At 42.2% G+C, this 288,358-nt stretch overlaps 4 protein-coding genes and 1 long non-coding RNA gene across 5 annotated transcripts; 3 read left to right on the top strand and 2 right to left on the bottom strand.

Annotated features, from left to right (window-relative positions):
* The first annotated feature begins 62,855 nt into the window (after window positions 1–62,855).
* Window positions 62,856–238,228, top strand: ltbp2 (latent transforming growth factor beta binding protein 2). The gene is made up of 36 exons (XM_033027651.1): window positions 62,856–64,502; window positions 92,026–92,096; window positions 97,121–97,400; window positions 122,619–122,812; window positions 138,503–138,673; window positions 143,234–143,425; window positions 146,859–147,121; window positions 152,809–152,911; window positions 159,029–159,103; window positions 163,642–163,764; window positions 164,110–164,274; window positions 166,825–167,019; window positions 171,914–171,933; window positions 172,611–172,659; window positions 174,193–174,291; window positions 180,793–180,918; window positions 181,323–181,448; window positions 183,653–183,781; window positions 186,068–186,187; window positions 187,878–188,000; window positions 189,620–189,745; window positions 189,843–189,968; window positions 190,066–190,191; window positions 199,921–200,049; window positions 206,050–206,172; window positions 207,384–207,518; window positions 207,824–207,949; window positions 210,568–210,711; window positions 215,756–215,974; window positions 217,876–217,962; window positions 218,228–218,356; window positions 219,410–219,550; window positions 224,064–224,234; window positions 228,179–228,586; window positions 231,320–231,469; window positions 233,659–238,228. Exons 1-36 carry the CDS (start codon window positions 63,754–63,756, stop codon window positions 233,817–233,819), a joined length of 5,874 nt encoding a protein of 1,957 aa, XP_032883542.1. The 5' UTR covers window positions 62,856–63,753; the 3' UTR covers window positions 233,820–238,228.
* LOC116977224 lies at window positions 105,727–112,478 on the top strand. Its single transcript, XR_004413147.1, has 3 exons — window positions 105,727–105,762; window positions 107,784–107,787; window positions 112,468–112,478. It is a non-coding gene; the product is annotated as an uncharacterized LOC116977224 (long non-coding RNA).
* Window positions 238,229–244,598: 6,370 nt separating the features above from the next.
* Window positions 244,599–258,275, bottom strand: LOC116977222 (NPC intracellular cholesterol transporter 2-like). The gene is made up of 4 exons (XM_033027650.1): window positions 258,080–258,275; window positions 251,518–251,625; window positions 248,763–248,935; window positions 244,599–245,021 (listed from the first exon to the last, which is right to left on the bottom strand). The coding sequence occupies exons 1-4, from the start codon at window positions 258,162–258,164 to the stop codon at window positions 244,935–244,937; spliced, it is 453 nt and encodes a 150-aa protein (XP_032883541.1). The 5' UTR covers window positions 258,165–258,275; the 3' UTR covers window positions 244,599–244,934.
* Window positions 258,276–262,137: 3,862 nt separating this feature from the next.
* On the bottom strand, window positions 262,138–268,714 carry npc2 (NPC intracellular cholesterol transporter 2). Its single transcript, XM_033027649.1, has 4 exons — window positions 268,511–268,714; window positions 266,299–266,406; window positions 264,954–265,126; window positions 262,138–262,439 (listed from the first exon to the last, which is right to left on the bottom strand). The coding sequence occupies exons 1-4, from the start codon at window positions 268,590–268,592 to the stop codon at window positions 262,353–262,355; spliced, it is 450 nt and encodes a 149-aa protein (XP_032883540.1). The 5' UTR covers window positions 268,593–268,714; the 3' UTR covers window positions 262,138–262,352.
* A 2,840-nt stretch (window positions 268,715–271,554) lies between these two features.
* isca2 (iron-sulfur cluster assembly 2) lies at window positions 271,555–283,415 on the top strand. Its single transcript, XM_033027648.1, has 4 exons — window positions 271,555–271,638; window positions 278,256–278,442; window positions 280,488–280,603; window positions 282,550–283,415. The coding sequence occupies exons 1-4, from the start codon at window positions 271,571–271,573 to the stop codon at window positions 282,722–282,724; spliced, it is 546 nt and encodes a 181-aa protein (XP_032883539.1). The 5' UTR covers window positions 271,555–271,570; the 3' UTR covers window positions 282,725–283,415.
* The last annotated feature ends 4,943 nt before the right edge of the window (window positions 283,416–288,358 follow it).

The raw sequence follows: 288,358 nt of genomic DNA, 5'->3' as shown, positions 1-288,358 counted from the left end.
CCAAGCCACCATTTGCAGTAAGTAGTGCCTTTCAACTTCAAACCAAATCTCCCAAGCCACCACTTGCAGTAAGTAGTGCCTTTCAACTTCATGCCACCATTTGCAGTGCCTTTCAACTTAATGCCAAAGCACCCAAGCCACCATTTGCAGTAAGTAGTGCCTTTCAACTTCAAGCCAATGTACCCACGCCCCCATTTGCAGTAAGTAATGCATTTTAACTTCAAGCTATTGCAACCAAGCCACCATTCGCAGTAATAGTGCCTTTCAACTTCAAGCCAAAGCTCCCAAGCCTCAATTTGCAGTAAGTAGTGCCTTTCAACTTCAAGTCAAAGCTCCCAAGCCACCATTTGCAGTAAGTAGTGCCTTTCAACTTCATGCCACCATTTGCAGTAAGTGGTGTCTTTCAACTTCAAGCCACACCCAAGCCACACCCAAACCATCATTTGCAGGAAGTAGTGCCTTTCAACTTCAAAGCTCCCAAGCCACCATTTGCAGTAAGTAGTGCCTTTCAACTGCAAGCCAAAGCACCCAAGCCACCATTTGCTGTAAGTAGTGCCTTTCAACTTCATGCCACCATTTGCAGTAAGTAGTGCCTTTCAACTTCAAGCCACAATTTGCAGTAAGTCGTGCCTTTCAACTTCAAGCCAATGCACCCACGCCCCCCATTCGCAGTAAGTAGTGCCTTTCAACTTCAAGCCACACCCAAGCCATCATTTGCAGGAAGTAGTGCCTTTCAACTTCAAGTCAAAGCTCCCAAGCCACCATTTGCAGTAAGTAGTGCCTTTCAACTTCAAGCCAAAGCAACCAATCCACCATTTGCAGTAAGTAGTGCCTTTCAACTTCATGCCACCATTTGCAGTAAGTGGTGTCTTTCAACTTCAAGCCACACCCAAGCCACACCCAAGCCACCATTTGCAGTAAGTAGTGCCTTTCAACTTCAAGCCAAAGCAACCAAGCCACCATTTGCAGTTAGAGTGCCTTTCAACTTCGAGCCAAAGCTCCCAAGCCACCATTTGCAGTAAGTAGTGCCTTTCAACTTCAAGCCAAAGCAACCAACCCACCATTTGCAGTAAGTAGTGTCTTTCAACTTCATGCCACCATTTGCAGTAAGTGGTGTATTTCAACTTCAAGCCACACCCAAGCCAAGCCAACCAGGAAGGGGGGAGGGGGGAGGGGGGAGGGGGGGGGGCTTTCTGGAGCGCTAGTATGAACCATTTTAGAACCAATAGACATTTTATTGCAAGCTTTAGAACCAATAGAGACACATTTTGCAAGCTTTAGAACCAATATACATTTTTTGCAAGCTTTAGAACCAATAGACATTATTTTGTAAGCTTTAGAACCAATAGACATTGTTTTGCAAGCTTTAGAAGCAATAGACATTGTTTTGCAAGCTTTAGAATCAATAGAGACACTTTTTTGCAAGCTTTAGAACCAATAGACATTTTTTGCAAGCTTTAGAACCAATAGACATTTTTTTGCAAGCTTTAGAACCAATAGACATTTTTTGCAAGCTTTAGAACCAATAGAGACACTTTTTGCAAGCTTTAGAACCAATAGAGACACTTTTTGCAAGCTTTAGAACCAATAGGCATTTTTTGCAAGCTTTAGAACCAATAGAGACACTTTTTGCAAGCTTTAGAACCAATAGACACATTCTGCAAGCATTTTAGAACCACTAAGGGCACTTACATTTGAGTAGACATGTGTTCAGTGTTATTCACAGCTCAGAGAAACGTGACCCTCTGCCTTCCTCCATCTTGAAGAGACTGTGTGGCACACCACTTCCTGGTTTTATAGTCCCTCCCCCCTGCCGCCAGCGGGGGCAGCAGAGAGAATGGGGAATTTTGTAAAAACATTAATATCTCTGTCATATTTAATCGACGGGAAAAATCCTCGGCACACATGCGGCGGAGGGGGGCTCTGAGCAAGGTGGCAAAAAATGATGGTCGTAGGTGGCAGCGTTCTCTCGGAAATCGCAGCACAGATGGCCAAAACCGGTCAAGAACAGACTTTTAGTAATATAGATCATAAAGACATTTCTCCTCATCTCCTTGAATGGCCAAACACATATCCCAAGACTATGCTACTAGGTTCTTCACTCAAGCACTGAATAGCCTAGCAGGGACAGGGTAATTTGAGTGTTCATATTTGTGGCGGCTCTTCAAAAAAACTATCACATTGCATTGTTCTTCGTCCAAGTCCACACAAAATGTTCCTTTACAATATATATTCCGTTCTCTTGTAGATAGTAATTAGTTATTCACTGCATGTAGTTTTTCATGATGTCATGGTTTCTCTGGCTAATTACCAATATAGCACAAAGGACAATTGCAGAATATGTAAAAAGTTTATAAATTACTTAATACTAATACTGCTTATTAAACACATTTAAAAAAAAAAGAATTTCTAAACTAAACTAAAAATTCATTTGACTGATACCAGGGATAGAAAATTATAGCACAAAAATGGTATGAGATCCATGAACTATTTGTGCTGAAGAAAGCCAAAATATCTCATTAAGCTTTTAATTTTATGTGAAGTTTGATAGAGCAAATAGGGAAAGACTGTACGTTCAGGTTAGTGAACCAGTGACTAGCAGCTATCAATTTTAAATGAATATTTACCAACTGAGATAAGATTCTAGGTTTAATTTATTTATATAGAATGGTTGGAATTTGACATAATTGGCCACAATGAATGATTAGGGCAGAGACATTTAATGGAACAATGTTACATGAAGATTTCTACACAAGCCCATGAGTTAGGCAATGGAACTAATTGCAAATTATATTGGCAGACAGATGGCCTGGGCATGACAGAATCACCAAATGATACAACATTTATACCATCGAGACATATTCTTCTTTGCATTAACCATCTGTGGCTCACTTAAAGGGCTTTCTCACGGTGCGACCTGACGCAAGACTTAACAAGAGTTTAACATCGTGGGAACCTCCTGCGATAACAGTACGGCATTCGTGGACCACCGAGGACCTCCGTGGCGCTAACGGCAGGTAGTCGTGTAACTTTGTAAGGTCGGGAGAAAATTCAAACATTTTTGAATTTCTCCAAGAGTGACTTGAGCACTTTTTGGTGAGCGTTGCAACATTGTATGAACGCAGATGCCAGTGCGATATCCGTGCGATATCCGTAATGATTCTTGCGGGTACCGTGGGAACTCCTGCGAACGGTAAACCCGGAAGCTTGACAGAGGGGACATAAGGTGAGTAAAAAAGGTGGTCTCAATATCGCCAATGGACCATGTGTCCATCGAGGACGTCCCACCTAATTGTCATTGTTTGAGAATCTTTTTCACAGTAAGACTTGCAGAGATGCCTCTCAGAAAAGCGCAAAGAAAGGGGTCAAAGAAAGACAGAACGTTTTTAGCCATGCAGGTAAATGAGGAGGAGACTCAGCAAGAGAGACAGGTGGAGAGGCAAGAGGAGATGCCAGAGATACCACTGCCTGTGGGCTCCTTGGAGCAGGGAGAGGGTGATCAAGGTGGATTTGAGATTGCCTCCCCAGTAGCTGTTGCCTCCCCAATAGCCTCAGCAGACGATAACATAAAGGGAAGATGGCAGAAGGTAAGGCCATATAACTTCAACAGGGAACAAGAGGGGGAACTGGTGGAGTGGTACCAATGCAATGAGATTCTCTATGACAAATCCAGAGAGGATTATAGAAATAGGGAGAGAAAGCGCAACCTGCTGGAGACGAAGGCTGCGGAGTATCCCGGGTGCTCATGTGAGTATCTAAAACAATATATTAGTTTATGTACAGGAGAACAATTTAATGTTATCCATGATTTAAAAACATACAATGTTACAGATGTAAAAGTGCTGTTTTTGCAGTTACCTTTAATGCATACAGTGCGTCAATGAAAATAACAACCAGCCTGTACTCGAACCAACTTTGTATAGGCATGTCTGCAAATGAGCCAATTCTACGAACGGAGGATATTTATATAGTGTGTGAAAAAAAGTGACATCATTTGTGCCATGTGATTAACTACACTACAGTCCACGATGTTCATTCACAATTAACGGGAAAGATCGGGAGACGGACAAGTCACTCGCACAAATGACAGAATTGCCGAGTACCGTGGGAACTCTTTATCTACCCCCCGTTATATCGTGCGGAACTCGTGCTGGACCACGACCACTTCACTCTGGTGACATCTTGCGTCAGGTCGCACCGTGAGAACCGGCCATTACGGAATGAGCTATTTTGGTTTATTCTCTTACCAATGTGTGTATCACTGGCCTTTATTCTCTCTAACTGTCCCCAATTGCAATTAACAATCAACCACAGTGCTGGTCTGGAATCCAAGACAGGCCAGACAGGGCAAGGATGACACATTTCCTTCCTTGAAGGACACAAGTGGACTAAATAGGTTTTATGATTATCATTACTGATATTTAGATTTTATTTTAAATCCCTGATATATTTAATTACTTCAATTTTCAGTGGTCCGGATGGGATTCCAACTAAGAAAACTGGACAAAAGATCTGAACATAGATGAACAATTCTGTAGAAGGGTTTCGGCCCGAAACGTTGCCTATTTCCTTTGCTCCATAGATGCTGCTGCACCTGCTGAGTTTCTCCAGCATTTTTGTGTACCTTCGATTGTCCAGTATCTGCAGTTCCTTCTTAATCAATTCTGTATAATGGGTCCAAAGGGTATTTTATTGTCACGTGTACCAATTAAGGTACAGTGATTCTCGATTTACCATACAGCCATACTAAAAAAAGCAACAAGACACACAACTATATAAAAGTTAAGATAAACATCCACCTCAGCAGATTCCCCACATTCCTCACTGTGATGGAATAGGCAGTGGGCCGAGCATCAAAAATGTGTCTAGAATTTAACTTTCGTGAGCCATGTCTCGGAACTACATGAAAGTTTGCACAGATTTAGATAAAATATAATTGAGAAGGAAGTCATAACTCATCAGTGCCAAAAGTTGCACATTAATTAATTAAACTAATTAGAAAATTAGATTGAAAAAGTAAACGCTATCTAGTGTCCAATGCCCATATTACACCATGGGGAGCCTAATTCCATGCTGCGGTCTATTTAAACCACATATTATTATACTAATATAATAATATAAGACTTGTGAATATGACTGTAATCATATATAATTATGTATAATTATATTATATAAAAATAATACAATTAATATAATTGTGAGACTGCCGCAGAGGTCCGACTCTGAACCAGCCTAATTAATGGGTGAGAGCAGTTCCTCTGGGTTCCTCCGTTTATTGAACCCCACTGACTGCCAGTGTGCAGAGTGGGGGTCACGGCCATAGTGGGACTGGGGCAATGCCAGGCTGGGGGAAGGCTAAGGCATCTTCCACTGAAAGGAAAATGCCTAACCCTAACTCGCCCCCCTTCCAGAGCTGCCCACGGCTGGAGCTAGACCCGGAGCCGCTTTGGGACCGGCTGCGGGCTCCGTACGTGTGGCCCCCCAGCACGTCCACCTCGGCCAGCATGCCCTTCTGGATCATCGTGGTGATGATGGTGGGGAGCAGCACTGCCCTGCACGCTGCCCAGGATGCCTTCAGCACCACCATAGCGCCAGCTCCGCAAGACCACCCGCACGCTCGCTGTAACATCGGCCTACCGACAGCCCGACTGACCACTCGCAGCACCCACCGGCGGCCTGGCCACTCTCACCACCCAACGGCAGACCGGCCCGACCGACCACTCTCACCACCCACCGGCGGCCTGGCCACTCTCACCACCCACCGGCAGACCGGCCCGACCGACCACTCTCACCACCCACAGGCGGCCCGACCCAACTCTCACCACCCACCGGCAGCCCGACCGATCCTCCACAGCGTCCATCGGCCTACCGACAAGCCCGACTGACTGACTGACCGATCGACTGAATAACCGACTGACCGACTGAATACCCGACTACCCCTAACCCTAATCCTAACCCTAGCTCTACATTTGTTATTTATCATTTTTATTTAACAGTTCACATCATAACTTTATAAAGATAAATCAATTGAAAAACAAAATGATCAGCAAGGTTAGCATTACCTTTATTCCTTGGAAAAGTTGTTATTGTTTTGATATAATTAGGAAGGAGGCAGCCATGATCCCAGGGTCGTCGCTGCCTAGCGACCATAAAACAAACGCGGGATTGGTCAATTTGCGTCCGACCTCAATGTCAAACGTGCATTGATTGGACAATTACTACTCGGAAAATTGGAAGTTTTTCTCATATTTTGAAAAAATATGCAGGTTTTGTTCTTGACGAGTTTTAGGTATGATTTATATAATAGTTAATTATACAATATGTTAAAAATTCAGGTAGTTCCGTGATTTGGGTCACGAACTTGAACGAAAAAGCTCCTTGGCCAACAGCCTAGAAGACAATAAAGTCTAATCTTCTTCACTCTTTATTCTCCCATCGATGGTTCCAGTCGAACCATCCGCAGTCGTGGCGATCGAAGCTCACACAGCCGGCGATCGAAGGGGTTACTAGGGGATTTCAGGGATAAAGATGGAACCACATCTGAATAATGGGATCCAGGAATCACTTGTCCTCCCACATTTCCATCCTTTGGGTTCTGTAGAATAAGTACTCGATACACCATTTGAAACATATGGCAAATAAGTGATGCTTAACATCTAGATCCCACGTCCTAAGGGTTCACATTGGGAATGTTTGCCTGCTGCATGAAGCAATGGAACATGTGCTGTTTAATCAGGGAACGATGAAAGAAACACACATTGGCATACAACTGTTGCATGTCATAATTCAATGTTGTTGGACCTAGTTAGCAGCGCCAAGTTAATTTTCAATCAACATCTCCGTCACCCTAGAGACAAACCGGGAGGCATGCATCACATCTCTGGGATGTGGCGGCTTGGAACTTCCTGTTCGGCTCTAAAGACTAATTCACTGGCCCTTTCACGTGGTCCACAGCTTGATGTGTCCTCTGATCTTGAATGCTAGAAGGGGAAACCTTCCAAAGTATCAGTTCTCCCAAGGTTTGGCAGCCAGCACATAATTATCTATGAAAAGAACAAATACATATAATTCTAATCTGCAACTACTTACAATACGTCAAGTACAATTAGCATTACAATGCTTTGGTTTTTTTTTTTTCATTTTGGTTGCTTTGGTACTTTTTCAAAAGCAAAACCTAGGATATGAATTCATACTTTTTATGTGCAATTATAAAATTCAGCAATGACACACAGTGCAGTCAACAACATTTATGCCACTTATGTAGAATGAAAGCAAACACCTTTATTTATTACTTATTAATATATTTCACCAAATTAATAACTTTCACAATTTCACATCCAAAGTGCTTTATTAACCCTACATGTTAATGGCCAATTTGGAAAACAGTTTGGGTGTTCACCAATATTCCCCTCCACAGCATTGAGTATTAACTTCTCAGAAACCACTTGCGTGTACTGCAGACACTGGAAATCTGAAATAAGAAAAGAAAAAGCGGATGAGGCAGCTTCTGTGGGAAGTTGCATCGTCCCTCAACAGATGCTGCCTGATCTCTGAAGTGTTTCCCAGTACTATTTACAATTATATGTACATAAGGGCCAATAATCAGTCATTTTCCCTTTTGAGAGGCAGCATTCCCTAAACTCTGAATATTTAGTTAAGTTGTGGTTTACATAATGGGGGAATTTACTTGCCAGATACAATAGTTCCATTATTTACAAAAAAAATGTTAGAATGGGAGTGAGCAGCTTAAATTAAGCCAAAATGCTGCAAATGAATCCTAAACTCAGGGTTAAAAATTTGCTTTGCTGGAACCTTGTTGATAAATGTTCAGTTTGACCAGTAAATAGGAAGGAAACCCAGTGGCTAGAGAGCTTTGATACCAAGCTGACTGAGTGGCAAGCGATGAGAAAAGCTAAAATTGCTAGAGATGTCACTTTCAGGAAAGAGGAGAGTTGGAGACGGCAGATGCAGGAATCTTGAGCATAAAAGTGCCAGAGGAACTCAGCGGGTCAGGCAGCATCTGAGGGGGGAAATGGAAATTCTCATGTTTCAGGTCTGGAATCTTCTTTAGACCCCATTTAGACATCTTCAGGTAAGAGGTGCCAGATTCTTGAAAAGATGCTCAGAAAGAGAGTTGGGGAAAGGTGAGAGGGAGATTGTATGTTTACAGACATCAGTTGATCCTTAATTGAATGTTTTAAAGATGAAACCTGTCTAAATCAAAGTCTGCACACCTCTGGCAATTAATCATTTCCCCCATTATTAGACGTTAGACAATAGACACCAGGTGCAGGAATAGGCCATTCAGCCCTTCGCGCCAGCACTGCCATTCAATGTGATCATGGCTAATTATCCACAATCAGTACCCCCTTCCTGCCTTCTCCCCATATCCCTTGACTCCGCTATCTTTAAGAGCTCTATCTAACTCTCTTGAAAGCATCCAGAGAATTGGCCTCCACTGCCTTCTGAGGCAGAGACTGCCACAGATTCACACCTCTCTGGGTGAAAAAGTTTTTCTTCATCTCCTTTCTAAATGGCCTACCCCTTATTCTTAAACTGTGGCCCCTGGTTCTGGACTCCCCCAACATCGGAAACATGTTTCCTGCCTCTAGCGTGTCCAATCCCTTAATAATCTTAGATGCTTCAATAAGATACCCTCTCATCCTTCTAAATTCCAGTGTATATAAGCCCAGCCGCTCCATTCTTTCAACATATGACAGTCCCGCCATCCCGGGAATTAACCTGGTGAACCTACGCGGCACTCCCTCAATAGCAAGAATGTCCTTCCTCAAATTTGGAGACCAAACCTGCACACAATACTCCAGGTGTGGTCTCACCAGGCCCCTGTACAACTGGCCTCAAATGTTACTGTTTACAACTACAGCAACAATTTATATTCATGTATCACTTTTATTGTGGTGAAGCACTCCAGGTATTTACAGGACACCTAAAATTTTGAAATTTGCCCTGCATTAAACACACAGAGAGAAGTACTTCTATAATGTAATAAAACATATCCCCAAATCAATTTATTAGCCTCTCTCATACATTTGTATTAAAATCTGCAAGCATTGCAAACTCCCATGCAATACAATTGCTTCTTGTTAGTATTCCTTGGTGCACTGAGCCAGGGGAATATTTACGTTGTAATGAGAGGAAGAGAAAATACAATAAATGCAGCTAGAAATGAGAAAATCCAGGTCAAGTGTCAAGAGTGTTTTTTGTCACATGTACTGAAACGGAGCAATGCATTTCTTACTTGCAGCGGCACAGCAGGTTTCGAAGCACAGTGCCAATGGATAATACAATAAACAAACAAAAAAGAAGTGCAATAAGTAAAACAAAACAATATAGTGCAAAACAAAACAAAGCTCAAATGCTCTAGTGCGACCAAGGCAGTTTGCAGTTCTGTGTTTAGTTGGAGTTCGTAGTGTTCAGTAGCCTGATGGTTGTTGGGAAGAAGCTTTTCCTGAAACTGCACGTCACGGTTTTCAGACTCCTACATGTTTGTTCGGATGGTGTATGCGAACAAGGCATGCTCATTTGATACATTAAAGTCAGGAAAGCTTTAATCTCAATGAGTAATGTGTAAAAAGGATCTGCAGAAGCTGGTTTAAACCGAAGATAGACATAAAAAGCCAGAGTAACTCAGTGGGACAGGCAGCATCTCTGGATAGAAGGAATGGGTCGAGACCCTTCTTCATATGTACTGGGGTGCAGTAAAAAGCTGTGTTTTGCTTGGTATCCAAATAAATACAATCAAGTCAAACTCAAGCAGAGCAGATAGAGCAAAGGCTGCAGAATACAGTACTCAGCATCAGTTCCATGGACAAAATCCAATGTCCACAATGGGGTAGAGGCTAATTGGTCAGTCCCCTAGATTATGGAAGGAGCATTCAGAAGCCTGATAACAGAGGGGAAGAAGCTGTTTCTGAGTCTGGTGGTGCGTGCTTTCAAGCTTCTGTACCTGCTGCTCGATGGGAGCTGAAAGAAGGAATGACCAGGGTGGGTCAAGACTTTGGAAGAGATCCAGGATGAGGTTAGTTTAACTGTGATCTGGTCTTTGGGTGCAGTCAGCCCAAGACCAATGAAATTTGAAGTTAGACCTCATCTGCACGCTGGGTATGACCTTTAACCTCTAGACAGCTCACTCCAAATGGTGAAAACAATCTTGAATTGTCAGGGGAGACCCCATAAAGACTATAAAATGAAGAAAGGTAGAGATAGGATAGTCAAAACATTTTTTTTACCCCATGGTGGAAATGTCAAGGTCTAGAGCAAAGATCTTATAGCGGATCTTTGGCCGGAAGCAAGATGGCGGAAGCAAGATGGCGGAGGCTGGTTGCTGAAATGGGTCCTATAATTACCCATGAATCTGCCCTTGACCGTACTACGTGTTTTGCGTAGGAGTAGGCCATCTTGCTCCGCTATAAGATCTTTGGTCTAGAGGGTATTGCTTTTAGGTGAGAAGGGCAAAGTTCAAAGGGGATATGCAAGTTTTTTTTAACAAAGAGAATGGTGGGTGCCTGGAACACGGTACCAGTGATGGTCGTGGGAACAGGTATGATTGTGGCATTTAAGAGGCTCAAGGATATCCAGAGAAGGGACGGATATGGATCCCAAGCAGGCAGAGGAGATTAATTTAACTTGACATTATGTTCAGCGCAGACATTGTGGTCTGAATGGACAGTTCCTATGCTGTACTATTCTAGGGGTTATAAATCTCAAATCTTCATATATAAAATACCTAATTTCTGATTCAGATGTGTGCTCAGGATGTCTTAACAGGAGATGAAGTAAGCAGCCTATTCCAGGACTGGAGCAGTTGCAATTGTTGAATAGATTTGATTTGGTTCAGTTTATACTTGGGGGGGATTCTGCTGTATATTTTGTTGTTTTACTGTTTCATCAATTCTTTCACTGTCTATTTCTTCTTGATACTCACAGTCTGAGCAGCTGAGTCTGAGTCACAACCTGGGTCTACTCCAAATGTTGACACACGCCATATGTGTGCCTAGCTAGCATTGTATACTTCTGCACAATCAGAAAGGTTTCAATTACCGGGTCAGGTTGATATGGAGCAGAAATAATACTGCTCTGAAATTATGGACCACCACAATAACCACCATAAATTATTTTATTGTGGGAATCTTTGGATCTTACAGTTTTAAACTGGCTAAACTTTACTGCAGAATGCTGAAAAACTGGAAAATGCCAGCTCCCTGAAACATATAAATCCCACCCACCCGATTGCTTCCATTTGACTACAGCTCTGCTGAACACATCGATGGCATTCCTTATATTCTTGACACTACAGGAGGCCATTTGGCCCAATATTTTGTGCGGTACAAAAAAGAACCACGACTCTAATCCCACATTACAGCCCTGGGTTTTGCAGCCTTGCTGTTGCTTGCGTGAAAGGAAAATCCCCTTAATTACTTTATCATCCTTAATTTGTGCCTTTGGACACATCACCTCAGTGAAATACATTATTTGTTAATTCCTATAAAAACCTTATGGCTTGACCAGCTGCAATGTATGCACCAGTCTTCAAATATCACTTTGTACCTACTGACAAAGGCAAACTTATAATTATTCGCCGTATTTTTCACAATAGACAATAGACAATAGACAATAGGTGCAGGAGTAGGCCATTCGGCCCTTCGAGCGAGCACCGCCATTCAATGTGATCATGGCTGATCATCCCCAATCAGTACCCCGTTCCTGCCTTCTCCCCATATCCCCTGACTCAGCTATTTTTAAGAGCCCTATCTAGCTCTCCCTTGAAAGCATCCAGAGAACCCGCCTCCACCGCCCTCTGAGGCAGAGAATTCTACAGACTCACCATTCTCTGTGAGAAAAAGTGTTTCCGTTCTAAATGGCTTATTCTTAAACTGTGGCCCCTGGTTCTGGACTCCCCCAACTTCGGGAACATGTTTCCTGCCTCTAGCGTGTCCAAGCCCTTAACAATCTTATATGTTTCAATGAGATAACCTCTCATCCTTCTAAACTCCATAGTGTCCAAGCCCAGCTGCTCCATTCTCTCAGCATATGTAAACCTTGTAAACCTACGCTGCACTCCCTTAATAGCAAGAATGTCCTTCCTCAAATTAGGGGACCAAAGCTGTACACAATACTCCAGGTGTGGTCTCACTAGGGCTCTGTACAACTGCAGAAGGACCTCTTTGCTCCTATATTCGATTCCTCTTGTTATAAAGGCCAACATGCCATTCACTTTCTTCGCTGTCTGCTATACCTGCATGCTTACTTTCATAGACTGATGTACAAGGACCCCCCAGATCCCGTTGTACTTCCCCTTTTCCCAACTTGACGCCATTTAGATAGTAATCTGCCTTCTTGTTTTTGCTACCAAAGTGGATAACCTCACATTTATCCGCATTAAACTTCATCTGCCATGCATCTGCCCACCTGTCTAAGTCACCCTGCATTCTCATAGCATCCTCCTCACAGTTCACACTGCCAACAAGTTATACAATTGTTCACAGACAGTTGAGACACTACAGTATCACTCATTTGCACACACACAGAGCAATGTCAATCAAGTTCATCCTGCAGGAGGTAGGCACAAAGTGCTGGAGTAACTCAACGGGTCAGGCAGCATATCTGTAGAAAAATGACAGGAAACTGACCATATCAGTTCAATATTAATTTCATAACCTACACAACATTAGGGGCGGCACAGTAGCGCAGCATTAGGGTTGCTGCATTATGGGTGCTGTCTGTACGGAGTTTGTATGTTCACCCCATGACCTGCGAGGATTTACTCTGGGTGCTCCGGTTCCTCACTTCCAACACTCAAAAGACGTACAAGTATATACGTTAATTGGCTTTAGAAAAATTGTAAATTGTCCCTCGTGTGTGTAGCATAATGCAAATGTGTGGGGATCGCTGGCTGGCGCAGACTCGAAAAGGGCCTGTTTCCGTGCTCTAAACTGAACTAAACATCACTTTCCTCTGCAGTCAACGGGTACAAAAATTAAATAGTTTTTATTTTTTTTTTATTTTTTTTAAATTTTTTTAAAATTAGAAATACAGTAAATTACAATAATACACATCAGATATATCTTATTACATTTGTTGTACCACTTCGTTTTTCGAGCTTTAAAAAAGATAGAAATAAAAGAAGTAAGGAAAGTGAGCAAGAATCGTGAAGGTGCAGGAAAGTGTTGGGAAAAGAAAGCCCCTTAGGGAGGAAGTTAGAGAAGGAAGTAAAGAAAGGAAACAAGACCCTAGAAAGAAAAGAAAAAAAAGGAAAAACAATCGCTCTATTGTAACACAAAACTCGCAAAAAAGGATATACCAACCGTTATTTATTTTATACCCCCCGTTACCAGATCCTGGTACCATTTATATTTTAAATTACTATTGTACCTTATGCTTGTAATAGTTCCATAAATGCAGACCACGTCTTTTGGAAGTGGTCTGCTTTGCCTGCTAGGAGGAGTCTCATCTCTTCCAAGTGTAGTGTTTCGAACATGTTTGAAATCCACATTTTTATTGTTGGTATTGGAGCATTTTTCCAAAATTTGAGTATAAGCTTTTTTCCCATTATTAGCCCGTAATTAAGTAAGTTCTTTTGAAACAAGTTTAATTCGGGGTTACCTTCTGATATTCCAAAAATGATCCATTCTGCTTTTGGTACAAGTTTTATTTTAAATGATTTTGTGAAGATTTCAAATATTTCGTTCCAAAATTTTTGGATTTTTATACAAAAAACAAAAGAGTACGCTATGGTAGCTTCTTGTGACTGACATTTATCACAAATGGGTGAGACATTGGGGAAAAGTTTATTTATTTTAGTTTTTGAATAATATAGTCTATGTAATGTTTTATATTGAATTAGAGTATGTCGTACGTTGATCGAGCATTTATGCGCATATAGTAAGTGTTTATCCCAGCTCTCTTTCGAAATTTTTATAGCTAGTTCTTGTTCCCAGTCTCTTCTAATACCATCAGTTATAGGTATATCCTATATTTAAAATAATGTTGTATAAGTATGATATTAGATTTGCTGATTCAGCCTTTGTCTTCATGGCTTCATCCAATAAGTCTGGGGACATGTTATGATAGTCTTTTGTGTATTTTTTCAGATAGTCACGGATTTGAAGATATTTAAAATATTGATTATTTTTCAAATTATATTTCAGTTGTAATTGTTGAAATGATAATAATTTCCTAATTCATACAAGTCTCCGAGCGTTTTGATTCCCATTCTTTCCCATTGTGTAAATGATTTATCTATAATTGAAGGTTTAAACGACGGGTTATTGACTATTGGCATTAAAAGAGATAGATTTCTTAATTTTAGATTCTGTTTTATTTGTTTCCAAGTTCTAATTGTACTATGTATCATTGGATTTTTATTATAATTTTTGTTAATTCAGATTCATTGGTGAGAGGAGAGTCGCTCCTGTATTACACGGAGAGCAGTCCTCTCTCTCCATTACAATCCAGTCCACCTGCTGGGCAGAATTGTCCAGCAGGTGAATCATATTTTTAATATTTACTGCCCAATTATAGTACATAAAATTAGGGAGCGCTAGACCACCCATCTCTTTTGGTTTACTAAGGTGTGCTCTTTGTATTCTGTGGGATTTATAATCCCATATAAAATTTGTAATGTCTGAGTCTAGTTTTTTGAAAAACTTTTTTGGAAGATATATTGGAATTGATTGAAATAAATATAGGATTTGTGGTAAAAAGATCATTTTTATAGCATTTATTCGACCTATTAAAGACATCGGGGGCGTTTTCCAGAATTTGATTAGATTATTTAGTTTCTTAAGGGGCTATAATTGGCGTTAAACATAGCGTGATAGTTTCTAGTGATTTCAATTCCTAAATATTTAAATTTTTCTGTGGCTATTTTAAAGGGGAATTTCAAGAGATGTGTTGAGTCTTTCGGTTTTATCGACATAATTTTACTTTTGTTCCAGTTTATTCTATATCCTGAGAAAGATCCAAAGTCCTCAATTAGATTTAATATGTTTGGTATACTGATTTGGGGTTTTGTGATATGCAGTAATACATCGTCTGCATATAAGGATATTTTGTTATTTGAATATTTTGTATTATAACCGTAAATATCTGAATTTTTTCAGCTAAAGGTTCAATTACCAGAGCGAATAACAGCGGTGATAATGAACATCCTTGTCTATTGCCCCTTGTTAATTGGAATTTCGTAGATAGTATATTATTAGTTAATATTCTAGCCGTGGGTTTGTTATATAATAATTTTATCCATGCATTAAATAGTATATAAATACATAGACAAGCTCTCTAAAGCTGCAATACGGTGGTGGTTAGTAAATCTGTTGCATTGATGGTGGAATAAATGAGCTTGGACACCAGGGTTCATTAACCTTCTCTTGGAAATGTTATCATGGGTTCTTTCCATCCAATTGAGAGGGCAGTTGATGTCAAGATTAGCCAACCCATCTGAATGACAACAGTGCACTCCCTCTGTGTTGCATGAGTTTCGGGTTAGTTTGTGCTCAAGATTTTGGAGTAGGGCTTGAATGTACAATTGCAGCTTTATATAGCGATGTTACAAAACTTACCTTCAGCGGCGCTGCCGTTCTGCCACTGGCCGTGTGTGCAACTTTGGCGCCTTTGAGGGGGGGGTGAGATTAAAATCCATTTTCTACTGCCTGTCGGAGGCGGATTTCCTCGGGCTGCTAGCTGCTGAAGAATGATCGATCGAACTTCCGTTCCCCATTTTTTTTTTTAACCGCGAGACAATTTAATAATCAGATTAAAATAAAAAGCGACTTCTAATGCCCTCAACGCCTACAATGTGACGGATCGCAAGAACGGGACATAACAAATTGTAAGTTGTTTATTTTACATATAAACTTGCTTCTTGGGATGGCTTTAATCTAATTTTACGTTGCGAAAATGTGATTTGGGCCCCATACGAACCGGCAGTGTTTTTCCTGCCGATATGGAGTTCAAATTCACCGCAAATGCAACGTTCCAATCGATCGCGTTCCAGAAACCTCACTCGCAAACTGATTTAAATGCTTTTTTTTTGACAATCATGTCATGAGCAGTTAAATCGTCTATATTTTGTGTTATTGTCTATCCATAGTCAATATTTTTATACTAAATATCAGTTTTAGTCCCATGTATTGTGCAAAAAAATAATAATTTTGATTATATTGAGTGGATGTTTCTAGATTAATTTATGGGAATTAAACATTAAATACCTTCCATCTGGCATTCTTGTGTGAATGGGATTAGTTTGTTATTTGGATACTTAGGCTATTTAAAAAAAAAATCCTTTTCTTAAGAAATGGAATCTACAGGACATTCTTAATGGGAAAGTAGTGGGCAGAAAGGCATGTCATGCGTGGTTTGAAGAGCAAAAACTTGTAGTTTACAATGCCAAAATTGAAAAGTTGAGGAAAAACAAGGTGTACAGAGTTGCTTGTTGGTTACAATCTGAGGAGTATGATGATGCTACTGATTATGATATGCCAATATACCAGCTAGCAACTGATCTTCTCCATAAAGACTTGGTCTATTGCTAGAAATTGTAATTTATTTACCTATCTGTTACGGACTTACAGCATATAATACAATAATATTAAAGTTCTGATCTTGAAAATATCAAATTTTTGAATTTTCAAGGCAGTCAGGGTGTTTATTACTAGTTACGTCACAACGGTCAATTTTGTAATGAACTACAATTAGGTAATTAACTAATTATATGCTTTGATTTCAGGTCATCCAAGTAAGATGTTTTATATTTGTTTCAGAATGCTTCAATCTATAATAACTGAAAATTTCATTCAGTTCTCTTAATTTTTAAGAAGGTTATGGGCTTTTGACTGTCCTCGATCACAGCTTTTGTGTTAAGTCAATGGAAAAGCAATAGGGAACAAGATGCTAATTTCTGAGTATGAAAATGGCCATTACTTTTTTAATACTGAAGATATGAAAGTGAATTAGGTGTCAAATTAATCTTCTTTTTATGCTTTATCTGATGGGATAAATTGCAGACTTGATTTTTTAAATCTCAACATTTTGTAACATTTTGTAACAATTTTGTAACTTTATGCGCTGCATTTGGAATATTCTGGTTGTTTCATTACAGGAATGAGATGGAGAACATCGTGCAGTTCACGGTCTCTCTGGTCAGAGACCGACTTCGGGAACTCCAAGCCACAGGAGCTTCGATCACCCCGATCGCGGGGGCTTCGATCGCCCCGACGCGGGGGCTTCGACCGCCGGCTGCAGGAGCTTCGATCGCCCAGACTGCGGATGGTTCAACTGCCCCGACCACGGGAGAATAAAAGAGGAAGTAGTTTGGAATTTATTGCCTTCCATCGCAGTGAGGAATGTGGGGAATCCGCTGTGGTGGATGTTTATGTTAACGATTATGTAGTTGTGTGTCTTGTTGCTTCTTTGTTTAGTATGGCTGTATGGCAATTCGAATTTCACTGTACCTTAATTGGTACATGTGATAATAAACTGACCTTGAATCCTTGACATTGGAGGTGGTGTAGAAGAGGTTTACCAGAATGCTGCCTGGATTAGAGGGTTTTAATTATAAAGAGATGTTGGACAAACTTGGGTTGTTTTCCCTGGGGAGTCCGACATTGAGGGGAGACCTGAATGAAGTTCATAAAATTATGAGACGCATAGATAGATTAGACAATCATAAGTGAGAGTAGAATTAGGCCATTCGGCCCATCGTCTACACTGCCATTCAATCGTGGCTGATCTAACTCTCCCTCCTAACCCCATTCTCCTGCCTTCTTCCCATAACATCTGACACCTGTACTAATCAAGAATCTATCTATCTCTGCCTTAAATATATCCACTGACTGCCTGCATAGCCTTCAGTGGCAAAGACTTCCACAGGTTCACCACCCTCTGACTAAAGAAATTCCCCCTCATCTCCTTCCTAAAAGAACGTCCTTTAATTCTGAGGCTATGACCTCTGGTCCTAGACTCTCCCATTAGTGGAAACATCCTCTCCACATTCACGCTATCCAAGCCTTTCATTATTCTATCCATTTCAATAAAGTCCCCCCTCATTCTTCTAAACTCCAGCAATATATGCCCAGTGCTCTTCAAACGCTCATCATATATTATAACCTACTAATTCTTGGGATCATTCTTGTAAACCTCCTCTGGACCCTCTCCAGAGCCAGCATATCTTTCCTCAGATATGGTGCCCAAAATTGCTCACAATATTCTACGCCTTTATTCCTACTACCAAAATGCATGACTCCACACTTTGCTACACTATATTCCATCTGCCACTTCTCTGCCCGCTCTCCCAACCTATCCAAGTCCTTCTGCAGAGTCCCTGCTTTCTCTACACTACCTGTCCCTCCACCTAATCAGACAATCAGAACCTTTTACCCCAAAGTAGAAATGTCAAAGACTAGAGGGCATAGCTTTAATGTGAGAGGGACAAAATGTAAAGACGAGTGGCATTTAATGTGTATTTAGATAGGCACAGATATGGATCACGTGCAGGCAAAGGAGAGTTGAGTATAGGAGCAGGGAGGTTCTGCTGCAGTTGTACAGGGTCTTGGTGAGACTACACCTGGAGTATTGCGTACAGTTTTGGTCTCCTAATCTGAGGAAGGACATTCTTGCCATAGAGGGAGTACAGAGAAGGTTCACCAGACTGATTCCTGGGATGTCAGGACTTTCATATGAAGAAAGACTGGATAGACTCGGCTTGTACTCGCTAGAATTTAGAAGATTGAGGGGGGATCTTATAGAAACTTACAAAATTCTTGAGGGGTTGGTCAGGCTAGATGCAGGAAGATTGTTCACGATGTTGGGGAAGTCCAGGACAAGGGGTCACAGTTTAAGGATAAGGGGGAAATCTTTTAGGACCGAGATGAGAAAAGCATTTTTCACACAGAGAGTGGTGAATCTCTGGAATTCTCTGCCACAGAAGGTAGTTGAGGCCAGTTCATTGGCTATATTTAAGAGGGAGTTAGATGTGGCCCTTGTGGCGAAAAGGTATCAGGGGGTATGGAGAGAAGGCAGGTACAGGATACAGAGTTGGATGATCAGCCATGATCATATTGAAGGGCCGAATGGCCTACTCCTGCACCTATTTCCTATGTTTCTATGTTTCTATTAGTTTAACTTGGTATCATATTCGGCAAAGACATTGTGGGCCGAGTGGCTATACTGCATTGTTCTATTGTTCTGTGTTCACAATCCACTGATTCAATGGCAAGATTGCTACTCTCTGAAGCACCGCTGATACACACATGTCTACTGAACTAAGAAATCACATATATCTTCATTCTCACACACAGCCTTGGGCATCTCTACACTATTTTAATCTCTGCTTTTATACACAGAACTAGCCTCAGGTAGCTCTATGTAAAGCAAGACTCCCAAAAATAATGATTTTTTAATTGCAGATGGCCTATATTATGTGTTGCTGACTTCATGGGCTGTGACCATGCTTCACTTCTTATCATTAGCAATTTGCCCTTTGATAAGGCTAACATCAGAAATAAAATGTTAGTGTGACAGCGGCTTCCAGGTTAGGGGTTCTCCCAGTTGCATGGGTGACTTTGCATGATGAAATGCAAATCACTTTTACAAAACATAATGAGAAAATAAAATAACTTCTGCAGCAAAATAATTAAAACTCACTATTCATTGGAAAATTCATTCTTAATTTCACTGCCAGCACAATAGAAAATGCTTTGTTATAGGATAAAATATCAAAAGCTCCACCATTTCTGCGCAGAACTAACTCTACAGCCAGGCCATGAATTGAAACAGTTTTTTTAAAATAAATTTACAATTTCTTTAACCTTTGGATTGAGGTTAAAGAAATATCACTAATAAGGCTATTGAGAAGCAGCTGTGGCTGTTCATCATTATTTTACAACAGGAAAGAAGCAGTCATGGTACAAGTTGTTCGGCAATAGCCCAAGCTCATCCATCTCTTTTAATGAAAACACAGGCTGCACTAATCAAACATATTTACAAGCAACTTTTTATCTGGTTGGTTTAATAGTGCAAGAGTCAAGAACAGTTTATAAGACCCACATTAACATGAAGACCTTGGATAAAAGATTTAACATGTCACCCGTCAAGGATGAGAGGATTAAATGGTTGAACACAGGAGCTGCTGACAGAACTAAAACTGCATCAAATTTGCAGGCATAATTTGTAACCATGAAACTCAAACCAGTGGAGTTTGCTCACAAAACAAGAGTTTTATTGCCAGGCTTTGTTTCAAAAATCAAAATGTCACGGTGAATAATGGAAAATTCTAGATTTGTTTTGTCTTGTTGGATAAGTTGGCTGAATACTCTTTGTTTAGATGATAAATATCAATGATGTCAATGGGGCTAGAAATTGTTCCAAGCTTGACAGCTTGAAAGCAAGTTTTCAGATTAACAACCATTCCTCTTGCTCTTATTTTCTCATTTTTTTGACATGGTCACTGCTCCATTAAGTATCCACGCCAAGGTCCAGTTGATGTCATATGTGTTTCATGGTTAAATAAAATGTCTTAATAGCTGCAGAAACAGGAATTACAACACACAGGGTGCTGACATTAAAGAAAAACAATTGAAGAATTGTGGTGAAAGAACTTGATGGGGTTGCTGTGTGAAAATGTCACTAGCTGGACCATTTGGATTATTTACTGTGCTGCCAAAATTAGATGGTTTGAGACTGCCAAACAATTCCCACTCTATGCTAAGCCTCTTCTCTTTATGAAAGTAGAAAGTTAAATGCACATGTGCAGATGTAGAGAAGGTAGATTGGAGTGACCTCCTTTCAGATCTTTTCACACATGATAGCTGGACCTTGATCGGACTTTGCTGTCTTTTATTAGGCTATTAAACACGACAACAAATAAGCTCTGAAGTACAACAGATTATTATTATTATTGCACTATATTTGTTTATTTATTGAGTATGTGTGCATGTGTGTGTATATATATATATATATATATATATATATATAGAGAGAGAGAGAGAGATATACACATGCACTGAACTTTTTCTCTCCCGTTATGTACTATGTTTACATATTCTGCTGTGCTGCAGCAAGCAAGAATTTCATTGTCCTATCTGGGACATATGACAATAAAACACTCTTGACTCTCTTGAACTTGATTCCCTTATCATGTACACTGTAAATGCCTTGATTGTAATCATGTATTCTCTTTACACTGACTGGAAAGCAGGCAACAAAAGCTTTCCATTCTACCTTTGTACACATGACAATAAACTAAACTAAAACGAAACTGGACAGTTGAGAAACTTGCAAAGATGTTTGAGAGAACATGACGTTATCGTGTCGAAACAAAGGACTGCAGAAGCTGGTTAGGTTATCATGCTCTTCTAAAATATCTAGCATTGAAAGTCAAAACAAAGAACAATCAAGGGGTGCAAGCCAATCCAATTTTGAGCTTCAGATCAACAAGAGAAGATCTTAGGTGATTGCTACAGATAGGGAGTTGGGCAAGGGCCACATCTGCACCAAGTACACCAACACTTCATACCCAATGGGCAGATCCTTTCATGATTGGGAGGGCATACTCTCATCCGACAGTGAGTCTTCAGACAAGACATTAATGTCATCCACGGACGAGCTTCTGCTGCCCATTCTGGGACCATCAGCATTCTTATACCCATATCCTTCTTGATGAATTTGAAACAAGGCAAAGGACTAGACAGCCTTGCCTCATTTCACCATTAATTGGGAAGCTTCCTGTATCCCACCCAGTAATGAGGCCTGCACTTCTAATATGTGGCATAGAGTCATAGAGAGATACAGCATGGAAACAGGCCCTTTGGCCCAACTTGCCCACACCGGCCAACATGTCCCAGCTGCACTAGTCCCACCTACCAGGGTTTGGCTCATATCCCTTCAAACATGTGCTATCCATGTACCTGTCTAACTGTTTCTTAAATGTTGGGATAGTCCCAGCCTCAACTACCTCCTCTGGCAGCTTGTTCAATACCTCCCTCCACCCTTTGTGTGAAAAAAGTACCCCTCAGATTCCTATTAAATCTTTTCCCCTTCACCTTAAACCTATGTCCTCTTGTCCTTGATTCGCCTTTTCTGGGCAAGAGACTGTGCATCTTACCTGAGCTATTCCTCTCATGATATACATATCATAGACATATATAGCATGGAAATAGGCCCTTCAGCCCATTCACCCATGCCTTAGATACTCAACGAGTTAATCTCACTTGCCTGCACTTGGCACATATAACCTGTAAATAAGCAAACTGTACAATCTGGAGTTCAAGATCATCTTTAATCGGTACTCATATATATAGCGGTACAACAGGTTGTTAGTTGTTAGTTCATCGTTACCGCCTCCAAGACTGACCAGTATAGGAAGTGGGTGTCAGTATGAAGCATACAGTAAGGTGGGGTTAGTGATGCTATTCTACTATGATTGGTTCACATGCAATAACCAATCTACATAACCTTTAACCTTTCCTATCCATGTATCTGTCAATGCCTTTTAAATGTCATAATTGATATCTCTACCACTGCCTCTGGCAGTTCAATTCATTTATGCACCACTGTTTGTGTGAAAATGTTGTCGCTCAGGTTCTTTTTAAACCTTTCCTCTCTCAGTTTAAATTTATGGTGTGTAACTTTAGACTTCTCTATCTTGGGAAAAAGACTGTGGCTATTTGCATCATCTATTTCCTTTATGAGTTCACATATCTCTATCTGATCACACCTCGATCACAAACTCACCAGCGTAAAAAAGACCCAGCCTATCCAGCCCCTACTTCTAGTTGAACCCCTCCAGACCAAGTAACATCCTCACAAATCCTTTTTGTACTTTTCCCTATTTGGGCAGGAAACATGTAATTGGAGACCATTGTATAGAGCAATTGTATCCAATTGCGGATTCCCTCCCCAAATTTGTAGAGCCCATTCATAAGGTACAAATGCAATATCCTGTTAAAAGCTTTCTCCATGCTACCAAAGCAAGTGTCCACCCAGCTGCCCTGCACATGGACAATCATATCCCTACACAGTTCAAAGCTAGCGGAATTCCTCCTGCCGCCCAGAACAGAGCTTGAATCCAGGGGACCCACCAGGGCAGAACATATTTGACTCAATTGGCAATTGACACTTCTCCTGATGCTGAGTGTAGGATCATAATTTCTTACATGCTGCCCACTGGGTTGCATCGCACTTCACACCTCCAGCTAGTATGTCCTGATAAAGTCCCACAGAGTCAAACACAACTTGACTGGTAAGCCGTCCTGGGACTAGACATCATAGCCTCAGAATGAAAGCACGTCCCTTTAGAAAGGAGATGAGGAGGAATTTCTTTAGTCAGAGGGTGGTGAACCCGTGGAATTCTTTGCCACAGAAGGCTGTGGTTGCCGTTAATGGATATTTTTTAAGTCAGAGATAGATAGATTATTGATTAGTACGGGTGTCAGAGGTTATGGGGAGAAGGCAGGAGAATGGGGTTGGGAGGAAGAGATAGATCAGCCATGATTGAATGGCGGAGTAGATGAGTAGATTTGATGGGCCGAATGGCCTAATTCTTCTCCTATCATTGATGACCTTATGACCTTAATCCCTTCCTGGAGTCTTACTTGCTTTGCAGAAACAGATCAATCTTGTCACTCCCTGGAGTGAGACAAAAACATGCAACATCTGACTGAGATGAGGCTCCAACTGTCTCAGCATCTATCTCAAAACTGAGAATTGTTGTAGGGCAGCCAGTAAATTAAACTGGGAACTTTATTAATAGAAGAACCTCAAATTTAGATGGCAAGGACAGTATTTTGACAATGTACGTGTATTACAAAGGAGCTGCTACACTAATCATCATTGTCACATAGAAAGAACAGTTTGTCACAAGGTACAATCTTTATAGTGATGCATAACTAATATGATGAATGCTGTACCTGTGACATTTTTCAACTGATCTTCCGTCCATTTGGAGCGGCGTTGATATTCCTCTCCATCATTTTCTGTTTTCCTTAGCGGAAACTAGATATTCACTGTACATAGACACAAAGTGCTGGAGTAACTCAGCGGGACAGGCAGCATCTCGGATATAGACTTCCCTAAGACAACACCGTTGAGAATGAAAATATGCTCGCTATTACTCTATAGCGCAAAACAAAAAAGTCCTGAATGTGGTGTCACTGTGACATTATACATTGTATTGTTTACATTTAAAGGAAGAAATCACCAACATTTGTCAATGCGGGAAAGCTTTTGAGTAACTACTTTTGAGAGTTTCTTCCCCCCTTGAAGTTAAATGGCCCTTGTTGAACGTGCTAAACAAATCAATTGTCTTCATTCCTCATCTCCTGAAATAAATGAACATTTAAAAAATAAAAGGTAAACACAGGAAAACCTTTGAGAAAGAGGAAACAACAGCTGAGTTTCAGAACATTGTAATCCACACCATACTGAGTAATCATTCAGATATTTCAGAACTTTCCAACTTAGAGAGCAATTTTAAAAAGTACTCTTATTTGACAAAAACAATGGATAATAGAAGACAGGAATGCTGTGGCAGTTTAGTAGGGGAACAGTTAGCTCAGGGGTGCCATTTGTCCATACTTCACTGATTGTATTAGCTGATGATTAAGGATTTTTCTCTCGTTCCTTTGTTTGCAAATCCTTTGCAATAAGCAGATTTATTCAAAAGCATGTACTTAAGACTTGGTTGCTTAACAAATAATGCATAGCTGAATAGCTAATTGGAAATTGAACAGCGATAATGGTCGTGAACCAGCCACCCTGATTGTAATGCCTGCCCCTTCCCAGGCATGCAAACAATATAAATGACAATCAATCATCAATGGATCAATGGAGTGCATGACTGGAACACAGATGGATGGAATAGTGTGTAGAAAAACCTGCTTCACAGATGAGCTTTCCATATTATTGTAAACAATGCATGAGAGAAAAAAATGCCCTCTGTGGCTGAGGAGGCCCTGGGCAAAATTACAAGGTGCAGCAGATATTGAAGGCAATGAGTGAGATGTCAAAGTGACATAAGCAAATAGTTATAGGATGGGTGTGTTAAGTTAGAGTAAGCGACACCATTCTAACCAATTATTCCTCATTTCTATAAGTGAGTGTAAATGTGTAGGTTACACCGAAGATAGACACAAAATACTCAGCAAGACAGGCAGCATCTCTGGATAGAAGGAATGCGTGACATTTCAGGTCGAGACCCTTCTTCAGACTGAGAGTCGGGGGAGAGGGAGACACAGTTATAAGTTATTGATTATCAGTTGCTGTATGTGGGTTAAAGTGCCAATCACCTTACATGGCAGATAATATGACTCATGCAGTCTTTCAGGGGTGATGAACAGTAATATATACAACAGTTAAAAGAATTGAGCCCGATGTTTCATGTTATATTTCCATTTCCCATTATTATTTGGAATGAGGCCATTCAGCCCACTGAATCTGTGTTTGTTCTCAGAGCAACACCATAACCTCTATGTATCAACAATCATCAACAAATTGGGGAAGAATGTACAAGGCATGATAAGTAAATTTTCAGATGACACTAAACTAGGTGTTATGGTAGACGGTTACTAGGAATTGCAGCAGGATCTTGAGCAGATGGGCAAGTGGGCAGATGAATGACTAGTGGAGTTTAATTCGGGTAAGCATCAGGTGTTGCATCTTGGGAAGACAAACCCGGGCAGGACCTTCACAGTGAATAGTAGGGCCATGGGGAATGTTGTAGAGCAGTGGGATCTAGGAGTACAATTACATAATTCTCTGAATGTAGTGTTGCAGGTAGATAGAATGGTGAGGAAGCCACCTCTTTCAGAACCTGGCATGATGACCTTCATCAGCCAGGAAATTGGAAGTTGGAACGTTATGTTCCAGTTGTACAAGACGTTGGTGAGGCTGCACCTGGAATATGGTGTTCAGTTTTGGTCACCCTGCTGTAGCAAAGATGCCATGAAGATGGAAAGGGTGCAGAGAAGATTTACAAGGATGTTGCCAGGACTGGATGGGCTGAGCTATAGGAAGAGATAGGGCAGGCTAGGGCGTTATTCTTTGGTGCAGGAGGCTGAAGAGTGATCTGATAGAGGTGTATAAGATCATGAGTGGAATAAATAGGGTGAATGCACAGAGTCGTTTACCCAGAGTGGGGGGAATCAAGAACCAGGGGTCATAGGTTTAAGTTGAGAGTGGAAAGGTTTAATAGGAACCCGAGGGGCAACGTTTTCCACATAGACGGTAGTGGGTTCATGGGACAAACTGCCAGAGTTGAGGCAGCACCAAAACAGCATTTAAAAGACATTTGGACAGATACGTGTGTAGGAAAGGTTTAAGAGGAATATTGGGCAAACATGGGCAAATGGGATTAGTTTAGATGGGCAATCTTGGTTGGCATGGTTGAGTTCAGCTGAACAGTGTTTCCATGCTATATGATTCTATGACCCCACTTAGCTTCCTACACCCTATTCTCTTGATTCTCCTGCCACCCATCCTACACCAGGGAAATTTATAAGAAACAATGCTGGGCCCGTTACTGTTTGTCATCTACAACAATGATTTGGATGAGAACATACAGGGCAAGATTAGCAAGTTTGCAGATGATACAAAAGTGAGTGGTTTTGCAGATAGTGAAGATGGTTGTGAACGATTGCAGCAGGATCTGGATCGATTGGCCAGGTGGGCGGAGGAATAGTTGATGGAGTTTAATACAGAGAAGTGTGAGGTGTTGCATTTTGGGATGTTGAACAAAGGGCAGGACCTACACAGTAAATGGTAGGCCTCTGGGTAGTGTTGTAGAGCAGAGGGATCTAGGAGTACAAGTGCATGGTTCCATGAAGGTCGAGTCACAGGTAGATAAGGTGGTCAAAAAGGCTTTTGGCACTTTGGCCTTCATCAGTCAGAGTATTGCGTATAGAAGTTGGGAGGTCATGTTGTAGTTGTATAAGACATTGGTGAGACCGCATTTAGAATATTGTGTTCAGTTCTGGGCACCATGTTATAGGAAAGATATTGTCAAGCTTGAAAGGGTTCAGAAAAGATTTATGAGCATGTTGCCAGGACTAGAGGGTGTGAGCTACAGGGAGATCTTATAGAGGTATTCAACATCATGAGAGGAGTCTTTTACTCAGAGTAGAGCAATTGAGGACCAGGGGACATAGGCTCAAGGTGAAGGGGAAAAGATTTAATAGGAATCCGAGGAGTAACTTTTTCACACAGGTGGGTGTATGGAACAAGCAGCCAGAGGAGGTAGTTGAGGCTGGGACTATCCCAACATTTAAGAAACAGTTAGACAGGTACATGGATAGCACATGTTTGAAGGGATATGGGCCAAACCCTGGTAGGTGAGTAAGAAACAGTTGGACAGGTACATGGATAGGACAGGTGTGGATGGTTATGGACCAAGCGCAGGTAAGTGGGACTAGGGTAGATGGGACATTGTTGGCTGGTGTGGGCGAGTTGGGCCGAAGGGCCTGTTTCCACAATGTATTACTCTATGACTCTCTATGAATTAACCTACCAACCGACGCATCTTTGAGATATGGGAAGAAACTTAAGCACTGGGGTTAAAATGCATGATCCCTGGAAGGATATACAATATTCACATAGAGAGCACTGGAGATTAGGATCAAATCCAGATCGCTAGTTCTGTAACACAGCAACAATGTGCTGGACCGCTTTGCTCTGCACGATGGCATGTTAATAGCGCATTCCAAATATATCCCACTTCAGCTAGATGAAGATAAGTCATGGACTGCGTATCTCTGGAACTTTCTGGTCCATTTACTTCATTCCACTGCCTTCTTTACAGAGCCAATATCTCAATCTCCCCATTATTTTTAATAACCTACTGCATTTGTACATTAAGATCCCACTAAACTAGCTGCAATTTATGGCTGGAACTCAACAGCGCAAATACTTTTCCAATGATGTAATAATTGTTAATGGAACGCCAGACAACTTTTACTGGCCAACAAAGGGACACTTCCAATCTCACTCCTGCATCTGGTCAACTGCCATTAGAAGTGTTTAAAGTCTTACATTCCCTTTTTTATTTTCACCGAAAGGTCTTTCTGTCCCCGTCCTTGCGTTGGCATGGATTTTCGGTGGGGAGGAGATTAAAAGAGGGCATTCCAAGGTTCAGAACAGGCTGCAGTTGTTAAATAGAAAGATGTCTTGAATTGTATCTGTTCATATTCTGCCACAGCCTTGTGCACTGCAGTTGAGCTTATTCTTCCTCTTGCGTATGTCGTGCGCAGCCTAAAGTTGCAGGACAACTTGTTCTATTTGATCTTATTTGATTATGCACGCCAGGTTGATTGCATTTGTAGAAACAGGGCGGACCACGTGAAGGTTGCAATCTTCCACCCCGCAGTTGAGCTGAAAATGCTGAAAAGGCTGGCAGTATCATCAAAGACCCAGACCATACTGGCCACACACTCATCTCCTTACTACCTTCAGGTAGAAGGTACAGGAGCCTGAAGATTGCAACAACCAGGTTCAGGAATAGCTACTTCCCCACAGCCATCAGGCTATTAAACCTGGTTCGGACAAAACTCTGATTATTAATAACCCATTATCTGTTATTTGCACTTTATCAGTTTATTTATTCATCTGTGTATATATTTATATAATGGTATATGGACACATTTATCTGTTTTGTAGTAAATGCCTACTATGTTCTGTGTGCTGAAACAAAGCAAGAATTTCATTGTCCTATACAGGGACACATGACAATAAACTCACTTGGACTTGAAATGTAGGTGTATAGGAATTGGAAGGAGGAGGTAAATGGGAGGTATACTTAGGTGGTTGGTAGACTAATTGTGTGAGAGCTATCATGGTCCAAGGGGGGAATTCATGTATCAGAGGGTCACCAGTTAGAGAGAGTAGATGTTGGTTCAGGAAAGTGGCTGTTGATCGAGTGGAGCAGATTTGTGGTAATTGAAAAACGATGATGGAGAACCATATTGTAAGGATTGAGGGCATGTAAAGATAACTGCAGGGAGCAGATGATGATGGAGCATAGTTGATAATGGTAGTGGCGAGCAGATGGTGGCTAGCAAGTGATATTTTGTGGCCTGGATCTTGCAACAAAGCGCTTGCAGTTCCACTCGCAAGTGTTGGTAAAGTGAGTTGGTAAAGTTCAACACATGCAGAAGTCCTAAACTTCCTGGTAGCTGTTCACTAGGGAATTCCTCACAGAGCTCAGATATTCGTCTCTTTGTTGGATCAGAAATATAGTGAGGTTACAGCAGTCTAGTTTAGAGAGCAGGGGAGAGACAAGACTTTGCCTTCCATCACAGTGAGGAGGAGGTTCACTGTGATGGATGTCTGTGTGAATTAAATTGGTTGTGTGTCTATTAGGAATCGTTTTTTGTTTGTATGGCTGTAGAAACAGAGTTTCGTTTTGAGCCTCACTGAGGTTCAAATGACAATAAATATAGTATTGTATTGTATAGTGCGGAAACAGGCCCTTTGGTCCACTGCACACTAACACTATCCCCTTCACAATTATACCAAGCTAATTAGCCAACAAACCTGTACATCTTTGGAGTGTGGGAGGAAACTGGAGAAAACCCACACAGGTCACGGTGAGAACATACAAACTCCGTAAAGACAGCATCCGTAGTCAGGATCAAACCTGGGTCTCGGGCACTGTAAGGCAGCAGTTCTACCGCTGTGAGAAAGTGCCACCCATTTTCCTCCTGTCCTCCATCTATTACATCAGGGAACCTTGGCCAGGTTAGATTTGGAACACCACAACATCTGCATTCACTTGAATAGAGGAGTGGATGGTGAGGATTAAGGTCCATTCTATTTAGTTCACTTATTTTCAACTGTTTTACTGAAATGCTTTCAGTTGTTAAGAGTTTAATTGTCTTTAAGGAACCCAATCTTTCAGTTGGAATGTCATTGAACGTCAGAAATATACAGCATTTCAATGGTTTAATGCTGCTTTGTTTGTGACGTGCAGATGCACAGTGAAATTCTTTTTGCATATATTACGCATGCGGGCCCCATTATCTAAGTCTGAAGTCTGGTCGGCCCACACACTCGATGTAGTGGGGCAGTACCCGCGAACCGACATCCCTCTCCTCTCCTGGCCATCTTTGTGTTCTGGGAGCCGACCTTGAAGGCGCTGGAGGCATTACCCCGGTTCACCCTCCTACTGGCCCTTTGCTCCTCGCGTGCGACGTCTCCAGCTCCCTCACGGTTACACCAACCGACAAGCCTCCGGGGGGGGGGGGGTTCTGTCGACCGACAAGCCTTCGGGCAGACCCATGGACAGATCTGCCTTCAACAATTTACTAATTGGCAAAGCCAGGCGGCATGGCTTAATTGGCCATCAAGAACTTTCACTATCATTTCATGGATGGGACTTGTGCTGGTATGCATCGTCTTACATGGCAGGATTTCTGTGCATTGTGCCCTGCTCCAAGTTCAAGTTCAAGTGAGTTTATTGTCATGTGTCCCTGTATAGGACAATGAAATTCTTGCTTTGCTTCAGCACACAGAACATAGTGGGCATTTACTACAAAACCGATAAGTGTGTCCATATACCATAATATAAATATATACACACATGAATAAATAAACTGATCAAGTGCAACTAACAGAAAATGGGTTATTAATAATCAGAGTTTTGTCCGAGCCAGGTTTAATAGCCTGATGGCTGTGGGGAAGTAGCTATTCCTGAACCTGGGCCTCCTGTGAACGATGGAGCTGAATTTGTCAAAGACATTGCCCAAAGGAGGCCTGCACAATGTAAGTACAATTGCTTTTCACAAGTCAATAGCAAGTGTATGCAGCTTGCTGCCGACTGTAAATTCTGGCTCATTGTGCCAAAATAGTAAAATAACTGCAGGTGGCAAACAGATGTGCCTCCCCGTTGATGCTGGTGATCACCACCGCATTCAGGTTCTCCTCCAAGGCACATTCCATATTGACTTGGATGCATCTTGCCATAACTGTTGTTCTTTAGCTAAAGCTCTTTATCGTCTCAGAGTAATGTGGGTGCACCTTCGCTCATGAACTACACTCATGAAATTCTATCACCTCCTCAAGATCAATTATGGATGGCTAATAAATGTTGCTTTGCTGGTGTTATTGCATTTTGCACATGTATGGTAAACAAGAGCCAAACCAGGCGCGGATACATAGGATTTGTAATGCCAAGTGGAAGTGGAAGCCTTTGATCAGTGTTAATGACTTCCAGTCACTTTATCTGGCTCCAAAAATACTATTATACATTTGAGCATTTTCCCTTCACAATGTGAACATTTAAGCAAAGTTTAAGAAGGCCAAATTTTAAGCCATGTACTTTGTCTTTCTGTCTTTCCGTCTTATGCTAAATACTCTTTCCCTCTCCAAGCTTTTCTCTCTGCACCTGGATTCAAACCCTTGCAAGCAACCTTTTTCATGCCATTACGCATTTCATAATCCATAAATCTCACCGGTGAAAGAGATACACCAAGGCTGGGTTCACCCTGGTCCCACCCTCGCTGTTTTCCTCATTGTATTGTTATCAGCTTACACTTTCAAGAATTTACCTGGCAATTTTTTAATCTTAAAATGCAGGAGTAAACCTGACTAACAGATGGCATAAGTTGCTTTGCTGTAGCAAACACTAGCCCTATTCTCCGTACGTTCAACAGAAATATTGAACATAATGAAGATATTGTTCAAAATTATTTTACATATTGATATCAAGAGGGAAGCATTTGATCTCGGGCCAAGCAACTTGAGTAAAAATATGCTTATACAATTTCACATTCTCTGCTTCCTTTTGCAGAATGGTTTTGCCCAATGTGGGCCTCAGCCAAACACTTCATTGATGTCTCCCAGACCAGCAATGCCTAATTGCAATAAACCTTAACCCGATGTTCAAATCCCTCCGTGGACTCGCCACTCCCCAACACTAAGATTCAGCCCCCCTAGTTCTCGCTTCCTTCATTCTGCACCCACTGTGTGCCTGTGGTATATTTTTCTTTGCGCTACCTGTTGTGCTTTTGTATGGCTTGACTGTACACATGTACAGTATGATTTGGCTCGATAGCACGCAAAGTTTTTCACTGTGTTTCAGCAAACGTGACAATAATAAACTAATACCAATGCCAGTTGTGGAGGTAATAAGCATTTAGAGTGGTTGGTGGGGCGCCAGTCAAGATTCTTGCTCATCTCATTTTAGTCATATGACTGGAAACAGACCCATCAGCCCAACTCATCCATGTTGTTTAACCATCGGTCGCACCTGCCACCACCTATCCTCATACGTGTCTAAGTACCTTTTAAATGTCATAATTGTACCTACCTTTAGACTTTACTTTAGACTGTAGACTTTAGACACACAGCATTGAATCAGGCCCATCAACCAACCGAGTCAGCGCCGGCCCATTGCACATTAGCACTATCCTACACACTAGGGACAATGGATGATTTTTACCGGCCAATTAACCTACAAACCTGTACGTCTTTGGAGTGTGGGAGGAAACTGGAACATCTGGAGAAACCCACGTGTTTACAGGGATAACGTACATACTCCGCACGGACAGCACCCGTAGTCAGGATCGAACCGGGTCTCTGGCGCTGTAAGGCAGCAAATTTATTGTTGTGCCACTGTGCCGCCCCTTTCTCTACCTCCACCACTTTCTCTACCTCTACCACTTTTTCTACCTCCACCACTTTCTCTAGCAGCTCCTTATACGCACCACCCTTGATGTGCAAAGGTTTTCTTCGAGTCCCTTTTAAATTTTTCCGCTCTCACCTTAAATCTAAGCGCTCTAATTGTAGACTCCCCTACTCTGAGGAAACGACTTGCCATTCACTTGATCCCCTCATGATTTTAGAAACCTCTAAGATCATCCCTCAGACTCCAATGTCCAGGAAAAAATAATCTATCAGCCTCTCCTTATAACTCAAACACTCCAGGCACAGTTACAACTTTGTAAATCTTTTTGAACCCTTTCCAGTTGAATGGCATCCCTCCTATAGCAGAGCAACCAAAACTGTACACAGTACACTAAATGTGGCCTTATCTGTGTCTTGTACATGAGTAACAAGACATCCCGATTTCTGTACTCAATATCCTGTCTGATGAAGGTCTGCGTGCCAAATGTTTTTCTTCATCACCCTGTCCACCTGTGTCAGTGCCTTCATAGATCTATGCACCTGCACCTTGAGGTCGCCCGGGTCCAACATACTCCCAAGGCCTCATCACCTACTGTGTAAGCCCTGCCCTGGTTTTCCCTACCAAAATACAACACCTTGCATGTATCTGAATTAAGCTCCATTTGCTATTCCTTTATCCATTGGCTCAGTTGTTCAAGATCCCATTCTAATTGTAGATAACCACCAATGTTAGTGTCATCTGCAAACTTATTAACCTTGCCACCTACATTCACATCCAAACCATTAATCTAAATAAAGAAGAATAGTGGACCCAGCACCAATCCTGGTAGTACACCACTTGTTACAGGTCTTTAATTGAAAAGGAACCCTCTGCCTCCGCCAACTATTTCCTACCTTCAAGCCAGTTTTATATCCAATTGACTAGCTTGCCCTGAAACCATGTGATTAACCTTCCAGACCACCCTACCTTGTCAAAGGCCTTGCTAAAGTCCATGTACACAAAGTCTGCCACATCAATCTTCATGGTCACCTCTTCAAAACCTGCAATCAAATTGGTGAGATACGATTTCCCACGCACAAAGCCAATGATCATCTCTAATCAGCCTTTGGTTTTCCAAATGCACGTAGATCATATCTCTCAAAATCCCCTCCAATAATGTACCCATTACTGATGCAAGGCACACCGATCTGTAGCTTCCAAGCTTTTCCTTGTAGCCTTTCTTCAAGAGACACAACTTTATTTACCCTCCAGTCTTCTGGCATCTCACCAGCAAAGTTGATACAAATATGTCTTCCAGTGGCCCTGCAATGCCCAGCATATAAACATTCTACCATTGGAGCTTATGCTCTTAAACCCAGGAACTGTCTCACTAAAGCCTCTCTCCCCCTTTTACTAACCTTTTGGGTTATCTATAATACTAAATCTCTGATCTTGACCACTTTTGGCCGACTGTGCTGCGATTTCCGAGAGAACGCCGCCACCTACGGCCGTCATTTTTTGGCCACCTCGCTCAGAGCCCCCCTCCGCCGTATGAGTGCGGAGGATTTTTTCCGTCGGTGAAAAATGAGAGGGATATTAATGTTTTTACAAAATTCCCCATTCTCTCTGCTGCCCCCGCTGGCGGCAGGGGGAGGGACTATAAAACCAGGAAGTGTCGTGCCTCACTCAGTTTCTGCCAGACCCAGGAAGCGAGAGGGTCTGGCAGAGACTGAGCTGCGAATAACACTGAACGCACGTCTACTCCACGGTGAGTCCCCTCGATGCGGCTGTAAAGCGGCTGCAGCCCTTTTTAAAAAGTTTGTGTTCACGAAATGAATTTTAGTTGTCGGGTGTCTGCAGCCCAATTGTTTGCCTCGCCTTTTTTTTAACAAGTTTGTGTTCACAAAATGAATTTTGGTTGTCGGGTGTCTGCAGCCCAATTGTTTGCCTTGGCTTGGCTATTAAAATCGTTGCAACAGTTGGATGCCTGCCCAAGCATCTATACGGCCCACAATGTCTATACTAGCCCTCTGGAAACCAGTACCTTCAGCCCGCAACACCCATACTAGCGCAACAGACAGCCCCCCTCCACTGGTGAGCAGTATTGGAATTGGTGGAGAGGTGGAATATTGCGTTGGTGACCAGCCCTCCCGTGTGATGCTGGGACCCAACGGGTCCCACTTAATCTAGTTAGTCCTAAAAGCCTCTTGGGGCTTGGTGTCAGTACCCTGATGCATCTTGGAATGTAATACTGAGCTGAATGACCTATATAGATACAAGCCTTTGTTGCTGATCAGAGACTAAACATTAATACTTCCCGGAAATGGTGTTGAATGTTACTTGGAGGTTGTTTTGGTTTGGAGGGGTTTTGTCTATTTCTGCCATTGTAAGTGCGTGTGTAAGATTATCTGGTGATGGGAATGTCTTCTAATGCTGCCCCGGCTCGTTGCCATGCATTGCATAACTCACAAATATGCAGTATTCATATTGTTGTTGCTTCAATCACTGAGGTTGTTGAAATATTATTCCTTTGGACAATTGTGACTAACTCAGACTGTGCCAGCTCCCTCTGGTGTTGCACTGTTAACTATAAGGAGGGAAGTCAATGCAATCACGAAATTCACTACATCTTGAAAGGATTTGCACAATGCACAGCTAAATGCGTAACAACATATCATAGGCATCGAAGAGCAACTTGAGGAAGAAAAGCACTCCATTAACTACCGCTCATTTACTTGATACCCTTTGGGTCTCATGGTAATATTCCAACTCCCTTACAGATTTTTCTCCATCCTCTCACAATTCTACAATAAGCTTTACCCATCAGCTGCTGAGGTAGATGTCTGATTTTCTTCCTGCTTGATTTGTGAGCCACACCATCAGTGACCTTTTGGTACTTGTTGTTCACCCGAAACCATAACAGCAAAGCCCAAATCTAAAGGTGGCAGCTGGCTCGTGATTAGCATATCACTACCATTCAACCCCACCCTCACAAATTTCTGGCTCCATCTGATCTGTGGTCTACAATCGGTTTATTGTTGCATACTTGCTAAAGTGTAGAGATATTCTCCTTAACTTGCATGCTTGGACAAATCATACACTGGAACTGTGGGATATGATCTATTAGCTTGGCACGTGCAAACACACTGTGATCCATTCATGGATTAAAGTTAATTGTTTGTAATACCAATCTCTATTACATTAGTTTGCAGTCCGTTGATGTAAATTGTGATCTAACTAACAGATCCAAACCCAATGAAGACTGATGTGGATTAAGCCTGTGTCATTACCACCTTCAATCTTTCTCACTTCCAATAAACTGGTGTGGAGGACAAATGGGAGATGGTACGATCGATTTAATCTCCATTCCAGAACCAAGGTCATACCAATTTTAATCATTAACCTGCAGTGCACAAATGATCCTTGCATCTATGCTTTTTCCAATGCTCAGCCTCAAGTTCCTATCACGTCATTCTCTGAAGCTTGATATCCACAAAACAAAGATCCACTAATCACTTACTCTCACTGTACAGCAGCACACCTCACTCAATCCCCACCTTCAGACCTTGGAAAATATTGACTGCTTTTCACAAGTCAGCTGACAATGACGGAAGACATCAACGATAAAATCACCAGCACCTTGGGGAGAAGGCAGGAGAATGGGGTTGAGAGGGGGATATAGATCAGCCATGATTGAATGGCGGAGTAGACTTGATGGGCCAAATGGCCTACTTTTGCTCCTATCACTTACGAACTTATGAACCTTCAGTGGGGTGGCGCAGTTGTGCCTCTAGTCACAAAGTCATGGAGTGATACAGTGTGGAAACAGGCCCTTTGACCCAACTTGCCCAAACCGGCCAACATGTCCCAGCTACACTAGTCTCACCTGCCAGCATTTGGTCCATATTCCTCCAAATCTGTCCTATCCATGTACCTGTCTAACTGCTTCTTAAATGTTGGGATAGTCCCTGCCTCAACTACCTCCTCTGGCAGCTTGTTCCATATATCCACCTCCCTTTGTGTGAAAGTCACCTTTCAGATTCCTATTAAATCTTGTCCCCTTCACCTTAAATCTATGTCCTCTGCCCCTCGATTCACCTACTCTAGGCAAGAGACTCTGCGCATCTACCTGGTCTATTCCTCTCCTGATCTTATCACCACTATAAGATTTCCCTACTACATGTCCCACTAGTTTGCACATTTTCACTTAGACCATGTGGGTTTCCTCCAGGTGTACCGAGTGTTCTGAATGGCTGATGAAACCACAAAGCTCGAGTGGAAGCAAGTATTCTTCCTCCTCAAGAGACTGTTTGGTTTTTAGTTTAGTTTAGAGATACAGTGTAGAAACAGGCATTTCCACCCAAGTCCATGCCGAATATAATCACTTGTATACTAGTTCTACCCCACACACTAAGGACAGTTTACAGAAGCTATTTAAACTACAAACCTGCACGCCTTTGGAATGTGGGAGGAAAGTGGAGCAAGCCCACGCAGTGACAGGGGGAATGTGCAAAGCTCGTACAGACAGCACCTGTAGTCAGGATCGAACCTGAGTCTCTAGCCCTGTAAGGCAGCAACTCTACTGCTGCGCCACCGTGCCGCCCTTGATTGTATAAGAAAAGGAGATGGAACAGTACTAGTTTTCTCCTTGTACTTCTGTGAACATATTTATACTTTATTGCTGCTTTTGACTTTGTGTAAATGTCCCAAAATCATCACAATATCTGTTATCTACATTTTCCTGCCAGTTGTCGCACCCTTATTGCATGGAGACTGAATTCTGAGAGTGAGGAACTCTTGCTGCATTTGTGCAGGGCTATGAAGAGCCCACACTTGATTATTCATCGAAGCAACACATGCTTCTTGTAAGCATCACTCTTGCTTCTCGTCACACGCCAGACCTTGTGCTTCAGACAGCGCACGTTCGCCAGCATGCAAGTCTCACGGATCCCGCAAGCACTGGTAAAAATCCCAGAACGCCATGTAGCAAAAATGGAATTTGACTTATTCATTCACCATAAATCAGTGCCTCTGATAATAATAAGCTGTATTACTGGGCATAACACTCCTATTGTTGTGAAACTGCATATCCCACCAATCACTGTGAGTAACACCATGTGAGATTGAGGTTGAATTGTTTCATTTGGCAACTAAACAGAGATTATTTGCTTTCCAGCTTTGATGAAGTGAATAAAGTAGTGGATTGTTCTACATGCAGTTTGAATGCTTTCTTCAAAGGACTGTCCCATTTTATAGTTACAAAAATATACTACTACAATTTTCTTTATTTTCCTTGTTGTATAAAAAGCGAGTAAATTTGGCCTCTATCCTTGCAGAAGAATTTGGTTACATCAGTGGTGCTTTAAACTTCAAAGTCTAAAATATTTACTTGAAGCAATTCTTTTATGTGTACATCCAGTTAAACGACACCTCATCTGTGCTTTCCATCTCCACAGGCTAAGTGGAAACAAAACAGTGCTTACCTGCTCTTTCTTCATCTTGTTTAAAGTTTTACATTTTCTTTATGCCCGTTTCTTTCCCTCGGCTGGACAAATCCCAGTCTTCAGCAAATGTAGCCATTGAACTGTAAACTATTCCAAGAAAGACTCAATGTCTATGTTTCTCAGCTGGAAACTGTCCAACCACCAATCAGCCAACCTAGGAAAGAATCATAAACTGACCCACGCGCTTCCAAATGCTGATAGAGTTACAAGTAAAATTGACTGCTCAAATAACAAAAACCTGCATATAGGTTTGATGGCATGCAAAGTAAAAGGGTCCTAAATTTTACTGGGAGAAATACAAAGAGTCAAATGGAATATGGTGCAAATCAGAATTACATCCATTCCCAAATAAAACTAATTTTGAGCAGAAGTGGCAGATGGAAAAAGATGTGTTTGCGCTCAGACCCGATACATTTCTGCAAATGATAGGATAACAGTGCCAAAAGCTATCCTCAAAATCATTTAATCACAATTCTACCCAACTTCAAGCACGCTTAAGTGCAAAAAAATGGATAAATTGCTTGCAGATCAGGAAGCAGTTGAGTTCAAAGAATGTAATTAAACTTTATCTGTGGCCTAGAGCATGATTTAAATACAATCTGCCTATTGGGAAACATAATTTACATTGAAGGCCACAGAAAGTAATATTAGGTATAGTGCAAAACTGGTTGCCACCTGCTGAGTTAAAATAAAGTTAACCTGAAACTAAAACAATCATCTTTTTTCGGGCATGTAACTGAGGATTCTGGAAACCACATTTTGCTTAATTCACCCTGGGATGTCATTTTGCCATCTTCTCTCAGGAAAGTCACCTCATCCACAACTGGTATGCCCACCATTGGTGGCGCCGTTGCGTATGGCTGCCCCGCCTGCAGCTGTTCGTCCTTTCATCCTTTTTCTTATTTTTAGTCCGTCAAAAAGTTTTGTTTTGGAGGTCTTTTAGTCTTTTTATGTGGGGGGGTGGGAGGGGGAAAGGGAGAAACTGTTTTTCTTGTCACTACCTGGTCGAGGATGCATCTGTCCTCCAAGCCGCATCTTCGCCCCCTCCGCGCGGCCTACCATCTGGATTGGCGCGGCCTTTCCTGCCGGAGACCGGCCAGAGCTTCAGCTTCAGCAACGGCGCAGCATTGAAGTACCATCGCGGAGCGGGCGATGCCATACCGGGATCGCAGTGTTGAAGCTCCGGAGTGCTGGGACTGCCGACTTGAACACCGTGGAGCTGTGTCTGCGGAGCTTCCAGCCGCGGGCGGCTCTGACTTTAACAACGCGGGGCCCTGGAATCTTTCACCGAGGATTGCCGTGTGGAACTCCGCCCAGCTTGGCCTGTGGACTTCGGGACCGTGATCTCCGGTAGGAAGCGGACGATTCGGAACTCCAAGCCACTGAGAGTGTTCTTCCGACGCCGGAGTTCCATCATCCGGCGATAGGGCCTGAACATCGGCCCGCCGTTGCGGCAACTGCGGAGGCCTCAATAGGCCCCGACCACGGGTGAACAAAGAGGAAGATGACTGAACTTTTATTGCCTTCCCTCACAGTGGGAAACGTTGATTCTGCTGTGTGGGGATGGTCATGTTAAATTCTATCGTGTGTTGTGTTATTTTTATTTATTTGTACGGCTGTATGGTGACCCCAAATCTCAGTACCAATTGGTACAGTGACAATAAATATAAACTTGAACTTGTAAGGAAGACAGCGCTAGACAGGAGAGAATAGCGTTGCATACAACACTATTCTCCGGCAGGAAATGCCGCGCCAATCCAGATGGTAGGCCGCGAGAAGGGGGCGAAGATGCAGCTTGGAGGACAGACGCATCCTCGACCAGGTAGTGACTAAGAAAAACAGTTACTCCCTTTTCCCCTCCAACCCCCCCACATAAAAAGACTAAAAGACCTCCAAAACAAAACGTCTTGACGGACTAAACATAAAAAAAAGGAGGAAAGGACGAACAGCTGCAGACGGGGCAGCCATACTCAACGGCGCCACCCTCAATGATGTTTGGTGGGCATACCAGTTGTGGATGAGGTGACTTTCCTGAGAGAAGATGGCAAAATGACATCCCAGACTAGATAAGACCAAATGGAGACTAGATAAGACCAAATGGAAAATATCTCATTGGCCTCATACATTCCCACCATCTTGTCTGCTTTACGGAGCATCAATGCCATGCAGAAGAGAACAAATTATATTCACCTTTACAATCAGAATTCGGGCCAAAATTAACTTGCCAGTTAACCACACCTTTGGAAAACATCTCAAAGAGTAGATAATTGGCACAAGAGGAAGGAAGACTGAAAGTGTGGTCAAGGAAATAGTCTTTTAGCATGGTTTTACTTTTCTGTAGTTTCAACATGGGAAGGTCAAGGCAGTAACTTTATAAGGAAATATTACAAACAATTTCTGATGATGAAATTCAAACACTAACTTGTTTCCATCTTGTTTTGCCTACTTCTTAATATAGGGATTTGTTTACTTCATTTTAAATAGATTAATATCTCCACTTGAGTAGAAGATGGAGCATGATAATATCACCCATTATCAATTTTATTCTGTTGTCATAAAACTCAAAGTTACTGTGATTTTTGATGTTTGCAGTTGCTCGCTCGACATTTCGGCTGCTGAATGTAGATGTTTACTTTCAGGAACTTGTTAATTTCATTTTATTTGAGGTTGAATATTCCTTTGTGTCCTGGTCACAGAAGAATGAAGCATGGAAGAGGGAACGCAAAACTTGTTCAGACAGGAAACGCTGAATGAAACTCAATGACTTTAAACATCTGAAACAATTACTTCTTTGAATCCGTCTCTGGGAGAGGAACTGTAGGATTGAAACTTAAAATAAGTTGAAATTTTACTTGCAGAATCTATTTATTAGATTTTGACTCATGACATCCCATCTCAAATATTCTCATGATCAATGACGCATTTGTTCTTGGTTAGATAATAGCAAGAACCCTTTTGGTTTTCAATTTTTGGTCATTTCTTAATTGCATTATTTTAACACTTCATGACCAAATTAAAGTGAAAAATCAGGACAAAATTATCTGAAATTTTTCTTTCCAATTTCACAGCAATTATCTTAAAACTTCACACGATTTTACACAAAAGAATGAAAAAACTACAAAATAATTTGAGGAAATATGTGGCAGTATTTTATAATACCGATACAATTCTTTAGCTTCACACCTTTAGAAAAAATAACTTAGATATAGAATGCTTCTGTTTATGTTTAGATTAGATTAGATTATTCCTTTAATAATCCTTTTCAGGAAATTACAGTGCCACGACAGCTTCAAGACAAACATAACACCACGCTTTCATACATAACAAGTTAAAATACGTTAAAATACAAGTTAAAATACAATTAATTTTAAAAAAAGTGCAGTTATTTATGTTTAGGAATACAGCATGGAAACAGACCCTTCAAGTTCATGTCGAACATCACACAACCATTCATGTTAGTTCTATGTTATCTCACTTACTCATTCATTCGCTACACATTAGGGGTAATTGTTTTTTTTAATAGAGGCCAATTAACCTAGAAAACCAAATGTCTTTAGGAATTGGGAGGAAACCGGGGAACCCGGAGGAAACCCACGCAGTCACGGGGAGAACATGCAAACTCTATACGGACAACACCTAAAGTCAGGATTGAACATGGTTCTCTGGCACTGTGAGGTAGCAGGTCTACTATCTGTGCCACTGCGGTCTGTATCGAACTTAAACTGCACTGATGTGATTACTCTCTCACGCTTTTCTGATGTCTGTATGAATCTTTTGTGGTTGCTGACCAGCCCCTGGAAAATCCAATTGGCCTTTTGACAGCTCTGTTGCCCAAGGCCCTTATATGTACAGTATATGAAATGCATCTTATAAGCAGAGACATTGAAAATCAGTTCAAGTAGATTGAAGTCAGAGAAAAGAATATATTAAAATAATAAAATTTGCTTTGAAATTACCTTGAAATTATATATACCCATAAAGCAAATTAAAGGGCCTGTCCCACTTACGCGATTTTTTTAGGCGACTACCAGCGACTAGGCAGTCGCCACACGGTCGCAGGGGAGTCGTGAGTAGTATCTTCAGTCACCCACATAGTCGTAGCGTTTTTCTGGTCGCTGCTGGATTTTGAAATGTTCAAAACTTTTCGGCGACAGTCGGCGACTGTGGGCTTGTCGTAGCTTATCTTCTCCTAACGGAGGTGCTGTTGCAGGATGTTGTAGGTTGTTGTAGGTTGTCGCCAGGTGACGTAGGTTGTTGCCGGTGCAGACTTCGGTGAATTCCATTGTCGTAGTCGCCGGCAGTCGCCTAAAAAATCGCCCAGTGGGACAGGCCCTTAAATAACAAATGACAATAAGGTGGGAGGGAGGGGGGGTGTGGGGGGGCGTGGGGGGGGGGGGGGGGGGGGGGGGGGGGGTACAATGGACAATAGGGACCCGACGTAGGAGAACTGCTGTGGGGGAGGGGGGGTAGAACAAAGAAGGAGCCGGCGTGCTTTGTAACTTTGTCAGTGCCGTAGGTGACCACTATTTGTATACCTTGGGAATGCAAGCAAAGAATTTCACTGTGTCTTGTCACATGCAACAATAGGTATTCCATTCCATTCCAATCTTTGCAGCCATAAAGCCACACCTGGTACATTTGATGCAAAATGCATTCAGCACCAATACACACCCACCCCCCCCCCCACCACGCCTACGGCCACTTCTATTTTGCCATATCCCCTGACTCCGCTTTCTTTAAGAGCCCTATCTAGCTCTCTCTTGAAAGTATCCAGAGAACCGGCCTCCACCGCCCTCTGAGGCAGAGAATTCCACAGACTCACAACTCTCTGTGTGAAAAAGTGTTTCCTCGTCTCCGTTCTAAATGGCTTACTCCTTATTCTTAAACTGTGGCCCCTGGTTCTGGACTCCCCCAACATTGGGAACATGTTTCCTGCCTCTAGCATGTCCAAACCCTTAATAGTCTTATATGTTTCAATAAGATCTCCTCTCATCAATCTTAATTCCAGAGTATACAAGCCCAGCCACTCCATTCTCTCAGCATATGACAGTCTCGCCATCCCGGGAATTAACCTTGTAAACCTACGCTGCGCTCCCTCAATAGCAAGAATAGGTGATGTTTCGGGTTGAGATCCTTCTTCAGTCAGGGGAGAGAGGGGTATTTTACTACTGATGAGTCTTGCAGTGAATTAATCGTAGTGAATATAAACGGTAAGAATTATTCCAAATGCTTAAAATATATAAACTAGAAAAAATGTTCAATGGATCAAATTATTCCTAAAGTAGAATGGTTTTAAAAAATAAACACTTGCCTTTCGCTTTGCTTCCTAAACTTCAAGCCTGGAATCGTCATTGAAATGAGTGAGATTTTGATGAGAGCAGGGTTGGAGAGATAGTTCCATACTAGGTTGTTAGGGAATCCCAGCAAGACTGGCCTCTGTTGTTTGACTTTACTTACTGAAATCGTTTAAAGCTGGTGGTTCCTCTGGAAATCATCTACTCTACCCTACCCAGTGAGCTTTGTTCCATCACTTCCAACACAAATTATTCCCAACACCCCTCACCAACTTCTACAGATGCACCGTAGAAAGCATTTTATCGGGATGCATCACAGCTTGGTTTGGGAACAGCTCCAACCAAGACCGCAAGAAATTGCAGCGAATTGTGGACGATCACACAAACCAACCTCCCTTCCATTGACTCCATTCATACCTCACTCTGCCTCGGCAAGGCCAGCAGCAGAATTAAGGATGAGTCGCACCCTGGCCACTCCCTCTTCTCTGTTCTCCTATCGGGCAAAAGGTATAGAAGTGTGAAAATGCACACCTACAGATTCAGACAATGTCTTCCCCGCTGTTATCAGGCAATGGAATCATCCTACCGCAATCAGAGAGCAGTCCTGAACTACTATCAGATTCTTTTTGATCGGACTTTACTGGCGTTACCTTGCACTAAAGGCTATTCTCTTCTCACGTATCTATACACTGTGAATGGCTCAATTGTAATCATGTATTGTCGCTGGCCGGTTAGCCCGCAACAAAAGCTTTTCACTGTACCTCAGTACACGTGACGATAAACTAAACTGAATTGAAACTGGGGTGATCAATTTATTTTTGAGCCAGGCTGAATGGTCAGTCTAGGTTAAGTGATGAACTCTTATATTCATTGTTTTGTCATTTGGAAGCAAAGGTATCACTGATCGAGACCAGATGATGCTTAATTTACCTGATGTAGCTGGAAATTGCCAGCTAAAGTATGGTTTCGCCACAGCAATCTTGGTCTGTTTCAGTAGTGTAAAAAAGGAGTCGCTGAAGCCGATTAATTGATCATGCACAGGTGTTTCATGTTATTCATCTCTCCTAACTCAGTAATTCAAGCAAAGTCAACAGAGTATATCAGAGTGTATAAACAGCTCATTTAACAAAACGAACATTTTAATCAATTTTGATGAAAACGAGAAAAGCTGTATTTTTGTAGTTCAAAAATGTAGATCCCATTGGCAGAATTGAAAAAACCGCAGACCCTGGAACCCAGCCTGGAAAAAAGAGTTGGAAATGTTTTTAGTTCAGAATTAAGTGATTGTACGAAAATGGAAAAACATTAGTAACAAGTAAGTTTACCTTTTAAATGCTTAACAAAATATACTTATTCTTTGCACATTATTTTCTTTTATTCCACGATGAGATTTTTCCTTAAAAATGCATGCATAATCTGTAATCATTTCCATTCCTTAGGGCTACAAATCTTCTGTACTTCTAACATACCTCAGACTTGTACTTGGCTGCCGAGTTTGTCTTATGTGGTCACAAGCCAGAGACACCTGATCACATGCTGTAATTGCCCAAAATGTGAGTTCTAACATGCAACGGGAAGAAATCTCAGTAAATGTAAATCCTGGAAACCTTGACGAGGGCAAGCAGGTGATGAATCACGATCGCCCACATGAAATACCTCGGTAGGTTTAGATTGATTTTTTATTCTGCAGTATCATGGAGAATGAGACTTCACTTTTAATAGCGGGGGATATAAACCACATCTTCCAACTCATTAGTGAAGAGTACTCACCACTAATTCATAAATGACTAAATATCACACCATTCTCTGCGCCAATATTATTGTGTGAATGTTTGCAATGGACTGAGATATTTTATGAGTTCAGGGTGAAATGCTTCCATATCAGAATATATTACCATAAACACTACCATGGAAGCTTGGGGGAATTATCAGAAGTGGATAACCTTGCTCTCATATAGGGGGCGCTGCTCTGGCAGCAGCCATGTCATGCAGCTCGTCAGTTTTTCAACTTTTTTTTATTTTTTTAGTATGTTTTAAAGTCTGTATTTAATGTTTCTTTGTGTGTTTTGTGTGGGGGTGGTGTGGTGGGGTAAGGGGGAAACCGCTTCGGTCGCCTCCTCCACGGAGAGGCGAGTTTTTCCAGGTCGCCTCCCCCGTGGCCTAACATCAAGGATCGACGCGGCCTTTCCCGGAGACGCGCCCGGGGCTTCAGCGGCGGGCGCAGCGTGGACTCTCGGCGTGGAGCGGGTGAGCCCTCGCTAGAGGGGAGCGCTCCGTTTCGCTGGCCCGGGGCAGCCGGCAGCCTGAAGTCGCGGCGTGAAGTCGCGGTCTGCAGAGCTCCAGCTGGTGCGGCGTCTACAGCCCGGGATCTCACGTTGGGGACCCGGGGGAAGAAGAAGCCATCACTGCCGGCCCGCGGCCGACTTCTACCGCGGGTCCGGCATGGACTTACCATCACCCCTGGAGGGGAGCTTCGACCGCCGGCCCTGCAGTCTACGGTGCTTCTGGCTGCGGCGGGGACTTTAAATCTTGACCGCCGGCCTGCGGCCTACAACAACTTAAAGCCGCGGTCTCCGGTGAGGAAGAGCCGATCCTGGACTGACTCTGGACTCTGGTCCTGACCACGGGGGGGAAATGGAGGAGGACTGGCCAAATTTTGTGCCTTCCACCACAGTGATGAATGCTGTGGTGGATGTTTGTGTTACAGTTTTATTGTGGTTGTGTGTTCTTTATTATTGTATCGCTGCAGGCAACCCAAATTTCCACCAGCCTGGCTGTGTGGCAATAACTTATATCTAATATCTAATCTAATCCAGTGATACAAGCATGACCAAGTATCTCCCTAGAATAGGTGAAGAAAACATGACAAGGCTAATCACCAATAAGGAACAGTTTTCACAGCATTGAGACAGGAAGGCACTGGATGATAGTTGGGAGATCACCTGTCTGCCCAAGTGGTTGGCGTCAGTGAATGTCCCAAGTAACAAGGAGAAAATAAATGAAAGTAATTGTAAACAAGTAAAAGTAAATTCAGATCAAATACGATCCCCCAAAACTCTATATTTCAAGGCATTAGAGAGAATAACTGCAGACTCCAAGGTAGTAGAATATCTCAAGGTCTGATAACATGAAACAAAATTACAGAAGTGCTCTCAAACTGATCACACCTTGGTTATGGATGCCCCGTACATATGGCTGAGTGTCTGGGAGCCCAGCAAGATGGATTTGGATAGATTTGCTGGTTGGTGCAGGGCTGAAGGCATCTTCCAACAGGTGGGAACAAAACATTTCCATGTGCCTTCTCGCCCGCCCAATCCCACTCCCAAGCCACAGCAATTGGGGATGGGAGCATAGCTGAGCATAGCTGAGAGCATTGAGCAGACTCACTTACACGCTGAGTCAGTGAGACTCGCTGGCGGCCACACTACCCGCATCTGCTCACTCCCTCTTCCCGCATCTGCTCTCCTCTCTCACACACTGTCTTTGTTCATTTCTGACTTAATAACAATTCGGGGTTAAAGCAGTTGTCAGGAATGGAACGCTGGCATGACTGGTGGACTGTCAGTAGAACCATGTTATCAACAATCCAATGAAGACTACACATTGTAATTTGAGTCTTTGTTTTGTAAATCAGCATCTGCAGTTCCCTGAATCTATCTTATACAGTAACACTACATTGTTTAAATTACAAAATTAATAATTCTGTAGTTATAGCACAGTGATCTGAATTAAACAACCTGCCTGTTGATAATAACTGTGAATGGGTAGAAATAAGATGAACAATAGATTCTCAAATATAATAAAACAGAACATTTACTAACCACCGATCTTTTTCTTTGTACAGTTTAGGGATAATTTTCCACTTAAGTACGAACTCAGGGTAGATTATAATGCTTTTTATATTGACCAAAATGTTTTCAGCTGAATTCCGAGAACAACATTGCTTAAAAGTATGCCGATTTGACAGGAAATTTGTACTGGATTCAAATAGACTGCAGATAAAAACAGACAAATTGTGACTCTTTGTCTCACAGCCCGATTTATTGGTTCATTCGGAGATCCTATCTTAAAAACTGTTCACACCAAGCCAAAATGTTTTACACCAGACAGATGTTGTGAACTTAGGTGAAAGTTGGCAATAATATGCCTCATGAGCAACAGAATTACAAGACAAATAATCAGAGATGTTCTTTTTTTCAATACTTGAGTCAAGAATTCATATTAAAATGTTATGCTTGGATCAAGAGGGCTGCATAATTGAAGTGGAGGGGAAGTGGTTTGAGACATTGGAACCTCACAGTTGGATCAGATCTGTACTTTTCTGAAGTCTGTTTACATCCACGATTTTCGACTGGTTTGCTTATCTCTGGTAAGCTCAAATTCCTACTTCAAAGGAAGTGTTACTCATTTTTGGTACGGTTATGTAACTCTCGAATATTTAAAGCTTGTTTTCTCCCTTCTTAAGGCAAGGTCCGTCCGGTCTGATAACAATAACAAAACCAACCAACCCTGGTCTACTTTGCAAACCTGCCTCTCCTCGGGGCAACTGAAAACCAACTTGAAACAAAACAGCACTCCAATGACTTCATAAATTTGTTCTTTGCATCATCTCATAAATTCACATTTTCCATCCCTTCCCCCTAAACCTTGGCTCCACCTGAATTGTGATTTACTTGCTAATCCGCATTTCCTTTTATAATCTGGCCGTGGTTGAAATCTAGTACAGTTGCGTTAACTCCTTCATCTGTACATATTCTAACGTGGTGTGTTGATGGTCAAAAGCACAGCATTGCCATCTGAGTGGAATATAATTAATCGTGCTTCTTTGCTGCTCCTGAGCACCTTTACTCATCGTATTTATGCTGTTGTCAGCCAACCTTACATTTACAAAACGACTGGAGTTGCGAATTGTGAAGCTAGAAATAGGTGTGAATCCAGTTGGTGCAGGGGGAGTGGGGGGGGGGGGAGTGGGGGGGGGGGGGGGAGTGGGGGGGGGGGCTGGAAGGAAAAGGGAGGGGGGGAGTTTATAGTTACCTAAAATTAGAGAATTCAATGTTCAATCTGTTGGATTGTAAGGTACCCAAGTGGAATATCCACCTCATATTCCACTTGGATAGTTTGCAACCCATGCATTGTGACACCTCAGATTGAATTGGGTAACTTACAACCCAATGGTATAAACATTAAATTTGAATGCGATTTTAGACAACGACACCCTTTCCTTCTTTCCCCACACCTCCCCCTCCTTCTCCTCACCCCTCCTCTTTGCCCCATCTCCACATGCACCTATGTCTCCCCTCCCCTTCCACCAACATTCCTTCCTTTAACTTCACAATTCACAACTTCAATCCTTTTGACTTTTCACCTCTGGCCTTTATCCAACCATCTGCACCACATCACCCCCCCCCCCCCCCCCCACCCACTCACTTGTATCAACCTATTACCTGACATCCTGCTCCTCCTCTATCCCAGTTTTCTTCCCATCCCGCTTCCCCCAACACCCCCCCCCCCACACACACAGTCCGAAGAAGGGTCGCAATGCAAAATGTCACCTATCCAAGTTTTCCAGAGATGCTGCCTGACCCGATGAGTTATTCCAGCAATTTGTGTCTTTTTTTTGTAAACCAATATCTGCAGTTCCTTGTTTCTATTCTGAGTTAGCGGTCTGCTTAGCTACAAATGTTAAAAGCCGACCTATCTATGGTTAGTCCGAGCCTGAAACCGAGCATTTCTTTCCATACCCAACTCGGCCTAACCCAATCTGGTCATTTGTACAGAAGTGTGAAAAAAGGCTTCCTGTGTTGCACTTATGAGAATGGAGGATCCATAAGGTAATAAAAAGCAAGTCGTCCTGACCTGGTTAATGTATTGAGCCAGCCAGCCAGGCATAGCTCAGCTTGACCTGACCTAAATCAGATTATGCACGTATTTTGACCTGAACCAGACAAATGTAGTCTGGTCCTGTTGGGTTCAGGTCTGGTGTCTATAACCAGACACTATATATGGATTCAATGCCAAATTCTAGAATATTTATTTGACGTGGTTTCAAATTCGGATTGAACGGAAATGTGATAAACAAGGGTGAGAATAAAGTGCAGCTATTTCATTGGCAAGTTATCAGATCTTATGCTTAAAAAAGGAGTAAGCATCAAATTATTATTATTAAACATGCAAAAAGAGTAAATGCTGATGCATATGTCAAGCAAATGAGCAGACAAATAAAAGGTAAATACATAAACAATGAGAACCGGTTTCCTTCACACAATTTAAAATTAATTATACACATTTCCATTTGCCTGGAGATTCATGGATATTGCAATTTACCCTTTGACCAGGGATTCCTCCCAGTTACCTCCAACACAAACACTGAAACTAACCACAGCCACAAGCAACTTCTTAAATGAACTTGCTTCTGTTGATGGAATTGCTAAAGACGTGTAATATATGGGGTAAGACTTGGAAGACCAAGGTATTAGTTGACTTGTACATAAATTACATCCTTACAATTTCTACTCAATAATGAGAAACCTTAAACTGGAATTCCCTCCCTACATTTCTTCTCCTCCCAACAGTCCTATCTTACTGTACAATGTCACTTAACACGTACGCCTTTATTCAAGCTTTTGATCACTAGATGGTATCACTTGAACGGGTATTGAATTTTGACCTAACACTTCCCTGCAATGTCTTGCTGTGTTTAAAGAACAATGGAGGACCCAGCGTGGGGGGGAACAAAGGGGGATCTGGCGCGCCCTTATGTCAGCGCTTTGTCAGCACCCTTATTTGTATACGTTGGGTATGCAAGCAAAGAATTTCACTGTGACAATAAGGTATTCATTCATCTATACCAGGGGTCGGCAACCTACGGCCCCCGGGCCGAATGCGGCCCGTAACCCGGAAATCATCCGGCCTGCAGGCGGATTTTTCCCCTCGTAATCATCCAGCCCGCCGAGCGCCCACCCTGAGCGTGGCTGAGCGCCAGCCCCGAGCGCCTGCCCCGACGAGGCCAAGCACCCGCCCCGAGCTCTGTCTGTACCGCATCCAGTGCAAAGCCGCCGGCATGGCCACGCACCTTCTGTGAACACGTTTAAGAAAGAACTGCAGATGCTGGAAAAATCAAAGGTGGACAAAAAATGCTGGAGAAACTCAGCTGGTGAGACTTGCAAGGATTGCATGAGGCTGCCTCACCCACTGAGTTTCCTCAGCATTTTTGTCTACCTTCTGTGAACATGTGATTTGATGCCTGCCATCTGGGACGGTATGGAGGCGGGACCCATGTGTACACGTGATAGATGTGGCCCGCCATCCGCTCACAGACATGCGTCCCGGCCGCTATGCAGAACAAGGTTGCCGACTCCTGATCTATACATAACTAAAGCTCTGATCTTGTGCTCTTCCGGTTTGCGCAATTTTTCAATTTGCGCAAAAACAGAACGCTGTAACACTACGATTTTTTTTGCCAGCTCACTCACCATTCTCCTGTGGTGTGAGTACAAGAGGTTTAGTTCTGATCTGTGGTATATTGTAAAAGTTAGCGAGGTTTAAAAATTGCAAAAACACGCGTGCACAGATCGATCTCCTCTCCTGCCAGTCAGCGCAGCACGGATTAGTCTCTTCTCCTGCCACTCCCTGGGACGTTCCACCTCTTCCTGCTCCATCGCATCTTTACTGGAGCTGAGCGAGGACAGCGTCCAGCATCCAGCACCCGCTGTGAGTCCCAAACGCTCCGCCATTGCAACACCCCGCAGCTCCAGCCCCTTCCCTCCTGGTCACCCTCGCTGGCTCCTGCCCCCTCCTCCGTGATACCCCCCTCGCCCCCATGCCTCTTCCCCCCTCTTTTCTCTGAACTCGCCCCCCCCCCCCTCCCCTCCGGCGTGAGATCCTGAGGAGGGAGAGGGAGAGTGACTGATGGTCGGGGAAAGGAGAGGTGAGGGAGGGATTGGGGGAGGGTAGGAGGAGAGGGTGAAGAAGAGGGAGGAGGTGAGGAAGGAGAGTGGGGGAGGAGAGGGAATAGAGGGAAAGCAGGGGGTAGAGGGTGGGGGAGGTAGGGTGATGCGGAATAGAGAGGAGGGCAGTGGGTTAAATTGAATACAACAATACAACAACAATTGTGTGGGGGGACCAAGCCTCCTGTGTGATAGGGACCCAATGGGTCCCACTAAGTCTAGTTCATTCATAGATGTCAGTTGGGCTCTATCTACAAATCTAGGAACTTTTTCATATAGACAGATGCTGGTGCAGTGTTCCCATCACTCAACTGGTAGCTTTACAAGTTTATCAAGTTCCATATTTTCAGTTTTTACTCATTGAACTAAAATGATGTCTAAAAATTGGTTGTTTTGCCACTGAAATAAGTAGCAATATATACATTCACTCCAGGTTGAAATCATTGGAACAGGAGCATCCTGCAATATCAAAACAACATATAAGAAGCTTAACGTCTTCACCAATATTATATGGCCTATCACTGAATGTCAGTCAATGAAGTTACAATGGTGACATTCTCTTAATGAAAATGTATTAAAGGAGTCAGTATCAGCAGAAGGTGTTGCCTTAGCTATATAGGCAGCACAAATTATAATTCAGCCATTATTCAATATCATCCATTGACAATTTTAATTGAAGTAGTTTGATCAATTGCTATTTCTCATAGTTATCTCAACAAATCAAACACATCTCGTGGTAGAAGCTTGAATATAACTACAATTGAAATGCATTGAGTGGAACATAACATGTAAAAAGGACAATATTTTCCATGTCTTTATTTGGCTACATTTTCATTGTTATTAAACCAATTGTAAATTTAACTTAATTTACCTGAAAGAACGTCACTGTGTTGTGCACATGTGACAATAAAACACTATTGAACTATTGAAAGATTTTAAAATACAATCTTCCAACATGTTTTAATCCAATAACCTATTAATCTATGGCTATGTCCTCCCTATGCTGTTGTGCTTTGTTGAAGACTTTCCTAGTACGGTGTGGGAAATAGTAGCTATACGCTTTACAATTGTTATTGTGTAAATTATGTTCAAATATTTCAGAATACAATAAATAATGCTTTGCATTGATATTGGGGAACTAGTAACAGACTTTTGTTTAAAATTCTATCATTCAAAACATGGATAAAATGTACTATTCTCATTGATCTGAGTTTCCACTATTCTAACCTTTACTAGTTTATCGATTCATTTTGAAGTAGTTTTGAATATAAGAATCTCTGGTGATAGGGAAGATCCATCAAATTCACTGATAAGCTCAGGTAAGAGGATAATTCCCTGGCACCCTAGAACACAGATACAACAAAAGATATTGTCAATTGTCTTTGTTTGTATGGCTGTGGAAACAGAATTTCGTTTGAGCCTCACTGAGGCTCAAATGACAATAAATTGTATTGTATTGTATTGTATTGTATTGGTTGAATTTTATACATTTTTACAGCTGAGATATATATTATTTTCGATTTAAATGCACACTTAGGAAAATATATTGTGAACAAAATTTAACCTTAAGCAAAGGTTTATATTCGGCATATGTTCATTTCCACTTTTGCTAAGTAGTACCGTTGTAAAATAACTTCCCAGCTATAATGGAAAACAGTGCCACGCGGAAGTATGATTATGAAAATGGCTTTGGTTGATTTGCCCTCTGACATTTATTTCCTGTTGAGAAGCAGTTGTTCTTTATTTGCCTCCTGTCCAAACTACCCCCAGGATGGAAATCAGGGCTCACTGTGTGGGGGAAATTATGGGTTTCACCTCTTTACTATCGAGGTTATTCTGTTATTAGTACTTTTCCTGGCTTCTAAACCTCCCAGCTCCATGTCCCAAGAGCAATCGGTAATCAATGTAACACTGATTCCTCAGTTTCTATCACTGAAACTTGAAACTTAAGTCAACCATTATTTTGTTCATACCATTTGAGTGGTTTATAAAAATGAAGATATTTTAATTTGTCAGAAGACAACAGGCTGATTAGATTAATCTATTATCATCTACACCAGAGCATTATAAATTATAAATCAGAGCATTGAGTATAGAAGTTGGGATGTAATGTTAAAATTGTACAAGGCATTGGTGAGGCCAATTCTGGCGTATGGTGTACAATTTTGGTCGCCTAATTATAGGAAGGATGTCAACAAAATAGAGAGAGTACAGAGGAGATTTACTAGAATGTTGCCTGGGTTTCAGCAACTAAGTTACAGAGAAAGGTTGAACAAGTTAGGGCTTTATTCTTTGGAGCGCAGAAGGTTAAGGGGGGACTTGATAGAGGTTTTTAAAATGATGAGAGGGATAGACAGAGTTGACGTGGAAAAGCTTTTCCCACTGAGAGTAGGGAAGATTCAAACAAGGGGACATGACTTGAGAATTAAGGGACTGAAGTTTAGGGGTAACATGAGGGGGAACTTCTTTACTCAGAGAGTGGTAGCTGTGTGGAATGAGCTTCCAGTGAAGGTGGTGGAGGCAGGTTCGTTTTTATCATTTAAAAATAAATTGGATAGTTATATGGATGGGAAAGGAATGGAGGGTTATGGTCTGAGCGCAGGTATATGGGACTAGGGGAGATTATGTGTTCGGCACAGACTAGAAGGGTCGAGATGGCCTGTTTCCGTGCTGTAATTGTTATATGGTTATATGGTTATACACCAGTGTACTATGAAATTCCTTATTCGCATGAAGCTCACAAAATAAACTATAGACAAACAGTGATGATAAATACAAAAGCAACAAGAAGTGTAAAATGGAAGAATGGTGCAAGATTGTAGTGCAAGAACCAAATCCAAATATTGTACAAGGAATAGAATGACTGAAAGAGGTTGAGTTAAAAGTCTGAGAATGTGGTAGCACCTCCAGGAAGGGGTGTGAAATAGGTGATTGGTTGAGGAGTCTGACAGCAGTGGGGAAGAATCTATTCTTGTCTAGATGTCCAAGCTTTCAAGCTTCTATATTATCTCCCAGAAAGTAGAAGATAATAAGTGAATAGCTAGGGTGTCAAACATCATTGTCGATACTTCCCGCCTTCCCGATGCAACATGCCGTGAAGATGGACTGGATGGAAGGAAATGGCAGGCCTTTGATGGATAGGACTGTTAACCACTCTGTACAGGTTCATGTAGCCAAGAACAGTGCAGTTGCCATCACAGATGCATCCCTTCAGAGTATTTTCTGTAGCGAATCTGTAGAAGTCTCGAGTGAAGTCTCAGATACCTAAGAGAGTAAATATGTTGATGCACTTTCTTTATCACTGTATCAGTATGAAGGGACCAATTTAGATTGCTGGTGACATGAATGCCTATGAACTTGAAGCTGAATACCATCTCTACAGCAGTTCCATTGATTAGGACAGGGTTGTGTTCATCCCATTGCCTTCTTAGTTCAAACCCCAATTATTTTGTCTTGCTGATATTAAGGATTATGATATTATCAGGACACTAGGTTCTCCATTTTCTTCCTGCATTTTGTCTTCCCGTTGTTACAGATTTGGCTGATGGCAGTGGTATTTTCAGTGAACTTAAAGAGCGAGTTGATGTTGTATTTGACTACACAGTCATGAGCATCCAGGGAACGGAGCAAATGCCTCAGCAAACAACCTCGAGGGATAGAAATGAATGGTGGAGGCTTTGTGACATCGATGAGGATATACAATTGTTGAAATGAGAAATTGAAGATGTTGGTAAGGACTGTGTCCAGTTGATTGGCGAGTGATTTCAGAACCCATGCCGGGACTTCATCTGGACCAGTCGCTTTCCAAGAGTTTAGACTTGTGAAGATGGATCTGGCATTTCACTGAGATTTATGGGACAAAGCCAACAGGGGATGGGGTGAAAATAGCCCCTAGGTGGAGCTTTATTTGCTTGTAAAAAACTATTGAGCTTATCCATTCGGGATGTGTCCTTGCCAGAGATCACTCTCAAGTTTTGCCAGAAGCCCATGATGGTATTCAGACCCTACCACAATTGCCTGGCATCTGCTTGATTAAATTGAGCATTAGCTTGTTTTGGAAATCTCTCCTGACATCACTGATAGCCCTGCAGAAATTATACTGAGTCCTTATTTTTGCACAGTACAGAATCATCTGCCTTGAAAGTTTTGGATCTGGACTTCAGCAGAGAGTGAATCCCCCTGTTTATCCAAAGATTCTAGTTAGGATAGACCCCAAATGGCTTTGTCAGACCGTTGTAGTTAAGGCATTTATTCGTGAAACTAGTGATTACTGAACTATACTAATTCAGGCTGGGTGAAATGGTTGTGAACATGCCCATGTCCACTGACTCAGGACAGTTGTGTAATGGATGCTCAGCCTCTACAGACCACTAATGTGTTACTCATTCAGTTAGTGTCAGGCGTTGCAGTCTCTGTCAGTAAGCCAGCAGAAAAAACTGACAGATAATAGACAATAGACAATAGGTGCAGGAGTAGGCCATTCGGCCCTTCAAGCCAGCACCACCATTCAATGTGATCATGGCTGATCATCTCCAATCAGTACCCCGTTCCTGCCTTCTCCCCATATCCCCTGACTCCGCTATTTTTAAGAGCCCTATCTAGCTCTCTCTTGAAAGCATCCAGAGAACCTGCCTCCACCGCCCTCTGAGGCAGAGAATTCCACAGACATATGATCAGACTGGCCTAAATGAGGGTGAGGGAAAGAGCAATAGGTGTATTTGATGGTGGTGTAACAGTGATTTTACTTCGGAGTCACGTGAGTGACTACGTGAAGAAGCCCGCCAGGACGCATGCGTGTCATATCGCTACACGCATTGCGAAACGTCAAACGTGGTGGAACGACGTTCCCCCGCAGTGGCAGTTTAACAGCCGCAACTTGCAGGTAAGAGTTTACTCTGCGGTCTTTTTTGTTTCCATTTCCAACTACAGGTGGGAACATGGACAAAACAAAAAAGACAAGGTCTGCGACAAAGCTGGTGAGGGAGGACTGCGGAGCAGCGGGCAGCCAGCAGCAGCCAGCGGCACTTGGATCACCGATAGTGGGATCAGCTGTGCCCGATGTCGCCTCCGCACCGGCCAGATCCACGCGGCCGGGCGGTAAGGCTAGACAAAAAACAAATAAGGTCGTGGACTCAGAGGAGTCCGACTTTGAACAACCGCGGGCGGCCAGCGACCGTGAGCGCTGGAGCCGGATGGAGCGGTGTGTGGAGCATTTGCTCCAATGTGACAGACTCCGGGAGATGGAGTCGGGTCACAGTGGGCCCTATGATAAACCCACAGCAGTACCTCTTGAAGGGCTGCACAGTGCTTCTACCTCATCAGAGGGGAGCACTGCGGGTCAGTTCTGGGCTGACCTGGAGAAGCACACTTGTCCGCAGAAGGAAAGACAAGTGTGCAAGGGGTGCAGGAACGAAAGAACCTACTGGACATGATGTCCAATCTCATACAGCCAGACCAGACTGGTCAAAATCTGGAGCCAAAGCTAGCTGCCAGTATAGACTATATGTCTCTAAACCAGTTACAAGAACAGGCTGTACTGGACACCACATCAAGACACCTGGCACCGGGCAACTGCATATCCTTGAATGTTCCAATAGTAAGCACCAATACTATTATTTGGAGGCAACCTATCAAAGCAACTCAAGGAGCTCGATGAGGAAGCAAAAACCCTGGGACTAATAAAAGGGACTCCATCAAAAACCCACTACAGCCAAAGACAGCACCCCTACGCACCCACCAGCAGAACACGAATGACTGTTGAAAGCTCGAAGGCCCGGTACTCAAAACATGAGTCTTTTTTAGGCCATGGCCCAGGCCGGCCTTCTTGGAAGATGCGCGGACCTCCAACGCCAACCAAACCACAAATCCAGACACCAGCGCAACAACAGCAGCGAAGAACCTACAAAAAGAAGTAAATCTGCCACTGGTAACTATGGAGGTAGGTGGGTCTGGTTCCCTACAAAATACAGAGAGCATGGATGTTGGTGGGAGATTACACTCTTTTCTGAATGCATGGAGCATGTTAACAACCGATAGTTACATCTTAAGCAGTATCCAGGGATATACAATAGAGTTTATACACAAGTACAGCCCTCCAGTTCAACATATACCGAACCGAATGTTTGTGCTTTCTGATAAAGAAAAATCAGAAGCGCAAGCTGAACTGGAGCGGCTTTACGTAAAAGGTGTAATTGAGCAAACTCAACATGAACCATTAGAATTTGTGTCCAATATATTTATCAAAAACAAAAACAAAAACAAAAAACAAAAAAAAAAAGATGGTGGTTGTCGCATCACCATAGACCTGACAAAATTGAATATATTTGTACAATATATTCACTTCAAAATGGAAACCTTTGTTACTGCTAAACAATTAATTTCCAAAGGTTACTTCATGGCCAGCATCGATTTAAAATACGCTTACTATTCAGTGCCTATACGAGGCGACCACAGATGTTACTTAAAATTCAACTAGATGGGACAACGCTGGCAGTATAAAGCACTGCCAAATGGTTTATCATCAGCCCCCAGGCTGTTCACAAAAGTTTTTGAAACCAGCCCTAGCGTTTCTACGGAAACGAAAACACATGGTCATGGCATATTTAGATGACATACTCATTGTGGGCAAAACTTTGGAATTGGCCAAACAAACCGTAACAGCCACAAAACAGTTATTTGAAAAACTGGGATTTATTATCCATCCAGTTAAATCTAAACTAACGCCTTCCACTACTATGGACTATTTGGGGTTCACTATTGACTCAGTTCACATGTCGGTGACTCTGCCTAAGGGAAAGGCTAGAGATTTAATAGAGGCTTGCAATAACCTCATTGACATCAGCAAACCGTCCATCAGATTGGTAGTAAAAGTAATTGGCAAAATGGTGGCTGCCTTTCCAGCCACACAATTTGGACCTCTACATTACCAAAACTTACAGAGAGCAAAAATACAAGCACTCAAAATTAATGCAGGTCACTTTGACAGACCTATGAAACTACCAATCAAAGCTAAAATGGAACTAAAATGGTGGATAGATAACATCTGGCTTTGTTCCAATCCAATCATTGTCAGTAACCCTTCCATGGTACTACAAACTGATGCCAGTGCACTTGGGTGGGGAGCCACCAATACCATCACCAGCTGTGGAAGTAGATGGACTGCTCAGGAGGCATCATTATTACTCACACTGGGCATAAACTACCTGGAAATGTTGGGTGCATTCCATGGCCTAAAGTCATATTGTACTGGGTCATATCACCAGCATGTTAGACTACAGATAGACAATACCACCGTGGTAGCATACATTAACCACATGGGTGGAAACAAATCGACATCATGTGACAATCTGGCTAATACAATTTGGCAATGGTGTATCCAGAGAGATATTTGGATATCAGCCACTTACCTACCAGGAAGACTAAATTTAGTGGCAGACACCAGGTCACGCAAATTTAATGAAAAGCACCGAATGGATGTTGAATAAAAAAGTATTTGCTGATATTACAGCAAGATATGGAACACCAGATATCGATCTATTCGCATCCAGACTTAACCACCAGTTAGCAAATTATGTTTCATGGGAACCAGACCCTGGGGCAGCGGCGACAGATGCATTTTCGCTGCATTGGGGGAAATTGTTTATTTACGCATTCCCTCCTTTCTGCCTCATCAGTCGGGTATTAAGGAAAATACAACAAGACTCTGCGTCTGGTATTTTGGTAGTACCCGATTGGCCTACTCAACCATGGTTCCCAGTGGTACTAAACATGGTATTAGAACCATGTATCACCATCCCACATAGACCAGATTTATTGCTACATCCCGTAACAAGGGATAGCCACCCATGCCATAACCATTTGAACTTATTAATTTGTAGAGTTTAAAAACACCTCTACTACAACTGGGACTGACGGACCGAACAGTGAACATGATCTCGGCGGCCCAAAGACAGTCAACCAAAAAACAGTATCTGGTCTATATCAGGAAGTGGGAGATGCATTGTCACAAAAACAGCATCACCCACAGAGACATGAACATCCCGTCTGTTCTGGAATATCTGGCAGGCCTCCACTATGATGAGGGGCTCAGTTACAGTGCCATCAACTGCGCCAGACGTGCCCTATCGACTTACCTATGGCAGGGGACAGAGTGTTACTCTGTTGGGACTCACCCACTGGTAACAAAACTTATGAGGGGAATTTTTAATACTAATCCCCCAAGAACCAGGTACTCCCAAATATGGGATGCAAGTATTGTCCTGAAGATGCTCAGGAATTGGTCTCCAGCAACAGCTCTGTCCCTACACAGACTGACATTAAAAACAATCATGCTAATGGCATTGGTCACGGCACAGAGGGTACAGTCACTGCATAAACTAAGACTGGACAACATGACTTCCTCAACTGAAAATATTACGTTTCATATCTATGAATTAGTAAAGCAGAACAGACAGGGATCAGCAGGCCTCAATATACAATTTAGGTCGTACCCAACAGATGACCGTCTCTGTATAGTAAGACATTTGTCGTTATACATGGAGAAAACGAAAATCATAAGAGGCAATGAGAAGGCACTTCTGGTCAGCCACAAGCAACCACACAAAAGAGTGACGGTCCAGACCATCTCAAGATGGCTGAAACAGGTGCTAACACAGGCTGGGGTGGATACTAATATTTTTAAATCTCATTCCACCAGGGCTGCAGCTACATCGGCAGCGATACAGTTGGATGTACCAATGGACCAAATCCTCAAGGCAGCAGGATGGTCAGGGGAAAAAACATTCCAACTATTTTACAACAAACCAGTAATGAAACCTGGAACGTTTGCAGAAACAATTTTAAGTTCTGTAAATTAATTTAAACCCATAAAAAGGGGTTATAATTTTGTGTTCATAAATTTTATGATTTCAATGTCGAATTCATGTCCAAATTATGTTAAAACAATTCCTCCTACAGTCATCACGTGATGCATGGACTCGTTTCCACGGCATGAAATCACAGAGCTTTAAAATCTTCACGTAGTCACTCACGTGACTCCGAAGTAAAATAGTAAGATTAAACGAGAACTTACCAGTTTGAAGTTTGATCTGTATTTTATGAGGAGTTACGATGAGGGATTACGTGCCCTCCGCTCCCACCCTTGATCATATACTCAACTGGTATCTCTTCTCTAATCTTACTATGTTTAGTCATAACAGTTATCTGTGATTTTACACCGCTGCTTTGAAGAATGACGCGCATGCGTCCTGGCGGGCTTCTTCACGTAATCCCTCATCGTAACTCCTCATAAAATACAGATCAAACTTCAAACTGGTAAGTTCTCGTTTAAACTTACTATTAAATGTTAACAGGCCCCATGGGTCAGGAGCTGATGGTATTTTGTAAATATATTCAAGATGTTAGCTTGATTTAACTCACCAGTGATGATGAACAGGGCATCAGGATAACTTCTCTTGAGGCAGCTGACAACTTAGTATAGTTCAACTAGTGCCATCTCGGAGAAGCAAGGTACTGCAGAGGCTGGTTTTGAAAAGGTTAAATGCTTTTAAATATATAAAAAATACATAGTGGAATACTTGACTAGGTTGTAGCTTATATTTCGTCTCAAGTAGGCCTTCTCCAGTGGATTGATAAGAGAGAGACAAGACCGGGCTTGCCTCAGGTTGCTGTGTATCGAGATAATGACCGGTGCCGTTGAAATGTGTCTACCAATTGATAAGAGAGACAGGCTCAGACTCGTGTAGTGATATGCATTGATTGAATCTTGTGACCTCTGTGGAATATGATTAAGTGACACGCAGTAAAAAGCACCTTGCAAATCTTTGTTCATTGAAGTGGTGGCACAGGGGAAGTCAAGTGCCTGGTGCTTACTTGACTGGTGTATCCCCGTCACTTCCCGGCCGATGATCAGTAAAGCTTGAGTTGTTCTACCTAATGTTCTTGTAAGTTGTCTATTTATTAAGAAGTGAACCTTTGGGTTTTTTTCTCTCTCTCTTCTGTTATAGATTGGTACATCTTTAGCCCAGAGCAACAGTCTATACGGAACTGCAAAGCAATCTCACAACTGAGTATTATAACGACTTGTTTTGATTCTCCACATTAACTGCTGTGCGTGCAATACCGGTGATAGCCGTGGGGGGCAGCCCGTTTTCTATACATTTCCTATCTGTGTCCCAGCCATACATTTCATACACCTCTGAAACGCTACAATAGAAACATAGACAATAGGTGCAGGAGGAGGCCATTCGGCCCTTCGAGCCAGCACCGCCATTCTGTTAAATTATAATTTAACAAAGGATAGGCTAATCCAAAATGTAAAAAAAAAACAACTCGTTAGATCCTATCTATTTTAAGCGGAAATCCTAGGCAGAAATCAATTTCCAATATTGTTAGAGACAACTATGACGCAGCGATGTTGTACGGACCCAGTTTATTGAATGAAATGTTCAGGACGTTTTACTGGTGTAAAGCCGTTATTCGAATGGAAATTGTTGCTTCAACCATTAGGGGCATCTCAATAGAAACAGGTCGAACACGACGTTAAGATGCTGGGAATGGCATTTTAAAATAACGGGAGATTTGTAGCATGTGCTGATCAAATGTTTAATTTCTTTCTGATGTTGGATCATTAGCATGTCAATGGTTCAGGCATCTCGACCTAGCTACGGGGCTGTTTCGGAGCCTGGCTATTCGACCTGCACAGCGCTACCCAACTCTGAGCGATGATTTTGGATAGGGTAGCAAAACAACGTAAACCCTCGGATTGACTATGATTATAGACACAAAAAGCTGGAGTAACTCAGCGGGTCAGACAACATCTCTGGAGAGAAGGAATGGGTGACGTTTCTGGGCAAGACCCAGCTCGGCCCGAAACGTCACCTTCTCTCCAGAGATGCTGTCTGACCCGCTGAGTTACTCCACATTTTTGTGTCTATCTTCGGTTTAAACCAGCACCTGCAGTTCCTTCCTACACATTTTGACGATGATTATGTCGGTTGTTAATCTTATACCTAGCTAATCTCGAGTGAGTCAGGCAGGACCGACGTTTAAAGTCATTTCGGGTACCCATGATAGTATCGTGGGTGGGTGTTCTGCTTCAATGGGGAGTGGGGAGAGGGGGGCAAGTATTTGATTAGAGGAATCGGGACGACTGATAGAGGGAAGCTATATCTTTCTTGCTCGCCACAGGAGTTAAATGAATTCGGGGACTCCTGAAAAAGAACCAACCAAGATCACTTTCACCGAGCAAGAACTTAATTGTCCTATCTGGGACACATGACAACAAACGCTCTTGAATCTTGAATCTATTGACTGTGCTGTGAAGGGGGTAAAATATGCCCAGATTGAAAACTGGTAGTCCACGCTGCTTAAAGCGCTTTGAACTTCCAGACGAGTTTGATTTGTAGCGGCATCTGTTTAAAGCAGCGTTCTCGACAGATGTGTCGATGCGAAGGCGGGGGCTGGGAAATTAAGCAATTGCAAGTCCGGGCCCTTTAGAAAAGACTCGTTCAGACACCATGTACACCGATAAATAGACGAATTCTTAATATAGCCATCACTTTGCAAGCGAATGTTTCAGATTTCTTTTTTAAGTGTAAACGCTGGCTGGTGCCGAGCTCCGAACAGCGTTAGAAGCTGCGATAGCTCTGTTTCTCTAATTACGGCCACTTCCTAAAGTAGCTCAGGAAGCAAGCCTGGCTGTCGGGTCGGTCATCTCTCACCGGGAGGTCAAAGCTGCAATTAGAGCTCGCCTTTCTTAATGTTAAGCAGTACAAATTATATGAAGCAGCATTGCATGATAAGAGCGCAGTTTAATGCACGGACAGCGACACGTAGACCAAACTCCCGCATGACACAAGATCTTTCAACGTTCGCTGATCTTTCCTCATGTCGTTAGTCTTCCGCCGTGAAGCCACTTCCTCCCCGTGTCCTACCAGTGAGCGGCAGGGTGTTGCATGCATATTGGGAAAAAAAAGTCTTATTTCGCTCCCGATACTAAATTAGGTTCTGTCCTTACGTCAGAGTTCATTGAGAGTGGGCGAGAGCGTCCTCTGTACGTAATGCCTGGTTCAGAAGGAATCCGAATGGGAAACCAGAGTTACTTCAAAACTCCAGGGCAGAAGCTGATTATTTTTTTAACCACAGTTACTGACAGTCACTCACATGCGCTCGAACCCAAGAGAGTCGGCAAACTTCTAAACGTGGATGTGGAGCGACCTGAGGAGTTATTTTAAATGCTACAGAACCATTTTTTTTAAGGAATACGTTTTCACTTGAGTTTTGCAAAGAGGCGTTTTGTTTGCGTTTTGCGCAAGAACTTTGGGGATTACATTGCAGGACCACAGCCCAGGATTAAGTGAAAATCTTATTCAGGAAAAAGGCGAAATCGTCCGGAGTGCAACATGGAGCGCATTTGGTTGGAGATTTGCATCACCATACTGATAGTTCTGGGGCTCTCTGTGCCGAGCGAGTCTCAGAGGGATTTTCGCGGGAGGTCTGCACAGTTGTGGGGACTCAGGACCGGACACAGGGTCTCCAACCTGACAGTGAATAATGTGAGGTTATCTGACCACACCGCAACATTGAGGGGGCAGAGAAATCCGGAGAGAAATCCCGCTTCGTCCCGGCTGCCATCCGATGCTCATATGCCTGTTTTATACCGGGCAGTGAGCCAAATGAACACTGGCAAAAGCGATGCCCGGGAGACTAGCACTCGCCGTGCCCAGGTAAACGGACAGATTGCAGCCGGGACTGGACGCACAGCTCACAACCCGCCGAATTATAATCCCGTTACGCCCCGGAGAATCAGTCCTGTCTCAGTCAGGGCGAGTCGCCCTATTACATCCAGAATCCGCGCTCTATCATCGCGGGAGAGAAGCCGATCACACCTCGGGGTCGCCCAGGGTGATAGGCATACACCATGGTGGCCGGGTCACACCGGCTTCTCCGCCAGAAACAGTGGTTTTATTTCCGATGCCAGCAGCAGCTCAGTCTCACTGCGAGGGGCGAACCCCGTTTCACCTGTGCGGGCCAGCATGTTGGCTTCAGGTGCTTCGAGAACCCGACTGGCGGCCGGCGCTTCTCAGTCGCGGAGAAGGCAGTTTGCCAGGCAGAACCAAGGGAGACGTGCGCCGAGCAGGAGATTGATAGGGTGAGAATTGTAAATCTCAGAATAACATCCATTTATGGTTGTATATCAAGAACAATAATCATTGCAATGCATTTGAACGCATGTGCGATGTGTCACTCACAGATCGACGATATAAAAAGATTATGCAGCACATAAATATTTGTCGCTGAAATAGTATTACCTCCGTCATATTTTGATATTTAACTTTTATTGCAATACCACACGTGCCGCTATAAAATCGAACCACATTGTTCTTGAAATTTGTATTTAAATTGAAACCGCCAAAGGGGAAAGAATAAATATATTATTTAAAGGGGTAAGACATAAAACTCACCCAGTCGCTATTAACCAGCCCTAGCTGAACATTTACCTTGAATATCCGCACCTTCCCGAATTATCTACTCTTAAGTTAATTAGTTTTTAAGTTTCCACTTGCACTGAGCACGCCAGCCTGGATTCGCAGGTGGCGCAACAGTGCCGAAGAGAAATCTCACCACGTGCATTTCTTTACATGTTGTCTTAAATTAAGTCAAACATTCCCAAAGTGCCGGTTCCCAATGTGCCGAGAAACCATTCGGAGACCTGAACGTAGCCTGTCTTTATCAGCCTGCTAATAAACAAGACTAGCAAATGTTTCAGCCAATACCGATGGCTAAATCAAGAAGGGTTTCGGCCCGAAACGTTGTCTATTTCCTTCGCTCCATAGATGCTGCTGCACCCGCTGAGTTTCTCCAGCATTTTTGTGTACCTTCGATTTTCCAGCATCTGCAGTTCCTTCTTAAACGCTAAATCATACTCACTGTCTTCCTTGCAACTACAGAACTTATTTTGCCCATTCCTTCTCCTTCAACTGGCCAAATCAAACACTGCTTTGCGGCAGTCGATAGGTTAAAATTTAGAGGTTTAAAAAGGAGATTCGCATTTTTAACATTACAATGAGCTGGGTTCCCCGAAGCTCTGTACAGATGTGATTGTGCCCAGGCAGTAAATGGTATTAATCAATTAGTTCTTGGGCTGAGATATTAACTGTTCAGCACTCCGGTTGATATTTTGTCTATGTGCGTGTAAGCATGGCATTTGCACGGCCTGGGAAATACATTGGTGAAAGAGCTTGCTAGTGTAATTTTCCAAAACCCATATCATATCGCTTCAGTTATTTTGCGTTTGTCCTTTGCGTGAAAATAAGGAAGAAGTCCGTGCTTTTCGGCTCACGATATTCCTCCTCGTGTTGGTTGGTTGGTGTGCTCTGTTTGGTTCCGGGGTTGAGAAGGGACCCCGCTTTAATAAGCAGTGCCAGAATGAAATCACAAACCTCGCTTTAATGACTTCATACTCTTAGCACACACAAAAAAAGAACGGCGCCAACAAGCGAACTTTCGAGGGAGGAGGTGGGGTCGCGTGAACATTTCTATCAATACCGCAGAAAGAAAATCGTGATAAATCACAAAACACGGAGGATAAATATTGAAAGTACACCCTATCAATAGTGGTTTCTTATCGGTGTTTAGAAGGAAATAGCAGGTCTCCACAATTACTGCAAAACGTCCCTCACCTCAAATAAGCAAACGGGGATAACTCATGCACAGCTCTAACAAAGTCTCTAACGGAGTGCTTGCTTCGTTTATAGACACAAAAAGCTGGAGTACACACACTCCATTTCGTTTGTTCACTAGGGCACTTGACTTGATTATCGCCAATGCGTATGGAGGTTGTGCGGTGTTGTGTTCCTCGAGTTCTTTTAGGGTTTTAAGATCAAGCGACGAGGGAGAGCAGTTCAATCACAGGGAGATCGCTTAAGCCTCGCAGTGTCTTATTTCAAATGATCACTGTTGGTTTTAGTTAAATTGAAAATGTTTTTTTCCTCGGGTCAAGCTGAAATCACTACGCTTCAACGCGCGAACACACACACACACACATGTATGCACCGCAAGGTCACAGAGGAAGGCGAACATCTAGGCTGCCAATGTCAAACAAGTGCTAACTTTGAGATTTTATTAGATAGATGGCAAACTCGTTGAGATGATTAGAATACTGTTTACCGTCTTCCAATGAGATAGGCAGAAACCAATAGCGTTATTGTGAAAAAAAGAATTTCACTGGATGGATCCAGATCGTGGTAACAACTAATCATAAGCATACCTTTCAATTTTTCGTCATTTTCCATTTCGTGTAAGGCAACTATATCGCGTGTGCTTTATATAATATGTGTTGTGATTAACTTTGAAGGGATAAATAATATTATTTTGGAGGGGTGGTTGCTGGGGGTTAGAATTTCAAAGGACTCCAATATAGTAGCAGCCATAAATGCTGTGTCATTTTTGAAATATTTGTTCCAAAGTAATGATCCCTGGAGAGTTGATAACATGAGGAACAATTGGGTACAGTTTTCCTGTATTTAATGTACAAGGTAATTGCACTCCCTTTCCTTATGGATAAATTGAATGGAATAATGATACAAGAATACAGGAAAACACAAGCAGAATACAGGTAAGATGTCAAGAAATAAACATTTGATCCACTCAACCATTCAAACCTGCTCCACCATTGAAGACCATGGCAGATCTTCGATCTTGATGTCATTAAATGTCTGGAATCTGTTAATATCCAGAAATCTAATGATTGCTTTTCAATAATTTTCTTTTACAGCCTTCTGGCAGAGAGAATTCCAAATTCATTGATAACTGTGTGAAAAAAATCTCATCACAGTCCTAAAAGGTCTAACCCTTATTCCAAAGCTATAGCTATGAGATTTGGACTCTTTGGCAAGGGGGAGTATCTTCCCTGCACCAAGGCTTGTTGGAATTTTCATTCTTCTAAAATCCTAGAGAAAACAAACAAGTCTGCTCCATCACTCGAAATGTGTAGGGAGGAACTGCAAGTCCTGGTTTAAACTGAACATAGACACAAAAAGCTGGAGTATCTCAGTGGACCAGACTGCATATCTGGAGAAAATGAATAGGTGATGTTTCGGGTCGAGACCCTTTTTTCTTCAGTTTACACCTCAGGTGGCAGACTAACCACATCTGGAACCACAGTCACAGAGCTAAACAGTACAGAAACAGGCCCCGCAGCCCAAAATACACATGCTGCCCAAGTTGTCTGAGGTAATCCCACTTGCCTGACCCTGACCCCTATTCCACCAACCCTTCCCTATCCATATACCTATTTGATTGTCTTTCAAATGTTGCAATTGCATCCACCTGTACCATTTCCTCTGGCAGCTCATTCCATATATACACCGCCTTCTGTGTGAAAACCTTGCCCCTCACATCTCTTTTAAATATTTCCCCTTTCAGCGTTTCACTCCCTACCATGGAGGAAAAGACTGCAGCTATTCAGTTTATCTGTGCCCCTTATGATTTTATAAACCTCAATAAGTCATCCCTCAGCCTCCTGCAACCCAAGGAACACAGTCCTAAACAATACTCCAAATGTTGGCTTATCAACATCTTGTAGAGTGACAAAATGATGTCCCAACTCCTATACTCAAAACCCTAACCAATGAAGGCAAGCACGCCAAATGCTTTCCACACCACACTGACTACTTATGTAGTTACATTTAAGGAGTTATGTGCCTGCACCCCTCTACTTTTACAACACTCCATAGAGTCCTATTAAATCCTGTTTAAATCCTGCTCTGTCTTACCAAAATGGACACCTCGCATGTATCCAAATTAAACACCATCTGCCATTCCTCGGCCCAATGGATTAAAATCCTGTTGTAATCTCAGATAATCTGTTTCATTGTCTACTCTTCGTCTCATTGTCTACAATTCCAATATCATCTGCAAATTTACTAACTATGCAATAACATTCTTGTTTGAATTGTTAATATAAATAGTGAGCAGTAATTGATACAGCACCATTCACACCAATCATTTGGGTACTAGCTGCAGAATAACAAGTCTCAGATCTGCCTTGTGGCCACTGTAATGATATGACATTAATTTGAGTTTCTCATCATTATTGATGCTGAAGGTGTTGATAATGAGAGATCTGACAATGGTAATGGTATTTGTCTTTATATTGCGTTATTGGTCACTTTCTCTCCAAGTGTGAAGGAATGTTTTTGGTTTAGTGGTAACATTTACTTCTGACTCACACAGTTCATCTTGAAACATATTCCTTTCAGACCTAACAATTCCACCGATCTGCACAATATATATAAATATGCTTCTCAGTCTCTTCTGGCTAAGTAAATTTCAAGAAATGATGGAACCAAAAGCCAACAAATCTTCACTATTAAAAATGTAACCTATTTGCTCCAGATTCCAAAAGATGCATTAAGGTAAAGGGGTCAGCGGTCAGGAGACTCAGCAGCCTAGCAGGAGTTTGCAGTATTCATCAGATGGTAGTAACGGGAAGGCAAATTAAGATTCTACAAATCTTTGGTGTATGAAATCTGGATGTTATGGGGCTAGGTTGCAGGCTTCAGGTGTTTGGGCCAGATGTGGGGTGGGTAGGTATATATATATAAGACAACTGGCAATTGGAGTGTGTGATTTAACCTGTAGAAGGCAAGCCAAATTAGTCAATGAGTGAGTTATCTCATTATTAGAGAGGTGAACAGCCGGAGACAGGGGAGCAGCAAAGATATAATGTGTTTGTGAAATTAAGGGAAGGGAGAGGAAATAGTCTAACTGAGAAGAGAAAGTGGGCAGGTACAGAGAAGAACGATGACCGAGAAAGTGGGGGAGACTGAGGGAAGCAGTCAAAAGAAAGAGGTCGTACATCGGGAGACAGAGGGATGGGAGCTGCGGAAAAATGCGTGTGCAAGATCATGTGTCCTTATTGTTCGTGGATGGTCAGATTATGTTTGTGTATATTTAGAGTGTGCATGGGTGTGAGCTATGTGTGCACAGCAAGACCTTGACTCCAGTTCTGAAACGGCCTTGCTCTGAAAAGGCAGTATGCAATGACTCTCCCATGTTAAAATAAATCGGGGATCATTGGCTTTTATGCCTCGGCAGAAACAAGTTATCTTCCATCCCAAAGGACTGCTTAACAGTCAGAATAATATCTTAATTTTATTATGTTTCCCATTAGCTTGTCAAATAAAAACATCAATTTATACCATTAAGACCTAACCTGTTCGTAGTTAAATAAGAAAGCTTTTTTTTAATTGCCAGTTATGCAGTTATGCAGTTCCTCCTGGTCTTAGATAATATTGAAGTTCCATAGTTTTATCCAGCACATCTTTAAATGCTCAGATTCTGACTTTTAATTGTTCATTTTTTAAATTCTAAACTAAATAAACGATAAACCCTCAATTCAACCCGAACTTATTGCAACCCTTGGAATTAGGCCTGGACCAACACAACAGACTGTGGTCTGTAGCCAGTATAAATTGTAAGATGGACAAGGTTGCCAAATCCTACACACTCCTAAAATGTGATCACTGATGTGTGTCTGCACTCACTCTACCACACGTGGCATTCCCCAAACTGAAATATTTGATACGTCATTTTTATTTTATTTTTTATTATCATTTTTCATGGAATAATGGGAATTATTGTAAAATTCACAGTGTTGGGAGAACAAATCAACTTTTGGGGCTATGGGGAGGGGGAGCGAGCTTGGTGACTTTTAGACAAAAGAATCAACAGTTGTGTTTATTTTTCTTTCAATGTATTGGTTCATAAAACCACTCCTCGAAACAAATGAGGCTATTCCATGACTCAGTTATAAAACATGTTGGTTTTACTTAAGTTTGCTTAAGAATGTAATGTTGACATATTAAAAACTCGGTATTATATGCATCTGCCTTAAACAGCTGCTGTTTCGCAATTCAACCAGTACTTTAGTTTAAACATAAGTTATGCGTGAATATAGAATTTTAAACAATGTGCATCAGAAAAAAAGACATTCAGCCCAATCAGATATATCTGACAATTTATACTCCACTTGCGTCTTTCCTTTCTTTCTCTATTTAACCCAATTTGCATAATCTAATTATTTCTCCTTCATTTACTTGTCCAGTTTTCTTTTAATGCATCATATGTTTTTTATACCATTCTCTGGTGATTTTTTTGTGTGATTTATTTGGAGCATTTCTAATAGTATGACATCCAGATGATCTATTTCTAATATATGTCCTCCAGCTTTGCTCTTCACCACCTGAAGAAATATTATTCTATTAAAACATTTCAAAATTGTAAACATCTACATTAGTCACACTCAACACTCCTCATTCTTTCTTAATGGGTATTACTTATTTTTTTGGTCCTTGGAGTAGGGGGCACCGTTGAGTATGGCTGCCCTGCCAGCAGCTGTTAGTCCCTTCACACATTTATTTTATTTTTAGTGAGTTGAAAGTGTTTGTTTTGGAGGTCTTCTAGTCTTTCTATGTGGGGGGGGGAGGGGGAAACTATTTTTCTCAGTCCCTATCTGGTCGGAGATGCGGATTTTCTCCGAGCCGTGTTTTCGCCCCTTCCTCGCGGCCTACCAACAGTCTGGAGCGGCGTTTCCTGCCTGGACCGGCCAGGACTTCAGCTTCGGCGGCGGCACAGCGCTGCGGCACCATCGTGGAGCGCACGATGCCTTACCCGGGTCGCCGTGTGTGTGACCGCCGACTCCAACATCGCAGAGCTGCGGTCTGTGGAGCTTCCAGCCGCGGGCAGCGCTGAGCTTTAAACACCGCGGAGCCTGGGATCTCACGCCGAGGTCGCCAGTGTCAGAGCTCCGACCAGCGCGGCCCGTGGACTTCGGGAGCCGCGGTCTCCGGGGAGGAAGCGGCCGCTGCAGACACTCCGAGCCGCTGAGAGTGTTCACCCGACGCCAGAGCTTCATCATCCGGCGAGAGGGACTGAAGCATCGGGCCACCGTAGCGGCGACTGCGGAGGCCTCAATAGGCCCGACTATGGGTGAACAGGGGACGGGACTGGACTTTTGATGGCTTCCCCCACAGTGGGAACCATTGTGGGGGGATGTTTTTATGTTTATTGTTAAATTATTTAATGTTGTGTCTTATCTTTATTTGTGTGCTGCAATGGCAAGTCAAATTTCACTACACCAATTGGTGTATGTGATCATAAATGTCCTTTGTATCCTTTGTAAATTGCTTTTCACCCTCTTGTGCCTCCAAATACTTTTTTATACTATGGCATAAGGATTTTACTGAATTCTCCAAGCATGTTCTATTTGGTATAATAGAAGTTTAAGATAACTATAAATTTAAGAAAGTGCAGAATATTCTGCAGAAGGAAGTGGATGTCAGATGCAATACCCGCATTTCAGAAAGAAGGTTACAAAATGCTAGAGTAACTCAGTGGGTCAGGCAGCATCCCCAGATAAAATGTCTGGGAGAGATTTCCCACTGGGACCCTTCTTCAGACTGACCAAAATCTCACCTATTCATGTTCTCCAGGCCTGCTGCCTGACCCGCTGAGTTACTTCTGTAGTCTGAAGAAGAGCCCTGACCTGAAACGCCACCTATCCATGTTCTTCAGCGATGCTTCGCAGACTGCTAAGTTACTCCAGCATTTTGCGTTTACCCTTGGTAAACAAGCATCAGCAGTTACTTGTTTCTACTGCATTTCAGAACATTTGAGAAAAAAGGTTGATATCCTCTAGACAGGCTTCCAGGAGTTGGGGAGGAAGTTGAAATGTACCTTAAAAGTAATGATTATTGGTACAGTGGTGATATTGAGGCATTTCAATTATCTCACATTTAGTTCGATACATAGAGTAAACATAAAAATATAAAGACATTACTAACTGATGTGGGGGGGCGGGAAAAATAAAGGAAGAGGCGGAGACAGTAGGCTGTGGGAGAGCTGGGAAGGGGAAGGAGGGAGAATGCATAGACTACCTGAAATTGGAGAAGTCAATGTTCATACCACTGTGGTGTAAACTACCCAAGCAAAATATGAGGTGCTGCTCCTCCAATTTGTGGTGGGACTCACTCTGGCCATGGAGGAGGCCCAGGACAGAAAGGTCGGATTCGAAATTTCATTTCACTGCACATCTCGTATGTGTATGTGACGAATAAACTTGACTTGAAATGGGAGGGGAAGTTGAAGTGCTGAGCCACCGGGAGATCAGGTTGGTTATTGCAAACTGAGCGGTAGTGTTGGGCGCCCATGTCAGTCTGAAGAAGGGTCTCGACCCGAAACGTCACCTTTTCCTTTGCTCCATAGATGCTGCCTCACCTGCTGAGTTTCTCCAGCATTTTTGTCCACCTTCGATTTTTCACCACTACAGTTCTTTCTTAAACAAGACATTACTGAGGTGTATTTGGGAAAATACCTGGATCCATATTTATTTAACATAAAACGGAGTAAAGTATTTTTTTGGAAAATGAGGTGGACTATACAAATAATGAAGAACAATCTAGAGGAGAACTTCTTCAGTGGGGGAGGGGTAAATACAGCAGGAAGAGAATATATCTGGCCAGGATCAAGTGGAACCAAATATTGGAAGGCAAAACATAATAATATCTGGCTTTTAAAGAGTTATTTTAGATACAGAACATACTGTAAACATCCAAATTGGGGGGTGGGGCAAGGGTAGGAATGGGGAGGTGAGGAGAAGATTGCTGATAATAAATTGGATCAATTAGTACACATTTTTAATGAACAATCTCACTAGATTGCAGTAACCATCACATTTGGTTCAATGATTTCTATTACAATGTTGGACTTCTTGGCTAGTACGTTTAATCTTAACATTGCATTAGAAGCATATGCACAACATCACAGGTTAGGCACTGCACCTTTCCCATTCTATTCATGAAATACAGTCTATTGTTGAGAAAGCAACCACCTCACAATGCACACAGAATACCAGCCCTGGTGTGGATAAAGTCCTCTTGATAGAAGAAAAAAGCAAGTAAATTGCTGTTTATATAAACTTGACATTGGTAATTTCTAAGAGGCAGCATTCGATTTTTAAATATATTTGTAGATACCACAATGTTTAAAGTTGTCGCCATAGTAATAGCATGCATGAGAAATAAGTTACATAATGGGTGTACAAATAGAGGATGAAATTTAATACCTAGATATGTGAAGTGATGATAGATTGTGGGAGAAAATACAAGAGAAAATGTAGACTAAGTGGTATTATTTTCAAATGTATTCAAGGACAGATGGACCAAGTGTGCATATGCATAAATACTTGAGAGTAGAAATTAAGCATTAGAGATTCTGGGATTTATAATCAGAGGTCTGGATTGCAATTGCAGAGGTTGTTTACAAGCCTAGTCTTTTCAATTGAATACAAGCCTAGTCTTTTCAATCTTTCCTCAAATGACAATCCCTGGGATGGCGGGACTGTCATACGAGGAAAGATTGAAAAGACTAGGCTTGTATTCACTGGAGTTTAGAAGGATGAGGGGCATTCTTATAGAAACATATAAAATTATAAAAGGACTGGACAAGCTAGATGCAGGAAAAATGTTCCCAATGTTGGGCGAGTCCAGAACCAGGGGCCACAGTCTTAGAATAAGGGGGAGGCCATTTAAGACTGAGGTGAGAAAAAACTTTTTCACCCAGAGAGTTGTGCATTTGTGGAATTCCCTGCCACAGAGGGCAGTGGAGGCCAAATCACTGGATGGATTTAAGAGAGAGTTAGATAGTGCTCTAGGGGCTAGTGGAATCAAGGGATATGGGGAGAAGGCAGGCACGGGTTATTGATTGGGGACAATCAGCCATGATCACAATGAATGGCGGTGATGGCTCAAAGGGCCGAACGGCCTCCTCCTGCACCTATTTTCTATGTTTCTATGAACCATTATAAGAGCTGGTAGGGCCACAACTGGATATTGCATTTAATTTTGTTTATAACATCATAGGAAGGTTTAGAACCTATTCACTGGTATCAGGGATGAAGTATTTCACCAGCAAAGTTAATCTGAAGAAGCCTGGTATATGTTCTTTGAAGCAAAAAAGAGATGCAATATTTTTTCATGAAAGTGTGTGAACATGCCTAGCTTAGTTGGGATAAATAGAGCAAACCTATTTCCATCTGTGAATGCTTTAAAAAAAACATACATTTGACATGAGACATCCAAGGAAAAACTGTTTTATTCAGAGAATACTTGAGATCTAAAACACACTGCCTGTAATGATAATGGGTACATACAGTAGGCAGTTGGAGTGATAAATAATGTGCAGGACTGTGGGGAAAAACTGGTGGATTGCGACAGGTGGGTTGTTATTATAGAGTCAGTGTAGACTAGTCCTCCCGACCAGTGCTACAGCAATTCCACTATTCTACAACTTTCTACTTTTCAAATTTATGTATCCGTCTAGAAATGAAATATAGTGCTTGAATTTGCGTCTGTTATAGTCTATTAACCTTAAAATCAGATTTTTTTTTTCATTTATCAAAATAGAAGGCATTTTGCTTTTACAGGGCTGTGCTTGGAAACAGCTATGTATGCTTAAAAATGTAACAGCTGTAATCTCAAACTGTTTTGTTAGATTAAGCTGTGGCTTTAAAAAATGTTCAACAGACCAGCAGTTGCAGTATTAAGCAGTACAGTTGCAGCTGCATCGGGACACTAAGAAAATGTATTATTTCTTGCAACTTGCTTCCAAAACTTCTATATTTTAAAGTACATTAAAACAAAACTGCAGTATATAATTATGGCCAAATAGTTGGAAGCAATGGCAAATGGAAAATACATGATTAAAATCTGCAGCAGAGATAAAGATTGATCTGACAGTTCCTGATGTATTTGTGAATGTGGTTACATAAATCGACAAGAAAGACATAAATCAAATTAAATAATATTTGCAATTTGTTTTGTTTGTACTACCACAATCAGTGAGAATAGACAACAATACATCATCCACAACAAGTCTCAACACCCGTGGCCTGCAAGGATATGTTCCCAATCCCTCACAATTCTCCTTATACACTCAGAACAGTGCAGCCAAGGTCTGCCCTAATTTCATCTACAAGCTTGCAAGTGACATAATTGTAGTGGGCTGGGTCTCAAATAATCATGACATAGAATATGTCAATATGTGGAAAGATAGACAGCAGAGTAACATGGTGTCAAGACAACAACCTCTCCTCAGCAAGATGAAGGAGTTATTTATTGACTTCAGTAAGTATGGTGGAGCACATGCCTGAATGAACATCAATGGTATTTAAGTGGAAATGGATGAGTTTCAAGTTCCTAGGCAATTTGTCCTGTACTGACCATATCAAAGCTATGGCCATAAAAGCACACTAATGCTTCTACTTCCTCAAGAGACTAAAGAAATATGGCATCTCAGACAACTCCTTCCGACCTCAACGGATGCACCACGGAGAGCCTTCTATTGGGTTCCATCTCAGCTTGGTTTAGGAACAGCTCTGCCCGAGACCGCAAGAAATTGCAGAGTTGTGGATGTAACCAAGTCCACTACATAGACCAGACTCCCCACTTTCACACTTCATGCACCCTTGAGAAAACAGCAAACATCATCAAATTCCTCTCACACCCGGTCATTCCTTCTTCTCTCCTCTCCCTTCGTGCAGAAGATACAAAAGTTGAAAGTACATGCAGGCAGACTCAGGAACAGCTTCTTCCTCTCTGTTATTAGATTACTGAATAGTCATCCCACAAACTAGGGTGTAGTCCCAATCTTCCAATCTGCCTCATTGTGGACACTGGACACTTGTCGACAATGCTGTAAACTGCATTCCGCACTCAGGTATTTTTCTCTTTGAATTACCCAGTTGTATTTGTGGAAGCTTGACTGCGCAGCATGATTTGTACCTGTGTAAATCTTGATTGTACAGCATGAACTGATTTAATTGGATAGCATGCAAACAAAGCTTTTCTCTGTACCTCGTTTATGTGACAATAATAAACCAAACCTGAAGCACATTCCATTTTAAACAAATAATGTGTTACCGTCAAGAATCTAACTGGTCAAAGCAAAACATATTGTTTGGGATATGTTGTTTTAAGATTTTTAGGAGTCCTTCTGATGAGACTCATACTTTAATTGGGTAAAATAGTGGAACAAAATTATGGTTCGATGGTGTAAAATATGTCCCTTTGCGGATTGTTTCTTGTGCAGCTGGAAACCTTCCGATTGTTAATTAAGCTATTGTTTGATGCAGATTTAAACACATGTCTGAAATATTTTCTTCAAACAGACCTTCAAAGGGGAAAAATACCAGATAATTAAAATATGATGTGATGAAATCATTGCCATGAACTATGAAAAGTATCTAATGGAAATGACAAGATCACATATGGTGTAAATATTTGCCCTCTCCTGAAGTCCGCTGAGGCTGCCGCTTTGGTTTGCAAATCTGACTGCCTAATTATCTACTTGGTACACATCCAGTAAAACTGTTGGCTCTCGTGGAATATCAGATTGAGGAATCTCATTGAAAGTTTCAGATGACATCATATTAATACAAATGAAGCTCTAAGCTCCAAAACCTTAAAATTACTCCTTGTATTTTGGAACAGGTTAAAATATAAAATATTTTATCAAGAGAAGAACATGAGACCCTGTCCTTTTTCTTCTGTTTGCTTTTGGCTATGTGAACTTTAAATCAATGTTGTATGTTGAGATTCTGGCTCAATCAATGGGTTTAGGTGAGATTGTGTGGACAGATGTAATTTCACCACAAAAGGATCACTCAGTCAAAATTCCATGATTTGAGCCAAAGTCTGGTCGTCAAAGCCACAATCGCAGTGTGGTCTCTTGCTAATTTTCCACTTTTGTAGCAAGAGATCACATCTTCTCTGGCTCAGTCTCAAACAGTTCATGGCGGACTAGAAACTAAACATTAAAAAAAAATTGTTTGGATGGTGAATATGGTCTGGATTTCTCAACAAGGATTAAATCATCAGTAAGAAATTTTAACCAAAGAACGGTGAGAGTGTGGGATTAAGTTTGGTCTCTTGTAGATGGTGGCCGACTAAGAAAAGGGGAGATGCAGCGAGACCTGGGTGTCATGGTACACCAGTCATTGAAAGTGGGCATGCAGGTGCAGCAGGCAGTGAAGAAAGCGAATGGTATGTTAGCTTTCATAGCAAAAGGATTTGAGTATAGGAGCAGGGAGGCTCTACTGCAGTTGTACAGGGTCTTGGTGAGACCACACCTGGAGTATTGCGTACAGTTTTGGTCTCCAAATCTGAGGAAGGACATTATTGCCATAGAGGGAGTGCAGAGAAGGTTCACCAGACTGATTCCTGGGATGTCAGGACTGTCTTATGAAGAAAGACTGGATAGACTTGGTTTATACTCTCTAGAATTTAGGAGATTGAGAGGGGATCTTATAGAAACTTACAAAATTCTTAAGGGGTTGGACAGGCTAGATGCAGGAAGATTGCTCCCGATGTTGGGGAAGTCCAGGACAAGGGGTCACAGCTTAAGGATAAGGGGGAAATCCTTTAAAACCGAGATGAGAAGAACTTTTTTCACACAGAGAGTGGTGAATCTCTGGAACTCCCTGCCACAGAGGGTAGTCGAGGCCAGTTCATTGGCTATATTTAAGAGGGAGTTAGATGTGGCCCTTGTGGCTAAGGGGATCAGAGGGTATGGAGAGAAGGCAGGTACGGGATACTGAGTTGGATGATCAGCCATGATCATATTGAATGGCGGTGCAGGCTCGAAGGGCCGAATGGCCTACTCCTGCACCTAATTTCTATGTTTCTATGTTTCTAAGTGGAATTCAAATATGGAGTTGATGAAGGAAATGGTACGAATTAATTTAGGGAAGGTTGGATGTGAACATCAGGGAGGAGAGAATAAAGGATTACAATGATAGATATAGATGGGGGAAGCTTGAAAGAGGCTTAAACATAAGCATAAAGGTAGACACAAAATGCTGGAGTAACTCAGCTGGACAGGCAGCATCTCTGGAGAGAAAGAATGGATGACGTTTTGGGGTTGAGACTCTGCTTCGGAACCAAAAACTCTGGCATGGACTGGTTGGGCTGAATGACTTGTTTGTACACCATTTGACCTACATAAAACCTAAAGGGTACTTGAGTTTGCAAACTGTCAAGAGTGTTTAATTGTTATACGGAACCATCGTAGTTAGGGTTGTGAGGGCTGCAGTTCAAGTGTCAGATCGTTGATGGGAAGTAGCTGTTCTTGAATCTGCATGCAACAGTTGTCAGGTTCCTGTACCCCTTCCCGATGGTAGAATCAAGATGAGAGCATGGTGTGGGCTTTTAATGAAATTAGCTGGCATCTTGAGGCAGCTAATATCCTATAGTCCCTTTTGATGGTGGGGAGATCAATACCCATGATGGAACGAGCAATATCCACTACTTTTTTGGGTGTTGGAGTCACCAAGCCGTAATACAACTAGTCAGTATGCTCTCTTCATACAGCTGCAGAGGGTTGATAGAGTGTTTGGCTACATGCCACATATTAACCATATTCTATTATGATCCTTCAAGGGGGATGTCTATTGATTCATTTAATTTCCTTAGTCTTCTCAGAAAATAGCAGCGTTGTTGCGGTTTCTTGGCAATAGTGTCAATGTGGTTAGATCAGGAAAATTGGTGGTGATATTTACACCTCAGGAACTTGAAGCTTTCAACCATCCCCACTTCAGCACCATGGATGCACACTCCCCGACTAACTTAAAAATGATGTCCCAAGGACCCTTGTGTAAGTCAGTTATACAAGTCAGAAACAGAAGTATGACTGTGCACGTGTAAATTAACAAATTGTGCTGTATAGTACCAGTGGGAAACCACGTGTGATGTTTGACATGGAGACCACATGGGAGCTCTGAAGCAGAGATCACATTGGTGCATCCACAGATCTGTTCTGTAGTATGGAGTTTAGAAGGATGAGGGGCTATCTTCTAGGAACATATACAATTATAAAAGGACTGGACAGGCTAGATGCAGGAAAAATGTTCCCAATGTTGGGCGAGTCCAGAACCAGGGGCCATAGTCTTAGAATAAAGGGGAGGCCATTTAGGACTGAGGTGAGAAAAAACGTTTTCACCCAGAGAGTCGTGAATTTGTGGAATTCCCTGCCACAGAGGGCAGTGGAAGCCAAGTCACTGGATGGATTTGAGAGAGAGTTAGATAGAGCTCCAGGGCTAGTGGAATCAGGGGATATGGGGAGAAGGCAGGCACGGGTTATTGATTGTGGACGATCAGCCATGATCACAATGAATGGCGGTGCTGGCTCGAAGGGCCGAATGGCCTCCTCCTGCACCTATTTTCTATGTTTCTATGTTGCTCAGGTTGACAGTCTTTGAATTTTTATGATTTCATAGAAAAAAAATCACCCATACTCCTTGCAGGTTATCATCTTACTTACATTCTGCTGTTCCTCATCCATGTGGAAGTCTGCTGCATGTGTTTCATTAGTGTCTTAGACAGGAACTGATGGAATTTGCTCAAGTGAGACAAACTAGTGGCAGTGAAAGGCTATCTTGGAACTTGAACTTGCAACCTATTAAATGGGAGTCAAGATCTTAGCTTCTTAAGCTGTCAAGTCCCTCCCTCCTTTTCCATCACATATCAGAAGCTTATAGATTTGAGCTCTACTTAATTTTCTGTTTTATAATGAGAACATTTCACCTTTAAAAAAAAAGTAGACTGCTTGGAATGATTTACACCATAATTGGCACCCATTATAACTGAAAGAAGCATTTTAGTAATAGCTTATGATATTAGCAATACAATGTAAAGTCTATTAAACAATGAATTATTGTTTTATTAGTGTACATGCTGTTATACAGGCAATTGTTTATGCTCAGAACATTCCACAAATAGTAGTGAGATTAATGATCAGTTAACCTGTTTTATGATATTAAGGGAGAAATGTTTCGCCAAGAGGTACATTTAGTAAATGACTTTCCATGTCTCATATATATCCAGAATGTGTCACATACAAACTGCATCAGTGGCTGAGACCACATTTAATTACTAATTTTCTATGTCCTCGTTAAAATCAAACTGACATCTCTAGCAGCAAACTAGATTGTCAAATCTATAAATATACATCCTTGTTTACAGTATTGAAACATTTAAGAAAATAGATTTTAAAAGGTGCAAAATGAAAAGGAAAATACAAATATAGTTGGCTGCTGAATGTAAAAAAAAGTCACACCATTTAAGGGACTGACAAAACCAAATTTGTAACCTTGCCAATATTTGCACCTCTCTCTCCTATAATATAAATTCTGCAATAAATAGGAAATTAGAGATTATATTTTGTAGTTGTAACCAATTTCTAATCTGAATCTAGTTTTAAAATTAAGGCCAGACATTGGAAGTTCAAAACCAAGTCAATGCTTAGATGATAATGTAGTATGATTCATGAACCTGCCAAGTATATAGTACTCAAGGGCACTGTCAATGATTGATCAACTGGTCTGGCTCATTAATGATATCGGGATGGAGAAACCTGTCTGAGAGTTTTCCCACATGCTTCCATATATTTTGCAAACCAATGCTCTAAAGGGCACTGCACATTCCAAAAATACTCTGTTCTTTACTAGTAATGTTTAAGGTTTATCTATACTTGTTATTTATCTAGCCTTATTCCTGCCACCTGTGGCAGCGTGCTCTGAATTTAGAGAAATGCTATGGGTCTTATTGGGGAAAGACTATAGATACCTCAGCAACTTGATTCAGTCGCTGTTAAACATGTGGTTTTCAATACATGATTGATTTGGTTTCCGATCAATCTGGATTTGAGAAAATATGCTGACTGAGCTTTAACTTCAAAACAAATTGAGAGCAATTAATGTGTTCCAAATTTTACACATTAAACATAGAAAATAGGTGCCAGCACCCCCATTCAATATGATCATGGCTGATCATCCAAAAATCAGTACCCCTTTCTGGCTTTTTCCCCATATCCCTTGATTCCCTTAACCCCAAGAGCTAAATCTAACTCTCTCTTGAAAACATCCAGCAAATCAGCCTCCACTGCCTTCTGTGGCAGAGAATTCCACAGATTCACAACTCTCTGGGGGAAATGCATTTCCAGAAGGCATTTGTTGTAACAAAAGTTATTGAGTAAGGACTAAGGGATATACCTTGTAAGATGTAGAAGGTAGAAAATTCACGAACAAACATAAACAGAGAAGGTGCAAATGGATCTTTTTCTTGTAAGAATGACGTGATGAATAGTGTCAACTGGGATTGTCACAAAGGATATACATTTTTTAATTTGTATACCTTGTGAGAGTAACATATGGTTATCAAAAATGCTAAGGACCTATAGATAGATGAAAAAGTATGTTGTGAGGGTATAAAGGTAGGTTAAATGGCAAATCATACTATCTAAGGGCCAAGAGGTTGTGCAGCTGTGAGATGCAAAATGATCTATCTGGGTGTTCTAGTATATGATTCACAAAGACAAGTATGCAGACATAGCATGTAATTAGGAAAGCTACCCAATGTTATTGGCTATTATTGTTTTTGGCTATTATTAGAGGAATTAAGTACAAAAGGTTATTCTTCAATTATATAGAGCGTTGGTAAGACCAAATGGTGTACAATATTATATTGGTTAACTTATTTAAGGAAAGATGTTAGTATGTTCAGAAAGGCTTATTACCACCTGGAACAATAAGGTTATCTTAAGGAAAGTTTGGACATACTATCCTTGAATCTGCCGGAGTGTATAAGAATGAGAGGGAACTGCATCAAAACATGATCCTGCCAGCAGCTTGTTTCTTTTTCTACCCCTTATATGTTCACATATGTTTGTATCCCCTGGGCCGGGTGGTCTGCATCCCAGGGTCCTCAGGGAGGTGGCTCTAGAAATAGTGCACGCATTGGTGATCATTTTCCAATGTTCAATAGATTCAGGATCAGTTCCTGTGGATCGGAGGATAGCTAATGTTATCCCACTTTTCAAGAAAGGAGCGAGAGAGAAAACGGGGAATTACGGTTTTCGGTGGTGGGAAAGACGCTGGAGTCAATTATTAAAGAGGTAATAATGGGGCACTTGGATAGCAGTAAATGGATTAGTCCAAGTCAACATGGATTTATGAAAGGGAAATCATGCTTGACTAATCTTCTGGAATTTTTTGAGGATATGACAAGTAAAATGGATGAAGGGGTGCCAGTGGATGTAGTGTATCTAGACTTTCTGAAAGCCTTTGAAAAGGCCCCGCACAGGAGACTGGTGACTAAAATTAGAGCACATGGCATTGGGGGTAGGGTGTTGACATGGATAGAAAATTGGTTGGCAGACAGGAAGCAAAGAGTAGGAGTGAACTGGTCCTTTTCAGAGTGGCAGGCAGTGGCGAGTGGAGTGCCGCAGACTCGGTGTTGGGGCCGCAACTGTTTACCATATATATTAATGATTTGGAAGAGGGAATTAGGAGCAACACTAGCAAGTTTGCGGATGACACAAAGCTGGGTGGCAGTGTGAACAATTAAGAGGATGTTAGGAGGTTGCATGGTGACCTGGACAGGTTGAGTGAGTGGGAAGATGCGTGGCAGATGCTGAATAATATAGATAAATGTGAGGTTATCCACTTTGGCGGCAAAAACAAGGGGGCAGATTATTATCTCAATGGGGTTAGGTTAGGTAAGTGGGAGGTGCAGCGCGACCTGGGTGTCCTTGTACACTGGTCACTGAAAGTTGGCTTACAGGTACAGCAGGCAGTGAAGAAAGCTAATGGAATGTTGGCCTTCATAACAAGAGGATTTCAGTATAGGAGTAAAGAGGTTCTTCTGCAGTTGTATAGGGCTCTGGTAAGACCACATCTGGAGCTTGTGCACAGTTTTGGTTTCCTAATTGGAGGAAGGACATCCTTGTGATTGAGGCAGTGCAGCGTAGATTCACGAGATTGATCCCTGGGATGGTGGGACTGTCATATGAGGAAAGATTGAAAAGACTAGGCTTGTATTGACTGGAGTTTAGAAGGATGAGGGGGAATCTTATAGAAACATATACAATTATAAAAGGACTAGACAAGCTAGATGCAGGAAAAATGTTCCCAATGTTGGGCGAGTCCAGAACCAGGGGCCATAGTCTTAGAATAAAGGGGTGGCCATTTAAGACTGAGATGAGAAAAAACTTTTTCACCCAGAGAGTTGTGAATTTGTGGAATTCCCTGCTACAGAGGGCAGTGGAGGCCAAATCACTGGATGGATTTAAGAGAGAGTTAGATAGAGCTCTAGGGGCTAGTGGAGTCAAGGGATATGGGGAGAAGGCGGGCACGGGTTATTGATTGTGGACGATCAGCCATGATCACAATGAATGGCGGTGCTGGCTCGAAGGGCCGAATGGCCTCCTCCTGCACCTATTTTCTATGTTTCTATGCATGATTTTAATTCCGTGGCTGATCCATCTATCAAGATTTAAGGTTACACAGGCATATTAAAATGTTGTCCATAAACAGATGTGCTGCTTACCTTTCACCCACAGGGTGAGTCTATATGAGAAGGTATAAATGTGAAGAGTTACAATATTAGTATGCAATAAAAAAGAAAATTGCTCCCTTGTACTGGTTGAATCTAATCTGTTGCATTTTTTGTGGCTATTTAAAAGACTGCATTGTGTAGGGTGGAACTGCAGATGCTGGTTTACAATGAAGAAGGACAGATAATGCTGGGGTAACTCACAGAGACAGGCAGCATCGCTGAAGAGAAGGAGTGCTGTGTCGGGGGAGACTGCATGCTTAAAACAAATATGATAAAAACCACACCTGTGCAAATCACAATGAAGACTGCTTCCTATTAGCACATTCTTGGAGGCTATTGAAATTACAAGAACATAAGCAGATCACCACCAGTCCAAATTACATTATGATGGTTTCCAAACAATTACCAAATGCAAATCTACCTACAAGGAAAATGGAGGTCAGTTTCTTCTTTGTGATCAGTTGGGATAAAACTACCACTTTGTACCACCTTTGAAAATGCAGTATAATGGAGGCACAAGCTCTGAATAAGCTAGTTAGTCATACTATACAGAGATCTTGGTTGTATTGCTTAATATACACAAGCTTAATATACACAAGGCCAGTGGACGACATTGTCGGGAGCTCGCAGGTCACAGGCTGGTGCCTGTTTTCCGGAGCTCCCGCGGCAACAGCTGCGTCCGCTGGACTGGAGGGCGGCAGCTTCGACCACCCCCGGGCCGCGGAGCTTGAACCGGCCCGTTCGCGGAGCTCGGTGAGCCGCGGGACTAACTTACCATCGCCCGGTGGGGTATCACCTCAGCGCAGAGGGAGAAGAGGAGGGAAGAGACAGAAACCCTAAGATTTTTGCCTCCATCACAGTGAGGAGGTGCCTGGTGAACTCACTGTGGTGGATGTTTATTTGTGTTTATTGTGTGTTTTGTTGTTTATTATTACATGTATGGCTGCAGGCAACGACATTTCGTTCAGACCGAAAGATCTGAATGACAAATAAAGGGTCTAAGTCTAAGTCTAATCTAAGTCTAAGTCTTTTAAGAACCAGACTGTGCTTGGGCGGGTGGATGGCAATGGAATGTATTGGTAGTCCTGGGAGAGGACCAGGATAAAGTCTTTCTCAAATGTAGCACAGACTTTGAGGCTCCTATCCATCAAAATTATCTGGCGTAATTAAAATGACCACTGGTATGCATGAATCTTTGATATCCAATGACAAATTATTGAAGAAACTAGAATCCTCTTCCAAGAATATCTGTTTACTTGCTTTGTAGTATTTATCTGGCAAAACCCTTTTAGCTCGGGGAATAAAATAAATGCTTATGAAATGAAAGGTATATATTCAAAGTTTTGAATAGTCTATTTTAATAAACTCATTGCAGCTCAAATATACTTAAGTTATGGAATTTGTTCTGCAGGGAGCAATATAAACTTTATAAGTCTCGTTAATTATGTTCAAGAATAAAGAAAGCAACAAATCAAAGAGGCAAACAAGCTTCCAACAGATGGCTATGAAAAAAAAACCCAACATCTATCTCACAGGGATATTTAACATGCTTGTGATGTCTTCTGTCTAATGCTGTTTTTCAGTAGGAGGCCAATTCAAAATCTGTGCCACAGATGTGCTTTACAGCTTAACTATTTGGAAATGCTAGTTTAAATTAGTTTAGCTTTAAAGATGGATTATGCTTTTATATTTACTTTGCTTACTTTTTTAACAGTAACATCTGAACAAGTTTAACAACAATACTATATTGCGAGATTTGTGCCTGTCTGTTCATAAATAATTTGAATTCATAGAATGATAGATATTTTGTGGTATGCAAAGCCGCTCGTCCGATACTATCTTCTAGAACTTCCAGAATGCTTCACACATGAAACTAAAATTGGGATCTAAAGCACGTTAGACCAATGGAGTCATGGTGGCGCAGCAGTAGAGTTGCTGCTTCACAGCGAATGCAGCGCCAGAGACACAGGTTCGATCCCCATTACGGGTGCTGTCTGTACGGAGTTTGTGCGTTCTCGCTGTGACCTGCGTGGGATTTCTCCGAGATCTTTGGTTTCCTCCCACATTCCAAAGACGTACAGGTTTGTAGGTTAATTGGCTTGGTAAATGTAAAAATTGTCCCTAGTGGGTGTAGGATGGTGTTAACGTGCGGGGATCGCTGGTCGGCGCGGACCTGGTGGGCCGAAGGGCCCGTTTCCGTGCTGTATCTTTAAACTAAAATAAACATATCTGGAGTTACACATTTTCAACAGATAAAGGTGACACTCTGGATCTCCTCCTCCAAGGCTGGGTTTAGGAGGTCAGTCACAGACTTTAATGGATCTGCTGCCTCGGGTGACACCACTGAAGCCCAGCATTTGTGGAAAGTGTGGGAATAAGCCATTGGTTGCTAACATTTGGGGGAGTAAGAAGCTGTCGGTAGAGTGAGTAGAATTGCTTAGCTGGCTAGATGCACTAAATTCTCCAAGGTACAAATACCCTGAAGATGGTAAACTAACAGTCAGGTAATGAGTCACCTACTCCCACTGGATGGCAAATGGCTCTTTAGATATCAGTACAATAATATGGGATGAAAACGCTTGACTTCATTCCTTATGTGACATAAATTTCCTGCAGATGAAGGAAGTAGAATTCAATAATGTCGTAAGAAAGGTCCCCACCTAAAACATCACCTATCCGTGTTCTGCAGAGATGTTGCCTGACCCGCTGAGTTACCCCAGGACTTTGTGTCTTTCTTTGGGTTAGAATTCAATTTAGGCCAGGGTAAAAAAACTAGCTGGGTCATAGGTGAGCATACCTGATGAGTCTACCTTATATTTATTGCCAATTGCCAATTTCATTTGAGGAATTGTCGGTAAGCTTCCATCTTCTGAAGTTCCTGCCACAATGTTCTTGGGCCCAGGATTTAAACTTGGGGATGATAGAACATAGAACAGTACCGCACAGAAATAGGTTCTTCAGCTCACAAATGTTGTGCCAAACACGATGCTAAGTTAAACTGATCTCATCTGCGTGTATATAATCCATATCCTTCTATTGCTTGCACTTCCGTGTGCCTATCTTAAAAGCCTCTTAAACACCACTATGGTATCTCCCTCCACCACCACATCTGGCAATGTGTTCCAGGCCCCCACCACACTCTGTGCAGAAATCTTGCCCCACACATCATGGTGAAAGCTCAATGATGCACTTACAAGTTGGGATGGTGTGAGACTTGAAGGGGAACCTCCAGTGGTGGTGTTATCATGTATTTTCTATCTTGTCATTGTTAGGTTGCTGTTTGGGAGTAATCTTGATGAATAACTGCAGTGCATTTTATACATATTGCAGCCACCGTGTGCCAGTGGTGGAGGAATTAACGAGGCAATCATGTTTGCTGCTTTGTCTTGGATGTTATCAGCCTCCTGAGTTGTTGGAATCACATTCATCCATGGCATTGGGATTTCCTTTTTGGTGATGGAAAAGCTTAGGGTTGTCAGGGGGTGAGTCGCCAACAACAGGACATCCAGCCCCTGACTTGCTTCTTAAATTGCATTATTTTGATAAGGATGTCGATTGTTGAGGGCTCCTTTCTGTACATTGCTAATCAATAAAGGTTAGGTGACTCTCTTTTATCAGAAGTAATCATTACTGCCACTTTTGCAATGTGAATGGTAATTGTTCCACATCAGGCCAAGCCTGAATACTATGCAGGTGTTGCTGAGCGCAGTCATAGACAGAATCATTTGTTGAGGAATGGTGAATGGCACTGAACATTTATCATCAGTATGTATTCCAAATTCTGACTGTATGGTAGAGGCAGTCTTATAAATGAGAACTGCAGATGCTGGCTTACAAAGAAAGACAAAGTACTAGAGTAACTCAGCGGGTCAGGCAACATCTCCAGAGAAACATTGAAAGGTGGTGTTTTGCGTTGGGACAAAAACTGACGTCCCCATCTAGTTATGATATAAAACTCTGATCTTGGATGTGGATGTATTTATTCGTATGTGATTCACATCTCCTCGTAAACCCAACGCGCTAACGGTGAAATTTTTACATAGTCCGGTAGAGATTTACCTCATGATTTCAAAAATAGCCTCATCTGAAAATTTGATTCATTATTTCCCGAGTTTTTGACTAAAATTGTCCACCAATCTGAGATATCTTTTGAAGTTAACCAGCTGATGACGTCACAATGGTTCTGCTCCTCGCGGCAAGCTGCGCAGTTTTCAACGCGCTGCCTGCTGGGCACTGTTTTCCAGGACTGACGTCACCACACCCCCCCTCACCCCCCCCCCCCCCCCCCCCACCCGCTTCATCAAAAGATGCAGAAAGCACGAGCAAGTGGGCTCTGTTCTGCAGATCCCGAGGGCTTCCGAAGGCGTTTCTGAGAGCTTCAGAGCGCTTCCGAGGTCACCCAAGATCACGGGCGCTCACGAGCACTCACGAGCTTCCCGGCTTGCTTTTCAAGAACTTTCTCCTCGCGGCCTGTTGCGCTATGTTCCACGCGCAGCGAGTGAAGTCACCCCACTCCCCCGCTTTCTCCCCCCCGCTGCTGCAGGATTCTCCCCACTGCTTTGCATGCGCTGCGAGTTACGTTAACCACCTCCCCCCCCCGACTCGCAGTCATTTTGTCGCCTCCCGCTCGCAGTCAACTCGCACTCGGCCGGCCATCTGCTGCGCCCCCCCCCCCCAAAGCTCTGGATTGAAGCCGCTGAACACGCAGTTCCGAGGGCTTCAGAGGTCCTGAGGCTTGCTCGCCGAGTTCAAGTCCGCCCTCTCTCTCCCCCACACCCCCTCCCACCTCCCCTTCCTCTACCCCTCCCCCACTCCCTCGTCTCCCCCCTTCACTTCCATCTCCACCTTCCCCCCCTCTCTCACTCTTCCCCCTTCCTCCCTCTCCCTCCCTACCCCTCTCCCTCTCCTCCCTCTCTCCCTCTCCCTCTCCTCCCTCCCCCTCCTTCTCCCCCTTTCCTCTCCTCTCCCTCCTCCTCATCCCGCCCTCTCCCCTCCCTCTCCCACCCCCCCCTCTCTGCCCCACGAGATAGGGTGGGGATGCGGTAAAAGGAGCCAATGAATAATATTAATCTATCAAGGGGGGTGGTTAGTGTGTTTGTGACGCCACAGACCACCCTCGCAACCGCGCTTTGAGGAGACGGGACTCAACGGGCCCCCCCCCTTTGTCTAGTGCTTAATAAAAACAAGGAATTTTGCTGATTCTAGAATGTTTTATGATTCTGCCCCAAAATATGATAATTAAAATGACATGTGACAGGATATTGAAGTTTAGCAGGTCAGCAGTGTTGTGATGGGGTCAAAAAACGTTTAATATTCTAAGTACATTTTTCTCCTAATTCTTGAGTTAACAATCCAAGAGTGCGAATATCAATGGACAAACTAACTTCAGAAAGTTTAATTGGTTCAGATAAACAAAGTTAGGGATTTTTACAGCCACCAAGTAGCTTGCTGGCTTTTTTGAGAAAGATGGTTGTTGTGGATACATTTTGATTATTTCTTGTCCATTATCTAGATAGAACAAAATTACATTCAACGGAAAGGCACATGTCCAAAAACTGCATGCCTCAAGTCTGCTTTTCCGCTTCCCTACAAGACCACATTTTTGTAAAGTACAGAATTGTTTCCCTCTTCCAAAACACTAAGAGAAATTTTACACATTTAATAATTACCTGGCCGGGAAGAGGGCGTAATTGGTCCATTACATTTCACTGCATTTCTACTACTCAAGCAAGTGCGATATAATTCTATGTCGTTTGGATGATCCCACATTTGAGTAATATTAGGGTTCGCTTTGAATCTCACCTTGCGCAAGGTGCAGCCTCGGCAGCCGTATGAAAAGGAAAACTATTCCCGACATAGCAAAAAGAGGTCGAAATGGCAGTTACTAACATGTGACGAGGTTTTCGCAAAGCGTGGCACGGTTGGCCGACCGGCGAGGGGCTGAGTGGAGCGCATGCGCGCTGAGCAGGATTGAACGCGCTTGGGGCGTGTGCCGGGTGGATCAGAGGCGTGCGCGGGACTGGGCGTGCGCTATGTGGGGGGTGGGTGGTCTAGGGCGCGCTATGTGGGATTCGGTGGTCCAGGGCGCGCTATGTGGGGGGTCTAGGGCGCGCGCTATGTGGGAGGTGGGTGGTCTAGGGCGCGCTATGTGGGGGGTCTAGGGCACGCGCTATGTGGGGGGTGGGTGGTCTAGGACGCACGCTACTTCGTCCATTACCACCAAATTGGCCTCATGCAGGACGGTTGGGGCGCCATTTTAACCCCACCCCACCATTTCCAAAGGGCGAAAACCGCCGAGGTAAATTGAACCTTGGTTAAGAATCATTTTTTTTTTTTAATCATCTCCACTGGGTCATCTCCATTTCGAAGAACAGTTCATTTCATAAGTTATAGGAGCAGAATTGGGCTATTTGGCCCATCAAGTCTACTCCACCATTCAATCATGGCTGATCCATCTCTCCTAACCCTATTCTCCTGCCTTCTCCCCATAACCCCTGACACTCGTACTAATCAAGAATCTATCCATATCTTCCTTAATATATATCCATTGACTTTGCCTACATAATCTTCTGTGGCAATGGATTCCACAGATTCATCATTCTCTGACTAAAGAAATGTCTCCGCTCCTTTCTTAAGGAATGTCCTTTTATTCTGAATCTGAGGCTATGGCCTCTGGTCCTAGACTTGTTTATTTAAAGCAAAATAAAACCATTATAAGGTGATGGGAAAGCTATTGGAGGGGATTCTGTGGGACAGGATCTTCCTGCATTTGGAAAGGCAAGGATGGTTTAGGGAATAATAGGGGAAAAAATGAAATAGTTTAAAAAAACATGCTGTTCAACGTGAGCTTTAGTTAGTTAATCTACTTTTTGGGGGGAGTGGAATTTCTTTCAAAGCAGTGATCTTTGAATGACCAATTTGTGGTTGTTATATCTCCACCCCCAATCCTACACAAATTTAGCTGTTGACCTCTCAACTATTAACTTCCCTTCTTGTTGAGCCACTTTATGAAGCCGAACTTCTAACAGCATAATCTCATAATGTCACTGACTTCTGTGGTCATAACATTGTTGGCACTGGTCAGGAAAAAGGAGGCATCTATCAGGTATAGGCAACTAGCGTCAAATCTCTTGAGGAGATTTAGGGATGTGGAAGTACATTTAAAAGGACTTTTTAGAAGGCAAAAAGAATGCACAAGATAGCTTTGGCAGATAAGGCAAAGGAAAATCCTAACTTTCTACAATTATATTAAGAGCAAAAAGGTAATGATAGAGACCAGGCCCCCTTGTGGATCAGTGTGGTGGTCTGTGGAGCCATTGGAATTGGGTGAGATGTTAAAATAATATTTTATCATCTGCATTAACTATGGAGAAGATCATAGAGGCTTAGAGATTAAGGGAAATGAATAGTGATGTATTGGAATACATCGGTATAAGAATAGAGCAGTTTCTCACGATCTTGAGGCAGAGTAAGGAGAATTAATCCTGGAGATCAATCAAGGGTGTCCTAGGACATTGTAGGGTTAGGTAAGAAAATGTATGGGCTCCAGGAGAGATATTTGCATTTTCTTTAGTCACGGATAAGGTACCAGAAGACTGGAGGATGGCCAGTGTTATGGCATTATTGAAGAAGGGCTGCGAGAACAAGCAAAGGAACTACAGGCTGGTGAACCTAACTTCAGTGGTGGGAAAGCTAGTGAAGAGGATTCTGAGGGACAGGATCTTCCTGCATTTGGAAAGGCAAGGATGGATTAGGGATAGTCAGCAAGGCATTGTGCAATGGAAACCATGTGACACAAATTCGATTTGAGTTTTTTGAAGAAGTGATAAACATGATTGAAAGAGGCAGGACAGTAGATGTTGTCCATTTGAACTTTACCGAGGCCTTTGATAAAATAGTACCGCATGGTAAGCTTGTCTAGATGATTAGATCACATGGTATCCAGGCCTAGCTTGCCAATTGGATATAACATTGGCTTGGTGGAAGGAGAAATTAGGTGGTAGTGGGATGTTTTTTTTAAAGACTGGAGGCCTGTGACCAGTGGTGTGCCACAGGGATTTGTGCTGGGTCCACACTAGATTGTCATCTATATTAACTTTTTGAATGACTCTGCTGGTTAGTGTGGTTAGTATGTACATTTATCATTTTTATTTTTTTCAATCATTTTTATATACATTTATAATTTATAAAAAAACATATAATTTATAATATTCTTTCTTATAGGCCTAATGCTTGTGGAAAACAATGTTGTTCTGGATGGAGTGTGAGCCAAAGTACAAACCGATGTATGAAACGTAAGTATGATATTCAAGAAAAATATTTTAGTATTTGCATAACTGTTGTAAAATTCTGCTTCTGGTGGTTTGCATCTTATTAATATACAAAGTTAAATGCAAAATACTTATAACAGATGAATAAATCCTATTATACATATAAACTATTAGTAAGAAAGAAACAAAGTTCTTACGAAAGGTTGGATAAATCTCTGAGATCACGCTATCAGAGAAAACAGCACAGTACCGACACCATTAGAAAAGTGTACAGAGTTATCCCATCCTTCCTGCTATTGGGCATACCTGGCAATCGCAAATACATCTTATCTTCCATAGCCCTTTGCACCACTTGCAATTTTGATCCAAACATGAGATCTGCTCAATCAGTCCAGAAGTTGGTGAAGAGGGAGCAAAATATCCTGTCTTGCCTTCTGGAACATCATCAACCACAGCTACACTAAATACATCCACCCCCCCCCCCCCCCCCCCCCCCCCCCCCCGCCCTTCAGACTACAGCCCTTATCCCTGTCGGGTTTTCACCATCCCCCTGACCTCCCTCTTTCTGATGCAGAATGGTGAATCCTCAACAGTGGCCTTACCATTGTATCCCTACGCCCATGTTACATACCTGTTGTTGAGCTCTTCATCCGTCGCCTCCACCTACCCGCCTTTTTCTCCCGCAAGAAGGCCTCGCTGTCCAGTGTCGACCCCTTAGCAACACCCTTGTCTCCTTTTTGTTGCCTTTCTTCCCCCCCTGCCCCTCTTTTGTTTCCTTGTCATCTCTCACCCTCTTTCATCTCCAACATTCTTCCGAGTCTGAAGAAGGGAGATGAAATCTCATTTCTGTATTCCTTCTCGTCATTGTTCAAGATTTGGCCTATTACAGAGTATAGTGACATGTTAAGGGCATGTTTTCTAAGTAAACCAATTACTCCCTGACAGAGGTGAAGAAGTAAGCATTCCACTTAGATTATATATGACAGGCTATGAACAAAGGTGACATGTGTAAAACCAAGCTTCCGAAGAAAAAGGATGAGAGTGAAAAAGACCATTTGCAAGAGATTGTATACCACCAAATATTTTAGGAGCAGTTCTTTTATTTGAACATCAGAAGGAAACTGTGTGGGAGACATTTGTACTTTAGTAGTGGTATGGATGAATCCACTTCATATTCTGTATGCCTCCTTCCAGTAGGTTTCAAATTTAGCTACATATTAAGTTTCAATTGAAGAAAGACAAGTATTTTATAATTTCATGATGTACCAAAGTACTTCAAAACCAATTATGTACATTTAGAGTTATATAAATCTACAGTGTGGAAACAAACCCTTGGTCGATAAAATGAACCATCCATTTTACACATGTTCTACACTAATCCCATTTTATATTATTTCCTCATTTATCTGAACTACCCCCAGATTCTTCCACTCACCTACGCACACAAGGCCATTTATAGTGGCCAATTCACTTACCTTTGTGATGTGGGAGGAAAATAGAGGTTGTCGATAACAGTACTTAAAATGATTAGCCTACTTGTGATCCTTGAGTTATGTCAGATGACATTTCTGGCCAGTTTTTTGCACACTCAATAACCGAACAGTGATAACGTGAGGAATAGGCTATGTAACGAGGTTACAGGAAATGATAGAATACAATTAATCCGTATCTCATGAATGCTAAGTTTTGAATTACTTGCTCTGCCAAATAAGATAATGAAAGGTATCCTCCATCAAATTGTGCCAATTTTCAGATATAAACACTGAATAGTACATGAAATTTAATATTTTTGCATAATTGTCAGTGAATAAGATTAGTCTGGCCAACATTTTATATTAATATGCTATTTTATAATCATATTAAATAGAATTTAATATGATTCTATTAAAAGAATCATAGTATTAAACAGTGCAAAAACCCACCAAGTCCATGCCAAACACAAAGCACAATTTACACTAATCTATGAGATGCTATTAGAATGCGAGACTGGAGATGGTAAACCCTACTCTGCTATAAAGCGAAACATGGTGGAAAGGTGCAGGAAATTAAGAAAGATCAGTCATAAGTGAAATGGTGTTCATATTTCAAAGTGTTGACCTCATTAGAATTGGAAACAAGTAGCAATGCAATTTTTTTTGGAAAATAAAGAAGCAAGAAAATTGGAAATATGGTGAAAAGATAACCAGAATATATGTTATGGGATAGAGCCTGGAGTAGTTGACTGACAAAATAAACAAAATCGTCACCAATAGCTTCTCTCCTAAATATTAAATTTTATGAAATGTTTCTAGTTGTGTAAACTGCATTCTTTCATGGCCATTAGCTTTATTTGTAGGTTAGATTTGAGAAATGGAACACAGTGACGCAAAGGTCATTTTTGATCACTGGTTGACTTTATTGGAACCAGATGGTAAGAGGGGAGTACAACATGTCGCTGATTGAAAGACAACCATTTAGTATTGGCGATCGAAAATTAATTATCACCCAAACTGAGGAAATTAGTTCTAATAAAATAAACTAGTGCAATGCTAAGACATTTTGTATACAATATATTGGCTATGAGAAATGTATAACCAAGATACCTCCAGCCAGCCTTCATGCTGAGCTGTCCATGGTACTTGAGGAGAGCATCAATGGCAAACATGACCAATTTCATGATGCCGTTCAGTGAGTAAAATATTCCAAAGCAGCTCAGTCTTCTTCTTTCTTAAAATTTTACGTGTAATTTATATACAATTTGCTTTTGTGATTTTGCCTGAATCTATGTGCCCTTGATTCCACTGCAAGCAAGAATTTTTATTGTATGTGTATTCACCGTTCTTGTGCATATGACAATAAACTCGACTTGACTTGAAATGGATGACATTGATGGTTCAGAAATAAAGATTGTGTTGGGATGAAACCAATTACCATTTATCTGATGTTTAAATAGAAGGATTATTACCTGAACAAACATAGTCTTGTTTACTGAAGCAGTTGAGAAGTGTTGCAGTGCGATGATATGTTCGATGGTGCAGCAGTAGAGTTGCTGCCTTACAGCACCAGGGACCCAGATTTGATCATGACTGTAGGTGCTGTCTGTATTGAGTTTGCATGAACAGGCCCATCAGTTCAACTCATCCATGCCCGCCTAGATGCCCATCTAAGCTAGTAAAATGTGTCCACATTTGGTCCATATTCCTCTTAACCTTTTATCCATGTCCTCAACTACATTCTCTGGCAGCTCATTCCACATAGATACCACCCCCTGGGTGAAAAGGTTACCCCTCAGCATCCTGATAAATCTTTCCTCTCTCACCTTATATGTCCTCTGGCTCTTAATTCCCCTATCCTGAATAAAAGACTCAGTGCATTCACCCTGACAATTCCCCTCATGATTTTAGACACTTCTGTAAGATCACAGCTCAGTCACCTGCACCACAAGGAATAAAGTCCTAGCTTGCCCAACCTCTCCCTATAGCTCAGGTCATGCTGGCAAAATCCTTGTAAACCTTGTCTGCATTCTTTCCAGCTTAATGACATCCTTCCTATAGCAGGGTGACCAAACTTAACACATTATTCCAAATGCAGCTTCACCAACGTTTTGTACAATTGTATCATACCATCCCAACTTCTGTACTCAATACCCTGACTGATGAAGATCAATGTACTAAGAGCTTTCTTTACCACCCCATCTACCTGTGAGACCACTTTCAGACACTATGTACCTGTACAAGATCACTCTGCTGTGCAACACTCCCTGGGGTCTACCATTCACTGTAAAGGTCCTTCCCTGGTTTAACTTCCCAAAATGCTACACATCACATTAATCTGCATCTTTTCTACCTTCCCACAGTGTCTTTGGATATATCTAACCAGGCCCAGGAAATGTATCTTCTTTCATGCGCCTTATGATGTCCAGCATCTCTTGGACCAAAATATGGACTGTCCTCTAGACATTTCCAGTCCCATGTTCCTTAATCTTCATGTCTTTCCCCACAGTGAAAACAGAGGAGAAATACTCACTTGCTCATCTCCAGCAACTCCTCACATAGATGACCGCTTTGGTTTTTATGGGGCTCTATTCTCCCTCTAGTAACCCTCTTTCCCTTAATGTATGTACAACATTTCTTTGAGATTCTCCTTAATCTTATCTGCCAGAATTATCTCCTGGCCCTCTTTGTCCACCTGATTTCCTTCTTAAGCATGCTCCTCAATCCATTAGTCTGAAGAAGGGTTTCGGCCCGAAATGTTGCCTCTTTCCTTCGCTCCATAGATGCTGCCACACCCGCTGAGTTTCTCCAGCAATTTTGTCTACCTTAGATTCTCCAGCATCTGCAGTTCCTTCTTGAACCCTCAATCCATTAAACTGCTCTATCCATGTCAGCACTCTACCCCCAATACCATGTGCCCTAATTTAGCCCACTAATCTCCTATGTGGGACCTTATTAAATACTTTCTGAAAGTCCAGGTACACTACATCCACTGGGTCTCCCTTTTCCTAGTTACATCCTCAGAAATTCCAGAAGATTAGTCAAGCATGATTTCCCGTTCATAAATCCATGCTGACTGAGACAAATCCTGTTACTGCTATCCAAATGTACTGCTATTTCATCTTTTATGATTGACTCCAGCATCTTCCCCACCACCGACATCAGGTTAACTGGTCTATAATCCGTGTTTTCTCTCTCCCGCCTTTCTTAAAAAGTGGGATAACATTAGCTACCCTCCAATCCACAGGAACTGATCCTGAATTTATAGAACATTGGAAAATGATCACCAATGCATCCACGATTTCTAGAGCCACTTCTTTAAGTACCCCGGGATGCAGACCATCAGGCCCTGGGGATTTATCAGCCTTCAGTCCCATCAGTCTACCCAACACCATTTCCTGCCTAATGTGAATTTCCTTCAGTTCCTCCGTCACCCCAGATCCTCTGGCCACTGCTATATCAGGAAGATTGTTTGTGTCCTCCTTAGTGAAGACGGATCCAAAGTACCTGTTCAAATTATGTGGATTTGGGAAGTTACATTGTACTTAATGTTTCTAATTTGGTGTTTCTCAACAGCTGTATGTGACCCACCATGTCAAAACAGGGGTTCATGTTCTCGACCTCAAGTCTGTGTCTGCCGATCAGGATTCCGGGGTTCTAGGTGTGAAGAAGTTGTTCCAGAACAACCATACATTCCCCGTGGCCTCTCATCAAGATCCTTGCCTTCTCGGTTATCTGCCTCAAATTTAAATGCCATCCAGCAAATTGATGATAATGCAAAAAATAACACCAAAAGAATGAAACAAATTTCATCTAGACGTGAGACTTCATTAATTGGTCACACCAAGCACCTTCTGTGAGTAATTTTCATTTATTATTCTCCATTGATGTATAAATGACCAATATAGCAGTTTTTATAAAATTACTTTAAAACAATGGAATATGTAGGTAGTTGGTATAATTTATCACATCATTTTCACTGAATATCATAATCATAATCATACTTTATTAGCCAAGTATGTTTTGCAACATACGAGGAATTTGATTTCCCATATGTCATACCAATTACAAAGCAACAAAACACACAAAATACATTTTAACATAAACATCCACCACAGTGACTCCTCCACATTCCTCATTGTGATGGAAGGTGGAAAAAAAGTTAAATCTCTTCCCTTCTTTGTTCTCCCGTGGTCGGGCCCCTCGAGTCCTCTGTTGACGGGACGATCTTGGCTTCCCTAGCCGGCGGTCGGGCCCTCCGCGTCGGGGCGATCAAGCTCCCGCATCGGGGGGATCTCAGCTTCCCCGTGCCAGGCGATCGGACTCTGGGTTGGGTCTGATTGAACCTCCTGCAACTTTGGAGCTTCCCGACATCGGTCTCTACCTGAGACTGCGAGCTCCTCGATGTTGAAATCCACAGGCTGTGGTTGGAGCATCGATCCCAGGCAAGGGATCGCAGTGTCCGATGGTAAGTCCACGGCCCCGTGGTGGGGCTCAAAGTCAGTCTCGAGCAAGGCCGCCAGCTCCATGATCGACTGGAGATACGATCCGGAAAACAATATTGATGAGTTTCTACTGTATTATTAGTTGTTTGTTAGAATATCTGTTTCCCAATATATAGACTGTACATATGATTCGAGGCTCTGGTGATCATTGAATAATTCGTCTTAATTGTAATCTCAACTACTAAGTGAAAGATGACAATGTGGAGGGATATTTTGCTTTTCTTTAAAGGAAAAGTTTGACAAAGCAATTTTCACAACTATTCTTAGCAAAAAATCTTAAAGTTAACTAATTATCTGAGCAAATCATATTTCTTTGTGTCCAATTTAATGCAAACAACATACCATTATTAAAGTTGTAGTTAAAGAATAGTCTCATAAGTAGGTAAAGCTTTCGTAGCCTAATAGTGTAATGTAGTGGAGACCACAAATGTGCAAATAAAATGTCTTTAAATTGAAACTATGGATGGAGTGATAATTAATCAAGGATTGCAATGGAGCAGCTCAATTTAACAATACAGATAAAGTTTGTTTCATAAGTGAAATAATTTGGGAGGAAAATAGATATAGAATTTTTAAAAGGGCATTGAAGGACATATTTTTCTCTCTCATCTGTGAAATGTAGAAAAAACCATGAAGTGATAGATTTTAGAAGCCTGCAGTCAGACTTGCCCCTCGCCTTTTCTGTAGTTGCACCGGGTTTGGTTCCAAACAAACTTGAAGGCTAAGATATTACCATTGGACTGCCCTGATGGACTAAAAAGTGATTGCCTTTGTCAAAGGCATTTTAAAATAATGATCTCTGCCATTTAAAAGCAGTTTAGCCACATTTAAATTAAAAAAATATATATATCTATATTTATAAGATTTTCTTTAACGTGCAATTAATTATCTAAAACAAATAAAAAACATTTAAAATCCTAAAATACAAAATAAAGAAAAGTAAAACACCTGTAATTTCAATCATGATCAGCCATCTCTAATTAAAGCTGAGGTGACAAATGCAAAGTTTATCTGTCATTGCTGGAGTGAAAGATTGGGTGCACCACCTTCTGATCTCTTACTTGTCTTTGGTAGACAAAAAGATGGAGAAACTCAGCGGGTGAGGCAGCATCTATGGAGCGAAGGAATGGGTGACGTTTCGGGTCGAGACCCTTCTTCAGACTGATGTGGGATTGAGGGGCGGGAAGAAGAAAGGAAGAGGCGGAGACAGTAGGCTGTGGGAGAGCTGGGAAGGGGAGGGGAAGGGAAGGAGGGAGAAAGCAAGGACTACCTGAAATTGGAGAAGACAATGTTCATACCGCTGGGGTGTAAACTCCTCCAACCTGCGGTGGGACTCACTCTAGCCATGGAGGAGGCCCAGGACAGAAAGGTCGGATTCGGAATGGGAGGGGGAGTTGAAGTGCTGAGCCACCGGGAGATCAGGTTGGTTGATGTGAACTGAGTGGAGGTGTTGGGTGAAGCGATCGACAAGCCTGCGCTTGGTCTCACCGATGTAGAGCAGTTGACGCCTAGAGCAGCGGATGCAATAGATGAGGTTGGAGGAGGTGCAGGTGAACCTCTGCCTCACCTGGAAAGACTGCTTGTGTCCTTGGATGGAGTCGAGGGGGGAGGTAAAGCGACAAGTGTACCATTTCCTGCGGTTGCAAGGACAAGTACCAGGGGAGGGGGTGGTTTGGGTGGGAAGGGACGAATTGACCAGGGAGTTACGGAGGGAGCGGTCTCTGCGGAAAGCCGAAAGGGGAGGAGATGGGAAGATGTGGTCAGTGGTGGGATCCCGTTGGAGGTGGCGAAAATGTCGGAGGATTATCTGTTGTATGTGACGGCTGGTAGGGTGGAAGGTGAGGACAAGGGGGGTTCTGTCCTTGTTACGAGTGGGGGGATGGGGAGTGAGAGTGGAGCTATGGAATATAGAGGAGACCCTGGTGAGAGCCTCATCTATAGTCGAAGAGAGGAACCCCTGTTCCCTAATGAATGAGGACATCTCCAATGCCCTGGTTTGGAACACTTCATCCTGGGTGCAGATGCGGCTTAGACAGAGGAATTGGGAGTAGGGGATAGAGTCCTTACAGTAAGCAGGGTGGGAAGAAGTGTAGTCCAGATATCCATGGGAGTCAGCGGGTTTGTAGTAGATGTCGGTCAGTAGTCTGTTACCTGCGATGGAGATAGTGAGGTCTAGAAACGGTCGGGTGATGTAGGAAATGGTCCAGGTGAATTTGAGTGCCAGATGGAAGTTGGTGCTGAAGGATGAAGTCAGTGAGTTCTGCATGGGTGCAGGAGGTAGCACCAATGCAATCGTCAATGTAGCAGAGGTAGAGTTCGGGGATAGGGCCACGATACGCCTCGAACAAGGATTGTTCAACATACCCTACAAAGAGGCAGGCATAGCTGGGGCCATATGCGTGCCCATAGCTACGCCTTGGATTTGGTGGAAATGGGAGAAGTTAAACGAAAAGTTGTTAAGGGTAAGGACCAGGAGGAGAGTATCTGTAGACGGGGATTGGTTGGTTCTGCGGTCGAGGAAGAACCAGAGGGCTTTAAGACCCTCCTGGTGGTGGTGTAGAGTGACTGGACATCCATGGTGAAGATGAGAGAGTGGGGGCTGGAAAACGGAAGTCATGGAAGAGACGAAGAGCGTGTGAGGTGTCTTGGACATAGGTAGGGAGGGATTTGACCAGGGGGGATAGGATGGAATAGAGTTATGTGGAAATAAGTTCGGTGGGACAAGAACAAACAGAAACAATGGGTCTGCCAGGACAGTCAGGTTTGTGGATTTTGGGAAGAAGGTAAAATCGGGCCGTGCGGGGCTGGGGAACGATGAGTTTGGAGGCTTGGGAGGGCAGGGAGCCGGAAGTGATGAAGCCAGTGATAGTGTTTGAAATGATGGCCTCGTACTCCTCTGCGGGGTCATGGTCCAAGGGTAAGTAGGAGGAGGTGTCTGAGAGTTGTCTTTAATCTGCCTTTAATTTCCACCTTTCAATGCACAGGCAGGGAGAAGGCAATTCTGGATTTAGTGTTGTGTAATGAACCGGATTTGATAAGGGAACTCAAGGTAAAGAGGCCATTAGGAGGTAGTGACCATAATATGATACATTTTAATCTATAATTTGAGAGGGAGAAGGGTAAATCAGAAGTATTAGTATTACAATTGAACAAAGGGGACTATGGACCCATGAGGGAGGAGCTGGCCAAAGTTGACTGGAAAGATACCCTGGCAGGGATGACAGTGGAACAACAATGGCAGGTATTTCTGGGAATAATACAGAAGGTGCAGGATCAGTTCATTCCAAAGAGGAAGAAAGATTCCAAGGGGAGTAAGAGGCGACTGTAGCTGACAAGGGAAGTCAAGGACAGTATAACAATAAAAGAGAAGAAGTAAAACATAGCAAAGATAAGCGGAAAGCCAGAGGGTTGGGAAACTTTTAAAGGGCAACAGATAACTAAAAAGGCAATATGGGGAGAAAAGATGAGGTATGAAGGGATGCTGGCCAAGAATATAAAGGAGGATAGGAAAAGCTTCTTTAGGTAAAGAAGCCTGAAGGATACAGCATCTGTCCAGGCAACCTGTCAGGAGCTGGAGAGCTGGTTGAGAGCAGTGGACCGGTCGGGGCTTCCCGGCAAGTTCAAGGCATGGATTTACCAGCGTGGTATCCTGCCAAGGATACTCTGGCCACTGCTTGTCTACGAAGTCCCAATATCCATCGTAGAGAGATTGGAGAGGAAAGTCAGCAGCTTTCTCAGAAGGTGGCTGGGACTGCCCAGGAGCCTTAGCAGCATCGCCCTTTACGGAAATAACACCAAGCTCCAGCTGCCCCTGAAGTCCCTGGAGGAGGAGTTCAAGGTGACTCGGGCCAGAGAGGTGATGCTGTACATGGACTCCAGTGACCCCAAGGTGGCTCAAGCAGGGGTGGAGGTGAAAACTGGGAGGAAGTGGAGAGCCGGCGAAGCCATGCTGCAAGCAGAGTCCCGGATACGCCACAGAGTCCTGGTGGGAGCAGTGACTCGGGGAAGAGCTGGCCTGGGAATCTACCCATCTCCCCAGTTTGACAAGGCCAAGGGGAATGAGAGGCGCAGGCTGGTCCAGGAGGAAGTGAGGGCAGTGGTGGAGGAGGAGGGGTCTACCAGAGCAGTTGGATTGAGGCAGCAGGGAGCCTGGACAAGGTGGGAGCAGGCCATGGACCAAAAAGTCACATGGACTGAGCTCTGGCAGGTTGAACCACAGTGCATCAAGTTCCTGGTCCAGGCAGTGTATGATGTCCTGCCCAGCCCATCGAACCTCTTCATCTGGGGCAAAGCGGAATCTCCAGATTGCCCGCAATGCTCAGGCAAGGGGACGTTGGAACACATCCTGAGCTGTTGCCCAAAGACTCTTGGGCAGGGCCGGTACACATGGCGTCACGACCAGGTTCTCAAACCCATTGCAGAAGCCAACAGCATGGGACTCAGCAGCTGCAGACGAGAACGCCCCACCACCCAGATGATCACCTTCGTGAAGGCCGGAGTACAGCTGCCAAGAACCACAGCAGCCAGGAATCCGCCAGGAATCCTGGCGACTGCGCAGGACTGGCAGCTTTCCGTAGACCTGGTGAAACAGCTGAAGTTCCCACAGCACATTGCCACGACCACCCTGAGGCCAGACATCCTCCTGGTCTCAGAGGCGACCAAAAACATCGTCTTGCTGGAACTGACAGTGCCGTGGGAGGACCGTCTGGAGGAGGCCCACGAGAGGAATATGGCCAAATATGAAGAACTGGTCATAGACTGCCGCAAGCAGGGCTGGAAGGCAAGGTGTATGCCCATCGAGGTTGGCTGCAGAGGTTTTGCAGGGCAATCGCTCTACAAAGCCTTGAGTGCACTGGGCATCGACGGAGTGGCGAGGAGAAGGGCCATCAAGAACACCACAGAGGCAGCGGAGAAGGCCTCGAGATGGCTCTGAATCAGGAGAGGAGGTCCATGGGGAGGAGCGAATGCCACCTGAACACGTCATGGTCTGATCAACCACGGCTGGGTCGCCTGGGTGAGGGTGTCTGATGTTGAAAGACCCGAAACACCCAATGACCCCAGGTTACATCACTGATGATGTGTTCAGGAGCATCTATCGATGTATTTGTATCAACTTTAGGTATGTGAAGAGGAATGAAATAGTTAAGACAAATGTGGGTCCCTTGAAGACAGAAACGGGTACATTTATTAAGGGAAGCAAGGAAATGGCAGATGAGTTGAACAGGTACTTTGAATCTATCTTCACTAAGGAAGACACAAACAATCTCCCAGGTGTACTAGTGGCCGGAGGACCTTGGGTGACGGAGGATCTGAAGGAAATTCACATTAGGCAGGAAATGGTGTTGGGTAGACTGATGGGACTGATAAATCCCCAGGGCCGGATAGCCTGCAACCCAGGGTACTTAAGGAGGTAGCACTAGAAATTGTGGACGCATTGGTGATCATTTTCCAATGTTCTATAGATTCAGGATCAGTTCTTGTGGATTGGAGGGTAGCTAATGTTATGCCATTTTTTAAGAAAGGAGGGAGAGAGAAAACAGGGAATTATAGACCAGTTAACCTGACATCAGTGGTGGGGAAGATGCTGGAGTCAATTATAAAAAATGAAATAGCGGCACATTTGGATAGCAGTAACAGGATCGGTCAGAGTCAGCATGGATTTACGATGGGGAAATCATGCTTGACTAATCTTCAAGAATTTTTTGAGGATGTAACCAGGAAAATGGACAAGGGAGAGCCAGTAGAGGATGTAGTGTACCTGGACTTTCAGAAAGCCTTTGATAAGGTCCCAAATGGGATTAGTGGGCAAAATTAGAGCATATGGTATTGGGGGTAGGGTACTGACATGGATAGAAAATTGGTTGGCAGACAGGAAACAAAGAGTAGGGATTAATGGGTCCCTTTCAGAATGGCAGGCAGTGACTATTTACAATATACATCAATGATTTGGATGAAGGGATACAAAGTAACATTAGCAAATTTGCAGATGACACAAAGCTGGGTGGCAGTGTGAACGGTGAGGAGGATGCTATGAGGATGCAGGGTGACTTGGACAGGTTGGGGGAGTGGGCATATGCATGGCAGATGAAGTTTAATGCGGATAAATGTGAGGTTATCCACTTTGGTAGCAAAAACAGGAAGGCAGATTACTATCTAAATGCGTCAAGTTGGGAAAAGGGGACGTAAAACGGGATCTTGGGGTCCTTGTACATCAGTCTATGAAAGTAAGCATGCAGGTACAGCAGGCAGTGAAGTAAGCGAATGGCATGTTGGCCTTTATATCAGGAGGAATCGAATACAGGAGCAAAGAGGTCCTTCTGCAGTTGTACAGAGCCCTAGTGAGACCACATCTGGAGTATTGTGTGCAGTTTTGGTCCCCTAATTTGAGGAAGGACATTCTTGCTATTGAGGGAGTGCAGCGTAGGTTTACAAGGTTAATTACAAGGATGGCGGGACTGTCATATGGTGAGAGAATGGAGCAGCTGGGCTTGTACACTCTGGAGTTTAGAAGGATGAGAGGGCATCTCATTGAAACATATAAGATTGTTAAGGGCTTAGGCACACTAGAGGCAGGAAACATGTTCCCGATGTTGGGGGAGTCCAGAACCAGAGGCCACAGTTTAAAAATAAGGAGTAAACCATTTAGAACGGATACGAGGAAACACTTTTTCTCACAGAGAGTGGTGAGTCTGTGGAATTCTCTGCCTCAGAGGGCGGTGGAGGCAGGTTCTCTGGATGCTTTCAAGAGAGAGCTAGATAGGGCATGGGGAGAAGGCAGGAACGGGGTACTAATTGGGGATGATCAGCCATGATCGCATTGAATGGCGGTGCTGGCCTGAAGGGCCAAATAGCCTACTCCTGCACCTATTGTCTATTGTCTATTGAAAGAGTGGAGCGACTCGGCTTGTATACACTGGAATTTAGACGGATGAGAGGGGATCTTATTGAAACGTATAAGATTATTAAGGGATTGGACACGCTAGAGGCAGGAAACATGTTCCTGATGTTGGGGGAGTCCAGAACCAGGAGCCACAGTTTAAGAATAAAGCGTAAGCCATTTAGAACAGAGATGAAGAAAAACTTTTTCACCCAGAGTTGTGAATCTGTGGAAATCTCTGCCTCAGAAGGCAGTGGAGGCCAATTCTCTGGAGAAGGCAGGAATGGGGTACTGATTGTGCATGACCAGCCATGATCACAGTGAATGGCGGTGCTGGCTCGAAGGGCCGGATGGCCTACTCCAGCACCTATTGTCTATTGTCACAAAGGCTGAAGTATTCTATCATAGATGAGGCCCTCCTCTGTATCCCGTAGTTCCTCCTCTTGCTCCCACTCCCCCAAGTCGTATCCCAGTCTTCACCTTTCACCCCATCAGCCATCTCATACAACCAATGGTCACATCTTCCCATCCCCATCCATTTCTGTTTTCTGCAGAGACAATTCCCTCTGCAACTCCCTGGTTCACTCATCCCTTCCCACCCAAACCACCTGCTATCCAGGGACATTTCCCTGCTACCACAGCAGATGCAACACCTGTCCTTATACCTTCTCCTTCGACTTCACCCAGGGACCTTGACAGTCCTTTCAGCTAAGGCAGACATTTACTTGTACCTCCTGTGACTTCATCTTCTGTATTCGGTGCTCCCAGTATGGGCTCCACGTATTGGCGAGACTAAGCATAGACTTGTCGATCATTTTGCGGAACCCTTATGCTCAGTCCGCCTTGGTCTACGCGATCTCCAGGTTGCCAAACATTTTAACTCCCCTTCACATTCCCATAGTGATCTTTCTGTCCTGGGCCTCCTCCACTGTCAGATTGAGGCCACATGCAAATTGGAGGAACAGCACCTCATATTTCACTTGGGCGTCTTGCAAGCCAGTGGTATGCCTATTCCACGTTGACCAACCTCCTATTTGTGCTTTTAGGTAAAGCTTTTTGTCAATGAGACTGTGATCAGTGGAGGACCAGCTGTTCATATCTATATCAAGGATTTCAAAGAAGGGATCAAGTGTGATTTATCCGGGTTTGCTGAAATTACAAAACTGAGTGACAGTGTCAGATGTGAGATAAACATAGAGGGCTTTCAAGGGTGATGGAGGACCAGCATGGTACAGCTTAAGAATATAGAGTACCTTGTTTAGGTTAGAGATGAAAACATTCCTTTATACAAATGTTTTGGGGTTGTTTTTTTTGAGGGAGGCTGCGGGGTGACCAGTTTGAGCTATATAAAATTTAGAGGGGCATAGGTAGGGTAGATAGTGAGAAACCCTTCCTCTTATATGGGTTATACATGACTAGAGGACATGGTTACGTTAAGAAATAAAAGACTTGGGGGGGGTGTGGGGTGGATTTGAAGAAAATTCCTTTTTCTCCTCGGAAGTATTTGAAACCTGGAATACGTGGGATAAAGTGGTGATGGAGGCAGGTACTCTCACAGCATGTAAGAAACAAATGGAATTTGGAAACTGATTCTTCGGATTGAAATTCTCTCAAAAGCATTTTTAAAAGTCCTTTCATTTTTCAACTCTGGAAAATGTTTACAAGCAGAAACTATTGCAGTTCCTTTTGGATGGAATTTTCCCTGACAGTTTGCATTTGGCTGCCTCAAAATCAATAATTAATAAGCATTATATCGTAAGTACTGGAGATATAATTTTAATTTGTTGAAAAGAGCATTATATTAAGTATGTGTGGGAAAGAATGCAGATGCTGGATAAAATCGAAGGTAGACACAAAATGCTGGGGAAACTCAGCAGGTGAGGCAGCATCTATGGAGAGAAGGAATGGATGACGTTTTGGGTCGAGGCCCATCTTCAGCCTGATGTCGTGGGGGGAGGGGGGAGGGGAATAGATAGAAAGTGGGCAGAGGCAGTAGGGCGTAGGAGAACTGGAAAGGATGTTCTTGCCAAGAATGACAGTTTTAAATACCACCCATTTATCTGGCTCCATGGGAATCACCTACCATGTTAAAGGGCACTTTAGTTGATTTTACCAACACAAAGTCTTCAAACAGAAATTAGTAACAAATAAAATTGGGTGGGAATTTGATCAAATCTATCCTTGTTGCGTTTCCAGTGCAGTGCACGTCAGTTATTCTGAAACGTTTATAAAATGAGTAGGAAGTTGAGGTCAGAATATTTGCTGTAAGGTCTTGGCATTTATTGTTTAATGTACTGCATAGTATATTAGTATTCCAGCTGTAGTTTTGAAAAGTTTAAATAGCTTTATAAAAATAATCTGATTCTAATTTTCTTCCAGCAAAATTGTGTTTAGTTTTACTTAAGTGCTTTGATCTTTTAGAGTTCTGCTGCTAATTTGTCTCAATGGAATTGGTTCAGTATTAAATAAGTAAGTGTTTCCAGTACATACAAAAATTTGTGTGGGAAATAATATGAAAATTCATATATAAATATCATTTGTAATTCTAATTTACAAAGACATTTGAAAATGTCCTGGACAGAATACAACTTACTGACAGTGTAAAGTGAATAAAGAATATAATAAATACTTGTTGCCATTTTTCTATTATCACTTACATTTTTTAACCTTTTTGTTCTAGCATGATGAGTAGTCCTGCTAATAATAGTTGCATGAACCATCGTTTTAATTTAAAGAATTGTTGGAGATGGTCAATTAATGAGATGCTTTTTGATTAATTCTAAGCCCATTGAGAGTTTGGGTTTCCTTTTACTATTACCCGTCTCTGTTATTTTATGAGTACAGTAGACCAAGTGAGACCCGTCGGGTCCCATCCCCCAATGAGGGGGGGAGAGGGGGGGGGGGGTGGCGCGGCGTCACATGGGAGGGCTGGTCCCCAAGCACAATATTCCACCACTCACCCATAGCTCCCAACTGCGCAGGCGAGGCTGACGTGTTCCCATTGTGACATAGAAGATGGAGGCATTACTGTGCAGGCTAAGTTGGGTCTGCGCTCCCAATGCAAGATTCCACCACTTACCCGTTCCCCCAACGCAAGCCATTCCCCCAACGCAATATTGCATCACTCATGCATAGCCCCCAACTGCGCAGGCACAGCTCATTTCTCCTCATCCCCCAGCACTCCCTCCTCTTCCTCTTCACCCTCCCTCTTCAATCCCTAGAGGGAGGGGGAGGGGCAGAGAAGGAGGGGGTAGAGGAAGAGGGAGGGGGGTAGAGTTGGAGGGAGGGTAGTGAGGGAGAGGGCGAGGGAGGGAGTGGGAAGGGGGTTGAGGGGGAGGGGTGTAGAAACATAGAAACATAGAAGATAGGTGCAGGAGGAGGCCATTCGGCCCTTCGAGCCAGCACCGCCATTCATTGTGATCATGGCTGATCGTCCCCCATCAATAACCCGTGCCTGCCTTTTCCCCATATCCCTTGATTCCACTAGCCCCTAGAGCTCTATCTAACTCTCTCTTAAATCCATCCAGTGACTTGGCCTCCACTGCCCTCTGTGGCAGGGAATTCCATAAATTCACAACTCTCTGGGTAAAAAAGTTTTTTCTCACCTCAGTCTTAAATGACCTCCCCTTTATTCTAAGACTGTGGTCCCTGGTTCTGGACTCGCCCAACATTGGGAACATTTTTCCTGCATCTAGCTTGTCTAGTCCTTTTATAATTTTATTTGTTTCTATAAGATCCCCCTCATCCTTAATATTGATCAATATTGATCTCACGTTTGAAGCAGTGGGTGGGCATCAGGGGCATAGCACTGGAGTGGTTCAGGTCGTACCTGGCTGATCGAACTTTCTGTGTCAGCCTTGGGGACTCTGTATCCTCCTCTGCTCCTCTCTCGTGTGGGGTCCCACAGGGCTCAGTTCTTGGCCCTCTCCTCTTTTCTCTCTATTTGCTCCCACTTGGTTCCATACTTAGGAAACATGAAATTTCATTCCACTTTTATGCAGACGACAGTCAGATTTATGTGCCTCTTAAAAAGAAGGATGAACACTCTGTCGGACTGTTACTTGAGTGTCTCAACGACATAAAGGCCTGGATGGCTCTGAACCTTTTAAAATTTAATGATAAAAAGATGGAAGTAATGGTTTTTGGTGGCACCACTGGGGCCCCCCCTGTAGATCTGGGCTCCCTGGCCCAGTATATCAAACCAAGCATCACAAACCTAGGGGTTAAATTGGACCCTGAGCTTAAATTTGACAGTCAGATCAAGGCTGTTGTTAAATCAAGCTTTTTCCATTTGAGGCAGCTGGCCAAAATAAAGCCAATTCTGTCAAGGCATCACTTTGAGATGGTAATCCACGCCTTTGTTACCACTCGGCTGGATTACTGCAATGCACTGTATGTGGGGGTTAGTGGGTCCTCCATTGCCCGTCTCCAGATGGTACAGAATGCAGCTGTACGTCTTTTAACTGGCACACGTAAACATGAGCACATTTCGCACATTTTAGCCTCACTCCACTGGTTGCCTATTCAGTTTAGGATCCATTTTTAAATTCTTTTATTTGCTTTTAAATCCATAAATGGTCTTGCCCCGCCCTACCTATCTGAGCTTCTACACCCTTATACACCCGCCCGCTCTCTCAGGTCAGATAATCAGCTGCTCCTGAGTGGGCCTAAAACTAAGCGGAAGCTCAGAGGGGACCGTGCCTTTGCTGTGTCGGCACCCAAATTATGGAACGATCTGCCTCTCCACATTAAACAGGCCTCTTCTCTGTCTGTTTTTAAATCTCTTCTTAAAACCCATCTCTTCTCCGTGGCCTTTGATACCCAGTAAGATGTCGACTTTATTTGCTTGATTGGTTTCTTATTTTGATTGCTTATTGCATGGCTATTATTTTTACTCATGTTTTATGTCTTTTGATTTATTGTTGTATTTCATATGTGATTTATGCGCCTTATGTGAGCTGTTATGTTATGTTCTGTTATGTTGTCTGTTTATGATGTCTTGTTTTTTCTTCTGTACAGCACTTTGGTCAACATTGGTTGTCTTAAAGTGCTTAACAAATAAAGTTGGATTGGATTGGATCCTTCTAAACTCCAGTGAATACAAGCCTAGTCTTTTCAATCTTTCCTCATATGACAGTCCCGCCATCCCAGAGATCAATTTTGTGAACCTACACTCCCACGTAGAGTGGGGGTAGGGAGGGTAGAGGGGGAGAGGGCGAGGGAGGGGGGTTAGAGAGGGAGGGGGTACATTAGGTGGGAGTGAGGGTAGATAGGGTGGGGGCTCCCTCCTCCACACCCCCCCCCCCATCTCCCTTTACCACCCCACTCCCCACCCCATCTCCCTCCTCCTCATCGTCCACCCCTCACTCCCATTCCCTGCCCCAGGACCTAGAGCAACGGCAGGGCCTGGAACTCAGCCTGGTTCTCGTACTCGGCCCGGCCCTGACTCGGCCCAGGGCTCGGCTCTCACTCCAGCTCGAGCATCAGGCTCGGCTCCATCCAGGGCCCGTGGCACCACCCTCGCCACCAGGTGTCGGGTGTCGGTGGGCACTGCCCCATCCCAAGCTCCAGGCTCGGCTCTCACTCCAGCTTGAGCACCAGGCTTGGCTCCATCCAGGGCCCGTGGCACCACCCTCGCCACCAGGTGTCGGTGCTGGCAGCGAGTGCACTGGAATGTCCCTCCCTCCCAGAGTGTCCCGTCCTGCCTTGCGAGTCACAATGACATCACTTGTTTTTTTTTTTACCGAAATGGGTGAGATTTCTGGCTTTTTAAAAAATCTTTAAAGGATTAAAAAGTGCGGAAAGATAGGTGGGAATGCAACGGGAATATGTTCATTGCCTCGATGGGAAAAAAGTGAGTAGAATGTGTGAAAATGGGAAGGGTGTGGCGTAGGGTTTGGAATAGGAAAATAGGAAAATAGAAATTGGCACACACACATACCCACATACATCCACAAACAAGATAAAGAGTTTTAGTAATAGTATAGATAGGTATAGATAGATGAGTAATGCGAAGAGTTTTTCTAATAGTAATAGCAATTTCTATCATAATGTAAAAAAGTGAATATTCTCCCCTCTCTGCAATTATTCAAACCGACAACTCCGGGCATCCCCTCCATGATATTCTGGAGAGTCAAAAGTGCTCACGGAACAACAACCGGCTCCTCGACTCGCCCTGTAGAACGGAGCGGTTCAGGAGATCATTCACCCCTGCAGCCATTAGATTTTATAATACTGACCGCTAGGCTGTATGGGGGTGCTATTGCATTTTTAATAGTTAATTATTAGGTCTTTTTAAGTATTTATTGCTTTCAGGTATTGTCCATATTCTATTTTATGTTTTTTTTTGTCTGCTTTCGTTCTGAATGTGCGGGTTTGTTAGTTGGTGGCTTCTGGACATCTGAATTTCCCTGAGGGGGATCAATAAAGTATTTATTATTATTATTATTATTATTATTATTATTATTGTTATTAATATCAACATATAGGCTCCATGCATTAATTACAATTTATGAGGCAATCATTTTTTTTTTAATCTATTATTAAATGTGATCTTCTAAATGTATCTTTGTGAAAGGTCACAGAGTTCCATACCATGAGCAAACACCAAATAGGGAGTAAAAATTACAGAACTAGTACTTTCTGGAATGGGCCAGTATTTGGCTCAAAACATTAGGCATCATTTCTTACTGAAACAAAAGGTGTTTGCTAATTAAATTTAAACAGCAGGGGGCAACATTGTTTCATCTTTGCAGGATTTTGTGCGGCATTGTATGTGTTTGAACTTTCTGATCCACGTTTACCGGTATCTACACCTGCCAAAATACCACAACTCCTACTGTAACGGTAAAGCAGGCATGAGTCTGATACCTGAACCTTTTTGAGGGCCATGTCATCTGCAAGATACTATTTTAAAGGTCCCAGCAGCTCAATAGATTTTGTACCTTTGATAATAAGGATTGAATACAGTGTCAGACATAAATAGAGTCATAACTAGAACCAGGGATGGAGCATTTCATTTATAAAGAGAGACCTTTTTGAGTAATTAAGATACCTGTATGAAGCTTTTACTTATTTTACTTCTTTGCTCTGTAATAATTTTCCTATGTTGCCAAATCATGTAATGAATTGGATACAAAGAATTCAGTGAATGTGATGCATATCGAGTTCCAGAAAGTCTATGACAGGAAACTTCAGGAAACTGTTGGAGAGACTTAAAGATTGGCAAAATCTTGGAAGGGTAGAAATTGGATTTAAAAAATGACTAGAAGAAGCAAAGAGCAAAATGAGATTCATGGGAATCAGCTCATAGTTTTGAATTTTAATTTATCACAGGAACTGTGAATGAATTGACATAACTTGTAACGTAGTCAGTGCTGCAAAAATAGCAACATGAATAAGTACATGCACAATTAACTTCATTGGATTTTAGCTCCATTGTCTTTTATGGGATAAAATTCTCATTCCTTCATGAATTAATGTGAACGCTGCCACAGGAGATATTCTAATAGACAGGGACCACTGCTTTTTTTCTGCTGAAGATTCAAACACAAAATCACAAGCGAAACGGATTCTTAATGTAAAGAGAGACATTACTGAAATATTTTTGTGAACTTTTACTCACACATTTCAAAGAATGTACACAAAAATGCTGGAGAAACTCAGCGGGTGCAGCAGCATCTATGGAGCGAAGGAAATAGGTGACGTTTCGGGCCGAACCCCTTCTTCAGACTACTTTTCAAAGAATGTATTTCTTTTGGGTGGATTTTGTACATTCTTGTGCATGAGTGCGATTTATTTTTCAACAACCCATGAATACTTTTGTTCATCTAATATTCACAAAATTGTGCTCCGATAAACTGACTCAAAAGCAAGTCCAGAATTCTTGCTTTTCATGAAATCAGAGAATCATAGAGGTATGACAACCATATTTATTTAAACTTACTTAAAGAGGACTTCCTGAGCATGTGCTAGCTTGATGCTGGCACCTCTCCACTGATAAACCCTGGCTGCTCCGCTATAAAATAAGGTTGTGTCTGATCTTTCAGCTTGCACCATTTTTCTACACTAGCTCAGTTTCCCTTGGTTGTAAGCTTATGATCTTGATCTCCCCCCTCTCTACATAATGATCTAATGACCCTTTACGCAATGCCCCAGTGTGCTACCTCAATCCATGATTCTTTTCAGACCCCAGCCAACCACTCCACTCTCATCCTGGTCTGCACATTCTTCCACTTCCCCTCTCCTAAACTGACTCCACTCCACGGCCTCACCTCACCCCAGTTTCAAACTAATATCTGTCCTGCTGGCACATGGATCTGAATCATTTCTGATGACCTGCGATTTCTATTGTATGTTTCAAAATGACACATGACGGGCATGATTGGGTAGGCAAGTGGATTGTTTTTCGATGTGATGCATATGTCTGAAATATTTCATAGGTTTTCTATGTACTTCTGAAATATGGACATATGACAATTAAACACTCTTAACTCTAACTCTTGATGCTATCTCAAATGCTGCGTCTTTACTTTAAGCTGTCACCTGTCAGGCATTCCCAGAGGTCAGTGAGGAGTGGTGCATTTAATCAATGAAGCATTGAGAAAATTCTTGAATCTTTTTCTTTGTCCTGATAATCTCATTTCCTGATGTAGTTTAGCATAGTGTGTTTTTTAGGGGAGTCTGATGTCAGGCATACAAACAATGGAGCTAATGCAGTGTAAAGGGCCTGTCCCACGAGCATGCGACTCCATGCGGCAAGCACGACCTAACGTGGTCGCTTGAGCCGTACGGCCTCGTGGGGGCCGGTCCCACTTCGATCGCTGGAGTTGTGCTGGTCCCGACTCCGAAAAACTGACCGTGTTCAAAACTTCCGCGCGGCAACGGCCTGCCGGCCTGCAGCCGCCTCAACGCCGTACGCACCGCCTCAACGGGCGTGCACAGCGTCTTGATGCCGTGCGCATCGCCTCGACGGGCGTGCGCAGCGTCTTGACGACGTACGCAACGTCTTGACACCGTACGTCATGCGCGAACTTCCCGCGGACTTTGCTCAAACTTCGCGTCACTCACTCGACCTCCGTGCGGCCCCCGCTTCCGGTTTGGTCGCGCTTGCCGCTTGCAGGCGCATGCTGGTGGGACCGGCCCTGTACGGGGATCACTCTACCTCCGCGCGGCCCCCGCTTCCGGTTTGGTCGCGCTTGCCGCATGCAGGTCGCATGCTCATGTGACAGGCCCTTAATTAAGACCTCAAAGCCGAGAATGTTGGTTTGGGAGAGAACATAGACATCGGTTTGCTTATTTTCCAAGTGAATTTGGAAGATTTTTGAAGAATACGATTAATGGCATCACATATGGGTCTTGAGGCTCCTGCTGTAGGTAGAGCAGTTCTCAGAAGCTGCCTGTTCCGCTGAGCTACTCCAGCTTTTTGTGTCCATCTTCAGTTTAAACCAGCATCTGCGGTTCCTTCTTACACAGTTCTCAGATGCAAACAGGACAGCTGGGATCACTGTTGGATAGTACATCAGGTATCTTATTCCAGGGCATCTATCAGATGACATTTTTCTCATTCACCGTGGTCTTTGAAGTGCATTGAAGGTGATAGTGAATTTAATCATTAACGTTTGCCATTGCTGAGTGGTGGCTCCCAATGTTATGAATGGCAAGGCCTTAGGGGAGTTTTGAGAAAAATAAGGACCTGGTGTACAAGTTCAAGGATGGCAGCACAGGTGGATAAGGTTGGGAAGAGGGTATGCAGCGTACTTGCGTTCATTAGCCAGGACATAAAACACGAGTTGAGATATTTTACTATATTTCTTATAAAACATTGATTATGTCACAACTGGAGTACCGTGTACAGTTCTGATCACCACACATTAGGAAAGATGTGATTGCATTGAAAAGTGCAGAGGAGATTCACCAGGAGGAGATTTACCAGGATGTTGGCTGGGATGGAGCACTTCATTTATAAAGAGAGACCTTTTCGAGTAATTAAGATACCTGTATGAAACTTTTACTTATTTTACTTCTTTGCTCTGTAATAATTTTCCGATGTTGCCAAATCATTTAATGAATTGGATACAAAGAATTCAGTGAATGTGATGCATATCGAGTTCCAGAAAGTCTATGACAGGAAACTGTTGGAGAAACTTAAAGCTTGGCAACATCTTGGAAGGGTAGAAATTGGATTTAAAAAATGACTAGAAGAAGCAAAGAGCAAAATGAGATTCATGGGAATTAGCTCATAGTTTTGAAGGGTCTAGTATTGTTTCTGTACGATTCGTCATGCACATAAATGATTTTTATATTGAGCCAAAGAAAGTAGTAACCAAATTGGTGTGCAGTATTAAAATAAGTGATGTAATAAATCATTCTGAAGAACTAGTGAAGTTGCATGGAAAAGCTGGTGGATGTGCAAATATGAAGCAGTTGGAACATCTTAAAAACATGATGTATATTATGTTTGAAAGGTAATGAGATTTCTTGAGGTTCCATTAGATTTGGTCAGAAGGGTAAAATAGATAAAGGAGCTTGTTTTCCATTCTGTCCGATAGATACATAATTGGTTGGATTTTGAAAACTTTTTGAAGTAACGTTCTGAAAATACTTCTCTTCGGTGCGGTCCAACTTTAAATGCCTAATTCTTGGAAGCACTACAATGATACCGAGGCGGTATAAATGAGACGTCCCAAGATTTCATCAGAAAGAAGTGGAGCAGAATACAGACACTCCCTGCCTTACGTAATATGTGATTTACGTAAACTTGCATTTAAGCCCACTGCTGTATTTCCAAGTTGTATGAAAATTAACATTACGGTAGCAGTGCGCTAATGCTGTCGCATGCGGCCACAAGCTAATCAACTGATCTTGCTGATTCCTCCACATGGATTCCCACTCTCTTCACCTCACTCATACATCCTCTCATTGTCGACAATGCATCTCGCGCAGCGCTCCTAGTTTTTCCTGTGAAAGGTTTCTTGTGCTACTGCGAAAGAATAATGTGTAATATTTTTATTTAAATTTGCATTAAATTAAAACATGAAGATTATATTTTGCTCTAATACCTTGTACAGAACTGAAGACTGTAACACAAATATATTAGTTCAGATGATTACCAACCAAGCGATTAATTTTTACAATTAGTAATGATCATTGCACATCATTGCAATTCCAATCAATATTCATTATCTTGTATTAGCATCCATCGAAAACTGTTATTATTTTGTTTGGTTCTGTTGCCTGTTCACTCACACGTTCTTTCGGTCACCAAATCCACAACTAACTCAGAACAGATGTGTAGTTTTTGCGGGAGTGTTTTATGTAGTTTGATTATGTATACATTTTTATGCCTAATAGTAAAAACATCTTGTTGAATTTAAGCCACAAAATGTATCTAAAAAATGAGAGGAGGGGTGTGTGTGGATGGGGAGGTGTAGGAGGGGGGAGAGGGTGGTGTGGGAGGAGGGGGGTGTGGGGGAGGCGGGGGGCTGTGAGGTGGGAGAGGAGGAGGGGTGTGTGGACGGAGAGGTGGGGGGGAGTGTGTGGTGTGGGGGCAGGGGGATATGGGCGGGGGTGTGTTTGGGATCTGTGTTGGGGGATGAATGGAGGGGGGTTGGGTGGGGGGGGTTCCGTGTGGGGGGATGTGGCGGTGTTGGGAGAGTGGGGTGTGTGTGGGGGGGTGAGTGGGTGGGGGATGGGTGTGGTCGATGGGGTGTGTGGGGGTGTGTGTGTGGGGCGGGGGGTTGTGGTGGTGGGGGGGTGTGGTCGGCGGGGTGTGTGGGGGTGTGTGCGGGCGGGGGGTTGTGGGGGTGGGGAGGGGTGTGTGTTGGGGAGGGGTGTGTGGGGGGGGGGTGTGGGGGGGGGAGGGGTGTGTGGGCGGGGGGGAGGTGTTTGTGTAGGGGGAGAGATAACAAGATCAGAGTTTTTGTTACGACTAAAAGTATGAGCAAGTCAACCTCTGGCTGCTGCTAGGGTTAGTCATAATGCAGGTTGCAGAAGAACAAGAAAATACATGATTTTTTAGTTTAGTTTGGAGATACAGAGCAGAAACAGATATATAAACTGCCCTGTACAATTAAGGATTGTTTGGAAGTGGGCCTTCCACATAACATGATTGGAAGAAGATGAAAAAGCAAACTCCAATCCTTAATAATATTGGAAGAAGATGAAAAAGCAAACTCCAATCTTTAATATTGTCAAAAACTGAAGGAATTTGCAGTACAATAGTCAAAATAATTGCACATAGTGTGTGATTAACCCTAGACAACATCCCTTAAAAGTGTGCCCTTCAATTCTGGAGACCTTACCTTGGGGAAAGAATTCTTACTATCCATTCATAATTAAATAAACAACTGTAAGGCCACTCCTCTGTCTCCCTTGATCCAGTGGGAATAAACCAGGCCTATATAATCTCTCTTTTAACTACCGCTCTCCATTCCTGGCAAAGTCCTGGCTAATTACATTTGCATCTTCTCTGTTGTCACCACATCTTTCAGACTGAAGAAGAATCCCGACATGTCTGAAGAACGATCCCGACTCAAAATATCATCAGTCATTTCCCTTCACATTTGCTGCCTAGCCTGATAGGTTCCTCTAACACGTTGTTTTATGCTCTAGATTCGAGCATCTGCAGTCTCTTGTGACTCTGTGTTCCAGTTAATGTTTTGTATAGCTGCAACACGGCATCCTAACCCTTATACTACAGGGCTCGAAATTAGCGGTTGCCCGGGTGCCAAAGGCAATCTACAGTCCCGCAGGGCAACCTAAAAGCCATGCCATTTTGCCCGGCCCGGGACACCTATTACTTAATTTTGAGCGGGCCCACTCTCTATCTCTCTATGTCACTCTCCGTCTTCGCCCGCTGTCCGGCTCTCGGCTCTCGGCTCTCGGGACTCGGCTCGGCACGGCAGTCCACCTTACACATGCGCACTGCCACGGGCCAGCACATCATCTGGCCATGGAGGAGGCCCAGGCCAGAAAGGTTGGATTCGGAATGGGAGTTGAAGTGCTGAGCCACCAAGAGATCAGGTTGGTTATTGCGAACCGTGCTGAGGTGTTGGGCAAAGCGATCGCCAAGCCTACGCTTGGTCTCACTGATGTAGGGCATCTGACACCTAGAGCAGTGGATGCAATAGATGAGGTTGGAGGAGGTGCAGGTGAACCTCTGCCTCACCTGGAAAGACTATGAGGCAGCATCTATGGAGCGAAGGAATAGGCGACGTTTCGGGTCGAGACCCTTCTTCAGACTGATGTCGGGAGCGGTGGGGGGCGGGAAATAGAAAGGAAGAGGTGGAGACAGTACGCTGTGGGAGAGCTGGGAATGGGAGGGGAAGGAGGGAGAAATCAAGGACAACCTGAAATTGGAGAAGCCAATGTTCATACCGCTGGGGTGTAAACTACCCAAGCAAAATATGAGGTGCTGCTCCTCCCATTTACGGTGGGCCTCACTCTGGCCATGGAGGAGGCCCAGGACAGAAAGGTTGGATTCGGAATGGGAGGGGGAGTTGAAGTGCTGAGCCACCGAGAGATCAAGTTGGTTATTGCGAACCGAGCGGAGGTGTTGGGCGAAGCGATCGCCAAGCCTACGCTTGGATCTCACCGAGGTTGATCATACGCTGAATAATCCAACCAGATTTTTGTTTGGAAGTGGAAAGAGATAATAGAAATTGCATTAATTGCAACGTGTAAAAAGAGTTGAGATACTGTATTATAATTTTGCTGCGTCATTGTGGGATATATCATGTCTTGATTGGTGAATATGTTTAGTTTGCGACTTTATTTGAAGCAGAAATAATATGTGAATGCTTCATTGACCATAATTCCGACTGGTAACTACGCACTTCGTCCAAGCACATTATCGCACGCGTCATGCAAGCCATCTTAAATGACCACCTAAACTGTCATTTGGCAACCTAAAAAGCTGCCGAGGTTGTCTGGCTGGCAACAGGGAAAAAAAGTTAAGTGAGAGCCCTGTAAGATGCCTCAACCTATGAAGACAAGCAAACCAGATGTATTTTTCACTACCCTATCCACCCGTCAAACCACTTTCAGTGAGTTATGGACTTGTATTCCAATGTCTCTCTGCAAATCTATGCTTCTAGGAATATCTACTGTAAGCAAATTTTGCTTGCAGCTGCATCACAGGCTCAGACTTGGACAAGCACACAAAAAGATAAAGTATACAAAAACGACACATTAATTCCTGCAAGATGGTAAAAGGGAAAAAAGTTGCAATAAACAAGGCGTCAGTGCAAAACACAATTAGGAAAAAAAAGTCAAGAGGTGATCTGTAATGTTCTGGTGTCAAAGTAGGATTAGAATTGGTTCATGAACCCCATAGTTATAGGAAAGTACAGTAGCTGCTCCTGAACCAGGTGGTGTAAGACTTTATTATTTCCTGCTTAATGTAGCAGTGAGAAGAGGGCATGACCCAGATGTTGAGGATCCAACATGTAACCTGCCACGTTCCTAAGGCATATATGTTTTTGATGGCGGTGAAGGCTGTGCCTGTAATGGTGCAGGCTGAGTCTTTATAAAGCCCACCACTTTCTGCGACCTCTTGCATTCATCATAGAGTGATGGAGTCTTACAGCTTGGAAACAGGCACTTCAGCCCAACGAAGACACCGGCCAACTGTGTCCCATCTACACTAATCTCACCTACCTGCGTTTGGCCCATATCCCTCTAAAGAAGTCCTATCCGTGTATCTGTCTAAATGTTTCTTAAACATTGTGATAGTACCTGCCTCAACTACCTCATCTGACAACTCGTTCCATACACCTCCTACCCTTTGCGTGAAAAAGTTACTCCTCAGATTCTTATTAAAACTTTTAATAATAATAATAATAATAATAATAATAATAATAATAATAATAATAATAATAATTATTATTATTATTATAATAATAATAATAATAATAATAATAATAATAATAATAATAATAATAATAATAATAATAATATCTTTTATTGTCATTGCACATCAGTGCAACGAGATTTGGTATGCAGCTTCCAACCGATGTCAAAAAAATAAAAAATAAATAAACTGCGACGTGACCATCTGAGGGAGACAGTCCAGGGGGGATGGGGGGCACTCAGCAGGGCCGGTTAAGAGCCGCTATAGCTCTGGGAATGAAGCTGTTTCTGAGTCTGGAGGTTCGGGCGTAGGCGGCCTTGTAATGTCTGCCGGAGGGAAGTAGTTCGAACAGTCCATTACATGGGTGTGAGGAGTCTTTATGGATGCTGACGGCCTTCCTGAGGCACCGTGTGCGGTAGATGCCCTCCAAGGCTGGTAGCTGTGTCCCAATAATCTTCCCGCACCGTGTGTGGTAGATGCCCTCCAAGGCTGGTAGCTGTGTCCCAATAATCCTCTGCGCTCTGTGTACGACGCGCTGAAGAGCTCTCCTCTCCGCCTCCGTGCAGCTGAGATACCACACAGAGATGCCATACGTTAGTATGCTCTCTGTGGTGCAGCGGTAGAACGTTGTCAGCAGCTGTTGGGGCAGATCAGTCTTTTTTAATGTCCTCAGGAACAACAGTCGTTGCTGTGCCTTCTTTACCAGCGCAGCGGTGTTGGTGGACCATGTGAGGTCCTCTGAAATGTGAGTGCCCAGAAACCTAAAGCTGGACACTCTCTCCACACTTTCCCCGTAGATGGAGATTGGGGCGTATTCTCCATTATGGGACCTCCCCCTCACCTTAAAGCTATGTCCTCTGGTTCACTCTGAGCAAGAAACTCTATGTGTCTACCTGATCTATTCCTCTCATGATTTTATACATCTCTATAAGATCACCCCCTCATCCTCCTGTGCTCCATGGAATAGAGTCCAAGTTTGCTCATCCTCTCCCCACAGCTCAGGCCCTCGTGTCTTGGCAACATCCTCGTAAATCCTCTCTGCACCCTTTCCAGCTTGACAATATTTTTCCTATAACATGGTGCCCAAAACTGAACACAATACTCTAAATGCGGCCTCACTGACATCTTATGCAATTGCAACATAACCTCCCAATTTGTATACTGTGCGTTGAATTTGCCCATACCAGCCCATGATACAACCAGTCAGGATACTTTCTATAGAAAATTGTAGAAATTTGTAGAAAATATTCAGTGATATGGCAAACCTCTAAACTAATGAGGAAGTAGAGGCACTCACCCACCTTCTTCGTGATTAGATCTATGTGCTGGGCCCAGGACAGGTCATCTCAAATGTTAACAGTTCTCCTTTCTGAGGTCAGTGGTTAGTTCCCTGGTCTTGGTGATGTTTAGTATGAAATTGCTGTTGCAGTACCACTTAACCAGGTGTTTTAATCATTTCCTGTATGCTGTCTCATGATCGTTTGTGATTTGGCCAATAACAGTGGGGAGCATCATCTGAAAGGATTAGAGTAACTTAACATGGCAGGCCAAATAACCCATCCTTGTGCTCTATGACTTTAATTGCAGTTTTTGTCAACAAAATACTTGCCAATAAGCAGTTGAAGGAAATGATATGATATTGATAGTTGTAAACTTGGGTATTGCTTATATGCACTTTATATGAATGAATTGTTAAATTGTTTTCAAGTACTCCTGGGGCCTGTGAACTGCACATCTCAGGGTCACCATCAACTGGTTACTATGTGAAGGGAAGCCTGAGCTTTAATTCAGCACCAAGTTCAAGCAAATATATGTTTGCTTATTGCCTGCCTTGCCCCATCCAGTTCAGAATCACACGCTTCCATCCACGTTGAATTCTGGTGGAATCAACAGTTAGAGGACTTTATCTGACATGAGAACAAATCGTGCCTTGGGCTCTGTTATTTTGGTAATAGAGCAAGCACCCGATTGTGCTGCAATCATGTATGAGCGAGGTGAACGAGAGGACAGGCTGAAAATTTCAAGCTGCTTTGGACAGTGATATCCTTTGAGGGAATAAGGAAAATGTTATGAACTTATGAAAATGTTTTTATCTTTCAGCCTTAAGCCCCTGTCCCACGATGCGAGTTTACCCAAGAGCTCTCCCGAGTTTAAAAAAAAAATCAAACTCGTGGTACTTCATCACGAATATTTTTTTACCCTTGGACATTTTTCACAGTGTTGAAAAAACTTCACGAGTTACCGCGTTTCCCGAGTACCTGCCGTTAGCATTCTGGGCCGCTACGAGACATCCACGAGCTCCGAAGTACCCGCTACGTACATTCCACGTACTTACCACGAGTTTGATTTTTTTTTAAATTCGGGAGAGCTCTTGGGTAAACTCGCATTGTGGGACAGGGGCTTCAAATCGGGAGAGAACCCATGGCCTTGACTATAATGAAAATTAATTCAGTTTAACTCAGTTTATCCCTCATGCCTCAGGTCATTTGTTGGGTGACCATAGCTCTTATGAGTGCAATCAGCTCTGAAGTTAGAAGGGCTATTGAAATTTGTAACAGGTTACCAGTGTTATGAGAACTCTCCTATTGGATAAATAATAATGGACATACTAGGGAATATTACAGTAACTTACAATTTATATATTAAATATTTATTTCCTTGTGTACATATGTTCATCTGGAGTGAAATTCTTCTGAATGCTTCTGAAATTCTTGGTTACTTATGTAACCAAATATTTCAGAGATTTTTAGAAATAAAGCTCCTCTTTAAGCAAATGATGAGGTACTTCATTTAAATTTCAATATTTTGAGTTTTATTTATGATGCTTTTTTTTCCCAACAGTCCACAAACCAAGTATGGACAGCTTGTTAATACTCAGCAATTGACAGGAACATCACGTATGGTGAAACACTTATCAAATGGAAATGGACAGCTACTGTCCAATTCACTATTTAACAATGGACAGGCGCAGGTTCAGAACCGATTTGCTACAAATGGACAAGTAGTAGCAGAAAATGAAAATGCACTACCACGAGGTGAGTGACACAAACAACTCTGTGCTTTGAATATCATACAACTATTTTTTTTTTAACTGTCTTTAAAGCCAAAATGTGATTAACCTTCCAAAAGATTTTTCAAAATTTGTGGTTTTTTTCTCCTTCCTCTCCCTTCAATGACCTGTTTGACACATTAATATTTAAACTAAAGTATTCTATCTGGTTTCAAATTACTGTTCATTTTGTTTGTGAAGCAGTATTGCCCCTGTCCCGCTTAGGAAACCTGAACGGAAACCTCTGGCGACTTTGCGCCCCACCCAAGGTTTCCGTGCGGTCCCCGGAGGTTTTTGTCAGTCTCCCTACCTGCTTCCACTACCTGCAACCTCCGGCAACCACCTACAACCTCCGGGAACGGCACGGAAACCTTGGGTGGGGCGCAAAGTCTCCAGAGGTTTCCGTTCAAGTTTCCTAAGTGAGACAGGGGCATTAGAGTATAGGTTCTCAAAGCATGACTCTCCTTTTTCATTTAAAAGGCACAATAAGAGAACTTGAAAATACTCACCAAGCCAAGGCAGAGAGGAACAGAGTTGCTATTTTGGGTTATTGATTTTTCATCAAAATTAAAATGCAAAGGCGGAAAAGAAGAGAGCTCTTTGAGTTGATTAGTCATCCTGCAAATTACTACAGCTCCCATTCATTAGTACTTACCATGAAACAAATTGGGAACAAAGTGAATATGACTAAAATTGCATCTATTTCGGCTGATGGCTGTTAGTGCACATATACAATCTCATCTCTCGATTTCAAACATATGCACACACATCGTTCATGTCTCCGATATATTTTCAAATGCAATATATTTGTCACTATACTGTAAAATATAATATACAACCAATACATTTTGGTGGAATTCTGACAGCTACTTAACTAATAAATTATCACTTTGAAGTGTAATAATCTTACTAGAAAACACTTTCAACAATCATTTTAAATTATAGGCCTAGAAATATACTTGTACCTGTTTTAAGCATTGTGCAATTGAAAAATAACGTTATCCTAAGTGAACTACTTCTTTGGAAATTCATTATGTTTAAGAAAGAACTGCAGATGCTGGAAAAATCGAAGGTAGACAAAAATGCTGGAGAAACTCAGCGGGTGAGGCAGCATGTATGGAGAGAAGGAATAGGCGACGTTTCGGGTCGAGACCCTTCTTCAGGCTGATGTCGGTGGGGGGCGGGGAAAAGGAAAGGAAGAGGCGGAGACAGTAGGCTTGGGGGAGAGCTGGGAAGGGGAGGGGAAGGAGGGAGAAAGCGAGGAATACCTGAAATTGGAGGTCAATGTTCATATCGCTGGGGTGTAAACTACCCAAGCAAAATTTGAGATGCTGTTCCTCCAATTTGTGCTGGGCCTCACTCTGGCTATGGCGGAGGCCCAGGGCAGAAAGGTCAGATTCAGAATGGGAGGGGGAGTTGAAGTGCTGAGATAAGGTTGGTTAATGCGAACTGAGCGAAGGTGTTGGGCGAAGCGATCGCCAAGCCTGTGCTTGGTCTCAACGATGTAGAGAAGTTGACATCTGGAACAGCGGATGCAGTAGATGAGGTTGGAGGAGGTGCAGGTGAACCTCTGCCTCACCTGGAGAGACTGCTTGGGTCCTTGGATGGAGTCGAGGGGGGAGGGAAAAAGACAAGTGTAGCCTTTCCTGCGTTGCAAGGGAAAGTACCAGGGGAGGGGGTGGTTTGGGTGGGAAGGACGAATTGACCAGGGAGTTATGGAGGGCACGGTCTCTGCAGAAAGCAGAAAGGGGAGGAGATGGGAAGATGTGGCCAGTGGTGGGATCCCGTTGGAGGTGGCGAAAATGTCGGAGGATTATATGTTGTATGCGACGGCTGGTAGGGTGGAAGGTGAGGACAAGGGGGACTCTGTCCTTCTTACGAGTAGGGGGATGGGGAGTGAGAGCAGAGCTGCGGGATATAGAGGAGACCCTGGTGAGAGCCTCATCTATAATAGAAGAGGGGAACCCCCGTTCCCTGAAGAATGAGGACATCTCTGATGCCCTGGTATGGGGGAAACCGCTTCCCAGTCGATTCCTGGCGAGGATGCGACTATTCTCCGAGTCGCGTCCTCACCCCCCACCTCGGGGCCTACCACCTGTATCGGAGCGGCCTTTCCGACCGGTGACCGGACCAGAGCTTCGGCGGCGCGGCGCTGGATTCACTGCGGAGCGGGCGATAACTACTTGGATCGCCGTTTGAAGCTCCGGAGCGTTGGGCCTGCAGCGTCTACATCGCGGAGCTGTGGTTTGCGGAGCTCCCACCGCGGGCGGAGCTGACCGTCATCGCGGAGTCCTGGGGCCCTTTGCCGAGGGCCGCCAGTGTTGAGTCTCCGCCTGGTGCGGCCTGGGGTCATTGGGAGCTGCGGACTCCAGTGGGAAGTGCGGCCACTTTTGGAGGTCCAAGCCGCTGAGGTTGGCCTCCAGTCCCGACGTCGGAGAGCCAACATCCCGGCGAGCGGGCCTGAGCGGCAGGCTGCCCATAGTGGCGACTGCGGAGGGCTCTGGAGGCCCCCGACCACGGGTGAACATCGAGGAAGAGACTGACTTTGGTGCCTTCCCTCACAGTGGGAAACTTTTGATTCTGCTGTGTGGGGATGTTTTATGTTTAAATCTATCGTGTGTTGTGTTCTTTATTTTATTGTATGGCTGTATGGTTATCACATTTCACTGTGCCATCTGCCACATGTGACAAGTAAATGTATCTCGTATCTTGTATCTTGTCTAGAACACCTCATTCTGGGTGCAGATGCGGCATAGACGGAGGAATTGGGAGTAGAGGATAGAATCCTTAGAGGAAGCAGGATGGGAAGAAGTGTAGTCCAGATAGCCATGGTAGTCAGTGGGTGTATACTCTGGAAAATCTACCAGGCACATCCAATCTTTAACATTGACAAAATCATTTTGTGCCTGCATATCACTCTTTGCACATTTGGCTTCCCCTTAGTCCTCATCTGTATCTTCAAGAGTAAAATCAGTACAAGATCTACCCATCTTGTCCTGTCTCTCCATTTCTCAGTAACTCCAACCCACAATCTGTGTTTTCATCAATTCTGGCAGTTACTCCATTTTTAGCAGGCAAGGCTGGATGATGAGGGGTGATCTTATAGAGGTGTATCATGAGAGCAGTAGATTGGGTAGATGCACAGAGTCTCTTGCCCAGAGTAGGTGAATTGAGGACCAGAGGGCATAGGTTTAAGGTGAAGGGGAAATGATTGAGCAGGAATCTGAGGGGTAACTTTTTCACACAAAGGGTGGTGGGTGCATGGAACAAGCTGTCAGAGGAGGTAGTTGAGGCAGGGACTATCTCAACATTTAAGAAACAGTTGGACAGGTACATAGATAGGACAGGTTTGGAGGGATATGGACCAAACATGGGCAGGTGGGACTAGTGTAATGGAGACATGTTGGCCGGTGTGGGCAAATTGGGCTGAAATGCCGGTTTCCATGCTGCATCAGTCTATGACTCTATGACACTTCTACAAGGCGCAAATGACCTCAACTGCTTCTCCGCCCCTCCACCATCCTAGTCGTCCTGCCAGTTCACATCCATATAACCCATCGTTATCACCTCTTCCACAGCCAATAATGGACAATTGTGGGTTCCACCTTTCCTTGGTCATTGGTGCCGGCTCTGATTTGTTCTGAACCTTTTCATACCTCTAGTTTCCCTCCCCCCTGACTCTCAGTCTGAAGAAGGGTTTCCACCCAAAATGTTACCTATTCCTTCTCTCCAGAGATGCTGCCTGACCTGCTGAGTTACTCCAGCATTTTGTGTCTAACTACAACTGCTTCACCATTGATTTACCAAACCAGATAAGATGAGAAGAGGTGGATATGGGGGATTGGCATTCATGAGTGGTTGAAATTTCACCTTGTGGAATTTGCAAATTTTCCCTCTTTCCTCCCACATTCCAAAGATGTGCAGGTTTGGTGGGTTAACCAGCTACTGAAAATTGTCCATGGTGTGTGGATGTATAGAATTGGGAAAGTTGTTCAGAACAAGGGGGGAAAAAAATAGGATAGTGCAAATGAGTGTGATAGTTAGTTCCTATTTCCATGCTCTATCTCTCCATGTTTCTATTTCCATTAATATATATCAAAAACCAGGGAATATAATTTTAAAATAAATATCAAAAATAGGTGAGTGAACAGTTTTCCACCCTGAGGGTAGTAGATGTCCAAAACTCACTGCCTGAAGGGTGATGTAAGTGGAAATTGTCATTGGATTTTAATGGTACTTGAATGTATATTTGAGGAGTGATTTACGGAGCTATTGGGAAGTAGGATGCAGCCAATAGGCTGAATGGCCATCTGTTGCTATCTATGCATCATGTTTGCCTTTGACACAATTGGCAGTAGTTTTGGTTTTGTGACTGAGTCACAAACACAACATAGTGGCTGAAAAGTGCAAGAAGGAACTGCAGATGCTGGATTAAACCGAAGATAGACACAAAAAGCTGGAGTAACTCAGTGGGACAGGCAGGATCTCTGGAGAGAAGGAATGGGTGACGTTTTGGGTCGAGACCTTCTGAAGAACATGGGGGGAGTCAAACAAATAACAAAAAGTGATTATTTGGTCATGTTCGTCCTGCTGTTTGTCGGATCTTGCTAATAGAAAAATGATGTTAATTGTAATGTTCAACATTACAACCATAAGTGCATTTCCACAGTTCCAACGTCACCCATTCCCTCTCTCCAGAGATGCTGCCTGTCCCGCTGAGTTACTCCAGATTTTTGTGTCTATTCTAGGCTGAAAACCTCATTACAATAGTGCACAATACCATTAAATGTTATTTTTAATAAAATTAAATATTTAATTGAAATGAGATGTGTGTCCCAGACAGACATTAATAATTCAGCGGGTGCAGCAGCATCTATGGAGCGAAGGAAATAGGTAACGTTTCGGGCCGAAACGTTACCTATTTCCTTCGCTCTATAGATGCTGCTGCACCCGCTGAGTTTCTCCAGCATTTTCGTGTACCTTCGATTTTCCAGCATCTGCAGTTCCTTCTTGAAGACATAAATAATTCCCTGGCTTTATATGGAAGAACATCATGGGAGTCAAACAAATAACAACAAGTGATTATTTGGTCATATTTTTCTTGCTGTTAGTATGATCTTGCTAATAGAAAAAGTAATGATGTGTTTTCAACACTACAACCATAACTGTATTTCCAAAGTTCTTCATTAGCTGTAAATTTATTTTGAGATTTGAAGAATGTATAAACTGCGCATTAAATTAATAACCAAATGATAACACATTGTCCAAAACATAAAGTGTTGGAGGAACTCAGTTGGTCAGACAGCATCTGTGGAGGAAAGAGACAGGTGACGTTTCCGATCGGGACAAGAAAGGTCCCGACCAGAAATATCCCACTATTACTGAAGAAGGGTCCCAACCTCAAACGTCAGCAGTGTGAAGAAGAGTCCTGACCCGAAATATTACCTGTCCATTCCCTCCACAGATACTGTCTGACCTGCTGAGTTCCTCCAGCACTTTGTGCTTTGCTGAAGATTCCAGCATTTGCATGGAATCCAACACATTGCCAGATTGTAAAATGTTTGAAACTCAAAAAGTCATGAACTTATGATTTGATATTACAGTACTTGAATTACATCTTTTTTGATGTATAATATCTCTGGTTCCCCCGGTAAAGATGGCGTTACTTGCATTAGAGTCAGTGGAATGTGAATTCCATTGATTGATTTCTGAGCATAAAAACTTCCTAACCACCTGATTCTGTTTTGTTCAGCTCCTCAAACCTGCTCCACCATTGAATGAGATATTTAACCTCACTGCCATTTTCCAAGACTAACTCCATTTCCCTTGAGTATTGTACTATCGAAAATCTATTGATTTCTACCCTGAGTAAACTTGGTGCAAAAATCTCCAGATAAATTTACAAGCCCATTGAGGCGAAAAAATCTTTCTTCTCTGTCCTGAATGGACAACCTTTTTTGTGATTCATGTATCTGGTCATCACTGCCAGAATAAATAAAATGTCCACATATACCTATCTTGTGGAAGCAGGCCTTTAGTCCCACCAACACCCTGCCAACCATCAAGCATACATTTGCATGAATATGTTTAATCCCATTTTGTTCACCACACATTCCCATCAACTTCCTCCTTGTTACTGCTCACCTACACAGTGGGGACAGTGTACAGTGACCAATTAACCAACCAACCTCCATGTCTTTGGAACGTGAGAGATAAATGGAGCACCAAGAGAAACCCCATGTTCTCAAAGCAAGAACGTGCAAACTTCACAGACAGCACCAGAGGTTAGGATTTCATCCGAGTCACTGGATCAGTCAGGCTGCAGCTCAGCTTCCTGTGAGACCCATATTGAATTAGAATGCTGCAATGAGGTCACCCCTTATCCTGCCTTGAACCAAGGCAAGATGTTCATTGTGGCCATGAGGGCCCTGTGGAGTGTTGTAGACTGGAGGGATCTAGAAGGACAACTACATAGTTCCCAAATATGGCATCACAGGTAGATAAATTAAATTAAATTAAATTAAATTTCTTTATTTATATAGCACATTTTTAGTCAACTTGCATTGACCCCAAAGTGCTTCACATAATTACATTCACACACACAGGCAAAGGTGGGTGAAGTGTCTTGCCCAAGGACACACACAGGCAAAGGTGGGTGAAGTGTCTTGCCCAAGGACACAACGACAGTATGCACTCCAAGCGGGATTCGAACCAGCTACCTTCCGGTTGCCAGCCGAACACTTAGCCCATTGGTGATGTAGAAGGCTTTTGGCATGCCGGTGGTCATCAGTCAGGGAATTGAGTACTGAAGACACAAGAGACTGCGGATGCTGAAATCTTGAGCAAAACACAAAGTTCTGGGGAAACTCTTTCGGTCAGATAGCATCTGGAGAGGGAATGGACAGGTGAGGTTTCACGTTTGGTCCCTTTTAGACTGATTGAAGATTTGAGTATAGAAGTTGGCACATTATGTTCCAGTTATACAAGTGGTTGGTGAGATGACACCCAGAGTATTGTATTCCATTTTGGTCACCCTGCTATAGGAAAGATGCCATTAAGCTGGAAATGGTGCAGAGAAGATTTATGAAGATGTTGTCAGGAATTGAGAGCCTGAGCTATCAGGAGAGATTAGATAGGCTAGGACATTATTTCTTGGAGCATAGAAGGCAGAGGGGTGATCTTATAGAGGTGTATAAAATCATGAGCAAAATGAATAGGGTGAATGCACAGAGTTTTTTTCCCAAGGTAGGGAATCGAGAACTGGAGGGCATGGGTTTAAGCTGAGAGGGGAAAGATTTAATAGTATTCTGAGAGGCAATATTTTCACATGGAGGATACATGCAATGAGATCCCAAAGGATGCAGTTGAGGCAGATACAGTAACAACATTGAAAATACAATTAGACAGTTAAATGGAGAGGAAAGGTTTGAGGGATATTGGCTGAATGTGGGCAAATGGGGTGAGCGTAGATTGGACAGATTGCTGAAGAGCCTGTTTCCATCATGTATGACTCTATGACTAATTCCTCATCCTTTTTCTTTAATGTGAACAACCCAATCACTATCCCGACAGCACCCTATTTGTCCAATCTCTTACTCTGAAAATTATTTCTGTATTCTGATTCTATTTACTGTCCATTAATTAAAACGTAATCCATACTAGTATATTACCCTTATTGCTCTATGCTGTAGTTTCATTTAGTAGATTAGAAGAGGCATCTGTGAAAACTGACACAGATCCTCTCTGAACTGGAGAACAGCCCTTGTTAATTGCTTTGATGATATTGCATATTTTGTTATAAAGTTTTCTCAGTCTGCAAAATGGACCCTGAATTTGCAGTTTCCTATCAGTTTAATTCTCTATCCTGCTCCCATTCTGATTTCACTGCTTTTGGTTTTTCACTCGATTCCATAAAAGCTCAAAATAAGTTTAGGACCTCACCATATTCCCACTTGACATTATATCTCATCATTTGAGGTAATGGTCTATTTTAGTGCTGGTTCTCATTCGCAGTTTAGAATGAGCCAGCACTACCACCACCTGTGTCCTTCAATCCCTCATTGGTTTCACCTTCCCTTTTGTTCTGTCTATCCATTCCACCGTTCTATGCAAGTTAAAACTTACAGAGTCGTAGGTACTGGTTTATTATTGTCACTGGTACTTGGGTAAAGGGATACAATTTGGTTTGCGTCCTATCCAGGCATGATGACACCCAGATTTACCTTGGCACCAAATCCCCCCACAACCCCCCCCCCCCCTCCCATATCAACTCCTGTTTGTCAGCTATAAAAACCTGGATGCAACATAACTTCCTCAAACTCAACAGCGATAAGACAGAATTCCTCCTCATAGGCTCCAAAGCCACACTCAGCAAAATCAATAACCCCACTCTCACCATCGACGGCACCACTGTCTCCCCATCTCCCCAGGCCCGCAACCTTGGCGTGATCTTTGATTCCACCCTCTCCCTTGAGCCTCACATCCGCCATGTCATTAAAACCTCCTTCTTTCATCTCCGCAACATCGCCAAACTCAGACCCTCTCTCACACCGCCTGCTGCTGAAAGACTCATCCATGCCTTCATCTCCTCCCGACTGGACTATTGCAACTCACTTCTCCTTGGCATCAGCTCCACCTACATCAACCGACTCCAACTGGTCCAGAACGCAGCCGCCTGACTCATCACCCACACCAAATCCTGGCATCACATCATTCCAGTCCTCAAAAAACTTCACTGGCTTCCCATCTCCCACCTACAAAATCCTGGTCCTCACCTACAAAGCCCTCCACCATCTGGCCCCCCCATATCTCACTGACCTCCTCTCCCCCTACCAACCCTCACGGTCCCTCAGATCCACATCAGCCGGTCTCCTCTCCATCCACAAGTCCAACCTCCGCAGTTTTGGGGACAGAGCCTTCTCCAGGGCAGCTCCCAGGCTCTGGAACTCCCTCCCCCAACTGATCCGCAATTCCGTGTCCCTCACCATCTTCCAGTCCCGCCTCAAGACCCATCTCTTCACCTCTGCCTATCCTTAGCCCCACGTCCCCCTCCCTTTTCATCTGTGCATTAATTGCCTCATACTGTGTTTTGTATTGAATTCTGTCTTTACTTTGTGTACTAGTCATGTCTCTACTGTTTATTTCATTCCCCTTACATGTTTTTCCTCTACATGCTCAATTTTTGTAAGGTGTCCTTGAGACTCTTGAAAGACGCCCATAAATAAAATTTATTATTATTATTATTATTATCCTACGCGACGTGACTACATCAGGTAATGCAAATGATAACTTAAACAGAGTGCAGAATCTAGTGTTACAGCTATAGAGAAAATACAGATAAAAACAAAGTGCAACGCTGTGGTGAAATGTATTGGAAGATTGGGAATTCATCCTCAGGATACACGAGATCCATACAAGAATCTGATAACAGAGGGAAAGAAACTTTACTTAAATCTGATGATGTGTGCTTTTAAGCTTTTGCACTGCTTGAATTTTGCACAACAATCTTGCGCCATTTCACTGTTTTGCATTCTTTATATTTATTGATGTGTTTATCGTTATTATATGTATACTTTTTACCCTGTGGGCTTCACGTGAACAAGGAAAATCTTGCATCCCTATGTATATGATAAGAAACTAATCTAATCTCACCACATTCACCCTCAGTGGGACCTGTTCTCTTCCCAGTTACCCTTTTCTTCTTAATATATCTCACGATTCTCCTTCACCTTATCTGCCAGTACTATCTCATGTCCTCTTTTTGTCTTCCTGATTTCCTTCGTAGTCCATCCCTTTTATTCCTAGAGGGATTCACTTGATTGCAGCAATCTGTACCTGATAGTTTCCTCCTTTTTCCTGACCAGTGCCTCAATATCTCAACTCATAGATACTCCTGCCAACTTTACCCTTCACTCTAACAAGAATATTCTGTCCTTAAACTTTCCATGTCTCACTTTTAAAAACCTCCCACTTGCCAGATGTCCCTTTACCTTCAAATTTTCCCTCCAAATCAACTTAGTAAGGTCCTGTCTAATGCCTTCAGAATGGATCTTGCCCCCAATTTCAGACTTTAACTTGTTAACCACTTCTATTTTTTAACGATAATTCTTTTAAAACGAATAAAGTTATGTTTATTGGTACCAAAGTGCCCCATCCCTGTCTCCCCCATTAATACTTCGGCCACTTGCTCTGCCTCATTTCCCAGAACACTTTCCTGGGACAGATTTAATAAATTCTGGTCCATCAAAACTCTTTGCATCATAGCAGTCCCAGTCAATAAAGAGAGAAGTTGAAACCACCTACTATTACAATCCGATTATTCTTCCAGCTACTTGTGATATCCCTACATACTTGTTTGTCTAATTCCCATGGACGATAGAGAGTGGGTCTATGAATGCAGCTGTGCAAGGGGCTGGCGTGGCCACAGTTGGAGTATAAGGTTCAGATTTGGTCACCCTGCTATAGGATAGCTGGTCACCCTCCCTTTTGAAAATATCTTACATCCACTATAGAATAGAATAGAATAGAATAGTTTCTTTATTGTCATTGTAACATGAACCATGTACAACGAAATTGTAAAATGTCAGCCAGTCAGTGCACCATTCAAACATTTCTAAAAGCTAACGATACATACAAGGTAAAATATTTAAAAAAAGATAAACAACTAAAATAAATATCATGAAAATAGCACGCATAAACACCCAGCCCTACATCCTTCTGTCGATTTCACAGTCTCTTAGTATGTAACGCCCCTGCGTTCCTTGGCGGCTACATTTAGTGCCTTTATAGCAGTGGGGTAAAAACTGTTTTTAAGTCTGTTTGTCCTTGTCCTTGTAGATCTGTACCGTCTGCCTGACGGTAACAGTTCAAACAGGGAGTGTCCGGGGTGGGAAATGTCCTTTATAATACTCTGGGATTTTTTGATGCAGCGGGAACTGTGTAAGTCCTCCAAGGTAAGGAGAGGGCAGCCGACAATCCTCTGGGCGTTGTCAATGGCCCTCTGGATAGAACCTATCAGCTTCTATTTCCAATATCTCCACACATAGAAGCATCCTTTAAGTGCACCTTATATTCACAATCACAAAGGACTTAATCGGATGTACACCAGTTTTCATCCTTTTTCAGCATAATAACTTCTGGGTTTTGTAGATAAAATTAGAACCAGGAGAGATGTAAAAGGTCTGCCAAATCACTGTCATTCATTTTAACATTAATGCACAGTGAAGAGAGGTTTATAGATGATTTGAATGATTTTTTTTTATTTGCACACATGCTAACATTTACTGTGTCACATTAGCTCCTTTATAGCACGGTAGAACAAAGTCTACAGTAGCATGTATAAATGCATGTTTTTGATTGAAAAATGTTGAGAAAGAACATTATGCTTGGTGACAGTATACTTTGGTTATTGACAAGATTACTAAAAAACTGGTGGAGAAACATAATGGGTCAGACAGCAACTGTTGAGACTGCATCAGGACTCAAAGCATGTGGCTTAGTACCAGCGTTTCATCTGTTAGATACTCATAAGTTCATGACAAAGAAGCAGAATTAGGCCATTTGGCCCAACGAGTCTGCTCTGCCATTTGATCGTGGCTGATCTATTTTTCCCTCTCAACGCCATTCTCCTGCCTTCTCTCCGTAACCTTTGGCACCCTTACCAGTCAAGAACCAATCAATCTCTGCTTTAAAATTTCCCAATGACCTGGCCTCCAAAGCCGTTTGTGGCAATGAGTTCCACAGATTCTTCACCCTCTGACTAAAAAGATTACTTTTCATCTCCATTTCAAAGGCACGTTCTTTTATTCTGCGGCTGTGCCCTCTGGTCCAAGACTCTCCCACCACTGGAAATATCCTCTCTACATTCACTCTATCTAGGCCTTTCATTATTTGGTAGGTTTCAATGAGACTGCCCCTCATCCTAAACTCCAGTGAGTAATATACGCCCAGAGCCATCAAATACGTCTCAGACTTTAACCCAATCACCCCTGGAATCTTGTAAACCTCCATTGGACTCTCTCCAATGCCAGAACATCCTTTCTCAGATATGGGGCCCAAGATTGCTCACAATATTCCAAATGTGGTCTGACCAGTGGTTTAGAAAGCCTCAGTATTACATCCCTGCTTTTATATTTTAGTCCTCTCAAAATAATGCTAACATTGCATTTGCCACTGACTCAACCTGCAAATTAACCTTTTGGGAATATTGCTCTAGCACTCCCATGTCCCTGTGCACCTCTAATTTCTGTAACCTGAATGGGATTCTGAATCCCATTTAGAGAATAGTCCACGCCTTTATTGCATCTACTGCAGTACACAACCGTTCAAGTCAAGTCAAGAGAGTTTATTGTCAGGTTGTTCAAAAGGGAACTGCAGATGCTGGAATATCGAAGGTACACACAATTGCTGGGGAAACTCAGCGGGTGCAGCAGCATCTATGGAGCGAAGGAAATAGGCGACGTTTCGGGCCGAAACCCTTCTTCAGACTGATGGGGGGTGGGGAAAGAAAGAAGGAAAAGGGGAGGAGGAGGAGGAGCCCGAGGGCGGGCGGATGGGAGGGTGGGAGGAGACAGCTAGAGGGTTAAGGAAGGGGAGGAAACAGCACGGGCTAGCCAAATTGGGAGAATTCAATGTTGATGCCGTAAGGACGCAAGGACCCCAGACGGAATATGAGGTGCTGTTCCTCCAATTTCCGCTGTTGCTCACTCTGGCAATGGAGGAGACCCAGGACAGAGAGGTCGGATTGGGAATGGGAGGGGGAGTTGAAGTGCTGAGCCACCGGGAGGTCAGGTAGGTTGTTGCGGACTGAGCGGAGGTGTTCGGCGAAACGATCGCCCAACCTACGCTTGGTCTCACCGATGTAAATGAGCTGACATCTAGAGCAGCGGATGCAGTAGATGAGGTTGGAGGAGATACAGGTGAACCTTTGTCGGACCTGGAACGACTGCTTGGGACCTTGAATGGAGTCGAGGGGGGAGGTGAAGGGACAGGTGTTGCATTTCTTGCGGTTGCAACGGAAAGTGCCCGGGGAGGGGGTGGTGCGGGAGGGAAGGGAAGAATTGACGAGGGAGTTGCGGAGGGAGCGGTCTTTGCGGAAGGCAGACATTGGGGGAGATGGGAAGATGTGGCGAGTGGTGGGGTCACGTTGGAGGTGGCGGAAATGGCGGAGGATTATGTGTTGTATTTGCCGGCTGGTGCGGTGAAAGGTGAGGACCAGAGGGACTCTGCCCTTGTTGCGTGTGCGAGGATGGGGAGAGAGAGCAGTGTTACGGGGTATGGATGAGACCCTGGTGTGAGCCTCATCTATGGTGGCGGAGGGGAATCCCCGTTCCCTGAAGAACGAGGACATTTCCGATGCCCTGGTATGAAATGTCTCGTCCTGGGAACAGATGCGGCGTAGGCGGAGGAATTGGGAGTAGGGGATGGAGTCTTTACAGGGGGCAGGGTGGGAAGACGTGTAGTCCAGATAGCCATGCGAGTCAGTGGGTTTGTAATGTATGTCGGTCAGGAGTCTGTCCCCTGCGATGGAGATGGTGAGGTCAAGGAATGGTAGGGAAGTGTCGGAAATCGTCCAGGTGTATTGGAGTGCCGGATGGAAGTTGGTGGTGAAGTGGATGAAGTCAGTCAGTTGTGTGTGGGTGCAGGAGGTGGCACCAAAGCAGTCGTCAATGTAGCGGAGGTAGAGGTCGGGGATGGGGCCCTGGTACGCGTCGAACAAGGATTGTTCAACGTACCCGACAAAGAGGCAGGCGTAGCTGGGGCCCATGCGTGTGTTTATTGTCATGTGTCCCAGATAGGACAATGAAATTCTTGCTTTGCTGCAGCACTTTGTTATGCTGTACTCCATTTGCCACATCAATGCTCACTCCCAACCTGTCCAAGTCCTTCTACAGACTCCCTGTTTTCTCAACACTATCTGCTCCTCCATGAGCGCCGTGAGGGGGGAGGGGAAGAACAATGGAGGACCCGGTGTGGGGGGAGTGTATCGCTGCCAGGCAACTTCATTTCACTGCACCTTTGACTTTGAGGGAGGTGGGGGGACGACAATGGACAATGGACAATTGGGAGGGGGGGGGGGGAGAGACAAAGGACAATGGGGACTCGGCTTGGGGGAACTGTTGTGGGGGGGGGGGGGATGACAAAAGGGGGAACCGGCGTGCTTTGTCTGCGCTGTAGATGGCTGCTGTTTGTATACATTGTGTATGCAAGCAAAGAATCTCACTGTGCCTAGTCACATGTGACAATAAAGTATTCCTATCCTATTCCTATCTATCTTCGTATTATCAACAAAACAGGTCACAAAAAGCCATCAATTTCATCATCCAGGTCATATAACATAGTGGCCCCAACACCGAACACTGATGCTAGTCTCTGGCTGCCAACCATAAAAGGTCCCCTTTATTCCCACTTTTTGACTTCTGCCAGCCAGCCAATCTTCTACACCTGCTAGTACCTTGTCTCTAATACCATGGGCTCTTATCTTGTTTAGCAGTCTCACATGCGGCATCTTATCAAATGCCTTCTGAAAGTCCAAGTAAATAACATCTACTGACTCTCCTTTGCCTATCCTGCTTATTTATTTCTCAGAGCATTCTAACAGATTTGTCAGGCAAGATCTCCCCTCGATTATAAATGTTGTCACATATAAATATGTTGCCACATATAAATATGTCACAATGTTAATTGTAAAATTCAATTGAACTTAGTTGTGATTAGATCATTTTTAAACGTGTACTTGGATTCAGTTTGTGAGTGGCAATAGCAGTTATACGATTTTTTTTTTGTGTGTGAAGTTAGTCCAAATGGATATGGGTTGCATTTTGAAGACTTTAAATAATACTCTGGATTTCCTTCAACAAAATTTATATTATCACGAGATTATCATGTTGTTAGTTTTGATGCCTTCCTGTGGTTTGGTACAAATTAATCACCATCACGCATACCTTTTCTTCATTTCTATTATCAGTCCCTGACATATGTTTCATTATAATTAGATACTCTCCATCATTTCTTCATTTTGTGAGATATTTGATCTGACATCTACTTTGACTAGTTGTAAGTGTTTCTGCTCATCGTCTAGTTGGCTCCATTTTGCTCTGGTATTTCCCAAGCTATATACTTGAGGGAGTGCAGCGTAGGTTTACAAGGTTAATTCCCGGGATGGCGGGACTGTCACATGCTGAGAGAATGGAGCAGCTGGGCTTGTACACTCTGGAGTTTAGAAGGATGAGAGGTTATCTCATTGAAACATAAGATTGTTAAGGGCTTGGACACGCTAGAGGCAGGAAACATGTTCCCGATGTTGGGGGAGTCCAGAACCAGGGGCCACAGTTTAAGAATAAGGAGTAAGCCATTTAGAACAGAGACGAGGAAACACTTTTTCTCGGGGTGAGTCTGTGGAATTCTCTGCCGGGCGGTGGAGGCAGGTTCTCTGGATGCTTTCAAGAGAGAGCTATATAGGGCTCTTAAAAATAGCGGAGTCAGGGGATATGGGGAGAAGGCAGGAACGGGGTACTGATTGGGGATGATCAGCCATGATCACATTGAATGGCGGTGCTGGCTCGAAGGGCCGAATGGCCTACTCCTGCACCTATTGTCTATTGTCTATAGTCTATTGACTAATCAAAAATTTCAAGTTTATATATTGCTTATCTCCCAAACTTTTTATTTCTTGCAGGAGCAAATCTGACAATGAATGTAGGAACAATAAAAATTGTCTTCACACCGACTATTTGCAAACGCCAGTGTAGAAATGGAAAATGTCACAACAGTTGTAAGAAAGGTGATCCAACTACACTTTACAGTGAAAATGGTTATGGTCCTGTGTCCAAATCTGGCTTTCGAATCTGTAAGTAAATTTAAAGTTATTGATTTATAAAATTAAAATGGAAAATTCTGTATTATTATTTTGTTTACATATTCAAAATTGTAAACCAATGGGGAAGCAACCAGCTGAAAGAGGTGGCAATCCTGTCCATCCAGAAGATTAATGCAAGGCTAAAATTGTGGAATGTGTAATCAGACTATTAAGAGTAGTTAAAGGTACATTTCAATCTTGGACAGACATGAGATTCCACACAGAAACCCTTGACATAAGACATAAGATTTTGAAATTTGGGTCTCATTTGTATATTGCCAAGAAGTTGCAAATGAAAAGTTGCGATTTTCAGGAAAAAAGTGTTTATAATTGAAATGGCACGTAGAACGATGGAGCTGGAGTCAACGTAAGTTTATTGATGGAAGTTTTACCTGGAAGTTGGATAATACAGGTAGATACTTGAGGAATTGAGTGAGGTACAAATGTGAAAGATTTTAATGGACTCAGAGATGTGTCCAGAATAATCTTTATAAATAAAATTAAGCTAACATTTTTTTCAGAATAGCCTTGCTAGTCTGCTCAACAAAACAGAATATATGCTTTCATTCATTGGGAAGGCTATTGATTACAAAGGTTGGGACATCATGATGCAGTTGTACAAGTAACTGGTGAGACCATCATAAGAGTGCCCTTGGGTTCAATTCTGATCACCCAGTTACAAGAAGGATGTAGTTGGAAATAGTGCAGAAGAGATTTACCAGCCGCAGGAAATGCTACACTTGTCGCTTTACCTCCCTCCACGACTCCATTCCAGGACCTAAGCAATCGTTCCAGGTGCGACAGAGGTTCACCTGCACCTCCTCCAACCTCATCTATTGCATCCGCTGCTCTAGATGTCAGCTGATCTACATCGGTGAGACCAAGCGCAGGCTTGGCGATCGTTTCGCCGAACACCTACGCTCGGTCCGCAATAACCAACCTGATCTCCCAGTGGCTCAGCACTTCAACTCCCCCTCCCATTCCGAATCCGACCTTTTTGTCCTGGGCCTCCTCCATGGCCAAAGTGAGCACCACTGGAAATTGGAGGAGCAGCACCTCATATTTCGCTTGGGCAGTCTATAGCCCAGCGGCATGAACATTGACTTCTCCAATTTCCAGTAGCCCTTATTGTCTCCGCCGCTTCTCATCTCTCCCTCAGCCCTCTGGCTCCTCCTCTTCCTATCTTCTTCCCGCCCCCCCACCCTACATCAGTCTGAAGAAGGGTTTCGGCACGAAACGTTGCCTATTTCCTTTGCTCCATAGATGCTGCAGCACCAGCGGGGTAAAGGGAGGGGGTTGACAGAAGCAGCAAACTTTGTGGTCTTGATCTTCATGACAAAGTTCTGCACAACCTCTTTGCATTTGTTGGAAGGCGAGAGTGGAGATGAAGGGGAAAAGAAACACTGTTCTTACATAATATTATCATACAGGAATTGTGAGAATTTTAATAAATTAGATCATTTAAAAACAAAAGATAGACATAAAAGACTCTTTCATTCCCATTATCATATCAGTGATATTTTTAGCAGTAATCGCAGACTGAAATTCACCTTTGCCCGATATCCCAAGGTCTGTCCAGGAAACAACATATGATTTTGAGATGGAAGAGTCTTAAGAATCTACAGTAGGTCTCATTTATTTTCATGACCTTTTGACCCAGGCAATGCTTGTTTACTGCTGAAAATGCCAGGGAAATGTCCTAGTACTGTTTAGTATGTTGGCAAAAATGTGCTTCTAAAGGAAGGAATGATCACACAATCAATGGTGCAGAATGGATTTCTATCTATCACAATATATTTAAAAAAGAATTAAAGATTTTGAGTTGAGGATGTAATATTTTTCATTGGACTTTTGTACCACTTTGATCTATATTAGTTATAATTATAAAATTACTGTTTTATTCTGCTTTTGGAAATCACTTTTCGATTTCACAATATGTATTTTGGCATAGATACTCTATGAAAATGTTTCAATATAATCCTGGGAGAAATAATGACATATAATTTCAATTCTTGGCACACCAATGTAGTCTGCACTATTTTTCAGCACTACATTATCCTTTCATTTCCTTGTGTAAATTTATGTTGAAATTTCAAACATATTTTTCTGGTTTGCCAGGTTGTTTTAAGCATTATGCACCAGACGGCACTAAGTTCATTGTGTCTGAAAATAAGAACATTGGAGTACTAGTAATGTTTCAAAGATCACTAAAGTTATATCACTATAGTTACAGACTGTCAGTCCTAGGGTGGTGTTCAAGAATGACAGATTTAATACATTCTTGGCAGGTCATTTTATTAACTATGTGAACAAAAGATAATATGTGAAAGAATTTTTGTGTTGAAGAACTTTTGCAAATTATTTGGTTGGACATATTTCCTAAAGGGTCAGCATTATCCATTGTAATATTATTGTTTGTTTCTTTGTCAATGACAAACATTGATAGTTTGCATCAAAGATGGTTTGCATTTATATTGTTGTAAACGTTACAGGATTATCCAGTCAGCAATAAGAAGGAGCTAGAATCAATAAAAAAAAGTAATACATTTGACAATTCTTACCTCAGAAATCCAAATGTTGTATGTTGAAGAAATGTACAAAGGAGGCCAGTTCACCATTGTGGCCAAGCTGGATACAAAAGAAGATGATAGCACTTTGGCATTCAGTTCTTAGCTCCCAGGTCACTGCACATTGGGTTCTCATTTGAGTAACCTTTAAGGGTGATCAGGGCTCTACATCAACCACTAATTCTAACAGAGAGATGCCGACACCATCACTACAAGTGAGAGTAACATTCTTAACTTCAGCATAAAATTTTCATCTATTACCTTAAATCCGTCCAATGCAGTTATCAATTTCTCCATTAAGATGAATAGGCTTTATTGATATCGTTTTATTGTGCTTTATTTACATTTCCCTTCAGTTTCTTATACTGAAAATAATCCCACCCTTGACCAATCCTCACTCTTTCTTAAACCTTGCCATCCCTAGCATTGCCCGTGTAAATATCCTTAATGGCCATTGTAGTACATTAATACTTTTCCTGTAATGTTGTGGCAGAGACAGTATGTGGCACTCTAGATGGCTCTGATTACAGTATTTTACATTTTTGACATGCACATAAATGGGAAATATTTAATATGCCTTAACCACTTACTCTACTGCCTTTAAATTATATGTCCCAACATTTTTTTTGTCGCCGCTGGATTTGAAATGTTCAAAATATTTTGGCAACGCTGATATGACGCCAGCAGTTGCTGAAAAAATCGGCAAGTGGGACAGGCCCTTAAGAAGAAATAGACAGTGTTTATATATCCCTTTTGATGTTGGAGATACCCAGTAACAGCAATTGTAAAGGGCCTGTCCCACTTAGGCGATTTTTTAGGCGTATAGCCGGAAAATCTTCAACATGTTTCGGCGACAGTGGCGACAATTTGGGCTGTTGTAGATGCTGTCGTAGGTTGTCACCAGGTTAACGTAGGTTGTTGCCGGTGCTGACTTCAGTGAATTCCATTGCCCTAGTCGCTGGCAGTCGCCTAAAAAATCGCCTAAGTGGGACAGGCCCTTAAGAGTGTCTTTTTAGATCCTTCACACCACTCATGACTGATAGATTTTGTCAGCATTTTTGGCTTCAATAAGGATGAAGGAAGACAGAAGTAGAAAATGTTTCATAAAGGAGTTGTTCTTTTGCATCATGGTACACAGTTGGTACTCCATCTTGTAATGTGGCAAGGGACTCATGAAACTTGCTTCAGTTTAAACATAAAGTAAGAATGAAATCCAAACCCTTGACTCCTTAAAGTAAGAGTTTATTATCATGGATGGCTATTAACAACATTATTTTGAAAAAATAGGGGCAAAGGTTAAAGGAGATGTGCAAGTATTTTTTTAAACAGAGCATGGTTTGTGCCTGAATTGCATGGCCAGGAGCGGTTGTGAAGACATAGGATAATGACGTTGTAAATTTTTTTTGATAGGCACATAGATGTGCAGAGAATGGAAAGATATGGATCATGCGCTGGCAATTGAAATTATCTTCATGTTTGGCACAGATGATGTGGGCCGAAAGGCCTGTTCCTGTGCTGTACTATTCTCTGGAGGCATATTCAGTAATGTTGAACTCTGAGAATATACCCATGCATTTCAGAAGAGAACAATGCTGAATCAGTTAAAATTGATCACCAGGAAAACCTATGGGTTTTGATAGATTATTGATAATTGATAGGTTTTTTTGCACTTACAGAGAAAAGGAGGAAGGCCTGACAATACAGCTCCTATCAAAAAATAAGAACAATAAATTTGGATAAGATTAGACAATCAGTTGATAGTCATTAAATAATAATCAACAAATCAAAATCAAATACAAAGCAAAATAAGAGCAATTAATAGTTGCTAATCAATTTTTAGGTTTCAGAATGTCATAAAACCTGCTGTTCTTTACCCTTAAGCACCACCAACAAACTGTCAAAAACAGAAACAATTATTTGTTTTGAATGATGCACAAATCAACTAAATTAGCCAGCAATTAATTACCAATTTATTTGTATTTAGATTTTTGCCAGATACCATGTCTGAATGGAGGGTACTGCATTGGAAGGGACAAGTGTTGGTGCCCATCAAACTCAACAGGAAAGTTCTGCCATCTTCCAGTGCTTCATAAAAAACAGATTGTGACAAAGATGGCACCTGCAGATTCTTCCAACACACAATCTGTTTACACACTCCCTCTTTCAAATCAGCCAGGTAAATAATTGGATTGAATTGTTATTGTTGGAAGAGTATCTATCCATATTGTGATAAACATTTGTATTGCCGCACATAATTCTGCATTGCAGATAATGGGTGTGCACATGTGGAATTTACATGTTCCCTGTGACTGTCGGTTTCCGTGGTTACTTCAGTGCCTTCCTGTGTTCCAAAGACATTCTGCTGGTGGGCTAATTTGGTAGGCTGATTGTCAACTAGTATCATTGGTTGGTAGGAAATTCAGGATGAAGTTGATGGACATTTTCATAAGATCATAAGTGATATGAGTAGAATTAGGCCATTCGGCCCATCAAGTCTACTCCGCCATTCAATCATGGCTGATCTATCTCTCCCTCCTAACTCCATTCTCCTGCCTTCTCCTCATAACCTCTGACACCCGATTTAGAGGAAATAAGTGGGTAGAAAAGAACTGATGAGAGGTAGACTAGACTTGAGTGGCTGAATGGCCTCCTTTGCAGGAAGAAATAATTAAAATATGTATATATTTAGATTGCATTGGTATACAAATGCACCATTGTAAAATATCAACGTAAACTTTAAGTAAAATTTATGTAACAATGTGTATATATATATGGAGAATATATATATATATAATATATGAATATATATATTATATATGAATATTTATTCCGTAAGAAAACAAAGGGGGTGACACAGTGGTGCAGCAATAGATCTGCTGCCTTACAGCACTAGAGACCCGAGTTTGATCCTGACTACGGGTGCTGTCTGTACGGGGTTTGTATGTTTTCCCTGCGACTGCGTAGGTTTTCTCTGTGTGCTCTGGTTTCTTTCCACATTCCAAAGACGTGCAGGCTTGTAGGTTAATTGGCTCTTATAAATTGACCGGAGTGTGTAGGATGTCCAATTGGGATGAGTAGGTGTGATCGTTGGTCCGTGCATTTCCCATGCTGCATCTGTAAACTAAAAAAACTAAAATTTAAAAACCTCTATTTATTGTATAGACATAGATAGAAGAATATTAAGATTCTGGATTTTTTAATAATATTCATGTTTGAGTTCTGAGCATCACCAGCAAGCCCAGCATTTATTGTCTGCTGGTTATTGCCATTGAGGGAGGTTATCCTCAGTCCTGAGAGATTGCCGATGAAGAAGAGTTAGTGATGGATAATAAATGCCAAACTTGCTTAGTATGTCTACATCATATGGTTGAATTTTAAAGAAAATGATTTGATGTATTAGCATCATTCATGGAGTATACTTTATTTTTTTCTATCTTTTAGAGTTATACTTCACAGAATTACCTTCTGTGGCCCATGATGCTCTGCTGACCAGCTAATATTTATCTATACTAATTCCATTTACCAGCATTTTGTCCATAGCCTGCTTTGTGTTGGTAATATAAATGCTGAACTAGATAATTATTAAATATTGTGAGAGTACCTGCCTCTACCATTCAGACAGGCAGTACATTCCTGATTCAAACCAGCATTTGAGTGAACAAGTTTTTCCTTAATTCCTTATAAACTCCCTTCTAAACTCACCATTTACCTTAAACTTTCTCGCTCTAGTTTTAGAAAACTTTGCTACCTCTGCCTCTTTATATTTTTGTGCACCTCTCTCAGGTCGGGCCAAATCAAGTCATGTTTATTGTCACGTGCATAGGTAAGGTTATCTTGCTTACAGCAGCAAAACAGGTACATAAGATTGACATAATGCATAGAACATAAATTATATCCAAGTTGCACGTAAATTCTGCAAGACAGTAAAAAGATGGAAAAAAACAAGTCCATGATACCATAATAGTGTAAAAGGTGGTCTTTAATCTACTTAAGAACACAAACAGGCCCTCTATCCATAATTTCCATGCCAAACATGATGCCAAGTTAAACTATTCTCCTCTTCCCCGCACATCTCCTCAAAACCTTGTCCATCTTATCTTGAAGCTAGTGTTCTAATCCTTGACATTTCCACCATTGGAAAAAAATTCTGACTGTCTAACCTATCTATGCTTCTTGTACTTTTATAAACTTCTATCAGGTCTTCCCTCAACTTCTAACATTCCAGAGAAAACAATCCAGTTTGCCCAATATCTCCTTATTTTCTAATCTTGGAAGCATTCCGATAAACCACTCATATACCCTCTCCATAGCCTATATATCATTCCTGAAATGAAGTGACGGGAGCTGCACACCATACTCCAAATGTGGCATAACCAAAGTCCAATAATGATGCAACACCTGACAGTAAAAATCCATGATAGGTTGAATAAGTTAGGTCTTTATTCTCTGGAGCGCAGAAGGTTAAGGGGGGACTTGATAGAGGTCTTTAAAATGATGAGAGGGATAGACAGAGTTGACGTGATCAAGCTTTTCCCTTTGAGAATAGGGAAGATTCAAACAAGAGGACATGACTTCAGAATTAAGGGACAGAAGTTTAGGGGTAACATGAGGGGGAACTTCTTTACTCAGAGAGTGGTAGCGGTGTGGAATGAGCTTCCAGTGGAAGTGGTGGCGGCAGGTTCGTTGGTATCATTTAAAAATAAATTGGATAGGCATATGGATGAGAAGGGAATGGAGGGTTATGGTATGAGTGCAGGCAGGTGGGACTAAGGGAAAAAAGTTGTTCGGCACGGACTTGTAGGGCCGAGATGCCCTGTTTCCGTGCTGTAATTGTTATATGGTTATATGTTATATGGTTATTCCAGGCAATGTTCTGTTAGATATCTTGTGCATTACTCTCCTTCCTAGACAATGCCAACCAGAATTGAATGCTGTATTCTAGCTGTGGCTAAACCAATATTCTAAAACGTTACAGTATAACCTCATTGTTTTAAATGCTGTACCCCAGTTAATAAAGAAAACTGGGGTACTTTTATGAAGTAATTTTCATTATCAGAAATTGTTCTGACTAATTATATATTTTGCCCAATTTATTCTTTAATTTCTAAGTTGTCTTGGAATGTAGTCAAATTCCATTATTTAACTTGCATGTATTTTAATTTTAAGCACTTTCTGAATATACATTATTGGATCAATGGTAATCAACTCTGCCTCTCTGACCAATTCTTTGACTGTTTATCATGAGTCTGTTTTGCATTCATGCCCAGGTTTTATCATAAATCTACATTGCCTTGTGATTAACTAATGAGATTTTAATTTTGAATTTTGAAGAAAACTGATCAAGCTGGAATGATCAATCAACTTGTAACACAACCATTTTCTGTACATTTAAAGGAATAGTTACAAAATCAGGAGGTCATCATAAATGTGATTAGGATTTTCATTCCCACCCTTTTCCCATTGGTGTGTCCAGTGAAGAATTGGTGTAGAAAACGTTCTGCTTAAAAAAACTATAATTGCTGATAATCAGAAAACAAAAATATGCAGTTTGGGAGTATTTGACTGCTAAATTACTTGTATTATAAACTATGATTCCACCTTTTCTACAGTTGTTATGCATCCATCTCTGGTTAATATACACGTGAACCACCCACCAGAGGCCACAGTACAAATTCATCAAGTGGCACGAGTGAAGACCCCACCTGACTCTTCACCTCAGAAAAACATAAAGAATTCACTGGAGCAACTGTCAGTTCATTCAGTACAGCAAAGATCACAACCAAATAATAGTGAAAGCAACAGTAGGCAGCCACAGGTGCATCGTAGACCTATGACTATGGGAAGATGTTTCCAGGAAACGGCTGATGGTCAGGTAGGGCGATATTTTAAATGCATGCAATTAACAAGAAAGTGATTAAGAAAATTAAATTAAGAATATCTGATTCTTATTCCATAGGAAAATTATAGCAGAAGAATGCAGTTTAGCTATTTGCCATTCTGCTATTCTCAGAGATCTGATTGATCTCAGTCTTGACTTTATATATCTTTTCTTGACTCGTATCTCTTAATATCTTTGATTCATAAAAATCTCAAGCTTGGAATTGACTTGCATCAACCACTGTTGGCAGAAGAGGATCTAAAATTCTACTCCACTTTTAATTTGGAGGTAGCACTTACCTTTAAAAATGACCTGGTCATTATACAGTATTTAGTGTACATCAGCCAGTCTAGGCTTTCTGAGCAGCAGAAAAATTGTCAGCTATTTTATAGTTGTCCAAATGCCTTGATCACATTTCTCAATATTCAAAGTTCCAAGATTAAAAGTTTGTCCCATTTTCCTTGTTAATTATCCTCTTGGAGCCCAGGTCACACTGTATTAAATCTAATCTGTACACTCTCCAAAGTAATTTTATTCTTCTGAATTTGACACTTCATGCATCAGATGCATGGATCTGAAGATATACCTGATCAATACTCCATCTATGTTCGAATAAATCTTTGTATTTTGTCATCTAACTTATACACCTTATATTCTAGTCTGCTCAATGTACATGGAATACCTTTTTTTAACATATCTATATTTATATTTATACCTATTTATATTCATTCAAAGAACATAGGTGTTATTACTAAAGCGACAATTATTTTCCAAGCATAATTGCTCTTGAGATGATGGTCTTCTTCTTGTGTATAGCATGCACAGCCTAAAATTGTAGATCTAGGGTAGACATTCAGGCCAGGACAGCATCAGTTACTAGGTGGATGGCTTTGATGCCACCAGGGAAAAGCCTCAGTGGGCAGTCATTCACGATGTGTGGGATGGCCTGGTCTGGATGTCCGCAGTCGCAAGAAGGGTTGTCTGTCATCCCCCCACTTATGCAGGTGATGGGCTGTTCTTGCATGGAGGGTGCGGATTCTGTTCAGGGTTAGCCATTGGTTGCGATGGAGGTCAAAACCCGGTGGTTTCACTGTCGGGGCTGTGATGACCTCTCTGTTGTTGGTGTTGGCATCTTTCCAGGCTCTGCGCCACTCAGTCTTGGAGTCAAGAGATGATGATGAGAGGCACTAACTTGATGAAGTATCATATAGTGATGAGAAGATATTCCCTTGTTCTTAAATTTTGTAGACAATAAAAATCACATTTTTGAAGGTGCTGTTGAAGAAGCCTCGCTGTTCTTGTAGATGGTACATGTTGCAGTTATGGTGATGTATGAAGTGCCAGTCAAATGCGTAGTTAATTTATCCTGGATGGTGTAATTTCTTGAATGTTGTTAGAAATTCAGTCATCTGGGAAGGCGGTGAGTATTGCATTCATGACTTGTGCCTTGCCCATGATGGGGTAGTTTTGAGAAGTCAGGATGAGTTTCACTTGCCAAGATACTTGACTTGATCTAAAGGTCACTGTGATGCTTCTGATCAGTGATGACGCACCTGTATGCGTTTGCCCCGTTAAATAGCCTTGCCTCCCACTTTCTGCAGGATGTTATGATGAAAAGTTTGGTTGCAAAAAAACTGAATTTGTAAGGAACATGAATAAACTCTCTATGTTAAAACAGTCAATATTTTGCTTTATTAGAGCAAGCCTACATATTGTCCAAGTGAAATGCATGTGAATTTGGGTGTTTCTTTCATTATCTGATGAATTGTGAACATAAATAACATTGGAGATTAGCCAATGAGCCTTTTCTGCCATTTTCTGGGATCACTTAGGCCAGTATAGTGGAGAAGGGAACATCATTGCAGTAGATAGTTGACCCAAGGAACTTATATTGCCTTTCTATTCCTACACCTACTGGCCCATCACAACCACTACAACCAAGCATGATTGCTCCTATTACAGTTTCTATTAATGCCAGAGTGACCATTCGTGAACAGGACATTGCTCTCGATGGCTCTGTTAATAGCCTATCCCATTATGTCATTGATGATTGCGATTGATCTGGTGGAATAGTAATTAATTAAACTAGATTTGACCTACCTTTTCTGGTCAAAATATACCTTGCCAATTTTAAATCTTGTCAGGTGGATATCAGGCGTATGTACTGGATTAACATAGCTTCAGCATGCATTTCCATGTTCAATATTCAGTTACAGGAAGCACATGCAGGCTCGACACAATCAGTACCCAGGGTCAGAATCAAACTGGGGGTCACTGGTACTGTGCAATAGCAGGATTACTTACAGTTTACATGTGGCACAGATGAACAGTATTTACCTAGACAACTCTGATTGTACTGATGATGTTATGGACCTGAAATCCTAATTCTGTTTCTCTCACCTCAGTAGCTACATAACCCATTGAGTTTATCCATCATTTCCTGTTTTTATTTCAGATTTCCAGCATTTGTGCTTCGTACGTTTCAATTCTAACAGCATCTCCCAAACCCCGTATTTCCAAGAAAGTGCAGCAGGCACATGAAATGTGTATCGGACAGCAAAAGCACCATGCAAAAATAAGCATAGCTTGTCCATATCACAACAAATCAAACGGATGAAACGACTAGTTAAGAATGGTGTAGGCAATTTATAAACTAATGAGAGTAAAAAGCTCCTAAAGTATTTCCATCCACTATTACAACAGGTCAAGTTTTCAGGGTAAATAACCAGACAGAAGTAGTTGCAACCGTGTTCAGTAGGAATGTTGACATCCTCCTGGGATCCTCGCCCCCCAGAAGCCAGCCTTCAGTCAAATAGACTTGTAATATCAAGAAATAACTGGGGGCAACTGTATTTAGCTGTTTCACCATCTCCCTGCAGTAAACAAAGTAATACATTTTTGTATACAGCAAGACCTAAACAATATTCAGGTACATGCTGATAAGCGATAAGTAAAGTTTGTATTGCATTGGTGTCAGGTAATGGGTGGGCATGTCTCGGCTTCTTTACAAGTGAAGAAGCTTCTACATATTATCCCTCTGATTATTTGGGAGAGCAGTCTGCTCATTTTGGATTTCTGCTATAATGAGCAGAGATCAATCGGCTAATGTCGCTACATCTCTTTGCTCCATGAACTACATGGTGTATGTAATTGTTTTGTGAATGTCATCTCATTGTTTAACAAGAGCATAGTCTGAGAAGCATCTCAATGTTCAAAGAGGGACTCAAATTGCTCTCTGATGAAATATTGCTGTGACTTTTGGGCCACACACTGCTCCTATGTGTTGGGGACTGCACTGAAGTAGAAAGACTGGTATGACCTCCATCCATAACTCTTAACATAGCATATCAGTAAGATGCTAAAAACTGGCATCTGTAGTTCCCTCCTACACAGCTCCTTTTTCGGCTTCACTATGTCAGGTGCCCTCTCTTTCCTGTATGCTCATTCATCACCACCCACGATTCAGCAGTGTCATTTGCTGATTTGTAAATGGCATTGGAGCTGTGCTAAACTCCACAGTCGTGGGTGTAAAGATAATAGAGTTGGGGACAAAGCACCCTTGAGGTATACCTGTATTGATGGAGAGGAAAGGTTATCAATGATCTGGACTGATTGTGGCTTGCCGATGTGGATGGCAAGGATCCACTTGCAAAGGGAGATAGTGAGGTGCATAGGTCCAGTTTTTAAAGCTTGATGATGAGGTTGGAGTGAATGATTGTGTTAAATGCTGAACTGTAGTCGATGAACACATGGCATATGTGCTCCTGTTATGTTTTGTTTTGGAGGTCTTTTAGTTGTTTTATGTGGGGGATGGGGGGGGAAGGGGGACACTGTTTCTCTCAGTCACTACCTGGACGAGGATGCGTTTGTCCTTCGAGCTGCATCTTTGACCCCTTCTCGCGGCCTACCCTCTGGATTGGCGCGGCCTTTCCGGCCGGAGACCGGCCAGAGCTTCAGCTTCAGCAGCGGCGCAGCACTGAAGTAACATCGCGGAGCGGGCGATGCCTTACCGTGGATCGCCGTTGAAGCTCCGGAGTGCTGGGACTTCCGACTTGAACACAGTGGAACTGTGTCTGTGGAGCTTCCAGCCGTGGGTGGCGCAGACTTTAACATCGCACAGCCTGGGATCTTTTGCCGTGGATTGCCGTGTGGAGCTCTGCCCAGCTCAGCCCGTGGACTTCGGGTAGGAAGCGGACGATTCGGAACGCCAAGCCACTGAGAGTGTTCTTCCGACGCCGGAGTTCCATCATCCAGCGAGAGGGCCTGAACATCAGGCCGCCGTTACGGCGACTGCGGAGGCCTCAATAGGCCCCGACCACGGGTGAACATAGAGGAAGATGATTGAACCTTTATTGCCTTCCCTCACAGTGGGAAACGTTGATTCTGCTGTGTGGGGATGTTCATGTTAAATTCTATCGTGTGTTGTGTTCTTTTTATTTGTACGGCTGTATGGTGACCCCAAATCTCACTGTACCAATCGGTACACGTGACAATAAATATAAACTTGAACTTGAAACTTGAACTTATCCAGGTTCTTTAAGCCTGTTATATCTCCATCTAACTTGGATTTCCCTAACCTAATCTACTCATCTCAAGCTGTGCCAGACACAGCAGTTGTACTGGGGGAATGCCAGCTGCAATGAAGATTTAAGTTACCATCATCATTATAATCATCCTCCCCTTCTACCCCACCTTCAATGTTTTCTTCTTCCTTCTCCTGCTTTGATTGTCACTATCCTGTTAATATGGCCAGGGTGAAGTTTTATACACCTGCAACACGATGTGTCAACTTTTATATACAGTGCTCTGATCAATGAAGGCAAGTATGCCATATGTCTATTGTACCACCCTATCTACTGCGCCACCATTTTCTGAGAGCTATGGACTTGCATCCAAAGATCCCTGTGTGCAGCAATGCCAATTACCATATATTATCCTCTTACATTTGACTTCTCAAAATGCAACACCTTTCACTTGCCTGGATTAAACTTCATCTGCTATTTCTCCACTTACATTTCCAATTGATCTATATCCTGCTATACCCCTTGACAACCTTTTTCTTACTCATTGCAACTCCCTTTGTCGCCTTTTGTGTCTGCCAACTTTCTGACCAACCTACATTTTTGTTCAACTCATTTATATGTATCATTTAAAGAGGTACCAGAACTGTTCCTTGTAGTATACCACTGATAACAGACCTTCAGTCAGAATATTATCTCTGCTAAATGGCATTTTTCTATTTCCCTTGTTCCCTTCATGGAATGAAAGGTATCACAGTGAATAACTATCATCAATGAACCAAAGAAAATATTTATGGATGGTCCAAACTGCTAGAAACATCTTTAACTTTGATATGCTGTATCAAGTCCAGACATTGTGTACTCCATAGTTAGATCAGCCAAATTTGCAGTATCAGTTTAGATTGCGAATTATAATTTAAAATTGTGAAGTGTCTTTTTTAATTATGAAGGGGCTTTATGGTTACTAGAAGAGTATTATATGCAGTTATAACTGCAGTTATATAGTTACTGGCTGATCATTTTTCTCATATCTACGTTATAATTCGTCATATGCCTGTCAACAACCATTAAACGTGACAAAAAACTATTGACTATGAAAAAGAAAACTATTCCCCTTAAAGGTAAAATAATTCAAATCTTTTTTTTTTCTTTGCATTATAGTGTGAAAAACCACTTCCAGGTCTCACAAAGCAGGATGATTGTTGCGGGAGCGTGGGAGCATCATGGGGTTACCATAAATGTACACAATGTCCTCCAAAACTAGGTAAGCCATCAAGGTTTTTAAGAATAATAACTTGAATGTTTTTACTGGAGCCGAATCCACTGAATATCATTCAGATTGATGGACGTATGTCTGGATTGAACGCTATGTAATTTAACCCCATTTATTCAAATTGAGACGTCGACAATAGGTTATCCTTTTTCATCTTTGCTGACGAGCATTTTTCAAAAGCAAAGTACCACTAATACTGGAAAACAGAACATGCTAGGAATATGCAGTGGTTCAGGTTTCATCTGTAGAGAGAAACAGTTAATGTTTCAGATTGATGACCTTTCATGAGAATTGAAATTTTTTGAAATGAATCGAGTTTTAAGTTGCAGAGGAAGTGGGGAAGGACTTCGGAATGTGCTGCCAGGGCTGATGGTAGAAGCAAATCCAATAGTGGTATTTAAGAAAGGTACATGATAGTGGCCTTTAAGAGGCTTTAAGACCGGCACATGGCTATGGAGAGATTGGAGTGACATGGATAATGAGAGAATGCTTCCCTAAAAAGGATAAATTAGTTTCACAAAGGAAAAAGTTCCCTACTTTAACCTTAAGTGATTATATCTCCTTCCTAGCAACCCTCTTATTTTAGTGTATGTATAAATGACTGGGATTCTCTGAATACTACTTGCCAAGGACATTTCATTGCCCCTTTTAGGCTCCTATTCCCTGCTTGAGTTCTTTCCTGCTATTCCTCAAAGGTCCTGCCTGATTTCATGTTCCTTGATTTTATCTTTTTCTTTAACAAATTTACAATGTTTCACATCATAAGGTCATAAGTGATGGAGCAGAAATAGGCCATTTGGCCCATCAAATCTACTCCGCCATTCATTCTTGGCTGATCTATCTCTCCTAACCCCATTCTCCTGCCTTCTCCTCATAACCGCTGGCATCTGCACTAATCAAGAATCTATCTATCTCTGCCTTAAACATCCATTGATGGCCTCCACAGGCTTCTGTGGCAAAGAATTCCGCAGATTCACAGCCCTCTGACTGTACAAATTCCTCCTTGTCTCCTTCCTAAAGGAAAGGCCTTTGATTCTGAGGCTATGACCTCTAGTCCTAGACTCTCCCACCAGTGGAAACATCCTCTCTGCATCCACTCTATCCAAGCCTTTCACTATTCGGTACGTTTCAATGAGGTCCCCCCTCATTCTTCTAAACTCCAGCAAGTACAGGCCCAGTGCTGTCAAATGCTCATTATATGTTAACCTACTAATTATTGGGATCATTCTTGTAAACCTCCACGGTTCCCCTTACCTTTCTATCCCTGTCACGCTCTTTACCGGAATATACTGGATCTGAACACTAAACAGCTGTTCTATATTTGACTCCCACATGTCGGCCCAATACCAGCTGCTCTAAATTTGCACTCCCTAGCTCTTGCTTAATGATGTTGCAATTTACTCATCCCCAATTTAGTACTTTCCTCCAAAGCCCAGACATCTTTATTCATGACTATCTGAAAACATAAGTTGTGTTCATTGTTCCCAAAATGGTTATCCACTGAAACACCAGTCACCTAGCCAGGCATGTTGCCCAATATACTGCAGTATGGTCCCTCATCTAGTTGAACTGTCTATATATTGTTTCAAGAAACCTTAGGATGCATGTAACAAATTCTGCCCCATCTAAGCCTCGTGCACTCAGGAAGTCCCAGTCGATCTTGGAGATGTTAAAGTTACCCATTACAACAACCCTATTGTTTTTTACATCTTTCCTTAATCTGTGTAAATATCTGTTCCTCTATCTCCAGATAGCTCTTTGGAGGCCTATAGTGTAATCCCATCAGAGTTAATGCGCACTTCTTGTTTTCGAGCTCTATCCATATTGCATCAGTGGATTACGTTGTATCAGTGGTCTTTACGTTGTATATTAATGATTTGGATGAAGGCTTTGTGGCCAAGTTTGCGGATGATACAAAAATAGGTGGAAGGACAGGTGATGCAGAGAAAGCAGGGACTCTGCAGAAGGACTTGGACAGGTTGGGAGAGCGGGCAGAGAAGTGGCAGATGGAATATTGTGTAGCAAAGTGTGGAATCATGCATTTTGGTAAGAATAAAGGCATAGACTATTTTCTAAATGGGGAGAGAATCAAGAAATCGGAGGTGCAAAGGGACTTGGTGCAAAGGGACTGGTGCAGGATTCCCAAAAAGGTAATCTGCGTCGAATCGGTAGTAAAGAATGCAAAAAATATCTGAGGATGGACGTGTTGGCCCTGGAGATGGTCCAGAGGAGGTTTACAAGAATGATTCCAGGAATTAGTAGGTTAATGTTTGATGAGCGTTTGTCGACACTGAGCCTGTACCCACTGGAGTTTCGGAGAGTGACGGGGAACCTCATTGAAACTTACAGAATAGTGAAAGGCTTGGATAGAGTGGATGTGGAGAAGATGTTTCCACTTGTGGGAGAGTCATGAACTTAAAGTCATAGCCTCAGAATTTAAGGATGTTCCTTTACGAAGGAGATGAGAAAGATAGTTAGAGGGTGGTGAATCTGTGGAATTCTTTGCCACAGAAGGCTGTAAAGGCCAACTCGAAGGATATTTTTAAAGGAGAGACAGATAGATTCTTGATTAGTATGGGTGTCGGGGGTTATGGGGAGAAGGCAGGAGAATGTGATTAGGAGGGAGAGATAGAACAGCCATGATTGAATGGCGGAGTAGATGGGCCGAATGGCATAATTATGCTCCTATTATTTATGACCTTATTAGTTCCCCTCTATTATCTTTGAGTAGTCCAACCTTCTCTCTGGTTATGCTCTTATTGTTAATGTAGGTATAAAAAGCCTTGTGATTTTAATTAATCTGACTCACCAAAGCCATTTTGTGGTTTCATTGGCCCTTCGAATCGCCTGCTTGAGTTATTTCCTCCTTCCTTTAAATTCCTCAAAAGGCCCTGTCTAATTTCAGCTTCTTGAACCTTGCATACACCTCCTTTTCTTTTTTGACCAAATGTACAACCTCTCTGGTCATCCAAGGTTCCTTCACTTTGCCATCCTTGTCCCTCCTCCTTACCAGAACATACCGATCTTAAACTTCAAACATGTATGATTTTGGAGTGTGGGAGGAAACCGAGGCACCCGGAGAAAACCCATGCGGTCACAGAGAGAATGTACAAACATTGTACAGACAGCACACATAGTTGGGATTGAACCTGGGTCTCTAGCATTGCAAGGCAGCATCTGTGCCATTGTGCCACTGTGCTGCCCTGGTCAAACACATATCTTTATTTGCTGTAGTGGTTGGTATCTACAGTGAAGTAATACCTGTTGTACATATGTTAATGGGTTGGATGGCATGTGACTGCACAGTCAGAAACATGTCCTCCAAAGATACTCTAGCACTTTGTGGTGTATACAAGATTCCAGCATGTGTAGTGCTCTGTGTCTCCATACTTTGACAGAAACTGAAGTCTGTGATTATACAAGCTGTGAAGTGGTGTAATAGACAGAGAAGGAGATATATGTTTGACCTCTTGTGGGGTTTTTTAAATGTCTACAGAGTTATGGAACTCACAAAACAGTTGTAAAGTAGTACAGGCAGTAGTTTTCTGTTTACACATGGTATTTAACGTAATTATAGGGTTCAATTCTGTCAACTACAGAAGAGAAAGTGCTGGGAAGATTTAATTTTTTTAATTTCCCCACCTGGAATGTATTCATATGTTATGAACGTATAATTCCTTTGAATTACTGCTCACTTGAAATATTATTGAAGTGAAATTCACCTCATTGTAAGGATTCTCCACCACAAAATTACTGCAGTCATGGGAAAGAAGTGAACTAGTCAGTCAATGGAAGTTATGTCTCTTTTGGATTGTTAGCAGATTGATCTTTGAAACCACCATGAGTATGTAAACGGTTTGGATCATAGCATACAGGATAGGGATAAGGGATAACGGTTTTTGTAATTTACTGGAAATTATTATTTAGCATTTCTATCTGGCTTGTCGTAATGTAATTAATGGCCTATTGCAAACATTGGTAGGCCCAGTTCTGCTGTACCATTGGATTGATAAGGACTGGAAATAATTAATAAGTAATATTCAATCATCTCAACACACTGTGCAAACGTCACATTACATTCCGAGGACCATCCTTCTTCTTCCTCGTGTCCGGCCATCTTCTATGTCACGTCTTTCCGGTCGGTCAGTGACGGTTGATGGTCGGTGGTTGCAGAATTGGCTACTTCAGTCAGTCAGTGTCGTCAGCATCGCCCGGGATGCGCCATGTGGAGGCTTCTGCTTGCATCCCAGAGGACCATTCTGCTTGGGTCATTTCCTGAACATGTTATTTGTTGTATGAGAATGGATTGCTCATGTGCAATGTAGGAGTGTTAAACAGTCACTCCAGCCGACATATATGTGATAATGTTTATGAAATGCAATACAAGTATTAGTAAATTGACCGTCTGTTATCCTGAACTTTTTACAATGGGAATAAAAATACTCTGGCGTGACTAGAATAATCGGGCGACACAGTGATGCAGCAGTAGAGTCACTGCCTTACAGCGCCAGAGACCCGGATTCAATCTTGACTATTGGTGCTGTCTCCGCGGAGTTTGTACGTTATCCCTATGACTGTGTGGGTTTTCTCCGGATGCTCCAGTTTCCTCCCACACTCCAAAGACGTACAGTGTTGTAGGTTAATTGGCTTTGGTAAAAATTGTAAGCTGTAGTGTGTGCGCGGAAAGCATTGCGAGAGTCATGTTTTTTGACTTCTCCAGTGCTTTTAACATGATCCGGCCTGCACTGCTCGGGAGCAAACTGACGAAGATGCGGGTGGATGTTCCATTGGTGTCCTGGATCATCAACTACCCGACTGGACGACCACAATATGTCAGGCTACAAAACTATGTCTCAGACATGGTGGTGAGCAACACAGGGGCCCCACAGGGGACGATCCTCTCTCCCTTCCTGTTTACCATCTATTACCTCGGACTTCAGATACAACTCTGCCTCCTGCAGAAGTTTTCAGATGACTCTGCAATTGTGGTCTGCATCAGCGAGGGGAGGGAAGCTGAATACAGAGGTGTAGTCAATTACTTTGTTGGGTGGTCTGGGCTGAATCACCTGCAGCTCAACACTGGCAAGACTAAGGAGTTAGTGGTGGACTTTAGGAGGAGAGGAACGCCCCGTCCCCTGTCTCCATCAATGGTATGGATGTGGAGTTTACCAAGGAGTACAAATACCTTGGAGTTTACATGGACAGTAAACTGGACTGGTCCAGGAATGCTGGGGCCCTGTACAAGAAGGGACGGAGCCGGCTGTACTTTTTGAGAAGGCTCTGCAGCTTCAACATCTGCAGTAAGATGCTGCAGATGTTCTACCAATTGGTGGTAGCCAGTGCCAACTTCTTCGCTGCCGTGTGCTGGGGCGGCAGGGCGAAGGCTGCGGACGCCAATAGGATCAACAAACTCATCAGGAAGGCTGGCTCCGTCCTTGGGGCGGAGGTGGATTCATGGGAGGTGATCTTGAAGGGGAGGATGCTCCTCAAAACTGCGGAGCATCTTGGACAATACAGCTCACCCCCTCTATGACACACTGGTCAACCCGAGGAGGACCTTCAACAACAGACTGGTTCTACCAAGATGCAGGACAGAACGCCACAGGAGATCCTTCTTCCCTGTGGCTATCAAACTTTACAACTTCTCCCCCTTCTGTCGTGAGGTAGATTGAGATTGAGGCAGATTCCCCTTCCATTCCCCCCACCACCTCTTCAATCTTTGCACATCCCCAAAGCCTTTCCACTCGTCATTTTAATTTCACGTTTCATGTATTTTGTGTTTTTTATGACTGTTGGCAAATTAATTTCCCTCCAGGGATAAAAAAGTTCTATTGCGTCGTATCGTCGGGTAGTGCTAGTGTACTGATGATCATAAATCTCCCAAATTGCTTTTAATGCTCCCGTGCATTGTATCTTATGGGAAGGTTTTCAGAGTCATAGCCCTGGTTCAGAATCTCAATCAATGATAGTGTTGATTGCAAAATAAAATATTTATAATGAAGGTGCCAATGTTGCAACTTTTATTTCTGCCTCTAAAAATTAATTCCTCTAAAATTTCATAATTTTTGTCCTGATTAAACAATAACAATTTTTTCTTTCATTCTTCAGCTCATCAACATTTCCAAAATGGCCAGTTTGAATGTCCTCTCGGCTATAAAAAGGTGAACCAGACATATTGTCAAGGTGAGCTATAAAATAGTTGTAAGCGGTGGGAAGATTGAAGGGAATGTGAATAAGTTAATTTTATTATTAAAAAGACCTAAAGATGTCACCGATATTTAGGAATATATTTCAGTTTCAGGAAAGTTTCAGTCAGTAAATAATTGTTTGGAGGAAATAGTGTTTTTACGCATGTGATATAAGTTGTCTGCAGGCAAAACATTGACTTCAATCGGATATTGAAACAGGAAATTAAAGTATATTTTGTATGAAAAATAAAACCGGTGGAATATTTAACATTTACTTATTTTCTATTGTTCCAATACTGTGAATACAAGATGTAGATTAAATATTACCTAAATAGTACCATCCTTATGTAGATAATAAACTTAACAAAATATCACATAGTCTTCATTATCTTTATGCATTATTCTGTTTGTGGAAACATCTTTTCAGCAAAATAAATAAATAATTGTTCTCTAAAGAGGTTGCACCTGAATTGAAAGGGTCCATTATCCTTTCAGAGGGATTTGCTTGTGCTTCTTGGGATGAGCTTCTTGGGATGTGTTTATTTTGTGAACACAAACTTGTTAAAAAGGCGAGGCAAACAATTGGGCTGCAGCCACCTGACAAGCAAAATTCATTTTGTGAACACAAACGTTTTAAAAAGGCGAGGCAAACAATTGGGCTGCAGCCACTTTACAGCCGCATCCACTCACCGTGGAGTAGACATGCGTTCAGTGTTATTCGCAGCTCAGAGAGCCGTGACCCTCTCGCTTCCTGAGTCTGGCAGAGACTGAGTGAGGCACTACACTTCCGGGTGTTATAGCCCCTCCCCCTGCCACCAGCGGGGGCAGCAGAGAGAATGGGGAATTTTAAAAAACATTAATATCTCTCTGATTTTTCATTGATGGCTCTGGTCCCTGAAGGCGGAAGGGGGGCTCTGAGCGAGGTGGCCAAAAATGATGGCCATTGGTGGTGGCGTTCTCTCGGAAATCGCAGCACAGTGGGCCAAAAGCGGTCAAGATCAGACTTTTAGTAATATAAGATTGTTGCAAACATGGAAATATGTTTGAGGGAGGAGCAGGATGGGCAACTTAATGTTCTACACTTTAACTGCTTCAGGTGTGACAAAAGAGATGCAGAACAGCGAGGTAGTGTTGCATTACGAAAAAGGTAGAGCATTACAGATGTACTAGGGAAGGATGTCTCGATCGATTGGTCAATGAGGCTATATGGATAGAATGTAGGAATAAGAAAGGGGCGATTACTTTTGATGTGTTTATACTGTAGGCCTTCCGATATTCAGTGGGAATTAGAAGGATAGATATAGATTATAGTGTCAAGTGATATACAGCATGGAGACAGACTCATAGGCCCAGTTCCTAGATATTTTCTTTCAGCTTTTCTTGAAAAGATGCACATCATTAGCTACTCATGAGTCTTCTGACATCAAGTTCAAGTTCAGGTTTATTGTCGTGTGTCCCTGTATAGGACAATGAAACTCTTGCTTTGCTTCAGCACACAGAACATAATAGGCATTGACTACAAAACACGTGAATAAATATATCTGATAAAGTGCAAAATGACAGATAATGGGTTATTAATGTTCAGAGTTTTGTCCGAGCCAGGTTTAATAGCCTGATGGCTGTGGGGAAGTAGCTATTCCTGAACCTGGTCGTTGCAGACTTCAGGCTCCTGTACCTTCTACCTGAAGGTAGCAGGGAGATGAGTGTGTGGCCAGGATGGTGTGGGTCTTTGATGATACTGCCAGCCTTTTTGTGGCAGCGACTTCGATAAATCCCCTCGATGGAAGGAAGGTCAGAGCCGATGATGGACTGGGCAGTGTTTACTACTTTTTGTAGTCTCTTCCTCTCCAGGGCGCTCAAGTTGCCGAACCAAGCCACGATGCAACCGGTCAGCATGCTCTCTACTGTGCACCTGTAGAAGTTAGAGAGAGTCCTCCTTGACAAACCGACTCTCCGTAATCTTCTCAGGAAGTAGAGGCGCTGATGTGCTTTCTTGATAATTGCATCAGTGTTCTCGGACCAGGAAAGTTCTTCAGAGATGTGCATGCCCAGGAATTTAAAGCTCTTGACCCTTTCAACCATTGACCCGTTGATATAAACAGGACTGTGGGTCCCCATCCTACTCTTTCCAAAGTCCACAATCAGTTCCTTGGTTTTGCTGGTGTTGAGGGCATCTTACCCATGTCTGTCATTCATCACACGTACGTCTGTCGTGACCCACAATTTCTTCCCTAGCTTTCTCCTACATCCTAGGGTACAATTGACTCCACCTTTATGTGTTTTAAAATCTTCAGTACAACCTCTTCTGTAATGTGTACTCTCTTCAACACATACTATTCATCAAATTCTTTAGCATCCATATCTTTCTCAATGGTAAATACAGATCATGTTGGAGAATGGTGGGCGGCGCGACTCTCGTCAGCAGCGGCCTCTGCAGTCCGTCTGTGTTTTATTATTTTTTGTCTCGTTTTTATGTAGTTTTTGTTATTTTTTTGTTGGGGTATGTGTGTGGGGGGGAGGGGTAACTTTAAAATCTTTCCCCTGCACGGGAGACCCGACCTTTTCTTTGTCGGGTCTCCATTGTCGTTGGGGCTGCAACGTGGAGCGGCCTCCAGCAGGAACGACCTGGGGCTCCAGTTGTGGAGCTGCCGACTACTCACCGTCACGGGGCTGGCCGAGTCCGGAGCGGGTGGAGCAGTGGTGGAGCGCTGCTGCCACCCGACCTCCGGAGTTTCGGAGGCTGCAACTGCGGATTTGGCGGACGGCGGCACCGGGAGCCCACGGGTCCCTGCTGGGAGATCGCTTTTCGGGGCTTCCGCAACGGCGACTTCTCCCGCCCGAGTTGCGGGGTTGAAGAGCACCTGAGCGGGGCCTTACACCATCGCCCCGCGCGGCTTGGAATGTCCGCGGGACTTTGCGAGCGCACGCCGGGGGCTCTAACACCAAGACCCGGTGCGCGACCTTGCATCACCCGGCGTGGCTTTAATGGCCGCGGGACAATCGCCATCGCCAGCCGGGGGCTTTGACTTTGACTCTGGCTCTGACATCGGGGGGGGAGAGTGCGGTGGAGAGATAAGTTTTTTTTGCCTTCCATCACAGCGATGTGATGGATGTTTGTGTAAACTGTGTTGTGTCTCGGGTCTTTTTGTTTTGTAATGTATGGCTGCAGAAACGACATTTCGTTTGGACCTCAAGGGGTCCAAATGACAATAAATTGAATTGTATTGTATTGTATTGTAATGATGTGTGGGATGCGAAGGCTGATGAGGGGAGAGGTGAGGACCAGGGGAGCTCTCTCCTCCTTGCATCTAGGGGAGAGGGAGCGAGAGTATGGGACAAAGAGGAGAGGGGACAGAGAGGGGAGTGGTTGAGGGATCCATCTATGACAGCCTCGGAGAAAGCATATTCACTAAATAACGAGGAGATCTTGGATGTCCTCAAATGGAAAGCCTCATCTTGAGAGCAGATGTGGCAGGGACGGAGGAATTGAGAGTGGCTTTTAGTCCCTTTGCAAGAGGAAGGTGGGCGGAAGTGTAATCCAGATAATTGTGACAGTCGGTAGGTTTGTATTGGATGTCAGTAGACAGTCTGTCCCCTGTGATGTAGCTTTTCTTTCCCCCTCCCCCCATCACCACTGCCCTCCCCTGAACCCCGGTTCACTTTGCACCAGTTTCTATCTCCCTCTCTCCCCCCCTCCATCGTTTCCAATTGTTACACAATTTGCAACTTTTCAGTCCCCAAGTTTAACAATTTTCAACTCTTTATCCTTTTGGGCTTGCAACTGTCTTTTCATCTTTGGCCTTTGTCCAACCATCTGCCTATCAAAAAATCTCCTCGCTTGTGTTCAACTATTACTGGCCATGCTTTGTCCTGCCGCTCCTATTTTCCAACTTTCTTTTTCCGCCTTGCCATCAGTGTGAAGAAGACTCCTGACCAGGAACATCACTTATCCATGTTCTCCCGAGATGCTGCCTGACCTGCTGAGTTACTCCAGTATTTTGTGTCTTTCCCGGGTTGATAGGTTATTTGTCCATTGTAAACTGGCTTCTACGTGCAGGTGAGTAGCAGAATATGGGGAAGTTCATGGGACTCTGTGGAGAATAAAGTATAGGGCTGTCCTAAATGGTTATTTGATGGTTGTCACATGCTCGCCCATGTATGACCTCACAACTCTCTGAAGATCCACCCTAGGTGTTGTGATCAAGCTGTGAAATTTTAATAACTGAAGCATATGATTCAATCATGTTAACATTTACTAAAAGTCCTATTCAGGATAAAAGGGTCATTCAAGGGGCCCAAATGTTCTTTGTATACAGACCAATATTCAGGTGACCAGTGTATACTAAGCAAAATATTTTTTATTTTGTTGTGAGTGAAATGTAGTGAGTTATTAATTCTTTCAATGTCCTCAACTTTTTAGCAACTTCTCTTGATTCCATAACTTCTGCTGTCAAGCTGAGGCTAAAAGAAACCACATTGACATAATGTATGTTTCTCTGCCAAGTTATAAAATGGTCTTTTTCTCAATCCCAGATATTAATGAATGCCTGATGACAGGACTGTGTCAAAATGCTAACTGCCTCAATACCAGAGGTAGCTACAGATGTACCTGTAATCCTGGATATATGTTGGATACGTCCAGGAGCCACTGCATCTGTAAGTAATAATCTCATTATTTTCTACCATTTAAATTTGGTCATATGTCTGGATATGATTAAAGCAGGCACCTGGTGGGTGCTTCACATATAGTTTTGTGTTTTCCCGTTCTATAACTGCAAGAGAATCATGCAGAAAATGTTTCAAATTCAATTGCTTTATTTTTATCTTTCATACAAAGCCCACGGCCAGGAAATTAAAAAGGGAAAAGAGCCCATTTTTTTAATCTTGGGAGTAAGAATATAGGTCAGAATGTTGAGTGAGTTGGGATGTTGCAGATAACTTCAGTCCTGTCCGTCTCTGAATCAAATTGTTATTTAACTTTATAATTGTTATCCTTTACAGCGGATAAGGCAGTTTCTGCGAAGCTGGGACCCTGTTTCAGATCACTGTACAATGGAAACTGTTCTCTGCCTCTCTCTCAGCAAATTGCGAAACAGATCTGTTGCTGTAGCCGTGTGGGCAAAGCATGGGGTAAAAACTGTGAAAAATGTCCACTTCCTGGCTCGGGTAAGCATTCTGTAACATTGTTGTGTGTCTGATGGTAAAATGAGAGGTGTTTCTTTGTAGTAAGCTGATGGAGTTGATGGGAACTTGAGGAGAAAGCAATGGAGTTAGAACATTTAATTGCCAACACAGAATCAATGGGCCATGAAACCTATTGCCATGTTGCATGACACCATGACTCTTTGACATCGTCAAATGTGCAAAGTTCATTTCTCTTGATTATGAGTTCTGAAAATGAATCAGGCTGCTCATTTTGAAAAGGTTGTTGAAGAAATGGGGTGGTTGTATTCTGCATGCCAATTGTTTACGTATTTAACGATTTGTTGCCATGAGTTGGGATGCCAATATTTAAATATGCCAGTGAGGATTTCTAGGCTGATTATTTTCAATTTCATTATGATAAATCACATTTTAGTGGGAAGCTGTGTAACTCAAAAGGGATTTTTAGAATTGCCAAAAAAATATTGAACAATATTCCACCGGGTGGCGCCGTCAACAATGGCGGCCACGCCAACAGTCTGTCTTTTTGTCTTTTTTGGTATTTTTAGTGTGTTTTAAATGTATGTGTTAATGTTCTCTGGTTTGTTTTGTGTGGGGGATGAAGGTGGGGGTCGGGGGTCGTGGGAAACCTTTTTACAATCTCTTACCTTGCCGGACTTGCGATTGTTTTCCGGTTCGTCTCTCCGGTCACTCTGCGGAGCTGGCGGCCTTGCTCGAGACTGTCTTTGAGCCCCACCGCGGGTCCGTGGACTTACCATCGCAGCCTGCGATCCCTTGCCTGGGATCGACGCTCCAACTGCGGCCTGCGGATTTCAACATCGAGGAGCTTGCAGTCTCCGGTAGAGACTGATGTCGGGAAGCTCCAAAGTCGCAGGAGGTTCGACCAACCCCGACCCGGGGTCCGATCGCCCGGCGCGGGGAGCTAAGATCCCCCCAATGCGGGAGCTTGATCACCCTGGAAGGCTCGGCTGCCGGCTACGGGAGCCAAGATCGCCTCATCAATGGAAGGCTCGAGTGCCCCAACCGCGGGATCAAAGAAGGGAAGAGATTGTACCTTTTTTTGCCTTCCATCACAGTGAGGAATGTGAGGGAGTCACTGTGGTGGATGTTTATGTTAAAAAAATATTTGGGTGTCATGTTGCTTTTTACTGGTATGACTTTATGGCAAATCAAATTCCTTGTATATGTTGCAAAACATACTTGGTTAATAAAGTACTATTATGATTATGAATTACTCTTTGAGGATGTCAGTAACATAATTGACATCCTATATAGGATTAGTTGGAAGATTTTGGATTGGGTAAAACGTAGATTGGCTTTTGATTGAAAATTATCATGATTGGTTGTGGTTCTGTATAAAGATTGATGTTAAGTGAAGTTCCTCAAGTAGCAGTGTAAGATCCAATTCCCTTGTGCTACCTTGGTCAATTATGCATTAAACAAATATGTATGATAGGATGTGTTACTAAAAATTGATTACATCAGACCATGATGCAGTGGGAAATGGGGCCTGCTTAGATTTACCCTTTCTCACCTAAGCAGTTGAAAACAGTTCTTGAGGAGAAGGGATAAACCCTGTACATCTGGCTTATTACACTTTGATGAAAATGGATCTGATTGAATTGCAGAATCGGTAGTAAGGAAGGCAAATGCAATGCTAGCATATATTTCAAGAGGACTAGTATATTAAAACAGGGATGTAATGTTGAGGCTTTATAATACATTGGTCAGACCGCATTTAGAGTATTGTAAACAGTTTTGGGCCCCATATCTGAGGAAGGATGTAGTGGCGTTGAGGAGGGCCCAGAGGAGGTTTACGAGAAAGATCCCGGGAATGATTGGGTTAAGATATGATGAGCGTTTGACGGCATTGGGCCTGTACTCGCTGGAGTTTAGAAGGATGGGGGGGGGGGAAAGAGAATGAAAGAAGAAGAGAAAGAAATCTATCTAGAAAGATAGATCAGCCATGATTGAATGGCAGTGTAGACTCGATGGGCCAAATAGCCTAATTCTGTCCTATACTATGAACATATATATGGTTGGAGAATTGTACCCACAAGGTTTTGCAAGAGAGGGTTTCAGACAATTCCAAAGAATTTGATGTGGTCTATTAACAGGTAATTAAATAAAAATACAAAAGAGTAAATATGTTTATTAGGAAACAAAAGATAATGTGTTTAATAACATATGTATGATCAATATTAATAACTTGCAGGACCTGCAAGGTGTATTATCAATGTATTTTTTAAATCTAGAACTCATTTATGGCAAGTACATCAGAGTTTAATTTTCAAAAGTGTAATGCATTCTTGCATTGTTGCAATATTGGTTTTACATTGGAACGCAGCATTTAATTTACAAATAAACACTGTATTCACTTATGCTCAGGGAAAAACAATCATAATAAGCAAGTAATCCTCGGATAGCAGGAACAGTATCATCATAATCATTCTCACCATCCGATTTCATTCTGGCATCTATTCTTTCAACAGTTTGACATAATGTCCCATCATGTATATTGCACATTAAAATCATGTATTTGTTTGATTTCAGCTGTTTTCAATGAAATCTGCCCAGCGGGTCATGGTTACCATTACTCTAGGTCTCATGTCCAGATCTTGATGAGACCTGCTGAAGAAGAGGAAATTTCTCACGTTATCCTCGAACAGTATCTTGACAACCATCAGAGCACTGCCAAAGATTCCAAGTTAACTTCAAAGGAAGAACATTATGTAAACTTAGAAGGATGTAAGTACTGGATTGGGTTGAACGTCCCCAATTTCTCTATGCTATATTTGAGTTCAGAAAAATTTGAATTTGTACTGGGCTAATTAGATGAGAACCCTTCCTATCATCGATAATGGATTTTTTCACAGAATCAGCTCAGGGCAACCTAGAATAATTTTGTTAGGGATACATAGAGAGCTTCATTTTGCATTCAGGAATGTTTGCATAATCATGAATGCCTGTTGCTACATACATAAAACTTGGGAAAAACGGTTCCAATCTCAGTTATGTTCCCTAACACTGACTTGAAATGCAACTAAATTGATTAAAAGTAGCACAGTAAATATCTCCTGCCTCACCCGCTGAGTTTGTCCAGCATTTTTATCCCATAGATGCTGCCTCACCCGCTGAGTTTGTCCAGCATTTTTATCTACAGTAAATATAAATATCATTTACAATGAGATGGTAACATGGACAAAAATATATAATTGTTTTTGCAACAAATATCAAACGTTTCAACAAAATAATAGACTAATTTATTTTAAACCATTACTCTTTTGATTTTAATTTTCTCATTGGATTTTTTTCTCTCCTATCGTACCACATTTTTATCTCCACTATTTTTTGCTGCTGCAAATAGGAGAGAATTGTGATGAGGATAGGAATCGGTGAACAGTAATGATTGGGACCTATTAGAAACATAGAAACATAGAAAATAGGTGCAGGAGTAGGCCATTCGGTCCTTCGAGCCTGCACCGCCATTCGATATGATCATGGCTGATCATCCAACTCAGTATCCCATCCCTGCCTTCTCTCCATACCTTTAGCCACAAGGGCCACATCTAACTCCCTCTTAAATATAGCCAATGAACTGGCCTCAACTACCTTCTGTGGCAGAGAATTCCACAGATTCACCACCCTCTGTGTAAAAAATGATTTTCTCATCTCGGTCCTAAAAGACTTCCCTCTTATCCTTAAACTGTGACCCCCTAGTTCTGGACTTCCCCAACATCGGGAATAATCTTCCTGCATCTAGCCTGTCCAACCCCTTAAGAATGTTGTAAGTTTCCATAAGATTCCCCCCTCAATCTTCTGAATTCTAGCGTGTACAAGCCAAGTCTATCCAGTCTTTCTTCATATGAAAGTCCTGCCATCCCAGGAATCAGTCTGGTGAACCTTCTCTGTACTCCCTCTATGGTAAGAATGTCTTTCCTCAGATTAGGAGACCAAAACTGTACGCAATACTCCAGGTGTAGTCTCACCAAGACCCTGTACAACTGCAGTAGAACCTCCCTGCTCTTATACTCGAATCCTTTTGCTATGAATGCTAACATACCATTTGCTTTCTTCACTGCCTGCTGCACCTGCATTCCTACTTTCAATGACTGGTGTACCATGACACCCAGGTCTCGTTGCATCTCCCCTTTTCCTAATCGGCTATTGAAAAAGAAAACATATTTTTACTGAACTAAAATAATTTTGAAATGTTAGGTTTAATTTGAAGCACAAACATTTCAAACATATATTTTATGCTTTAGTCTCTGAAAATATATTCTTCCGATTCAGATACAGATTCAAACTTTATTGTCATTGTGCAGTGTCCAGTACAGAGACAACGAAATGCAGTTGTTCCGGTGTTCGGCATCTGTTATAACCTGTGGTTTATAATTTTTTCTTAATATGAGCCCTTCACAAGGACAAATATCTGATTAAGTGCTTGGAGTAAACACAAAAAGGTATTTTTCCCAGACACAAATCTTTATATTTACACATAAATTTTGATAGATAACATGTAACGATTAATGAGAAGAAATGAAATTGTTAGATCCTGTCCTTATAAAAGAGAAATTATTTAACGTTACATGAATTAATAATGAATCAAAAATGTGTCATGGATGATATGCTCATTAATATCAAAGTAATTCAAAAATGAAAATGTGTCCGTACCATGAAGTAGACAGAAAGATTCTTGTGAAATTACATTGCTTTGAGAGGTAAGCACATGAATCAATATATAACCTTTGTGCTTGGTACTTGAGATTTCTGCCGATAATATTAATAGCTTAATTAAGCAAGATTTTGCATATTTCTGAAGTCAAATACATTTATGAATGTATTCACTTTTTTAATGCATTTTCTTGCATTCTGTGCTCTGCAGGGTTTTTGGATTGTGATTCAGGAAAATTATTTATAACAGTTCAAAAATGTGCAATGTAAATCTGGAACAAAGTACTAATTTGACTGGAATAAAATGAGATAATTTATCTTTCTATGTGGAACCTAACTTCATGCTGGGATTAGGTGTGCTGCTATCTCTGGATTTAAAGTATAACAACTATGACGTTAGACTATAATCACTTTTCTTCAATGCCACAATTCAAATCTTCATTCACCTGGCTTTACACATGTTACACATTGCAGTACATGGCTGGTCATTTGCACTTGTCAGGGATTATTTGGTCTGATGTCCTCTCAAGTAAATTTGAAGTAGAACAAAGTATGTTATCGGATCTTTTCTGTAGAAGAGCGAAGATTTGAGAAACAAATTTTGTTAATAGATAATTGGTTTGTCCAGCTTCTAAAGGAACATCAATCATATTATAGCAGACTAATAGGGTTGTCATAGTAGGGGATTTTAACTTTCCCAATATATAGACTGGGACTGTCAAAGTGCCAAGAGCTTAGAAGGGATGGAATTGGTCAAATATGTTCAGAAGAAAATCCTCAGGCAATATGTAGAGGGTCTTACAAAGGAGAGGCCAAAGTTTGATCTACACTTAGGAAATTGGGAAAGGTAAGTGACTGATGTGTTTATGGGTAAGCCTTTTGGCACCAGCAACCATTGCCCTATTAGCTTTAAAATACTATGGATAAAGACAGAATGGGCCCACAAGTTAAAATTCTGAATTTGGGAAAGACCAACTACGATGGTATTAGACAGGAACTTGCTAAAGTTGATTGGAGTAGGTTAGTTGTGGGCAAACAAATGTCCGGAAAGTGGAATGCATTTATAAGAGTTCATGCATGCTCCTGTTAGAGTCTAGCGCAAGGCAGCTAGAAGGAAGGAAGTTCGGATGATGCAAGAAATCGAGGCTATGGTTTGGAAAAAGGAGGAGGAATGGGACAGGTATTGGCAGCTGGGATCATGTGTATCCCTGGAGGAGTATGAAGAACTGAGGATCATACTTAAGAAGGAGTCGAAAAATGGGTCAGGAGATAGCAGTGGCAGATAATATTAAGTAAAATCCCAAGAGATTTTTTAAGTACATTTAAGTAAGTAAGGAACCCGGGTAACTAGAGAGAATAGGGTCCCTCAGAAACCAAAGCGGTCATCTGTGGGTGGCGCTGCTAGAGATGGCTAAGGTCATCAATGGGTATTTGTTTTTAATGTGGCGTAAGACATAAATACTGGGGAATTTGAGATAGTTAATGGAGATGTCTTGAAGACAATCCGTAGTAGTTCCCAAGTTTTCCCTGGCAACCCTTCTTAAATAGAGGTACAACATTAATCAGCCTCTAGTCTTCTGGCACCTCACCCGTGTCTAATGATAATTCATATATCTCAGCCAGGGCTCCTGCAATTTCTATTGTCCTCCACTATATCTGATTAGGCCCAGGAGATTTATCTGCTTTCAAAATTCTTTGGATGTGCAACATGTCAACTGTAATACAGAGTGTCCTCGAGACAATGCCATTACTTTACTCATACATTATCACTTTTATGTCTGTTGGGTCCTGTTTTCTCTCTATTTACCCTTTTGCTCCTAATGTACATAACATCTCTTTGGATTCTCCTTAATGTTACCTTCCAGAGCTATCTCCTGCCCTCCTTTTACCCTCCAAATTTTCTTCTTATGTACACTTCTCAATCCCCAGTATCGCTCCAGGGATGCACTTGATCCCAGCAGCCTATATCTGACCCAGGGCCTCAATTTCTCTCATCATCCAAGGTTGGTTGGTTGATTGATCGATTGTTTGAAAGATACAGCATGAAAGGGCCTGCAAACCCTTATGTATTTGGGATTGGGAAAACCATAACACCTGAGGAATACCATGCAGTCACAGGGAGAACGCACAAACTCCACACAGACAGTACTTGAGGTCAGGATCGAATCAGGATCTTTGTTACTATGGGACAGCAGTTCTACCTGCTCTGCCACTTTGCCACTCTAACTCCTATTCCTAACTTTTCCGTTCACTCTGACAGGAGCATGCATACCTTGAAGTCTTACTGTCAAATTTTTAAACGCATCCCACTTTCCAATCAAATTTTATAAGCTGCTATCTAATACCATCAAACTTGGCCTTGCCCCAATTTAAGACTTTAACTTGTGAACAGAGATTTTCACATTTCAAATCTATTTCCATTTTCTTTTATGTCCCTTAAGTCAATTAGCCAGATTTTCCAGGTTTCTAATCTACATGGAAAAACCCATTTTAACCACTACACTATGTCCAAGAACAAATAATTTTACATTTGTATAATCTCTTATCTTCAGGATGTCCCAAATTAAGTTATTTAAGAATTGTATGTTTGGCATATAGGCTTGTCCAGTCTAGCTGACCATGTTAGTTTTATGGAATTTCATAGGGCTTTTCTGCTTATATTCATCCCTGAAAAAATACTTTAATTTATTTTTGGCTAGGTTGTTGAATGACATTGAATACACCCTCTGAAGTCCAAAATGAGACAGTGCATCATGGGCCAATTTGCATTTTTAATGGTATTCTGTTTGACGATGAATCTATCCAGTAACTCATCTATTAAGTCACTGTCCTCCATAAATGGGTTGATTCAGCTCTGTGCCTGCATGTGGGGACCTGAAAATTAGTTTAGCTTTTCATAACCAATTTAAGTAGTATATTCTTCATTGCAGTAATTATAAATGTGTAATTTCTGCAACTTTTTTTGCAGACGATACTTCAATAAAAACTGTAAGTATGGTTACATGACTTAGATTATAAAAATGTAATTGAATAATTATTTGTTACTTTTAGTTTATTTTTCATCATAATTTGTCATTTTGAGACTACTCTTTTACTTTTATGGTTATCAACAGATTAGGCCACAAAATTCATTGCAATCAGGGTCATGATGAAGAGCAATGTGGATTTTCATGTTAATTACATTCATATCGTTAACTCTTTAAATATGGTTCCCAATTAAAATCGCAAAACAATAGTGGCAGTATGTTTGCAATGCAAAAAAAACACCAACATTAATTTCTATCACAGTCATGCTATATTGAACTCTGGTGGTATAGAGGGAAAATGGCATCCAAGATCCTACCCCATGTTCTAAACATGCCTTGAAGTCCTGACCACTCCTGTGATTCCACTGCAACACAACAGCAGTAGAGGGAGATGCAGAGTTAATTTTTGTACTCCTGAATCAAATTTGTTGAAGTTCATCACCATTTAACTACCCAAATTTGCAGGCATGGCACATTAAACAATTTTGATACAAATAAAATTTCTAGCATAATGTTTTTTAACAGTTCCAAATGAATGACTTAGTACTTTATGGTGCCTCGTTCGTCAAGGAATTTGAAATTCACAATCATTGTATGTGGGCAATTCACTGAATTTTTTTTGTTGTTTGTTTAAAACAGCCTAAGCCTTTTGTCCCAACTCATGCTCCAAGTGCTGGCAATGATCCAGGTTAGTTAACAATTTAGTTTGTATGTTTATATAAATAGTTCCTCTACATTTACATTTGTACATTTGAATTGTAATATGTTGAAGATTAATAAGTCACATGGAAAGTCATAATTTGATCTTCTGCTCTTGGCTAAAGCTCATGAAGCTCATCGTGTTACTATCTCTTTAAATCTAAGGATGTGAGAATGAGAAATTGTATTTTTGGGAATCTATTAATTCACATGCTTGTGGGATTTTATTGGATATATACAATATTTTTCAGTTGTTCGTATTCTTATGGATAGAATAAAATTTTAATTGAAGAGTACTTATGTTCAACATTTTACATTGATGGCTCCATATGCAATCTCTTTATGCAAAGACAGATTATCAATCACATGCATGGGAATTGTTCAATGGTTCTTTATTGTCACATACCTAGACACAGTGAAGTTCAGCAAATTATACTGTACATAAGTACAATCATACCCAAGTATAATTGCTGCAATTGTAGTGTAAGAATAGTAGATGATTAGACAGACTGAGACTGTACAAAGAGTTGCCATGTTTCCATGCCATCTTGTATCTTTCACGTTTCAAACTTCATAAATGTGTAGAGTCTTATCTTGGCCTTAAAGGCTAATGCAGGGGTCAGCATAGCATAGATATATTCTTCACCATGACACTGCAGGCCGTGGTCTATCCACATGCTCAGCCTTTCCAAAGATGTCACATCCACACAATCCTCAGGCTTTGTAGAGGCTCCAGCAGCCTATCCACATGCAAACACGTTGTCCTTCTGCTGCCACTCTGACTCCATGCGCTGGGGCACCTACAGCAGCCTATCTCCAACACCCAGAGTGCCTCCAATGACATGGGAGGTGAGGCCATCACCTGCTCACTGGCACTGATCCTCTCCTCTGTCAGTCACTGTCATTTAGAAACTCATGGTATTCAGGCATTCTTTTCTTCATTCTTTGCAAACCATAATTTATTTCATGCCCACCTAGGGGAGCATTTCAGATCTTTGCATCGCATTCCTCCTTCATCAGTACACAAAATGGTTCTAGTTATTACATGCATTTTTATTATGATTAATTATTTTAGTACCCTTATTATACTTTGGAAATGTTTGTGGTAAAATTCATATTGCTCGTAAATTATTTGTTTTCCTTTTAAGGATGACCCTTTGACTTAAAGAAATGTTTGTTGCGTTTGAAGTTGTTTTAGGTTTAGGTTTATTATTGTCAAGTGTTCTGAGGTACAGTGAGAAGCTTTATTTTGTATGCACCTCCTGCTGTGGTAGATTCTGTTGAAGGGCATGGCAGAATAGAATGCACATTACCTTTAAATAGGATTTTGAAGAAACTGGTCTGCATTTATGCAGAAGGAAGTTTCTGAGAAGTTTTAATATAAATAAAATATATTAATGAACAAAATTAATTAAATAACAAAGAACAAATTTAAATTAAAGGCTGTTTGCAAATGTAGTTATTGTTTTCTCAAGAATGAAACATCTTTATATATGAACAAATATTACTTTGTTTCCATTAGTGGAAGAAGTAGTGAAGACGAGCCCAGCTATACACGTACAAATTGTCCCTGAATATACTGGTGAACAGGTGGCTTCAGTACTCGCAGAAGAGATTTATGGTAATTCTAATTGCATAACTAGCATTTTGGATACATTTGTTAGAAACAATATCATGGTCATTTTAAAGATTGTATAAGGACAATGCAAGGAGTATTTAATTTGCAGTAACCACACCAGAATAAATGCAGTAGGCAATTTTCAAAATAACTGCAGATGCCAGAAGACTGAAATAAATACAGAAAATGGTGGAAAACAACAGATCAGACTGATGGCAAAACAGTCAATCCTCTGGGTCTGAGATCTTACTGTTCTGATGAAGGTCAATCCTAAACCATTGACTGTTTCCCTTTCCACATATGCTAACTCACTGCTAATGCTATCACTGTGGTTCTCCCACATACCCATTGGGAAGCTTGTCTATTCTTTTGACCTACCTTTTCTGGTCCCATCTGTTTTCTGACAGACTTACCCATGCTCATAGGTTAAAATTGTATTTGGGCTCCAATTACCTAGTTGTGAAGCACCCTCCAGTAAGACTTTATGAGAAGCTAATTTGAGTCCATATTGCTTAATTCAGCAAGCGCATGACTTCACAGGTGGAAGAATAAGAATATTGTTGAACAAAAATCAAACTGCTGAAGAAACTCACGGGTCAGTAGCATCTGTGGAGAGAAATGGTCAGACGACATTTTAGGTCGGGATCCTTTATTTCCGTCCACAGATACTGCCTAATTCAGTGTGTTCCTCTGCCGTTTATTCTTTTTGTTCAAGATTTCAGCATCTTGTGGAATACTAATTTGGGTTTGGAAATGTGATCAACAAACAGTGTTCTGGAAAATAAAATAATGTGATTGATCTCTGATAAAGCTACAGAAAGCAACTAATTATTGCTTCTACTATTGTATCCCATATTATGTACCGCATAAACACATTGGAAAAACATGGTGTGAATCAAAAAAATAATTTAATTAAACAGAAAGGAGGCATGTCAGGGACTGTCTTAAAAAATATATAAGAATTAGGTGACCCATTAAGGAACAGAATGGAGAAAGCCCATGTAGACACATATAGTGTTGTGTTACCTAACATCTCAAAACTTCATTATCTGGAGAAAATAAAACTATTGTACTTGTAGATTAAGAAGGAAGCAACAGTTGAAGCTGATGCATATCAGCTGTAAATTTTCTTTTATTTTTTCTTTGACAATACATTTTACTTTGGTTAAGCCTTTTATTTTTACAATGCGTCAATTATTCTTCTGATCAAACTAGTGCTCACGGCAGAATAATAAGTAAAAGATGTGGGTTAAAATCATGTATTATCATCAAGATAGACTAATGCTAAAACTAATTGGGAATATATTTGTTCTTCTTAAAGGTTGCTTTTGTACTATTTGGCTGCTATATTTGCTGACATAAAAGTACCAGTATTTAAAAAATAACTTCAAAGGATGTTAAATTATTGTTTGATTTGTGGATTTATTTAAAAGGACAAAAAACTATATGGAAGTGTCAGAGGCTGTTTATATAAAGCTATCATAGTCGTGATTTTTATTGTTTTAACATTGGGAGCAAAAAATGAACATTTAAAATATCTGCAGTTAAATAGAACATAGTTCAGATTGTTTTGCCAAATGTTATTGCTTTCTTTGAGTGTGAATATAAAACCAAATTTGCTGTGGAATCTGGAATACCCAGTACATGATGTCTTGACCATTTCCGGTCTGTGTTGTAATAAATTGTGCGCAAAAACGCTACCTTATATCGCTAGGATTTTTTGCCACCTTACTCACAGTTCTCCTCTGCTCCAAGCCACCATGTTGTGTTCCGATCAGTGAAATATGAGAAAAGTTATGAAGGTTTAAAAAATCGTGAGATCAGCAGATTGGTCTTCTCGCCTGTCAGTCACCATGAAGGTAACACCCCTTCCAGCACACGCTGGAGAATAAAGCCCTGGAGGCGGGGCTGAGTAAACTAGCCATGCTGATTTAGTCCGCTAGAGTAGAGTCGGGAAAGCCGCTGTGTGGAGTCTGGAAAGCTGCTGTGTGGAGCCGGGAAAGCTGCTGTGCAGAGTCGGGAAGCCCGCTGTGGAGTCGGGAGGTGCTGTGTGGTGCCGCGGCCGGTGGCCGCTGAGTGGATTCCCTCCTCCCCCACACATCCCCCTTCCCCCCACACACCCCCTTTCCCCCTCCCCTTCCCCATCTCCCCACACCCCCCTCCCCCCACACACCAACACCCCCCTTTAACCTCCCCGTTCCTTCCACCCCATCCCCCCCGCACCACTCCCCTACTCCCCACCCTATACCCCCCTGCCCTATACCCACCCCATCCTCCCCTGCACCCCTACCTGCCGTGTACCCGCTCCCTCGCCTGCAGCCCCCCTCACCTGCAGCCCCCTCACCTGCACCCTCTTCACCTGCACCCACCCTCCCCTGCACCCCCCCTCCCTTGCACCCCCCCCTTGCACCGCCCCCCTCCCTTGCACCCCTCACCTCCCCTGCACACCCCCTCCCATGCACCCCCTCTTTCCTGCACCCCCTCCCCTTCACCCCCCCTCCCCTGCACCCCTCATTCCCTGCTCCCCCTTCCCTGCACCCCCTAACCCCCCCTACACCATCCCCCTCCCCCACGCTCCCCTCCCCCACGCTCCCCTCCCCCTCACACACCCCTCCCCTCTACCACACACACACATCCCTTCCCCTCCCCTACCTCCACCAGCCCCCATCCCCCCCATCATCCCTCTCCCCCCACCAGTGAGTCAGTCAGTGAGTGTCCAGAAAGCCGTGAGTCAGCCGCGCCTGCATGGTTGGGGGTGAATAGTGAGTGGTGGAATATTGCGTTGGGAGACCAGGCCTCCCGTGAGAATGGGATCCAACGGGTCCCACTTAGTCTAGTAATCTTGTTAAAAGTAACAAGATTTGATTTAATGTTAGAACAGCAAAGATCCAAATAAATAGTGCAGATCATGTCCAAATAAGTAAGCTTTGCTTTTTTTTACAACCAATTTTAATATTTCAATATATTTTATTAATAATCATCGGGTGGCACTGTGCGTCGGCTTCCTCGCCAGCATTTCGACTTTTTTTGTTTTTTAGTTTGTCCAAATGTATGTTATAGTGACTCTCGGTATGTCTTATGTGGGGGGTGGTAGGGGGGAATAGGGGGAAACCGTTTTCAGTCACCTACTATGACGGAGATGCAACTTTTTCCTTGTCGCTTCTACGCCTCCCTCGTGGCCTAACAACTCGGATTGGTGCGGCCCCTCCCGTATTCGGGCCCAGAGCTTCAGCAGCGGGTACATCGTGGATTTTACATCACCGAGCGGGGCGATCCCTTGCCTTGGATCACCAGAGAAGAGCTCGGTTACCGGCCTGCTGCCTATAACATCCTGAAGCCTCGGTCTACGGAGCTTGTAGGAGCAGGCGTGGGTGGAGCGGACTTTACCATCGCGGAGCGGGCCAATCCCTTGCCGGAGATCGCCGGAGAAGAGCTCCAACCGCCGGCCCGTGGCCTATAACATCCTGAAGCCACGGTCTGCGGTAACTTGCAGGAACTCCAAGCCGAGGAGTGTGTTCAATCTGTCCCGATATCGGAGCTTCGATCAGCCCGACGAGAGGGCTTGCACATCAGGCCGTCCGTAGCAGCGACTACGGAGGCTCAAGGTCCCCGACCACGAGTGAACAAAGGAGGAAGGCTGACTGTACTTTATTGCCTTCCATCACAGTGAAGAATGCTGTGGTGGATGATTATGTTAAATTCTATTGTGTATTGTGTTCTTTTTAATTGTATGGCTGCATGGTAACTCATTTCACTGTACCTTAATTGGTGCATGTGACAAATAAATGTGAACCTTGAAACTTGCACAGGTTTATAATTGCAACTGTGCAGTTAAATCAGATCTAGAAGCTTACTTGGAAGGCCTCACTTGGAAGGCTACACTGAGATTATGCAAAAGCAAAACAATACCGCTGGGTATCTCGAGATAATATTAAACTAAAATAATAATAATAATGTGTCGTTTTAAGATCTACGAATATAAGAAAATGTACCATGAAAACTTATTTAATCAATCAATTGTGCTTTTTATTGGCCATCAGTCAATCAATTAATCAATCAGCATTAGACTGATTACCAAATTAAGCCTCGGCTTGGAGTTCCTGAATCGGCCACTTCCTTACCGGAGATCACGGCTTCAGGATCATTTAAATCAGAAGAACAATTGAGACTGATGAAGCAATCAAGGATTTGAAAAGAGAATTAAAGCAAATATGAAAATAATTGAAAAATGAAACTTTAAAGTAGATGCAGGTTTCTGGACATTGGACTGAAACTATTTTTCATAATTATACCATGAATTGTATAAAGTGAATATAGGAATTTAGATCTACACTAGGAATTGGAAATCAATGTCGAATTTCATTCACAGCTGATGTTACTAAATTGACGGATAAAGTTGTTGCAGATGTTTAAAAATAAGATTTTGATAATTTTTAATAAACATACAAATTGGAAAACCCATATTTAGTTGACTTTTCATGATTCTGCAAAGTAATGTGATCTATTAAATATATAAAAGCATTTAGGGCAATCATGTTTCTTTCCCTGCAGTGCAAAATAACTTTTATCACTTGCTTCTGGAGTAAACTAGATAACTGAGTCCTTTATTCAATTTTTAAATCTTTTAAAAAACAACCTTTTTAAGCTGAGAGGGGAAAGATTTAAAAGGAACCCAAGGGACAATTTTTTTCACACGGAAGTGGTGTATGGAAAGATTCAGAGGAAAATGGGTCAGGCTCAGGAAAATGGACCAGCTAATGGACTAGCTAGAATGGGTCAGTGTGGACCAGTTGGGCCGAAGGACCTGTTTCCATGTTGTATGACTCCAAAACAGAAATCTGTTGAACCTGCTGATTCAGTTAAATACAATATACAATAAACATAATTTCTTTCTTTCCCAACCTCCATTTCAGTTATCAGAAGCACAAAACGTGAGAACCTCAGGGAAATTAGGTTATTTGAAGTCATCAACAGCAGGATAGAGAGACATTCACTGTAACCATTTAAAAAAATAATCACATTATGTTTTTGAAATTTGTCTTATATTCAGACTTTTCTAGCAAAATGTAAATCAGGTGATTTTGGACACAGTGAAAATATTTCATAATGTTTTTGTGCTACAGCATTATAATTAAATTTTTTGTGCGACTCTGATCGATATTTTAATATAACGCAGTTATGGTTTATTTATAATACATTTTAGGATTTTCATTGTCATTGAGGAGGAGGGTGAAATCCAGTTAACAAATTAATGAAAATCAATGCATGATTTCATCAAGATTTTAATCTTTATGAAATATTAAATTTCTTAATCACATGTTGAAAACTACAAGAAGAACTAGAACCTTTGTGACAAATTATATATTCACAGAAGAGGAGTATATGTGTGCAGCTTGCTCTGGGAATTATTTTTTAACAAAATCTGCTATATATTTGAAGAATGTTTTGGCAGCTGGGCATTTTACAATTTTTAAATAATCTTTGACAGATTAATATTTATATCAATGCAACAAATCTTTGAGCCCCAGTTTAACAATGAAGGATCCCATTCCATATTGCACCTTCATTTATCTTTCTTCTGAAGATGTCCCTTTTCCAGTTGTTTAATCAGAAGTAACTTTTGGAATTTGAATAAATGTAGTACAAAATATATCCAATATCACAGATTAACAGCATTGTCTGAGCAGTTCCAAATACCGTTTGACCTGTTTTTACAAAATGTTAAATGGTCAGATCGACATAGACTACAAGACCTACACCAAACCCAAACCAATTAGGAGCAGACGAGGGCATTCGATCCAATTTGAGATCCCAGCTACAAAGACAGATGTGTACAGCAATTCGTTCTACCCCCGCACAATTAAAGCATGGAATAATCTCCACCCAACTATAGTTACCCAACCAGATGCAACTAAATTTAAAGTAGCTCTTTCTTCCCAATAACCCTTTCTGGCTTAAGCCCTCCCTTCACCACCTCCAGTTTAAATTCCATTTGGAATATTTTGGAGGACCAAGAAACCAAGAACCAAGAATACAGCAGGCCCTGGCATATACAAGGCAGTTGCAAATGGTTATGGGGCACTTTAAGCACGGTTATTTACAATGCTGATCTATTAAGATACATTTGTATATCATTTGCTATCAACATGATGTGTAATAATATGTTAGAAGAATACATACAAACAAAATATTTAGAGAAATTAGTACTCCAGCCAACATAGCAAACTTGGTGACATTCTTTCGCTGTTAACTGCTAAAAAAGCTGTACGTTTCTAACGGAGAACCCCATTGTCGGATTATGTCTGTCTTTTTCATGGTCGTTAATATATTGTGCCAGACATCTTTCTAAATTAGGTGATAATATATTTAGGATAAATTGTATGTGCAGTTTAAAGCAAAGGAAATATTTCATTAGAGATTCTACTATCAACTTCATTAAAAACAATAGCGATAATAAATTTAGGTAGAAATTACATTTATACTATTATTTTTTCAAATTTACAGATAGAAATATATGTGAAGTCTCACCGAATGTTTGTGGTCCAGGAATTTGCATCAATCGACAAGTTGGATACACATGTGACTGTGACACAGGTTATCAGCTGGATAATCAGCAAAATAAGTGTGTAGGTAAGAAATATGCAATAACTGATCTTTTATGTACATAGCATGATTTTGAGCTGGGTTTATGGTATGCTAAATATAACAACAGGGACAGTGATCTAGATATATAATATTGATCATATGTGATTAATAATTTAAATTAATAAATTATTTGCACAATTCCAGCTGATAATAATAGAAATAGTCCTTATTTGCTACACGTGTACCTATTATGTAGAAGGATCATTGGGAAATGATTGTTTAATATTATTTTTCACGAGGAATTGGGGGAGGTCCTACAAACTCTCTGTGTTGCTAATGCAGGAAATGTAATAGTACAGAGCAGTGTTGAACCGGGTTTACACAAGAGACTATGAAATTGAATTGAATATTTGTTATTCATGTATATAACTGATTGTTTTGTATGGCAGATATTAATGAATGCAGGGAAATCCCACAGCTCTGTAGCTATGGCCAGTGTGGAAATACAGCGGGAGGTTATCGGTGCACTTGTTTGACAGGATTTGTGTTGAACCGACAAGGAACTGACTGTCTAGGTAATCTAGAAAATGTGTTCCTGTATTGCCAATTATAATCGCTTTCTAAAAGTTCACATCGTTGCTGGTATCTAAATATAATCACGAGTGGATAAAACATGAAACAATAGTGTAAAATGCTTATTATATTATTATCATTAATATTATTATATTATGAAGAATAGAGAAGTAAGTAGCTGATATCTAAAATTATTGATTTCATTGTTATGCCCATTGAAAGGTGAGGTGCTATTCCTGCTGTGATGATGATGAAAGGAAATAGAAGCTTATATGCTTTTTAGCATCTTTGGCCTATTTCTCAATTAAATGTTATGATTAATCTGTGGAAATCTCCATATATCTATCCTTTTCCACACCCCTTGCTATCTTTGATTAACAGAAGTCTCAGCAGCTTCACATTTTATATTGACTGAGCAACAGTTGTCATTTGCAGAAGAGACTTCCAGTTTCCGACAAGGAAACTTTTTCACCCAGAGAGTTGTGAAATTGTGGAAATCCCTGCCCCAGAGGGCAGTGGAGGCCAAATCACTGGATGGATTAAAGAGAGAGTTAGATAGAGCTCTAGGGGCTAGTGAAATCAAGGGATATGGGGAGAAGGCAGGCACGGGTTATTGATTGGGGACGATCAGTCATGATCATAATGAATGGCGGTGCTGGCTCGAAGGACCAAATGGCCTCCTCCTGCACCTATTTTCTATGTTTCTTCGTGCTACTATTTTCATCATTAATGTAATCTTACTTATATTAATTTGGTAAATCTCTGTACTGATTCTTGGTTCTTGGTTTCTTGGTCCTCCAAAATATTCCAAATGGAATTTAAACTGGAGGTGGTGGAGGGAGGACTTAAGTCAGAAAGGGTTATTGGGAAGAAAGAGCTACTTTAAATTTAGTTGCATTTGGTTGGGTAACTATAATAGGGTGGAGATTATACCATGCTTTAATTGTGCGGGGGAAGAACGAATTGCTGTACACATCTGTCTTTGTAGCTGGGATCACAAATTGGATCGAATGCCCTCGTCTGCTCCTAATTGGTTTGGGTTTGGTGTAGGCCTTGTAATCTATGTCGAGCTGACCATTTAACATTTTGTAAAAACAGGTCAAACGGTGAGCTTCACGATTAAACATTAGTTATCCGAGGTTGCCCAGGATTCTATCCTCTTCCCAAAATTGAAACACAGATCAATATCCATTTGTCATATCTAATATGATAGTTATGTAAGCTCCAGGAATTATACATTATCCCTTGATTATTGCCAAATTGTCTTTTCAGCCTATGTTCAAATTGAAAGGAATTTACTGTCAAATTTAGACATGAGCTAATGCCAGCATAGGCAACAAAGGGGCTCAGTTACAGGTGGTCTATATTCTTTGGATTCCTGAAAATATAATATGGTACCAATAGACTTGTATAATACTGAGATAATTCCTAATGCAAAAGAGCAAACACACGATTTTTAATTGACCAACTGTTGATGTTAGGTAATAAGTACATAACAATATTTTCCTGTTTTGCTCCAGTTTACACAAGGGCCCAAGAAATATTCTTACAAATATATGTTTTATGTAAATACTACAATTGAATTTTATCTTATTAGATTTAATTTAGTGGTTGTTTGGAAAGCCAATAATATAAACAAATAAAAAGACAGGAAATATTAAAGTAATGCAAATCCATCAAATCTGGAAAGAGAAAAGAAATGTAATTCACTTTATCTGAATTTTTTGGCAATTGTAGGTTATAATATGTCATTGGTTATGTTACATGACTAACAATCAGTTGTTCTAGACAATTGATCCAGGAGCACGAGTTCAACCATGCCAGCTGCATAATTCAATTTCAAGTGAATAAATATATCTGAAATGCAAAATAAAACCTTTTGTACAATAACTGCAAAACTATAGAATTTTCATGTAAATCCCATCACTAATGTCCTTTGGGGAAATAAATCTACCATTCTTTAGGTCTGCCCTACATACAGTATGACTCCGGTGTGGTTGACCCAGAGGCGATTAGGTTTAGATTCTCAATGTTAGCATTGCTAGATACATCCACATTTAGTGAACAAATAAAAAAATGTCAACATATACCTGGATCTGCATTGTTTGAAACATTGTGGTAATTTTATACTATGAGTCCCTGACTTAGTTCTGTTTTCCCTGCCACCGAATCTACTTGTCAGTGATATCACATTTTTTATCTGCAGATATAAATGAGTGTGAAACAGACGCATGTGGGGGCAATGGTCATTGCATTAATATCCTGGGCACATACACCTGTTCCTGCTTTACAGGCTATACGTTAGCCACTTCACAAGACAAGCAAAATTGCCAAGGTTAGTACACATTTTGTTGGCAATGTTAAAGTAAAGTTTCCATATTTCTATTTTCCAGCAAATGTTTGATGCTTTTGTCAACTAAGTTTTGAAAGCGAAATAGAAAGTTCAATTCTATTTTATATTACAGATTGAGAATTAATTTCTAGGTATTTCTTTATTTATGAATTGTTTTGCAGTAAACAGAATTGAATCTATTTATCATCTGCTAATTAGATATTCTTGCCTACTTCCTAATGGCGCAACCTTTTTGTATACCATGGAAAATCATGAAATTGACCACGATCCATTTTAATATGGTGCTTGGGTAGCTTAGATCCAGAACAGTGATAGATAGCTGCTGATGGTATCTATGGTATCTGGTGGTATCTATGCACCATAGAAAGCATACTGCTGGGTTGCATCACATCTTGGTTTGGGATGAGTGATTGGGGACAGAGGTCAGGCGCTCATTGGAGTGTAAATGGGTGTTTTTCTATGCCGTATGACTCTATGACTATATCATTGTCAAGGGAAAACTGCTCAGATTCTTGGAGCAAACATGAAGTAAGATTCGTCTCGGTTCTCTTCCCTTGAACAGTTCTCCAATGTTCCTCAATCAATCAATCAATCAATCAATCAATCAATCAATCAATCAATCAATCAATCAATCAATCAATCAAGCTTTATTGTCATCTTGCAAAGCAACAGTTGTACAGTGCAAAATGAGAAGACGTTTCCCAGGGAATACCGGAGCATCGCACATGAAACTTAAAACATTTCACACATAATAACAGTAAAAACAATCCAGTCCCTGATGAAACAGTATAAATAGTTAAAAGCAGGTAAAACAGCAACATTAAAATACAGTAAAAACAATCATTAAAATGTCCAGGGCAGCTGATTTGAGTGGCCAGTGCCAGAGTTATTAAAATGTCAGTGCAAAGCCGCAGAATCAGGTGGAGTGACTGTTTAGCAGCCTCACAGCCTGTGGCAGGAAGCTGTTTAGCAGTCTGGTAGTCCGGGCTTTGATGCTACGGTATCTCTTGCCTGATGGCAGGAGATCCAGGTGTATGTGGAGGGGGTGCAGTTTGTCCTTAGCTATTCTCAGAGCTTTTTTCAGACAGTGGCTCTGGAACAGTTCTTGTACCGAGGGTAGGGAGACGCCAATGATCCTCTCTGCTCCCCTCACTACCCTCTGCAGAGCCTTCCTGTCTGAGCAGTTACAGTTGGAGTACCACGTGTTCATGCAGTACGTGAGTACAGACTCCACCGTGCCCCTGTAAAAAGTCCTGAGGATGTTGGTGGGGAGTGAGGCCTGTTTGAGTTTCCTCAGGAAGTGCAGTCGCTGATGGGGCCCGTTTGACAATCCCAGTGTTGTTCCTGGACCAGGTGAGACTGTCTGTAATTTGCACTCCGAGGAACTTTATGCTCTCCACTGTCTCCACCATGGTGCCACTGATGTTGAGGGGTGTGTGTTTTGGTTGCGACCTCCTGAAGTCGACAATCATCTCCTTTGTTTTGTCGACATTTAATGCTAAATTGTTGTTGCCACACCAGTCCACTAGTTGTTTTACTTCCTCCCTGTACATTGTTTCATCATCTCCGCTGATGAGTCCCACCACTGTTGTGTCATCTACGAATTTTATGATCTTATTGTCCCTGAATCTGGCAGCACAGTCATGTGTGATCAGTGTGAACAACAGCGGGCTGAGCACACAGCCTTGAGGGGAGCCGGTGCTCAGCCTGATCGAGCCCGAGGTGTTCTTGCCAACACGGACTGACTGCGGTCTCTCTGTCAGAAAGTCCAAGATCCAGTGATACCAGTGATCCTCTATCCCGTTGCAAAGACATTTTCCATATTAAATGGTATTTCTGCATTAAGTAGAGTCCATCTTTAAATCTGTTAGTTTCACTTTCAGAAGAACATCACTCTCTAGGCATTACTGCCAGGAATTAGGAAGACCTTTAACTTGTCATGTAAACCTTAGATATCTATCATAGGCATGAAGCAGATGCAAGCTCCTTCCCCCCTTAGTGCTATGCTTATATTGATGGATCATACATTCAAATTATAGGAGCCTGAGTGTTAATTCAATCAAGAAATAAAAATCTGATGATAAGCTCAGAAAAATCATGCCAATACAAAGAAATGCAGGAAAGCTTGGAATTGGGCCTGGAACATGCACAAATGCATGTGGTGATGCATATCAATCTCAAGCAATTTTGGTTTGGGATATTTTGAATTATCATGTCAACAACCCTTTAAATGATTGCTATCTACATAACTGACTTCTCACTGCGCAGATATCAATGAATGTGAACAGGCCAACATATGCAATGGACATCGTTGCGTCAACATTCCAGGTTCTTATGCGTGTGACTGTGAAGAAGGTTATATATTGACCAGACCAGGAAATTGCAGTGGTAAATAGATGCATTAACTATAAGCTCTTAGAAAACTATACCTCTGATTGTTGTGGAATAAGATTTGTAATTATTAAGATTGGGTTTGGGTGTCTGTTTAAATGGAAAGTGACATCGTTTTTTCTCTTCACAGCTCACCCAATTGTACTGCTTTTTCACACTTTTTCCTATGATTCGTATCATGTGTTTAGCATGCAGAACCAACTTTTTGATTGGCATCAACATGGTTGTCTTAAAATATTGATCAGTTAAATGGAAATGTTCATCAATAAAACAGATATGGTCCTGTCAATTATCTTTCCCCCAAATTAATGGTGTGTCCCTCTAGTGCCTTACGATTGACAGGATGAAAATAAAGTATGATTGAGCAGACAATAAATGTAGTCAATAACGGCCACCCAAAAATATATATGACTTTGGATTTTTTTTAAAAAGTCCTCTAACTGGAAACTTTAAATATGATATCTCACCATAATGAAAATTTGGATGCATTTGATTATGGAAGGTGGGTGGCATATCTGCCATGATCACATTGAATGTCGGTGCAGGCACGAAGGGCCGAATGACCTACTCCTGCACCTAGACAGAGACACCTTGCATTATGATGTAAGGGCCCTGTGTTTTGGGGGAATTAGTTTAATATTTTTAGAAAAACTGAACTCAATATTTGATTAATTTGACAGACTTTGATGAATGCCACAACCTGAATACATGCCCTGCTGAGAGTGCATTAATACCTGGGCTCCTTCCACTGTGTCAGCTAACAACTGATACAAAGTAATGAATGGAAGATGCCCAGGTAGGATGCATAGTTAAGCTGATAATCAAAAAAACTGCTGATGCTGAAAATCTGAAATAAAAAACAGAACGTACTGGAATCTCTTAGCTAGTTGGGCTGCATACAAAGTTAATCTACTCTAGGTAAATAAGACGATGATTAGATGGTGGAAGAGAAGGAAATGCAAAATAATCTGTAGTTTACGTAATTACAAAGATTTGACAAAACCTTATAAAAGAACACAAAGTGCTAGAGTAACTCATTCGGTCAGGGGGCATCCTTGGAGAACATGGATAGGTGATGTTTCTAGTCGACACCCTTCTTCAGCCAGAACCTTATACCATTGACATACATTGGATTGATAAAAAAATAAGCCATTTTTGCACCCTGTTATTTCCTAATACAAAACTTCTTTGCTTGATGACTTTAGTCCTTGACCACGTCCAAGACGGGTACGTACATGGAAAGGATAGGTTTAGAGGGATACGGTCCAAATGCACTCAGGTGGAACTAGTGTGGGCATGAGGCATGCTGGTTGGTGTGGGCAACATGGGCCAAAGGGCTTGTTTCCACGCTGTATGACTAATATGCCATAATATATCTGGGATCAATCCATACAATAGGTTATGAGCTTCATGGTACGATTAGAATAAATATACCATATTTTCTTTGCTCAGTGGTATTGCTATTTGAGACTTCAACTTCATGTAACCTTTTTCTGTTTCTGTCAGATTTGTTGATTATTAATAATAGAGATTTTGTTATGACTGTTTACAAAAGGTACTGGGGGAAAAATGTATATTTAGGTTATTTTTCTTAGTTAATTGGAACCTTGTGGAACATATATTTTTCTGAAAAAAGCAAATTGGGAATGTTACAGACCCTAATGTTATAATGTTGTGTCTGTTTCAGATAGTAATGAATGCTTGATGCCTGGCATTTGTACCAATGGGGGTTGTGTCAACATGGAAGGATCTTTCAGATGCACTTGTAACCAAGGTTTTGAACCTGTGACAGACCAGAAGAACTGCATTGGTTTGTGAACATTTTCAAATGTCCAATGCAATCTTGAGTATTTAATCATGTGTTAGTATGGACTCATGATCTTCCTGTACTCAATTTGTTGTTCCTCCCTTTACACATGTGTACATAATGGCTAATCCTCCTTATATTTATTCTTGAATTTTAAAATTCCAGGGTCTGGGAGATTATGCACTGACTGATGGCTTTAATTGTGAACCTGCTCTTGCCACTACACTGGGCCTTGCATTCTTGCATTCTTTGTCCATATTAACAAATTTCAGATTCCAGTTACACACCTAGCCCATATTCCCAATCTGCATTACCAGTTGGATTCCTAGCCCAAATTCCTAATCCTCAACTCTGTGCACATACACAACCATGCTACTGACCCTTAGCTTCAACTGCATATCTGGATTATATTCCCAATATAACATATAACATATAACATATATAACAATCTTCAGGTCCTGTCAACCATACGGAACCTTAAATGCATAATGCTACAGCAATGGCTGTAGAACATGTAAAGTTATCCAAGCATTTCTCACCTACAAAATTAATGAAAATCTAAAACAAATAATTACTAGTAATTAACTAGTAGAAAACTCCAGGGATGCTGCCTGGCCCGCTGATACATAGATACATAGACAATAGGTGCAAGAGTAGGCCATTCGGCCCTTCAATGTGATCATGGCTGATCATCCACAATCAGTACCCCATTCCTGCCTTCTCCCCATACCCCTTGATTCCGCTAGCCCCAAGAGCTCTATCTAACTCTCTTTTGAATGCATCCAGTGAATCGGCCTCCACTGCCTTCTGAGGCAGAGAATTCCACAAATTCACAACTCTCTGTGTGAAAAAGTTTTTCCTCATCTCAGTTCTAAATGTCCTACCCCTTATTCTTAAACTGTGGCCCCTTTTTCTGCACACCCCCAGCATCAGGAACATGTTTCCTGCATCTAGCATGTCCAATCCCTTAATAATTTTATATGTTTCTACAAGATATCCTCTCATCCTTCTTAGTTACTCCAGCTCTCTGTGTCTTTGTTTAATTGCTGGTAATTATCAGTTCCACTCTGTCCTCAGTTAAGTAATATTTAAAAAAATCAGTCAAACAAGTGTTATAGCTTCATTCAAGAAAGCCAACAGTGATAACAGGTAATTATAGCCCGCTTAGTCTAGCACCAGCAGCAGGGAAATTATTGGAAAAGGCTTTGAGGGGCATGGACTTTTGGAAAGGCATGGATTGATTAGGGAAATCCAGCGTAGATTTTTAGTGGAAACCCTGTATAAAATTTAACTGTGTAGACAAGTTCCAACTCGGATCTCATTTAAATACAGACAAGAAAACTGATTGCATCCATGCGCATCTAAAGCTTAAGTTAATCCGTTCAGTGAGGTACTGATCTGAGCAAAGTTTATATGAAGTATGTCCTGACCCAAGAGTTCCCACTTTTCCAATACTGATAACAGTGCTCATAACTCAAACTATGGTTTTGCATTCAGCTCTTTGAGCTACATATTTATACAATTACCTCTCTGCTAGGTTCTGTTCAATGCTACGGTGTTGCCTGTGTGTTAGGTAATAATCTGAGAAAGCTCAAACACAGTTTATTGTATTTTATATGCAGATATCGATGAATGTTTGACCCGTGATGTTTGTTTTAATGGACTTTGCACAAATACTGAGGGATCCTACACGTGTTCAATCTGCAACCCAGGGTACAGTAAATCAGAAAACAGACTGGCTTGTGAAGGTGGGTATAATTGAGATACAGTGTAGAATATGACTGCAATAAATCAGAATGTTTCTGGCATGTAAAATAACACAATTTATTGCACTTTTTGCTATAGACATTGATGAATGCGAATCCCTTAATGCTTGTTTCAATGGACTTTGTGTAAACACTGAGGGATCCTACACATGCTCAAACTGTAGTTCTGGATACAGTGTATCAACAACCAGGCAGACATGTGAAGGTAGGTATAATAGAGACACAGTTTAGAAGTTAACTGCAATAAAGCAGAATGTTTCCGGCATCTGAAATAATTAAGTTTATTGTACCTTTTGCTATAGACATTGATGAATGTGAATCCCTTGATGTTTGTTTTAATGGACTTTGCATAAACACTGAGGGATCCTACTCATGCTCAATCTGCAATCCTGGATATAGATTATCAGAAAACCGGCTGACATGTGAAGGTGGGTATAATAGAAGTACAGTGTGGAAGTTAACTGTAATAAAGAAGAATGTTTCTCGCATTAGATGTGTATGTTAGTTAGTCATAGCATCATAGATTCTAAAGATATTGCATTAAAAGTAATAATTGCAATTCAGTATATTTTCAGTGGAAATTCCCTTTCCATGCAGATGCTATACTTCAATTAAAACATCTGCATCAACGGGGCAGTCACGGTGGCGCAGCGGTAGAGTTGCTGCCTCACAGCGAATGCAGCGCCGGAGACCCGGGTTCAATCCCGACTACGGGTGCTTGTCTGTACGGAGTTTGTATGTTCTCCCCGTGACCTGCGTGGGTTTTCTCCGAGATCTTCGGTTTCCTCCCACACTCCAAAGACGTACAGGATTGTAGGTTAATTGGCTTGGTAAATGTAAAAATTGCTCCTAGTGGGTGTAGGATAGTGTTAGTGTGCTGGTTGGCGCGGACCCGGTGGGCCGAAGGGCCTGGTTCCACGCTGTCTCTCTAAAATAAACTATCTCTAAACTAGGCAGTGATAATTCCATTTCATGCTGTTAAATTCAAGGAAATTATAAGAAAAATGTTTAAATCCATTCCATTTAAATACTAATTAGACAGAAGTTAAACTAGAAATAATTGGGTGATTACGTACATAATTACATTAAATATTCATACCTTGATTTGTAACTAATATAATTTGAGTTATTATGCCGGAAAATACTTGATCAAATGTAATATTTCAACAAATAAATGGTTGAATAATTTGTAATTGTTCTGTTTATTTTAGTATTACATTTCTTGTTAGCTTTAGAGAACGTACAAGGCATTATGAACATGTTTGCAGATAACACTAAAGTGGGTGGTATTGTGGATACTGAAGAAGGTTGTCAAAAATCACAGCAGCAATTGATCGTTTGAGCTGAGGAATGGTTGATGGCATTTAATACAAGATGTTGCATTTTAGGAAATCTAACAAGGGCAAGACCTACACAATGAATGGTAGTGCTCCAGTGAGTGTTGTAGAGCAGAGGGATATAGGAGTGCAGGTACATAGTTATTTGAAAGTGGCATCGCTGGTGGATAGCGTGGTCAAAAAGGCTTTTGGCACATTGGCCTTCATCAATCGGAGTATTGTGTATAGAAGTTGGGAGGCCATGTTAAAGTTGTATAAGGCTTTGGTGAGGCCACATTTAAAGTATTGTGTTCAGTTTTGATCAAGCTGGAAGGGGTGCAGAGAAGTTGCCAGGATGCAAGGGCCTGAGCTATAGGGAGAGGTTGAGCAGGCTAGGACATTAGACAAAAAATGCTGGAGTAATTCAGCAGGACAAGCAGCATCTCTGGATCAGACTGAAGAAGGGTCTCGACCTGAAATGTCACCCATTCCTTCTCTGCAGAGATGCTGCCTGTCCTGCTGAGTTACTCCAGCATTTTGTGTCTACCTTCGATTTAAATCAGCATCTGCAGTTCTTTCCTACACAGGCTAGGACTTTAGTTTAGTTTAGAGATACAGCGTGGAAACAGGCTCTTCGGCCCACTGAGTCCACGATCTCCGCACACTAACACTATCCGACACACACGAAGGACAATTTACATTTATAGCAAGCCAATTAACCTACAAACCTGTACCTCTTTAGAGTGTGGGAGGAAACCGAAGATCTCGGCGAAAACCCACGCAGGTCACGGGGATAACGTACAAACTCCGCCCAGACAGCACCCGTAGTCAGGATCGAACCTGGGTATCTGGCGCTGCAAGCGCTGTAAGACAGCCGCTCTACCACTGCGCCACCATGCGGCCCTTTATTTCATGCAGCGCAGGAGGATGCGGGGTGATCTTATAGAGGTGTACAAGATCATGAGAGGAATAGATCGGGTAAATGCACAGTCTTTTCCCCAGAGTAGGGGAATTGTGAACCAGACCAAATAGGTTTAAGATGAGGGGGGAAATATTTAATAGGAACCTAATACACAAAGGGTGGTAGATATCTGGAATAAGCAGCCAGATGAGGTATTTAATGCAGGTACTATCATAAGATTTAGGAGACATTTGGACAGGTATATGAATAGGATAGGTTTAGAGGGTTATGGGCCAAGTGCGGCAACTGGGACTAGTGTTAGATGGGGCATGTTGATCTGCGTGGGCACGTTGGGGCAAAGGCCCCGTGTACATCCTCTCAGAATCTAATCCAGCATTCCCTCATTTCAATAAAATTACCTCTCGTTTTTCTAAACATCATTAACTATAGAGCCTTCAAACCTGATATCAATCCAGCAAACTTCCTCTGAATTGTCTCCTGTGCAAGTATATCTGTCTCTAACAAAATTGAGACCTAAATTGTATGCTGTATTTCATGTATCTATCTATACTATTACTAAAACTTTCATCTTGACCACTTCCAGTCTGCGTTGTAATTAAATTCGCGTAAAAACGATCCCCCATAGCGCTACGATTTTTCGTGACCTTACTCACCATTCTCCTCTGCTGCAAGTCAAATAGGTTTTGTTCTGATCGGTGAAATAGTACAAAAGTTATGAAGGTTTAAAAATCGTAAAAACTATTTATTTCCAGTAAACATTGTAGCATTGGTTTATGAAAGAAATGTACCTGTCCCAGTTTACACAATTCCGTGGGAACCTCTGTACGTACAGGTTTATGCTTGAAAAAAAAAGGTTACTTTATGATAAAATAAAGCTTGAGAACCAAAAATCCATTTAAAGATGTTTCTAGAAGTTTAAATGGCTAAAATATTGAAAATTATAGTGGAAATGACATACAAATTATGTTGGACTTTATTCCGCCATCTGTTTTTGTTAGAGTTGAAGGAACTCAAAAAACGATGTAATTATTTCAATTGATATTTTTTCGATTCTAAATGATACACGTCAAAATAGATCTTTAAAATATTCATGTCAACGTTTTAGAATTTTAGAAGCATTGAAATATTCAGTATAGAAATCAAAATCAAAATAAATAGCCAGAAAACCATTTTAAAAAATCTGGGAAATTAGTTTTTATACGTCTATATTATAATGAAAACCAGACAGCAGAAATAATGACATTTCTGAAATCATTGTGACTTAGCAATTCCAAAGGAACATACTGAATGTACAAAGATGGTAACAAGAATTTTATTGGTATTGATTTATTATTGTCACGTGTACTGAGATACAATTAATAAATTTGTTTTGAATGCCAAACAAGCAGATCATACCGTACGTGAGTACAATCATCAAACAGAACAGCATAGGAACGGCCCCTTCAGCCCAAATTTCTATGCCGAACATGAATTCAGGTTAAACTAATCTCCTCTGCCTGCATATCCATATCCCTCCATAATCCAGTTACAATTGTCGGCAGAAATGTTGTTCTTTGCTCTCCATTCACAAAGGCAAGACCTAACTCCATTCACAAAGGCAAGACCTAACTCTGAGCTGAAGCAGTCTATATTTAAGAACTAATTTAAAAAAAAGTGATTGTTGAAAATTAGTAGCATCAGGCTTCTCTGAAAATATACCCCAAGAGAAAGCAGCAGAAAATCATACAGTAATTAATGTCTGCTCTGCCATTCAGCCAGGTAATGAGTGAGGTTCTATCTGGTCCTCATAGAAACATAGAAACATAGAAAATAGGTGCAGGAGTAGGCCATTCGGCCCTTCGAGCCTGCACCGCCATTCAATATGATCATGGCTGATCATTCAACTCAGTATCCTGTACCTGCCTTCTCTCCATAGCCCCTGATCCCTTTAGCCACTAGGGCCACACCTAACTCCCTCTTAAATATAGCCAATGAACTGGCCTCAACTACCTTCTGTGGCAGAGAATTCCAGAGATTCACCACTCTCTGTGTGAAAAATGTTTTCCTCATCTCGGTCCTAAAAGATTTCCCCCTTATCCTTAAACTGTGACCCCTTGTTCTGGACTTCCCCAACATCGGGAACAATCTTCCTGCATCTAGCCTGTCCAACCCCTTAAGAATTTTGTAAGTTTCTATAAGATCCCCCCTCAATCTTCTAAATTCTAGAGAGTACAAGCCGAGTCTATCCAGTCTTTCTTCATATGAAAGTCCTGACATCCCAGGAATCAGTCTGGTGAACCTTCTCTGTACTCCCTCTATGGCAAGAATGTCTTTCCTCAGATTAGGAGACCAAAACTGTACGCAATACTCCAGGTGTGGTCTTACCAAGACCCTGTACAACTGCAGTAGAACCTCCCTGCTCCTATACTCAACTCCTTTTGCTATGAATGCTAACATACCATTCGCTTTCTTCACTGCCTGCTGCACCTGCATGCCTACTTTCAATGACTGGTGTACCATGACACCCAGGTCTCGTTGCATCTCCCCTTTTCCTAATCGGCCATTCTCGGCCAATCATCCTCGGCCATTCTTTTTTTCTTGATTTTTCTCTGTGTCCAAGTACATCAGTATTGGCCTTTAATTACTTAATAAATGAGTATCTACTTTTTTTTTAAAAGAATGGTAAAAAAACACCTTTGAGAAAATGGATCTATCATCATAAAATGACAAGTAGAATAAACCACTCAGTCCCTGGAGATTGCTCAGCCATTCAGTAAGATCATGGCAGTTCTGATTATAATCAATGCCAGTTACCCACGGTAACTTTCATCCTCTTGGTCATCGAGAATCTATTTAGCTACATTTAATATTATCCAAGGAATTTGCAGTCAATGGCATATAAGAAAAAAATGATTCAAAAGTTTGAAATCCCCGAGAACAAAATGTCTTATTTACCGGTGCTTGTAAGTGTTAAATGTGACACCTTATTTTAAAACAGTGACTTCCCTGTGCCTTGATTTTCCTCCGTCAAGAACCCTCTGATAGTGATAGTATTTAATTTCTTCTGGGATAATTTGATATCAATGGGAAATCCGCAGTATCTTCAACCATAAAAACAGGTGCAAAATATTTGTTTAACTTCTCTGCCCTATCTTTGTAAAATTATATACTTTGCCCATCTGATTTATGCTCTCGATGTGAAGATTAAATCCCCTCATGATTATTGATGGAACTTTCTGATAAACTGTCATTTTCCTTCCTTCCACACTCATCTTAGCAGGTGGGTTATTGAGGGAGGTTCCATTCATTCCCGCATGTGAACTTTTTTTCCTTTAGTATTTCTTATCACAACTGTTAAAAATTATTTTTGCACTTTGGTCATCCCCCTTTTTCTTCTAGTTAACAGAGGCATCCCTCAATCTGTTCCTATCACCTTCCCATTCCTAAATACAAAGTATATTTCAATATTTAGAGTCTAATCTATATCATTGCCCTTTTGATAATATCTTCTAGTTTACTTTAGTTTAGAGATACAGAGTGGAAACAGGCCCTTCAGCCCACCGGGTCCGCGCCGACCAGCGATCCCCGCACACATTAACACTATCTTACACACTAGAGACAATTTACACATACACCAAGCCAATTAACCTGCATACCTGTATGTCTTTGGAGTGTGGGAGAAAATCAAAGATCTTGGAGAAAACCCACGTGGTCACGTGGGGGAACGTAAAACGTACGTACAGTCAGCGCCTGTAGTTGCGTTCGAACCCGGGTCTCCGGCGTTGCAAGCACTGTAAGGCAGCAACTCTACCACTGCGCCACTGTGCCACCCGTGAAATACTTTTTTTATAGAAGATTAACCTGTCAGATTGAAGACAGTATCCATACTATACTAAAACAAATTGTTTGGCAGATTTTAGGATTACTTCACAGTGCCTTGTACCGTCTTATTTCAAACATATCAGATGTAAATCTGATCACATGTTGATGAGGAATACATCTCCAACCATTGCCATATTTTACTCGCATTTTAAGTGGCTACATTAGCTGTTTTAAGTTGCATCAAATTTACAGGGATCATTAGTCATTATGGTTGGAATAGCATCCTGATACCAACACAATGGTATTTACATTGTTTAGTTTAGAGTTTAGAGATTCAGCATGGAAACAGGTTCTTCAGCCCACTGAGTCCGCACCGACCAACGATCCCGTATACTAGTTTAATGCAATCACTGTTTTGCATCCTACATACTAGGGGCAATTTAAAGAAGTCAATTAAACCTGCACGTCTTTGGAATGTAGCAGGAAACAATGCACCTGGGCAAACCCATGCGATCACAGGGAGAACATACAAACTCTGCACAGGCAGCGCCCAGGTGAAGGATTGAACCGTTTCTCTGGCGCTGTAAGGCAGCAACTCTACTGCTGAGACACTGTGCCATCCTACCATTGTATTGTCTTTTAAAGTGAACATAATCTCAAAATCCTTATCAAATAGGCAAAATTTGCATTTCAGCACTAGACGTTTTGTTTTATTTTTTGACATCCAGCATTTTCAACTTTTTTTTCAGTATTTCAATCTGTGTGTGTGTGTGTGGGTATTTTAACTAACTTATTACAATTAAAACAATCCTGACCTAATAAAAAAAAATTAAGACACGAAAGGAGGCCCCTCAACCATCCTGTTCATGCCTATGAAGAAATAACAGCAGAGTAAACAGGTCGTTAGAATTACCTGATGTGAAATGTAGAATGAGTTAAAAAATAAACGGAATGCAGGAAGGATTAGAGAAGGAGGTAAAACGAAAAGAATGAAGAGAAGAAATGGGAGCAAGAAACATCCTGGTGCTCTAGGCAAATTGTGCAATTTTCCTGCACTATTGCAAGTTAATTGATCTCACTGTAAATGTTTTTGTACAAACATTGATGAGTGTTTGAACAAGAACATCTGTGGTCCTAATGGGGAATGTATGAATCTTGAGGGCTCCTATTTCTGCTTTTGTGCCAGTGGCTTTTCCAGTAGTCCCGAAGGTACAAGGTGTCAAGGTGGGACATCATCATTGTGAACCTATATTTCCATATATATAAATATAAAGGCATTATACTAATAACTGTAAGAAGATGCTCGCATTGCGTGGAATTCATTTTAATTGCAGAAAATAAATTTTCAGTTGACAGTATGGATGAGAAGGGAATGGAGGGTTATGGTATGAGTGCAGGCAGGTGGGACTAAGGGAAAAAAGTTGTTCGGCACGGACTTGTAGGGCCGAGATGACCTGTTTCCGTGCTGTAATTGTTATATGGTTATATGGTTATATAGTTCAAGAGCTTTCATTTTTGTTCAGAGGATGGTTTATTATGTGGTATGATATTGTCAAAATTTCTATTTATCAAATCAAGCTGTAATTAATAAGGCAGAATAAAAACAAGATTTTGTTTGGTTGCAGGAAGTTAACTTTATTTTAATACTGTTAATCATAATCAATTTTTCTTTTGGTAATCCAAAATAATACATTTTGTTCAATATCAACGAGAAAGTTCTTTGAAGCCATTGTTCTGTATGGCATCAAATTAGTTATAGCCTCCCAACCTGAAAATGACCATTTTACTCCTACTCTCCATTTTCTACCCATTAGCCAGTCCTCGCTCAACAGCAAGATAGTTCCCCTAATCCCATTTCCCATATTGCATAACATGTTGTGCAGCACCTTTATGAAGGTTGTGAATGTCTAAACACACCACAGATATTAGTTGTTTAAGAAGGAACTGCAGATGCTGGAAAATCGAAGGTACACAAAAAAGCTGGAGAAACTCAGCAGGTGCAGCAGCATCTATGGAGCGAAGGAAATAGGCAACGTTTCGGGCCGAAACCCTTCTTCAGATATTAGTTCCCTCTTACCTATTCTGTCAAATTGCCTTTCATAAAATCATGTCGACTTTTCATAATCCAAATACTATTTTCTAAGTGTAATTTTAGCACTGCCGTAATAACAGATTCTAGCACAGTCCTTATTACTGATGTCAGGCTAATTGATCTACAGTTTCCTGTTTTGTAGCTCTTTCTCCTTTCGTAACAGACGGGGTTACAATTTCTTACTTGCAATCGATGCAAGTCCTTTTTTATCCATTCCCATCTCTTTCAAAACAATGGAATGATGGTCATCACGTTCTTGGGATTTATTTGCTTTGTCCACTTAATTTCGCCAACATTTTTTTCCCCAATGTTAATTTCTGCACAACATTCACAGTAGACATTGTTTTCCTTTACTTCGAGTAGTTTTTTTAGTATGTGTGTACACAAAGTCAGAGACAAAATATTCATAACTTTACCATTTCCTAATTCCTCAATGTAACTTGGAGTCACGCGGCATTAAGGTCCTTCAACCCAACTCATCCATGCCGACCAAGATGCCCCATCTAAACTAATCCCATTTTTGCTACATTTAGCCCATAACACTCTCACCTGTTCCTATTCATGAACCTATCTAAAGGGCCTGTCCCACTTTCACGACCTAATTCACGACCTCTGCCGAGTTTGCCCTTGATTAATACTCACAGTATGGTCGTCACGAGGTTGAAGGAGGTTGTAGCAGGTCGTGATGCTAGTCGTAGGTACTCGTGGCATCAAGTAGGTTGGGGCGTTTTTCTAGCATGATGAAAAATGTCCACGAATAAAAAAGGTCGTGAATTAGGTGGTGAAAGTGGGACAGGCCCTTTAGTGTCTTTTAAATGTTGTTAATGCATCTGCCTCAACTACCTCATCTGGCAGCCCATGCCATATATCCACCACCATCTGAATGGAAAAAGTGACCCTCAGCTTCCTATGAAAACTTTCCCCTCTCACCTTAAACCTATCTCCTCTGTTTCTTGATTCCCCCACCATAGGTAAAGGACTCTGCATACACCCGATCAATTCCCCTCATAATTTTATACAATCGTTCAAAATCACTCCTTAGCCTTGTTCTCTGTTCCCTTTCACATATCAGAGTCACTATTCTCATGCTCCCTTTTGCAGACTGGGGTCTAGATTCCCATGCTCTTTTCCACACACCAGAGGCCCTGTTTCCCACACTCCTGTTAAACTAAAGTTGTTCTGTTTTCCACACTTGAAGCTTGCCAGAGGTTTCTCTCCAACATTCCCTTTAAACTTGATGAATGCTGCAGCATGCATTCAGATGACCAGTCTTCAGTTTGGGGATTTTATCAATTAATTTTTTCAACTTCAATCAAATGCAGATATAATCTTACATTTGTATACTCTAACATATTCTGGATATCATCATGCATGTCGCTGCTTTTTGATATTTGTAGAATCATTCACTTCAATTCACCTTAATTTACTTAAACCCTCTTCCGTATTTATTTACCAGTTCAATTTAGTCTGATTTTGTGGCAATTTTTCCCTTATCTTTGCTTTTGAACTCCCTTGTTAGTATAATACAGTATAGTCACTTTATTGTACCTAGATACCATGATATGCTTTGTTTTGCATACATTCCAGTAAAATCATACTCTACATAAGTCAATAATACGTACGTAAAATTGTGCAATGACTGTTTTGTGTGTAAAAAAAAAAGATTTCTTCTGAAATTATACAAAGAGTTGGCTAATTTCTGGAGCGATCATAGTTTTCAAGTATCAAGTTCTTCAAAATATCGTCTTATCTTGGTTTTAAAGGCCCGTTGTTCAGGTGACGGCACTGGTTCGGTGTTGTAGTGGTCGGCCTGGCCTAGTGTTGGTATATTCTATCGCTATTCAGCCACTGTGCAGCTGCTGCAGAATGCGCCCTATCTGCACGCTCATCCAACTTCTGTGAGGTCTTCAGATGCTGTACGGCCTCCGGCGGCCTACTCCACTGACAACCTGCGACTACCAGATATTCATTGTCTATCGTCTCCCGCAGTTGTTATTTGTACTCTAATATGTCCTCTGCCCCACAGATATTAATGAATGCTTGACTCAGGACATTTGTGGTCCGAATGGCGAATGTATAAACAATGAAGAAGGTTCTTATTACTGCCTTTGTGCTCAGGGCTATACCACTACTCCTGATAGAACAAGCTGTGAAGGTAAGACATATGCCAATACCTGCTAAAATCCCTATTGGTTTATATGGTTTATGAAAAATGTAATATTTATAAACTAACTGAATGGGAAAAATTCTGACTGTCTACCTTATTTGTGCCTCATATATAAATTATACTTCTGTCACATCTACCCGCAGCCTTTGGCATTCCAGAGAAACATAGAAACATAGAAAATAGGTGCAGGAGTAGACCATTCGGCCCTTCGAGCCTGCACCGCCATTCAATATGATCATGGCTGATTATCCAACTCAGTATCCTGTACCTGCCTTCTCTCCATACCCCCTGATCCCTTTAGTCACAAGGGCCACATCTAACTCCCTCTTAAATATAGCCAATGAACTGGCCTCGACTACCTTCTGTGGCAGAGAATTCCAGAGATTCACCACTCTCTGTGTGAAAAATGTTTTCCTCATCTCGGTCCTAAAAGATTTCCCCCTTATCCTTAAACTGTGATCCCTTGTTCTGGACTTCCCTAACATCGGGAACAATCTTCCTGCATCTAGCCTGTCCTACCCCTTAAGAATTTTGTAAGTTTCTATAAGATCCCCCCTCAATCTTCTAAATTCTAGAGAGTACAAGCCGAGTCTATCCAGTCTTTCTTCATATGAAAGTCCTGACATCCCAGGAATCAGTCTGGTGAACCTTCTCAGTACTCCCTCTATGGCAAGAATGTCTTTCCTCAGATTAGGAGACCAATGTCTTCCTGCAGTACAATGTCTGCCTGCAGATAGAACCCCATAATCCAGTCAACATCTGGTCAACCTCCTATGCTTCCCAAAGCCTCCACGTCCTTCTTGTAATGGGGTGACCAGAACTACATGCAGTAATCCAAATGTAGCCTAACCAAGCCCTGTTAAGCGGGTCATTTCAAAAACCTCATGGTTGTAGGGAAGTAGTGGTTCCTAAACTTGGCTGTGTGGAACTTCAGTTTTCTGTACCTCCTGTCTGACAGTCACAGCAATGAGAGGCATGGCTGGATGGCGGAGATCCTCAGATGATAAATGCCACCTTCTTGAGGCAGCGCCTCCATCTTTATTGGTGGGTAGAGGACTGTTTCAGTGATGTACAGTGCCAAGATAAGTCCATGACTCTCTGCATCCTCTTGTGTTCCTATGCATTGGAATTGCCATACCAAGCCCTGGTGCAACCAGGTTACTTTCTACCGCGCATTTGCAGAGGTTCGGTAACTTGTCAAATAAAGAGGACATAGACGTATTGGAGTGGATGCAAAGAAGCTTAAAATAATGCCAGAAATTTGTTGCAATACGTATTCGGAAAGGATGAACGGACCGGATCTTTTCACATGGCAAAAGAAACCTGAGGATATAGGTTTTAATAAAGGGGAGCATAATTGGAGGATATCAATATAAAATAGATACCAAGGCAGAAAAATACTTATTGACCCAAAGAGCGGTAAGAACAAGGAACTTACTAACACAGGGAACATTTGAACTGAATAAAATACAGGGAGAGGGGATAGTTTAATTTATTGTCACATGCACCGAGGTACAGTGAAAAGCTTTTTTGTCACGAGCTATCCAGTGAGCGGAAAGACTATATATGATTATGATTAAGCTGTCCACAGTGTACAGATACAGGTTAAAGGGGACAACATTCAGGGCAAGATAAAGTCCTGTAAAATCCGATTAAAGATAGTCTAAGAGTCTCCAGTGAGGTCGATGGTAGGTCAGGACTGCTCTCTAGTTGGTGATAGGATGGTTCAGTTGCCTGATAACAGCTGGAAAGAAACTGTTCCCGAATCTGGAAGTGTGTGCTTTCACATCTCTATAACTCTTGCCTGATGGGAGAGGGGAGAAAAGGGAGCGGCCAAGATGAGACTTGTCCTTGATTATGCTGGTGGCCTTGCTGAGGCAGTAGATGGAGTCCATGGAAGGGAGGTTAGTTTGCGTGATGGTCTGGGAGGAGTCCACAATTCTCTGCAATTTCTTGCAATCTTGGATGGAGCTGTTCTCAAACCATGCTATGATGCATCCCAATAAAATACTTTCTACGACGCATCTGTATAAGTTGGTGAGAGCTATTGGGGACATCCCAAGCTTCCTAAGCCTTCTAAGGAAGTACAGTGTTGGTGTCTTTTCTTGGTCATTGCTTCGAAATGGCTCATCCAGGACAAGTTGCTGGTGATATTTACTCCGAGGAACTTGAAGTTTTCAACCATCTCCACTTCGGTGCCATTGTTGTGTATGTGCATGTGTACCACTTCGCTTCCTGAAGTTGAGGATTATCGTGGATGACCGATAGATTTAGATGAGAACATACAGGTTCAAGTGGAACCTGGTGTACATTGGTTTGGCTGAATGGAGTGTTTTCTGCTCAGTAAACCTATATATTGTACAGCGGAGGTTACATTTTGGACTCTTTCTAAACCTCAGAAAAGGAAAACATTCAATTTTGTTTAGTAAAACATTCTGGAGTCATATTTTGATTATAAAAACACAGCATATTCTCCAAATAAGATACTAATCCATGCCCATTACAGAACGGTTTAGGCTCTGCAATTTTTATGAAGTCATTTATTTAATGCAGTGTAATTTTAGAACTGAGCAGATTGCCAGACACCTTGAATAAACAATGCGAGATAGTTCTCTAGCTAACTGTATATGCACAGTATATTGTCAAAGATCCAAGTTATTATATCTTGGATACATTGTTGCAACTAGAGATTTTCTTTCTACTGAGAGCCATGGCACGTTTCTGGACTTGGACATTTTATGAGGTATTTTGAATTGTGCATTAGGTGACAAATTGCCTTAAAGTTGCTTTTTTTCCAGGAAAGTCCCATGCTAATCTGGACAAAGAAAATTAATAAACCAATTTTAAATTAGTATTTTTCCCAGAGTTGCAGCCATATGCAATTTGATGGCTTGTCTCCAAAAGTGATAAATAGTTTAGCTTACTACTGCTCTTATTAATTGTTCCTACACTTTTTTTAATCTAACTGGTGGAGCACAAAATTCAAGTGTGTTGAGTAAGAAAACCAAATGTACCCAAATTAATGGCATTTGAGCAGTAGGGCATTAGGCCGTTAGTTGCCTTTGGAGAAAGGCGGTCTGGAGCTTTGAAATCAATCATAAGAAAAGCACTCAGTAAGAGTAGAGCAGGAGACTACATATATGATGTTCTGAATCGGAGTAGCGTTACAGAAAACAGAACATTTATAAAACAAATTGGAAAAGCAGATGCTGCCATTCATTGTTCAAGAAGGAACTGCAGATGCTGGAAGATCGAAGGTACACAAAATTGCTGGAGAAACTCAGCGGGTGCAGCAGCATCTATGGAGCGAAGGAAATAGGCGAAGAAGGGTTTCGGCCCGAAACGTCGCCTATTTCCTTCGCTCCATAGATGCTGCTGCACCCGCTGAGGTTCTCCAGCAATTTTGTGTACCTGCTGCCATTCATTATTTATTTTGCATAATTACCGAAGTTGTTCTGACAGAATTAATGCAGTTTTACCATAGCCATTCTACATCGCACATACTGTAAAATTATCCAATCTATGACATTCTCCAGGTCATCCCTGGGTTACAAAATGCCTAGTGATGGGTACCCCAACATACGATTATTACATTAAAAAAACAATACATACATTTGGCTGAGCTAGTTGCCCAACTCTCACCGTTTCAGGAATTGTTCTTTCTTATCAGTGTTTTTAATGCGAATCTTTGCAATACCATGAAGGTATGGTTACCATATCAAGTAATTTTGGTGCATATTCCAACAGACAAAGTCGTTTCATGAACGTTTCTAAAAACAGACCACATTTGTTACTCGACAACGGCTTGTAAATGCCACCTCATCTTGTATTAACTAAATCCACTCACAGGAAAAAATGAAGAAATATGCATGTCAAAGTCATTGTTATCGTGGATCAGATAAGATTGTTAGTAAGAAGTCAGGGTGAGGCAATTGCCGTAAAAGTGATATGCTCAGATCAGCAGATATGACTTTATAACAAACAATTATCAATGCATGTAGTTACAAATATTCAGCAGATATAATTCCTTTGGTTCATAGTATATTAGTATAATGGAAAACTTCTATAAATGTAGCGAACAACAATTGAGCTGATATAAGCAAAATTAGTCCTTGTTCAAAAAGGATAACAATGATAAACAATTTAAGCTTTTTAATGTTGTGTATGTACAAGAAACATTGAATCGTTTTAAGGAGATAGCTGCGAGATAACCAGTGAGGTTAAAAACTTGGATATTAACACCCGTGCTCAATTTTACAAGATATGGCCTGAGGGTGATGAGTGTTTTTCTATTTTTTATTAATGCCAATATTTTGTTCATTGTAGATGATGAGCTGGCTTCTTATTGTTTTCTTACATTTGATTGTTAGTATGGATAGTTCATACTACTGCAGATAGATTGACATCATTAAATCATTCCAAATAATTATCTCCCAATGTTTTTAATTTTTCCATCCTGCTTTTTAAAACAATAAAAAACAAACATTGCACGACATGAGCAATCCGTTCAGCTCAAGTCCATATCGAACATGAAGTATATTTGAAATACGCCTTTCTGCTTGCAAGTGCTCCATATCCCTGCATTCCCTGCATATTCATGTGAATGTCTAAAAGCACCTTATGGGCCTGTCCCACTTAGGCAACTTTTTAGGTGATTGCAGGCGACTGCTGCAAAATGTTCAACATGTTCAACCTATCGTTCAAATGTTCAACCTATCGTAGGTTAACGTAGGTGTTGTCGTAGGTGTTGTCGTACGTTGTCGCCACTATATTAGCTTCCGCCACCAGGAACCTAGCACTCTCTGTAAAAAAAAAGCCCTGTCCGGCATATCTCTTTCAAACTTTTGCCCTCTCATCTTAAAGCACTGCCCTCTAGTATTTGACATTTCCACCCTGCAAAACAAAAAAAGGTTTTACCTACTTGTCAATGCCTCTCCAAGAGTTCAAGAGACATTTATTATCACATGTACCAATTGGTACAGTGAGATTTGAATTACCATACAGCCATACACGATAGAATTTAACATGAACATCCCCACACAGCGGAATCAACTTTTCATACTGAGAGGGAAGGCAATAAAGTTCAGTCCTCTTCCTCTTTGTCCACCCGTGGGCGGGGCCTCCATGCCCTCGCGCTGGGATGGTCGGAGCTCAGCGGCTTGGAGTTTCCGAATCGGCCACTTCCTACCAGAGACCGCGGCTCCCGAAGTCCACAGGTCGAGCTGGGCGGAGATTCAATGCTGGCGACCCACAGCGAGAGGTCCCAGGACTCCATGATGTTAAGTCAGCGCCGCCCGCGGCTGGAAGCTCCGCAAACCACAGCTCCACGGTGTTAAACAGCTGGCCCAACCCTCCGGAGCTCCACACGGTGATCCCCGCGATGGAATCCAGTGCTGCACCGCTGCTGAAGCTCTGGCCGGTTTCCGGCAGTAAAGGCCGCGCCAATCCAGATGGTAGGCCGCGGGGGGGGGGGGTGCGTGAAGATGCGGCTCGGAGAAAAGACGCTTCCTCGACGAGGAAGTGACTGAGACAACGGTTCCCCCCCCCCACATAAAAAAGAATAAAAGACCGCACAAAACATACTATTAGACAGACTAAAAATAACAAAAAGGATGAAAGGACGGACAGCTGGTCCTGTCCCCTAATAAACTCCTTTCACAATCCATTACGAATCCAACAGCTGAACTTAACTTGGAAATTGCTAATGGAACTCAGCCAGCCAGAATCAGAAGTTCTGTATTAACATAGAAGTCTTGAAAGAGCATCCATGTCTTTTGGTTCTTTTCTGTTGTTTTGTTGCTTACTATTCTTCTTTAATTGGAATATTAACTTTGTAAGGGCACTTGATTGATTCAACAAATTAACGATCTAGAATGTTTACAAATGTTTTTTCTCTTCTATTTATTGTATTTGCTTGCAATAAATTTCATATTGATCTACCAACTGAAATGATTTATCTTATTTTATTGTGCATTGTTTCTCCCACAGATGTGAATGAATGCAGTGAGGAGACTAAGTGTTTAGGTGGGACATGCATAAATACAGATGGATCCTATATGTGTAGATGTGAAAGAGGGTTCACACATTTACCTGAAGCAGAACAGTGTACTGGTAAGAATCACTTTAAACATAGTGATAATTTTATTTTGGTATTAAAATGTACAGTAAAGTTTCTTATATCAAACAAATTGACTGCCAATAAATTAGGAAATGTTCAGGATTTTAACTTGTGCCTCCTGAACAATATTTTGTCCAAGTCTGCCACTACCAATATTTTGCCAGCAGAAATTGGATTTATCAAAGGATCTGATGTTATTTATAACAGGTCTTACATCTATTATTCCCCTAAAAATGGTAAATCCAGGATAAAAGATACACTTACATTTTCTCTTTAAATTGTAATTCACACATCATACATATTTATATTATAGCCATTACAAAAATACAGTTGGGTGATGGCTAGGACTGGCAGCACAAATTTCCATGGTACAGGTGTGATAGAAGTGGCCGTAAGAGAAGAGAGCGGCTTGATTTGGATTTGGGAGAATGTCACGGGAGTACTTTGAGAAAATGTTCTTGGAGGATCATCCAGTGAGACTACATGAGTGGAACTCAAGAATAACAAGGAAGTAATCACTTTGACGGGATTATACTAAAGTAACCCAATAAACAGCAAGGATTAGAGGAGTAAATATGTCGGGAGATTGCAAATACCAGTAAGAATAATAGGGTTGTAATAAGAGGTGATCTTAACTTCCCTAATATTGGCTGGGCCTGCCGTGGTGCTAAAGACTCAGATGGGTTAAAATTTATTATTTGTGATAGTTTTCTCAAGCAATATGCAGATAGACCAGCTTGAGAAGGGGGCAACATTGGTCCTCCTTTGAGAAATGAGGCAGGGCAAGTGACTGAACCTTTGGCGCAGGAGCATTTGGTTGTTATGGAAAAAGATAGAACTGGTTGCACAAGTTAAAGTCCTATATTCGGGCAAGGCTCATTTTGATGACATTAGATAGGAACTTGCAAAGATTGTTCAGGTGAGGCTATTTGCAGGTAAAGGGACGCCTTGCAAGTGGGAGACTTTTAAAATGAGATGGGGAGAGTTCAGGGCCAGCATGTTCCTGTTAGAGTGAAGGATAAGGCTGGCAGGATTAAGGAACTTTGATAGATAAGAGATATTTAGACACTCATCCGGAAAGAGATGGTGTTGGTATTTTAAATTTTAAATTAGACACATACTTTTGAAGATATAGCTGTTTATTAAAGGTCAAATACCATTTCTAATTATACTGGTCTTTTTTATTCTACTTGAATTTACTTAGACATTGATGAATGCAATTTATATGCCAACGCAAGCCCATGTGGGATCTGGAAGTGTGTGAATACTATTGGCTCATTTCAGTGCGTTATGGCTTGCCAGCCAGGATTCCAACGTACGGCTATTGGGAACTGCATTGGTAAGTATTCTTATAAAATTAAGATCCCGATGATGTATTGAGACATTTTTATTTCCAAATCAGTAATAATTTGCTACCATAAATGATCAAGCAATCTAGATTCCTTACAAATTTATTTTATTAACCATGCACATCAGTTTGATCTGTGGGATACTGCCCGATTTCAATTTACAAATTATATCATCATGACCAACTAGAAAATGAAGTTTATTCCAGTAATCCCTGCAGTGTATTCCTCTCTATTTCATTATCACCAAGTTTTGTGAAATTGTATGATTAATTCCAGCTGTTTTGCTTTTTTTCAGACATTGACGAATGTGTAAATGAAACCATCTGTAGTACTCATGGGTATTGTATAAATACAGATGGTTCTTTCCACTGTCTATGTGATCAAGGTTTTGAGGTTCCAGTAAGAGGACAAGCATGCGTTGGTAAGAATGAACTCAATTCTTATACCAAACTTCAGAATGTAAAATCCTACAATCTTATTAGTTTTCTTCAGATGACAAATTGGGTAAATATTTTGATGGTGAAATATTGATGTTCTGTCGTGCTCAAAATTGATATCCACATTTCTACTTGACACTGTGCTACAAAAGCACCACTAAGATGCTTATCAAGCTAATACAAAACAAATCTCCAAAATGCAAGAGGGAATTAAGGAATAATGCCCTTTTGTTTCCAAACTACAATGTAATAAATGAAATGGGAATGGCATTCTTCCTGTAATGTGGTGACCAGAACTGCACCCAACACCACAAGTGTGGCATTACCAAAGTTTTATACCGTTGCAATATTAAGTTACCCTGACATTTATACTCAACATCTCAATCATTGAAGGCAAGTATTCCATACATTTTCTTTATCACCCTATCCTTCACTGATACGCCAGCCATCTGGCTAAACACGTTTCCCAATGCAAGATCCAGAAGAGTCCTATCTGGACTATCCACATAATTTTTCAAGAAACCTCTTGAATATATTTACCAAGTTTTGGCCCATCTAAATCCCTGATACTAAGGGAATATTTGGAAAGTTAAAATTACCCACTCCAACTACCCTGATATTTTTACATATTTTCATGATCTGCCTGCATATCCGTTCTGTAGATCCTGGTAGCATTTGGGAGGTTCTAGGCCAGGGTTTCCCAACCTTCTTCGTCCCGTTTACCCCAGGCAACTTTAATAGCACCATACAATGTTCTTTCACTTATTTATGAACAACTAATGATGAACAGATACCGGTATACCACAACCAAACACAGTCAGTCAATGAGAAAAAATATGTACAAATACAGAATCAACAAATTTACCCCCTGGATAGGTGAAATTTACCCCCTGGGCAGGTGAAATTTATCCAGTTTGGGAACCCTTGGTCGAGAATACAATACCATCATGGTGAATGCATCTTTCTTATTTCTGTCTATTTGGGATCGCTGGATGAGCCCTCTCAGATGTTCTCACCAAGTGTCTATAACATTCTCTCTGATCAGTAATGCATATCCCCCACGTATTTTATATCACTGTTTTATCATGTCAACCCCTCCCAGGCATTCTTTAGATCAGGATTTCAAGAAATTGTTTTATGTTATTGAAATGGAATGCATTGATTGAAATGTTTGTTTCAAGCCTTGTTTCATCGACTAGTGCAAATAGCTCTCAAGAGTTGAATGTGCTTGAAGTTTATTAAATCAAGAGATACATTGATCAGGTAGATGGTCAGAATCTTTATCCCAAGGCGGAAATGTCAAAGACAGGAGTGCATAGCTATATAGTCAGAGGAGGAAAGTTTACAAGGAAATGCGTGGGGCAAGTGACATTTAAGAGGCTTTTAGACATGCAGAGAATGGAGAGATGTGGATCATGTGGATGCACATGGGATTAATTTAATTGGCATTATGTTCTGCACAGACAATGTGGGTAGAAAGACCCGTTCGTGTGCCACACTGTATACGTTCTGTGAATATTTTTCAGCATCTTTTTATTTTGCTATCTATGGTGGATCATTTATTTTAAGAGGAAATATGTGAGATTTAAGGAAAATAAACTAAAGAACAAAAAAAAAATAAATAAATTTAACGTCAAAATAAGCATGATACATCAATGATTTGGATGAGAATATACAGGGCAAGATTAGCAAGTTTGCAAATGATACAAAAGTGGGTGGTTTTGCAGATAGTGAAGATGGTTGTGAAATATTGTAGCAGGTTCTGGATCGATTGGCCAGGTGGGCGGAGGAATGGTTGATGGAATTTAATACAGAGAAGTACGAGGTGTTGCATTTTGGGATGTCTAACAAGGGCAGGGCCTACACAGTGAATGGTAGGCCTCTGGGGATTGTTGTAGAGCAGAGGGATCTAGGAGTGCAGGTACATGGTTCCTTGAAGATGAGGTCGCAGGTAGATAAGGTGGTCAAAAAGGCTTTTGGCACATTGGCCTTCATCAGTCAGAGTATTGAGTACAGAAGTTGGGAAGTCATGTTGCAGTTGTATAAAACGTTGGTCAGACTGCATTTAGAATATTGTGTTCAGTTCTGGGCACCATGGTATAGGAAAGATATTGTCAAGCTTGAAAGGGTTCAGAGAGGATTTACGAGGATGTTGCCAGGACTAGAGGGTGTGAGCTATAGGGAGACGTTAAATAGGCTGGGTCTTTATTCCTTGGAGTGCAGGAGGATGAGGGGTAATCTTATAGTGAATAAAATCATGAGAGGAATAGATCAGGAAGATGCACAGAATCTCTTGCCCAGAGTAGGGGAATCGAGGACCAGGTTCAAGGTGAAAGGGAAGAGATTTATTCGGAATCTGAGGGGTAACTTTTTCACACAAAGGGTGGTGGGTGTATGGAACAAGCTGCAAGAGGAGGTAGTTCAGGCTGGGACTATCCCAACGTTTAAGAAACAGTTAGATAGGTAGATGGATAGGACAAGTTTGGAGGGATATTGGCCAAGCGCAGGCAGTGTAACTGGGACATGTTGGCCAGTGTGGGCAAGTTGGGCCGAAGGGCCTGTTTCCACACTGTATCACTCTATGACTATGGTTCTGCCACAGATATTAATGAATGTGAGATGATGAATGGAGCCTGCGGAACAGCTCTTTGTGAAAATTTCGAAGGGTCCTTCTTCTGTGAATGCATGGATGAGGATGAATATTTTGATCCAGCGAAAAACCAATGTGTCCCTTATGAAGCAATGAGTAAGTTTAAGTAAAATCTCTAGAAATTGCAATATAGATTTTAAGAGTGCTTTTCCTGTACCTATCCCATATTTTTGTTTTACACTTGTGCAATGCAGATGCTCTGGGTCAGTAAAATTAAACTTGCATAAAATGTATACAACAGATATTGAAAATGTATATATTGAGGCAAATACTTCCAGCTCCTGGAACGAACAATGCTGACGTATATTCAAGGATTGAAGTCTAAATGTTTCACTGTTGTTATTGAGTTTTTGAAGTGAAGGAATGCAGTTTGATGTTAGCTTTGCAGGCTGGAGGAGCCTGGAGGAACATCGGCATGTTGACATGAGTATGCAATTGCAATGGACCTAGAAAGATTACAGTCCCCAACTAGCTATAGGTGGATGTTAGAGAGATTAATTTGTAGGGCCATGGGGAAAAAACCAGGGGAATAGATTTATCAAATTGCTTTATTGTGGTATTGCTAAGACATGATGGACCAGGTGCAACAGAAAAGCATCTCAATCTTAAACAGGTGGTAAACAAAAGCCCATGACCATGGTCAACATGAGTGGTTGCTCTCAAAGATAACACAAATCATTTCATCCATCCGACACAGCTGCCAGAAATTCTATGAGGAGGTTAAAGAAATAGGAACAATTCTTTACTCTTTGATTTGGTGTTGATCTATGAAAAAGTGCAGTAGAGAGGTCCATCTCCCCAAATTAACACCACACAGTAACATGTCTGTATCAGAAGGCGTAAGTTAGACATTATAACATGGTGATCTGATCTATTAGTTTCTGAAAGATTTACTTTTCCCACATATCCGTACTTCATTGCTCCAGATTCTTCAGTCAGAGATTTCATCTTACAATTGAGACATTAAATTTACTTGTATCGTAATAACAATGTCCTCGGTCCAAACAAGAAAATTGAGGTGAGTGGTGTGTCACTCTCCTTGACTTCAAAGCAGCATTTGAATGAGGGTGGCATCAAGGACCCAAAGTTAAAATCAGTGGGGACTAGAGGGAAAAGAGGCTAAAGGAAGATAGTTTTTGGATACAAATCACCGCAACCCAAAATATCTTTGCAACCACCTTCATGAGCAAGTCAGGGTTAGCCAATAAGCAATTAATATTTCCATCAAGAACGTGGCTAACTTCCTGTCATGGATAGTTAATGTCATTGTTATTACCGATTCTTATCTCCACTACCTGCTCCAGTCCCCAATGAACATTCTGTAGTGACCATTGACCAGAAACTTAACTGGGCCACGCACATTACGATGAAATGTGACTTTAAGAGTAAGTCAGAGGCTGGTATTTTGAAACTAGAACCTTGTCTCTTGATCCTAAATTCCTTTCCAATAGTTACAAGATACAAGTCAAGAGTGTGGTTGAATGCTATGCTATATGCAACTCAAAAATATCACTTGCTATGATATGTGCAACTCAAAAATATGATTACTGGTAAGTCAGCAACTGTTGGATTAAGAGTCGACATGGCTAAACACCCATCCATCACTTTAAAAACACATAACCCCCCCAAGGATCCCTAGTAGCTTTCCTCGAGCTGCTGTGGTTTCATTCACATCTCAAAGATGTGTCATTTATTGCAGGTTAATTTATAGTAAATTTTCCCATGTGAGTCATTGAATAGTACAATATGAAGGGAGTTGATGAGGTTGATGGAAGAAATCCTAGATTAGGTTTTCAGAATCTATGGTGTCCTGGGTACTCTTTCGAATGATTGACCAACAGAATATCAGTGCGTGCACCATTAGTTAAAGGAATTCACCAAGGTGTTGAGTTGGAAGTGGACATTCTTCTAGTTTAACAACAATTATGGATTTAGACAAGACATAAAGCTGCATGTACTCTATACCGTGTGGAAGATATACTTACATTTATACATTACTGAGATGCATTATATAGCTCTGTCAAAGTCTAGACCAAAGTCATCTTTGACTCTTTCAATGAAGGAAAATATATTTTCAACAGAAGCTGAAACTTAAATAACCCCAGGAGCTTGGAAGAGAAGCTGAACGTCAAAGATATAATCATGTTTTTTTTAGATTGGAATTTCAGACACAGGATTCTAAGGTATTCTCTTATAGAAGCCAATTCTGCCACCTTCTGACTGACTGTGATATTGTTAATAGATACAGCAAATGTAAAAACAAATCCATCCCATAAAAGCAAAGCCATTTTGATTTTTTGTTTTGTTAAGTATTTGTATTTATTAAAACAAATAATCTGAATGTTCAGTGATTTTTAAAAAAAAATCAATTTTGCGTAAGTCAAATACAAAGATATTTTGTTTCCATAATTTGGAAAGGCCTTTTCAGACCATCGTTTATGAAGGCACTCAGAGAAATTTTATTCCCATTAATTCCCTATAAACAATTATAGAGACAGAGACACAAGGAGTCATCCAGCGCAGAAACAGACCCTTTGGCACAACTCGTCCCAACTAGATGGCCATCTAATCTAGTCCTTGTAATTCACTACAATGTACTTCAATGTTGAGAACAGTATTCTGCACTCTGTATCTTCCCCTTGCTCTATCTATTGTACTTGCGTTTGAACTGATAATATCTTTGTATGATATATTTGATCTTTTTGAATAGCATACAAAGCAAAGCTTTTCTCTGTACCGCAGTATATGTGACAATATTAAACAGAAACCTAAACCTATTTGGCCAATATCACTCTAAACCTTTCCTATCCATGTACCTACCCAAGTTTATTTTAAATGCTGTTATAATACCTACCTTAACTGCCTCCAACAGCACCACCCTCTGAGCGAGAGTCACCCCTCAGATTCCTATTAATTCTTGCCCTCTCAGATTAAACCTATGTCCTTTCCCCTCAACCTCATCGATTCTCCCAAGTTTCTACCACTAACTTTCGTACATGTCAAATTACAGGAAGCAATTGAATCTATGTTCACATGTCTTGGGGTGACCTGAGCTCCCCACTCAATCACTGGGAGAAAGTATAGAAAGACTGTGCACAAACCACACCAGAGGTTATAATTGAACCTGGGCCCAAAAGTAGTTTAGAAGTTATGACATGATATTAGGACGCTCTCGTGTTTCAGTCCTGTTTCTACTTTAAGGCCTTGTTAATTTCCTTGTGCAAATGTATGAATATTTTGTTCTCGGTGGACTTTGTGCATTGAAAACTAATGTTGTTGCATTTTCAGCTACATTTGCTCAAACTGATCACAGTTTACAGTATTCTGCTGTTGGCTTATTGACAAACCCAAAAGCATGGGATATACTTATTAGCAACATTGTTTTCTTGTTGGATGGTGAATACGTAGCTACATAGATAAAGAGACAATACGTAGGCCTTTCGGCCCTTCGAGCCAGCACCACCATTCAATATGATCATGTCTGATCATCCACAATCAGTACCCCATTCCTGCCTTCTCCCCATACCCCTTGATTCCACTAGCCCTAAGAGCTCTATCTCACTCTCTTTTGAATGCATCCAGTGAATTGGCCTCCACTAACTCCACAAATTCACAACTCTCTGTGTGATAAAGATTTTCCTCATCTCCGTTCTAAATGGCCTACCCCTTATTCTTAAATTGTGGCTCCTAGGTCTGGACTCCCCAACATCGGGAACATGTTTCCTGCATCTAGCATGTCCAATCCCTTATTAATTTTATATGTTTCAATAAGATTTCCTCTCATCCTTGACTCCAGAATGTACAAGCCCAGCTGCTTCATTCTCTCAGCATATGACAGTCCCGCCATCCCAGGAATTATGCTGGACTCCCTCAATAGCAAGAATGTCCTTCCTCAAATTAGGGGACCAAAACTGCACACAATACTCCAGGTGTGGTCTCACTAGGGCTCTGTACAACTGCAGAAGGACCTCTTTGCTCCTATACTCGACTCCTCTTGCTATAAAGGCCAACATGCCATTCGCTTTCTTCACTGCCTGCTGTACCTGCATGCTTACTTTCATAGACTGATGAACAAGAACCCCCAGATCCCGCTGTACTTCCCCTTTTCCCAACTTGATGCCATATAGACAGATATTTAGATGCTCACTCACCCAACCTGTCCAAGTTGCTCTGCATCCTCATAGCATCCTCTTCACAGTTCACACTGCAACCCAGCTTTATATCATTTGCAAATTTGTTGATGTTACTTTTAATTCCTCCATCTAAATCATTAATATATGTTGTAAATAGCTGCAGTCCCAGCACTGAGCCTTGCGGCACCCCACTAGGCACTACCTGCCATTCTGAAAGTTGCCCGTTAATCCCTACTCTTTGTTTCCTGTCTGCCAACCAATTTTCTATCCATGTCAATATCCCAATACCATGTGCTCTAATTTTGCCCACTAATCTCCTGTTTGGGACCTTATCAAAGGCTTTCTGAAAGTCCAGGCGCACTACATCCACTAGCTCACCCTTGACCATTTTACTTGTTACATCCTCAAAAAATTCCAGAAGAGAACTTGATACTATTTTTTAATACAACTGCAGTTGAAGCTGACAGTGTAGTTACTGCTGTAGCATTAAAATAAGTGATATCCAATTTGCACAGACCAGAGTCTCTAGGGTCAGACATCTATTTATTTATTTATTTATTCAGCACTTTAATAGGGGAATAAGTATTGAACAGAATACTGGAATAATTTTACTGTTCTTTGAATAGTGCTATGCATTTTTCACACCTACTCTAGAAGTAATGATTGGCCGGAGTGTATAATTTAATCTACAAATCAGCACTTCTGATCGTTCCAACAATGATGTGCTAACCTTGATTTTCCATTCAATTATCTGGATGGAACTTTATGAAACTTGCATCTTTATGATGCTTAAAAACGTTGGAATTGAGACAGGTTTTCATTTGGCTGCAGGATTTATTTGGGAATAATCATTGCTTTTGTGCAAAATTGTACTTTTTACATTTTAGAATTAGATATCTGATTCACAGCTGGTTAATACATTGGTTTTATGTAGCTGTACAGTATGCTAACTAAGTATGTGGTCAAATCCGCAACTAATGATATGAAATATATTTTCCCGAACAAAGCAACTGGCCTTCTACCAGACATGACTGCCGTGTCAGAATCATCCATGATGCCAGCACATACTAAAGGAGATTTGAAGGAATGCTACTACAATCTGAATGATGAAAACTTCTGTGATAATTTGCTGTCACGGAACATCACCAAAGGGGGATGTTGTTGCACAGTTGGCGTTGGTTGGGGCGACAACTGCGAAGTTCACCCTTGTCCTTTGGCCAACACAGGTAAAACCATTTGCAGGGCTTGCATGTTCTTAGATTACTACTTTGCAGTATCTGGTACTATAAAACAGCATTCCAGTTTAAATCATAGCAACATAACAAATTCAAAATAAAAGGTAGACAAAAAATGCTGGAGAAACTCAGCGGGTCAGGCAGCATCTATGGAGAGAAGGAATTGTCGACGTTTCGGGTCGAAACCCTTCTTCAGACTGATGTCGGGGGCGGGGGGGCGGAAAAAAGAAAGGAAGTAGGCGGAGACAGTAGGACTGTGGGAGAAATGGGAAGGGGGAGGGGAAGGAGGGAGAAAGCAAGGGCTATCTAAAAGTAAAGAAGTCAATGTTCATACCACTGGGGTGTAAACTACCCAAGCGAAATATGAGGTGCTGTTCCTCCACTTTGTGCTGGGCCGCACTCTGACAATGGAGGAGGCCCAGGACAGAAAGGTCAGATTGGGAATGGTAAGGGGAATTGAAGTGCTGAGCCACCGGGCGATCAGGTTGGTTAACTCGGACTGAGCGGAGGTGTTCGGCGAAGTGATCGCTGAGACTGCGCTTGGTCTCGCTGATGTAGAGAAGTTGTCACTTAGAACAGCGGATGCAGTAGGTGAAGTTGAGGAGGTGCAGGTGAATCTCTACCTCACCTGGAAAGGCTGTTTGGGCCCTTGAATGGAGTTGAGGGGGGAGGTATTGGGACAAGTGTAGTATTTCCTGCGGATGCAGGGGAAAGTACCCGGGGAGGGGGTGGTTTGGGTGGGAAGGGACGAATTGACCAGGGAGTTACGGAGGGAGCGGTCTCTGCGGAAAGCAGAAAGGGGAGGAGATGAGAAGATGTGGCCTGTAATGGGATCCCGTTGGAGGCGGCAAAAATGTTGGAGGATTATATGTTGTATGCGACGGCTGGTGGGTGGAAGGTGAAGACAAGGGGGACTCTGTCCTTGTTATGAATAGGGGGAGGGGGAGTAAGAGCAGAGCTGCGGGATACAGAAGAGACCCTGGTTGCTCCCGATGTTGGGGAAGTCCAGGACAAGGGGTCACAGCTTAAGGATAAGGGGGAAATCCTTTAAAACCGAGATGAGAAGAACTTTTTTCACACAGAGAGTGGTGAATCTCTGGAACTCTGCCACAGAGGGTAGTCGAGGCCAGTTCATTGGCTATATTTAAGAGGGAGTTAGATGTGGCCCTTGTGGCTAAGGGGATCAGAGGGTATGGAGAGAACGCAGGTACGGGATACTGAGTTGGATGATCAGCCATGATCATATTGAATGGCAGTGCAGGCTCGAAGGGCCGAATGGCCTACTCCTGCACCTAATTTCTATGTTTCTATGTTTCTATGTTTCTATGAGAGCCTCATCTATAATGGAAGAGGGAACCCCCATTTCCTAAAGAATGAGGACATCTCCGATGCCCTAGTATGGAACACCTCATCCTGGGCGCAGATGCGGCATAAATGGAGGAATTGGGAGTAGGGGATATTACAGGAAGCAGGGTGGGAATAAGTGTAGTCAAGATAGCTATGGGAGTCAGTGGGTTTGTAGTATATGTCAGTAAATGGTCCAGGTCAATTTGAGTGCTGGATGGAAGTTAGTGGTGAAGTGGACAAAGTCAGTGAGTTCTGCATGGGTGCAGGAGGTAGCACCAATACAGTCGTCAATGTAGCGGAGGTAGAGTTCGGGGATAGGGCCAGTTTGGTATCACTCTGCATCATATGGCTCTGCATTGTATAGCTGCAACAATTTCAGTTGCTATTAGTCATGTAAACTCACTTTATTCAAATAGCTTTATACAGCAATGTTAAACCCAGCCTGATTTAATAACTGGAAATTATACTCTAGTATGTGGTCATAAAATAGGTAATCTCCTATTTCCGGGAATCATTAAAAGTTATTTTCCTTTGCTTCAATGTAGAGGCGTACAAAGAAATGTGTCCAGATGGCAAAGGATTTATTCCATTTCAGATTGGTTCATTTTCCTTTGGATCGCAAAACTTTGGAGGTGAGTCTTACATTTACAGTTGTGGGTTAATATGTCAGCAACGGCTCTTTCTGATGAAGTTCCAGAAACATCCATGCAACAATAAATACAAGAACATTGATTGATTCAACATTTTTGAGCTCTTGTTATCAACATCAAGCATTACAGCTAACTTTAAATCAAACGTATTCATTCTTTGCCAGTCATTATGATCTGATCATTAACGTGGCAAAAAAAAAAATAGTACTGTGTTTCTAAGACAGTGTACTTTTTTCCCCATCTGTAGATGCAGATGAGTGTACAATGTTTGGCTCCGAGGTCTGCAAGAATGGACATTGTGTGAATACTAGAGGAAGCTATTCCTGCTATTGCGATGCAGGATCTTACTATGACAATGTGAGGTTAGGATGCACTGGTGAGTTTGAGATGCTTGTGTGATTGTGGGATCATATATTTCTATAAATATGTGTTTTTGTCTCTTGAGCTTGCGCTAAATTGGTAAAAAATGATTCTCTTCGATCAGCAATTCTATGATCCGCTGTCTGAAAAAAAGCTCTGAGAATAGCTTAGGACAAACTGCACCCCCTCCACACACACACCTGGATATCCTGCCATCAGGCAAGAGATACCGTAGCATCAAAGCCCGGACTACCAGACTGCTAAACAGCTTCCTGCCACAGGCTGTGAGGCTGCTAAACAGTCACTCTGTACTCACAGTCACCTGATTCTGCGGCTTGCACTGACACATTAATAACTCTGGCACTGGCCACTCAAATCAGCTGCCCTGGACATTTTAATGATTGTTTTTACTGTATTTTAATGTTGCTGTTTTACCTGCTTTTAACTATTTATACTGTTTCATCAGGGACTGGATTGTTTTTTTGTGTGAAATGTTTTAAGTTTCATGTGCGATGCTCCGGTATTCCCTGGGAAACGTCTTCTCATTTTGCTCGGTACAACTGTTGCTTTGCAAGATGACAACAAAGGTTGATTTGATTTGATTTGATTTGATTTCAAATATTGAAGAGCAATCATATCAATATCTATATAAATACTTACGTTCATTCCACAAATGCAGTAAATAATGATTTCAGTGAGACCAAATGGTCTGAGCTGATCAATCTCCAGGCTACAATTTCCCCATGCGTTCATTTAAAGAGTGGCTTTGCCCATAATTTATCGTGGTATGCTTCATGAATGCCGCTTCCAGCTGAGAAGCATTGAATCGGCTATCAGGTTTTAAATGCTTCCCAAGTTAATACATTTTTACATATCTTGCATGTAAAGTTACAGGAAAAAGTAAAGTGATCTTAACAGAATGTGTATTTCTAGTGCAAAAAAATTTAGCTTGATCCTGAATCTGTACCGTCCAGAAATGATGTGTCATAATTATTATCTACAGAGGGAGGTGCTAAATTGTCTGATATTTAAATTCAAAGGAAATATACTTGTTTTTGTCTCTTTTTAGACATCGATGAGTGTCAGGATGAAAATATGTGTGTGAATGGAGAATGTGTCAACACACCAGGATCATTTAACTGTTTCTGCAACCCACCACTTATATTGCATGTGACCGGTGAAAAATGTGTAAATGGCTCAGAATCTGGAGGTAAATACAAGGTCTCTGTGTTAATAATTGTGCATTTATTCTAATTCACTAGAAATTTACCGCTGAATGAGAAAAAAAATCTAAAATCGTTCCCCATCACTACTAAAAGCTCTCAACTATCACCCTTATAGAAGCTTTCTTATTGTAATTAGTTATTATTTAACTGTAGGCAATGATGAAACTTGCATCTCACCGATGATGGACACAAAAAGCTGGGGTAACTCAGCGGGACAGGCAGCATCTCTGGAGAGAAGGAATGGGTGATGTTTCGGGTCGAGACCCTGCTTCAGACTGATTAGGGATAAGGGAAACGAGAGATATAGACGGTGATGTGGAGAGATAAAGAACAAAAGTAACGATGATATAGGAAACAGGCGATTGTAAGCTGTTTGTTGGGTGAAAATGAGAAGCAGGTGCGACTTGGGTGGGGGATGGATAGAGAGAGAGAGGGAATGCCGGGGCTACCTGAAGTGAGAGAAATCAATATTCGTACCACTGGGCTGTAAGCTGCCCAAGCGAAATATGAGATGCTGTTCCTCCAATTTGCATTTAGCCTCACTCTGACAATGGAGGAGACCTAGGTTAGAAAAGTCTGTGTAGGAATGGGAAGGAGAATTGAAGTGTCCAGCAACCGAGAGATCAGGTTGGTTCACGCGGACTAGGCGAAGGTGTTCCGCGAAACGATCACCCGGTCTACGTTTGGCCTCGCCGATGTCCACATCTTGAACAACGGATACAGTAGATGAGGTTAGAGGAGGTGCAAGTGAACCTCTGCCTAACCTGAAAGAACTGGACAGAGTCGAGGAAGCAGGTATAGCAACAGGTGTTGCATCTTCTGCGGTTGCAGGGGAAGGTACCTGGGGAGGGGGTGGTTTGGGTGGTAAGTCAAGTCAAGTCGTGTTTATTCGTCACATACGCATACGAGATGTGCAGTGAAATTAAAAAGTGGCAATGCTTGCGGATTGTGCAAAAAGACTACAAAACAGAATGGAATTACATATTTGTGGGAGAAAAAAAGGAAGACACAGCAATTTAAAAAGACACCACACAATAGTGTGGGATATCGAGCAGACACCAGTGAAGATCTCATCTATGATGGGAGAGGGGAACCCCCATTCCCTAAAGAATGAGGACATCTCGGATGTTCTAGTATTGAACACCTCATCTTGGGCACAGATAGTTGGAGGAATTGGGAGTAGGGGATAGAGTTTGTAATAGAAAACAATAGCTTGCAACACAATAGTATGAACATTGAAATCTTCAATTTTTGGTAACTCCCTTCCCCCCTTCTCCTTCCTCTGCCCATTTCTCCCACTATTCCACCCTGTCCTTTCCCCCTTTTCTTCCCCCATCCCCTTCAACCTATATCCCTCTGTCTGGATTCACATTTCAATGTGAATCCAGATGGATGCTGGAGTCAATTATAAAAGATGAAATAGCGGCACATTTGGATAGCAGTAGCAGGATCAGTCCGAGTCAGCATGGATTTACGAAGAGGAAATCATGCTTGACTAATCTTCTGGAATTTTTTGGAGGATGTAACTAGGAAAATGGACAAGGGAGAGCCAGTAGATGTAGTGTACCTGGACTTTCAGAAAGCCTTTGATAAGGTCCCACATAGGAGATTAGTGGGCAAAATTAGAGCACATGGAGGGGGTAGAGTGCTGACATTGATAAAAAATTGGTTGGCAGACAGGAAACAAAGAGTAGGGATTAACAGGTCTCTTTCAGAATGGCAGGCAGTGACTAGTGGGGGTACCGCAAGGCTCGGTGCTGGGACCGCAGCTATTTACAATATACATCAATGATTTGGATGAAGGGATTCAGTAACATTAGCAAATTTGCAGATGACACAAAGCTGGGTGGCAGTGTGAACTGTGAGGAGGATGCTAAGAGGATACAGGGTGACTTGGACAGGTTGGGGGAGTGGGCAGATGCATGGCAGATGAAGTTTAATGTGGATAAATGTGAGGTTATCCACTTTGGTGGCAAAAACAGGAAGGCATATAATTATCTAAATGGAGTCAAGTTGGGAAAAGGGGAAGTACAACGGGATCTGGGGGTCCTTGTTCATCAGTCAATGGAACTAAGCATGCAGGTACAGCAGGCAGTGAAGAAAGCAAATATCATGTTGGCCTTCATAACAAGGGGAGGTGAGAGTTGGAGCAAAGACGTCCTTCTGCAGTTGTACAGGGCCCTAGTGAGACCACACCTGGAGTATTGCATGCAGTTTTGGTCTCCCAATTTGAGGAAGGACATTCTTGCTATTGAGGGAGTGCAGCGTAGGTTTACAAGGTTAATTCCCGGGATGGCGGGACTGTCATATGTTGATAGAATAGAGCGGCTGGGCTTGTATACTCTGGAATTTAGAAGGATGAGAGGGTATCTTATTGAAACATATAAGATTATTAAGGGTTTGGACATGCTAGAGGCAGGAAACATGTTCCCGATGTTGGGGGAATCCAGAACCAGGGGCCACAGTTTAAGAATAAGTAGTAAGCCATTTAGAACGGAGATGAGGAAAAATATTTTCACACAGAGAGTTGTGAGTGTGTGGAATTCTCTGCTTCAGAGGGTGGTGGAGGCCGGTTCTCTGGATGCTTTTAAGAGAGAGCTAGACAGAGCTCTTAAAGATAGCGGAGTCAAGGGATATGGGGAGAAGGCAGGAACGGGGTACTGATTGTGGATGATCAGCCATGATCACACTGAATGGTGGTGCTGGCTCGAGGGGCCGAATGGCCTACTCCTCCACTAATTGTCTATTGGCTATTCTCTCCTCTCCTCTCCTTATTTGACACAATACTCCAAATGCGGCCTCACCAGCATCTTGTGCAACTGTGACATAACATCCCAATTTCTCTGGTAATTTCCCTAAATGATGAAGGTCAGCATGCCAAAAGCCTTCTTCACCAACCTATCTGCCTGTGACACTACTTTAGGGAATGATGTACTAGTATTCCGTGATCCCTCTACTCCACAGCACTCCTTACGGCACTGTAAAGGTCCTGCCCTTGTTTGACCTCATGATGCAACACCTCACATTTATTTGAATCATCTCACTTATCTGAATTAAACTCCTTTAGCCTTTCCTCGGCCACTTGCCCAGTTGATCAAGGCCTCACTGTGATTTTTGTTAACTGTCTACACTGTCTACAAAACCATCTATTTTTGTGTAATTTGAAAACGTACTGATCATGCCTATTATGTTCTCATCCCATCGTTGCTTTAAATGACAAACAGCAATGGGCCCCAGCATCGACCCGTTACACCATTAGTCACAGGGCACCAGCCTGAAAAACAACCTTCCACCACTACTCTGTTTCTTACCATGAAGCCAATTCTGTGTCCAGTTAGCTAACTCACCCTGGATCCAATACAATACAATTCAATTTATTGTCATTTGGACCCCTTGAGGTCCAAACGAAATGTCGTTTCTGCAGCCATACATTACAAAACAAAAAGACCCGAGACACAACACAGTTTACACAAACATCCATCACATCGTTGTGATGGAAGGCAAAAAAAACTTATCTCTCCACTGCACTCTCCCCCCCAATGTCAGAGTCAGAGTCAAAGTCAAAGCCCCCGGCTGGCGATGGCGATTGTCCCGCGGCCATTAAAGTCACGCCGGGTGATGCAAGGTCGCGCACCGGGTCTTGTTGTTAGAGCCCCCGGCGTGAGCTCGCAAAGTCCCGGGGCCATTCCAAGCCGCGCGGGGCGATGGTGTAAGGCCCCGCTCCAGATGCTCTTCAACCCCGCAACTCGGGCGGGAGAAGTCGCCGTTGCGGAAGCCCCGAAAAGCGGTCACCTAGCAGGGACCCGCGGGCTCCCGGTGCCGCCGTCCGCCAAACCCGCAGTTGCAGCCTCCGAACCTCCGGAGGTCGGGTGGCAGCAGCGCTCCACCACCGCTACACCCACTCCGGACTTAGCCAGCCCCGTGACGGTGAGTAGTCGGCAGCTCCACAGCTGGAACCCCAGGTCGTTCCTGTTGGAGGCCGCTCCACGTTGCAGCCCCAACGACAACGGAGACCCGACAAAGAAAAGGTTGGGTCTCCCGTGCAGGGGAAAGATTTTAAAGTTACCCCCTCCCCCCCACCCCCCCACACACATACCCCAACAACAACAAAAATAACAAAAACTACATAAAAACTAGACAAAAAATAATAAAACACAGACGGACTGCAGAGGCCGCTGCTGACGAGAGTCGCGCCGCCCACCGAATGGAATCTAACTTTCCAGAATAACCTTCCGCGTGTAACCTTCTCAAATGTCTGCGTCTATGACCCTTCTCTCACATGACTCCATAACAGAAAATGGTGTCCGTATTCATGTATTTCGATCAACAAAGGAAAATTGCTGGCAACGTACAATGATTTCATGGTATGCTAAAATCTGCAAGGCTTCACTGGTGGCAAGTGGCTGATAACATTTATTCATAGATGTATGTTGTAAGTGTCCAAGAGTAATGTGACATTTTTAGCCCTTTTGAGGACAATATCATTCTGTCCATTAGTTGACTTCTCAGAAGATGGAGTTGCACACCTGAACATATGCTGGCAAGCAGTGACTGAGGCGTACGTTTGTAGCAAACCTCTGAGGACCAGGTCAACCTACACTGAATGTTGCTGCATGTACGGAGTGGCTTGGGGACTAGATTGTGCATTCTGTCCCCCCAGAACATCAAGTAAGATACTAATTGTTTAATACAAAAATGTTTTATGAAACTTTTATGAAACAGAATTCTTTCAGTAGGCGGCAAACTGGTAAGATAATGTATGAGGACAATGAATATTGTATTTTGAGTTTCCAACAGATATTTCATGAGGGGAATTTTTAAAATATATCTGGAATAAAGAGTTCATATCCATGATGGTAACCATAGAATGTGTGGATTGTTGTAAAAACCCATTTGGTTCACTCATGCCATTCAGGGAGGGAAATCTATCAACCTTATTTGTTCTGTCTGTCCTATTGAACTTTCAGATTTGTATTTATTATTGTTGCTCAATACTAATTGTTCTTGAGAAGGTGATGATGAGCCATCTTTTTAATTACTCCAGTCCCTTTTGTTGAGGTGCTCCCACAATGTTATTGGGTTGTAAGTTTCAGGAATGATGAAGAAATAAAATATATTTTCAGGGCAATGCATAATTTGGAAGGGAATCCTCAGGAGTTGGTGTTCCCATGCTCAAATCCTTATGTGGTGAAGATCTTAAGTTTGGCAGGTTGTTGAACTAGGTGAGGGAAGTAGCTGTAATGCATTTTGTAGTTGGCATACACTGCAGCTGCGATATGAAAGTTTGGGAATGTGCTGAGCTTCATGAATGTTGTTTGAATTGCCCTCATCTAAGTAAGTGGAAAATATTCTATAATGCTCCAGAGTTATGACTAGTAAGACTTTGGGGGTAATAAGAGGTGAGACACTCACTTCAGGATAATCTGCTTTAGTAGCCGTGTTATTTATACGCCTGTTTCAATTCATCTTAATCATATAACCATATAACAATTACAGCACGGAAACAGGCCATCTCGACCCTTCTAGTCCGTGCCGAACACGTATTCTCCCCTAGTCCCATATACCTGCGCTCAGACCATAACCCTCCATTCCTTTCCCGTCCATATAACTATCCAATTTATTTTTAAATGATAAAAACGAACCTGCCTCCACCACCTTCCCTGGAAGCTCATTCCACACAGCCACCACTCTCTGAGTAAAGAAGTTCCCCCTCATGTTACCCCTAAACTTCTGTCCCTTAATTCTCAAGTCATGTCCCCTTGTTTGAATCTTCCCTACTCTCAGTGGGAAAAGCTTATCCACGTCAACTCTGTCTATCCCTCTCATCATTTTAAAGACCTCTATCAAGTCCCCCCTTAACCTTCTGCGCTCCAAAGAATAAAGCCCTAACTTGTTCAACCTTTCTCTGTAACTTAGTTGCTGAAACCCAGGCAACATTCTAGTAAATCTCCTCTGTACTCTCTCTATTTTGTTGACATCCTTCCTATAATTAGGCGACCATAATTGTACCCCATACTCCAGAATTGGCCTCACCAATGCCTTGTACAATTTTAACATTACATCCCAACTTCTATACTCAATGCTCTGATTTATAAAGGCCAGCACATCAAAAGCTTTCTTTACCACCCTATCTACATGAGATTCCACTTTCAGGGAACTGTGCACAGTTATTCCCACATCCCTCTGTTCACCTGCATTCTTCAATTCCCTACCTCTTCTGCTCTGTGTCTCCCAGGATGAATATAGTAGGGGGCTCAGCACTAGGGTAGGTGGTTAGCTTTTTTATAATGTGACTATAGTTTATAGTGTGAATATTACTTGACAATTTTGAACTGATATCTGTACATTGTTAATTTCTTGGGTAGACACAAAATGCTGGAATAACTCAGCGGGACAGGCGGCATCGCTGGAGAGAGGAATTGTTCATTTCTTGCTGGATGGTTTCATCTTCTGAGAAATGTTACAAATTATTGTCTGATTATCTATGAACCTTCCCCTTGGGACAGTGCCATGGAGAACTCACAGGACATAGAACAGTACAGCACATGAACAGGCCCTTCAGCCCATGAAGTCTGTTCAGGACATGATGTCAAATGAAACGTATCTCCTCTGCCTGCACGTGATCCGTATCCCTCCGTTCCTTGCTTGTCCATGTGCCTATTTAAAAGCTTTTTAAACACCACTATTGTATCTGCTTCCACCACTACTTAGCAGTGCATTCCAGGCACCTAGCCCTCTCTGCGTAAAAATATTTGCCCTGCACAATACTCCAATTGCGGCCTAATCAAAGTCTGTTTAAAGCTGTAAAAAGACTTCCTGACTCTTATGCTCAACGCTTTAACCGATGAAGGCAAGCATACCATATGCCTTCTTTGGCATTCCATCCATTAGTGTTCAGGAAGCTATGAATTTTCACTCCAAGATCCCTCTGTTAAGAGTCCTGCATTAACTGTATAGTTCCCCATTACATTTGACCACACAAATGGCAGCACCTCACACTTGCTCAGATTAAACTCCATCTGCCATTTCTCTACCCTCATCTGTAACTGATTTATGGAACACCACTGGTCATAGATGTTCATCCATGATCACACCCTTCCACTGCTGCCCTCCATTTTCTGTGGATAAGCCAGTTCTGAATACAAACTATCAAGTCACCATGGAGGTATTATATCTTAATCTTCTGGATTAGCTTTCAATGAGAGACCTTGTGAAATGCCTAATTAATGTCTATATAAACAACATCCACAAACACTAACCTCGTCAATCACCTCAGGGAGACAGAAATGCTGGAGAAACTCAGCGGGTGAGGCAGCATCTTTGGAGCGAAGGAATAGGTGACGTTTCGGGTCGAGACCCTTCTTCAGACTGATGTGGGGGTGGGGGGTGGGGGGGGGGGGGGGGGGGGCGGGAAGAGGAAAGGAAGAGGCGGAGACAGTAGGCTGCGGGAGAGCTGGGAAGGGGAGGGGAAAGAGGGAGAAAGCAAGGACTACCTGAAATTGGAGAAGTCAATGTTCATACCCCTGGGGTTTAAACTATCCAAGCGAAATATGAGGTGCTGCTCCTCCAATTTATGGTCACCTTCGTCACTTCCTCAAAAACCCAATCAAGTTTGTAAGGCATGACCTGCTGCGGACAAATATGCTGATTATCCACCATTAGGCTATTATCTTCTAAATGCAAGGTCCCAGAGAATTAGAGATCTCCATCAAGGCCTAGCAATCTCCTTTCTTGCCCCTCTCAATAACCTTGGATAAACCCATCCAGGCCCATTGAGATATATCCAACTTAATTCTCTTCAAGCCCCAACCACAATTTCTTTCTTGATCTCAAAGCCCCTAGCATATTATTCTTCCCCACATTGATTTCACTGTCCTCCATGTTCTTCTCCTTGGTGGTTTCTTCACTCACTGCCTACTCTCTATCCTGTGGGCCGCCTGTCTACTTTCTACCTGCATTTTCGGTACGACCACCTCTCTATAACTCCTATCATACTTCCAGACGATCCTGAAGTCATCCAGACACAGCTTCAGATCACAACCTATTTGGTCAGGCTATCAGAGATATTCTCTTAGTGTTACTCACCCCTCCCACCTCAGGTTCTCTGTTAATGTCTTTCTTTCCAAGTTCTGTAAAAAGGTCTCCACCATGAAACAATAATTTTGTTTTTCTTTCCACCAATGCTCCCTGACCGGCTTACTGTTTCATATTTTTATAATTTTGTTTCAGATATCCAAAATTTGCGATCTTTTTTGTTTCAAATAGAATGTCCGTTATATTTTCAGAGTGAAATGTTGATAATAATCAGGAATAATCAGTAGCTTGGTGTTTGCTTTCAGAAATCAACTAATTTATATTGAAGGATGTGTGCACCTACACAAGATATTTGTATCATGGGTTTGCCTAAATGTACGACTGATAATATTGTACTATGTTAGTAGGAACTGCAGATGCTGGTTTAAACCGAAGATAGACACAAAATGCTGGATTAACTCAGCGGGCCAGGAACCGTCTGGTTGCTAAACCTTTAAATCCCCCCCCCCCCTCCCATTCCCACACTGACCTTCTTCTATATTAATGTGTTTATTAACTATTTTTCCATTTCATTTTAGATGATTTTGCACAGCTTTGTAATGTTCCTAGGACATTTGGAGATGGATCAACCGGGCTCTCTGATAGATCTGGCTTTGAATTTGGCCACGAAACACCGTCCCGTGGTGAAGATTCACAACGTGGAATTGGATCCTATGACAATTACCTTCGGCCTGAATATGGACCATATGATTCTCAATATGGAGCAGAATATGGACAGGGAGATCGCTATTTTGGATCAAGATATGGACAAAGCAATCCTCAACCCGACTCAGGGTTTGAACTTAGAGACTCACGTCTTACTGCTCAATATGGTCCAACAGATTCCCAACGCGGACTTGAATACGGTTCAAGAGAATATTCACGCATTCCACAACACCGCCCTCAAGAGCCTCTGAGCATCCCTTTGTTCAGCAGCAGTGATAATGGTAAGAGGCGAATCAGTTTTCATTTATTATGTTGAATTAGTTGGATGAAAATCCATGTTGTATCTATTTATATAGAGAGCATGTGACTATTATCGAAGTAACAAAAGTAGTTCAGGTTGTTCTGTATTTGTAAGTAGAAACATAGAAACATAGAAAATAGGTGCAGGAGTAGGCCATTCGGCCCTTCGAGCCTGCACAGCCATTCCAATATGATCATGGCTAATCATCCAACTCAGTATCCTGTACCTGCCTTCTCTCCATACCCCCTGATCCCTTTAGCCACAAGAGCCACATCTAACTCCTTCTTAAATATAGCCAATGAACTGGCCTCAACTACCTTCTGTGGCAGAGAGTTCCAGAGATTCACCACTCTCTGTGTGAAAAATGTTTTTCTCATCTCGGTCCTAAAGGATTTCCCCTTTATCCTTAAACTGTGACCCCTTGTCCTGGACTTCCCCAACATCGGGAACAATCTTCCTGCATCTAACCTGTCCAACTCCTTAAGAATTTTGTAAGTTTCTATAAGATCCCCCCTCAATCTTCTAAATTCTAGCGAGTACAAGCCGAGTCTATCCAGTCTTTCTTCAATCTGTGTAAACATCTTTATGGTTTTGATTATATTAGCTATACATGTTCTTCTCTGACTTCAAAAGATAGTCAAGAATATTTAATTAAGTTATTGAATATAACCGATCTTCCAGAATGCTGGTTCTCCAACGCCTCTCAGTTTATATTAACAACATAGAATAGACAGTGTGAAATAAAGTTTATCAGACGTGTAAAAAAAAATGAAAAGCCAAAACAGGATAAGGTTGTTTCTCTTTGCAGAAAGGTCAGTAACTGGGGGCATGGTAATTAGTCGAAGGATAAGAGGGAGGTTGAGAAAAATATATTTTTCATTGGTGGAATTCTGGAACTCATTGCCTAAAAGTGAGATGGAGTCAGAGAGATTTAAAAATCTAGAGCAACACCTGAGTGCTATTACCTCTAGGGCTGTGGACCAAGATTAACCTAAAATCTAAATGTTTGATCAAATTGAATACAATAAGATTGGCCTGCTTCTCAGCCATAAATTTGCATGAGAGATTGTTAATAATATAGCTTCTTTGGGAAACTGAGTTGACAATTGGTTCAATAAAGGATTTCTTTTGTCAACAACAGGCAATGGAAGGATTTGTTACGAGAATCCTGAGTAAGATAAAAACTAAAACCTACTTCTTGAGAAATGCACCTGTGGTAGGACATACACCTGCTAATTTGTAATTATTTGTATACACACACACTCAATTTACCCTCCTCCCCTCCATGGCCACCCTTCTGCCCACTGAAAACTAATTTTGGTGTCATTCATTCCTTCCACCACTAGATGCCACATTCAATAGCTCTAAACATTTTACAGTTGCATGCTCTGACACTGATTAAGTTCATCAAAGTTTGCAACACACAAACAGGGCTTTTAGCCCTCTGGGTCCACACTGTCGATCAATACCCATTGGCACAATCCTATGTTAATCCCATTTTTTAAATTCTCTCCACATTCTCATCAACTCCCCTCAGTTTCTACCACTCATCTACACACTGGGACCAATATAACTTACTAACCAATTGTTAACCTATGATGAACGTTTGTTGGCACTGGGTCTGTAATCACTACAGTTTAGAAGAATGAGGGGGGACCTCATTGAAACATACAGAATAATGAAATGCTTGGATAGAGTGGATGTGGAGAGGATGTTTCTACTAGTGGGAGAGTCTAGGACTAGAGGTCATAGGCACAGAATTAAAGGGCGTTATTTTAGGAAGGAGATGGGGAGAAACGTCTTTAGTCGGAGGGTGGGGAATCTGTGGAATTCTTTGCCAGAAGAATGTGGAGACCAAGTCAATGGATATTTTTAAGGCAGAGATAGGTAGATTTTTGATTAGTACAGGTGTCAGAGGTTATTGGGAGAAGGCAGGAGAATGGGGTTAGGAGGGAGAGATAGATCAGCCATGAATGAATGGTGGAGTAGACTTGATGGGCCGAATGGCCTAATACTACTCCTATTCCTTATGACCTTAATTAACATGGCAATCTATACATCTTTAGGATATGGGAAGAAATCAGAGCTGCCTGAAAAATTGACCCAGTCACAGAGCGACTGTGCAAACACCCGATTGACTGAACCCATGGTCAGGATTGAACCTAGGAATCTGATCTATGAGGCCATGGCTCCAGTAGTTGTTCCACTGTAGGATTTACTCCATTTTAAGTTTAAAATTCATATAACTTTTTTCTCTGAATCAATATGATCTGCTTATTAGCGGCTGAGTGGCCAAAGAGCGAACAGCTGGTAATTGCCATTATTGTGAACAATTGAATCTTTAAATAAACGTATTGAACTCAAGGGAACCACATTTTATGCAAACACGATATGTAAAGACTGTGTATTAGTGTTCTATTGTATATATTAAGCATATATATATATATATATATATATATTTCTTGCCTGTATCTCTGAAAAAATCTTAGCAATGACAAATGATAAAAATGGTTCTAGTAGGCATGCTGAAAACTACTAATTTGAAATAGTTTTTAATATTTTTTCTTAATATAACATTGTGGACTTTATATCCATCACACTGGGTTACAGACACATAACCACTGGTATGAGGTAATAAGCACTGGTACGGCAGTTTGAAGATGGGAAGTATCATCTTTATTAGTATTCAGCATTTTTTAATCTGTTTTCACAGAACGATCCAGCAGCTTTGAAGGTTTACAAGCAGAGGAGTGTGGAATTCTGAATGGTTGTGAAAATGGCCGATGTGTGCGAGTGCAGGAAGGATACACTTGTGATTGTTTTGATGGGTTTGAGCTTGATATGACAAAAATGACATGTGGAGGTAAGTGAACTTTTAATTCAGTATAATTGTATTTCTGCGCTTCACTTTTCCCTCATACTGCCACTTCTGATCACCAATCACCATCCAATGGTTGAGGGTGAAGGCTTGAGGCATCCCCACTTGATTAGTTTAACTTTGATTGTAGAACAGAACTTGTTCCTATCATATGGTACTTTTGACGACACTACCTGCAGCTGTCCTCCCTGCACATCCCTGCACTTCAGCTTTCTCCCAAACTTTTCTAAAAAGATGACATGCTGTTTATATCAACCATGAGAAATTTAAACGATATGGGAATAAATAGTAATATGGAGTTGAAGCTAATCAGCTATAGTTTAGTTTAGGTCTCAGCGGGTGAGGCAGCATCTCTGGAAACAAGGAATGGGCGACGTTTCGGGTCGAGACCCTTCTTCAGAATATTTTAGTTTATATATAAACTAAATATAAAAAATGGTTTTGTTTAGTTTCGTTTAGAGATGAATGTGGAAACAGTCCCTTTTGCCCACCAAGTCCACACCAACCAGCAATCATCCATACACTAGTTCTATCCCCCACCATGGGTACCATAACAAAGGGAAGGGACTTGAACTTTATTTCGCCTTCCATCACAATGAGGAATGTGTAGGAGTCACTGTTCTGAATGGTTGTAGGATGTGTAGGATGTTCATGTTAAAATGTGTTTTGGGTGTTCTGTTGCTTTTTATTTGTATGACTGACTTGGCAAATGAAATTCCTCGCATGTTGCAAAACATACTTGGCAAATAAAGTACTATTCTGATTCTGATTCTGATACACTAGTTCCTCCCGCCACGGTTACCATGTAATCCCGTGCTACCTGCTCCATGGTCGGATAGTCGGCGACTAAATCGTCTCCCTCACCTGGTTTGCCAGGTGAGGAGGGGGCTGTGGACCCCCAGCAGGACCAAAAACAAGACCTGTCAAAGGGCAGATGAGCTCCTAGCGAGCCAACGGCCATCCACACTTCAGTAGAAGTTGCGATCGCTCTCGCACATAGCATTGTAAGGAACGATGATAAAGCACACACGCACCAAAATCCTATACTTCCAGCGGCGGAAGTCTGCAGGAACTGGAGGACAGATGTGTGGTGCGTCCGTCACCGTTCCCGTCGGAAACCAGCACCACTGCGTCACTAATGTTTTCAACGATGATGATGATGATCCTAAACACGAGGGATAATTTGCAGAAGACAATTGACCTACAAACCGACACATCTTCTTCGGATGTGGGAGGAAACCGGAGCACCCAAAGCAAACCCACGAGGTCACAGGGAGAACATCCAATCTCCGTACTGACACTACCCATAGTCAGGATCGAACCCAGGTCTCTGGCGCTGTAAGGCAGCAACTCCACCGCTGTTCCACTGAGGAAAGTGTCTTTGTCAAACGAGTGAAGAGGGCAGAATGTTTTTATGTGATTCATAATTTGATCAAGTTTGTCAAAGTCACATTTCACAGAAAGCCTGATACACCATTTGTGCATCAAACAATTACATTGACAATGGCTGAATCTAATCTGATTTTGATTATTTCATGTTTTTCACATAAGATCAATGCCAGGAGCCCTGTTGGTTGGGCTGGTGGTCATGCGTTTAATCTGAATGATGGTTTCATTCCATTCTTTCCTCCAAGCCTTGGCACTGTTGAGGCCAACAAGGAGTTGAACACTTGGACACCAAGGGAAGAGTTTAGAGATACAGTGTGGAAACTGGCCCTTCAGCTGACCATGCCGACCATTGAACATCTGTACACCAGATCAATGCTATCCCAGTTTCACACACCGGGGGCAATTTACAGAAGCCAATTAACCAACAAACCTGTATGTCGTTGAGATGATGGAGGAAACTGGATGAAACACACCCAGTCACAGGAAGAACATACAAAGTCCGTACAGATAGCACCCCTAGTCAGGATTGAACCTGGGCCACTGGCACTGTGAGGCAGCAGCTCTATCACTGTGCTGCCCCAATCATCCCAAGAACTGGGGTGATTTTTTTAAATTAATGGGAGGCCTGGTGATCATTTATGTGGGTGACCACAATGTGGAGGAGTAATATTGTCAGCAGCTTTGAATTGTTTTTCACTGTAGAGTTCTTGTGATCACAAGCATTGCAGAATTTAACTGGATGTCATTGAATGAGTTGAATTACCCTCATCTTTACTTCATTTCAGATATAAATGAATGTGAGGACCTCAGTGACACCATACCACTCTGCAGGAATGCAAACTGTGAGAACACAGAGGGATCATATAAATGCATCTGTTTACCAGGCTATATGCTTTCGCAGAATTCTAATGACTGTATACTGGAAGTGGAAGCAGGACATCAATAAGAATCTCAGCACTGTTCCCCAGGAAGGGAGTCGGAAGCACTTAGTGATTTATTTTAAGGGGGAAATGTTTATTTTACTTGGGATTGTCAATGATGTCACAGAAGTTTCAGTAAAGCTTCAGTGATACATCAAAGCTGTAGGGTGGAATTGCTCAGCTTCTGTATAATTTATATCGATGACTTTTAAAACAATTCTTGATTAAATTGGCAATGATTACTTTGATGTAAGTAAAGTACAGAGAGACAACACAAAGAGCAAGTTGGCTGAGATTAAGAGTTTGCGAAGCCATTATGCTACTTGAAGACACCATGAATGGCTTTGAAATAATTGATATCAAGATCATTTTAAGTATCACAATTTAGAGTAAATTATTTCTGTGAATAATCGAGAAGGCTGAACTTCTGCGGAATCTGGCCAGTGAGCAAACTCTTCAACAAAACACAGCTTTATAAAATTGATCATTATTTGGTTCACGTCTCTGTTACTGTGGCTTCCTGTTCATCAACATATTTTTGGAGAGGGGAAGGAATGGGAACCAAAAATGGTGATGAAGGAAGTACAAATATACGGGAGGGATTAACTTTGTAACTCAAAGATCCACATTTTACTGCTGTTCGCTGAACTACTGCAATGTGTATGGTTTCTATGGCAATGTTATGAAAATAAACTCTTTAAATAATAGACTTTAGCACAAAGACTGTTAAGCTCCTAAAATACATATTAAACCCATATTGGATCAGATGACAAGCAGGTGGATTACTGAAATTCTAGAAAATTAATTAACTGCATCGTATAAAGTAATAGAAATTCTTAAAATTAAAATTATAATTAAATTAGGTGAGATGGAATTGTTGGAAATTAAGTTCCATGTGATCAGTCTGTATTTCAATGGGACACACTGTGAACATTCAGATTAAGAGGTAGAACAGATGGCTAGATCCTGTCAAACAGTGCTGATTAGAAGAATGTACTTTACCCGTCCCATCAACAGCTGAACAAGAAGCATGCACTGTCTACAACTCTGCATGGTTCAGATTATCACGGTGTGTTTCAGCTATTTTTATTTCTTGTCCTTTAAATATTGAAGCTACCTGCAGCAGTCCTCCCAATCCTACCCCAGTCAACTTATTTTGAAGTATGTGTCTGTACATTCAATACAAGAAGTGCTTTCCATTTCCTTACAGTAACCTTACATTCCAGAGTTTCACATTGTGGTGAAGGCCAGTTCAGATAAGGCTCAGCCCAAACAATCATGGTTGATATCTAAAATCATAGCTTACCAACATTAAAAGGTTTGAGTCTGGATTTAATCAGATTGAAGATTATCCCCAATGGTCACGCCGAAGGTTAGCTTAAAGTGATTCGACTGCCCAGATGTTCTAAGAATAAATTCTTATTTCAGAGGATAATGTTAAAAACGATAATCTTCTGGATTGCTGAACAAGCACCCAGAATGGTATCATTCTATTTGAAAAAATTTCCATGGCCTCTACTCAGCTGTTCCAGTGCTGATGAGATAAGACGTGGACACATGTTGTTCAATTTCAGCTGATGCTGTTGTCCTCAGCACAGTTGATTAAATGTACTCCAACGCCTTGTGTTACATATTTGTTCTAGCATTGTATAATCAATTGTTGATAAAGAAGCAGTCAAATAAAGTTTCTTTTAGTGCAATGCAACCAGAGCAAAGTCTAAACCAGAGCAAAGATCATAATTTGAATCAATGGAAACCATACTATCTGTCCAATTTTGCAATTAAAAATACTTTATGTAATAAATGTAGCCAGAAATTTGCAACAAAACAGGATGTATATTATTTTCAGTAATCTTAAAATACATTTTAATAAATAATTCTTTACCTGGCAGTTTTTTTAAAGGATGCTATTGTTTATAAATGCACTTTAATTTTATTAGTATTAGTTTGCTTTGAAAGATTACCTCAGCTGCAATAAATATTCACTTTTTTTCTTTAGTTTATCTCCTGAAATAGTTGATTTCCAGGTTTGGCTGTGCCTTCAGGAATTCTGCCACACATAATTAAAGTAGTAAACCTTCATGTTTTCAAATGAACACCCGAACCGGATATCTCAATTTGCCTGATCTTCCCCAACACTTTAAACTTTCAGCAAATGATATCAGAAATGACATAAGAAACTCTGCCCATTTTCTTCTCCTGACTCCTTAAAGCTCATGTTAATTGCAGGGTTCTTTATCCTGATATTGGCTGAAGTGATATGGAAGAAGGATTAAATCTGGAACAAATGTGGCTCAGCAGCTAACCAAATAATCTCACATTATTTTTTTTAATACAATAAGAATATACATTCAAATCCACAAACATAAATGTGAACATTTTATAAGGACTTCCTGTGATCTAACCTGTACTAAAGCAAATACAAATCAACGATTGAAAATCTCAAGTAAAGGAAACATATATGAGTATTTTTTTCTTTGTGTGTGTATTTTGTTTTTTTTTAACATAATGATAAGCTCTGGTATATCTTGTAAATCATACTTGCTACTAAATTTTTTGTAAAGCTATGACATCTGATTACTGTACATGTTTTGTGGATACCTTATCATTCTCAAAAGCAAAGGAGCATATGTTTTGTACAGAGTTATATGCAAAATACAATGTATTTAATGTTTTACGTAAGGTAAAAGCTGGTTATTTAGCAATAACATTGAAACTGTTAGTTTGGACTATTTCACAAGTCATCTGGTTATAAATTCTAGTATCTCATGTTGATCGTTTAATGTGTTTGGTGCCTTATACATTTTTCATTCTTCTGAACACTTTTGTAACTTAAAGGTTATAAATGCATTTTCAATAATGTGACATATAAATCGCAAATGCTTTACTCTGTGGAACAGTTCTATCAACTAATATTAGAAATACAATATGCAGTGATTCATAAAATAGCTTATTGCCAGTCTCTCAAGTGCAGTTGAGCCTGGGTGTTAAATGCACAAATCCATGTCATACAAATGAACTTTAAGAGCAACAAATAGGAAGAAATGTGGTCAGAGTTGCTTGCACTAAATGTGCAAAAATAATAATGTAAACTTTCTGAAATCCTGTCCCATCACTTAAGTGGTGCCATATTTTATAGAAACATAGAAATTAGGTGCAGGAGTAGGCCCTTCGGCCCTTCAAGCCTGCACCGCCATTCAATATGATCATGGCTGATCATCATTTTGGAAGTGAAATATAGCGCATTATTAAGTATTTAGTGATCATCTCCAAGGACATTTTTTCTCATACTTGAGACTAAGTGGCAATTTCCCAACCTTGCACAACTTTAAACTAATGGGCAGAAAATTCTGTGACCATATGATTTGTTATGCTGTCTTAAGAACACAAACATTAATATAGATATAGGCCATATGAATAAGATCATAGTTGATTAGTCTTGGCCTCGGCTCCACTTTTCTGCCTATTCCCCTTGAACCCTTGATGGCCTGGAGACCAAGAAATTGACAGGCTTATCAATATATGCAATAAGTGAAATTTACGAGAAAAAACGTGAAGAAGATCATCCTTTGAATATTAATTATAAATCTTAGTTTGTGATTGCCTTAGATTTGACTTTATTGGTACTTGCATGTGATCTCTAAGGACCAGGCGTAATTAAAAGTAGAGTTACTTACTTTAATGGTCATTTCCCAGCCAGTTTCTATGCTGTAATTCTTGTAACCTGAGAACTGGCATTGGTTGATTTCAAGTATTTGCAAATATTTTCCTGTTGTCACAGCAAACTACAAATTCTAATCAATGTTCTTGTGCCTGTATTTTTCAAAGAAACAAAAAAAGCTGCTGCAAAGAACTGGTCTTGTTTCCACGTTCTTTCCAGCTCGAGTGAAGTTCTTCCGTCACTTCCTTACATTTGGAATCAAAACCAAGGATTGATCTGTATTGTGTGAAAATTAATTTGTAGTTCAAGCAAATATGTCCGGACCTGATTTACAAACCAATATGCAATTAAATATAGATGAGCCGATTAACTCGGTGGGCTGAAGGGCTTGTTTCCATGCTGTATCTTTCAATCAATCAGATTTGCTTAGGTAAGATCTCAGATGATGTGCAGGCTAGGAAACGCACTATACATCCCAACTGTTTGCTTGCTTAGTTGATAAGGAAACATTTGCTGTTGCAGTACCAGATATTTCCCCAAGGCTGGTACGGTGATTCTGCAAGAAATACTACAGTATGTGGAAGCACTAGCTACAAACAGTAATCGATCGCATGTGTCTTCTCATTTGTTGCAATCATTATGTTGAATGTTCCATCGCCTAGACAGTGAGTTGGTACTGCCTTTACACCACTTTTCTGACCAGAAGGGTCACCTGTGCCATTGAGTATGAATTTATCACTTTCAACCTTCGAAATAAAACTGGTTGTAACTCTACTATTTTCTTTGTCTTTCCTTTATATGGAATACTCCCCTTTTTGTTTTGTTTAATGTGGTTATTGTAGATATTATGTATCTTGTCTGAAAATGCTGCAAAACCTTTTTTCCATGACTAGGCCAGAAATGTTTGGCACAAGGAGAGGGCGTTCCACCAACAATTCTGACCTGACCCAGGGGTTCTGTGTTTAAGAAAGAACTGCGGATGCCCATTTGTTCATTGTATCTTATGACCAAGTGGCATGAAATTATATTTGTCTACACAAAAAAATTTGAAAACCATGTATCATTTTCCTTCCACTTCACAATTATGCGCCACTTTGTGTTGGTCTATCACATAAAATCCCAATAATATACATTTACGTTTGTGGTTGTAACGTGACAAAATGTGGAAAAGTTCAAGGGGTATGAATACTTTTGCAAGCCACTGTACATTTCATCGGTAAGCATGATATTGAAGTTCTTGGTTTGACAAGGTACTGCCTTTCAATTCGCCATAATTAAATCAACCAAACACCCACATTGGACAGGCTAGATGCTGGAAGATTGTTCCCGATGTTGGGCAAGTCCAGAACAAGGGGTCACAGTTTAAGGATAAGGGGGTAATCTTTTAGGACCGAGATGAGGAAAACATTTTTCACACAGAGTGGTGAATCTCTGGAATTCTCTGCCACAGAAGGTAGTTGAGGCCAGTTCATTGGCTGTATTCAAGAGGGAGTTAGATGTGGCCCTTGTGGCTAAAGGGATCAGGGGGTATGGAGAGAAGGCAGGTACAGGATACTGAGTTGGATGATCAGCCATGATCACATTGAATGGTGGTGCAGGCTTGAAGGGCTGAATGGCCTACTCCTGCACCTATTTTCTATGTTTCTATGTTTTCAGTCTTGCATTTATCATTAATCTTCAATAGTTCCAATCCCAGGAACTTCAGTATTCCACGTACCATTCCTAGCCATAAATCCTACATATCTTTAACAGCTTATGTACACAGATGCTTCACAGGGGATATCTTTTAGATTTTTGTCTCTAATTTCATCTTGTTGAAAATAATTTATATACAATTCTACAACCTTTGTCCAAAAAGGATGCATTTGCTTGAAAGTATCCAAAGTGTATTTTATCAGTTCCTTTTTTCCCCATTTTTTCCAAGGACTGAGTATGCAAGATGCACTGTATATGCTATCAGTTCCTTTTTTTAATTTCGATTTTGAGGACTGAGAAATTTACCTGGTTGTTTTCTCATTGGCCTGGGCTTCTTTTCTCCTCTCCCCCATGGTTTTATCATGATATATAACATCACAAATATATATGCTGGCAGATCTCCTTCCTTTGTCATTCTGGCATGTTTGCATGCATCTTGTGTTACTATTCATGTGCCATTTTGTCAGATCTTTATTAAAAATGATGTACATACTCACAACTAATTACTTATGTTTAGTTTAGAAATACAGTGCAGAAACAGGCCCTTTGGCCCACCGAGTCTGCACTGACCAGCGATCACTGTACACCAACAGTACTACACATCAGGGACAATTTACAATTTTTACCAAAGCTAAATGAACCTACAAACTTGTACGTCTTTGGAGTGTGGGTGGAAACCGAAGCATCCGGGGAAAACCCACGTGATCACAGGGAGAGCGTACAGGTCCGTACAGATAGCGCCTGTAGTCAGGATGGGGGCGCAGCAAGCCGGCTGCCCTGCCAGCAGCGTGTTGGTCATTTTCTACTTTTTTTGTTTTTTTAGTATGGCCCAATGTGTGTTTTTAATGTTTTTCGGTGTGTCGTGTGTGTGTGGGGGTGGGGTGGGTAGGTGGGTAAGGGAGAAACCGTTTTGGTCGCCTCCTCCATGGAGAGGCAACTTTTCCATGTCGCCTCCCCCCGACCTACATCAGCTTGAAGCCGCTGTCTGCGGTGCTCCTAACCGCGGGCGCGGCGGGGACTTACCATCCGGAGCGGGATCCCTCGCTGGGGATCCCTGGAGAAGAACTCCGACCACCGGCCCACCGGCCTACATCAGCTTGAAGCCTGCGGTGCTTCTAACTGTGGTACACCGGAGACTTTAGATCTTCGACCGCCGGCCTGCAGCCTACGCCATCTTGAAGCCGCGGTCTCCGGTAGGGAAGTACCGATTCAGGACTTACCTTGTCTGCACATCTGGCCGCCCGCAGCGGCGACTGCGGAGGGTTGTGGTCCCGACCACAGGGGATAATGGAGGAGGACTGACTAAACGTTGTGCCTTCCACCACAGTGATGAATGTTCTGGTGGATGTTTGTGTTAAATTTTTATTGTGTATTGGGTGTTCTTTTTTTATTGTACAGCTGCTGGCAAGTTCATTTCACTGCACTTTATTGTGTATGTGACGAATAAATCTGACTATTGACTATTGATCAAACCCAGGCCTCTGGCGTGGTTTTGGCAACATTTTTCCTGTATCTAGCTTGTCCAGTCCTTTTATAATTTTATATGTTTCTATAAGAGTCCCCCTCATCCTTCTAAACTCTGGTGAATACAAGCCTAGTCTTTTCAATCTTTCCTCATATGAGTCCCGCCATCCCAGGGATCAATCTCGTGAACCTACGCTGCACCGCCTCAATCACAAGGATGTCCTTCCTCAAATTAGGAGACAAAAACGACACAATACTCCAGATGTGGTCTCACCAGAGCCCTATACAACTGCAGAAGGACCTCTTTACTCCTATACTGAAATCCTCTTGTTATGAAGGCCAACATTCCATTAGCTTTCTTCACTGCCTGCTGTACCTGATCTGATTTGATTCAACTTTATTGTCATTGCACAAATACGAGTACAGGTGCAACGAAATGCAGTTTAGCATCTGGTCAGAGTGCAAGATAGTAGAAATAAAAATACTGGTTAAACAATATGTGCAATGTGGATGAATAGGCAAAGGTGCTGGTACATAGGCAAAAAAATGTATACAGATGGGAGAGTACGCCAACTTTCAGTGACTGATGTACAACGATACCCAGGTCTCGCTGTACCTCCCCCTTGCCTAACCTAACCCCATTGAGATAATAATCTGCCCCCTTATTTTTGCCACCAAAGTGGATAACCTCACATTTATCTATATTATACTGCATCTGCCACGCATCTGCCCACTCACTCAACCTGTCCAGGTCACCCTGCAACCTCCTAACATCCTCTTCAAGGTTCACACTGCCACCCAGCTTTGTGTCGTCCGCAAACTTGCTAGTGTTGCTCCTAATTCCCTCTTCCAAATCATTAATATATATGGTAAACAGATGCGACCCCATCACCGAGCCTTGCGGCACTCCACTCGCCACTGCCTGCCATTCTGAAAAGGACCCGTTCACTCCTACTCTTTGCTTCCGGTCTGCCAACCAATTTTCTATCCACGTCAACACCCTACCCCCAATACCATGTGCTCTAAGTTTAGTCACCAGTCTCCCGTGTGGGACCTTATCAAAGGCTTTCTGAAAGTCTAGATACACTATATCCACTGGCACCCCTTCATCTATTTTACTTGTCACATCCTCAAAAAATTCCAGAAGATTAGTCACGCATGATTTCCCTTTCATAAATCCATGTTGACTTGGACTAATCCTTTTACTGCTATCCAAATGCCCCATTATTACCTCTTTAATAATTGACTCCAGCATCTTTCCCACCACCGAAGTCAGGCTAACTGGTCTGTAATTCCCCGTTTTCTCTCGCGCTCCTTTCTTGAAAAGTGGGATAAAGTTAGCTATCCTCCAATCCACAGGAACTGATCCTGAATCTATTGAACATCAGAAATTGATCACCAATGCGTCCACTATTTCTAGAGCCACCTCCCTGAGAACCCTGGGATGCAGACCATCAGGCCCAGGGGATTTATCATCCTTCAGTCCCATTAGCCTACCCAATACTATTTCTCGCCTAATGAAAATTTATTTCAGTTCCTCGACCCCCTTAGATCCTATGTCCTCCAGTACATCTTGGAGATTGTTTGTGTCTTCCTCAGTGAAGATAGATCTGAAGTACCTGTTCAACTCTTCTGCCATTTCCTTGTTACCCATAATAATTTCACCCGTGTCTGCCTTTAAGGGACCCACATTTGACTTTGCTACTCTTTTTCCCTTAACATATCTCAAGAAGCTTTTACTGTCCTACTTTATATTCCTGGCCAGCTTCCCCTCGTACTTCATCTTTTCAGCCCGTATTGTTTCCTTCTGTTGTCCTATGAAAGTTTCCCAATCCTCTGGCTTCCGGCTACTCTTTGCTGTGTTGTACATCTTTTCTTTTAGTTTTATTCTATCCCTAACTTCTCTTGTCAGCCACGGTTGCCTCCTACTCCCCTTAGAATCTTTCTTCCTTTTTGGATTGAAATGATCCTGCGTCTTCCGGATTATGCCCAGAAATTCCTGCCATTGCTGTTCCACCATCATTCCTGCTAGGATCCCTTTCCAGCCTACCTTGGCCAGCTCATCTCTTATGCCTTTATAGTCCCTCCCCTTTGTTCAACTGCATAACAGACATTTCCGATTTAACCTTCTCCTTCTCAAATTGCAGATTAAAACTAATCATATTATGATCACTACCTCCAAGCGGTTCCTTTACCTCGAGTTCTCTTATCATATCTGGTTCATTGGACAACACTAAATACAGAATTGTCTTTTCTCTGGTCGGATCCATTACAAGCTGCTCTAAGAATCCCTTTCCAGCCTACCTTGGCTTGTTCAACTGCATCACTGACATTTCCGGTCCAGTGGATCTTCAACACGTTTGGATTCTATTGTATTATCTACAGCTATGTTGTGTAATACTCTGCCAGTCAGATGCAATTAGGAAATTAAGAATTAAAGAAAAATAACTTACATTTTTTAAAAGCACAAATGATGAGGAAAAATCTATTTGATTATAATTATTCCCAGGAATTTCAACTTTGACAGTAAAGGGCCTGTCCCACTGTACGAGGTAATTCAAGAGCTCTCCCGAGTTTAAAAAAAATCAAACTCGTGGTAAGTACGTAGAATGTACGTAGCGGCTACGTCGGAGCTCATGGATGTCTCGTAGCGGCTCGTAACGCTAACGGCAGGTACTCAGGAATCGCGGTAACTCGTGAGGTTTTTTCTGCACTGTGAAAAATGTCCACGAGAGCCCCGAGTACCTACGAACGGCCATTACCGTAATTCTCCGAGTTCGAATCAGGGGAAACTCGGGAGAACTCTTGAATTACCTCGTACAGTGGGACAGGCCCTTTAGGCTTCCAATCTTGCCAACTACAGGGCATGGTGGAAAAGCCAAATTTTCAGCTTTATTCAGGCACTGGTGTCAAAGATCCTATAACACTGATAGTAAAAAAAAACTTGGGGCTCAGGCTAGAAGTGGCGGTAACAGGACACCCGAAATGCAGCAGTAAAAGAAATAGAGACTAACAATTTAAGAGACGGATAAGGTCGAAGGTCTGAAAAAATACCACTTGAACAGTAACACACAAGGTGCATGAAAATATGTCATGATGACAGAGATATCACACTTGGGATGTGCCCACAAATACTCGGGTACAACTATCTGGTGGAGTTGGATGTGGTGAATTGTGGTGGGGCAAAGAGGTATTGTTATTACTGGATATGTGAGAAGACAGTCACAGTAAATACAAATGAAATTGCAAAGCGATATCTTAACTTTCACTTAGACAAAAAGGCACTAGATACCAAGATTAAGCTTGATAACATTGCCCGTATAACTCCCCTGCAAAATTCTGAGGATAAGATAACATGGTGATGATGATAAACTAATGATTTTTTTTGTTGAAAATTGAAGGATGATTGTGTAGTCTGCCAGATATACTCAGATTAGTACCTTCTGAACTTGGACGGACAAGAGTTGGGGACCAGAGCAGTTTGAAGAGAGGGACAGGAAATAAAATGCTACATTTTGCTTCATAACAGCATCGCATTTTCGTTCAGCAGAGTGATGGAAAAAACTACAGACAGTGAACCAACCAGTTAAAGACTAGGCAATTAGCTGAAAGCCTGAAAACCATTGGTGGTAAGCAACTTACATTAACTATTTTTCTAGAAACAATATGGAATCATACTAGACAGAAAGCTATCAGGCAGGTAATCTGAATCTGAGATAGCCACAAGGCATGAGGATGATTAAACAAGACTATCATGATCCAACTCAAAGGCTGTGTACCTACAAAACACGTATTAATTCAGATGTTAATGAGTCTCCCATGGTCTGACAAGCAAGCCAATGAGTAGAGGTTTGGTTGAGTCAAAAACTTAATGCTAAACAACTGAAGCCTAGGACAAAAACTCCTCCAACCATTTAGTGAAGAAAATTACGACAAAAGTCAGGTAATTTGCACCCTGCAAGGAACCATCTACACACAGCAGAATATGAATGCAAGTTTAATAGTTAGAAACAGTTTCAGAATAAAGCAGCTCATTCTTCAGTTTACAAATGCAAAAATATTAATTTTTAGTTGAAAAACAAAACATTCAATCTGTAATAATGTTTTTTATTGGCTCATGCAGATTAGTTTACAAAATTGATCCATATTAAAGTCAGGAGCAGATCATACAAATTCTAAAAAATTATGCTCTATAGGTACAAATTTGTGCACGTTTTAAATGAAAAAGTTCTCATTTTCCAAAATTTGGTTTAGTTTCCTATGGTACAGCTGATGACACGATCTTCAAATAAGAGTGTCAGCTGCTCTTGGAGCTGGTGGTTTAGCTGGAGATCTCAACAGGAATTATCCAGCAGAAGATCTTTTTGCCTTTATCATCCTTCAACATCCATTCAACCTCCAATTTAATCTACAGGAAAGAAGGAAAAACAAAAAAAAATCATGTGATCATGCCACCAAAAGCAACTATTTTTCCCTCAATAGTCAATTCCAATTATGTCAGAGAGTCATACAGCACGAAAATAGGCCCTTCAACTCAACTTGCCCATGTCAAGATGCCCCATAGGCCCTTCAACTTAACTTGCCCATGTCAAGATGCCCCATAGGCCCTTCAACTCAACTTGCCCATGTCAAGATGCCCCATAGGCCCTTCAACTCAACTTGCCCATGTCAAGATGTCCCATAGGCCCTTCAACTCAACTTGCCCATGTCAAGATGTCCCATAGGCCCTTCAACTCAACTTGCCCATGTCAAGATGCCCCATAGACAACCATGGATGCCCATGTCCTCAATACTCATAGGCATGTGTCACCTCTTAACTAAAATCACACCAAAAAAAAACTCTTACCAAAATGCACTAACCCAATCTCAACACAGGTTTGCAAGTAACCACTAATCTATTCAACAACAATGCTTGACGTAGGCAGCCACACCACAAGATTAAATACTCTATCCCCCAAAATCCTGGTCATCAAAATAGAATATTTAAGGCCTTTGTTCATAAAACTTTTCACATTATCTTTTTCATCTCTGTGGGCCCAATGGATACAGAAACTGCAACTCACAGACTAACAGGTTACAGTCTACAGGTTCCCTTTTTAAAATCTATTAGGCTGATAAAGCTCAAGAGCAGTGTAGCAGTGCCAGGTCCCGGGGCACAGAGATGAAACATGAAGGGAAACTAAAATAGAGATGAGTGTTGTACAGCCAAATAAAAGGGTGCGTCAAGACGGGGGTCTCCAGCCAAATACTGAAAAGGAAGCAACCTTTTGTGTCCCCCAGAGTGTACAAAATCATGAGCGGAAATTATCGGGTAGACGCACAGAGTCTCTTGCCCAGAGTAGCGGAACTGAGAACCAGAGGACAGGTCTAAGGTGAGGGGAGGGGTGAGGAATTATATAATAGGAACCTGGGGGTAACCTTTTCACACAAAGGGTGATAGGTGTATGAAACAAGTTACCGGAGGAGATAGTTGAGGCAGGCACTATCGCAACGTTTAAGACTCATTTAAACAGTTATATGGATAGGATAATTTTTGAGGGATATGGGCCAAATGCAGGCAGATGGGACTAGTGTGGAACGGACATTTTGACCGGTGTGTGCAAGTTGGGCCGAAGGGCCTCTTTTCACACTGTCAGCCTCTATAATTCTATGAGAGGTATTTTACAGCTTTGCAAATGAGCCTTTGGAAAGTTTAAATAGATTTATTTGTAACAAGCAATTCAAATCATTTACTTTCTATTCTGCTCCACAATCACACTCCATGTAATTTATCTTTGATTAATGGCCATCTAATTTTCTATTCCTTAATATTTAGGGCAGAGGAAGAAATCTTTCAGCCTAACATGTCTGTTCAGGTAACAAAAAACTACACAACCTAAACTCATACTTGCAGTTGCCTAGAATGTTTCCCGAGACCAATTAAAAAAAAATCTATCAAGCCCACAGCAATCTCCTTCCTTACCTTCCACTGCAGTCTATAATACATAAGATCAGAAATAGGCCATTCGGCCCATCAAGTCTACGCCACCAATCAATCATGGCTGATCGATCTCTCCCTCCTAATCCCATTATCCTGCCTTCTCTCCATAACTTCTAACACCCGTACTAATCAAGAATCTATCTATCTCTGCCTTAAAACTATCCGCTGACTTGGCCTCCACAGCCTTCTGTGGCAAAGAATTCAACAGATTCACCACCCTCTGACTAAAGAAATTCCTGCTCATCTCTTTCCGAAAGGAACGTCCTTTAATTCTGAGGATATGACCTCTAGTCCTAGACTCTCCCACTAGTGGAAACATCCTTCCACATCCAACAAATCCATGGCAAACTAGGTTGTTTGGATGACATTTCAGGCCAAGACACTTCCTCCTGTTGGAGAGCGTGAGGAATCAGAGGGGGACCAGTGACAGAGGGTATTATAACCATATAATAACCATATAACAATTACAGCACGGAAACAGGCCAACTCGGCCCTTCTAGTCCGTGCCGAACACCTACTCTCACCTAGTTCCATCTACCTGCACTCAGACCATAACCCTCCATTCCTTTCCCGTCCATATACCTATCCAATTTATTTTTAAATGATAAAATCGAACCTGCCTCCACCACTTCCACTGGAAGCTCATTCCACACAGCTACCACTCCCTGAGTAAAGAAGTTCCCCCTCATGTTACCCCTAAACTTCTGTCCCTTAATTCTCAAGTCATGTCCTCTTGTTTGAATCTTCCCTACTCTCAATGGGAAAAGCTTATCCACGTCAACTCTGTCTATCCCTCTCATCATTTTAAAGACCTCTATCAAGTCCCCCCTTAACCTTCTGCGCTCTAAAGAATAAAGACCTAACTTGTTCAACCTTTTTCTGTAACTTAGTTGCTGAAACCCAGGCAACATTCTAGTAAATCTCCTCTGTACTCTCTCTATTTTGTTGACATCCTTCCTATAATTAGGCGACCAAAATTGTATACCATACTCCAGAATTGGCCTCACCAATGCCTTGTACAATTTTAACATTACATCCCAACTTCTATACTCAATGCTCTGATTTATAAAGGCCAGCACACCAAAAGCTTTCTTTACCACCCTATCTACATGAGATTCCATCTTCAGGGAACTATGCACGGTTATTCCCAGATCCCTCTGTTCAATTCCTCAACTCACTACCATTTACCATGTACGTCCTATTTTGATTTGTCCTGCCACGATGTAGCACCTCACACTTATGCAGGACTCTTGTCGGAGAGAGGAGAACGTTTTCAAAGTAGGCATACCTTGAGCAGATTTCGCAGTGGAGCAGACTAAATGTGTAGGAAAGAACACCCAATGCTGGTTGGTTTACACCAAAGAAAGTCACAAAATGCTGGAGTAACTCAGCGGGATTGGCAGCATCGCTTGAGAGAAGAAAGGGTGATGTTTCGGGTCGAGACTCTTCCGACACATTTCGTCTGCTCCACTGCGAAATCTCAAGGTATGCCTACTTCAAAGACGTTTTCCTCTTCTCTCCAACGAGAGTTCGACATTCTCTCTCAATGCCTCCCCTCTGTGATTCCTCCTACTCTCCAGCAAGGAAGAATGGCCTTGACCCAAAGTCACCCAATCCTTCCCTCTGGAGATGCTGCCTGTCCCGCTGAGTTACTCCAGCATTTTGTGTCCATCTTTGGTGCAAACCAGCGTCTGCAGTTCCTTCCTGTGTATGTTGTTTAGATTCTGGATAGCAGATGCACACGTTTCCAGAGTTCCATCGTGAGTTGTTGCTCTGGTGCTCAAGGGATGGAACCAGAATGTGGCAATGGATTAGTTGGAGACATCCCAAAGCCACGTTCTTGTTCTGTATGGGCTACACACAGCCCACCCTGCAGGGAGTGTAACTTGCACAGTATTTAGCCTAACTTCCAATGAATAGATCTAGAAGTACAAGGTATATTGTGGTGTAGAAAGGAACTGTAGATGTGCAGGAAAGAACTGCAGATGCTAGTTTAAATCAAAGATAGACACAAAAAGCTGGAGTAACTCAGCGGGATAGGCAGCATCTCTAGGGAGAAAGAAAGGCCCATTCCTTCTCTCCAGAGATGCTGCCTGTCCCGCAGAGTTACTTGAGCATTCTGTGTCTATCTAAGGTACATTATAGAGTCTGTTTCCGGAATATACTTACTGAGGGATACATAGATTTTATCAGCAAGGTATTAATGTAGTTGCATTTTTGATTTTTCCGAATAGGGCAATGAATGCCAGATTTACACCCATCATCATTCGGGAGATTAAAAGGAACTGGAAGGCCAGCCAGGATACCACGAACCTCCGCCTTACTCGATAAGGTGTCAGTTACTGAAAGATAAGGGAAAAACAGTAAATTCTGAAAGATATTCATCCTCGAGTTACACAAATATTACAGGCAATTGGCAGAACAACATCCATTAGATACAAAATGCTGGAGTTAACTCGGCGGGGCGGGCAGCATCTCTGGAGAGAAGGAAGTGGCGATGTTTCGGGTCGAGACCCTTCTTCAGACTGATGTCAGGGGAGGGGGCGGGACAAAGATAGAATGTAGGCGGAGACAGTGAGACTAGTGGGAGAAATGGGTAGGGGGAGGGGACGGAGAGGGAAAGCAAGGGCTATCTGAAGTTAGAGAAGTCAATGTTCACACCGCTGGGGTTGCACTATCTCATTCTCCATGACTTATGAGCGCGGGATACGACTGAAGTGGGTTAAAATGGAGACGGGAGATTTCCGCATATTCAAAATAGCACCTCCCCAAACATGACAACAATATCAAATAACTATATGTACAATTAAAATATACCTTAGAAAAACTCCACTCTGCCCGTGTAATATAGCAATCTACAAGTAAATAGCACTTTGACCATTTAATGCTTTAAATCTTAAGGCAGCTCTTAAAACGATCCCATTCCCCACCTTCTTCCTTGTAATCTATTCCCTCTCACGTGTTCATCAACTCCACTTCAACCTTCCGACCACCCACCTAGAGGGGGCAATTTCCAGGGGCCATTTAACCAGCCAGCGCATTATGTGGGGAAAAGCAGGAATCCCCCAGGAGAAACCCACAGGGTCACAAAGTGGCACTGGAGGTCAGGGTCAAATCCATATCATTAGACCTGCAAGGTAGCAGCTCTGTGTAGGGAGGAACTGCAGATGCTGGTTTACACCGAAGATATAGACACAAAATGCTGGAGTAACTCAGCGAGACAGGCAGCGTTTCCGGAGAGAAGGAATGGGTGAAGTTTCGGGTCGGAGACCCTTCTTCAGACCGAGAGTCAGGGGTGAGGGAGTCTAGAGATATGGACGTGCATGGTGTGAAAATGACAGATCAATGCAGATAATGATAAGGAAGTGTTCATTGTTGGCTGAAGGGAAGTTGACAATGAGGCATACAATCAGTAAAATGTAATCAGGAGGACAGTAGAACTAGGATGGGGGAGGGGCGGAGAGAGAGGGAAAGCAAGAGATGCTGCACTACTATGCTTGACATCTTGTTGCACAGACATCGTCCCGATGTTTACTCATTGAGAATTTGGCCAATTTATGCCACATCTCTGATCCAGGAAGTTTTATGTTGATTAGAAACATAGAAAATAGGTGATGGAGTAGGCCATTCGACCCTTCGAGCCTGCACTGCCGCCATTCGATATGATCATGGCTGATCATCCAACTCAGTATCCCATCCCTGCCTTCTCTCCATACACCCTGATCCCTTTAGCCACAAGGGCCACATCTAACTCCCTCTTAAATATAGCCAATGCACTGGCCTCAACTACCTTCTGTGGCAGAGAATTCCACAGATTCACCACTCTCTGTGTAAAAAATGGTTTTCTTATCTCGGTCCTAAAAGACTTCCCTCTTATCCTTAAACTGTGACCCCTAATTCTGGACTTTCCCAACATCGGGAACAATCTTCCTGCATCTAGCCTGTCCAACCCCTTAAGAATTTTGTAAGTTTCTATAAGATCCCCCCCTCAATCTTCTAAATTCTAGCGTGTACAAGCCGAGTCTATCCAGTCTTTCTTCAAATGAAAGTCCTGCCATCCCAGGAATCAGACTGGTGAACCTTCTCTGTACTCCCTCTATGGCAAGAATGTCTTTCATAGAAACATAGAAATTAGGTGCAGGAGTAGGCCATTCGGCCCTTCGAGCCTGCACCGCCATTCAATATGATCATGGATGATCATCCAACTCAGTATCCCGTACCTGCCTTCTCTTCATACCCTCTGATCCCCTTAGCCACAAGGGCCACAGATTTTTTCCTCAGATTAGGAGACCAAAACTGTACGCAAAGTACAGAAGATCCTGTTTCTGTTCTGCTAATTGATACAACGTTCTGCCACGTTAACACTTCCTTAACGATATCTCTACTTCCTCTATCTCCACTTCCCATTTTAACCGGGATAGCCACAAATCATCTGCAAAAATTTCATTCTGAAAGTCTGAAGAAGGGTCTCGACCCGAAACGGAAACCTATCCCTTCGCTCCATAGATGCTGCCTCACCCGCTCAGTCTCTCCAGCATTTTTGTCTACCTGCAAAAATTTCATCGCAGGGCTCTTTCACAGTTGAAATCCTTTTACTGCCAATACTTTAAAGAGTCATTTATTTCTCTATTCGTCCCTCAGCCCATTCTTTTTGGTGATTTTTGTAATATTTTCATTCTAATCTATTACCGTCATATTTGATATAACTGCAACCTAATCGTTCGTCTACATTTCAGATCTTTGTCCATTTTGCGGTTAAACAGAATGTTTGGTCCAAGCACGGAGCAGTTTGGTCCAAGCACGGAGCTTTAAAAACCTTTAGCTCAGGAATTGCAGAAATACGTTAAAAAAAACCAAACTGGACCTAAAGAGAACAGGGCATGGAGGCCACGCACAAAAGGTTGAGCATCACATTCTCACTTACAGCTCACAAAGGTGACATTAACATCGTAGGTTTTTTCTTTGATAAGTTTGCATGGTAGGGAGGGACAGGGACTGACATCCACAACAATAAGTTTCCCTGATTCAGAACCTGAAAGACAAAAATTGATGTCACTTACAACAGAGAGGCACACAGATAGATTGACAGGGGTTTAATGCACTCTTTGGATCAGTTATGTACTGCAGCGGGGAATCGTGTACCTTCCCATCCAAACCACCCCCGCCCCAGGTACCTTCCCCTGCAACCACAGCAGATTCAACACCTCTCGCTATACCTCCTCCCTCGACTCTGTCCAGGGACCCCGACAGCCTTTTCAGGTTAGGCAGAGGTTCACTTGCACCCCTTCCAACCTCATCTACTGTATCCGTTGTTCAAGATGTGGACTCTTATACATCGGCGAGACCAAACGCAGACTGGGCGATCGTTTCGCTGAACACCTTCGCTCAATCCGCCTGAACCAACCTGATCTCCCGGTTGCTGGACACTTTAATTCTCCTTCCCATTCCCACAGAACTTTCTGCCAGAGTGAGGCTAAACGCACATTGGAGGAACAGCATCTCATATTTAGCTTGGGCAGCTTACAGCCCAGTGGTACGAATATTGATTTATCTCACTTCAAGTAACCCCGGCATTCCCCCCCCCCCCCCCCCCCCCCCCCCCCCCCCCCCCACACCCGGGTCCTCCATTGTCCATTGATCTCCCCCCTCCCTCAGTGAAAGATAAATCCAATAAAGTCTGCTCAAAGATGATCCGACAGTCTCCAATGAGGTAGATAGTAGTTCGGGACTACAATTCCAAGGATCCTTCTTCAGAGAATGAACACAAGTCACTTCTCTCACATTACATGAATTGCACAAGCGAGTTCTTAAAGCACATGATACAACTGCATGAAATGCTGAAGGCTCTAGTTTCTAGACTAGTTCCTCATCTAAAATAAAACTAACAAGAAAAGCAGTTGGTGCTCAGAGAAAGAGAGTGGTGAATCGGCAAGTCTGTGACAAAATTATCCATGCAGGGAGCACTGCAGAGGAACTCTGGCCGACTGGACACGGGAAAGAAGGAAAATGTTAGGAATCCCGCATTCTATTAAAAGCAAAGTCACAAGACGCAAGCTAAAATTCAAGAAAAGTGAGTGGAGTTCTGCCCCTGCATTGCACTTTGCTGCAGTACTGGTGTGGACAGGTCTGCCACTGTACGGCACTGTGTTACAGTACTGGTGTGGACAGGTCTATCACGGTGTTACAGTACTGGTGTGGACAGGTCTATCACGGTGTTACAGTACTGGTGTGGACAGGTCTGCCACTGTACGGCACTTTGCTGCAGTACTGGTGGAGACAGGTTTAATTGAGTTTAGTTTAGAGATACAGCGTGGATACAGGCCCTAAGGCCCACCGGTTCCGCGCCGGCCAGTTATCCCCGCACACTAAAGCGATGAGGTCGCGTAAATTGCGTTCCAAGGACACGTAAGTGGGACAGGGCCTTAACACTGTCCACCACCTACACTGGGGACAATTTTTGTTACATTTACACCAAGCCAATTAACCTACAAACCCTGTACGTTTTTGGAGTGTGGGAGGACATCGAAGATCTCAGAGAAAACCCACGCACGTCACAGGGAGAACGTACAAACTCCGTACAGACAAGCACCCGCAGACAGGTTCAAACCCGGGTCTCTGGCGCTGTGAGGCAGCTGCTCTACCGCTGGGCGCCACCGTGCTAGTCTGTCGCTGCAGTACTGGCGGGGACGGGTCTGTCGCTGCATGGCACCAGGCTGCAGTACTGGTTTGGACACGGCAAGTTTATCTTGAATGAGGGTAGAGTCTGAGAGCTGGCTGCAGGCTGTGATTGCTGCAGTTTTGTCCAATGTTTCATCAAATTCAGAAAGTCTTGAGTAATTCCTACTTTTGCCCCAGCTAGACAGTTCTGGAAAACCCCATGTGCTTCCTCAAGCCCAGTCCACCTCAATGTATGAATCAGTTCAAATGTGTTTACTTTTTAAATTGTTGTTTAGATCAAGTGCCAGAAATAGATGCAAGTATATACATACTGAACATTTCACCATTGAAAGAGGAAATATAACATCAACATGGGACCAAAATTAAAATACCATGAAAAAAGCCTTTGGTTTAGTTTCTATGTCAGTTTAATACTTCCTCTTTGATAACTGCCAGTTTTCCACGATATACTTCAGAAGCAACAGCTATTTTGGAGATGACCGCATACTGCTGTTCCAAACGAAAAACCGATACAAGAAAGTGCGACACACAAAGGCATGCCAAGCCACGCCATTTTAAATGATCATTGAAATGGAGTCATCATAATTTTGCAAGCTGAGTTCGTGGGCGATTTAGGCAGCAGTAGGTCGTACAAACTTCAGCAGAGATAACAAAATAGTGCAAATATTAAACAAAACAGCCCATCACATGAGGGAAAGGGAGTAAACATTGCAGATTGTTGACCTTTTCCTCAGTTCTGACACAACAGTGGCACAGTGGTAGAATCTTCTTCTTCTTGCGTATGGCGGGCACAGCCTAAAGTTGTAGGACTTGTTCTATTTGATCTTATTTGATTGTGCACGCCGGGTTGATTGCATTCGTCGAAACAGGGCAGACCACGTGAAGGTTGCAATCTCCCACCCCAGTGGTAGAGTCCCTGCCTCACAGCGCCAGGGACCTGGGTTCGATTCTGACTACGGGTGCTTGTCAGTATGGAATTTGCACTTTCTCCCCATGACCTGCGTGGGTTTTCTCCAAGATCTTCGGTTTCCTCCCACACTCCAAGGATGTACAGATCTGAAGGTTAATTGGCTTGTGTAAATGTTAAAAAAAAGATTGTTGCTAGTGTGTGCGTTGGGGGTCACTGGTCGGTGCGGACTTGGTGGACCGAAGGGCCTGTTTCAGCGCTGTATCTCTGAACTAAACTAAACAGGGAAAGCAGGTTATCTGAAACAGTGGAACTGTGTCCTGTCACTGTGTAGCCTAAACAGAAGATTTTTGTTGACCTTACCTTTGGGCTTTGTTAGAACAGTGCATGAGGCAACGTGACAGGTCAGATGGAAGTGCGACAGAATGCAATCGGCCCTTCGAGTCAGCACCGCCATTTAATGTGATCATGGCTGATCATCCCCAATCAGTACCCTGTTCCTGCCTTCTCCCCATATCCCCTGACTCCGCTATTTTTAAGAGCCCTATCCATCTCTCTCTTGAAAGCATCCAGAGAACCTGCCTCCACCGCCCTCTGAGGCAGAGAATTCCACAGACTCACCACTCTCTGTGAGGAAAAGTGTTTCCTCGTCTCCGTTCTAAATGGCTTACTCCTCATTCTTAAACTGTGGCCCCGGATTCTGGACTCCCCCAACATCGGGAACATGTTTCCTGCCTCTAGCGTGTCCAAGCCCTTAACAATATTATATGTTTCAATGAGATTCCCTCTCATCCTTCTAAACTCCAGAGTGTCCAAGCCCAGCCGCTCCATTCTCTCTGGTGGTGGCCTCACATTGAATGATCATTTAAAATGTGGAGGCTGATGTTTGTGGAAGGCAAGAAGGGGAACACCACCCAGGAAATGGAATAGATGTGGTTGCTAGCCATCACCTGTGGTGGAAACAATTTCCATTTAAGCATCAAGTCACAAGTGCTGATGTGGAAAATGTCACATCAGAACAGATGTAACACTCATTGAAACTGGCAGAACAGAATGCAGAAAAGGGACTCAAATTGCTGGAGTAACTCAATGCGTCAGGCATCATCGTCAGAGAAACATAGAAAATAGTTGCAGGGGGAGGCCATTTGACCCTTCGAGCCAGCACCGCCATTCATTGTGATCATGGCTGATCATCCACAATCAGTAACCCGTGCCTGCCTTCTCCCCATATCCCTTGATTCCGCTAGCCCCTAGAGCTCTATCTAACTCTCTTTTAAATTCACCCAGTGAATTGGCCTCTACTGCATTCTGTGGCAGAGAATTCCACAAATTCACAACTCTCTGGGTGAAAAAGTTTTTTCTCATCTCAGTTTTAAATGGCCTCCCCTTTATTCTTAGACTGTGGCATGTTGGCCTTTATAACAAGAGGAATCGAATATAGGAGCAAAGAGGTCCTTCTGCAGTTGTACAGAGCCCTAGTGAAACCACACCTGGTGTATTGTGTGCAGTTTTGGTCCCCTAATTTGAGGAAGGACATTCTTGCTATTGCGGGAGTGCAGTGGAGGTTTACAAGGTTAATTCCCGGGATGGCGGGACATGCTGAGAGAATGGAGCAGCTGGGCTTGTACACTCTGGAGTTTAGAAGGATGAGAGGAAATCTCATTAAAACATATAAGATTGTAAAAGGTTTGGACACGCTAGAGGCAGGAAACATATTCCCGATGTTGGTGGAGTCCAGAACCAGGGGCCACGGTTTAAGAATAAGGAGTAAGCCATTTAGAATAGAGACGAGGAAACACTTTTTCTCACAGAGAGTGGTGAGCCTGTGGAATTCTCTGCCTCAGAGGGCGGTGGAGGCAGGTTCTCTGGATGCTCTCAAGAGAGAGCTAGATAGGGCTCTTAAAAATAGCAGAGTCAGGGGATATAGGGAGAAGGCAGGAACAGGGTACTGATTGGGGATGATCAACCATGATCACATTGAATGGCGGTGCTGGCTCGAAGGGCCAAATGGCCTACTCCTGCACCTATTGTCTATTGGCCCCTGGTTCGGGACTCCCCCAACATTAGGAACATTTTTCCTGTACCTAGCTTGTCCAGTCCTTTTATAATTTTATACGTTTCTATAAGATTCCCTCTCATCCTTCTAAATTCCAGTGAATACAAGCCCAGTCTTTCCAATCTTTCCTCATATGACAGTCCCGCCATCCCTGGGATTTACCTTGTGAACCTACGCCGCACTGCCTCAATAACAAGAATTCCACAAATTAGAAGACCAAAACTGCACACAATACTCCAGATGTGGTCTCACCAGGGCCCTGTGCAACTGCAGAAGGACCTCTTTAATCCTATACTCAAATCCTCTCGTTATGAAGGCCAACATTCCATTAGCTTTCTTCACTGCCTGCTCTATAATTATTTTCAGCTATTCCTTTTCTGTAGAAATGCTGCCTGACCCGCTGATTTACTCCACATTTTATGCCTATCGTGTACGTAAACCAATATTTGCAGTTCTTTCCTACACAATTCTTTTTTATTTGCAGTTCTTTCCTACATGGATAGGTGACGTTGTGGGACAGGCCCACTTCTTCTGAAAGTAGAACGCAGTGCTTGCGTATGTAAAACGGTGTCAATTGATTCTTCCTGCTTGGTCTGCTGTCAGCGATAGTTTCACAAAGAAATGTTTGTGAGGAACCCACTCATTTTTCTAAATCACATGAACGTGAGTCACACAATGGTACCACAGAACGGGGAGCAGTTCAGGAACAGGCCCGTAGGCTCACAGCAATGCCAAACATGGGGCCAAGTCAAACCAATCTATCTTGTTTGTACACGAATCGTCGCCCTGCATATCCACGTGTGTCTCCAAAACCATCTTAAACGCCACTGTGGTATCTGACCTCCACCACCCCACCCTTGCAAGAGGGGAAGATGAGGGAGGGGAAGGGGGGGCGATGGGAGAGGGGAAGAGGGGGGGGGGTTGAGGATGGCGGAGGGAGGATGGGGGAGAGGGAGGATGGGGGGGAGGGAGGATTGGGGAGAGGGGGGGGGAGGGAGGATGGGGGAGAGGGGGGGGGAGGGAGGATGGGGGAGAGGGGGGGGGAGGGAGGATGGGGGAGAGGGGGGGAGGATGGGGAGAGGGGGAAAGGGAGGATGGGGGAGGGGAGAGGGAGGAAGGGGTGAAGGGAGGAAGAGGGAGGGGAGAGGGAGGAAGGGTGGAGGGGGTGAAGGGAGGAAGAAGGAGGGGGTGGAAGAAGGAGGGGGTGAAGGGAGGAAGGGGGAGGGGGTAAGGGAGGAAGGGATGAGGGGGATGAAGGGAGGAGGGGGATGAAGGGAGGAGGGGGGTGGAAGAAGGAGGGGGTGAAGGGAGGAGGGGGATGAAGGGAGGAGGGGGGTGGAAGAAGGAGGGGGTGAAGGGAGGAAAGGGAAGGGGGTGAAGGGAGGAGGGGGATGAAGGGAGGAGGGGGGATGGGAGGAGGGAAAGAGGGGGGGAATGGAAAGAGGGGGGAAGGGAAAGGGGGGGGGAGGGAAAGAGGGGGGGAGGGAAAGGGGGGGGAAGGGAAAGGGGGGGGGGAAAGAGGGGGGGAGGGAAAGAGGGGGGAGAGGGGGGGCAGGGAGGAACGGGGAGAGAGGGGGGGGGGGGGGCAGGGAGGAAGGGGGAGAGGGGTGGATAGGGTAACCATTGCAAACCTGGCACCGCACCCAGGAAGTGGCCCTTGTATTTATTCTTCCTGTTAACAAATGAGACGTAACGACTGGAGAAACAGTTTGATTGCAGCAAGAGAAAGAGTAAACGCGGCGAGTGAACTTTGCATTGAACAGTGGAGAGGAGGGGTGGGGTGGGGAGGGGAGGGAAGTTGGCCACAGCCCAGGGAATATCCCACCCTCCCTCCCCACGACTCACCGCAGTCCTGGTACTTCACCGGCTCACCGGCGACCAGCCCCAGCAGAAGCAGCGAGGCAGCGACCACACAGCACCGGCGCCCCATGTCTCAGACCCCAACAACCAGAGATCCAGCAACGGCAAGCGCTGGTTCCGCTCCCCGCCCCAAGCTTCACATGACTCGGCTTCCCCGCCTCCCGGGGGCCGGCGCAGCGCAGCGCAGCCTCACAGCTCCACCCCACGCTGCCTCCTCCTCCTCCTCCTCCTTTCCCCACTCGTTCCCAAACATCCTATAGCAAGCTGGATCTTTGCTCTTTCCCACCTCCCTCCTCCTTTCCCTCCCTCCCTCCTCCTCCTATCCCCCATCGCTGGCTCCACCCAACCCTCTCTCTGCCTCCTCCTCTCTCTACCCGCCCCCCATTTCCAATCTACAACCCCGACATTCGCGCAGGAAGGAACAGAGAAGGACAAGGGGGTCACAGTCCAGAACCAAAGATCCTAAAGCGAGCTATAGGATCTTTGATGTGAACTATTCACACAGTATTGTATAGGACTGAAGAATACTCCAGCATTTTGTGTCTATCTTCGGTTGAAACCAGCATCTGCAGTTCCTTCTTACACAAGGTTTAGAATGGCCCAAATGCAGGCACATGGGACTCATGTAGATGGGAGATCTTGGGCAGCATGGGCAAGTTGGACCGAAGGGCCTGTTTCCATGTATGACACGAAGTGCTGGAATAACTTAGGTACACAAAATTGCTGGGGAAACTCAGCGGGTGCAGCAGCATCTATGGAGCGAAGGAAATAGGCAACGTTTCGGGCCGAAACCCTTCTTCAGACTGGAATAACTTAACGTTTTGGGTGGTGATTGTAGATGGTGGGTGGGGGGCGAGAAAAGAGGAAAGCTGGAAGAGAGGAGGGGCAGCATAAAGCTTGGCAGGCAATAGGTTGATACAGGTGAGGGTTTTGTTTTGATAGGCAGCTGGTTGGACAAAAGCCAGACATTTAAAGGTAGGTGTGAGGCCGAAGGATTGAGGAGTTACAATTTGTGAAGCTGGAAGACATAATGTAGGTGGAAACATAGAAAATAGGTGCAGGAGTAGGCCATTCGGCCCTTCGAGCCTGCACCGCCATTCAATGTGATCATGGCTGATCATCCAACTCAGTATCCTGTTCCTGCCTTCTCTCCATACCCCCTGATCCCTTTAGCCACAAGGGCCACATCTAACTCCCTCTTAAATATAGCTAATGAACTGGCCTCAACTACATTCTGTGGCAGAGAATTCCAGAGATTCACCACTCTCTTGTGTAAAAAATGTTTTCTCATCTCAGTCTGAAAAGATTTCCCCTTTATCCTTAAACTGTGAAGGAATAGGAGGAGAAATAGTTGCTAGGCCAGGTGGGGTACAGAGGTGAGGGGGGGTATTCAAGGGAAGAAGGGAGAGGGAAGGGTTGGCTACCTAAAATTGGAGAATTCAATGTTCACACCATTGGACTGTTAGCTACCCAATATGCTGTTCCTCCAGTTTGTTTGTGGTCTAAGTCTGGCAATGGAGGAGGCCCAGGACAGAAATGGGAAGAGGAGTTAGTGGTTAGGAACCAGAAGACCCAGCAAGGCTTGGCAAGTGTTCAGCGAACTAGCTACTGAGTTTATGCTTGGTCTTACAGGAGGCCTCAAACACCAGATACAGTGGATGAGGTTAGAAGAGGTGCATCTATCTCACCTGCTGGAGTCCCTGGATGGAGGCGAGGGCAGGGATATAGGGTCATAAGGTCATAGCTCCCATCTTGTACAGCGGGGTAATATCGACAATTTTCCAATCGTTTGGAGCCACTCCTGACTAGTGATTCTTGAAATATCACTATTAAATCCACCACAATTTCTAAAGTTACCTCTTTCAGAACCCTAGGATGCAGTCCATCCGGTCCAGGTGACTTATCCACCTTCAGCCCTTTCAGCTTCCCAAACACCTTCTCCTTAGTAATAGACACTCCACTAACTTCCACCCCCTGACCCTCTGGCATTGCATCAGGAGTAGCAGAGGGAGTAGTCTTTGAAGACAGCAGAAAGGGGAGAGGATGAAAAGATGTGACTGGTGTTGGGTTCCCGTTGGAGGTGATGGACATGTCAGGGGATGATGTGTTGGTGGAGTGAATGGTGAGGACCAGGAATATTCTATCCTTGTTCCACCTAATGACAGCGGGAGCAGGAGCAGAACTACAGGACACAGAAGAACTACCAGCGAGGGATCCATCTTTGACAGCAGAGGAGAGACCACATTTACTAAAGAACAAGGATACCTCAGATGTCCGACAATGGAAAGCCTCATTTTGGGAGCAGATGCAGCAGTTAAAGGTGTTGCCACAGGCTATTCCCTTTTTGTTGGTTATGTCGAACAGTCATCGAGTGATTCGGTGTGGAAGCTGACCCTTTGGCCGAACTTGCCACACCGGCCAACATGTCCCAGCTATACTAGTCCCACCTGCCAGTGTTTGGCCTATATCCCTCCAAACCTGTCCAATCCATGTACCTAATTGTTTCTTAAATGATGGGACAGTCCCTGACTCAACTACCTCCTCTGGCGGCTTGTTCCATACACCCACCACCCTTTGTGCAAAAATATGACCCCTCAGATTCCTATTTAATCTTCTCCCCTTCACCTTAAACCTATATCCTCTGGTCCTCGATTCCCGTACTCTTGGCAAGAGATTCTGTGCGTCTATCCGATCTATTCCTCTCATGATTTTATACATCTCAATAAAATCACCCCTCATCCTCCTGCGCTCCAAAGAATAGCGTAGGGAGAGCCTACTCAACCTTTCCCTTTAGCTCAGACCTTCTAGCCCTGGACCTCTAGTCCTTGTTCCAAATATACCCTGGTAGTACATCTCCAACTTTTTTTTGCTACAGTGACAACTGCATCAAGGCTATCTCCTGTACCCATGCAGAACATGTTGATGTCGTTAACTTTTACCACTAGCTTCCACCCTGCTCTCAAATGAACTTGGACCATCTCTGATACCCCTTTCCTGATCGCGCTGTCTCCGTCACAGGGGCAGATTATCGACTGATGTCTTCTACAAACCCACCGACTCCCAGCATTATCTGGACTACACTTCCTCCCACCTTGCGTCTTGCAAAGACATTATCCCCCACTCTCAATTTCTCCATCTCTGTCGCATCTGTTCCCAAGACGAGGTTTTCGATTTTCACGGGCAAACTTTCATAGCGAGATTCTGGAAGAGTCAATCACCTCCATTTCTCAGACAGACATCGTTTTTGAAATCCACAATCACATTCAGTAGGCGTGCAATGCCTTTGCTCCACTAAGGATAGAACACCAAGACCACAATGCCTAGCACTTGTGTTGTATCAAGCGGTAGTGATTACTGCCTCCTAAGCTTCCTTGATTTGGAGTATTGGACAATAGATACCTCAAGGCAGTGAAGATACCACCACCAATTTCTCTGCAAATTTTCTCCACTGGGAGGGTAAGTGAACTGACATCAATGTTGTCTTCAAGATCAAAAATCCCACCAGGCCTTAGTTACACTATACTGACTCTATAGGGCAAGCCTCACTGTCTGTACGCACATCCCCAGCCTCCACTAAGAAACATACTGTTCCAAGCTCTGTCCTGGGCACAGATTATCAAACGGACAGAGATAAAGTTTCAAAGCTATGCTCAAAACTCTCAGGGAAAAAGAAGCAACATACTATCGAACCAAGGGTTTCCATGTCCACACAGAGTGGATAGACAAAATGCTGGAGTAACTCAGCGGGTCAGGCAGCATCTCTGGAGAGAAGGAATGGGTGACATTTCAGGTTGAAACGCTTCTTCAGACTGGAATTCTCAGAGTGGAATGTGGGCCAGCATGTATAGCTGTACAAGCACATAGCCTCAAACTGCCCATTTACCCATGGTGTTAAGCACCCCCTGCCCCACTAGGGGTAGAAAGGGTCCCACATTGGCTTCAATCATGTCAGAACCCAAAGAACCAAAGTGGAAGCAAGTCATCCTTTGTCCTGTGCGATCAACCGAAGAACATTGAAAGCACCCAGATTGTACAAATTCACATTTAACGGTCATTCACATGTTTATTGTCTACAAAAACGCATGGTTTGGATAAATCATTGTTTAGAAACACATGTTCAAAATATTCCAATTTGTGCAAAACAGAAATGTTGCTTTAATTTGGCCCAGTGCTCACATACACAGGTAAAGGAACCATCTTGGTTCGTGGGGATAAATGGACTTGGATATTGTTGCAGTGCTGAGGAATATAAATTAATTTAACTGGAAATCTGTACAGGGATCCTCCAGCAAAACAGGTCTCGGTCAAGTTCATCCTTCAGTTCCCATTCAACCACCAATTTAACCTGGGAAAAGAAAATAAGTGGTTTTATGATCATTAGAATGCTCTAAAGGCCAAGCTGTCTCCAGTTTCCATGCTCATTCCCCACAACTCTTTAAAAAAATCTCCCAGTTCACTTTTATGCAATGATTGATCATGTTTCCTCAACATTACAGGCAGTAAACTCCAGATAGCATTGTGGTGCAGCAGTCAGTTCAATCCCAACCTGTGGTCTGCCCGTGTGAAGTTTGCACATTTTCCCCCACTTTCAAGGTGCTCTGGTTTCCTCCAACATCCCAATAACTAATCAGTAGGTTAACTGGCTATTGTAAATAACCTGCTGTGTTGGAGAATTGGTGGGCATATGAATCAACCATTAATGGGACTACCTTCCTTCCATTTATCCCATCAAAACATCTCTCAACCATCCTGTCTCCAGAACAACCCTAGTTTCTCCGCTTTAAATTTACAGGTGAAATCTCCCATCCCAAGAACTGGTCTAAGAAATAATTTCAACATTCAACGTTTCATCAGCTGATTATCTGCACATTAATTTCATCCCAGCTAGGTCATCTTGCATTTTAAGTATCGTCTTCACTGTTTACCACACTTAAAACAAGTGCAACATGGTGCCTAATCTCAGATTAACACATGCAGTCTTGAGATGACTTCAATGAAAAGTTGAAATGCAATTCCTGAAAGCATTCAGTGACACATTGGACAGATTGTCTTTGTTCATCCTCTGCCCAACATACTATGCAACAATGAATACAGTGTTTCAATCCCCGAGGTTTGAGGTTTAGCTAATAGCTTCCAAAATTTCAACATAACGGTCCATCGGCAACTAATAAAAATGCATAAAATGTTTAAGAAGGAACTGCAGATTCTGGAAAATCGAAGGTAGACAAAAATGCTGGAGAAACTCAGCGGGTGAGGCAGCATCTATGGAGCGAACAAAATAGGCGACATTTCGGGTCGACCCTTTTTCAGACTGATGTGAGGGTGGGGGGGAAGAAGAAAGGAAGAGGCGGAGACAGTGGGCTGAAGGAGAGCTGGGAAGGGGAGGAGAAAGCAGGGACTACCTGAAATTGGAGAAGTCAATGTTCATACCGCTGGGTTGCAAATTGCCCAAGCAAAATATGAGGTGCTGCTTCTCCAATTTACGGTGGGCCTCACTCTGGTCATGGAGGAGGCCCAGGACAGAAAGGTCGGATTCGTCCCAGGACAGAAAGGTCGGATTCGAAATGCATGATATTCCATCTTAGTTTTACATTTGAGGAAGCAGATTGGGAACACTTTGGTCCAACCTTGTGGATTTTCCAAGTGACCAGGTGTATGAACAGCAGGTTTTGCTGATAACAAGAGCAAAACCCACCAAAATGAAATGAAAAAAAAGAAAATGGAGGCAAATATTAGATGGAGTGGTTAATGGATTCTGCATCTGTCCAGGATATGCAAGACATTATAAACTTGTACTTTATATTTAAACAATTGTTTTCCCACTTGAACTAAATGAAAACTGAGATACACCAACATTTATTTAGCTAGTAAAAAGCACATTCACAAGAAAGGCAATTTTCTGGATACCCCTACTAAAAGTTAAATAGAGTTCCATCCCTCAGCTCCACATTCCACAAAGGTTGCTGGACTTGAGATTTTGAAATATTCGATAGGACAATATATTTTTTTAAGTTAAGTTTCCATGTGAACTTTGTTTTATTGCTCATGTAGCAATTGTTCAGGGTGCTAATGACGACATGGCTTTGCTCACATCAAGAAAATGCAAAGCTGAAGATTGTCCAGTATTCTGCTGCACCTGCATATAGTGACACTCTCTAGAAAAGTGGAGCTCTTGCACCAATCTGAGGGCTGTATCACCAACATGAATGGACTGCTGAGAGCCAGTGGAACTGTTGTAAGTGTTATTCAAATCATGATTTTGTTGGAACAGCCACATATCCTTAGCCCCACGTCCCCCTCCCTTTTCATCTGTGCATGAATTGCCTCATATTGTGTTTTGAATTGAATTCTGTCTTTAATTTGTGTACTAGTCATGTCTCTACTATTTATTTCATTCCCCTTACATGTTTTTCCTCTACTTGCTAAATTTTAGTAAGGTGTCCTTGAGACTCTTGAAAGGCGCCCATAAATAAAATTAATTATTATTATTATTATTAATTATTAGATATATTAATTATTAAGATATTTTAGAATCAAACATCCCAGTTTGCTTAAGAAGTTGATGTTAAGTCATTTAAAAAGGGGATTGAGCAACTAGATCTCCTCAACTTGGTCAAAAAGGCCCACTTCAAAATGTAATCGCTACTCTACTCACTCCGACCTGCGCGAGATAACCACTTATGAGGTGTTTGCACAGTAATCAACCAGAACCAGAACATCTTAAATTACACAATATCCTCACTGGATGGAGTAGTGGATCAGTCTGCATTCCAAAGAGCGTTAGTACATAATGTATGTTTAGACCAAATATTACCGAGACAAAACAATGATTAAACAATACACATTGCAATTCACTTACTGATGGGTATTGCATTTTTACTGGCAAGTAATTGAGGTAGTGGTAGATCTGATTATTCCGAATGGGACACTGAATCCCAGATTTACAACCATCACTATTAGGGACATTAAATGGAATTGGAATGCCACTCATAATGCCGTAAACTGCAGCCACTATTCTTTGACTTGATGTTTCTGTGAAAGAAATTACAATCATTAGCTCTCATTTATTCAAGAGCAGGTTTTCAACAACAGGCAATTCATAGTCTATATATGGGACACAAAGGTCATTATCACAATAGAAGTCACGGGAAAAGCATCATTCGTGCCTTTCGCATTTCCAAGCAACTGATTAGCTCTATTTTATCTATCTATACATAACTAAAACTCTGATCTTGTTATCTTCGGGTTTGGCGGTCTTTCTATTTGCGCAAAAACGGTTTGCGATAGTGCTACGATTTTTCGCCAGTTCATTCACCTGTTTTCCTGTGCTGTGAGTGCGTCAAGTTTCGTTCCGATCGGTTGAATGTCGTAAAAGGTAGTGAGGTTTAAGAATCTTAAAAACCACGCGTGAGCAGATCGATCTCTCCGCGCGGGTTAGTCTCTTCCCGTCACTCCCTGGGACGGTCAGCCCCTTCCTGTACCTTCGCATCTTTACTGGAGCTGAGGGTGACCGGCGGAGGTCTCCAACCGGACTTTTGGAGGGACCCGAAGCAGCCCAGCCCCAAGCAGCCCAGTCCCGCCCCAAGCAGCAGCCCCGCCCCAAGCAGCAGCCCAGCGACCCGACCCGGCCCAGTCCAGCGTGGGAGACCCAGCCCAGCAACGGAGAACCAGCCTGGAATCGGAGATGGCGTCGATGTTACCAATCGGAAAGCGGAGACTCTGATCCCGGCAGAGGAGAACGACCAGCGGCCGCTTGGAGTCCCCATCGTACCACCAATTCCAGCCACTACCCCTCTGGTCCCCCTCGTTGGCTCCTCCCCCCCCCCCCCCGTGGTGCCCCCTTCCCCATGGCTCTTCCCCCGTCTTTTCTCCGAGCTCACTCCCCCCCCGCCCACACCCCTCTCCCCCCACAACTCCCCCTGCCCACAAGCCCTCCTGCCCACGCCCCCCGCCCATACACATACCCCTCCGCCACAATATTACATACTTAAATACTAGTGCTGAAAAGTGAAAATCCATTGCTGAAAGGCACAAATCACAATATGTAACACAATAAAGAAAGAAGTAAGCGCTACAAAAAGAACCAACTAGATTGCTTTACGGAGAACTGGCACATTCAAAATACTGAAAAGCTTTGTTCTGAGCTGCACGGATTCTAAACTGTGCTATCGGTGCCAATAATGCATTTTTAAATCAAGACTTACTGCTGGCAAAAGTCACATTCACAGCGTAAGACTGTCCTTTGCGGAGTATACATGGCAGTGATGGGCAGGGTGTGATATCCACTATAATAATTTTTCCAGTTGTAGATCCTGCAACGAAATGGGAGACAAATTAATTCATTGGTGATTAAAGTCAGAGCTCTTTGGCCCATCTTGTCTCTCCAACTCTTTTCTATCCTTGTACCTGCCCAATGTGTTTTAAACTTGGTAATTGTACGTGCCGCGACCACTTCCTCTGGCAACTTATTCCATATATCCACCAGCTTTTGAGAAAATGTTGCCCTTTAAATCCATCTGCTGTCACCTTACCATCTAAGATACTCCTCATGATTTTATAAACCAATCCAGTTTGAAACAGAATCTGCCTTGAAGTAATAAAATTCACACCAACACATAACAGGTAATCAATATAATATCAATCCAGGACGTGAAATTGGTCAATTTCAACAACCTCTCTCAAATCCTTCAACATCATGCATCCTTACAGAAGTGGCATTAATTACAAAGATAACAAATTTAAATATACAATCACATCTTTAAAATCAGGACCCATTTTGCTATTAGTTACAAAGAATATAATAATTTCAAATATACATCTCACTAGAAAATTACCAATCACTTCACTACAAGAATAAAAGTACAATTACAATACTTCTTTAGGATAAGTGTAAGAAGAAGCTGCAGATGCCGGTTTACAGCGAAAATTGTCACAAAATGCTGGAGTAACTCAACGGCTCAGGCAGCATCTCTGGAGAAAAGGAATAGGTGACATTTCAGGTAGAGCCTTCTTCAGACTGAGATTGAGGTGAGAGGTAAATTAGAGGTATGAAAGGTACAAAGAAGAATGAAAGACATGATGAGAACAAATCAAAGCCAGCAATGATGATCAAGGAAAGATAGAGCCCACAATGGTCCATGGTTGGCTATGGGGTAGGTGGTAATGAGTGGAAACAAACAATGAAACTAAAGATAGACACAAAAAGCTGGAGTAACTCACGCGGCATCTCTGGAGAGAAGGAATGGGTGACGTTTCGGGTCGAGACCCTTCTTCAAACTAAGCAGGACGACTGAAATTTGTAGTGCAATAAGGAATGGCACATGCTGGTTTACAATGCTGGAGTAACTCAGCAGGATAGGCAGCATCTCTGGAGAGGATTGGGTGATGTTTCAGGAAGGAAACCCTTCTTCAGACCCTTGTTGGAGCGAGGAGGAGAACTTCTTCAAAGTAGGCATTACCTCGAGGACATTTCACAGTGGAGCAGATGAAACGTGGAGGAACTGCAGATGCTGGTTTACACTGAAGATAGAAACAAAATGCTGGAGTAACTCAGACAGGCAGCATCTCTGGAGAGAAAGAAAAGGTGACATTTCGGGTTCGGCCACATACTTGGGTTGTAAGCTACCCAAGCGAAATATAGTGTAAATGGTGCTCTATAAACATCACCCATTCCTTCTCTCCAGAGTTGCTGCCTGACCCGCTGAGTTACCCCAGCATTTTGTGTCTGGCTTCTTTAATTTTCTACCGAGGAGACTTGCACTCTAAACCAGTACCTGCAGTTCCTTCCTACACACTAATGAAGTGTCCACTTGGACAAAGAGTTAGACTGAAGAAGGGTTTGGACCCGAAACGTCACCCATTCCTTCTCTCCAAAGATGCTGCCTGTCCCTCCGAGTTAGTTACTCCAGCATTTTGTACCTATATCCATGTTCTCCAGAGATGCTGCCTGTCCCGGTGAGTTAGTTACTCCAGCATTTTGTACCTATCATCCATGTTCTCCAGAGATGCTAAATTTCCCTCCGAGTTAGTTACTCCAGCATTTTGTACCTATAATCCATGTTCTCCAGAGATGCTGCCTGTCCCACCGAGTTAGTTACTCTAGCATTTTGTACCTATAATCCATGTTCTCCAGAGATGCTAAGTGTCCCTCTGAGTTAGTTACTCTAGCATTTTGTACCTATAATCCATGTTCTCCAGAGATGCTAAATTTCCCTCCGAGTTAGTTACTCTAGCATTTTGTACCTATAATCCATGTTCTCCAGAGATGCTGCCTGTCCCGCTGAGTTAGTTACTCCAGTATTTTGTACCTATATCCATGTTCTCCAGAGATGCTGCCTGTCCCGCTGAGTTAGTGACCCCCATCACTTTGTGTGTGTGTGTGTGTGTGTGTGAAGAGAAAGGGAGCAGTGGACTCACCGCAGTCCTTGAACTTGACGGGCTGTGCCGAGCACAGGGCCAACAGGAGCAGGCCGACTGCCAGCCGAGAGCCGAGCTCCATGTCTCCCTGTCGCCACCGGGGATAGTGAGTGAGCAGCTGCTCGCCGCCACACGGCGGCTTAAATAAAAGCGCTGCGACCCATTGCCCGCTTCGTGTGTCGTCGCCGGGTGAACATCCCCGCCCATGAAGGCGGATCCGCGTTGCCGCCCGCCTCGTCCCCCCCTCCCGCCATCTTGCCACTCGGGGACCCACGACGCCTTGACAACAACAGCATCACCAAACCACCTGCACATTGCCCATTAGACTCTTCTTGTCTTTATTAAATATCTATATTCATGGAACTGTTGTTGGAGCCGCTCTACCGTACATTGGGGCGGGTCTGCGCCGCCCTCCTTCTCCACCGCCTCGTCCCCTCCCTCCATCTTGTCACTAGGGGACCCTCGACAACAACAACACCGCTTACAATTCACCTCCACATTCCCCATTAAACCCTTCCCTTTATTATATATATATATATATATTTTGTTGTGTGTGTTTTGGAGCCGCTCCACCGTACATTGGGGCGGGTCCGCGTTGCCCCCCTTCTCCACCGCCTCGTCTCCTCCCTCCCTCCCTCCCTCCATCGTGTTGTCACTCGAGGACCATCGGCGCCTTGGCAAGGGTAACATCACCGCTAACAATTCACCTTCCCCCATTAAACCTCTTTTCTTTATTAACTAAATGCATTGTATTAATAATGAGATTAATTTGGAGCCCTGATGTCCCATGGTCGGTAAAATCATCGCCTTCTACCCATCAGAGACGAGAGGCGACATAATCCATCCTCCTCAATCCCCTCCATATTCCCTTTTCCATATACCTCCTCCCTATTCCCCCTTCGTCCTCCCACCCCTTCATATTCCCACCTCCCCTCTGCCTATTCCCTCCTCCTCCCCATTCCACCCCCCCTTATTCCCCCCTCCTCCCTATTCCCCCCTCCTCCCTATTCCTCCCTCCTCCCTATTCCCCCCTCCTCCCTATTCCCCCCTCCTCCCTATTCCCTCCTCCTCCTCCTCCCTATTGCCTATTCCCTCCTCCTTGCCAACATGTCCCAGCTATACTAGTCCCACCCACCCTCTAAACCTGTCCTATCCATGTACCAGTTTTTTTTAAACATTGGGATAATCCCAGCCTCAACCACCTCCTCCAGCAGCTCATTGCATACACCATTGTGTGAAAATGTTACCCCTCAGATTCCTATTAAATCTTTTCCCCTTCACCTTAACCCTATGTTAAGTCCTGGATGGCCCTAAACTTTCTAGGATTTAATGAAAAGAAGACAGAGGTGATAATGTTTGGTCCAAATGGCTGCCGTGAACCTCCCCCTGTTGACTTCGGTCCCCTGGCACGGTATGTGAAGCCAACAGTTTTAAACCTGGGTTTTAGGGTGGACAGTGATTTTAAATTAGATCATCAAATAGGCGCGGTGGTTAAGTCCAGCTTCTTTCACTTAAGGCAGCTGGCAAAGGTGAAGCCCATTCTTGAGCGGCAGCATTTTGAAACAGTAATCCATCCCTTTATCACATCTAGGCTGGATTACTGTAACGCACTCTATTTTGGAGTTGCTCGATCTTCCCTGGCTCGTCTCCAGTTGGTTCAAAATGCTGCTGCTCGCCTTTTAACTGGAACTCGAAAGGGAGCACATAATGCCAATTCTGGCCTCCCTCCACTGGCTCCCGGTGTACTTTCGAGTTCATTTTAAAATTATTTTATTTGTTTTTAAATCTTTAAATGGGCTCGCCCCGCCTTACCTCTGAGCTGCTTCATCCATACGCTCCTGCCCGGTGCCTCAGGTCAGCTGATCAGCTGCTCCTGGAGGTACCGAGGTCTAAGCGGAAGCTCAGAGGGGATAGAGCCTTCTCTGTTGCTGCTCCGGCGCTATGGAACACTGCCGTTGCACATCAGACAGGCTCGCTCACTGTCCATCTTCAAAACCAGTATTAAAACACATTTATATTCCTTGGCTTTTGACCCTGCTTGAGACTTTGCTCCTGTTTTAGTGCTTTTAATGTTTTTAATTTTATTGTTTTTACTCTCTCTTTTAATGTTTTTTATTGTCGTGTAATAATTTTTTGTCCATGATTAGTCATGTACAGCATTTTGTTGCAACAGCGGTTGTTTTTAAAGTGCTCTATAAATAAAGTTATTATTAGTATTATTATTATGTCCTCTGGTCCTCGATTCCCCTACTCTGGGCAAGAGATTCTGTGCATTTTACTCGATCTATCCCTCTCATGATGTGGAGAGTGCAGAAAAGAGCTGTAGATGCTGGTTTAAACCAAAGAGCTCTGCTCTATAATCTTTGGTTTAAACCGTAGATATTCCTTCTCCCTATTCCCTTCTCGTCCCCATTCCTCCTCCCTCTATCTCCTCCTCCCTCTATCTCCTCCTCCCTCTATCTCCTCCTCCCTCTATCTCCTCCTCCCTCTATCTCCTCTTCCCTCTATCTCCTCCTCCCCTCTATCTCCTCCTCCCTCTATCTCCTCCTCCCTCTATCTCCTCCTCCCTCTATCTCCTCTTCCCTCTATCTCCTCCTCCCTCTATCTCCTCCTCCCTCTATCTCCTCTTCCCTCTATCTCCTCCTCCCTCTATCTCCTCTTCCCTCTATCTCCTCTTCCCTCTATCTCCTCCTCCCTCTATCTCCTCTTCCCTCTATCTCCCCCTCCTGATGTGGGTGGGACTGATATTTCGCCATAGACTGCTCTCGATATAAGCCCCGCCCAGGTAGCTATGACAGGCAGGTGCAACATCCAATGACAGTGCCGCGCGGTGAAATAAACCAGCGGCCGTTGCACCAATGACGGTAGGAGGCGGGACAATAGCCCCGCCCCCCCTCCTGGCTGATGATGGACGCGTCGTGTAGCCAATAGGAGCGGTCGGTTCTGGGCTAACGTGTGTGAGGATGGGAGCTGCACCAATGGGAGGGGTGAGTGGGCGGGACCTCCGGCGTTAGTTGCTGCGTCTCCGCCGTCTCCGCCCCCCCCACCCCCGAGAGGAAAATGGTGGCCAGCGGGTTGCTGAGGAGATCCCTGTTAGTTGCTGCTGAATTGTGGTGGAGGAGGAGGAGGTGAGAAACTATAGCCGTCAGTGGCCACTGAAACGCACTGGCTCGACGCCCACAAACGGGTTGGCATCTTGTAAAGAGGCCCGAGGTCAAGATAACAACAAGTTGAATAGTGAAAGGCCTGCGTAGAGTCATAGAGTGGTGATACAGTGTGGAGACTGGCCCAACTTGCCAACATGTCCCAGCTACACTAGTCCCACCCGCCTGCGTCTGGTCCATATCCATCCAAACCCGTCCTATCCATGTACCTGTTTAACTGTTTCCCAAACACTGGGATAGTCCCAGCCTCAACTATCTCCTCTGGCAGCTTGTTCCATACACCCACCACCCTTTGTGTAAAAATGTTACCCCTCAGATTCCTATTGAATCTTTTCCCCTTCACCTTAAACCTATGTCCTCTTGTCCTCGATTCCCCTACTCTGGGCAAGAGACTCTGTGCATCGACCCGATCGATTCCTCTCATGATGTGGAGAGTGTAGAAGGGAGCTGTAGATGCTGGTTTAAACTGTAGATAGACACACAAAGTTGGAGTAACTCAGTGGGACAGGCAACATCTCTGGAGAGAAGGCACGGGTGACATTTTGGGTGAAGGCCCTTGTTTCCACGAGTGGAAGAGTCCAGGACCAGATGTCACAGCCTAGAATTAAAGGATGTTCCTTTACAAAGGAGAGGAGGAGGAATTTCTTTAGTCAGAGGGTGGTGAATCTGGAATTTATCGTCGCAGAAGGCTGTGGAGGTCAAGCCAATAATATTTGTAAGGCAGAGATAGATTGATTCTTTATTAGTACGGGTGTCAGGGGTTATGGAGAGAAGGCAGAAGAATGGGGTTAGGATGGAGAGATAGATCAGCCATGATTGAATGGCGATGGTAAACCTGATGGGCTGAATGCCCTAATTCTGCTCCTATCACTTATGTCCTTATCTATTTCACAGTAGGGTTAAAGTTATAGAATCTCACACCGTGGAAACAGGCCCTTCGGCCTAACTTGCCCACACCGGTCAACATGCTAGCTACACTAGTCCCACCTGCCTCCCTTTGGCCAATAATCCTCTAAATCTGTCCTATCCATGTACCTGTCCAAATGTTTCTTAAACATTGCGATAGTTCCTGCCTCAACTACCTCCTCCGGCAGATCGCTACGTACACCCACCACCCTTTGTGTGAAAAAGTTACTCCCTACCTATGTTCTCTGGTTCTCCATTCCCCTACTCTGGGCAAGACACTCTGCGTGTACCTGACCTATTCCTCTCATGATTTTGTACTCCTCCTTAAGATCACCCTTCCTCCTGTGGTCCAAGTCCCAGCCAGCTCAAGCTCTCTCATTACAGGTAGAAACATAGAAATTAGGTGCAGGAGTAGGCCATTCGGCCCTTCGAGCCTGCACCGCCATTCAATATGATCATGGCTGATCATCCAACTCAGTATCCTATACCTGCCTCTCTCCATACCCCCTGATCCCTTTAGCCACAAGGGCCACACCTAACTCCCTCTTAAATATAGCCAATGAACTGGCCTCAACTACTTTCTGTGGCAGAGAATTCCACAGATTCACCACTGTGTGAAAATCTTTTTTCTCATCTCGGTCCTAAAAGACTTCCCCCTTATCCTTAAACTGTGACCCCTTGTTCTGGACTTCCCCAACATCGGGAACAATCTTCCTGCATCTAGCCTGTCCAACTCCTTAAGAATTTTGTAAGTTTCTATAAGATCCCCCCTCAACCTTCTAAATTCTAGCGAGTACAAGCCGAGTCTATCCAGTCTTTCTTCATATGAAAGTCCTGCCATCCCAGGAATCAGTCTGGTGAACCTTCTCTGTACTTCCTCTATGGCAAGAATGTCTTTCCTCGGATTAGGAGACCAAAACTGTACACAATACTCCAGGTGTGGTCTCACCAAGGCCACTTCCTTTAGAAGGTAGCCAACTTCCTTTAGAAAGTTGACACTGATATACCGATACTTAACATCACAATTATGTATTTGCTGCAAATACTCTTATATTGTGAATATTAGATGCATTCTCTGTGAATATCTGGTGAATCCTTAAACCACATTATCTCTCCATATGTTATTGTTAATCAGTCATGGTATTGCTGGTGTTTGTATAATTCTATCTGTCAGCCTGATATTAACTGCAACTGCTTGCCATGGATGTCCAAACCTGTAGGTTAATATTGTCTCAATAAAATAAAACCATTCTGAAAATGTTAGGAGAGAGCAGATTATAAACTAGTTTATGCTGAAGATCTACAATTTAAACACCTGAGATACTCAGCTAGGCAATGTTTATAGCGAGAAATGGACTTAACCTTTAATTAATATGGAGTTATACAATACAGAAATAGGCCCTTTGACCCACCATGGTCATGCCAGTTATGGAGTACCTCTATATACTAATGTTTTCTAACAATTAGTATATAGCCTTCTGTGTCTTTGCAATTTAAGTGCATGCCTCAATACTTAAATATTACATGAGCCGCTGTTCATGCAGGCAGTTTATGATTGATACCAGCCACTCTCCAGTGGGAATTTTTTTTTTTTTTCTATGATCCCTTATAAACCTCCTACCTTTTACTTAAACTTAAGCCTTCTGGTTTTGTATACTTCTACCAGGGAGAAAGGTTTCTTACTTTCTACTTGTGTGTCCTTCATCATTTGGTGTACCTCACCCTAAACCACCTCCATAATATATTTCTTGGTGAGATGAGAAAGTGTAACTTTTAAATCCATACCGTGGGGCAATGAACTGTTATTCTGTGCCCTTAAAACTGTCAACTAACATCTGTATTGAGCAATAAAACATTATTGATGTAGATGAAATACCATATTGTGGGATGCATATGATTGAAATCTTATGCTGGTTGCAGCTATTAAAATCTTATGCTGGTTGCAGCTATTAAAATCCTCCTTGACAGTCACACTGATAATTGGCTGTTATCATTTGACCTTGTCTTATCATGCAGCCTTCAACAGTGCTGAAGTTGAACTCGAATCTGAACTTGAACTTTTATTTTAGTTTGCATACTTGCGCAACAGGGTGGTGTTTTGATTTTTGTTATTTGAAGAGATAAAAACGAGATTTTCAAACCTCTGAATACCTCGGTGAAAACTAATATGCACACACATTTGATATTAACTTAAATGATATACCTCTTGATTTACATTATCATTTCTGGCAATAAAGTATCATTCATGTATTAGGAAATTTTAACTGGTGTTTTATGAGTGATTTAGACATTTCTGGCAATATCTGCAATTATTGCACATCCATAGCTGTCCTCAAAAACATGGAGGCTTATGTTATCTTGAAGTCATGATGCAGCATTTAGGTGTATTTTAGCTTCTAGCAGCATTTGTGTACAGCTTTGGTCACCCCATTACAGGAAAATATTGGGGTTTTGGAAAAGGTGTAGAGGAGTTTTACCAGAATGATGACCGGATTAGAGAGCCATGATCATATTGAATGGCGGTGCAGGCTCGAAGGGCCGAATGGCCTACTCCTGCACCTATTTTCTATGATTCTAGGGGAGAGGTTGGGCAAATTTGGATTGTTTTTTCTGGAATGTTGAAGGTAGCGGGGAGACCTGACGGAAGTATATAAAATGATGAGAGGCATAACTAGGGTAGGCAGTCAGAACTTATTTCCCATGAGGGCATAGATTTAAAGTGAAGGGCAAAAGGAGATGTGCAGGGCAAGTTATTTTTACTCACAGAGGGTGAGGAGTACCTGGAATGCACTGTTGGCGGTGGGGGCAGATAAAATAGTTGCATTTAAGAGACTTTTCCATGTGAAAATGGAGGTATATAGATTATGTGCAGGCAGCTAAGGGGTGGTCATGACATCATGTTTGGCACAGACACTATGGGCCGAAGGGCCAGTTTCTGTGCTGTACTGTTCTATGTGAACTCTAGAAGGTACTTCGCAGTTTATTTGACTAGTTTGTTCCAGAACTTTCCCATGGCATTGATAAAAAATGTCAATACATCTGCAAGTCAGGATTTTGTTGTGTGACTGGGATGCATGGCGGATGTTGGCAATCCGAAATACAAACCAAAAATTGAATGAATATTTAATGCCTCGGGTCCTTTGGCTAGAATGAGCAAAATAAAATGATAACACAACACGCTGGAGTAACTCAGCGAGTCAGACAGTATCTTTGCAAAACAGATAGTTGACGTTTCAAGTTCAGATCTTCCAGACCTGAAGCGTCACATATTCATGTTCAGAGATGCTGCCTGACCCGCTGAGTTAATCTGGCACTTTTTGGTTTTGTTTTTTGTAAACCAGCAGCTTGCAGTTCCTTGTATTCACAAAAGAGAAAATTAGTTCATTGTAAATAGCGGAGAGAGTGGTGAGGGGTGGACATTTTAAATAGCAGAGAGAGTGGGTGAGGGGTCCCGGCCACGGGGGAAAATAGAGGAAGACTGACCAAACTGCCTTCCACCACAGTGATGAATGCTGTGGTGGATGTTTGTGTTAAATGTTTTATTGTGTATTGTGTGTTCTTTTGTACCGCTGCTGGCAAATTTATTTCACTGCACTTTAGGGTGGCTTGAATGACTTGACTTGACAGGGCAAGAGAAAATATCTCTCGTATGGTGAATCCAGGTTGCTGACCTCTTTGGTTGACCTAGGTTGTTTAGTTAGTTTAGTTTATTGTCACGTGTACCAAGGTACAGTGAAAAGCTTTTTGTTGCATGCTAACCAGTCAGCAGAAAGACAATACGTGATTACAATCGATCCATGTACATGATAAGGGAATAAAGTTTAGTGCAAGGTAAAACCAGCAAAGTCTGATCAAGGATAGTCTGAGGGTCATCAAAGAGGTGGATAGTAGTTCAGCACTACTATGGTAGTTTGTGGTGGGATGATTCAGTTGCCTGATAACATCTGGGAAGAAATTGTCCCCGAATCTGGTGGTGTGCATTGGGGGTAACTAGAGAATAACAAGGGAACAAATGTCCATATGAGTACTGGATGGATTTAAGAGACAGTTAGATAGAGCTCTAAGGGCTAGTGGAATCAAGGAATATGGGGAGAAGTCAGGCACGGGTTATTGATTGGGGACGATCAGCTATGATCACAATGAATGGCGGTGTTGGCTTGAAGGGCCGAATGGCCTCCTCCTGCACCTATTTTCTATAAGTATAGTAAGAGAGTAGAAAAACTTAGAAAAATGTATGCAAAAGTGTGACCTGTAAAGCTGAAAAATGTACCAAGCAGTCAGGCTGTGGAGAAAGAAATCTGAATCAATATTGTATGTACATGGATGACTAGGTGAAAGTTAAATAGGAAGCAACTGAGGGTGACTGTTGAAGTTGAGTAGGAGTAATTCATACCCCTTCAAAGTATGAGGTTTTAACTTTTCAAATTCATTATTTCTAATCAGTTATTTGTTAATGACTTAGAAATGATTTAAACTCCCTTCCCTCCTCCCCCATACCTCTGTGGGTGGATTTGATAGCCGAAGGTCACTACCTTATTTTAAATTTTAAACCCATAACATTTCCAAGTGCATTGAAAGTAATGAATATCTGTTGCTTGACTTAATTTTAATGTTTTTGGATTACCCCAGTAATGAAGGGTTGTAGACCGAGTAATGAAGGGATATCTCAGATCTGAAAAGGATCAGTTTAAAATAACTTCATCATAGTGGGAATTTATTTGTAAATTGGTCAGATTCCTGATGTGAAATATAAATTTAATACAGATTATTCGAGTAGACTGGAGCCTTTCATGTAGTTACATTTCACCACAGTCTAGCCTTTTACCTGAGATAGTGATGCCTGTTTTCAGATGGCATAAATCCAGTTATTATTGAGATGCATCTAAAATATTCAGAGACATTATTTGAAAAGAACAGGGATTTTTTTCACATTGTGGCCAACAATTGGGTTTCAAACAATACCACCATCATTGGATTGTGAAACAGGTATTATTTGTCTATCTTCTATACAAAATGGCTGGAAGTGTTTTAAAGACTATGAATACAAGTCTCTTTCATCCCACTCTGACCAAGCATCAAGGTCTCATACTCAGATGGAATGATCCATAGCCACTGACCCTAAACTGCTGCTATTAATTTCTTAATAGTGATGTGCTGACATAATTGAAAGTTCTGTCACCTGTGGAGTCAAACAGAATTAATACCAGCAGTTGGTGAAAATGAGCAAGTTGCTAATTTACTCTTGAGGTTAATGACAGGTTAATTCAAGGCCAGCACTCATTTCTCAAGTTTGTCAGTGCTGACTATTTAAGGAATCAATAAGGTCAGTCTGAATTCCCATAGTAATTTTCGCAGTTTGCTGGCAATGGTGCGCAGGACACAGCTCTCAGAATGTGTCAGCTCAAAGTATACCCAGCTAATTAGACATTGATAAGTTGACTGCTTTCTTTCATGGAATGTGTCACTCTGTAAAAAAACACAATGACTCTGCCATGCCTTGACTTGTGTCAGATTAACTATGTGGACTGACTCTTTCTAACTGCAATGGTAATACTGTGCTAGTTGACACATAAGGCTGTTTAGTGGATTTGAACAAAGATTAAAATTGTCAAGATGTTTCTTACTTTGTCCACTCTTCTGTTAACTGACTGTTTTCATTCTTGTATTTTTGACAGGGTGCCATGTTTGTCCATTTCCTTGCAGAGCCATCCTGTGTTATTAGCTAACATGACCCAAGTTGTAACCCACCCACAGTTATTAAATTCTCAGTTAACTAGAAGGTACTTTTCAGCTGGTCAAGATACAGAGGCGAAGTCTGGATTACCCCAGGATACCGTGTCAATCAGTGATAGCTGTGTTAAGGTAAAATTGATAAGATGCCTTCGGTCCATTTCAATAGCCATTTCAATCGGTAACATTTCAGATTGAGACCCTTCAGACTGATCGTGGGGGGGGGGGGGGGGAGAGAAAGCTGGAAGAGAAGAGAGGCAGGACAAAGCGTTGCAAGTGTTAGGTAAACAAAGGCAAGACAAGTTTTTAATAGGCAGATGGTAGGAGCAAAGTCCAGAGATGAAAACCGAAGGTATTGATTAGTAGGACTGGATGTTACAATCCCTAAGGTTCTTCACCACAACTGACACCCGGTATTCTTGGGAGTGACCACTAGGTGATTTTGCTACCAATCAGACACATCTTCAGTTGTGTACCTCAACGTCACTAATATAATAAAAATGAACTGCAGATGCTGGTTTATACCAAAGATAGATATAAAATGCTAGAGTATTTTTAGAAGATTGAGGGGGGATCTTATAGAAACTTACAAAATTCTTAAGGGGTTGGACAGGCTAGATGCAGGAAGATTGTTCCCGATGTTGGGGAAGTCCAGAACAAGGGGTCACAGTTTAAGGATAAAGGGGAAATCTTTTAGGACCGAGATGAGGTAAACTTTTTTTCACACAGAGAGTGGTGAATCTCTGGAATTCTCTCCCGCAGAAGGTAGTTGAGGCCAGTTCATTGGCTATATTTTTTTGTCTAATTGTAGTCCTGTAGGTCTGTGTCCAAGATGGCTGCCGTGAAGAGAGAGTGGACGCTGGCGCGCTTTGGCTGCCGCTGCTCCCTCTTCACACTGTGTTTTTGATTTTCTGTTTTTGGATTGAATTCTGTTTTTAATTTGTGTCTCTGTGATGTCTTTATTACTTATTATATTCGGATTATATGTTTTTATTCCGATTACTATGTAAGGTGTCCTTGAGATGTCTGAAAGGCGCCCATTAAATAAAATGTATTATTATTATTATTATATTTAAGAGGGAGTTAGATGTGGCCCTTGTGGCTAAAGGGATTAGGGGGTATGGAGAGAAGGCAGGTACAGGATACTGAGTTGGATGATCAGCCATGATCATATTGAATGGCTCGAAGGGCCGAATGGCCTACACCTGCACCTATTTTCTATGTTTCTATGTAACTCAGGGGTCTTCTACAGAAGGGTCCTGATCCTAAAAACCTCACCTATCCATTTTCTCCAGTGATGCTGCCTGACCTGCTGAGTTACTCCAGCATTTTGTGTCTATCTTTAAAACCGAAGGTGTGAGACAAAGGGAGTGAAGAGTTGCGGATTGTGAAACCAGAGCTCGGGATGTAGGGGGAGGGGGGAAATAGGAGCGAGTCCAGATGGGGCACAGTGTGGAGGGAGGAGGGGCAGGCTTTTATATTTGGACGGTGGGGGGGGCGAGTTGTAGGGGTTACCTAAAACTGGAGAATTCAATGTACATACCGTCGGGTTGTAAGCTGCCCGAGCATAATATGAGGTGCTGTTCCTCCAGTTGCGTTCCATCAAGTACAAGTTCACATTGAAACATCTTGATGGTTTGGTGCCAGGCACACTGGGTGATAATTCCTGTACTTCCTTGAATAGACCGAGGACCCTGTTCTTTCCCTTCCATGAAAGTCACTGGCCCCAGGTTCCTGCAGGTTGAACATTACCTGGTTCTGTTTCCTGCACTTCCCTGAAACTTACTGGGTTCACTGGATAAAGTTATTATACTATGGCATTATAGAAGATCTTTTCATATAATCTTTAAAAGAGTGTGGAATTTGGAAAAACATCCACAGATCTAGAAAGTCTGCTGATCAGCGGCCATCGTCAGATAAAGTTTTACTTTAGCTGTAATAAATCAGTAAGAAATGCCATTGCATGGAGATGCTCCAACCAGTTCATTTGTGCTTTAACCTGAAATGCTGACTTTTTTTTTTCCTCCACTGACATTCCCTGACCTGCTGAGATTTCCAGCATTTCTTGTTTTTATTTCATATCTGCAGTATCTGCAGTTTTCCTCACTATACTTTGTGGCAGCTTTCTGAAGAATTATATAAAATTAAAGTTTCTTTAAATAATCACTGTTTTGCAGCGCCTCCAGAAAATCTTGGACAAGGATGAATTCCTGAGGGTACAAGTGGAAGGAGGTGGCTGCTCAGGGTTCCAGTATAAGTTCATACTGGATAAAACACTAAACTCAGATGACAGGTAAAAAAAAATTGCTGAGTTTTGTTTGGAGTTATCACAATTTTATTTTTTGCTGGATCACAGTATTCTCCCACTATTACAAATGCATGTGTGGTTCCATAATAGGCAATGACTTCTTAGAGCGCTGTGTGTTTGGATGGATGATGTTCGAGAGAGGTGATTTTAGAATCAATGAATATATGCAATTCTTTGAAGCTGGGACTGCACGTGTATGGGGTCTACAAAGTGGATACATCTTTGAATGGAATCTCATTAATCATTTGATAATACTTTGGACTTTAAATATTTGGAAAAGGTGAAATCTTTTTGAGCTTATTGAGAAATTACCATTGAGATTCATTTCAAAGGGGGTAATTTCAGAAGTTCATGACGAACAACCATCGTATCTGGGCTTTTTCTCTAAATTCCATGTCTAGCTCCAGATTTTGTCATTGGCAATTTCTCCCCATCCCCATCCCTCCCCACAGAACCACCTTAGCTTTCATCCAGTCTGAAGAAAGGTATTGACCCAAAATGTCACCCATTCCTTCTCTCCAGAGACACTGCCTGTCCAGCTGAGTTACTCCAGCATTTTGTGTTTAACTTCTAGCTTTCAAAAAATCATCCATAGTATTATGCTGTACCAGTATTGTGTGATGTTGTATTGTCAGTATCAGTATATCTTTATTGTCATTTTCCTGAGTACTGATCTTGTAACCAAGATCTCAAATTTCTTTCATATCTCATTGGATTGTGGATGGCAACAAATTACATTCCTTACACAAAGAACTACTTTAATCAGTAAATTCCGACAGGAATAATCACATAGTTTACACCAGTGCTTTTTAAACTATTTCAGTGTCATTCACCCTTGAGTCTTGATCACAACATTTCATTCACCCTCGACTAAATGTTCTTTTGTTTTTTGGTAATTTTCGTATTATTCTCCCTTGTGTATAATTTAAAATATAATTTATTTTGTCACATGAGCAAAAACCATAAATTAACTCATTTCTGAAGTTTTTATTTTATTCAACTTTGTGAAGATCCTAAAAATATGTAAAGAAAACTAGGAGTGAAAAAAAAAAAGAAGTTTACCACTGGAGTTGGCTAAAAACATTCCAATGTCTAAACACTAGGCTTCGGCCCCATCCTACCCTTTCGGGCTTTGATTACTGCAGTTTTTTTCTTGGAAAACTAGCTCAAAAAACCATGGAGTACCAGTAGGCGAATTAATATATTAGTATCCAACTAATATAACTTTCTATAACTCTCCCCGACGAAAGCTCACAATACCACCAAATATCAACTTTGGTAACTAATTTGCTACACAAAGTAAAGTTACAGTTCAACAGTTGCCTATGGTGATCCTCCAGTGCTGCCATTTATACATTTATGATCCCACTAGCTGGTCTGGTCTTCCCTAAAAGGTTATATTGCAGTAAATTTGGGAAATATCCTGCTACTTTGAAATTAGAAAACCATAGGTAGAGAGAAAAAAAACATATCAAATTTCCAGCTCCACTGCAATAAGAGCTTACTGGCCACTTTAATGGCAATACCTTTTTTAAGTACAGAAAAAAAAATCTGAATAAATTAAGTCATAACCCCTCTAGTTTAATTAACCCCAAAATAATTTAATTTGCCCTTGGGTAAACCATTCACCAGTTTAAGAAGCACTGGTTTACACCACGGAGCTTTGGAAGGACATGAAAGCATCTTAAATAAAGGTTGATACTGTGTTTGCATGTTGTGCAACTTATACACAATATGGTGAAAATGCCGCACTTTGATTTATAAGACTGTTACCTGATAAGTGATCCTCTCAGAGTGTATGCAACCTGCTATTGTGACCTTGAGTTTGTATCTGGTATTAAATAAATTTATGGCTTATTATGTTATGTGGAATAAAACACATTTTTGGAAGATGTGTAATTTTCTGCTCTACACTTGTCTTTGCAAATTAGGGTCATTGAACAGGATGGCGTTTGTATTGTCATTGATTGTGACAGTCTGGAGTACCTGAAGGGAGGCACAGTGGACTACAGCGAGGAACTGATCCGGAGTTCTTTCCAAATATTGCACAATCCGCGGGCAGAGCACGGATGCTCCTGTGGGAGCTCTTTTTCCATCAAACTCTGAAGTGTGGCGGCTTATTCTTCATCCACCAAGTTTAAAAAAAGTTGCTCACAGATGTTAAGCCTGACCAAAAAAAAAAACCCAAATGCTGAGTCAAGCTTAAAACAAAACAATGTGATATTGTAACCTTGTTGAAGATTACAAAGAGAACAATTGTGAGCAGAACATTGGAGTCACATTATTTATACTTTGTAATGCAATTGGGCAAGATATTTTGAAACAGAATGTGCTTGCAGCTGCAAGGCTTGCACAATGTTTTCTTTCCTTTGCATGAAGGCCTTGTGCTTTTTCAAATTGAAATAATAAGGCATTAAATTATCAAATCTGAGTTAAATAATGTCTCACCCACAGCCCAACGAAATGGAAAACTGGGTGCAGTGCATCTTACCTGAAGAAAGATCCAGTTTTATGCTTATCTGCTGGGAAACCTCTTTGGAAAGATATGACTTGCTGGTAAAATGGACTTTCATCTGAACCTGTAACAATGGCGTTTACTGCTCTTCATTCAGATCCCAGTAAAATACATGGCAACAGCCAAGGTTCAACTTTTTAATTAGATTTAAGCGCTTTAGGTCGATCTTGGCTCCAAAAGATCTATTACTAAGATTGGGTATGTTGAAGAGTTACAGAATCTTCATAATTTTCAAACATTGTATTTATCAGACGGTGTTTCATAAAGTTGGGTATTGCCTGATTTAGTTTTGTCATTTTTGAACCATAAAGTCCAGAGGAGATAATTCAGTCTATTCTCCCTATAAGAGACCAGTTCCATTATTCTCACTCCCTGCCCCTTTATACAAATGTTACTGTGACTAATTAATCTATTCCTCTTTGGAAATACTATTGATTCTGCTTGCACCACCATTTCAGATATTGCATTTCTTTAAAAGAAAATTTGACCTCTTCCCTATCAACTATTTTGTTTGTCATTTGCCTTAAATTTGTGTCTGTGTAGTGATCCTTCCTGTTAGTAGAAACAATTTAATCTTCTGTACCTCTTTGAAACCCTCTTATAATCTACCTTTGAACACCCTTCAATACTTTACTGCATCATGAAGATTGATATCAGCTTCTCTAGTCTCTACTTATATTCTAAGACTAATCCTAAATGTGATGTGCTACCTGGTACGAAATAGTAACTCCAATCCGCATTGTCATATGCTTCATGTCAGCTGAACTGAGGCTGGTTTTCACCAAATCCTAAAGTTCCATCGTTTTTATTCGTCTCACTCGCTTTCCACCAATACCACCCAAGTGGGTCTCCCTTAAAAAAAAAGAATGGTGTGATTACCATAATGCATACATTCACTAATGTTTAACATTTAAAAAATTATTGCAACAGGGAGCTGCCTCACCCGCTGAGTTACTCCAGCTTTTTGTGTCTACCTTTGATTTTAACCAGCATCTGCAGTTCTTTCTCACACATACCAGACTGATTCCTGGGATGTCAGGACTTTCATATGAAGAAAGACTGGATAGACTTGGCTTATACTCGCTAGAATTTAGGAGATTGAGAGGGGATCTTATAGAAACGTACAAAATTCTTATGGGATTGGACAGGCTAGATGCAGGTAGATTGTTCCCGATGTTGGGGAAGTCCAGGACAAGGGGGAAATCCTTTAGGACCGAGATGAGAAGAAACTTTTTCACACAGAGAGTGGTGAATCTCTGGAACTCTCTGCCACAGAGGGTAGTTGAGGCCAGTTCATTGGCTATATTTAAGAGGGAGTTAGATGTGGCCCTTGTGGCTAAAGGGATCAGGGGGTATGGAGAGAAGGCAGGTACAGGATACTGAGTTGGATGATCAGCCATGATCATATTGAATGGCGGTGCAGGCTCGAAGGGCCGAATGGCCTACTCCTGCACCTATTTTCTATGTATCTATGTATTGAGCCAACTTTGTTTAGGTTTGAGTTTATTATTGTCACGTGTACTGAAAGTGACAGTGTGCTATCCAATCAAATTAGATAATTCTTCACATGAATACAATCAAACCAAACATGTGCAAATGGTAAAGCAAAGATACCATCATGCTGAATATACTTCTCAGCATTTTAGTGCAACAGTTCCAGAGAAAAAGTCCGATATCTACAATCAGGTTAGTTGGAGAATTGGGCCTGTGCCCTAGCTTATAGAAGAACCATTCAGATGTCTAATAACAGTGGGGAAGAAGCTTTACCTGAGTCCTGATAGTATGCCTTTCAAGCTTTTATATCTTCTGTCTGAATGGAGTGGGGAGAAGAATAAATAACCAGGGTGGGAAAGATCCTTAATTATATTGGCTGCCCCTCCGAGGCCACATGAAGTCAGTGGTGGGGAGTCGGTTCTGTGTGATGGATTAGACTACATCCGCAACTCTACAATTTCTGCAGAGCAGTGCCCAAAACAAGCTCTAATGCAACAAGACAGAATGCTTTCTATAACATATCTTTAGAGGTTTGTAAGAATCATTCGACACGTCGAATTTCCTCAGTCTCCTGAAGAAGTAGAGGCATCGGTGTGTCTTCTTGCCTGTCACTTCAATGTGGTTGGACCACAACAGATCCACGGATGGTGCGGTCTCCCAGGTTCTGCACACCGCTCTCTCTCACCTTGACAGCCAGAAGGGGGGGCTATGTGAGGATGTTGTTCATAGACTTCAGCTCAGCTTTCAATACGATAGCCCCCACCAGACTGGCTGAGAAGCTGCTGAAACTGGGGCTTAACACTCCTCTGTGTGCCTGGGTCCTGGACTTTCGCACCGCCAGGCCCCAGTTGGTCAAGATGGGGTGATATACATCCAACCCCCTCACCCTGAACACAGGATCCCCCCCAGGGTTGTGTCCTCAGCCCCCTACTGTACCCCCTGTACACACATGACTGTGTGGCCAGGTTCAGCTCCAACTCTGTAATCAAGTTTGCTGATGACACTGTGGTGGTGGGCCTGATCTCCAATTACGATAAGAAGGCCTACTGGGAGGAGGTGGCTGACCTGGCACTCTGGTGTCAGGACAACAGGCTCCTCTTGAATGTCACAAAAACGAAGGAGCTGATTGTGGACTTTAGAAGGGCACAACAACCAAGAACATACACGCCACTGGGGATAAATGGGACTACTGTGGATAGGGTGAGCAGCTTTAAATACCTGGGAGTCCACATCACAGAGGATTTGACATGGACAATACACATTGCCGCATTGGTGAGTAAGGCAAGGCAGCGCCTTTACCACCTCAGGCAGCTGAGGAAATTCAGTCTCTCTGAGGATCCTTGAGTGCATCTACTCTGGGGCTGTAGAAAGCATCTTGTCCGGCAACATCACAAACTGGTTTGGGAACAGCTCTGCCCAGGACAGGAAGGCTCTGCAGAGAGTAGTGCGTTCGGCCGAATGCACTATGGGAACTACACTCGCCCCCCCTGCAGGACCTATACACCAGGAGGTGCAGATCCAGAGCCAGCAACATTATGGGGGACCCCTACCACCCCAGCAACGGACTGTTCCAGCTGCTACGGTCAGGCTAACGCCTCCGCTGTCATGCTGTGAAAACGGAGAGGATGAGACGGAGTTTCTTCCCACAGGCTGTCAGGACTGTAAACTCTTATCTCACCAGGGACAAATTTACTGTTGTGTTGTGTCTTTTGTAAAAAATTATTTTCTAACATATAAATACTGATTCTGTTTTATTCTGTTCTGTAGTTTTTGCACAATCCGCAGGCATTGCCACTTTCATTTCACTGCACATCTTGTATGTGTATGTGACTTGGTAATATATATATGCCTGGGAACTTGAAGCTCTCAACCAAATTCCACTTTGGCATCATCGGTACTGATTGGGGCATGTACTTCCTGAAGTACATGCTTCCTGAAGTCAATAACTAGCTCCTTTGACTTGCTGACATTGAGGGAGAAGTTGGCTTGATGCCATGTTACTAAGCTCTCCCATCTCCTTCCTGTACTCCGTTTCATCATTATCATTGTTCATGATCTGGCCCACCACAGTGGTGTCATCTGCTACGGTCAGGCAAGCGCCTCCACTGTGTCATGCAGCAAAAACAAAGCGGATGAGACAAGAGTTTCTTTCCACAGGCCATCAGGACTGTAAACTCTGATCTCACCATGGCGTCAGTACTGTTGTGTCTTTTTTTGATCTGAATACTGGTTCTGTACTGTTCTGTTGTTTTGCACAATCCCGCAGGCATTGCCACTTTCATTTTACTGTACATCTTGTATGTGTATGTGACAAATAAAGTTGACGACTTGACCTGTAGGTGGAGTCAGAGCAGTTTTTGGCCACATAGTCACAAGTGCGTGGATAATATATTAGCCGTCTGAGAACGTATCCTTGCAGGGCACTGCTGCTGAGAGTTATCGTGGAGGAGGTGTTATCGCCTATCCTTGCTGATTGTCACGTCAGGGTGATTTTACCATTATCAGTTTGCATGATGCTGACAGCAGAATATGACGCAAAGTTATGAGGCCTTGTTTGGATTACTGTCCCAATACTGCCAGTATTTAATATAAAGGGAACACTGTCTATGAGAAAATGTATCTTCTTGTCATCTACACTGTTCCTTGAGATCTGGTAGTGCAGTGTTCTGTACTCAAGATTCTGCTGCTCAGACCGACATGTCCTCATACTGAGTTGACGTATTAAATTTAGTTTATATGAAGATAAAGTCTCTTGGATGAAAATAGAGATGTTATTCATATTTAATATATCTCGGTACCTCCTCAGACAGTGGTAGAAGTCGGTTTGCAAGGACACGAGCAAGGACTTTGCCTGTTGTTGACAGGAGCGAGATGCCCCTGTAGTTTCCACATTCAGCCTTGTCCCCTTTCTTGAAAATGGTCACTATTAGAGCATCCCTGAGTTCAGAGGGAAGTTCTTTTTCCTAGACCTTGAGGAGTAGGGCGTGGATGTGGTACAGAACCTCCGGTCCACCTTCCTTTAAGATCTCAGCTGGGATCCCACCTGACCAGTGGCCACATATTCTTTTTCTCCAGAGATGCTGCCTAACCCTCTGAGTTACTCCATCATTTTGTGCCTTTATTCGGTGTAAACCAGCATCTACGGTTCCTTCCTACATTCTTCATGAGTTTAGTTTAGTTTTTTGTGTAGGAAGGAACTGCAGATGCTGGTTTAAACCAAAGATAGACACAAAATGCTGGAGTAACAGGCAGCATCTCGAGACCCGAAACGTCATCCATTTTCTCCAGAGATGCTGCCTGTCCTGCTGAGTTAATAATAATAATAATAATGGATGGGATTTATATAGCGCCTTTCTAATACTCAAGGCGCTTTACATCGCATTATTCATTCACTCCTCAGTCACACTCGGTGGTGGTAAGCTACTTCTGTAGCCACAGCTGCCCTGGGGCAGACTGACGGAAGCGTGGCTGCCAATCTGCGCCTCGGCCCCTCCGACCACCACCAATCACTCACACACATTCACACACAGGCAAAGGTGGGTGAAGTGTCTAGTTTAGTTTATTGAAGTTACTCTAGTTTAGTTTATTGACAGGTGCACCGAGGTACAGTGAAAAGCTTTTATGTTGCATGCTAACCAGTCAGCGGAAAGAATGTGCATGACTATAATCAAGCCATCCACAGTCTGCATGATAAAGGGAATAAGATTTAGTGCAAGGTAAAGTCCGATTAA

Source organism: Amblyraja radiata, chromosome 9 (assembly GCF_010909765.2).
Source record: "Amblyraja radiata isolate CabotCenter1 chromosome 9, sAmbRad1.1.pri, whole genome shotgun sequence".
NCBI classification, from domain to species: domain Eukaryota; kingdom Metazoa; phylum Chordata; class Chondrichthyes; order Rajiformes; family Rajidae; genus Amblyraja; species Amblyraja radiata.
Note: the sequence above shows the minus strand (reverse complement) of the source record. Positions and strands in the feature narration are given on the sequence as shown.

Bases quoted from the DNA above. Each gene is read 5' to 3' on its own strand.
- isca2 (XM_033027648.1), top strand. From the start codon at position 271,571: ATGGTGGCCAGCGGGTTGCTGAGGAGATCCCTGTTAGTTGCTGCTGAA. The intron at 278,443-280,487 runs GTAAAATTGATA...ACTGTTTTGCAG, and splicing joins TCAGTGATAGCTGTGTTAAG to CGCCTCCAGAAAATCTTGGA. The intron at 280,604-282,549 runs GTAAAAAAAAAT...TTTGCAAATTAG, and splicing joins ACACTAAACTCAGATGACAG to GGTCATTGAACAGGATGGCG.
- LOC116977222 (XM_033027650.1), bottom strand. From the start codon at position 258,164: ATGGGGCGCCGGTGCTGTGTGGTCGCTGCCTCGCTGCTTCTGCTGGGG. The intron at 251,626-258,079 runs GTGAGTCGTGGG...TTTGTCTTTCAG, and splicing joins GGTGAAGTACCAGGACTGCG to GTTCTGAATCAGGGAAACTT. The intron at 248,936-251,517 runs GTAAGTGAGAAT...CTTATCTTTCAG, and splicing joins TAATGTCACCTTTGTGAGCT to TAACTGACACCTTATCGAGT.
- ltbp2 (XM_033027651.1), top strand. From the start codon at position 63,754: ATGGAGCGCATTTGGTTGGAGATTTGCATCACCATACTGATAGTTCTG. The intron at 147,122-152,808 runs GTAGGGCGATAT...TTTGCATTATAG, and splicing joins AGGAAACGGCTGATGGTCAG to TGTGAAAAACCACTTCCAGG. The intron at 189,969-190,065 runs GTAGGTATAATA...CTTTTGCTATAG, and splicing joins AACCAGGCAGACATGTGAAG to ACATTGATGAATGTGAATCC.
- npc2 (XM_033027649.1), bottom strand. From the start codon at position 268,592: ATGGAGCTCGGCTCTCGGCTGGCAGTCGGCCTGCTCCTGTTGGCCCTG. The intron at 265,127-266,298 runs GTAAGTCTTGAT...TTTCTTTCACAG, and splicing joins GAATGTGACTTTTGCCAGCA to AAACATCAAGTCAAAGAATA. The intron at 262,440-264,953 runs GTAAGTGAATTG...TTCTTTTCCCAG, and splicing joins TAAAAATGCAATACCCATCA to GTTAAATTGGTGGTTGAATG.